The 260,098-nt window shown below is 38.6% G+C and overlaps 4 protein-coding genes across 36 annotated transcripts; 3 read left to right on the top strand and 1 right to left on the bottom strand.

Annotated features, from left to right (window-relative positions):
- The first annotated feature begins 32,367 nt into the window (after nt 1-32,367).
- PKIA (cAMP-dependent protein kinase inhibitor alpha) lies at nt 32,368-76,708 on the top strand. 2 transcript variants are annotated; one of them, XM_038127700.1, is made up of 3 exons: nt 32,368-32,633; nt 69,081-69,258; nt 74,163-76,708. In XM_038127700.1, exons 2-3 carry the CDS (start codon nt 69,108-69,110, stop codon nt 74,240-74,242), a joined length of 231 nt encoding a protein of 76 aa, XP_037983628.1. In that variant the 5' UTR covers nt 32,368-32,633; nt 69,081-69,107; the 3' UTR covers nt 74,243-76,708. The 2 variants fall into 2 exon arrangements, with proteins under 2 accessions (XP_037983628.1, XP_037983627.1); XM_038127699.1 differs by lacking the exon at nt 32,368-32,633 and adding an exon at nt 32,943-33,218 and having other exon boundaries at nt 74,163-76,706.
- A 25,983-nt stretch (nt 76,709-102,691) lies between these two features.
- On the top strand, nt 102,692-137,445 carry ZC2HC1A (zinc finger C2HC-type containing 1A). 4 transcript variants are annotated; one of them, XM_038124699.1, is made up of 10 exons: nt 105,695-107,296; nt 114,272-114,345; nt 115,052-115,168; nt 115,376-115,511; nt 118,527-118,675; nt 119,461-119,560; nt 120,262-120,370; nt 126,516-126,635; nt 131,215-131,322; nt 131,986-137,445. In XM_038124699.1, the coding sequence occupies exons 1-10, from the start codon at nt 107,209-107,211 to the stop codon at nt 132,170-132,172; spliced, it is 1,188 nt and encodes a 395-aa protein (XP_037980627.1). In that variant the 5' UTR covers nt 105,695-107,208; the 3' UTR covers nt 132,173-137,445. The 4 variants fall into 4 exon arrangements, with proteins under 4 accessions (XP_037980620.1, XP_037980627.1, XP_037980611.1 ...); XM_038124692.1 differs by lacking the exons at nt 105,695-107,296; nt 126,516-126,635 and adding an exon at nt 102,692-102,829; XM_038124683.1 differs by lacking the exon at nt 126,516-126,635 and having other exon boundaries at nt 105,696-107,296; nt 120,274-120,370.
- Nucleotides 133,317-165,701, bottom strand: IL7 (interleukin 7). The gene is made up of 5 exons (XM_038124868.1): nt 149,951-165,701; nt 146,449-146,591; nt 143,240-143,326; nt 142,323-142,475; nt 133,317-141,011 (listed from the first exon to the last, which is right to left on the bottom strand). Exons 1-5 carry the CDS (start codon nt 149,958-149,960, stop codon nt 140,865-140,867), a joined length of 540 nt encoding a protein of 179 aa, XP_037980796.1. The 5' UTR covers nt 149,961-165,701; the 3' UTR covers nt 133,317-140,864.
- Nucleotides 149,169-241,252, top strand: LOC119695711 (translation initiation factor IF-2-like). 29 transcript variants are annotated; one of them, XR_005255359.1, is made up of 5 exons: nt 149,169-149,898; nt 167,970-168,092; nt 181,672-181,765; nt 181,970-184,025; nt 184,524-187,499. XR_005255359.1 is itself a non-coding variant. In XM_038124740.1 (4 exons), the coding sequence occupies exons 1-3, from the start codon at nt 149,270-149,272 to the stop codon at nt 167,976-167,978; spliced, it is 711 nt and encodes a 236-aa protein (XP_037980668.1). In that variant the 5' UTR covers nt 149,169-149,269; the 3' UTR covers nt 167,979-168,092; nt 238,601-241,252. The 29 variants fall into 29 exon arrangements, 8 of the variants coding, with proteins under 8 accessions (XP_037980668.1, XP_037980661.1, XP_037980684.1 ...); XR_005255356.1 differs by having other exon boundaries at nt 183,941-184,025; XR_005255360.1 differs by having other exon boundaries at nt 181,720-181,765.
- The last annotated feature ends 18,846 nt before the right edge of the window (nt 241,253-260,098 follow it).

Genomic DNA, 260,098 nt, shown 5'->3' on the forward strand with positions numbered 1-260,098 from the left:
GTTGCTCACTCAGGGATTACCTACAGTTTCACCGACAATATTGCTTGCCTATACAGAGTGACTTCCATATACTGGTCTTGTAAAACAATACACCAACCAGAGCATGGACCAAAGCAGTGAATGAGAGAGTAGAACTCCATTTCAGTTGAAGCCCAACTGGAGTGTTCATTGCCTGTTACATATGTTTAATCTGCATGTAGGATTATTGTAAATTCGTAAATTAATGGAGCAGCACTATAGGAATTACTGATCAGCCATATTTATGCTTAGACAATCAAAAAATGATTTAGGTTGGAAAGGCATTCTGAGATCACTGAGCCCAACCATTAACCCAGCACTGCCAAGGCCACCACTAAACTATGTCCTAAGTGCCACATCTCTGTGCCTTTTAAACACATCCAGGGATGGTGACTCAGCTGGGCAGCCTGTTCCAATGCCTGTCCATTCTTCCATGGAAGAAATTTCTCCGAATACCTGATCTATATCTCCCCTGTCACAATTTTAGGCCATTTCCTCACCTACTACTTGCAAGAAAAGTACTGGCCCTGCTACAACCTTCTTTCAGGCAATTGTAGAGAGCGAGAAGACCTTCTCTGAGTCTCCTTCTCCCCAGGAAAAACACCTCCAGCTCCCTCAGCCTCTCCTCACATCACTTACTCTCTGGACCCTTCCTCAGCTCCATTGCCATTCTCTGGACTCGTTCCAGCACCTCAATGTCTTTTTTTAGATAACTGAACACAGGATTTGAGGTGTGGCCTCAGCAGTGCTGAGTACAGGGGGAAGATCACTGCCCTCATCCTTCTGGCCACTGTACTGCTGATCCAAACCAGGATACCATTTGACCTTCTTGGCTACCTGGACACACACTGGCTTATGTTCTGCCAGTTATTGACCGGTATCCCTCTGTCCTTTTCCATTGGGTGGTTTATTATAATCCTTAAATTCAGTGCCTGCATCTCTGCTTGAATCAGATATCTCTGTGTTCATGCACTCTGCACATACAACTGCACAAAGGAAAAGGTATGAAAAAAGGAGGTTTTGAAATGGGATGAGATAAAGCACTTTAAACATAAACCCAGCATTTCAGGACTTCATCAATCTAGCGTATTTAATTACAGGGAACATTGCAAGCAGTATCTAATTAGCTGAGCACTTGGGGCCTCAAATTTCTCATGATGTTTTCAGGAAAATATTTCACAAATATCTATCATCACCTGCATGGGCTGTAAACAGAAAGAAAAAAAAATCAAGCACAGAAATACAAGTACTTTCAAAATAATAACCCTAGTATGCAATATTTTCAAACTATTTGGGATGTGAAAATAAATCCTTATGTTATGAAACTGAAAATCTTCATGAAAACCTTAACTGCAGTCTTATGGCTGCTTCAGCACAGCACAGAGTCAATACCCAGAAAAAACTAGATGAATCAGCCCCTGATTCTTAGACTATTTTTGCAGCCCTGGCTCAGTTTTTTAGAATGAGACAGCTGCATTTACATGCAACCTTCTCTTTGTCTGGCCTACTCTCTTTCCTCCAAATCTGGAATGCTTTGAAACGTGAAATCCACGATCAGATTAATTACACAAAATCAATCAGGTACATTGGTTTTCCGGTGGTGTCATTGTGACATGACAGCAGGAATTCCCAAATTCCACAGACATGAATAATCCAACAGCCTGTATTCCTGGTGTTATTCTTGATATGGATTTCACCACTAAACTCAGACAAGTGACTGTAATATAAATAGGAAAGCTTGACTGGAAACACATCAGGCCCTTGGAGAGAAATTGAATTTTGACCCAAATTTTATGTCTGGTACCAATCTACACTGGGCTAAGTCAAATCATGACCTGACATTTGGGCAAATTCCCAGCTGGCTTTTACAGTGACAGTTCTGGTTCACCCTTAATGCATTCTCTAGCTTTGGAGATACAAGATAGGGCTTGGGGGTTCTAGTTTTCAATAATATTCTATATTCCAGGCCCAGACAAACAAAACTAAATTTAGCTCGAACTATGCAAAAATATTCTTTCTCTTCCAAGCATATTCTAACATAAAGAAACACTGGGGATAATACCTTACAAAATTAGATATTATTTAACTGAAATTCCTGACAGTCTTCTGTAAAGATGTAGCCAGCAGTATTGTCTTTGCTAATGAGATGGCTTCTTGAGAGTTTGGCATACAAAGAATTAGAAATGCCAATTGCATTTATATCCGTGCATGAATGGCAAGTAATGACAGTTAAAGAATCTTTAATAATAATCATGAAAACTTCCTCTGGAAAATACTCTTGTAACTTTAATTGATTTACAGTATTTTGTTAAAAGATGTGTAAATTCTTAGGAACAAACTGAATATGTCTTGTTATTCTGAGTTTTAAAAGACCTACAGTTTGCTCTGAAGAGGTCTTATGAATCTGTGAAAGTTTATAAGCAGAATTTTTAATACAGTTTATATATTTGCAAAGATTAAGTTGTACAGTAACTACTTTATTTACCAAGTCTTATAGTAGAGGGGCAAACATAATAATAGCAATTAAAATGGAAAACAGCAGGAACACTGAGCACAGCAGTCTGGTTACAATGGAATTCCTGCTGGTAGGACAACAGGAACAGATCAAACAAGAAGCAGTACTGAAGAGAAAAGGAGCCAGCAAAAATAATGAACTTTTAAATTATAAACAGAAATGGACAACCTTCTCTTTAAACAATGTAAAAAAGGTGAATATAAAATTCAGTTACATGAAATAGGCAGAAAGCCACTATGAATAGAAACACTGTAGACAAGTTATTATAGAATGAGGGTTGTTTGCTGCATGGTTGTCAGTGAAAATGTATTGCTCTTATATTCCTTTCAAAATTAAAATGCTGCATCTGGGGACAGCTGTTGACTGATAAGGAAGGACTGCCTGGATTTCAGTGACATTATTTCTCTGCAACAGCATGTAGAAATTAATTTAGTTAAAGGGAAGACATGAAAATAAAGCTGAAATAGAATGGATTTAAAGATGCTCCTTTTCCAAAACCCAGAGTTTATTATTATATAGTCGTTGTTGTTGTTATTATTATTATTACTATTACTATTATTATTATTTAGTTTTTATTTCCCTTCAATTTCTGGTGCTGAAATATGTTTCTTTCAGATGATTCCCTCCTGTCTGCAAATCCAAATAACTGAGATGTAATGACAGTTGTGAGCATTAGGAAGAGTATTCTATACAAGCTTTGATTGAACATTTCTCCATTCTGTATCCTATTTTTAAAGGCTTTATATTAGTTGAGTGAATATCAGCCAGTACAAGATTTGCCTGGAAATGGACCAATAGCCACACCTTTGCTGTCATTTGTGCACAATGCCTAGGGATTTGATGGAATAGAATACCTGCTTTATATAAAAATACTCATTTTAAAACAAAATGAGATCAGGCTTTTTTTTTGTTTTGTTTTGTTTTGTTTTTTGTTTTGTTTTTGCCACCGAGAATCAGAAAGAAAACCATAAACAAGCAATTCCCAAATGCTATATTGGATGGTGGTTCTCATACATTTGTTTTTAAGGGTATTTTTCCTGGAAAAAAAATTCTTTTGTCTTTATCTCACTGCAATTCCGTATCTCTTACTTGGAAATAATCTCATTTAATATTTCCTAGCATTTTATGGGAACATAGGTTCATTCCCCACATTCCCAGTGGTAATCTTAATTATATGTTGCCATGAAAAGCTGAGTTATTAAGATACAGTACTACAACTTTCCAATTTTACTTATACTATAAAAGGTGGTCCTTGCAGTACAAAAGACAATTCTTCCAGATGCATCCAATGCCTGAAAAAATATCCACAGATCAACAATTTAATATTTAACAGAGGAGACAGAACACTTTTCTCCTGCTCAGGAATGGAGCTGAAAAACATTGCTGCTGTGATCCCTAGATCTCCCGATTCTGATGAAATTTTATTGCTATGACAGTGTCCTACTCAAACACCAGTGTCTAGACTCATATGACACAGCATTAATAATTTACCCTTTTATTTATAAAGCTCATCCCCTTTTACAAGTCAAGATGGTCTAAGACAACTACTCAAGATATTCAGTGTATTTTAAATGAGGTCACAATAACTTTTGATAACACAACCACAAAGGCCTTTACAAAGCTTCCAAATGGCAAAGAAATTTAAAAAGCATTAAGTTTGCAAAAGGAAAGATTCACTGCAAAAGTACCAGATAACCTTAACTCTGCCCTTTCTGTATGTGAGCACTGTCCTTCCCAGTACATAACTACCTATTCTTCTGATTAAAACAAAAGCCCGGTGCTTTCCCACTCAGTGCCAGGGTGTACTGTGCTCAGGGAGCACAAGTTGTTCAATGCTCCATTTGACCCACATAGCTTATTTCCTGCACACAGGCAAAGCCCTTCTCCAGGCACTTCAGCACAATTCAGTGTTCTTGGCCTTGTTCCATGTCTAGCAGGTAGTGGGACAGCCTGGTCACGAGCCTGCTCAAGTCAGTGAGGATCTTTCTATACATTTGACTGCTCTTGTGTTTGACCTGAAGGAGGTGGATGTCCTAGGGAAGTGCAGAACATGGTCCTTTAGGCAGGGCTGGTGGCATGACACATAACAATCAGGCTCAGCTGAGGGTGATATCATTCCCTGGTGAAATTTATTGTTCTCATCATATAGATTTCCAGTGGAAAACAGACTCCTCCCTGCCCAACAGAAAAGACAAAGAATAAACAAAAAGCAGTTTATTGGTTATTTGCTTTAAAAAGAAAAATGTACTGATCTGAGCAAAATACATCTTTGTGAAAGAGCTCCAAGTCTATATGCACTGTCATGTGTGGCATGTAAAGGCTTTTTCTCAGAACTTTTTATTTTTATGCATCCACCTTCATACACACATACTGAGTTTGAACACAGACAACCTGGTTCAGAAAAAAAATAGTTTACATGTGCATTATGATGCAGAGAAATAGAAAAATAATTTTTGTGAAGCTACTGAAAAACAAATCCCTGAGGCACTCTCAATCCCAATCTCAGCTTTCCTGTCTACTAAAAAAACATCAGATTGCTTCCCTCTTTTGAAAATTAAGGTCTTTTTAATAAAATGTCCTTCCTATTCTCCCCTCCTACTAACTCTTTGTCTCCTTGGGGATAGAAACATACCAGCTTTTCTTGTTACAGTTCTCAGAATAAAACCCTCTCCCTGGCAGCAACCAAGCAGAAATCTTTTAAGTAAGTGACTCATAAATAAGGGCGAAAAAGAGTCTACGAAACTCTGTGAGATCCATTTGGACTGTTTAAGATAGTTCAGAGCTGCCCATCAAAAAGAACAATCCTTGGTTCTTCTCTCTCAGGTTGTATTTCTTCCTTTCTCCTGGAATTTGTATGGATACATGGTACAAGATCAATAGAAAACTAATGCAGGTGAATTTTTTTTTTTAAATTGGTTTTCTTTTATTTTGAAGTCCTGGTCTCACATGTGTTCTTGGAGATTTTTTTTAATATTAAAATTTTAATCATACAAAAGAATAATTTTTAAAGGGTAGTTGCTCCCTCACAATGTCAGTGAGGAGTAGCTGGCCCGGCATTTTTCTTAAGATTAGGGCCTTAACAATATTCATCCCCAAAAACTTCCATCATTGTTGCCAGGAATTTCTGTAAGTCAGGAAAGAAGAAAAACTTGAATAACTTTGTCAGCATTTATCTGTGCAAACACTGAAATTCACAATTAAACAAAACAAGGAAAATCTTATTAAAATTTATACTAACTGTGGTACTTTAAAAACCATTTTCAAAAGAGAAGTTAAATGTCATTTAATAATCAGTGAGGGGTTTTGGGCTTTGCCCTGTGTTTTTCCAGGGCAGACTTAAAGTCAAGTTTTTGCAAAAGTCAATCTGTTACGAAACATGAGGCAGCTAACAGAGCATCATTGTTGTTTTATTAAATATCCTGCATACTCATTGTTTCAGAAAATCTACAATTAACAAAAGATCAAAATACAGGTTGCTGAACCAGTGTAAATATTAGCTGTCTAACTAGTATATTCAAGCTTTCTTCAAACAGTGTCCTTGAGGAAAACTGAAAAACCAGATGGGTTTGCTGCTGCTTTCTTAAGCTGGCATTGCACTTCTCTTTTCAACGCTAATGTTTCACAGCCTTTCTCTAAACTAAAAAGCATCTGACTCAGAAAAAATGACTTTTTCTGCACAGAGAAAGAAGCAGCAGGATTGCTTTCCAGCACACATCTGCGCCTCTCCTGAAAACTTAGGGAACGACTAGTGACTGCAGGAATGACTGATTTTTTAACCAACTGTGCCACCATGCGGCCAGAGAATCCAAATGCACTAAAATCACACAAGCACCTTCACCATCAAATGTTTTTAAAATTAAGAGCCTTAAGAAGGCATAGATATATGTTTTAGAAATTTAAAAATTTAAGAATTCATATACTCAACCAGAGAAAACAATATTTTTCTTCCAAATTAATTATAAATTTCTTGTCAAAGCATTGGAATTTACACTGACTTTTTTTTCTCTGTCCTTTGTATTTTCCAGTATGTACAAGAGTTTCAGAAATTACAGAGTGAGGGATAAGAACAGTGGTATAGAGGATTGAATGAATTAGGTATGGCTTCATTATCATGAATTTCTTTCTAGATCTTGCAAATTAAACTAAAGTACCTTCAGCATCTATTTAATGTATCAGTGCCACGTGCGGCCCAGAAAATACCTCTAGCTATATGAGGAACCCAAGGGACTCAAACAGAAGTTCACAGTAAACATTTAATATATATCAGGATGAGCATTAGCATGAGTACAAAGCACAGCAGATTAGGGAACTGGATCAGGGAACTGGAGTGAAACTACAGGTCTCACCTTTCATATAACATGCATCAGTTCTCCCATCAGTCCATCATTCTCCCAAAAATAGAAACTGGAGTCCTCAGACTCCTTCCTCCATGAAGGGATATAGATCTGCCGTCCAGGAGCACTCCCACCATCGAAGGGCACATAGTGAGGGTGGAGTATGGACAGTGCAGGAAGGAATGAAAGGGAAATGGCAGACAGGAAAGAGGGAGAAAGATTGTTTTCACATTGCAACTGGGGCCTGTTTACCAAAAATTTTAGGAAGTGTAGAACAGAGAGCAGAACTCAGGTCTTCCCCTCCCAGCGAGAGGCTCCCATCACCATGTTATGGATCCATTTGTTCAAGTTCAACAGAAGACGTATTCTTTCACCCTCAGTTCAGTTCCCTTGTGTGCAGGGTAAACTCTTGGAGAATAAAGATTTAAGTCACTTCAACTCAAAGAAAAAAAAAAATGAAAACTTGTCAGTGGAACCTGCATCTCTGGGATGAAGGTGAAGGTAAGTAGGAAAATGAGGAAGGTACTATGCAGACTCAGAGACTGGCAGAGGGGCTTGTTGGGTTATTTCCATTCACCGTGAATCGTTGGGGGCACCAATCTGCCACATCCTTAGAGCTGATCCAGACACTGCATCTGATGTTTTCCCATGTCCTAATCCCCCAGAACTCCTGCAAGAAGTCAGGTGAAATGAGGTAGAACACAAATCCCATTCTCATTTTTAAAAGCACAAACATTAAAAAAGACAATATAAGGAGTACACACAGATCACAAGAAGGAACATGCAGTTCAAAACAAATACAAGTTTGTTCACTGTTATTGCCTATGTACAAGTACCTACTTTGGGGATAGTAATTTTTCAGGTTCCATCAACAATATGGACAAAAAGTCTCAATTCAAAACCCTGAGCCCTGAAAAGGAAGTCACTTTTGAGACACCACAGGATTTTTGAAACACCTGCATGATGATGTCAAATATAACATGAATCTCCAGGGAACCTGTAGCTGAATCAAAAGGTCTACATGGGATCTACAATTCAACAACAGAATCATGCCCTAAAATCATGCCCTAAATCGTTGGATCTATTGGTATCAAGGACTCATGTAGGCAATTACCTATAAAAATTACATTTCAGCCTTCTAGTCCAGAACTAGTTTTCATATGTAAGGTTTGAACTGAAATATAAGACCTTGCAACCTGGCAGATCATCTAGACTGATGCCTTGTGAAGGCTGACCTAGAACAGAGACTAGACAGAGTTAAAGAATAAAGTAGGTATTTATTAGGAGGCCAATGGATCCACCTTGGGCAGGACTAGAGCCCAGCCAGGGCTATACCACAGATGAACCCAAAATGGTCACAAAATGGATGACCAGCCACGGGGTCTCACTCTTTTATAAGTTCTGGTCCATTTGCATATTGGAGTTAATTGTCCAGTTATAGCTTTGGGTTATGAAGTCACATCCTTCTTGTTTTTCTCTCTTCATTCCACTGTTGTTTATGCTCTTGGGCCTGAAATTTGGATTGATTGTCCTTGGTCCTAAGCTAGGAAAGGAATTATTTTGTCAAGCTGCTCTGTGAAGAGAGCTTACCATCCCCTAATATGAAGCTCAGACCCACACACTAAAGCAGTACAGAATCTGAGAAATATAAAAGCTAAAACCTCAGGCATCAAGACCATTTAGTGAGCCAGACAGAGGTATTTATCCTTTTGAGATGTCTTCAGATGATCATCGCTGCCAGTCCATGCTGATGCCATGAATCCCCACTGTGTCTCAGAGAGCAGTGAATACCTTTGTACAGGTAACCAAATAAAGATTCTAATAAACTTGATTCAATCCAGTTGAGATAAATGTATGCCCATGGAAGCAGCAGCAGTCAATTTTCTAGAACAGAGACTGGACTCAAATGTAGTCCTCACACAGGATGTAGATAGAGCTGAAACATCTCCCTCCCTGAGTGAGGGCTCTAACTCTTATCTGTGGTTTCCAGCTTGGAAGACCTATGAATCCTTCTTAAGAAGTAAAATAAAAAATATGACTAGTAATAATGGGAATATATAGAGCAAACTGCATAGCAAACTACATAGCAAACTACTTATAAGAGATTTATGTTATAGGACTCACACCTCTAATGCAAATTTTTTATATGTCCACTAACAAAAAGAAATTGAATGCCATTTCCTTAATCTGTCATAAAGAGAGAGAGACCTTCAGCTGCTTTTCCTTCCTGACTAAGAAAGCTGGAGGAGACTTAAGCCTAATGTGTGAATCCTAGCCTAACTGCTGCCTCAGGGAGACACTTGTGTGCTGCCTCTCTGCAAATTCCTGACTGACTGGGTTAGCTGATCCCTTGCTCAGGGATTGTTATGAATCCCATCCCTTGCTCAGCAGTTGTTATGAATCCCATCACATATGTCTAATGCCTATTCTGCATCATAGAAGTGACTGTGGCATCTATGATAGAATAGTAAAAACTTTGAATGATTATTTTCAAGAGAAACCTTTTTCATTTTGGGCTGTCTTCATTTCCCAAGCTCCTACAGGACCAGCAAAAGAGAAAGATACAAAACTACATAATAACTTTTAATATTTTAATTTTTGTATTTCTTAGTAATAAAGTAACAAAGAAGAGAATTTTTAATTTTAATATCATTGTAATGTATCCATTTAATTTAATAAGCTAAAGTACACACTAATTTGAGAGATTATACTGGGAAACACATAAGGTTTTTTATAGGGAAGGGTAGCATTTTAAATTATGTTCCAAGTTGTTCATTTTATTAATTTTATTTTTCATGCAATGTTTTGTGACTAAAATCCAGCATATTCACCCACATGTACCCACCTACAAGGTGTCTGTTTGGAAGTTCTACTTTAAAGAAAAGAGACAGTATCTTCAAATTTGTCAACTTCTGCTCACACAGATGGGCACCTGCCTTGCTCATTCTCTGCTGCCTTGTGTTCTTGCAGCCCTTGCACCTGGGTTGGGGCAACTCCTGCTATCAACACAGGCTGTTGGATAAACAAATTAAGAGCTGCCCTGCTGAGAAGGACTCGGGGATGCTGGTGGATGAGTTGGACATGACCCAGCCATGGGCACTCACAGCCCAGAGAGCCAAATGTGTCCTGGGCTGCATCCAAAGCAGCGTGGGCAGCAGGACCAGGGAGGGGATTCTGCCCCTCTGCCCTGCTCTGGTGAGACCTCACGTGGAGCACTGCATCCAGCTCTGGGGTCCCCAGCACAGGAAGGACATGGACCTGTTGGATCAAGTCCAGATGAGGGACACCAAGATGATTGGAGAGACCCTTCCATGAGGAAAGGCTGAGACCAAAGCCTGAAAGCCTAGAAAAGAGAAGGCTTCAGGGTGACCTAATTGCAGCCTTCCAGTACAAAGGGAGTCCACAAGAAACATGGAGAGGGAGTTTTCACAAGGGCATGTAGTTACAGGAAGAGGGGGAATGGCTTTAAACTGAGAGTAGGTTTAGAAATTAGGAAGAAATTCTTTAGTGTGAGGGCGGTGAGGCACTGGAACAGGTTGCTCAGAGAAGTTGTGGATGCCCCATTCTCATGAGTATTCAAGGTCAGGTTGGATAGAGCTCTGAGCAACCTGATCTAGGGAAAGGTTCTTCTTTTTTACCACACAACTAAAGACAGGACTCAAAAGGGGCTTTTCATTTATAAAAAGCAATGTCTCAAAAGATCAAGTTGGATCCATTTAATTTCTAATTCTGAACCCCTCATCATAACAAGATTAGCAAACACACCACAGCACTGTGAAAATCAATACCTAGATATTCTAATGGAAGAAAAGTAAAGCTAAATCTTATCTTCAGAACTACAGAAAACCAATTATTTTTTCAGAAAAAAATAGTTGTATGGAATTCATGTGTACCCATCCAGTCCTTTGGAATTCTTTCATAGCTTTTGCCACATACTATTTTTACCCCAGTTTATTTGAATATTTCCTCATTCTTCCGATTACCTCAGAAAAGTACCATTACTTAAGATTACTTCCTCATTTTCATACATCACATTACCAGAATACCTGAATAATACACAGGTAGCCATAGTTTATTTTCCAGAAAGATGTTTTTAATAACATATTGATCTTGACAGCTTTCCTGACTTGAAGAAACTAAGATTGTCAGAATTTGGGAAAGATTAGGAAAATCTATCATATGTATTACCAGTATGGTCTTCATTTGTCAGAGAAGGGTACTTCTTCTCATGCAGAGGACAGAATTGGATGCAGCATTGGATGCTAGCTTTGTGATGTGTAGAGAGGTACTCTCCTGCTCTGGTATGTTAGAAGCTTATTAACGTTTCATAGTCTTTCTTTCCAAGGACATATCATGAAATAGGCTGTAATTAATTCAGCACGAACATTCAGAAATGAAACAATTCAAAGTCAGGAAATGCAAGTGAAAAAAAAAGGCTGAAAAGCTTTTCTGTTTTCATTTTCATGCCAGTAGAAAGATACATTAGACCCTAGATTGTTCAGTTTATTTTTGCACTTAGTTTCATGGATTGTAATTGAAATTCTCATGAGAGAAAAGCAAATGCATTTGGCCCAGTGTGTTTTTGAACAGACTATTGTAAGAAAATGATACAGATACTTAAATGCATCTCTGAGTTCTTCATAAAAAGATACGATTTTCCACATATATCAAATTTCATGCATATTGATTGTCTCTAGACAATTTAGAGAAAGCCAGTTTGATTTAGACTGCTTTATTTTGACTTTGTGTTCCTTTTAAAGATTTGACTCGGTAGAAGACAGGCTTTTTGGGAATCATTACTGCTAAGGTGATATCATCCTGATTTTTACAGCCCATGTGGTCAAGTCTACACAGCCAGCACTTTACCAATACAGTATTATATTTTTTATAATGATACGTGGACAAATGCACAAACACTCAAAAGAAATGAAGCAATAATTATCACTATGAAAAGCTGCTTTTATCATTGTGCTGAACTGCTCCAGTAGGAGCACACAAATGAATTCATCTCAGCCAAGGGTACTTCAATTATTCTAAGATGCTGAAGACATAAAAACCCCTTTATCTTTTCCCTATCGTTCAAAATGGATAGACGTATTTTTTCTGTCTTGTTCTGAAACATCACATTTATGTCCCAAAACGATCCTTAACATCACCCAGAATGGACAGCATTTAGCTCTGGCTTCAAACCAAGTAATAAATCAAATACTTTATGATTTACAAGGTGTAGAAATGAGAATTTACCAGACTTTTTTCAGCTTCCAGAAAGAATACAAAGGTTTACAGTCCAAGTCAATATACAGCTATTAGCATTAATTATTGATGTAATTAATATTAATGTTACTTATTATGAAGTGGTGTTTGAGTAATTTTTAGATGTCTATAACCATTATGAATTCCACCTTTTGTCCTTCACACCTATTTATAACTAGACCCTTAGCATTCGAGCAGACTTATCTAAGAAGCAGAAAATATTATCTTCAAAAGTTAAAATTAGCTGTAGATTAATTCTCCTGAATACAATGGTATAAGGTGATCCTAAATCAATTTCCATCTATTTGGGAAGACTGCCCTTTGAATTTTCCAGCTTCTGTCTAATTTCACATGAATCTTGCATGGACTTTCAGGGTCTAAATATCCAAGTATTGCCTTTGATTAACTAACTCAGAAGATACTGGAGGAAATTACCCACACATCAGTTACTTTATGTTTTCTGGCTATGTATAAATCTCTTCCCTCTATGATTTTAATTTACTTTAAGGCAGGCTTCTAATCAGTTAAAAAAAGCTTCCTCAGACTGACTGTGGGTAGACAGTATGCAGTCAAACCACTGTGCAGGATTTGCTAACTCAAGAGTTGTGTTCAAGATGTTACAGACAGTCACCCTTTACCTCTCCATGGGAAATTCCTTTTCATCATCTCATGCAAGATAATTTAAGGCAGCTTAGGCCTCTAGAAAAGTGCCAGGTACTCTAGATTGACAGGACATGACTGAAGGTCCAGTGGGAAAAAAACAATTGTTGGAAAAGGAGATAGAAAAAGAGCTACAGTACAAAACTGTGCCCCAAAACCATTTTTGCCCAAGAAAAATAGTGATAGAAGATTCAGTAAATGAACAGTACTTGCCTGTTTGAGTTGTAGAGTCACAAGGAAAACTTCAGTTACTGGAAAATGTTATTTTCACTTGAAACCTGACATTTGAGTAGACAGAAAATAAATGCCTATTTCATGCATTATATAGCTGGTCAAAATGTTGCTCAGAAGTTTGCACCAGAGAAAATTCTCGAATGGTATGACTAAAGCACTTTGACTATACATTCCTAATGTTACCTCAGATTTCTCTAAATAAAGAATATTTAGTAGCACACAGTCCTCATCCTAAACAAGTCCTGACAATAAAAACTTATGGCTTTACCTCCCAACCTCACTCCCACACGCATGGAAACAAAACACCTCATTCCAAAGGGCAAGAAGAAAGTCAATTAAAAGTGAAGTTGTCCATCAGGACGCACTATTTGTATCTCACCTCATGAGGACACACTGTACCACTGCCTCAAGGGCTGTTCTCCTGACTTCTCAGCACCGGCTGTAAAGCCCAGACTCCCAATGTGCCCTGCCAGAATTTTCTGTTCTCTTTGCTATTAACCGTGGATCATGGCTTAATGGTGGGTCACAGAAGGTCCAAAATGAAGGGATGAAGAAGTCATAGAGGAATACACTTTAAAAGGTTCTCTGTGGTTTTTTGTGCACTTGCTGTTCAGTGTTTCAAATTTCCCTGGACGAAGTGCTATGGTTGTAAGAATGGGGCTGAAGTACTGCTACAGTTAGAAGATTATTTTATTTTTAACAACATAAGGCCTTTACTTTCTATTTTGTAGGGAAAAAAATCTGATTTAAAAGATTATAAAATTTTAATGTTGTCCCCTTTCCCTAAATTTCCAGTGACAAACAGCATTTACATTTTTAGAAGACCAATTTCATAATGATATTAATTTATTAATCAGTCTTAGACTTTTTTTAGAGTTCTTAATAATTTTATTCATCATTAGTTTTAAAAGACCTTAATAAATTATATAAAAGGAAACTAAACAGGACAGAAAAACTCTTAAGCCCTGCCTGAGTAAGACACAGCAGCTTTTACAGAGAACCTGCCCATTCAGGACTGCATGCCCTTCGGCAATCTTTGAAACAGAAGCTTGGGCTGTCAGACCCTGGTTAACGTTTTCGTTAAATCCTCTGATCCTCACTACCAATAAAAATTTGTTTGGAGCAAATAAAGCTAAAACGTACCACAAGTGGTATTGCTCCAACTTTGCCACTTGAGGGCAGTCATTTCGTGTCCTGTAATAAAATGGTAATTTTAGCAGCAATTTCCTACGCTGGCACTCGGGCTGCTCAGAGCCGAACTCTGCCATTGATACTCAGAAACTGAAAACAAACACAAATTACCTCTTTTGAATAGCTAATTTGACCTGAAATTCATCTCAGTCAAACTTTGGCAGAGAAAGCTAATAAGCTGGGGCAAAATCTGCAACCATGGGGTAAGTGCTCAAATGAGAATGCAAAAAAGAAACAATTTAAAGGGTGCTAAGACAAATTTGATGTTTTCAGTCAACTGGGCCTCAAAGATTTGTCCTGAAGTATGTAATGCACTTAAAAGCAAAATATAAGTGCCTCATATCACACTTACACTGCAAGCAAATCCTGAAGGATTTGCCCTGAAGCAACCTCAGCATTGTTAGTAGTGAAAAAATATTGTGAAATCATGATTTACCAAAAGCCATAGTCTAGAAAAAAACATGCCTGAAAATATGTGCATAAAAAAAAGTTATCAAATAATTTACAGTTTCAACAGTAGGACATATTTTGGATTTCTCATTGATTTTGCCACTGCATTCAACCAACACTCATGCTCTGCACTCATTTAAAAGTCCCCTCCAGCCACTGTCTCATGGAGTTAATTCAAACACGATTGTCCTGAATTACTCTGCAAGGCCCACATTCTACGCTTCCAGCTTCTTTTTCAAAATGTGTTTCTGCATATTCTTAGATTCATTCATCCACAGGAAATAACCCTCCTTTTAGCCTAGATGTTCTTGCTCTCTCTGCATTACAATCCCCAAAAATCTTGCATATCTTGACAGAGAGTTGAACACATACCATTTGCTATGAACCCATGTTATGTAACTTAAATTCTGTATATTTTACATTGAGATACTAATTTAAATTAAAGGGCTTCTTTCTGTTCTCTATTTTTTTTAAATTTTCGTTAGAAAGATGCATTGTTTTGCAAGACAGCCAAAGTAATTTTTTAAGCAAACTCAGGTTTTGCAGCTATTAATGGACTGCTCTCTTTGCACAAACTTCTTCACACCATGAGTGTGAAACACTTCTATGTGTTCTGTGACAAACTACATATGTATCCAGTGAGGATAGTGCTTGGATTCCATCATTTTCTCTATACTGCAGCTACTGTAAAGGCCCTATTGACACCTCCTATTGCCCACAAGAAGGCAGCAATAGGAGGTGAATGGATGACAGAGACTGCTTCATTTCAGTGACAATAACTGCTCTGAACTTTGATTTTTACTGTATCTTAGAAAGTGTGAATTCAGTTCCACTGATGGCAAAACTACTGTTTTGAAAGAAGAGTAGCAATAAATTTTACAAAAATATTAATATTGTGCTGAAAAGACAAATGCTTTTCTTTCTACACAGAATCCAGATTCTACAAAATAAATCAGATTATAGAGAAGATGTTCAGTTTTTTAGTTCTTAAATGACCTTCAGAAAATCTCTTGAAAGAACAAAATAAAGCTTGTGACAGTGTGAGTGCCAAAAGCATCTGAAAGGCTGAACAGATCTTGATTAAAGGCAGCATCACATTTATTGACACAGCAGATAACACCTCTTCAGAAGGACTCAGAGATCTCATGAAATGCAGTCAAGTTGATATGATTCATATTGAATTTGGAACTTCCATTTAATATGAAGAAGGGATATTACTAAAATCTGCGTTGCATTTGCAATGGTAGACTATCAAGGTTATCCAGAACATTGGAAGGCAAGGAGGGAGGCAGGCAGAAAGGGAGGCAGGGAGGGAGCATGGGAGAAGAGAATTGTTTGGTTTTCATCTTGCTATCCCACATCAAAATAATTTCATGTGATCTAGGCATACAACTGAGGGCTGCGTGGTTTTAGCAGGACACCAGAAGGCAAACCAACCCAGCAATGGCTGGACATTACTGCCTTACCCAGGAAAGGCTTTACACTGCTATTTTAAAGAATTATACTTTCTGAGCTAACCCAGTTACACTGCCTCATTGCTCAGTGGCCCATAGTGGTTTTAAATACAGTTTGCAATCTTCCTTCAGGTGGAGGAGGGTGACTGTTAAACAAAGGAACAGACCTTCTGAAAGTTCTGAAAAGAGGTGGGGAAGCATTTTGAACACAGATAGTCAGCCTGACCATACAGTCTGCATTGTTTAAATACTCTGGAATTCAGCCACAGCAACGGTTCAATTAAATACTTCTGCAAGAAAAGTGGTTTTAAAGTGTTTATATAGTCCTGAGAATAATATAATTTATATTTCATTATAACTAAGCACCAGTTTAATTATTCTTAAAGACTCTAAATTCCAAAACCACATTGCCCCAAAATACATTCCTCTTCCTAATAACTTATGAATCTGATTCTCCAATACTTGCTAAAATAAATCTTTTCCATGCTCTTCTATGAACAGGAATAGTTAAAAATGGTGTTCAAAACTTTGAAGGTAATACTGTTTCCACAGCATTAAAATCATAGAAACAGAATATACTGAATTGGGAGGATCCATCAGGATCACTGACACCAACTCCTGGCCCTGCACAGAACATCCTCAAGAGTCACACCATGTGCCTGACAACACTGCCCAAACATTTCATGAACTCTGTCAGGCTTGGTGCTGTTACCACTTCCCTGGGGAGCCTGCTCCAGGGCACAACAACCCTCTGCACTCTATGGGTTCTGATATCCAACCTAAACCTCCCCTAATGTAACTTCAGGCCATTCCCTCAGGTCCTGACACTGGTCACCAGAGAAAAGAGATCAGTGCCTGCCCCTCCACTTCCTCATATGAGGAAATTGTAACTGCAGTGAGGTCTCCCCTTACCCTCCTCCAGGCTGAACAGACCAAGTGACCCCACTACTCCTCATATGGCTCCTCCTCAAGACCCTTCACCATCCTCACTGCCCTCCTTTGGACATTCTCTAATAGCTTAATGTTAATGTTTTCATATTGAGGAGCCCAAAGCTGCCCCCAGCACCTGAGGTGAGGCCACCCCAGTGCAGAGCAGAGCAGGACAATCCCCTCCCTTGCCCAGCTGGTGATGCTGTGTCTGGTGTACCCCAGGACACAGCTGGCCCTCCTGGCTGCCTGGGCACTGCTGACTCATGTTCAACTTACCATCAACCAGGACTGCCAGGTCCTTTTCCACAGCGCTGCTCTGCAGCATCTCATTCCCCAGTCTATCCACACAATCAGGGCTGCCCCATCCTAGATGCAGAATCTGGCACTTGCTCGTGTTAAAACTCATACAACTGGTGATCATCCATTTCTTTAATTTGTCATAGTCTCATTGCTGGCCCTCTCTGATCTCAAGTGTGTTGACAGTTCCTTCTAACTTGGTGTTGTCAGCAAACTCAGTCCTTTAAGTCCTGCCTCCATGTCATTTATGAAGACATCAAAGAGCTCAGGGCTGACTATGGAGCCCTGCAGAGCCTCACCAGGGACAGGTCAGTCTGACGCCACCACTTTCACTGTAACCCTTTGTGCCCAACCTGTGAGCCAGTTGCTTATCAATCCCATGATGTGTTTATCCAGCTTGACATTTTGTTCAGTAAGACACTGTAAGAGGTGGCATCAAAAGCTTTGCTGAAGTCCAAAATATGAAAACTACTGGCTTTCCTTGATCAGCTGGGTGGGTTACCCTGTCATAGAAAGAAATTCAACAAGCAGGACTTTCCCCTCATGAAGTTGTGCTGGCTGTGACCAGTGACTGTGTTGTCCTTCAGGTGTTTTTCAATACCTCCCAGAATAATCTCTTCCATGATTTACCAGGCACTGAAGTGAGACTGACAGGCCTTTAGTTTCTGGGGTCCTCCTTGCACTTCTTGAAAACCAGAACATTAGCCAGTTTTAGTATTGATAAAGGGCTGTTTTATTACCTTTCTAATTTTCATCATGACCTAATTTGCAGTTACTTTTGACGTAAATTATGGTGCTTTTTGACATCAAATAGTTAATCACAAGTTCTTAGTGTATTTGGGTTATTGGCAGCATGTATATCCTTGTGTATCTATTTAGGAGAAACACAGCTAACTGCAAGCCTTGTGATAGAAAGGTATTGCAGTTTTTAGTAAAACAGATACATTAGCATCACTAAATTGAAAGCATTCTTCCTCTCCAGGATATCCCAAGAAAACTTGTATGATTGCTTTAGGTTGTTAGCTAATGTAAGTCTACGTTATATTTGGATGTGATTTAGCAATTCTGCAGTGGAGTCATGCATGGTCTAACATCAAGAAAATGTGGGCAAATTATCCACTGCTCAAAGAAATTATTAGCTTACAGTATCTAAATAAGACCACATGCCTCTTCTAGAAAGTTGATCAAAACACTGATTTTAGAAAGGATTAAAATTTTAGATTGCACTACTAAGGCAAAGGGCACAGCTGGACAAATGCACCAACCACCCAAACGTTTATATTTTACCAGCCTTTTTCATTCCCTTATCCCCCTTTTTTACGCATTTGCTCCTCCCCAAATCTCCTAAATCCCTCCCTTTTCATCTTTGGTTCCTGCTCGGAATCCCATGACTATTGTCTCATCCCAAGATGCTCTTCCTCTGCATCCCATCATGTGTCCCATCACAAGGCACTGACCCCTCTTAGTCTGAAAGGTGGAGACCTACTCCCAATGAGTCATGATGATGGATTTTATGCCTGGATACTGGGGCTGGGGTTCTCCTGGGGCAGCCATCAGCCTTGTGAGATATTACTCTGTCTGCAAATTAATGGAGAATAAAAACAAATATTCACTTCTAGCTAATTGTCCATTCTCTACAGAGCAAAATGCACTATAAGTCATAAAATGATCCTGCCAGTGATGAAATAATACATTTCATTTTTCTTTCTCATCTTCCAAACTTTCAGGATAATGGGAGCTAGGTCATTTTGTTAGTTTTAGACACTTAGAAAAGTTATGTGTGTCCTTTTATCTCTACAGCTGAAAGCAGCATAAAATGTTTTGTTACTTTCCAATATTAAATTTATCCCTTGAGAAGAAACTGCAATTTTTAGTCTCTCTAAAGATGAAGAAGAGGGATTGGAAGAAACTTTCCATGACCAAGAACTGAGAATCATTCCCATTTATTTAACAACAAAATGCATTGATGGTTAAGCACCAAAGGAAAGTTGATAGCAAATTATTTTTTCATAAATACACCTTAAGCAACACATATTTCAACAACAACAACAACACATAAAGAAATTTATTTTAGCAATATACTCTCCAACTTCATGTAGCTCGATATGGCTTTCAAACAACCAATTTGAGTTCAGTTTTTCCAAGGCCATCACTATCAGCTGCAGACTTTGCTTCAGTTTCTTGGCATATGCATAGGCCTCTAACAGAACTGCACTTTTCAACAAAATTGCTGACAATAAAAAGATCTTAAAATGTCAATATGGGCTTAGACCATGCCGGGTGCTTTTGGGTTTATGCATAAATAGGCATTTCTTCTTGTTTCTGACATTATCTTGGGTATACTCTAATTCTTCCACTTTAACACTCCTCCTTTGAATACTAAAGGCTGCAGATTATAACATCAATCCATTAGTTTCTGCATTAAACAAATTCAGATCCTGAAAAAAACTGTCAGTTCCTGAGAGCAAGAACTGGAGTGTGGGTGAATTCCAACAACTACACCCTGTGCAAACAGCAGTTTCAGAGCAAGCCAACTACACTGCACTTGTTAAATCTCTTTGCAAAAAATATAATCAAATAGCAACCAAGGTATGGAGAGTCCAAATAAATGTTTCTTACTTCCTGTAACAGACACACAGGCATAAGGACCAGAAGAAGCATAATAGTAAAGTTAGCACGCGAGGATATGTTTCACCATGAAAGACTTAGTGTTTGTTCTTGTTAATTAATAAATAAAAACAATTGTACCATGTCATATTAGCTTTGTAACATTTATAAATTTTTATTTAATACATTTGAAAGCTAAATACTAAGGATGTCTTAGCATCACTTTTCCACATTAATGAACTTTGGCTGTGTTTTCTATAATTTTCACATGGTATATATTAGAAAATACCACATGCATATAGACAAAAAAAGACAAAACTAAATTTTATCAACATATTAAGGATTATTAAACACAGTGCAAGACATATAACTGGTGAGTATAGTTTGCAAATATATGCATTAATAATTGACTAGGAATAACTCATGATTTTGCCGTACTGATGTTATTGTTTCCGTGGTATCTTCAGAGCTGGAGGATTCTCTTTTGTGTTATGCTATATAGACATATTCTCCTGATTCTTGCAGTTTGAGCAATCCTTTGTTGTTACACTACCATGTTACAGAAATCAGCATTGGATGATCTCATATTGACTGGTGTGATTTTGGCAACACAACTTTCATGGATTCCAAATTTGGCCTTTGCTTCTTCTTTTTGTTGCAGATTCTATTTTATGAATTGGAAATTAGCTTGGGGTTTGTTTTGTGTTGTTTTGGGGTTTTTTTGGTTTTTTTTTTTTTTTTTTGTATTCTCTCATGCTCATGCTGCCAAGAATTTAACTTAGTTCAGTAAGTTTTCATGTGGGTTGACAAATTTACTTTGCTTGGCAAATTTAAAAGACTTTGATAAAAATTAGTTCTTTGTCTTTGAGACCTAGGACAAGTCATAACCTGATCTTTTATAAAACCCCCAGCATTCTTGCATTGTTAGGTCAGCTGCATTCTTTCTCTATCTTGCTTTTATACAGTCTTTAAAAAGATTTAATTTATGTATGCCATTCTAGTTTATCAACTTACTGAAAAAAAAAAAAAAGGAAGAAGGAACCAAACCCAAAGTGCATACAAAATGTTTTGCTGTGCTCATAATAAGCATTTCCAGAGGAGTCAAAACTCAGAGTATCACCGAATGGCTGGGGTAGAAAGAGAGCTCTGGAGGTGATCTGGTTACACTCCCTGCTAAAGCACAGTCACCTGAAGCGGGATTGCATCCAGGCAGATTTTAGTAACTCCAGGGAAGACCCAACAGCCTCTTTCCTCATTCTCTTTGCTGCTGCTTCTCATTGTGCTCTCTGAAGGACAAGTTGGTGTGATGAACGCCCTCCCTGCAGGGGGGAAGAGCACCATGGTTCAAGCACCACCAACCAGTGCGCTTGGACTGGAACAGCCCTGCTGGGCAGGCTGTGAGTTCTGGGCTGCATCTTCTGAGGAACCAAGGCGTCCTCAGAACTTGTCCTCAGTCCAGGCCTTGTCTCACCAGGAGCCTGAGCTGGGGCTGGACAGAACTAAAACTGCTACAGCCACACAGCTGTGCTTACACCAAGGGAGGGGGCTGCCTGAAGTCAATCACTTTACACTCTAAAAACACGAGGCCCACCCAAGCCCACTACCTTCTCCTGCAGGGCTGCTGGTGGCACAGCAGCCATCTCAACCTTCCATCAGCAGGGCCACTGCTCAAGGTTACTGCTCAAGGTCCCAGCATCTGATACTTATAACAAGGTAAGTAACACATTACATTGGCCTCAACTATATTGTAGGCTAAAGCCCTTTACATATATCCAGCTGTAGCTTAATTATTAGAAGTGTGGTGAGTAGAAATGTTTGACTACTGTCTAAATTGTTGTCTAAATGTCTAATCACCATCTAAACTATCATTTCAATGAACTTTTAAATAATTCTCTATTGATTTAACATCATGGTTTAATTAACATTAAGCTATTTATCACCATTTTTCATTCAATCATCAATTAATTACCATTTGATTATCAAATGATCATTAATAAAAACCTTTTAGTTATCCCCATAGATATGACTATTCTTGATATTTTATTTACAACAGTTAGACTTTTTTCTTTTTTTAAACAGATGGATAATGCAGCTTTTCTTACTTTACTAGATGTTCCAGTGAAAAAAAAAATCTTGAGCCATAAAATTCATACCCTGCATTACATGTGTGAGCATGTGTGTGTGTGTGAATTTATAGTGCATGTTTCTCATAGACAAAAAGGTCTGGTTTTCACAATTATTTTGCTGCTTCTCCTGAGGCTTAGATATGAAGGTTGCCAATAAAATACAGATTTTGATACATATGAAAGCTTCAGAATATTAAAGCACTGGATCTAGAGAGTTCCAAGACAGACAAGGCATCCACTGCAAAAAATATTCATGCAAAGTGTTCAGACAATACATACATTGTAAATCAAACAAGGGAGGCAAGAAACAGAGCTGCCCAGTCCATTCTAGGAGAAAAAAAACATGCCTTTGTTTTCCCATGGCATTGTTAGACACAAAGAATGCTGAATAAGTGATGAACTTAGCTTTTGTGTGATTAAGTGCACAAGCTGTATTTCTGAATTTTAACAGTCAACTGGATGATTACTTTTGTAATTAAACATTAATTCTTCCATGATGTTCTTTTCCATAATGTAGATTTGAATAGCCACATCCAGCAGCTACCTATTCTAGAACCAGTGAGAGGTCTCAAACGTTGTGCTGCTTCTAATCAACATAATTTGAAGTATCAGACATCAATGAAATGATGCTTACTAAATATGACACATGATAAATTAATTCAACATAGCCTAAAAAATACTAGTCCTCTGAATCTCTTTATTTCATGTCATTGGCATAATCGAAAGAGGCTAAGTCTCACCTATAAAATCAGTATAAGCACCCTTCTCAAAAGACTATTTCTCCAAACACTAAATAAAGAGAGAAATGGAAGAAGAGAAGTAAAGCAACACAGGATAAATAACTCTGTCAGGGAATGCTCCCTACATTAATATGCTTTATAGATTTTTCACCTATACAAGCACACAAATACTGCATAACATTAGCTTCCTCATCCAAAGTTATTCTGTGACAAAGGAAAAAGATGATAAAGCTCCCTGGTAGCTTGCAGGGAAAAAACATCTCCTGAAGGGGAAGAATGGCTACATTTAAATAGCTGAAGACATGCTGGTTCCAAGGCCTGTTTTTCATGTGCAGGATTAGGACAGAGATTCTTTCACTGTCACCCTCTTACATAAATATTTCCTTCCCTGAGGCTGTATTCAATTTAGAACTAGAATAATGAAAAGTCAATAGTAGCCTGACAGGGACGGGCACACATGGATAAATTTTGGCACTGTCATTATTTTCTATTTGGTGAAGCTTTGAGAAAACATTAGGAAAAGCTTTAAATTCCCATGCAGACATCATACCTACCCAGAATGGCAAGCTGAAGCAGCCTTATTCAGCAAATTCCAAACCTTGCTCAAATTTTAATGTGCTCCATTTCTCCATTGGTAAAGCAGAAATGAAAGACTCCTTTCCTCTTTCTTCTACCCCTCTGTGAATTAATGACTCAGACTATAGGGTACCTGAGACATACACCCCTACAGACACCATTTATACACTAATGCCTTTGTAGAGCTGCATGAGGTGAGTTCCATGCCACGCTTTTCAGGGACGTCAGTGCTGTCAGCACCAGTGAACTGCTCTCCAGGCTGCAAGGCAGAATTACTCTAGGGCTTAAGTTAGCAGGCACAAACTGTAGACTGCATAGGGCTTAGGCAAAAGGCAAGGATTTCCAGGCTCAGTCTATCCATACCCTCAGTATATCCATACCTTAATTTTTGTATACAAGGAATTTTAAGGACAGTAAAAGAGATTAAGTATTCTCTGGAAAGCCACTCCAACTAGTACTTGAGAAAAATTTAAATACTGAGAGTCAAGGCAAGGCAGAATCTAGGTGACATGGATGTCATTTTTATTTTTATCTGTATGTACAATATCCAAAACATGGAGGGGTCCAGACTTCCTTTGAGAACTTTACTGCATACCAGGGAATGAAAGTACTAGTTTTGTTTCTCTAGATTCACTAGTCACATTGTCTACTCAGAGTTTTAGACAGTATCTCACAGTTTGCCCAGCAGAGTTCCTTCTAGGGGAAGATGCAGCAATAATGACAAATCTATGAGTAAACAAGTCGATAGACTAATCTTTTAATTTTGGCTCTTTTAAGATAAAAATTACAATCAACCAGCTAGCTTAATGAATAGTCTCATAGCTGCAAAATTAACAAAAGGACATTATCTGTGCAGAACATTTACAGATAACCAGCATCAAACACTTAAGGCACTGAAATGTTGCTGTGACTGTTTTTAAAGGATTTTCTTTAAGGTCTCACTGCCTGATAATTATCTTTGACATTTCATAAGATCATCAAGCCCATACTATGTATGTATGTTACATTTTGGATGTAGTTTTCACTTAGAAAATGATTTTTACAATAATTAAATGGAAGATCATAATCCAAAGTCTCTTAGAGACATCTGAAATGTAAATAACTGCAAAAAATGAGAGTCTATATTCCCCATCTAAGGACAACTTTCAGTTGGAAAGCACTGCGATATAGAACAATATATCCACTCATATTCTAGAGAAAACTAACAAAATTAACGGTATTATTGATTTATGCAGTAGCTGTATTAGGAAACCAAAAGAAGGGAATTTTTACAGCGGAGAGGAAGGGAAAAGTAAGAAAAAAACAATCTTCTCCTCTTTCCTACCACCATTCTACCAAAATATCAGAACCAGGAGTACTTCTTCCCACTGATTTTTAACTTGTTGACTGTGGAATCTTGTTCTTCCTTCATTTGTGTGAAACAGCATCCTTGGTCTCTTCCCACTTCTTTTAGGGTGACCTTCAAAGTAGTTTGCTTAGCCCCTGTCTTTGTCTTCTCAGAGTTCTGTCCTTACTCTTCTTCTGTTGTCCTTTCAGATTTTATTTCAGCCATGGTCTGTCTTCAAAACATTTCTAAAATGTGCTTCGGGTTTCTTTTTTCTATTTTGCTATCCGACCAGAAATCTTATTTATGTTCTTATGAATTACCACAATATCCTTTTTCTTGGCTTTGCCATGTGCCCTGCCTGTACAAAGTCACAACACTGTTACAACAATTAACTTTTTATCCCATAACTTTGATTGCAGCACGCATTTCTGTGCATTCCTACACCTGTAGTTTCACATGCAAAGGCTGATGAAAATTGTTGTTGCTCATAAAACTGAAGTGAATGAAACTGTAACTTTGGGCATCAGCATCAGAGGTCAGATTAGAAATAAAAATATGTATATTTGGCCTACAAATTGAAAGTTTCAAGTCTGCTAGTCAGCTACTTATCCACTTAATTAATCTTTTATTGCCTTGAGATAGCTGGCATACACTGTCCAACAGCACTTCTCAGGTGGAGCATGCTCTCCTGCTCCACTGTCATGCAATTTGATATTACCTCTGGAAGATACTGCCTGTGCATCCAAGTCTCATTTCATATAATTTTATCTGCCTGAGTGTTCATAGCTCTACAAGTACAATGAAATTCCACACATTATAAAATGTCAATGCTCCACTGATAGCAGCATTTTATTTCCCTGTTTATCACAATACTAATATCTGAGCTTATTAAAACACCTACTACATCTCTTACAAAATGTTCCTTGTGAATCCTTTCTTTCTTGACTGGAAAACAATGTCCTGGCAGAAGAATTTTGTGACAGTTGTACCTTCCACACAGCTCTTGCTGAAATGGTCTACTTTTCCAGCATCTGTTTTCCCCCCTCATGACACAAAACAATGTCTCACTAACCCACTGTTGGGAAAGTAGTCTCCAAAAGACTATTGCTTCTTCTCTTTCATCTCTGACACAGTTTGCTCTAGGAACATAAACAGACTCAAAGAAATCCACAATCATAACAGTAGAGTGATTTGAAAGTGGAATTCCTATACAGAATCAAGCTTGTGAGTGGGCAGGCACAAGTAGAAGTTACAGAATTCTCTAACATACACTCAGAAATGAAATAACAAAATTAAACCAAAACAAATTACAAGTCCATTAGTTTTTATACAGTTATGCTTTGGAAAAGAATATTCACTAGCACTGATACAAAACCACTAGAGCACTTGATTTGGGAAATAATTATTTTTAAGAAGAAAGCCCCAGCACTCTGACTGCTTTAGCAAAACCATCAAACAGCTTTTGGCACAGCAATTATTAATGAATTTTCTTTTTTTTAGTTTGTAGGGAAGAAAAAAAAATCACAAAATATACACACCTGTACAACTGAGAGAAGATTTCTCAGGAAACAGGCAGCTGATTTAGCTGATAAAATATATTTCTAATGATGACCATCAATCAGCTTGAACTCCAAATGTCCAATTTTGTCCTGACTGCACTGAAGTCAGGAAGAGTTACACTTGTACAAGAAAAGGCAGGAGGACGGATCTAATCAAAAGTTTCAAAAGATGGCACCCAAAGAATAACCTGAGAACTATAAATACCTTGAAAACCAGGAGAACTGGATATGTTTAAATGCCACCTACTCAGCAACATTTGAAAAACTACAAGCTACCCACAAGCTTCTTTTATTTAGCAAACTAATATTAGTTACCATCCAAAATCATTGGGTTTTTTATTTAATTCTGAACTGATTTTTTTTTGCCCAAGAATATTAAACAGAAAGGGATACAGAAAGGGAAATGGGAAGCAAACCTAACACACAGAATGAAAACAGGCAGTCCTCAGTTTTAGAAATTGCTTTAGGCAAAGTTTATAGGTGCTGAGACATTACTGCAAAATGGGATGTGCTAGATCTGGGATTAGGAAAATATATATTTTCTCTGGTCAGATGGACAGGATTCTCATGTTTCATGGCTGTTTTTTTTATTGTTTTGGTAGTGAATAATAATCAAAGATATACAGAAAAACTGTGACACATTTTTGCTTACAAATTTTCTGCATCTGCAAAGGCACTGAGTTTTGGCAGCTCTCATGGTCTTCGCTTCTCTCTTCTGTGTTGTGCACTGCAAATTTTGGTAGCAATCTTGTTCTTCTTTTTCTTTTTTTTAATTAAAGATATGTGTTGCAAAAGGCTCTCTGCTGCATAGTAAATGAAGAGAAGACAATCTTTTGTACAAATCTCTTTTTAAAGACTTTTACATAACAATAAGCACCTGGACTCACTGACCCATTTTAAATGGGTTCCTCCACTAAAACAAACAGGTGTAAGAGAAGAAATCTGAAATCAGGATTAAAACTTTACAGAATTTAAAATTTTTATTAATTGCAGTCAAGTAAATAGGCTGATATAAGAAACCTGCAGATGGGAATTAGGTTGAAGATCCAGTAAGATGCAAAGACAGAGTTAGAAGAGGGCATGAATGACAAATGTCAGGATTCTCCCATTTTTGCTTTTGTACTGTTAACAAATAGTTATAGAAGCAAAAGGTAAAGCACTACATCTTACTTTAATATCATATTGTAGAATTTTTTGGGTTGGAATGGGCCTTTATAGATCACCTTTATAATCAACCCCCCCCTGTCATGGGCAGGGACAGCTTTACACCAGGTCACTAGATATCCATTCACATAAGTAAACATACTGAAGATCTATGTAGGTATCAGAGTTATCATAACAGTATTTTTTTCTTTAAAAAATAACAGATTTCACATACTACTTTGAAAAATGTGAGAAAACAGAGGCTGACAAGTCAAGAACTCAGAAAGCATTGTGGCTAATACCAGAATTGAGATTGCTTAATGTCTTAATTTCTCCCCTTATGGCATATGCATTATAGCAACATTATACTGTTAAAAGTTATTTTTCCCACTTGGACGGATGCTTTATATTACAGTTTCTAGTAATGTATTTTTAAGCATAGAAAATGCTAAAATGGGACTATTATTCCTACCAGCTTCAGAAGACATATGAGCAAGCAATGAAGCTGACAGTGGAAAATTAGAAAACCCAAGCAGGTTTCAATTTAAAGCATTAAGAAATTCAGATTGCTTTGTAATAAGACAATGCTGGAAGCCCCAAGAGAAAAGAAAGGAGAACACATCTGTTCCTACTGACGTCAAGGAGGCTAAGGGCCAGGCTCTGCCCCTGTGCACACACAGCAACCATTACTGTCAGCTGAAGTAACTTGTAACTTAGGGTGCAGCTGAGTCCTCTGCATCGAAGTCAAAAGTTCACGGTATTGTTAAGAGCCATAAATTATTATCAATGCATTTTGCTCATGCCTAACACTGTTGTACAAACTGAATCTTTGACAGTCCCTGCCTTAAAAATTTGAGTCTAAGAAAATAAGCAACTAGCATTAAGAGGAGGATACTGAGAAACACTGGCAGAGACTATCTGCATCCAGAGTTTGGTTATTCTAAACTATGCACTACCAGATCATATTACTTCAAACTTACTATTGCTGAAGATTCGAAAATAATATACTGAATGCTTTTCAATTCATATTCTTTTATTAGTTGTTAAATGATCAACCAGAATTTACTTTTAAAATTATTCCCTTACAAATGGTTGGAAATTATTGGAGAAATATCACTACTTTAAAATGTTTTCTTGATAATGGTACAGTTATAAAGAAGTCTATTTGAGTATTGCTGACATTGCAGTTGGTCTTGCAGTATTCTTCTTCATCATAGTACTTTTCAGTCACTGTTTTTGGCATATATATTACACCCCAACCAACTGAACAGAACGTGTTAACTTACCTAATTTACTCAACAGTTATAAAGCCATAATTGAAAGAAAAAATAAATAAAGAAAAGAAGAGTAAGAAAGTGAAACAGTGGTCATGGAAAAAACCAGCTTATTCTACTTGCTTTTAAAAAATATCTGCAGACACCATGCTTCCAATATCAAGATTTTTAATACTGTCTTTTCTCAGTAGAAAGCCTATAGCAATTTTTATTTTGTGCATAATTTTATTTGTGAGACCTGAAATTAATTCAAATAAACAGATGGATCAGCTGGATATTAACTTATTAAGGGGTGTAACTAAGCGTTCTTATGGGGCACTCCTACATTGTATTTCAACATGAGTAAGACTGTTTTGATATCCAGTAGGAATATTACCATACTCTATTATAGTCTACTATATTCTCCATGGGAAGCATAAAATAATGCTCAGTATCTTAAACTACACTGCTGTTGACATGAGACAATTTTTTTCAGTCGTTTTTTGAATGTTTATGTAAAATTTTTGCCCACATCTGTTAAAAAAATTGGCAAAAATTCCTAAGAACTGTTTATTCATTGTCTTACTTTCATTTAAATGCAATCTGAGGATATACAGAAAAACCCTGTTATTAAAGTGTACATTAGTACTCAGTTTAATATTAAAAGGGGGAAAAAAGCTTATGGCAAACTGACAAATAAACTGGTTCTAACAGTTATAATAACTGTTTATAACAGTTGCAATATAATCTATTGCTCTTCAGGAAACAGCACATTGGCTTGCACTGCAGAAATTCCCAAATAATCTGAATTTTGGAAGACTTGAAAATAACTTACCATAAATAATTGCCACTTAAGCAGATCCATAAGAAGTAGTCTATTTAGGCAGAAAAAAAGTGGATGGGAGATCAGAGTTCTTTTTTATACTCAGTACAACCAATTTTCTCTAGTTTCAGGAGTATAAACTTTAAAGAAGCCTGTGTGCATTGGTACACACAGCTCTTCTTATGTTCTTATACTACTGGCTGCGGTGTTGCATGCTATCACCAACTAGGCCATGTAACTGTAAACTCCTAGGTCTCTTTTCATTTCATAAATTCTGGTACTACCTGACAACCTCCAAGAATGGGGCAGCACCTCTGACTTCACGAATTTAGACTGAGCTTTACTCCTTTGACTTGAATGCACTCTTGATTTTAATCTCCCTGTGAAAATAGTAACATCCATTTGTACAGATTCATTTCTTCTCCTTCATTGTTTTTCTTTTGCTTCACCTTTTACTCCAGTCAGCAATTATCAGGAAAGCCAGTACTCAGTTTGAGTAAGAGAGCCTTGATTTTTCACCCCTCCCTCACTTAAAAAAAGAGCTCAACTTCTTCATTTCAGGATTTCTTTACATTTTTACAATGCACCTTTTGCTGTTTATTATTTATTTTAACAATCTAATTTAATTTGAATGTTGAAAAACCTCATCTTTGCTGTTTCTAACCTCTAAGACACAACTTTTTCCTCCTAACATTTCTGTAATCCTCTTTGAAGTCACTCCCTTTGCAAATAAGCAGTCTTCCTTATACACTATTCTCACTTACTAAAGACATTTCCAGACTTTCACCATATTCAGATATTCAAGAGAGCTCGCTATTTCCTTTTATTTTCCCTACAGCATACTTTCTAAAGCTGAAATGGAATCAATTTCTATTGACATTCATTCTAAACTGATTGAATCCATGATTGCTAAATCAAAGATTATATCCTCCGACTAAAACAGGCTTTTTGAATATTGTTAAATTATTAATAGCTGTATGTTTTTTCTTCTAAAATAAAATCCTATGTGTCTCACTCATTACCTTGTTTTTGCAATCAAGTATATTGAATAATACTAATTAAAACCCTTGGGCCAAGAGCATTTACTTCTCTTGACTCTGGAATTTACTGCTACCAAAGAAATAATAAAAATTAAATACTAATAATTCCTGCTTTTGCACAGATCGAGGATTTTCTAGTATGCTAATCATTTAGTGAATTGTGTTATGAGTTGCTGAATCATATAGCCCAATAGAAGAGAGGCTGCCATAGCAACGTTTTCCTAGGCCTAGTCAGTAGCAAGTCTGAACACATATTCCTAACAGGCATACACACACAGAAAGTATGTACACACAAATATATACATATATAAATAAGCACAAGGCCAACCACACAGATCAACATAGACAGAAACACTCAATCAAACACAGATGGCATGAACCGGTGGAATCCTGTCCTCCTCTCTGGCATGAGGCCCTGTAACCTGAGGTGTGACTCCTGCGGCTGGCACTTACACCCATGCACAGGCACACATATAGCACAGGGAGACCTCTCACACAGTGAGGTTTAGAAACAGTCTAGTCTAGGAGAGACTGCCTTGATCAGGTGCAGGGCATAGCCAGACAAGCCGTCTGACCGGCAGTTTGTTTACACCAGACCTGCCCTATTTACCTCCTCATCCCACTATTTTCTCACACTTGCTCATTCCCATATCACCGTGATCCCTTCCTTTCCCTGTCTTTGGTTCTTGCCGTAAACATCTCATAAATCTTAATCCCCAAATGTTCCATTATCCATTCCACAACGCGTGGTGTAACCCTAGGCAGTAACACCCACACAGAAATTTTCGGTTGACAGCTGGGTGTGTCCCCCACCTCCATGGGAACTGAGGCTTCCCTGGGAGGGGCTGGGCATGGACTCCCTTTGCCTGACCTGGCTCCCCCGCCTGCCCAAGTGCCCCTAAACTCCTCTGCGCATGTGGAGATGAGCCTCCAATCACCTAACCTAACATGCTGTCAATTGAGATTAAGTAACACTGTTGATATGCTGCCGGTGCTGCACGTTCAGGTCTGCAATGCCAACCACCAGAAGAGGTTCAAGGCAGGGAGTAAACAGGAGCAGCCCAAAATAGGGCAACTGTAGAACGGCACAGGTGAAAAGCCGTACCATAACCGCCATAAAAATAAACACAATGAATTTCCAAAAGGGAACTTAGGTTCAGAGTTTTTATATTTTATCTGAGAGACTCAGAACTTTACCTTAGTGAGATTTCTCTGCTGTTTTCCTCTACCGCTACATATAATCAATCTTCCTACCTATACCCAGGCCACTGAAGCAGCTATTCATGTTTCAGACCTTACCACAATGGAGATGGTCAACATTTCCAGCACGAGTCTACTCCAAAACCTTGCTGAGGCACCACTTGACCACTGGGTCAACTGAGCAGGCGCAGCACCTAGGAAACTCGTGTGTTTGCTTTTCCTGCGAGTTCATCCAGCACAGCTTCTCTCGACCAGACACACAACCCTGCCTTGCTTGTAAGATATGAAGAGCTCTCAGACTACAATGATTTGGCATGCACCGGTGACATGCATTGGTGACATCCAAACTAGACTGCCGGGTGTCATTTATGTACCAACATAGCTGTGCTTGTCGTGCACATGGGATGGGGCATGGGATTGTAAACTGTGATAAGCCTTCTTCACAAGCCTGTCAGTCACTCAGTATGTGCACAGCACTCTGTAAGTAACAAAAATAGACATGCTGCCTACTGCTGGGTCTCAGAAATATCAGGACGCCCTTGGTAAGGGGGAAGTTTGCCCAGGTGACCTTGAACACAGCACAGTGCCTGTCCCCTGCTCCACCCTTCCAGGCACAGATCAGGAGCCAGAGGAGCTCTCCTGCATCCCAGGGAGCGCTGCATTTTTTAGGGCCACGAGCTCAGGAGCGCTTGAGCGTCCTGAGGCCGGGAGGCGAGAGTGGGAACAGGGAGCCCACCCAGGAGCACGAGGGATTACAGCGCGTTTTCCTTCAAACGGCGAGACCTCTTTCCTTCAAAGAGCGAAGCACACAGCTCTCCCCGGCGACGCTCTCCCTTGGCTCCGGCCTTGCAGCGCGGCGGGAGCTGCCCCTCAGCGCCTGCCGCTCGGCGGCCCCTCAGTGCGGTACGGCCGGGCGGTGCCGGCGCCGGGGTCGGAGCGGGGCCCGCGCAGCCCCACGGGCCGGGCGGGAGCGCCGCGCTGCCCGCGGCCGCGGAGGGCAGTCCCGGGAGGGCACGGCGGGCGCGGGGCGGAGCGGCCCATCCCGCCGCCGTGCCTGGGGAGGGTCCCCCGGACCGCCACCGCACCCGGGCGACGGTACCGCCCCTCGCAGGCTCCCGGGCAGTCGGGCACGGGTGTTCCCGGGGGAGCCACGGCCCCTCTGGGGCGGGTGGAGTGCCGGGGCTCCGCGGGCCTCGGGCCGCCGGGCGGCGGGGCCGTCTCCCCCTCCGCGGCGGGAGCGGAGTGCGGCGGCCCGCAGAGGGGGCGGGGAGGATGACTTCATGCCGCCGGAGCGCCGTGAATTTAGGAGCAGCAGCTGCCGCCGCCGGCGGCGGGATGTAGGGGTGAAGTGACAGCGGGAGCTGCCGCCGGCTGAGGGAGGAACAGCGCCGGGCACCCGCCGAGCCCGGGGGCTCTGGGCCGCCACCAGCAGCCGCTGCGGGAGAGAAGGAGGGAGGGAGGAAGATGCGCTGAGCCGGTCGCTGAAAGGTGAGCGGGAGCTGCCGGGTGCGGGGGCGGGCGGCGAGCGCTGCGGCGCTGCCCGGCCGGAGGAGCGCGGCGCTGCCGCTGCGAGCCCCCCGCTCCGGCTCTGCCGCCTGCCCAGCCCGGGCAGCTTCTGGAGCGGTGCTGGCTCGTAGCTTCCCTCTCTTTCCCACTCCTCCCTTCTGCCGTGGCTCCCTCCAAAAGCGGCACGGCTGCGCTCTCTGAAGCTCCACAGTGGTGCGTTTTATCTTCCGTGGCCAGGATGTGCGGTGGCTCGGTGCCAGCTCCCGCTCGGGCTGCTCTCCGTGCCCGTGTCGGGGGCACCCTGTCAGTGGCGTAGCACAGGACGGGGGCGAGAGCGGGAGGGCTGCGACAGGTGCGGGACTGCGCCCCGCGCTGCCCGCGCGTTCCTCAAGTGACGGGGAAGACATCTTATGGCAGAAGGGCTTCAGGGGAACAGAAGCAAAAAAATATGTCATTTCATGCACATTCCTGGATTTGGAAGTCGCTTCACAGGAAACTAAAGAGTGCAGAAGTTGGGGAGCCGGCCCTTACACCAAAATGGATTCTGTCGTCTTCTTTCAAGACTTGCGTGGTTTTTTTCCCTTTATTCATTTTTTATCTAGCCTAAGGTTCGCAACACACAAAATAGCAGCAAAATTCAAATGCATTTGTTTGTTAATGGAAGAATTAGTGAATTGCTGTTCTATCCTGTCACCTGTAGAAGCGGAAAAAACAAGAATGTATGCATATTGTAGCTTGGCTATTAACATTGCACATTGTGGTATGTACATAGGTCTTAACATCAAAAGAATGGTATTTTGGAATTGAGAAGGTAAAAATTTTTGTATGACCTATTTCTGTGCCTGATACACTGGTGGATTTTGTTGGGTTGTTTTGGTTTGGTTTGGTTTTTTGTTGATTGGTTTGTTTTTATTTTTTTAAGTTTGTTCTGCTTTAAAAAAGAAAACTTGCCCTAAAGCTGGTATAGCAACACAGGAGGCTGGTGTGCAGAGACAGCTCATTAGAATAGACATTATCTGCATATGTAACTGTTAATGGCTCTGTGTGGTTTGGAAATAGAAGAGATTACTGTGTCTCTGGGAAGTAAAGAATTGGGAATTAATCTGTTCTTAATGAAAAAGGAAGGGGGGTACTGGAAGCTGAAGGCTATTTTATTCAATGTCTGTTTACCTGTATGTTCATCTTTGAGGATCCTGTTAGCCAAGCGTTCTCAGAAGCTCAGACAGATGTGGTTGTGGTTGAAGCCTCTGGTCATGGTGCTAGAGTGACACAAGTAATCCTTAGGGAGGTAATAGGGAGTTGCTTTATTTGTTGTCATTATTTCTGGGAAGATATTTAAATGCAGTCTGTACTGTTGCTGGGTATGCAGTAGGCAAATGACAGCTACAGAGACAGAACATGTGTATAAAAAAACAATTGCGCTTTCACAAGGCTGAAACAAAGAGCAAGTGATGAACTGCAGGGTCAGAAATCAGTCCAACAGACAAATCTTTTCTCTGAAGCACAGTCATTAACTATGATCCTGTATTGGCTTGTTGATTTAAGTAGGTTGTGGCACATGTAATGTATGTATTTCAAACTAGAAAAAAAAAAACAACTAAATTTTGTCAAACCTGTGTCTTTCATTGACCATACATTTATTTTGTTCCTGTAAAAACTTTGAAGCATCGGTTAGGACATTTCTACCAGTTTTTTCCTTTCTAGAATTAAGCATGGCTGACGGTTTCAGAGCTGCAATGTTCTTCTCTAGTTGCATTTGGTTGGAAAAAGAAACCATGTAGCTGAGTTCAGATGCTTCACATATTAGCCAATCCAATCTATATAAAGTCAGTTTCTTCACCCGAGTGAAGAAATCAAGTAATGGCCCCCTAGGCAGTTGGTGCAAGCTCAGGGTAGTGTGACTACTCACTAATGTTGACACAATGTTATCACAGCAAATTTAGCTCTTCATGCTTCCTGGCAAACCTAGTTTTTCAAGACTCTTTATTCTTGAATAATTAACTTTTTTTAAAAACAATATGGTAGCAGAGATGAAGCAGTGGTTGACCAAGAAGCCCACTGCAAACTTGAATTGCTTTTGTTTTTATCTTGTGTACTCTAAAGGCAGGTGGTGAAATGTGCACGTGTCCATAGAAGAAAAAGTATATCTAATTATCAATGTGAGTCTAGTTCAATGGTGTAAGTAGTGTAAATCCACTGCCTACAGATTTCTTTGCCAGAGCTCTTTTTGCTCCTTCTGCTACTGCAACCTTCCATACTTCTGCCAGCCGAAGGAAAGCATCTTTATTGCGGTTGATCTGGGGCAGCAGCACCACTGACTGGAAGAACAGCCTAGTTGGCCAGCTGGTTGGTGCCAGACAGACTGGGTAGCAGCTGAGATTTAGTTGTCTTTTTCCTCAGAGGTTCTGCTATTTTGGAATACTTCATCTGGGTTTGTTCTTCAGATATGTAAGAGCTTAATTATCTTTGAGGTTTCTAGGCTGCTGTCAGCCTTTGAACCTGCAGGTTCATTTACCCAATTTTATTAGTGGGGACCAGATGGGTTTGTTTGCAAAAGGCTTGTTTCCGTAGTAGAACAAACCCAGTGACCTTGAATGCACTTGAAGTTGCAGAGGTTTGATTTCACTTCTGGTCCTTTCCAAGGGCCGAGATGAAACACTTCAGTTGAATATATTTTCTATTATTATGAGAATTTTTAAAATGATGTTACCAAGCGCTGTTTGAACTAACTGAAATAACCATGTCTCAGAGCAAGCAGGCCATTTTTCACTTATGTTGTTACTAGGCTTTCAGTTGGATTATTTTTTCCAATTTAAGAATTCTATTTAAAAAGGCTTGAGCAGGGTAAAAGGGGACACATATTACACAATGAATTTAAAACTTTAGCATGTGCAAACAATCAAGAGTATTTCAACAGCAGTGATACCATTTTTGTTTTGAAGAAGAAATGCATTCACACTTTCAAAATGCATGTCCTTCATGTGCAATAGCTCGTGTTTCTGGGAGAGAAAAAAATTATTTCTGAAAATAAATTCCAGGCACAAACAGAAACTTTGTCTCCTACTATGCAGATGGATTCCATGTTGGACTAACTGTCAATAGAGGATCTTTATGTGAGTGTCCAGTAAACTGCAAAGGTAGCAATCATTAAAGAGAACTAAGTTTTATCCATTTGTAGTGTATTTGTGGTGGCAACAAGACAGGTATTGATAATCTTATTTTGAATTTGACACATTCGAGTAAGTCAGCGCTTCACAACGGATAATGAGCCCTTGAGTTTAATATGCAATATGGAGATAGAAATGCAGAGTTAATGTATGCTTCTTGCAAAAGAAAGCTGGTTGAAGCCTTTCCCTTGAAGGGGACTGCCTGTAAACAGCAGCAAAAGCATGGATCTATTTATATGTATTGCTTTCATGATGTGTCGAGAGACTAGCTTTGAGGGAACCTCAATATTGTCTACTCTTCTAAAATTACTTTATTAAGACAACATTATAAAAGAAAGTATCTGATTGTACAATAACTGTATGTTTCTAGTATATATCCCAGTCTCAAAATATAATCATATCAGAGGAGAAAGTAACACAAAATGGACTCGTATAGGACAGTTGGTGCAAATGTCCCAGCCAAATGCCAGATTGAAAAATTTATTTTATTTTTCCTTTAATTCTTATGGTAGAACCAATAAGATATGATAGTGTGTTTTGTCTTCCCTAAAATACTGAAGACAGGCTGTATTTCTGAGCTGGTCACATATCTGTGATTGTAAAGTGATTCCAGGGTATCTCTGCTCCTCTTCCCTGGTTGAACTAAGTATAAAACATGAACTATGAGGAAGAGTTGCAGTAGAAGAGTTTCCATGTCAGCTGGGATGTAGTTCTCTCTAGCAGAATTTGGTTTGTTTTCTCACGTTTATTAAAATGAATTGAAAAATTGGCTACATTGCTGTTCTTTGGCTTTACAGGACTCATGAGGAATTTAACCTGCGTTTTTGGCAACTGTCTGGTCTCTGCACAGTTCTGTATCTCTTTCTGCACTCATCTCCCAATGGTTCATCAGATGTTAGAGGCAAATAGGTCTAATGCCAACATATAGTCTTAGTTTCTCTTACCTTGACTGCTTCTTTTTGTCATGTTTTTGTTCTAGTGACTATTCCAAAAGATTCAAAGGTATATTGAAGTTATTTTGGCAGCTGTTAGCTAGCCCATGAAATGTGCTGCAGCTTTAATGAGATCATATAGATCTTAATATATCCATATAATTATATATATTATATAATATATATATTTGCTAACTGTTCACTCATTTGCCTTCTACCTCCTACAGTATTTCCACTTACACATATGGTGAGCACATAACTTTGGTGAAACGATCTCACCACCTGTTGTTTTAAAATAGCACAGATGCTTATTAATGGTCCTTCCATGATGCTGTTTATAGTACATGTGAAACCTCACTTAAAATACTGTGGATCATGTTGGTAAAGGATATTATTACTTCAGCAGCAGCCTTAAATTGATTCCTGTTCAGCATCTTGACTTAACTTGTCGGTCATTAGTAGATAGGAGAGAGGTAAACTCCACAGAAGAGTCAGAAATGTGATGCTCATCAAGTGAGTTGTCTTTGAATCCTTCACAAGGTGTTCTGTGGAAATGCCTGCTGCCTTTTGGGTAACTAGTCAACCCCAAGAGCTGCAAAAATAATGAGCACACAGATTATATACACTCATAAGTCTCGCATGCAGCTGAAGTGAATTCCTTGAGGCCAAGCTCAACAGCACTTTCACACTTCAAAGCAAGGAAAAGGAAATAATTGCAAAACTTTAACCTTGACCAAGACTGTTGCCTAATATATATGTATCTTTTTGCCATAGAAAAGTAAGTCTTAAACTCAATTAAGTTTAGGTACAAAAATGTTCCATCAATTCCTGTTTTCTTTGTTCAATCTCATGAGTCACTTGGATTCTCAGTTTGAATTTCAAAGAATTTCTAGAGTTCTGCCTAATATTTCTGATCTGCAGCTCTCTATGTTTGTCTTGAATTTTTTTTTCTTTTCACTTACACAGTCAAAGTGCAAGTTAAGAATGTATTTCTTCTTCAGGCATCTATCTGCAGGTAGACCAAGAAAAAGTCTTCTTGTTAAGGGTCAGTTTGCTGAGATGTAAATGTCAAAGTGCAGTCAGGCTAAACAGACTCAACTACTTTCAACCTTCCCAAGGTGCCCACTTGAGGCACAGAAAGTTCTTGATATCTGTATGATGCTAGTGAATTCCAATCAACACTATTATACACTGAAAAAATATATAACAAAAAAAGGAACAAAAGATGTTTCATTCAAGTTTAGCAAAAACTGCTCATAACTAGTAGTATGAGTAGCTCTGGATTTTTTGTGATTTTTTAAAATGAAATATGAAAACTTTTTTTCCTGTGGTACATGACAGATGGCATTGATTGATTGAGTTTAGTGTTGCTAATAAATTAAAGAAATAGTTGCTCATGCTAGAACTGTGACTGTCAGATGCCAGTTCCAATTTTGTAGGATGGGCAAAAACCTCTTCTTGTTCAACAAAAAAAAAAAAAACCTCTGTGGCATATTACAATGTAGCTTGTAAGAATGTAAGTCTGTTAAAATAAGATGGCTGGCAAGATTCCAGTAAAGGATGCTTAGAGAAGTAATGACTAAATTAGGTGGAGTAATCATCTTTTGATACAGTCTCCCAGTGTTTGTTGCTCAGCATTGATTAGGAGTTCCCTGGGCACAAAGCAATGTTTGCGCTATTACATTTAATTGCAGGAGACATCATGTCCTTGCTGCATGTGTTTGGTTGGTCTGATTTCTGTTCACAGGCTCCACAGTATCCTTTGGCATGATTCAGAGCATGTGGAGTGTAAGGAAAAAAGTCTCTTTGTTTTCCCTTCAAATTTGTTGCCTAGTGGTTTAATTGGGCGCCTTTTTAATTGACATGATGTGAGTAATGTTAAACAATTGCTGCCTTTTCAGTTTCTCACGAGTCAAGATTTTCTGTCACATTCTTTTTCCTCAAAAACAGAGTTGTCTTACTGTATGCACTCTTTCTGTACATATGGACTCTATTTCATATTTGATTTATTCTTTGATACTGTTTTTATACCTTCTGAAAATTTATTTCTGATGTGCAGGATTTAGAAACTTTATTTAATAGTGCAATAATTTTATTTTTATGTCCCTTTCCCATTTTTTCACTATGCATATTTTTTTCCAGTTACTCATTATGTTTCAATTGGGCTGATCTCTTGTGTCCCTATGAGATTCCTTTTCATTGTAGTTTCAATAACAACAATATGTTTGCATGACATTAAGGTACTGGTGCCATTAGCAGGAGACATAAAAGTTGATAGCTGGATATCAAAAATGCATTTTAAATGTAGGAAAGAACAAACTGTAGTGTGTAGCCTTACAGAGAAATTCAGTCATAAACCCTTCCTTTGTTTTGTGTTATTCTTGTTTTAAAATAGTTGGATGATGGTAGCTTTACTGGATTGGGCTAATGTTTTTGAGCTCAGGCATGGGAAACAGAAAATAAGTGAATAGGATTTGTTAATGCATATAAGAATTGGAGCGTGTGAAAATAATACAGACTCTAAAAGGCAGGCATAATGTGAAACACTTTATATAAAAACTCCAAAAACAAACCACACAAAACCAAAAATAGACTGCTGCATTTTAAGTAACTGTTATTTGTAAGGTCTCGTGGAGTCAAAGCGTGATAAGAGATGTGAATGGAGTCTGCATAAATATAGAAGCTGTATGACTTGAGAAAGAGACATAACTTATCAAAATGATTACAGCATGCCTTTAAAGCCTAAGGGAACTACAGCTTTTTGTCAGTGAAATAAGCCCATTTTATCATATACTTGTTTATATACAAGCTAATCATGTTTACAAACACCAAAACCTTTTCCAAGCAAAGTATTTGGCCTGAATAGGGAGTTCTCTGAAGTTATTCTGAATAGCTTTAGGCTTTATGGAACACTTTTCCCCTCTCCTTTTCCTATGTGTTTAGTTGCCTGCAGGGACTACAGGTGCTGATATATTGAATGGCAGCTATAATACTATATGATAGTAAGAATTGTATTGATGCTAGTGTCATTCACTTCAAGTGACAATAGGCAAAAATAATGCCACCATTGCTACGTGTCCTTTTAAAGTCTAATTTTTGTGTCTATACCTAATGTGGTAGTACTTGACTGGGCCTGACTGGGGCAATGGCAATATTCTCTTCAGTTTTACAAAAGCCAAATCCCTGCTACATGGTGAAAAACAGGTGCAAAGCCTTCAGTCATCCCCAACCGTGCACAAAGCATCTCCAGAACAGATAACATTTGAATGGCTATTTATAGAAGATGAACATGATAGCCCGCACCTGGAGGAACACAGATACTGTATAAGAAATTTAAGCATGTAATATCACTTCCTCGCTGATACTTTAGCATTCGTTACATGTTCATGTAACAGTAGGCTTTTAATATTAGCTAATAATGGGGAATGACTTCATTAGCATTTAAGGAAGGAATTGAAAGTGTTTTGCATGGTATAATTCATTAGCTAATTGTCACTCTAGAAGATACTTTTCAGCTGTACACTCTGCACACTTAGGGAATTGCTGTACGGACCTAAGAGCAAGAAGAAATACATTTTTGTTTTCCTCTTTTTCTCAGATACTGGAGAAATGTATTATTTATGTGACCCCTTTCATCATGGAAGATCTCAAAATCCTTTTCAGCACTTCCATTTTCATTGACAATATTTGGAAATAAGGGATGAAAGCTGTTATTTAAACATTGTTTTCCCACAGTTGTATAGCCAATAAGGCTGCAGATCAGGGAGTTACTTATGCAAGTCTCCAGAAAAAGGTACTGATTTCTGATGACTGCTGCAGCACGCTGACCCGTGCTGTTTCCTTCCAGGCAGAAAATTCTCTTTCCTTTCACTTTTGTGCCTCATAGAAGCAATTTTTGAAGACCATTCATCCGTTACAGACTGCTGCTCTGCTTGTTAAGCAGTGTTTCTAGTGTGATAACACACTGTGCAAATATATTTTGTGTAAGTTTTCTAGGTCTTCCAAGTCCACTCTGCATTTCTGTTCCTTCATCTCCCTCTAGCTTTCTTGCTTTGGCTAAGGCAGGGACTGGTACTAATTTTGCAAGTATATTTTTCTACTGAATTTTTTTTTGTGTAAAATTTTTGAGTTTAAAATTCTGCCCCTCTTGGTAGCACCATATTTCTTAACTACTGTCTTGAACATTTATTTGTTCAAGAGACTAACAGTTTGCACACCTTAAATATCTGTATATGATTTCTTAAGCCAACTACAAGGCGGGATAGAAAGAAAACTTTAGCAGTGTTCTGAGGTCAATGTCCAAATAAATGCCCATCTTCCTGTGGTGGTTTGTTGCTTTAATTTCCTACTGCTGTGGGAGAAAAAAGAAGTGCCAAAAACGTCCTAAGTTTTCTCTGCTTTCCAGACTGTGTAATCTGAACGTTGTGTATTTTTTTGAGCCTAAGGCAGCACCTGAGCACTTCATTTTGGTGTCCAAGCATGTTTCTGGCAAGTGAGCTCTTTTCTGCACCTCCTCTTGAGAGGAGCAGTTGCCTGTGTCTCCTTGCTTGGTAATGATTCATTACACTCTCAGGCTGCTCTTCAGTGTCATCTTTCATAATTCTAATCTTGTATGAATTTTGGTGGCAAGTATGGAGTTTCTGAGTTTGGGTGGGATTTTTTTTGTATGGCATGGCTATCAGTCGGATCAGAGTGGCACTCTTTGTTCTGAGATAAGCAATGTCTCTGAATTCTGCTGAGGACCAGGACAGTTTCATGACTGTTAAACCATTTTTCAAGGTTTTTTGTGCATTTTTGACTTTTGTCAGCTTGTTCTTCCGAACAAGGCAAAACTTGTTCTTGGAATTGTTGTGGGTTAGATGCCATTTCCCAGTAGGTGATTTGAATGCTGTTTAGAAAATAAATTCTCCTTTTAGAAGCCTCTTAGTTTACCTGTCTATCCTTTGATGTGGCTGCTGTTGAAGCCAGCCAGATTTTTAGCTAATTTGTCTGGCTTTTCTCTGTTCAACTTGCTGAAAACAGTGGAAGCTTTCTATGCATCCTGTGATACCTGTCTTTAAGCTAATGTTGTTTCTGTGACATGCTTCTTGAACACGTAATCATATTTGCCATTTGTTCTCTTGAAGAAATTTCAACTTCCCATCCCCTTTCTGAAGTATTCCTGCTCTGCTCATGGAGCAGTAATTTCAGTAAGATGTTCTACTTTATCTCTATTTTTGAGCATATGTGAAAGCCTTGTTCAGGAAAGCAGAACTATTTTGGAGTATCATGGTTTTTATAGTAACAGGTGTAGATACTTACAGTAGTTTCACTTTCCACATGTGGGGTTTTTTGTGAGTGATGTGAAAATCCAAGATAAGTCACAATTTAGCACCTTAAGTTTTAGATTATCCCCATATAGTGCTAATTTATAATGTAATTAACATTCTGATAACCATGGCCAAAATACTAGACTTTTATTTTGTCACTAACACTCCTCTGTTGTGAGAGATCCTTTTGTAAGTAAGGACATAGATGTGGACAGGTTGGAAAATTGTTAATAGGAGTTAAATGTCACCAGAAGAATGGAAGGGTGGATCTAGTGCATGTGCTTCTGGATAAGTCAAAAACATAAGATCTAAAAACATAATTGTGTACACATGGTAATGTTGATGTGTCAGTTGTTTGTCCAGTGGCTGACTTTTTCTCTCTTCTTCCATATGAAGTGCCATCTCTGTGGAACAGTTGTGAGCCCAGCGTGAGTGAAGGAGTATTTCCTTGTATGAAGATTAGTCAAATAGCAAAATTTGAGTAACCCTAAGTCAATGTAGCCATGATCTCCACGCTGAACTTTTCCTCTCCTTTTTTTCTTTTCTGCATGTGTGTGTATTTGGGTATCAGTTAGGTACTTTTATCTTACACTTTGGGCATAAACACGTCTCATAAGCTAAGGAACAAAGGCTTGTGTTGGGGTTTCTTACAGGTTTCTACTATTCTCTCCAACTAGCCAGCTCACTGAAAGCCAAAATCTTATATTTGGCTTGAAGGCTGTTTGTACACCCAGCTGATGTATCACTAAAGGGATAAATATTCAGAGAAGCATGAAAAGATTCAGTAGTATTAAATAGCAAAGCATAATGGTTTATTCCATGCACTAGCAGCCTTTGAAAGCTAAAACAAGCTAAAGAAAGAGGCAATAATTGTGGGAAGTTAATGTAAAATGGGAATCAGAAAAGATGATTTTTTAAATCCTTTCAGCTACTGAAAGCATTGAATCAGGGTCTTAGGTTTACAAGTGATCAAGTACAGAGCTAGAAAAGAAGCCTATTAGGATAAAGTAAATTTATTGAAGTGGCTGTTACATACCTGCTCACAATCAGCTGAGTGTAAAAAGAGTCTCTTCTGTCCTACCCTTGAGGATGGTTTTAGACACATTTGACCAGAATTGTTGGTTATTTAAGGTGGCATGAATGACATCTGAGGGTGAGCCAGTGTTGAAGTCAGTATCCATGTGGTTCTATAAATAAAGAAGGTTGCATGCAAGGCCTTGCTTGAATGCTGGCTTGTCTGTTAACTGAAAGGGCTAACTCTCACCAGTTCAATTCAAGTTTTAGTCCTTCAAGTGTTTGATTGTTCAAAACCTAAAGAAAGCAGAACACCTGCTACTTTCTTTTTGTATTTCTCCTTCCCTATTTACTGATTACTTCCAGAGCTTCATGTCAAACTTGATGAAAACATAATTCTTCCTTTTGTAGTCATTTGCTTGATTTCACTTGGGAAATCTGCACACAACTATACCTGACAATAACCAGTTACTCCTGAAGGATCCTTTATCATCCTCTGAAAATCCTTTTGTCTCTGAACACCAGAGGAATAAACAAAGATTGGAATAAGCTCTAAAGTGCCAACTGAGTGCCTCACCATGTGCCCCTGGGTAATGCACAGCATACTTACTTGGACTGTGCACATGTGCATGTCCTTTCCATGGAAACTGGAATGAGGGTGCAGAGAATGGGAATGCCTAGGTGTCATTCTGACATTTAATCATGACAAATCTACAAAGTAATTGTGAAACATGCAACTTTATTGTTTGGTCTTACCGACTGTCACGTTTTGTTGCTTTTTCTACAGGCAGACTTTTTTTTTCTTTTCAATTTCTTATAATTTTTAAAATGACAAAAGCCAGTCTGCTGGCTTACTCTTATTTGCACTGAGTAATACTTCAAACCTTTCATTTGCTGGAGCAAATCTAGGAGGATCTATCAGAAAGTGTGGTTTAGCCCTAGTTTTCTGATGAAAATGCCTGTTTTGGCCAGTAATATCTATTACCACAATTGCTTGGAAGAGAATGTACTCGATGCTTTCCCATCTATCTGAAGCTGAATTAAAAAGTACATATTTACAGTTACAAGACTTATCTCAACATTCAAACTTTCTGCCAGATAGTTTGAGGGAGCTAAAGTGTCTTTTTTGAAAAGACACTTTTTTCACCTAATAACTGAAATGATTTTGACTCCTTCCTCAAGCTTCCAGGGAGAAGACATAGGCAAGAGAGTTTTTAGATTCAAGGGAGATTTTCTACAACCCTTTTATGATGTCCACTTATTTCTATGGAACTTTTGTGATATTCTTCTCATTTTCAGATGGCATCTGTGACTAATTTTATAGTCTTTTTCTCTTACTATGTTTATATAAGTTACCAAAAAGAGTGGAATTTATTTGTCCCACACTGTTGGATAAACTTGCTTAAAAAGCCCAACAGTGTCACTCAAATTTAAATTGAACAGTTCATCATTCCTTCTTCCATGCTTATGTACTCTTCACTTAATTTTTTTTGGAATAGCAAGGAAATTACAGAAGTCAAAGCTAATCTAAGATCTTCTACAAAAAAAAAGGTGAATATAATGACTTAGTTACCAAGGTCTGTTGATCTGATAAATCCCAGGCAAAACAGTAGAAAAAGCAAAGCTGTAAGTGTAAAGTACATTAATAGACAGGATTATAATTGATGCAAATCACTTATGGTTAATGAAAAAAAGATCCTGCCAAAGAGACCCTGACATGCTGGCTTTGCATATTTTGGAGGTTATAAGAAATATTTTATTAAGCCTATGTTACTCAATGAAAACTGAAGTTGGAGTTATTTCCCCTATGCCAGGCAAACACAGTGTTAGTTTCAGCACTGTTCAGCATTCAGATGTGTTCGGTTCATACCTATGAATTACCCACTGCAGCTTTTTTTGTACCTGTCCTATATCCTATATGTGTGATAACTTCCCAAAAAGTACTTCATAGTGCTCTTTAGATCAGTACTGGCCCAGTGTAAGCAGCTCCTTCTGTGAAAAGATTTCTAAAAGCTGGAGTGAAAAGAACTTGCCTCCTCCAGTGGCTATGAATACCAGTGAAGGCAAATGCCTGTTTCTCCTTTTTTTTTCTCTGTCTCTGCAATGGTTTGCAATATTTCTGAGTGTTCTCTTACCTTTCTGTCTCTTCCCTGACTACCACCCCCTCCCTCACCTGCCCTGCCAAGAAGTAAAAGCAAGAGGGAAGTTTTTCCTACAGCAGAGAGTAGAAACAGAATTCAGAAGTGCTCAAAAGAGCTGTGAATATCTGTAGAGCTGCATGATGTCATACAGCTTCTGTTTTGTACCAGTTGGAAAGAATTGTTTTCCTACTGATAACTTACCTTGACACAAATCTTTCTTTTGAAATAAAATTCTGAAACCAAAGAAATGCATACTAAGTTTACTTGTTCAAAAGTGATGGTACTCAGAATATATAATTATAGCAAATTTCTCAACAGTATCGTAAAAATACCTCTCCCTAAGGCTCACTAAGAATGTTTGTTTGATGAATTCAAAGGCAGCACAAAACAGATTAAGAATACTCCCAGACCATCTAAAAGACCTGCATGACTAGTGCAGTTTTGTCTGTTTACATGTTATGCATCAGTGATCCTGTTCATTGCAAATTTATATATTAAATCCACAAAAATGGTTCCTTTCTTGCTGTAAACCTGTCAAACTGTTGAAACACTGGAACTGGACATCTCTGTTTTTTTCCATATGACTCATCACTTTGTTTGCCTCATTTAAATGTTTTGCACCTCATTAATTTCTTGTCATTATTTTGTGTGCCTTGGTTCTTTCTACTTTGTTTGTACTGGACAATCAGAACTTTGTTTTATTTGTTGTTTTGCACTTTAAACTTTGGTACAGGCTGTTCTCCATTACAGCTCCTTGTTCCATCTACAACAGGGTAAGATTCTTCCAGACATCAGCATATTGCCTAAAAATCAAGGGAGTGGTTCAACGTCTCACTATCTTTGCTACTCCTCTTGTAGGAGATGTAATGAAATCCTGACTGCTGTGAAAACAAAGACAGCCAGCTCTGTCTTGTGCATGTTTTCTAGCAGCATGAAGAGAACCTCTTGTGTCTGTTGCAGTCAGAGCATGCTGACTGGGTCTTTCAAATCAGTTATTGAAATTGGCATATGAAACACAAGATGAAGAAATGCAAAGAAAAAGCTCACCAATTATAATGAACAAAATCTTTCAAGGAGTCTCTGAGAAGCAGCTTAAAAAAAAAAAGAAAAAAAAAAAAAGAAACCACAAAAAAATACCAAACACCAAACAAAAAGTCCCCAAGCCATCCCAATTTAGAAAATATATATTTTGCTGTGATGTGTCCAGAACACTATATCTAGCAGATCGAGATCACTCTGTGTCCCTCCCCTTTCTTCTTGTTTTCTCTCTAAGAGCAAATATGAAGGTCATCTCTGGGCTCAATCCATATGTCTGAGTGATTGTTTCGTACTACTAGCTACTGCTTTTTCTCCTAGCTTCCTTCACAAATTCCTAGTTTGAAAATAAAGGCTTTGAAAGTTCATAATTGCAATATACTAATGAGGAAACTGTCTACAAAACTGCATAATTAAGTAATTTTTTTCCAGATGCTGTTAACAGATACAATTTCTTACTATTTTTTTATTTTACTACTTCAAAAAATCTTTTAAAAAGAAAATCTTATTTCAGTGCCTGCCCAATGTGTTCCAAAGGCTCACTTGTGGTCCAGTTTATAAAGGAGAACATTGTTCTGCCTCTTGTACTATGCTGCTGAGCTTGTATGTATAATATGTATGTAAGACTTTGTTAGATAGAATAGAAATGTATTAAAAGAAAAATGCATAGCAGCCTTTAAGCTATCATCAAGCTGAAGGCCAGAGAATGTGTGTTCTTGCAGGTTTTGGAGTTAAGTATGCAAATCCTCATCTTCTCTTGAGAAATTACATATTTTTGACTGTATTGGTAGAATCTGATGAGAATTCAGCCAGTGAAAATTCTCCAGTAAAGTTAATTAAGGCTGGTATCCTGAGAACACTTTGCATTAATTTTGTATCAGATTATACTTCTACATTCTGCAACCTTAATTAATCAAATTTTAATGGTTACTCAATCTATTGCACAGTTTGGGGCTCAAAAATATCAAGGGGTATGTTCCTAATTGAATACTGTTATGTGGGAGGGGAGGGATAGGTAGATACTGGTCCCCTTTTCTAAAGGGGAAATAGATTCTGAGCAGAAGGCAAAGATGCAAAGGGCAGCTGGTCCCTCAGGACAAGGAATGGCAGCAGAAGAGAGGCAGCAAAGTAATTAACAGGTCTTTCTCCACATGAGAGGGTGGCCTTTACTGTGCCTAATTACACAGACAGTAATTTAAAACATGCTGCCTTGTCTCACAGTTGGATCCTTCAGAGCCTGGCTCATGCAGGCAGCCTCCTGGAGTCTCAGGCCTGTAAGCAGAAACCCAGGTAGTCTTTGCATGAGACCTCAAGCTGAGAGGACAAGTTTCTTGTGTAGAGTTAGAACTCTCATTCTTTGTGGATTAATGTTGTAGTTTAATCCTTTGTAGATTAATGGCCTGTAATGTTACCATTTTGCATTGTACCAGGATTCAAAGGAGTATCAGCTTCAGAGTAAACCTGGTCTCCAGTAAGCAGAAAGCTAAAATCTGATTTTACAAACACTGTGCAGTTGTGTGATTAGACAGAAAATATTTAGTTACTTGTACTATATGTCAGGAACAAGCAAGTCTGGAGCAGGCTGTACTAATGTGAGGGAATCCTCTTGCTAAAACACAGTTGTGTGTCTAAGTTGAGGGCTGTATTTCACCTATGACATGGTGATAACTTTTTTAACTCGCTAATCATGAATTAACCAATGTTCCTGTACCCTTCACTTCTCCAGTGCTTTCAATGAGACTGGACTCTTGAGCCAAGAAAATATCTGAGAACTACATACAGTTGTTAGGAAACTGAATTCAAGACTCTAATCTTTCCTATTTTACTTAAAAACAGTAAGTATCTAGAACTGCTGGCTGGACTCTGTATTTGCATACCTTTGTATTTGTGTCACCTGAGATCTGGTAACGAGGACTCTCTGATCTTGAACTTGCTAAGAGGCACCAGTGTGCCATCACAGTCACTTGGACAGCTGCTACAAGAGGGATATATTGACATGCCTACTCAAGTTTAGTAGAGGCTACAGAAAACATGAGGCTGGAGCGCATGATGTACAGGCAGGGACTGCGGGGACTGGGTTTGTCCAGCATGAAAAGGACACTACAAGATGTAACAGCACTACCCAAGGAGGCATTGTGGAGATGTTACAGACTTTTCTTGGAGTTCTGCAACAAAAGAATAAGTGGCAATGGCCACAAGTTGCAATAAGAAATTCCAGCTACAGGGAAGGAAAATCTTTCACTTAGAAAATGGCATAGCACTGGTACAGCTTGGCATTATGCCTGGGGAAGCTCCAGCCTTCGAGATACTCAAAATTCTTCTGAGTCCCTGAGCAGCCAGACTGTTAGCCTACCTTACCTCAAGTGGTTGTTAGACTTGATGGCCTCCAGATATCCCTTCCAAAGTTTTTCTGTGATTCAAAGAGTGGTAGTTTACTAGATGTGCCCATACAGACCTATCAGTCCTGACTCAGGGTTCAAGTTTCACTCAAAAACCTTTGTGGAGGTAGGGAAAAAGTGAATGTCACTGCTTGTCTTCCACATAATAGCTTCATTCTGTGGAAGGAGAAGACTTGGAATCCTGACTGTCCTCAGTCTCAAGGAACCATGGACAGAACAATCAGTATAAAAGGTGTGTTGAAACTGGTTTATCAGTTACAAGCACAGTTGTTTTCCTTCTGGTCCTGTCTTTTTGCAGGTGAGGATGCCTGACTCTGTAGTCTCATGATTTGTGTGCTGAAGACCAGAACATCTCCACTTCTGGATCATGCTCCTCAGATTAAGTGCATTGATTTTAATGATCTCTGGAGTAAAGTACATGAGCAGTTCTGGAAGTCCTCTTAGCTTTTGTTGTTATGGTTAAAACAAGCTTTTCCATCCCACAGTGCTTATTTCACAGGAATAAGCTGATCAAGGATCATGCAAGAGACAGAGCTTCAGTTAGACCTGAGTGTGTCCAAAAGTAGTAGAGCAATGCTCAAATGCTGAGATGAAATGGATCTCAAACTCCTATGTGTAGATGAGAGTGGTGGCAAGCTGCTTTTCTCCTGAACCTGCAAAACATGACCACAGCCTTTTTTGTGAAGAGATGACTTCTTTTTACCATATGAAGTTCTTACTAAGACAATGAGATATGAACATAATAAGCAATTCCATATTTAGGTATTAATTACTTTTGTCATTGTTTAATGTACCTTACTCTGGTGCAGAAAAACACAGATATGTGACAACAGGCCCTGCAAACTAAATTTATCTTTCCATAAAATCCACCCACGTAGAAGATATTCAAGAAAAGCTCCATCACATGCTGAAATCTGTGAAATATAAAAGAACCCTGGGAAGTAAATTAATTTAAATTAATAACAGTATCTTGTTCATATTGTAGTGGGAGGGAAAGACACAAGAAACCACAGAAATCCATTAAGGAGCATGGAATTTCAAGACTGTTTGGGATTTTTCTTGTGTTTTGGTTTTTGGTTTGGTTTTTTTTTTAATTTTTAGTTGTGAATATTGTCAACATTATTCTAGGAGACCCTGTAGCTTCTTCTCCTAAAGTGCATTCACTTTAAACAACTGCCAAACACTTTCTGTCCAGATCTGTTGAGGAAAGCTAGTAAGAAATATTCATTCTGGAGAGAGAAAACACTTCTTTCCCGATTCTCAGAAAAAAAGTATATTTGGTAGTAATGTTGCTAGTGGCATAATATGAAGTAAAGCACTTTGTATAGAGCACAGGTTTTTTGTTTTTTTTTTTATTTATGCATGCTACACTATTATAGTTTCTACTTTGTTTTTTCCTATTTGTAATTCTTGCTTTTTTATAACAAAACTATAATTGGATTTTATCTTCTAAATTCTGCCCTGATCTATTTGGTGTTTACCATGATCAGCTCAATGTTTTCCAGTCTTCTTAAAAGCAAATAGAAATGCCCTTGTGACATGTTTCTGGCTCTGTACGTTTTAAGAAAAAATATATTCAGCCTTATAATGGCATAATTAGAGTAATTTTCTTAATGAAGCATGTGAGCTTACTTGACGTACTTATTCTTCTGGATGTACCTCATCACAATTTGTTTCTAAGAACCTTCTTACCTAGTATTGGGCATGGTTCTGTTTCTGGACCTCCTCTGCTCTATTACTGTTGTTTTAGAGTGCCCCAGATTAGTAGGAAGAATGCAGAAAAAAGAACATAATATGAAACTGAACACAGTAAAATTACCTGAGTCTCATATGGTTTTGCTTTAAAAGACCTGCTTGCTGCTGTTGTAACATCTAAAAGACATGATGCTGTGCTGCTTCATTAAAACTTCATGCAGTAACATTAGAGCTCAGTGGAATCTTTGATTACCTGCTTAATAATCAGACTAAACCAGTTTGCCTTTGTTGACAGTGTAATCATAATCTCTATTTAATCAAATTACAGGTGGTGGTTTGTTGTGTTTAGCTTCTCTGGGTTGTTTTTTCTTCAACTTGTCATTTAACCAGAAAGTTAACTGGTTTAAATAGTTCCAACTAAACTTCGTTGGGTAAGAAGCATTTATTTGGTCTTGTATGTGATGAGTGGAAGAGGTGTGCTTGTGTTTCATGGAAATACAGACAGCTGTTTTGATTTTTAACAATAAACACCCCCTCGCTTCTTTCTGCTTGTATTCCTAGAGCGAATTTGATGAAGGCCTTTTCTTGTTCTACTGTTTTTATTGAGGATGGCATAGCACTTAATTTATTCTTGTCTTCAAATGATATCCTCCTTTGATTGTAAGACTCAGAGAATCTGTGTATGTTTACATGTTCTCAGCAGTTCAGTTGTTTCTTTTTTAAGAAAAGGAAAAAAATATCCTTCAGTATTTCTTTTTCGTGGGGAAATTTTGATTAAGTTTGATATTACTTTCTGTTGAATCCATTAACTTTTAAAGTCCCTTAAATGGCATCCTGAAGTAGGCCAAACAAGAGGAGAACTTACGAAAAATAGCTTTAATGAACCTAACAATCATCATGTTATGTAGTGTGATAGATGTGCGGTTTCAGGCAATAACCAAATTTGACTTTACAGATAAGTTTACTTCATTTGGCATATGAATCAAATGGCTAAAAGATTTGTAGAAATTCCCAAAACTCACCTTGTCACATGTAGATCATTTCTGTCTGGTTACAAATATGTTACTCCTGTAATGACATCATGAAAAATAGCTCTGTGGAAAGGAGGGGACATATGTCAAGACGTAGCACCCAGAGTTTGTGAGTCTTCATCCAAAAGTTATCTCTGGGGGAATAGTTTTCTATTGCAGTTAGCCTTCCAGATTCTTGATTTTTTTTTCCTTTCAGTGCTTTGCGTGTTTAAATTTTTATATTTCATAATTCACAACATTTTTTTTATTTAGTTGATTTAATATTTGAGTGCTGAAGTTTGAATAACCTTTACAAGGGGTTGAGCAAGAAAAGTGGCAAAATACAAAAGAAAGAAAATATTGCTTGGTTCTGAAACTTGTATTTAAAGATATTCCTCACAAAGGGTTAACAAGTAAATTACTTAGGGGGCTAGAAGCATTTTCTGCAGAAAGATTTAAAAGACTTTGAGGCTGAGCATGGTATACTTAAGATGTGTCTTACCAGAATGTTATTTCATTCAGTCTGCTGAAAAGCTTTTCTGAACTGAAGATAACATTGCCTTTCCATTTTTATCTTGGCTCTGAATTCATTGGAGTCTGATGAAAACAAATATGGAATGTTATCTGCTGTGTAAATATCACTGCTATTTGTTTGAAAATACTGGCAGTGTTTCTACTGGATCATGAGGAGGCTGTAGGTATAAGGTATGTAGTAGCAATAAGAAATTTTGTAAAAGGGGAGGGTAGAAAAGATGATTCTTGGTGGTTGAGATAGGAAATTTCAAATGTATTGCACTAAAAGTTAAAATATGCTTACCTAAAGGATACCTGTGGAGTAAATGCTCAGTGAAGGTTTTAATCCAGGTGTAAATAGGCAGGTTAGAAAATGTGGGCATTAATTGGTTAGGAGGAGAGAAAAAAAAGGTCTTTGCCTTCTCTCTCCTGCCCCTCCCATATTTCTTCCCTTATTGTTTTTTACAGTCTGGGTGAACTTCTGACTGAGCTGAAATCTAAGTGGGGTTTTTCTTCATCAACGTTTGGTCTTGAAATTTGCATTTTATCTTCAAATTTCATGGGCAGTGTCCTACATTTCAATGTTACATTGAGTCAAATTTTTTGAAGTGATAAAAGGGCTTGCATTTGGTAGTTTATTTCACTACTTAACCCTAAATACTTTTACAAAGGTTAGTTCATACTAATTTCTGAAGCATAAGGTTCTCTGTAGTATCCCATGTTGGTCACCTGAAACTAATTATTCATGCCAACTTGTCATATGGGCAAGTATTGTCTTTTTACCTATTGTTCTTTTGGAATGTTTACTTTATGAACAAGCTAATCAATGCTTCTTGCAGTGTGTTAGCATGTTGCTTCTTCCAGTGTGAGCATTCTTGGCACTTCTGGCTCTTCTGAGAGGCATTAGTTCAGTTGAATAACATGGTGCGATCTTGAAAAAAAACTTGTAATTTAGTTTCTGCAGTGAATGCTTTCTTGGAAGTAGCTGTTAAGTTTGAAAAGCTGGTATATACTCCTCTCTTACCTTTCTTGGTACAGAAACCTTAAAATGTCAAAGTTAATCTAGTATTAATGTTATTTAAAATAACAGAAAAGATTCGTTGTCCTCTCTCATGTAAAACAGGGCTACAGTCTTGGGGAAAAACACATCTGTTCTAATGCTACAAAAGTCACAGCTACAGTGATCATGAGCACTGAGTTTTTCTTGGTCTGTGATGGTAGAAGCTGGTGAGTAGAGAATGGTGCCTTACTGTCTATCTCCCGTAGTGTTAACGTGCTTATCCACATAGCCTTTGCTTGGAAAGAGGCTGCCTCCTATCAGCTGTGAGATACCAGGGGTGAGATCCTCACATGGTTGTGATTTCTAAGTCTTAAGCGAAGGAAATGACAGAAGGGCAGTCTCAGCAGTTAGTAGAGTTTAAGGAAGATACTGGAAAGCACAGTAAGTACTTATGGTCATTTATAGCCACTGAGTATCTTCTGACAGATAGGAATTTTGTTGTTGGGTAGGTGTTGGCGGTGAAGTGCCTTTCCCTAGCCTCTGTGGGGAAAGGCCAGGGCTATGCCATGCTGGACACAGATCAAGTCTGCTCCGTGGATTTACTGCAGGATACAGCTGAACCCCTCAGCCCAGGCAGTGGTGTCTCTGGGAAAACATATTTAAGCAAGGGAATAAAAAAACCACACAGGTGGAGGAGAAATAAAGATAGTGAGACATAGCACAAGGGGAACACAAAGGTTGCAGGAAAAGGAAGAAGTGGATGTGTTGCTCCAGGCCCCTGGAGGAGACCACAGTGGAGTAGATCTAGAAGTAGATATTTGCCTGCCAGTGTGTGTGCCACACCAGAGCTCCCTGATGTTTCCCGAAAGAACTCCAGCCCACACTGGAGCCTGTGGGAACAGCCCATGTTGGAGCAAGGGAAAAGCGCTGGAGCAGGGGAAAAGCATGAGGAGGAAGAAGCAGCAGGACTATAACGGTTAAGGAATGGTGTGACTGCACATTCCATTCCCTGTCCCCTGGGCTGCTGCTGGGTGCTGGGGAAGGCAAGAGCAGTCAGAAACTACAGAAGTAAAGCTGAGCCTTGGCACAGGGTGAGTGAGCGTGGGTGAGGGCAGGTGGGCGACTGATGTGGAGAGAAGGTGTTGGTTTAACTTATCTTTGTTTCTCACTATCCGAACTGTTTTAATTGGCAGTGAATTAGTTTTCCCCAAGTCGAGTCTGTTTTGCTAGTGCTCATAATTACTACAATATCTCCCTGTTTCTGTCTCAACTCACTGATTCTTTACTCTTTCATCTTACCATCATCTCCCTTGTCCCCCTGTTGAGGTGGAATGAGAGAGCAGGGTGAACATCAGCCAAGGTCAACCCACAAGTGGTTCTTTAAAGCTAATTATTTCACAAATAAATAGACAAAGGTTTGGGATGTAAGGCAGTTCTCTTACAGCTTATGGGAAATCTACTAAGCTTACAGACTCCTATATATGTCTAGATGAAAGTAGTTATGCAGATGGAGTGAATATTTAATGAGACCCATCTCAGCAGGTATACATATATATATTTACATAAGTAGATAATCATATTCAGAGTTCTCTAACCCTGAACACACAAACTGTTGCATAGGAACATTACTGGTTTCTATCAGTTTTCTCTGGTGTTATGGTCCTTCATGTTTTTCTCAGTATAAAGGTGGATAGTTGTATGTACTTGGGATGGGATAGAGGCTTACAGATAGCTGTCAGCATCCCAAGATTTTTGCCAGGAGGAATTACAACTATAAGATAAATAAAAATCAAATAAGGCTCATCTCTGTCAGGAGACATTTCAAGTTGATTTTCTTCTTGCTCAGTCTGAGAGTCCATTTGGCTTTGTTTTCATTCACTTTTTTATTGTTCTCTGCCCATGTGTCTTTTCATTGTCTCCAAATTACTTAATTATTTTATTCTCTTTAATGCTAAAGTTTAGCTTTTACGTTAACAAGACACTTCCCTAGTGACTATGAGATGTGGGTTTCATTGCCTCAGATTTTGAGCAACATTTTTTATATTTTTACCTTCTTCCTCTGAATTTATACCTGCAGCTTGCCTTTTATGGGAAAAATGGTATCCAGGAATTCACATCTGTGGGTGCTTCTTGCTCTTGAAGGGTTTTTCCCTGTGCCAGGATTTAAGAACTGGAAGTCTCAAGAAGTATTCTGCCCACATATGCATTCTTACTGTAAGCAGACAGCTGGTACTTCCTTTCATTATCTACCAGCAGGTAGTAAAAAGGGGGAAATCTGCAATTTGCATGGCCCTGAAGCTCAAGTAAGCTATTCAAATACAGATGGATTTGTGTAGTCTGACAACATGAATTCCTCTCAGGAATTTTGTAAGGGTTTCTGTAAGTTCTCCTGTTTATACCTGTGTGTTTATGCTCATAACCAGAAAACATGGCTTACACTTTATTATATTTTATTGAATTTATGCATATGGCAAGAACTGTATGTTCAGATTCTTCTTAGGCTTTTCTAACATTTCTTAGCAGCCAGCAACTTCTGTGAAAGGGAGGGTTGCAAGGCAGAATTAAGAACTTGAGCTGCGGGAAATATGATAATATGCAGTTAGTTGGATAACTTTTCTTGGCATGAATATAAAATGTCTACTGTATGTGGTTTTTAAAAGGCCATCTTTTAAAGTGATTGAGCAATTTGTTAGGGTTGGCTGAAATCAATGAGCTGTGTGAGAGTCCAGAAAATTCTACTTTGTTTATATGCTTCCATCACTGGCTTGTAAATTGCCCAAATTGGCATTTTCTTTTTGTAGATGAAGAACTGGGACATCAGATGAATATGAGTTAAGTATTTGAGCTTTAATTTCACCTCAAATTGGAGCAAAGAGAAATATTTGAGTGTCAGGTTCAACGCTGTAACAGTGATTTTAAGTAGCTGTGGTTTTCAGAACTTATATGTTCCTCGATTGTGGCTAGATATTGTGTTTGTCAGCGTAGCTGGGTTTGCATCTAGAAATGCATCTTAAATCTGAGTGTCATGGACAGATTGTGTAATGCAGCACAATTGCTAATTAGTCTATGCAAGCCAATTTTTTTTTTTTAATTTCCGTCTAGTTCCAGCACATGGAAAGTTATCAGAAAAGTACTCTATAGTGCATAGTTTTCAATCAAAGTGTACAAAATGATCCTAGGTAACGAAGGATTGTTTAGCGAGAGAGTTTCACTTTTTTCCTCTTTGTTTAATTAAATTATTTTTAAACGTGGACATGCAAAAGAGGTTGCTAAGGTTCCTATCTTCAAGCATACTGTGGCAAATATAAGGGATTTCTTTTGGCTAGGTTAGAAATTATTTGGCCTGTCTTTGAAATGCCCATAAATACTGCAAAGTATAAAATACAAACTGCACATAATAACAGATTTCACCATTATAAAGAGTTCTTTATTAATGCTTTCTTCTCTTCCACCTGATTCTGGGTCATTTTTGAGGTTTCAAATTGGTTATTTGCCAGAAAGGAGATCCTTCCAAGTGTTGCTGCTCTTCAGGTCTTGATATCTTTACTTTAAAACAGTATCCCTACAGATTTGAGTCTGAGCTGTACTACTTACGTGGTTTTAAAGAACAGAGACTTGAAGTCTGGGAGTCCCACTCACTGAACCTTGCTGACTCATATTCTTGGATAGCTTGGCTATTATGCATGTATGTGGTTATGCATATGAATATGGAAAATTACCCCTTTACGCCACCTCCTGCATTTGGTTCTGAGAAGCCTAGCACCGTCCACTCTGTTTAAGAAAAAGTCATCTTTAAGGCTTGCAAACAGTATGAAATTGCTGCTCTCTTCCCCCTCTTCCTTTAAAAGTCTGCAGGTGGACTTGCCTCTGCAGGGACCTTAATTTAAACCTTGCTCTTATTTTCTCTGGCTCTGACAAACATGTTTCTCTTTATCACAATTCTGGACTTACACGCTGCTCTCTGTAGATGCAACTGCTGCTGAACATGCTAAGGCGAACAAGAGAGAAAAAAGAATAAGAGGTAAAAATTTCCTTTCATTAAAATACTCTGTACTGTTAGACCTCCTGGCTTTGATCCCTCAGCCTGGTGAATTTTAAGACGTTTGGCCCTCTGGAATTAATCAGTGCTGTTTTTAAGAGACTTGTATTTATATTGCTGTATGTGTTTTTACAGAGATTATTTAACCTTAGATTCCCAAATATGCCAGCTGTAAGAAAACAGAACATATTTTTCCACTCTTGAAGCAGGAGCACTAGAAGTTTGTAACAAGAAAAAGGTTTTTGAAGGCTGGAAAGATTGAAGGTTTCACAGGACAGTTTCTCAGGGGCTGCTTGAAGATACCTCAAAAAGCAGATGCAGATCCAATTTTTGGCATCCATAGTGTGATTTTAAAAATTTGGAACCTTGTCCTAAAGAACTGTGACATCAACTTATTTGATAATAAATTGCAATAAAGAATATTTGCATATGTGTTCACTCTGATGAGATTATTAACTTTATAATAGACTCTGTATAAAGAGGGTTCATTTTTCCTGAGTGGTGGGTGACATACTCTAAATAGAGAATTTTTCTTTTCCCTTCAATGAAATAGAGTAAAACAAAGAACAATTAAGATTTTTTCCCCTCTGATAAATATATGGCTGTCATACACAGGAATAACATCTGGAAAAAATACTGGGATATTTGTCATATTTACCTCTCTGTGAAAATGCAGCACGTATGTCCAGAATTTTGCAAGCAGTAATATTCTTTTTTTTTGATCTCAAGTATCTACCAATACTTCCCAATTGACCACTATCTAATATTGTGGTAATATCAGTGGTCCATTATAAAGAATCTGTAAAGTATTCCTGCTGGAAACAAGTCTAAAAAAAGCACATTTGAGACAATTATTTCAGGAAGCCCTAAGTAGGCTATGCTGTTGCATAGCAACAGAGCCAGGCAGTCCTTAGTCTCTAAAGTAGTCAGAGTACACATGGGAACAGAATGCAAAAATGATGGAAACCTTGAAAAATGTAAGGCTGAGAATAGGAGAAACCAAAGTGAAATGATATACAATATAAAATGTGAATCTATTTTGTGAGGTATAATAAATTAAACTGCTTTTAAGTTAAAAAAACTGAAATGCTGTTAGCCAAATTGTTCTCTTTTTTTTTTCTTTTGCAGCTTCTAGATAGTAATTAAAAGGCAGAATGTCTGATGGCTGAGAAAGCTAATTCAAATGTAAAGTAGGTTTTAAATGCCTGCCACAGGACAAAAAAAAAAGGGTGGGAAAGGCAATTGGTTATTAACAAATCAAAAAGCTGACCAGATAAACCAGTAATGTGAATGTCTTTGTGCACAATACATTAATCAGTATTTTATAAATTGCTATTTCCATCTTTTTTTTTCTTTTCTGTGCCAGGCATTGAAAATGTACTTTAGATGTCTCATGTTCACAGGTCTTCAGGCTAGCCCAGTGGTATTTATCTTTGCAAATACTGAAAAATGTGATGTCCTTGGGTGTATTTTTGGAAACTCCGAGCTTGCACGTGAAATGTGAGATCTTCACAGAAGCAAATTATCCTACAGCAGTTTTTTTGAGAGGTAATTGATTATATTAAAAGCAAATAGGAACCAATATTTAATATTTAGAAATACATGGTTGTGATTGATCTTGCTATCAAAAAAAGGCAAATCCTTTCCTTTCAGTACAGTGTTTGCCACTGCCTAAAAAGAAACAGTAATAAGCTCAAGCTTTTCTGTTCTGGTTGCTGCAACATACTTTCTTGATGAGTCATGACTGCATGATTTTAAAAGGTAATCACATGCAAACAGTTGAGCTATTTCACCAGAAATTGCTGAAAAGATAGGTAATGCAACAAATGCTGCTTCTGTTTAGTAGCTTACATTACCGTAAAGATTTGGGGAAGAGTGCCTTGGAAAGGGGACAGCTGTTTGTTTCAATACTAAGGAAGAGTTTAAGGACAACTTAACTATAGACTATTTGGATAGTTTTAATATTTGATAGCCATACTACACATGATACTGGAACATTGAAGAATCCTAGCAGATAGGTGTGGAAGAAACCTTATGAAAATGCTGGAGCATCCTCCTGTTATAAATGCTAAGTTATAAATGCTGTCATGATACTGTTATCTAGACATTTTCTTCTTGCTGTTCTAACTGCATGCTTTCCCTTTCAAAGGCTTTGTTACCTGCAGACAGCTGTTGTAGATGCTGTAAACATATCAGTCAAATTGACAGAATGCTGAACATCACAAAATGCAAACTTCAGCTAACTTGGGGATGGGAGCGACCCATTGCAATGGGGGAGCCAAGCCCTGCATTCAAATCAGCGGCTCTGCGTCAAGTTCTTGAGTCAAGTTATCCCACTGGGAGCTTTTTCGGTATAGCAGCTGGAAAAGTCTGCTACAGTCTTTCTTTTTGATTGTAAACTGGTTTCTCTAACTGAGTTCTTGAATTATCTAAGGCAATTGCTGCTCCTCCCCATCTCCATATGCTTTTTTCTTCATTTCTGGTCTTGTTCTGCAGACAGACTACTCTTTCTGGATCCTACCTCCCCACCTTAAATCTGATTCTTCACATCCATATTGTGTTCTTATAATGCCATCATATTCCCCTAGCCCAGCACATGCATAGATAAGTCTTGGCAGTGCTCATTAATATCTTCTTGCTAGCCATTACCTTTACTGATATTTTAAAACAATGAAGAGCAAGTCTTACCCTTAGCATTACAAAGCTGTTTTTTGCATAACAAGGTATTTTACCAGATTTGGCATAAGTTGATATAGAAGAGATGGGCTACATTTCTTGGCTTGTAACAAAAGAGCATGAATCTTCATGTTAGTTTCATGGTTTGCTGTTAGGAATTGTAACAACTGTAATGAATTACTTAGGAATGTTTAGCCATTCAAATCTATAGTTCAGCTGAATATTTGAGCCCTTATAAAGAAATGGAGGCTACCTTGTGCTATGGAGCTATTTTTTGGAAAACTCAGCTGGTTCCCATTTAAATGGAAAAGTGCACCACAATGTACTGCATACAGTCTTTATGCCACTTCTTGTTTGTTGGATTTTTTGGTTGAGTGTTCTTTTTTTGTTTTGTTGGGGTGGTGTTTTTTTGTTGGTTTTGTTTGTTTGTTTGTTTGTTTTTAATGAGAATGAAGGCTTTTTCTTTGGTTTGTTTGGGTTTTGTTTTGGTTATGGGGTTTTTGGTTGGTTTTTTTGGGGTGGGGCATGTTGGTGTTATTGTTTTGACCTCAAAAGCCATAGTACTAGTGAAGTAATATCTAATAAAATTATAACTGCAAAGTAAAAAATAAGAAATAGTGAGGAAAATAGATCTTACATGGATAAGGATTTTATGGGTGCTGAATTAGAAAATTCAATGGGCGAGAATCCTTTTAGGGCATCTAGAGTTAGGATTCATAGAATCATAGATACCAGGTTAGAAGGGGACTTCAAGGATCTTCTAGTCCAACCTCTCTTGGCAAAAGCATCTCTAGACAAGATGCCAGCACCCTGTTCAGCTGAATCTTAGAGGTGTCAAATATTAGGGAATCCACCACTGCCCTGGAGAGATTATTCCAATGGATGAGTGTTCTGATTGTGAATAATGTTCCTCTTGTGTCCAACTGGAATCTCTCCAGCAGTAACTTGTACTCATCACCCCTCATCTTTTCTATGTGACTTGTATAAAATGGAGTCTCCATTTTGTTTCTAGCCGCCCCTTAGATACTGAAAGATGGTGATAAGGTGTCCCCTAAAACTTTCTTTCCTCAAGGCTGAACAAATGCAATTCTCATGGTCTAAAGATCTCATTCTTAGCCCCTTCCACAGCATTAAACTTCTGACAAAAATTGGAAATCTCTTTCATAGAAAACCCTTTATCTGAGTGGCTTCTACATCACTGCGTATATACCATTGATTGAAAGGCTCACACCATTCTGTGGGTAATTGACAGAATTATCTTGCTATCAGAGCTTCAGTTAAAAGTTTGCTAAGCCTGTATTTTTGGTTTCTTCAGTAGAGAGTTGTCCCTAAGGAAGACAGTGGCTCACAGCAGTTTGGCCCAAAATATTTGCAGGTTACTGATCGTGACTGTTCAATGTTTTGGGCTTTTTTTCCCCTATGAAGCTGTATACAGCTTGTTGTATGTAGCAGTGACTAAAGGAGACAAAAATAGTCACTGCAGTGTTTATATCAAGTTCTCTAAGGAACAGAGTCTCACCTAATGAGAACTGTGTTGATCAATATGTTTAAATCACTGGCTATAAATGCTGGCACTACTGACAGAAATGTCTGAGAGAATAAACTCAATTACAGCACGAATCTTGAATTAAAGGCAAGGTTAGGAGCTTCATGAGCAAAGCCCACAGAAATTTCCCTCCCCTCTAATCCCCATCCCCTCTACTAAACATCCTGATCCTAAGTAGACATCAACTTCACATTTCTACAGCAATTCTTGCCTTTTCTGCACGGAGCGTTTCCAAGCTGCCAGTCAGTTAGGAATTCTCAATAGACTGGTCTTTTCCAGTAACGCAGCTGTTGAGGAAGAACCCGTTTTTGTTGTTAAAGGGGTGATTTTTGCGTTATAGTCTTCTTGGGCTTATTTCAATCTCACTGTTCTTTAAGAAGTGCTTCTGAATTGCCATGTAAAGACCCCAATAGACAGGCTTTCTCCAAAGGCTGAAACCAGTCCTTTTGAACAAACACTGTATTTGTTCAATGTAGCGTTCTGCCCGTGTTCTTGGTTCAGAGCACCACAGCATTCTAAGGTGCTGCATACCTGGCCTCATCTTCCCAGAACCTTAAAACATTGACCTCCTTTCAGCTCAGACCGATGTGTGAATGCTCAGCAGGGCTGCCAGGTGTGTGTCATGTGAGGAGCTGAAATGCTCTCACCTGGCTTGAGCCCTCTATCCATCTCTGTGATTATAAGGTGCTTGCAATGGATTTAGTTGTTCAGAGAGTATTAGAGTGTCCTGAAAAGTAGTGCTTTAACTTGCTCCTTCCCTTCGCAAGCCAAGAGGTTCATTCACAAACTGCAAGTAAAAAGTCGCACAGCAGTGGATGCCTTTTCTCACAAACATATGTTGCCTGCCATTAGTGTTCTTTAGGTTAGGCATTGAACAGTGATGGTAGATTCTAGATCACCTTCTTCTGCTCACTAACATAGTGTCCCTATGTAGATATTTAAATGTTGTGATTAGTTTCTTCCACAGGGTGTTAATTTCAAAATATCAAAACATTTATTGTTATTTTTTAATTACTCCCCAAACAATCAATGATATCTGCACTGTATCTTTCCAAAGAACTAAGGTCTCTGTAGTATTGCTTCATTGGTTATGTTTGCTTTTTTTTTAAATTTTCTGCTGCTACTTCACTGCCCAGTTTCATGGAACACTGGAAGCTAAAACTAAATTTGTGAACTCAGAAAAGTGGGGGATGAAAGACCAAATTCTTATGGTCATGGGCATGATGAAATTTGCCTGGGCAAGGACATGGTAAGAACTAACTATTTGGCTTTTAGTTCTCTAGATCTCTTCAGGAAAACTACAACTTAGATAACATAGAAGGAAAACCTATTAACTGTCTTTGTGAATGATCTCCCTGTATAGGTTGTGAGCTGGATGGTATCTAACTTCATAGTGCTTTTTTATGCAGGTTTAAACAAACTTTTTTTTTTTCTGACAAAAATCTCAGGTGGTGATTTTCTTTATTCTGTTTTGTTGTTTAACCAGTTGAATTGCCTGCTAATTTCTATTAAGATCTTAGTAGTATTAGGATGGCTATGTATAGAATGTGCACCCTAAAAATATGCTAATTGTCAAATGTAAGGGACCTGTTCTGCATTACTGTTTCAAGGAGCTGGTCATTTCAGAAACATCAGACAGAAAAAAACTACATGAGGGATTTTCAAAGTGCAGATTAAAATACTGCCCAGTTTGGTATCTTGCATTGTTATTAATATTTTCTTTAATTGGCTTTCAAGAGTTAATTCTATTTTTCTGTTCATCTGTGTCTGTGTAAAAACACTTTGTTATATAACACAATTGATACAATCTCTGTGGAACAAAAAATGCTTTTGTTGAATTATTCCTCTGATTTTGCTTTCAGCTTAGAAGACTGTGCATAAGGTAGAAATCTAGGTGCAGATTGCTGTGGAATAGGTCTGTATCCTCACTGGAAAAGAGCCCTGTAGTCCCTGTAGTCCTGTCTCTTAGGCTAGATTTGAAACCAAAATTTATTTTAAAAGCATAATTATACATCTTCTCTAAATCAGACATGCTATTAAATGACAAATTCTCTTTTTTTTTTTTTTTTGTTCCCTTGTGAAAGCTGAATATAGATAATTACATTTAAATAATGTGCTGATCGTGATACAACATTTAGCAGCCAAAGCCTGGGAGAGTTTTATTTGAAAAAGCTGCCATTAAGCATAGATGGAGAAATAGCGGGAGCATACATTGAAGGATTTTACCTCTTAGCCTTACAGGTTTGCCAAGAAAATGGCAGCTCTCTGGTGCTTGCCAGCGGCATGTGCCAAATTCATAAGACAAGCTGTATGTATGTCAAGTGCCCGCTCTTGTTCTATCTTCCTTTTGAAATAATAATGGATACCAGTTAGCACAGGTACTTCACATTCACTTGGCCTTCTTTTAGGTATCTGTCCCTTAAACAGACTTAAGTTCAACAACCCTAGGTACCTCTGGCCCGTAAGCAGTAGATTCACTGATTTTTAATTCATGCTGGTATACCACATAATTTCTGTACTTCTCCTCCCAAACCCTTGAGAGCAGTGGCATTACTGGGTTTCACTGAATGATTCTGGAACACAGTCAAATTTGGATTACATTTGTGAACTCATCAGTAACTTTTTAGGATTTTTTTTTCAGTTACAGAGAATTGACTGTTATCTTCAGAGACTTGTGGGATAACATTTGCTATATATAGCGTGGAAATGGAAAATTTAACATAAATTGGATTGTGGAGTTAAAGGAGTATTCCTGAAAGCACAGGATTCCTAAATTTCTGAAAGCACAAATGTTTTCTGTACCTGTTCTGATCCTTTCTATACCTGTTAAATTATAATGTTCTCATCATAGAATCATTAAGGTTGGAAAAGACCTTTAAGATCATCAAGTCCAACCATTCACCAAACATCACCATGTAACCATGGCCCTAAAACATGGCCCTAAGTGACACATCTACACATCTTATGAACTTTTCCAGGGATGGTGATTGTCCACTTCCCTGGCAGCCTGTTCCAATGCCTGACCACCCTTTCAGTGAAAAAAATATTCCTAATACCCAGTCTAAACTGCCCCTGGTGCAAGTTGAGACCATTTCCTCTCATCCTGGCTCTTATTAGCTGGGAGAAGAGACCAACCCCTGCCTGGCTACATCCTCCTTTCAGGCAGTCTATAGTGATAAAATCTGCCCTGAGCCTCCTTTTCTCCAGACTAAGCACTCCCTGCTCCCTCAGCCAGTCCTCACAGGACTTGTGCTCCAGACTCAGCCCCAGCTCCGTTGCCCTTCTCCTGACACTCTCCAGCACCTCAGAGTCCTTGCTGTGAGGGGCCCAGAAAATCCTGAACACAGGATTCAGGTGCAGCCCTACCAGTGCCGAGTACGGGACAATCACTGCCCTGGTCCTGCTGGCCCCAATATTTCTGATACAGGTCAGGATGCCATTGGCCTTCTTGGCCACCTGGGCACTCTCTGGATCATGTTCAACAGATATTGACCAGCATCTCCTGGTCCTTTTCCACTGAGCACCTTTCCAGCCACTTTTCCTCCATCCTTTAGCATTGGATGGAGTTGTTCTGATACAAATTAAGGACCCAGCACTTGGCCTTGTTGAACCTATCTTTGGCATCCTTCTGCATTTTCTCCTTCTGCAATCCTTGGATACTTACTCTACCCCTTATGTTCAATACAGAATATTCATTAACATTACAGGCATGTCTTGATAGACTGGCTAAAATCCAAGGTAACAACTCTACCATTCTCATCCTCCATAATTTCTTAAGTAAATAATTTTCAGCACAACATTTTGTGAGGAAGGAGTTGGGAAGGGAAAGATAAAAAAGTCTAAGATACCCACATTTCGAGATGTTTATGAAATTGAGAATCTGAGGAAATAAAAGATGCTGTATGATAATCCCCTGGGCTGTGATGCAAACTCTAACCCATTATCAGGCATAGTGATTCTACATGGGAGCAAAGGTAAAGCAAAGCACAGCTGGGGGGATTTCTGATGGGATAGTATCTTATCAGTTACCAAGGAATCCAGTCTTGCAACAGCAGGTTTCATTAATCCTTATTCTCTCAGACCTTCTTTCTTCGGTTTGCTGGTTCAGTTGGCAGAAACAGTGAGGTTTGCAGGCCTCTTGTTTCAGTTTAATTTCATGTAGCAGAATACAGGTTTTGAAACTTTTTGAAAAATTTAAATTCGTAGAACTAGCGGGACTATGACCACAATCCTTAATGCAGGACTACCTGTTAATGCAGTTATTTAGGAAATTCAAATTATATTTCACAGAGTTATTAGCAAGTTCCACTCCTTCCACAGAGACTGAAGGGGGAAAAAAAGATTCTTTTTTTTTAAGTGAATGTTAATTCCTTAATGACTGGTTTGGTGAATAAGTACAAACTGCTGGGCACTGAGCCAGTCATTGGAAGGGGAGCTCTTGGGTGATGTCAGTGGAGTTCCATATTTATGCAGTAATGTCTCAAGATAATGCCAATATAAAACAGAATGGTGTTTGTTATTTAGGAGGAGACGCAGACAGGAAAATTTGGAAGTGTCATAAATGTATGTTTGATAACATAATTTTTTGATCAGAATGTTGTTTAGTAATCTCATATTGAGCATACAGAAAATGAACATTTAAAAAGTTCTCTACAAGCACATTTTTCCATGCCTTTATAGCTTGTTTTGTAGCTGAAACTAAATAAACTTGAGATTTCCCTGTTGTTCTCCGTTTTTGTGGAATATTTCAAGAGCAGTATAATCTTACAGAAGCATATTCTGTGGAGAGCAGTTTGTACATCCAGGGAATTTCTCCTGGAGTACAACCTGGATTATTTTGCAAGTCTTAGAGCCCTGCAGCTTGTTCCACCTCAGTTGTAGTCTTCTCTAGTTATTCTGGGCCTGATGCACTCGTGTGCACCTTTCAAAGAAGAAAAGAAAATAGCTCTGTGGTGGTTTTTTCTATGCTAAAAATAAATTAATGTCTTCACAAGGGTGATAGCTACAGTGACTTTGGACTGGTCCTACACTAATATGAAATCCAAGCCTCTAATGCTATTGATTGCTTTCATGGTTTGCACTTCCTTTTCTACAAGTCAGTTGCATAAAAAAAGCATACACAAATATAAGAGATTTCTGTTTAAAATCTTTTAGTCTCTGATTTTGGTGAATGCTATTCAGTGTATGGGTCAGATAAGTCGAAAACTTGTACTGTTTTCTTATAAAAACTGTCATCATTGTTTCCCTTCACCTTTGCAAGTTACATACTGCATTACTACATGGTTGATATATTTGGCATTGCAGTGTCTGCACCTTGGGCAAAGAACAAATGGTAGACTTCTCACTTGCTTCAATATTCTTGCAGTGTTTCAGTAAGGGCAGTTCAGAGGAAGAAATGCATGTGGTCTCATTCTCATGAAAGCTTTTGTTATTAAACAGAGGCACTGCGCTGCTTTATGTGTGTCAGGCAGGCTTTCCGTCAATGCTGACCTCTTTTCCCTCCCTAGGTGGTGTTGTTAGGTTTTGTGGGTTGATTTTTTCTTTTGGTTGTTGGTTTGTTAGAGTGTTTGTTTCTCTGTTGGTTTGGTTTTTTTAAGCAGTTTCCTGTATCATAGTGGTTGATCTTAACAGTAAAATTAGCCTGTCAGCCATTCAGTGTTTGGCATGGGACACCAAAGCTTGATAGCAGTGAACTTTTTTTTAAGTCAGTCAGTCTTGCAATGATACTTGATGTAGTTATATTTAGACTAAATAAAATATTTTGTAGAACCCTTTTCTTGGCTTCTCACACACATCATATATACACCCTCATACAGCTGACTGAATTTGGGGAGGTGAGGAATGGAATGAAGATGAGGAGAGAACGGGGTTAGTAAATTTATTCAGGGGGTGAGGGTGGACGAGGATTGGCTGTTGTCTTTTTTGTATCTATTTTTTTTAATTTAAAAAATGTTTATAAAAAATGAGTTTGTTTTTTTTTTTTTTTTTTTTTGTTTATTTGAAGAGAGAAAGCTGAACCTTTTGCTGCTGTTAATGTTTGTGATGACTTGATGAACTGCTTCAGTGTCCAGCACCTGCAGTAGGAGCTGATTAAAATGATTCATCCATTCTATGCAAATGTGATGTTTTGGCTACTTTAGTAATAACAGCTAAAGCCTCTTGCTGTAGGAAGCTGTGAGTTGCTGCCTGCATGGCCATGTCCTCTGTCTGCAGTGTGCAAAACCAGAGGAATTCTGCTTAAAATGAAGGAAGCATACAACTGTGGGGGAGCTGCTTTGGTCTAGTAGTTCTGCAGTGTTTCTTTTCTTTCAAGTACTCTTCTACCAGAAAGCTTCACTGATTCCCCTATGACATGGAAGCATAAAACATGAGGAAAGCATGGTTGCCTAGCATTTTGCAGGAAACCTTAGTCACGTACACATTAAACTACAGTAAGAGCAATGTGATCAGTGAGAGAATGTGCTCCTCCCCATACTCTTTAACATTTTATAAATTAAGAAAATATAATTCTGCTAGCTTAGATCTGTAGCATATATTGCAGCAGAGAGGCAATTCCTTCTCTTACCAAGATTGAAATAGCATATTGTATTTCCTGTACCTTTGTCAGATCTTGCATTAATTCACACCATCAAATTATTCAGTAATGACACAAGAAATAATTGTTTTCTAATAAAAAGAAGTTCTGAGTTTATACCTAGCTTACAGAGCACTGCTTTCAAACCTCTGCGTTCTAGTTTAGCTATTCTGCTTGCTCTGGTAGCATGTCTCCCCTCATTTCAGGAGCATTGGTAATGCATTTGCATTAGGGAAACTACCACACCAAAATAAACTAGTTGAGCCTGAAGAGGTCTGCATACAATGCCAAAACTAATATTAACAAGAAAGAAAATATACAAAACATAACAGTGTCTTGTGTATGAGCACAGGGTTCTGCACACAAAAGCATTTTTGATTTGTACTTTCTTACTCGTTACCCTCTGCTTTTTGTAGAAAAGAACTTTGTTCCACCCCCTGCCTACCTCCTACATCTCAGCTAATATTAAAAGCAGAGACAACTCTGTAAAGAAATTATGTTGCTGAGGTCATTGCTTTTATAAAGTACTCACTATCACTTTATGAAGCATGGAAAATGAAGTTGGTTAAAATACTGTTGAGTACAGATGGCATAAAATACTCACGGTGTTTTTGCTTTCTACTCTGTTTCTTCTCTAATTTCTCCAAATTTTGAGACTGGCTAACCAGTAAAAGAAGATGCATCAATCTACCCTGTAATGGGAACTTCCAGTTCCATTCGTAATCCATTAAGTCATCTGGTTTTCTGGTGGTCTAAGTGGTGATTTTTGTTTTTCTTTTTTTCCTGCCATCCAGGTACTGCTATGTGGATATTTGTTAGCAATGACTGATGTGGAATCTACATATGCAGACTTTATTGCTTCAGGAAGAACAGGTAGAAGAAATGCATTACATGACATCCTTGTGTCCTCTCCGGGTGGGAACTCTAGTGAACTAGCCTTAAAGTTATCAGAGCTCGATATAAACAAAACAGGTGAGTATGTTTTGGGATTTTATTATATTTATTTACAACTAAAATGAGAACTAGTACACAAAGCATGGTTTATGTGCCTGCATTATTCCCTTGTTCCTTAGCAGAAGAAATATTTTTTCTTCTTATCAACATGGGTTGCCTGCAATAAGAATCACGAATTTCACAAATGGAAAGCATGGTTATTTGCTAGTACAACACATCCCTGAATAAAGAAAAGTTGTTCTGCAGTGGGTGCCTAGTGGCAGGGTTCACTAGGATAAATTTTATGAAAATTAGAGTAAAAGGAAGAAAATAAGGAAGTCTTTATTAAAACCCAAGTCTGCATAATATCCTTTAATGGATCTCTCTGATTTGAAGCCTGTAGGAGAAGCCATGAGTCTGCTGAAAGGTTGTTGTGAAATTAACATTTTTGCAGCTGCCAAAGGACAGAGCAATAGGAATGCATTAATGTTTGTTTTACCTGGATCTTTGTTTCTGAGTAAATTGTCTCTTTCTCTTTTCTGCTGATACCTATCCTTCTTTTAAGGTGATAAGCAGTAATGCATTAAAATCTTTAATATTACCAACATTTTTATATGCTTCTGCATATTCAGTTGAGAGGAGGGAAGGAGGGAGAGTGGACCTTACATTAAAAAAAAAAAGTAATATGACTGGGTATTTATTTTTTTTGTTAGATGAGTAGCAGCTAATGAATAGATCTTACAGATATTAGAAAGCCCTTTTTTTTACATATTAGGGAAGGCACGGTTTTACTTATTTTAATAATAGCAGAAGAAAATAAATGCAGCATAGAAGAAACTGTTGATAAGCAGCTGCCCTATTTGTGCACATACTTTTCTCAGAGATAAAGACAAGAGTTCTGAGAGGCAGTCTCTTCACAGGACGGTCACATGTGAGCAGCATGATGTTGAGGTGGTTGTAGTGCTGTTTTGAAGGAGATCTTCTTTTTTTGGCTTCTGGACTAATGTACATCCTAAGTCATTCCTTTTGACAGTTTGGGACCTAGGGGTTCTATATGCATGCAATTCTAGCTGGGCAGGGCCTTTAGATGATTTCTATTTTAAAAAAATGCTTTACAAGTATGTGTGTAGGTGTGTCATTTTATTTTAGTGGGGACAGGTGTAAAATGTTGGAAAAATAAAAAGTAGGTGCCATTTGAAAGGCATAATGCCAACGTTCCTTTGTGCTTTAATTTTCTTCAGTCTCAGATTTACACTTATCAAAATCATCTTTGATCTTGTCCATTTAGAAGATAAAACCAATCCCTATTTTTAAGTTAAACAGTGGAGTTCTTATAAGCCAGAAATGTGTTTTCAGGAGTCTCTTTCGTTCTTCTTGATGATCCCTTTTAAAGCCCAGGTAACTTAACCAATGCAGAAAAACACACAGAGCTGTTCATAAAATTACCTTAGACAGAAGAAACACAGAAACATCTGCATACTTCTTCAGAAGGTTCTTCAGTTTCCATTAGATAAAATGAAAGCACATTTAAATTCTGTGTTATTAGTACAACTAGGGGCCAAGTAAAAGCCTAAAAAAAACATTACTGGAAAAGGCATTGTCTACCTAGCATTCATGTGAGTATTAGTGTGTTATCACATCATGTCATTCCATATCAAGAGAGGCTAAAAAATATTTTGCATGTAAAATCCCAGTTCAGAATATATTAATGCTTGTAGGATGCATATGTGCATCACATCTGACAGGATTAAGAAGCAAACACATTTGGGGGCTATATCTTATTTCTTTCAAGGTGCATGTCAAGCAATTTATGCTAAGTACTACTTAATAATATAAATATAGACATCAAGTTTCGATTCTTTTCTTTTATTCCTATTACATCTGCATGCATTTTCTTGCAGAACTGCAAGTGTGTTTGCTTTCAACTGCATGGAGTAATGGCAGAGTAGGATAATGCAGATGTTAAAGGAAAAAAAGAGGTGGTTATAAAACATATGTAAATTAAACTACCCAAGCATATTTAGTACATTCACGTTGAAAAGCCTGCAGATACATTTCCTGTAAAAACAGAAACAGAACAGCTTTTAACAGCACTAGACTTGTTCAAAGACAATGTATTTTTCTGTTACTCAGTAGCTGATACATGGAGTGTTGGTTAATCCCCTCATCAATGAGCCAACGACAGATAATCAAGAGTTTACTGCATAATTATGTATAATAAGTATAATTACGGTATGATACTCTCCCTGCAAAACAACTGTCCCAGTTTTCTTTGTCCATAGCAAGCTAACAACCTGTTATTATCTATGGAATGGATATATTTACCAAACACCAAAATACAGGTTCCAAGGACTGTGTCAACACATTTTATCTAAATTAAGTAAAAGCAACACTATATACATCTGATAGATAGAAAACTGGAAGAGAAATCATAAGACAGAAGCAAAAGAAAGATTTTTAGCAGGGAAATAAGCAGGTAGCTCTTCTGCTCAACACTCTCAAGGTAACCAATGCAATCCAAGAAACTTGATCTTGCAGGTTGTAGCTAAATGAAGTAGTGAGGTAAAAATACAATGAACTGTGAGGACAAGTCTCTGCAGATCTAATCTCTAAAACAAACGGCTGCTTTTCTAGGTGCTATAGAACACAGAAAAGGACATTTCCTTGTAAAAGTTGTAATGCTCCAAGCATCTACAAATAATGAGGGTAGTAATAGGGTGTTAAAGACCTATATAACCAGAATGAAGAACTGACTGTAGAAATTAGTGAGTGAAAGTAATTGATTTTAGCCCATAGTAGAAATGTTTTGGGTGTTAGCAGGGGGAATAGTGATAGGCACTGTAGCATCAGTAATGTTACAGGAAGAAAATTGAGTTAAAAGCTGTACATTAGCAGGACTGGTTACTCTAGCCAGCTGACCAACGCACACACTGTACTGTGGCTTAGAGTATTGTATTATTTAGTTTTGTTTCTTTTTTTAATACTGCCTGATGGTTTCAAAATGCTGTGTAAATATTACAATCTTGCTCTTGAGAGTTTCTAGCCATCAGGTTTTAAAGGACGAACAGCCATGTGCTTAGTAATTTTGGGATTCTCAGAACTTAAAAGCAAATTTATCTCTGTAAATATATTTTAAAGCCTTTGGTAGGAGAGCTCTGCCAGTAGAAAGAAAAAGCTGGTACCAAGATAGTGCATTATAGATTAAATCGGTTTAGATAAGTGAGTTTTTTCAGCAAGTTGAGAAGAATCTTTCAAGAAGTGGTATATTAGAATCTTAGTGCTCTTTTCCTGGGTTTCTGTGCTCTGTGTTTAACACTAAGGTAGTGAAATGTTTCGGCTTTTTGTCCAAGAGTGATTTTTCTTTTAAACGCAAATACTTGCAAGAGTGTTTTTTGCTCTTCAGTTTTGGGACTTTTTCCTATTCTTTTTGTTAATAAGATTTCCACCAGGAAAGTTTGGCTTGCCCACGTAGTAGTAGTCAGAATAAACTGAGGGCAGAACAGGCAAAAAAGAAATGACCCCCCGAAATGACACTCATCGCATCTTCTGCAGCATCAGAACAAATGTAGGAGGTTTTTAGAAAGTGTTTAGACAACTGGGGCAAAAGGGATTTCTGTCCAATAGTAAATAATCACATATAGACCCATCCTGATGGAATCCTTTCTAATTTGAGAGGTGAAAGTGAAGAAGAGTTTTCTGGGAAAGTGCCTTGTAAAACAGTTGTGTATTTACTACTCAACCTGTAATGAGCAGAACAAACTTCACTGTTTAATAGATAATCGACTTTCCATGCAATTTTTCATCAGGTTGAATGTGATAATTCACAGTATCCTTTGAGGCATTTTCCTGCCTACTCAGTGCATGCACAAAACACAGCTGTCATGTCTAAGCTGTTTGCAATGTTCTTTGCAAGGCAAAGAACTTTTTTTCCCTACCAGCGAGCTCTTTCTTCTACACAGAAAAGAGAAGGCGTTTATGATGCTTATTTCTATAAACAGAAATAAATCTGCAGATGCACCATGTGATCTGAAATGTGAAAACAATAAATATCTGCATTGAGAACCCTGCCTTCATTCTGAAGATCTATAGATTAAAATTAAGAGGCACTGCTACATCTATCTAAACCTCCTTGCAGCCTAGCCATGGAATTTTCTTCCCTTATCAAGCCATTTCAGTACAAATTACTCAGAATCCTTGCAACATACAAGAGACAATGTACGTCTTAACATTATTCGTTAATAATAACATAATATTATTAACGTTGTTGTGTATCTATAGCTGATCAGTCCAGTGTTCAGGGACTTGTGTCTCACTTGCATTCATCTTCCTGTTGCCTGAACCTGTGAGGTCTTTAATTGTGATATAAAATACAATACTTTGCATATAGATAGTAAAAGCATTTGACAGTGCTTTCCTTAGCCTTCTTTAGACAAACTGTGAGTTGCGTGCTCACTGTGCCTCTGTAGGATGTGATCTGTTCCTCAGGTCATCCTGTGGTTTGCAGTGAGATGACTGGGCTGAACGCGCTGGACGTGATGCTGAAAATGGATGCACAGAACTAAAGCAGCTTTAACAAACTGTTGTTTTTATTGAAGTTGCATCTCTTTGTAGCAAACTCTGTTCAGATTGGTGCAATGAGTTGTTTTTTTTCCTCTTATGTTGTTACAGCATCATACTGAAGAAATTTTTTAAAATACTGTTTTTGTTACATTCATTAATTTTTAGCTACCTTTGGTATTTATTTAAAGTGATACTGTGATTGCAGCTAGGAATTTGCATCTCTAAGAGACACTTTCTAAAACAAAGTATAGCTATCTTAGTAGTAAAGAGTTTCATATTTCAGTTTCAATTTCTTTTTACTTTGTTTTTTAAGCTGACAGATGAACAATCAGGGTTTTCTTTATTTTAGGGTGGATTACTCATCCTTTTTTCTTGTCTTATAGAAGGAGAAGGAGATGCACAACGAAATCCAAGTGAGCAAACCGGGGAGGCCCAAGGGGAGGCAGCAAAGCAAGAAAGCTGACATCCGACTTTGACCGAGTGGAGCAGCTGCTGGATGTTTTCAGGCTACAAGAGTGCTGGAACAAATTTATTTCCATGAGCAAGCTGGTAGAAAAGAAAGTGCATGTGTCTTCACTGCTGGAACCCACTCAACACAATGCTAAAAATCTGGGTACAAGCTGTGACAGAAGACAGAATTTTCTCTACCTCTGTCATTAGCAATGGTTGAACATGTATTGATTTTTTGGGATAGTGTCATCAGATGGATCCCTTCATAATGACTACTCGATGGGAACACTTTTAGAAAGTAGAACAGGTAAATCTTGTAGCAAATGGCCTTTGAAGCGTCCGAGGATCTAATTGTGTACCGTAAGCAAAGGCTTGTGTGATCCTCAGAGTTTAAAATTCTCTGGCCAAAGTGTTTGCCCATTATAAGAACTGTAAAGAAAGCACTGTTTTTAGAACTTTGCATCTGTTTTACAGCTCTGTTATTTACAATGGTTTTTGTATTGTACAACTTAGATGCTCCACACTGCCCCTTCTCAACTGCTTATGAAGAATATTTCTGTTACTGTGAATTTTTCTACCACACGTTTTGAAAGGGCTGGTTTTTTGCATAAGCTGGTGATGTGCACATGATAGATCTAAACGTCAACCGCTAAATTGATTATGCCTAAACCTAAATGACTCAGCAACACTCTAATTTGTTACTAGATGAGCCTTCAAAACGATTTGTTAATGTGAATACTTGAGCGTGTGTTGTGTCCTTGGTACAGTTTTGCCACTCGCCTGTAGTTAGTTGCATATCAGAGACTCAAATTGAATCTTTTATGTTATTCTTCCCCATTTTTCTAATTTTGGTCCCAGTTTCTTAATCTTTCTCTGAGATATTTTTTTAAAATGTTATTCCAAGTATTTTATTGTTATGGTAGTTTTAAGAATACATTTATAACCTAATATGAGTTAAAATTCAAACTAATTCCATGGTGCTAGAGGTTTTCCTGATTCACATTGTAAAAGATAGGCCTTGTTTACACATGGGAAAATAACTGGCATAGGTTTTTGCCAATTACGTATTCTGAAATGAGTTTTAGAATGCAGTATAGTCCAATGAGTGGCTCCTGGGCTGGATCCAGCAAGGGGTTGGATTTTTTTGGATTCCTTGCCTTTGCCTCAGTTGATCAGGCTTGTTGAGTTTGCACAGCCAGTAGCCTGCTTCTGATGCACCAGAACAGTCAAGTGCTAGAATCTGCTACAGTAGCCTTGTGGCTTGGAGTTGGAAAGGGAGGTGAGAGACTTGGCATCTAGCACCCAAAGACTAGATTTTTTCCCATTTCATCTATTCCAAAATGACAGTCCAAACTGGGCCTTCATCAAAATACCAGGATAGCTTGTCCATCCAGGACATCACTTAAAATATCTACAAATTAATAACCTGTTCTGCAGTAGCTATTGCTGATTGATTTGTTTTTCCCCCTCGTCCTGCCCCAATAGACAAGGCCATTCATGAGGCTGAATGCTGCAAAATGGGGCAGCCACACCTCTGTGTGACTAAGGTGAGTGAAGAGAGTGACTGATAGTAAACCATGGCAATCACACAAATACCAATCACAAGGTCAGAAGATTTGTTTTCTTTTATTAATAGGAGGTGATGTCACTTTATATATAGTATATATATATTATATATATTTTTGTGTTGTTGGTTTCAAATGTTATGCACTTTTTAATGTTTGTAAACTTTTACTAATGAATAGTGTGATTGCTTCCTGAATATATTAACCATCAGTTAACAAAACATCTTTGTGGCCACAGCTGTTTGTTTCTACCATATGTATCATAGTACTTGTCACCTGAAAATTTTTTGTGAGATATGTGGAGGAAAAAAAACCCACTTCTGATCAGTATTATGAGATCATTTATTAGTGTTAATAAAAACAAGCCAGCCGTATGCTTGTGGCTCATGCGTGTAATATTAACTCTCACCTTCTAGTGTTTGGAAGCTGAATGCCTTGCTGTCTTACTAGCTGTCAAATGCCCTATCTTCTTGGTAAGAGAAGTAGTCCATTTGCTTTGGAAATACTGTTATCCTTAAACAATTCTTATTCATTTGTTTCACTTGGTGTTCCTTTCAAACTTAACACATTGTTACTGAACTTTTTAAAAATTATTTCTCTCCTTTTCTCTCTTGCATCAAGTCATCAAGCTGAACTGGTTGCCCTTTGTCGTGGACTAGTTACTGTCAATCTAGCACAAATGCCAGAAGGAAATAGGATTCTAGAGGTTTTTTTTTAGTGTTACTTTACTGATGATCCATGAAACATCATCAGTAAAATGTTGCAGAAAAAGGCAATAGTGAAATAAGTATTTACAGTATATTAAAGTGATGGTTTTCCTTATTTTCCTTCACTGCTTTTCTTTATTTCAGTATACTTTCCTTATTAGTTCTTTTGTGTTGTTAAATAAAATTTATTTCAGCCTTTCCTCTCTATTTTGTACCTGTTTCTTCTGCTTCTCCTCTTTTTTTTTCTTGTTTTTAAACAAATTATGGTGTCTTTTGCTGGTTTTTGAGACCCATCTCTTTGTGATGGAAAATAACGTTGTTAATTTTAGCAGAGTAACAGGCTATTTATGTTCCTCTTCCCCCAAAAGTGTATGAGTGCTTGATTTATCACTTGAACTGTGCTTGCTGTCTTAATTTTGGACATTTTTGTAGCATCTACAAGCAGGCCTCACTTAATGTAAACATGTGGTTAGTCTGTGCCAAGTCACAGCACTGTATCTTGAGCATTACTGTTACCAAAGCAATTACAGAAGAGCTACTTTAAATATATTCACACCTTTACTTCTGCCTAATTGCAACATATAACAAGGACACTGATGGCAGAAACAGATTTTACCTGGGTTATTTTTGCTTTTGTTAGTTATCTTTTTCAGTTCACCTGACATTCTGGCTTCTCTTCCAGTATCTTCTTTTTATTTTATTGTGTTCGTGACCGTTGAATGTCTGTTTAATCCATGCTTATCTTAGAAAGATCTTCCCAAAAAGTTATATAGACATAACAAAGTTAGGTCTGGAATATCAGCATGAAAGAATACTCCTTATCCTTAAAAGATTTGGCTTTGGTGGGATGGTGGTGGGTTTGTTGTTTCATTTTTGGAGGGTTTTTTTTACAGTCTCTTTAGACAGATGTTTTCAGTGCTTTGATCACTCTGAAGGACAATCTCTTACAAAGTCTGTATTCTCGTTTCCATAATGAGGTCTATGACTATATTCATTGCCCTTGCAGGATTCAGGTTCCCTGTCCACTTGAAACAAACAGAATTTTTAGGACTGTAATTGGACAAAGATACTGGTATTTCTTTCTTCAGCTTATTTCCAATAATGTTGGCCATGTGCTTCAAAAAGCATGTGTTAGAAGACAGCAGCAAGCACACACTTTGTTACTTCATCAAACTATCATTTTAGAGCCAAAAGTTCACCATAATACAATTTCTGATTGTGAAAAAGTGTCAGTGTACTTGGTCCTCATCTGTGTCAATTCTCTTGCATTTTTTTCCAGAATTTTGAAATGGGGAAAGGTTTATCCTTATAGGAGTGCAAATGGATAATTAAATACCTGGTGCCTAGGAGGAGCAACTACCAAAGGGGTTAAGATGGAAATTCTTCAGTATGAATGCCTTTCTCAGCTAAATTGGAGAATTTCAGGTGTTCTTAATGTTTTAATTTTATGTTTCAGAAACATCACTGAATTTTGTTCAGAGAAAAGACTGAGAGCTGCTGTTGAGACTGAGCACAGTGTAGTAACCTCAGCTTTGACAGAGTTTGCCTTACCTCCGCAGTGTTCCAATGTTGAATGCTGTATTTTTGCTGACTTGTTACTTTGTTTTGCTCTGCATCTCTTTCTGGCTGGTTTATTTTCCTGTGGTTCCCTGATGTAAAATAATACCCTAGAAATACATGGAGCACTGTATTACTGTATATTGACTGACTAAAATCTTGTAGTGGAAAGACTGTTTCACTTAATCTTTTTAGTCAATGCACAGAGTGGGGTCTGTTTCAAAGTTCTTTTCATGAGAGAAGCAACAGAGCCGGGAAGGAAGTGTGAATCCAAGAAGATAGGCCAGCAATATAAGGAGCATATATTTTCTTGATAGTAAGGCAGGTGGGCCCAGTGCACAAAATAGCTTCCTCCATCATATGATGAACAGTTAGGCTGTGTTTATAATAGCTAAAAAGAAGACAAATTCTTCAACTCTAGGTGATATTTTGATTTCAGAACCAACTTCAGGTTCACAACAGTACTCTAGAACAGAAGCATCCATAAATCTGGGGCATGTACCCTTGAGACCAATCCTAGTATCACCAGGTTCTAATGGAATCAAAGATGTCTCTTGTTCTCTAACATAGAACACAAAATGCTCTTAAAAAGCAGAAACACTTCACAGATAATAAAATAATAGAAATAAAGGTAGTGGCAGGAACATTCTCACTGTTCTCTACATGTTCAGGCTGAACTTATTTTTTCCTGAAAGAGAGTAGGGACAGAAATTATTAATGTGGATGAGTGTTAGCTCACTATCTAATAGTGAGCTAACAAAATATGAACAAGTTTTAAAGCAGAGAGTAAAGCTAAACAAAAATATAGTGCACTCATACAAAAAGCATCCTCATCTTCTGAAAGCAGCAGGACTTCATGTTCTATCCTTTTACATTGATTTTTACCTAATGGCTTAGGAGCTGCTGATGTTTTAGAATGCAGGACAGGACAGACTTGTCAATGCATGATGTGTGTACGTAAATGATCTCTTGGTATTTTCAGGCAACACGTGCTTCAGTACCCTGAAACAAAATGTTTATAAAAAGACCAGTGCTAGTGATGACTTGCTTATGAGTTCTTAAGGTAAGTTTTTAGCAAATAAGCCATCTGGTTTGTTGCATTAACATGTAAATTATGTCTCATTGTGTTCATCAAACATGGGTATTGCAAACAGATACACAAAACAGTTTTTAAGTATGAACCCAGAAACAGTCTTCCAAGGCAGCGAACATGCTAAAACACGTTAAAACATGCTAAAACATGCTAAAAACACCCAGCATGCTAACAAGTCAATTTCATTACTCATATATTTTTATTTGCAGGTTCTTCTTTTCAATAAAAAACAGCACATGATTGTGCAAAGAAACTCAGTAATAAAATGTGCTCATCAGCAAAACCATGTATTTTTCTTAGTAGAATCCAGTTGTTATTATTAGGGTCCTCAAATGGCAAGTATCTAGCCAATGTGTATTAGCTATGTCTTTGATGTGGGAAGCTTATCATTAAGTATCAGTGAAATTTCACTGTGTTTCCTACTAGTTCAGTCAACTCACTTGCCTGTAAAATGTCTTCTGTTACCCACGTTCTCTCCAGTTCAGTGAGCAGCTGGCTATTGATGCAGGAGCACATGTAATGAAATGTATCTGCTGCTTTAATATTTCCCTCTATCAATAGAACAGAACATAGGTGAGTCCTTGGGGTCAGGATCTACTTTAAAGTGTTCTGGGACTGCCATCACTTGTGGGAATCCAATAACTGGTCCTGGAAGAGGCTATGCTAGGCTTTCGGTGGAAAATTATAGTTACAGATTAATATAAAACACCAACACTATGCATAAATTTGGGGAGGGAGGGGGGCTTGAAGCTTGGGGTGTTACACAGGTAGCGTGAAAAACATATCTATCCTCACAGAAATGTGGCTACTAAACTTAAAAAGCTTTTAACGTTTTAAGAAGTTTTTCCATAACCCATACAACACGCCATTGTATTTGGAAATTGTTTTAAAGCTAACTATTTCTTCTCAACAAGGATTGTGTGCACTTTATCAAAATTAATTGGTTGGAAGATGCAATAAAAAGTAGAAAAACTCAATCTGACTGTACAGCCATGAAAAAAGTGTCATTCCTGCACATGGCCCTCCCTCAGACACAGCATCTGCAAGTAGTGCTTGTGCCTGTTGCAACACACTGTATTTTAGGTTGGTTGGAAAAGGATTTTCAAGACACCCTCTGGACTCCAACTGAACCATACCTTCTATCACCAGGCATATTTTATCAATTAATTTTTTTCTCCCAAACTGACATTCAGATGAAAATAGATTTACTATTCACTCTGATGTATACTTCTGAATATCTATGTGGTAATAAAAATGGCTCTACTTTAGGCTGAAGTGTAATAGAATTTCTTGTAGTTATTTGTTATTCCCTATGGATCTACATATATTTTATGCCTGTATTTGCACTGAAACTACACTATGTACTTTCCAATTAAACACCACAGACCAAATGGGAATATGCATCATAAAAATACTGTGAGATATTTAGCTTTTTGAAGTATACACTCCAGTCTTCCTGGAAATTATACACAAGTACAAATAGGGCACAACTTAAGTGTTTCAGTAAAAATCTTTGTTTTCACAGCCTCATTTTTGATCCTGCAATGCAGTCAAAATGTAGACTGTGTAACATCTGATTATAGTCATCATTTCCCTAGCAACAGACTGATATCCTCACTCAATACATTATACAGTATATTTCAGAGAACAGGGCATGCCAGAAGGGAAGAAGATGGATGACTCAACAGGTCTTTTTCATCTGTAATTCTCTCATCCGTGGAAAGAATTAAGGACTCTCTGGACACAAGCACAACATCCTCATTTGTTTGGAAGTGCAAACAGCAACAGTCTATAATAATATTAATAACAATGATTCTGCAGAAACTGCTACTATTATGGCATTATTATGGAGCTCCCCCCACAAAAATAAAAAAAGGCAAGCACCCCAGAAAGTAACCAAAAAATGGCACACAGACACCTCCTGGTGGCACTGGGGTGTATTTTTAAATAGAAGGATTCAAAATTAAACCAACCTATAGAAACAAAGCTCCAAACAGCCACGATGGATCTAGGGTGATTTTGGGGTTGAGAAAAATCTTTGAAAATCATGAGAGCAGAGTATTGTAAATATATCTTTTGCATGATTGAATTATGGCCTTGCCTTTTGTACTTAATCTCTTAACACACATTATTTTTCAGAACTTCCCCAGGCACTGCACCCATACCCGATAAATAAGACTTCCATAACTACTGGAAATAAGCCAAGGGCTTTAAAGTAGGCCTTGCAACTGGTTTCAGTAGATGAACTGAAATCAGAAAAACATTATTTGCTGGTCTTCATCCAAACTCTGATAGCTCTGAGGACAACCAAAAGAATTTCAGCCTCTGTTCACCAGTCTGGCAGCACAGACAAAATACTGTACATTCCTGGTGACATTTACTATCAGGAAATTACCAATCTTGAGTATATCAAATAGGCTATAAACTTAAATAGTCATCATAGCAAAACCATCTGAAATTTATGGAAAGTTTGTGCTTACTGGAATTCCCCCCCCACCCCCAAAAAAAAAAAAACCAACCTCAGAACAGAACACAAAATAAAGGACCCAAACAAGCAAATAAAAAACCCTCAGAAATGTCATCAAGTCAAATTCATAAGGAGGAAAATTCCAAAGTATTACAGAGTTTTTATGATAAACTTCTCTTTCCTTGTGCTATTCCCATGATCCGGGCCAAACTAGGTTTTAAAAAGACAAATAATGAAGGAATTTTGTGGCTTTCTTATAGTTACCATAAGTAACCCAAGATGTTTCAATGAGAAGGGGAAAACAGAAGAGAGCTCTGGTGAGTAAACCTGTTTTCTACCTTCTTTCCTTATGTCTGAAAGGTGACTTAGTGCTGCAGCGGGTTCAATTTTATATCAACAATTTTTTTCTCTTTTCACTATCTGAAATATGTTCCTTCTCCACCAAGTCTTGTGACCAATCATTTAGGATTATGAAACAGTTCTGCATAAGACAAAGCCACAGAGAAATTTCATTCCCTTTAAAGTAGCCTATCTATGCTTTCAAAAATACAGAGTCCACAGAACACTGTAATGCGAATTATGACAGGGATGGTAAGTTGTTTTGCAATGGTACTTCCAAACAGAATCATAGAATTATTTGAGCTAGAAGGAACCTTAAAAATCATCTACCCCCCCTGCCATGGGCATGGACACCTTCCACTAGACCAGGTTTCTCAGAGCCCCATCCCCAATACTCCCAAGGAGGGAGCATCCACAACTACTTTGGGCAACCAGTTCCAGCGCCTTGCCACCCTCATACTAATGAATTTCTTCAATATGTAGCAAAAGTGTTGTGCTTGTATCACTCTAAAACCAGAAATTGCTCTTTCACTATTGCAAACACAATTATACTGCATGCACAGCTTTCTCCCAAGGAAATGAAGGCAACTTGAATGTACTTAGCCACCTACCTGTGAATCATAGCAGTTGTAAATTCTGTTGCTTTTGTTTGGGAACACCTTCTTCCCTAAAACTTCCTGTTTTTTCAGAGCTGAAAATGATAGATCTGTGATGTAAGCTATTTACTTTATAGCTATTTACATAGCTATATATGTATTATGTGTGTTTGTGTAAGTATTCAAGGACTGGAAAATTAGACAGACATTCCATACCCTCGGGCACATGGTGTGTGCTTAGGCTGGTGCAATGTAGGACCAGGAGCTGGATTTTATGGTCCTTCAGAGTGCCTTCCAACTCAGCTTTTTCAGGGATTCTCTGACTCTTTGTCAAATAAAAACAAGTTCACATATGAAATATTACAGAAAATAATAACATTATAAAATAAATAGCTTTACTAAATAGCAATGCTTCTACCAAATTTTAGCCATAAAATATCTGACGTTAATGTAAATGTCAGCACCTTGTACTGTGCTGTCCTGAAGAGAGTGCTCTCAAAAGACGAAGTACCTTATTTATTCTGCCATGGTAGTTTAGCAAGCCCTAGCCCTAATTACTGTAGTTCAGCAAAACTTGCATGAAGATCTATCAACATAATATTTTTATTGCTTTTTGACCTGCAGGAGACCTGCTTTCATGTCAGCAACATGCAAGACCAGTCAATATCTTCCCAAGACCTCACAGCCTCTTTATAGTCCCTCCTTACTTTCTTCCATTAGATATTTAGGGGCTGCTCTCTGAAACATTATTCTGTTTCTCTAAAATACTTCAGTGACTGCTATTCATGTGTTAAGAGGTCAGAAAATATTTAGAGATTACTACTTTCATATGCTCTATTAAAACTGATTTTTTTTTCTCTTTCTCTGCTTTTCTCTGTTTTTAATTTTTTAGGACTTCTAAAACTATTCAGTAAATATTCCAGCTCCCTGAGTATTTTCACAGTAACAGTGAATGTAAAGAACTGAGCAGTTTATTTCAAGCTAGAAAAAAAGCAAGTAACTGCTTTGGATTTTATGGCACAGTACATATACAGTAATTACTAGACAGGGCTCAGCACTTTCTGCAAAAATAACACTTTTAAAAATGTGGATCTGATTTATACAGGTTATAGAGAAATCTCATAAAAACCACATTCACTAAAGATAACAAATTTGGAGAAGTATATAACTTCATATGGAGATACACTCTAACTACCAGAAGCAGATTCAGCTGATAAATTTTTCGTGTTCAAGTTTTAATCACAAGGAGAATTAATTGGGTATTTGTTGCCCTGAAGTTTCACCAAACAAATGGCCCCAGTTTGAACCCAGAAATTCCTATCCCTCATCTAACCAATTGTACTGGTTTGGGCTGAGAGAGAATCAAGGGAGAGAGAGAAGCTTCTCCAGGGGTTGATTGAGAGTCAAGAGAGAGAGAGAAGCTTCTCCAGGGGATGATTAAGGAGCACAGTCTAGTTTGGGTTCTTTGAACTGCACCCTATAAAAAGTGTTTAGTGGGACTTCCTGTTTAGTTACATGGACAATTCTGTTCAGTGGGAAAATATTTCAGCAGAAGTATTTCTTTGTACCTATGCAATGAAGAATCAGGACTCACAAACTTATCTTTTCCCCTTCACTTTCTATTAGTTTTTTCCTTTCTCATGAGATGAGATAGCAAAGGCTCATATCACAACTGGAACAGGTATTTCAAACATATGTACCAGTTTCACTATAGTCATTATGTTTTACGAACCACATTACCTGGGTGAATGGGGTTTTGCAGATTTAGACACAAGATGATTCACAGCAAGGTTGCAGTTCATAAACACAATGATCAACTGCTCAACATATGATGATCTACCAACCTGAAAAAACCCAACTTGAACTGGTATTCAAAGCAGTACTTCAAAAGACACTTATTAGACCAGCGGTGCAAGGTTCTACAGAAAGGACATCAATAACCCCAGCAACAGGCATCTGGAGTTTGTTCACTTTAGCAACTATGTGCATTGCACATAGAATACGTGACTGAGCTGACAATTAAGTGTCTCCAGTGGTAACAGCTACAAGTCTCCACTTTTCACATAGTCTCAGAATGGGTCAGGTTGGAAGGGACCACAGTGGATCATCTGGTCCAGCTTCCCTGCTCAAGCAGGGTCATCCTACAGCACCTTCAGTGCTATTTGATGTGAAATCTTGAAAACGTCTTCCTTTATGAAAAAGCTGTGAATTGAGTTGTACCAGTTCTTTTAGTTTAAAGGGACAGAACGATACTGTATTTCATACTGTCTTATTTCTTTGCACTCACCTGTAGAAGGAGGTTGAAGATATATGTCAACTTGGAAGGTATTTCCATCTATACTGTGTTCTTTTCTATTTGAACAATTTAGTGCTGCTAAGTGAATGTAGCAGAACTAGCAAACAAATTAAACCAGTGGTGATATCTGAAACTGAATATATTTAATAGAATTCAATACAATTACGTATAATCTAAAACTTTTTTACCTATATATGTTTCATCAATATTAATAAATGGATTTCCTTTTTTACTATTTCTGTACCATATACTGATATTTCTCTTTCCACTTTCTGCAGACATTGCTTGTTTAAGCCTGAGACATTTACTTTTAATGCTTTAAAAATTAGCCCATTTGGCTTGGCTAAGTCAAATATTAAAGTCAAATATAAAATATAAGAACATTTTTACATAGGCAATATGCAGTTTCAGAGAAGCATATGCACTCTGTAGGTAATAACTTCGAGGTGATTCTGCTCTTCTGCCTACAGCACAGGGAACACTTAGGAAGGGTTTCAGAACGATACTGATGAGGCTTTTTTCATAATGTGGGGGCATACTGACTAAGAAAATCAATCTGTTCCACCACTCAGCCAGGAGCAATAGGGTTTTTTTGCCCACTTAACATGTGAATGAGTTCAGAATAGTGAAAGGTGCCCCATCTTAATACTTGTTTCTTGAACCATGCTGTGCATCAATAAAATATCTGTATTTATCTTTAGACCTATATATCTTTACTTATATCTATATCTCCCTCTAATCATATGGATTAGCTTTAGCCATATAGAGATATACTAGCCAGATATATACAGATATAAGCATATAGATATATAGGGATATTATAGGTATATATTACATATCTCTGTAATCTATAAACTGAGTACAATTCCCCAAGAAGACAAATTGCTCAACTCACCAACCATAATCACATGGCAATTCAGTTATTATTTTTTCAGTTTCATCAACAGGAAAAGCAGAACATTTTTTTTCTTGAGCATTGTAATACCCAACAAGTCCAGGTAGGGTGAGATTATTTTTTTCTTTGTTCAAAGGTCTTTGTTAGTTTTTATATTCCAGTAAAGATAATACACTAAGCTTTTTGAAGACATATTACTGGACAAGGAAGCAATTTTATCTTAAAAGCTTTCAGGGTGCAGTTTGACAGCTTGGGCTTTAAAATTTGTGATTTCTATGAACCAGTCTGCCAGGCTGCATCACAAGGAAGTACAAATGTGCTGTACATGAAGTGAAGGTGCCGCACATAACCTTGAAGTTTCACACATAGGAAAGGTTAGCCCTCTCTTTCAATTTCCATCCTGTAGCCATAAGCCAATATGCTCACTTGTCCTTGCCAGAGAGCTGAAATAAACGTTGGAGGGAAGTGTTCTGCACCAGGACCACTTTTGACTAAGCTCATTTAGTGGCTCTGAATATGACAGCCACTGAGTACAAGACTCAGAACTGCTCCCGTAACCCTTTGTTCTTCCAGAAAGTCAAGTTCCTACTTTTTTGGACAGCTATACATCACTTTTACCAATGATCTTTTAAAGTCAAAACTCAAAACCTTAAGTAAGAGTCCTAAACATAGCTCAAGGTCCAGATGCCGTGTCCCTTTGTGGCTGAAGGTGAGATGTCTTCCTCTTTCCTGCTGAAAGTCACAGGATCCTTGGGGCATTTTGCTCTTTAAAGAAAGTGCCTCAAGCATACATGAAAAAAAAAGGCCAGATGATCATGATGATATACTGTGTCTCAATATAACAGTCATTCTTCCTAGCACACCACTTTACTAAGGGATGTAGCAATAGTGCCTGTTTCCACAACAGTTTGAAAAATAAATCTTTGATCCATGGCATCAAAGCTTTAGCATAATTCCCATGCTTTCTCTGAGGCTTTGAATCTCCACCATCTACCTTCTAGACAAGAAAGTATTCTGGTGCTGAGATTCTCAAGACTTCCTTTAAAAGCATTTCCCCACTGTGTAAAAAGAAATTTAAATCCTTACTTACCTTCTCCTGGGTGAATGCCATAACCACTAGATTACCTCACAATGGGTCCAAAACTACACCGATTATTTTCTTTAAGGAAAAAGACTAGGATTGATAATCTCATCTTCAAAGGGAGCTACTCAAAGGAATTTGCATACTTAATAAGAGCAGTCAAGCCAAAGAAGAGAAAGGCATCCCAAGCTCAAAAGGAGACATTTACATCCTTGACAAGCAGGTCTCAGACATCACCTTGTGCTATTCTTTACAGGCTTATGTACAGGCACATGACTTCTGCAGATCCCATTTCTATGCCCATAACCCAGGGTCAGTCTAGGCATCCTCAAAGGACAAGGAATTGCAAGTGTTGCATCCTCCCCATGAGCACAGTCCAAGATTTATTAACTGTTCTCATGGGAGAGATCACAAGCCACAACTTATCTGAAGTTTAGATATAACCAACATTTTCTGTCCAAGAATATACAAGAATAATAAAACATCCTTTAACTATAACAATTCAACTATTGGCATCCAAGAGCAGATTTTCTTCCGGCATAAATATTCTAGGTTAATTCTGGGAGAGGTTACTGACAAACAGCTGCTTTTGAAGCTGTCAGTTACTCACTGCTTCTCTATCCTAGGGTTTTTAACTTCATAACATAACCTGCCTTTTTCATGTATGATGTTGACAGTTCATAAAAAATCCCAAAACATCCTTTACCAAGAGAAATATGCAACTGGAAGGATGAAATCTGGGAACAGAAGAAAAAAAAATCTACAAAATCCTTGGAGTTAGTCCTTTTCTGACCTGGCAGTTGCTTTTATAGTATTCCAAACAAATATTTTGACAAGTTTAAAAAAAGAAAGACCTATTCTTCACTAAGAAAATACATTTAAGACTAATAGGAAAAATATAACTTATACAGCTGTGTTTAACAGAAATATTTATCTGATGTGCATATAAATAGGTATATATGTGACAGAAAAATATAGCATAAAATTATAAGTATGTCTGGAGAAATTGATGAAGTGAGATACTGAAATTAAGTGATCAGCTGAAAAAAGAAATTTACAAGTGGGCAATTTCCCTCGACTCCATCTGTCTTAAATCCATTGTTCCTGAGTAGATGTGAGACTGCTGAGGCAAATTCAGCTCCTGTCATGTAAATTTAGGGTAATGGTGTTGACGTGAATATTACATTTATTTATTGGCTTTTAGGGCAGGAATCAACTGTACCCTGTAATTTCTGCATCAAACCCATGCTGTAAAACAGATTCATATTTTATCAGGATCTAAATCTGTGCATAGATGCATTTATTCTTAGGGCATTTGCTGAAAATTGCTACCACAGGTCCACCAGTGGAGGGGAGGGGGAGGTGTCCAGTGATGTACTGGGGTTCCTTTTAATGCAAAATGTGTGCATCTTAGAAAATTATCCTTAACAGAATCCAGTGAAGATATTTCAGAGCTCACTTCTTTCTTTGAACATATGACTACAAATACTGTTACTGTTTACAGCTGTACGGCAGTATCTGAGAATAGCATATTGTTCTGAAAGTTCAGCAGAGCAAACAATATATTTGAAACACAAACAAAATCCCCATTCTTCAAACAAAATCTTGATTATTTTCATTCCCCTCATATTTATTTGACATTCAGCTTTGAGGCTTTAAGGAGTCATGAGAGGGAATTACTATTATTATTATTGTCGCTATTGTTTTATTATATAATACTGAGTTCATTTTTCTTTTATCATAGATTGATTATGCAAAACTTTCTCGTAAAATAGTCACCAAATGTAACCATAGGGCAATCCATGTAAGAGTAAAAGATAAGATCACTTAATGCATATATTTAATACATGGAACTAACTAATCTAATATAATGGTATGCATTAGCACTACGTGCCTTCAAGTTTTATCCTTAGGACAACCCCACCTGTTGTGGTGTATCATTTTTATTGCAGATTATGTAAAGTTGGTATGTTCTGTTCACCCCTGTTCACTCCTGTTACATGGTTCTGCCCTGGTTCTCCCCTCCCCATCAGTTCATGCCAATCCCCTTATCTCCACCCCAATTGTCCTTATTTGTGCTAATTCATTACTGTAACCCCTCCCCAGACCCCTATCCATCACTCAGCAGCCCCTCCCATTGTTCCAGAATCTTCTACTGTTCCCATTGAGTGATTGGATTAGGAGCCGAGGTCCCGCCCCCAGTTCAAATGCATTTGTTACCCCAACAGTCACTCCTTTGTAGCCCCCCACCCCCCTGTCTCCCGATTGGAGCTGGGTCCAGTTCCACCCCTGTTCTCCTCCTCCTTTATAATCCTGTGTAACCAGCCCCCCGGGGTCCCCGGGCGGCTGGTCCCCCTGGTGTTCGATAAAGTAAGATTTTTGCCCCTGGACAGAGACCCTCTTTTCTTCAGTTTGCCGCAGCTGCCTCTAAATATTCCAGCTAGGCGCTCTCTGGACACGGCAGTGCATCCGGACAGTGCCCCCCGGTGCTGGCTGTGTCGGAGCTAGCCGCCATCGATCCTGCTCCCCCAGATGGGAGCAGAGGGACACAGTGCAGCACCCACCATGACTGACATACCCATGAACCTGACTAATGACACCATTCTACATCATCATCACCTTTTTTCCACTGGGAAGGGTAAAGAGAAAGGTCTCATAGGCTAAATCCTTTTTACCAGAAACATGGTGCTTTTTTGGAACTTATTAATGATATTTTCTGAGATCACGTGATCAGTACAGTATCATCAGTACACTTGACTTTCTCATTGTTCAAAAGAGGGGCTTTATAGGACAGCAGATGTGATTGTCTTCTAATGGAAACCATTAGATTGGGTATGAATGGTGACCTGGTACACACAGAAGTCTTACTTCTCTGTAGGACCAAGGGCCCAAGGGCACAAACCTGAGTCCTACAATTTAGCTGTTCAGTTCTGTATTCTAGGAGGGTTCATCCCATGCTGGCTAGATCCTACAGACCAGATCTTTTCTAAGATACGATGTCTGGCAACTGTTCCACAATTTTTGTTCACTTAAAATACGCAAAAAGGAAGGTAACCTCATCAATATCATATACTTTCAAGTTACACTTCATTACAGTAAATACATGTGAGATCTATGGGAGGAATACTTGATTTGAATGCTTTAGAAGAGACAGAGGACATTTGGAAATTAAAACATTGATAAAGCAGAGAACACAGCAGAGAGACAGACTGTGCACAGCGACTCTGGAAACGTGATAAACATCACACTTCTTGTTAAAGTTTCTGGCTTACAGCAGCATTTTTAAGGGCACGAGAGTTAGATTTCTTTGCAATGACAGGTCTTATTCGCTGCTTCTGTGAGGACCCTTCCTCTGACTTTTCCAGCTTCATTCCTTGTTTTAAAGTGTGTCATTAGCAACTCTGGTTCTAGAAGGCTTTGTCTTCAGTCCTGCTGGTCACAGAAAATGTTACCTTCCTCTTCCAGCTGGGACTGGACCTTCCAACACAAGTCAGACATCCCAGACTGAAGCATCTTCCAAGAATTACGCAGACAAATCAGAATTTTGTTTTCCTGAATAACTGCAGGTGAACCTTCCGTTTTTGACACTTCACCTTGGCCCCTTTCATCTTTTAAGTCTTCCAAGCCTGAGTTATGGAGTGAGATCTTTTCTTTAAGAGTTTCAGGAAGCCATTTGTAGTCACATAGCAGATGGATGCAGCATAGCATTCGCAAGCTATGAAGTCACATAGCAGATGGATGACTATTAGGATCATGACAGTCTCTTTTTCTTCCTCTTTTTTTTACAAAAAAAAAAAAAAGCCTTTCTTGTCAAGTTTCTCAAGCATTTTGCTTGACTGTATTGCACTAAGAAAAGAACACTTACAAAGCTTGTCCTGTAGGCCAGTGCTCTGTACCAAAACAACAACAAAAGACAACTTATGCTTCTGGGGACCTGAGTGGAAAGGTAGCACAGCCAGTCAGGCAGAACTTCCTCTCTGAGCAGAGGCTCAGATGCCAAAGGAATACACAGTCACTTTGGCAGCACAAGCTTTACTGTTAACACTTTTCATGGAAGAGGCTACTGCAGAGAGAGCTCTGTTCCCCTCACAGTTTTTGACCAAGTTAACAAACATGAAAGAACTCACTAACGAAAAAGCTACAACAGATTATTGCAGTTATGACAGTTGTAATTGGTGACATTTGCTCTTTGTAATCTGTTAGTAAGATTTGGATAGAGAATGATAACCCTTACTAATGAACTAAGTCTTACTGGTTAATTAAGTAATGTGGAAGAGAAGACTATGGAGCAGTCCCTTCATGCCTTACTAAAAAGCTCTGGGATTGAATGCCTTTGCTGTGAGAAGGAAAAGAAGTACTCTTTAAGGGCCTGCCTGGATTTCAGGAGGGTTGTTAGGCAAATACCAACATAATTTTTGTAATGCCATTTGACCACATCATTGTTTCACTGTCTATTCCTACTTACAAGTTTCCTAATTGCACTGAACCTTTACAACTTCAGGAAATCACCTCAAATAATGAACAGGAGCATTTCTGCACAACTCTTCCAAGCAAAATCCTCTGTGAAATGAAGGAAAGGTTTGCATAGTGACTATAAGAATCTCAGTATAACATAAGAAACTGTAAGAATGTGAGGTCAGATCTCAGGCTGATGGCTTTGGAAGCACATACTGAACCCATGAAAAGATAAAACAAAGCTGTAGTACCTGATGATAACAAGGGGTCACATTTTTTTCTACACCAATCATGTGGGTGTAGCCTTCTTTACACAAAAAGTCAAGCACCCAGGTCAAGCCTTTTAAGAACAACTATTGTAGTTATTATTAAGGAAAAAAAAGTTCACAAGTCACATCTTGCAAAATGAAAGGCAGAGCCTGAAAAAAAAGATTTTGCAGTCTATTTTTCTACCCCACAGCAGATAGATTAATAGTCATAGACAGCATGATCAAAACATATAAAAATGATATTGACATCTATTCTCAAGCATAGAGAAGAATTTACACCTTTTTATTATTAATATTTCCGGAATTATGGAGTTGCTGTGAGAAAAACGCACAATAAGCTAGTTTTGTTATTCTGATATTCAACAACAGTGCATACCCATATCGAGTCACCTGGTTTTCACTCAGTTTTGGTTGGATAGTACTTTTCTGTCTTGATTATTTAGCATGCAGCTAACTGGACCAAGAAATTTTTTCATACTTTGAGGGATGTCCTTCCACTCACACAAAGGCTTTCTACTGGTCATTTAAAAGAACTGTAACTAAAAGTGGTAACTGGGAAAGGAAAAATTTTTGTTTCTAAAAAAAAATGTTGTCTGTCTGAAAATGAAGCTAAAATAGTTTCCTTGCCAAGACCTACAATCATATTGCACATAGAAAACCTTGTGTCTGTCAATATCACTTCACAAAGCATTACTAAAAGAAGCATAAGGACATAAATCATCTGTACCACAGCAGCATCCAAATTCAGCTTCTCTGGTGTTTTCATGGTGGTTTAATGATCCATAGCAGTAATGGGAATATTTCATAAATAAGTAATGCTTTTTGTTAAAATTGTATTTCCTCAAACTAGGAATGGCAGGAGTTTTAACGGCGCAAACAAAAGCCTTGAAAGGGTACCAGGAAAGAATTTCTCTGCAAACAAAAATTTCTCAGCAAACCAAAAAGGGGAGAATTTGCCTTAAAGGGTGTGCATATGCCATTTTGAAAGCAAGTACAGATTTCTGAATTCAAAGAGCAGACAGAAATAATGCAGAGCTCCTGTAAATTACTGTATCAAGTAGAATACTGCAAACTGATCCATATCTCCATAGATATGAAACAGTGACCTCATCCCTTCTACTAGAATTATGAAATCTGTTATATACAAAAATAGCTACACAGTAATTGTAAGCCATTGGCAAAGAAAAACCCAATTACCTCAAAGAATGTCAGTGGCAGCTTTTGCTTCTAATTCTTGTTTCTGTTTATGGCAAAAATAATAATCATTATGTTAGCAAACCAGATGTTTATGCATCAAGCATATTAACTGAACTGGCACACACACAACTGTGGGATAACATACACAAAAGATGTCTGATTAAGATAATGAATGATTAAACACATCAGCTGATGGAAATTACATTTGAGATTTCTGTGGAGGACTTTGAGGGAAGTAGAGAACTGGAAAGAGCTAAAATGACAATTCAAATAAAAGGTCCAACATCCAAAAAGTTTGAGGTCTGAACAGAAGGAAACTGAATGACCTAAGAGCCATCTACTGATTCATATAACACTACAGTTCTGAGAGAGAAAGAATAGTACAAGGGGATGTTCAGGTTCTGCCAGAACTGTACTGGACTTTTGTGTTTGAAATTAAATATAGAATCACAGGATGGTTGAGGGGGGAAGGGACCTCTGGAGGTCATTTGATCCAACCCCCTTGCTCAAGCAGGGCCACATACAGCAGGCTGTCCACACCCATGTTCAGGTGAATTTTGAATATCTAGAAGAACAGCAACTCCACAACCTCCCTGGGTAACCTGTGTCAGTGCTCAGTCACCCTCACAGTAAAAAGCTCTTTCCTGAAGTTCAGAAGGAACCTCCTGTGTGCTGGTGTGTGCCCACTGGCCCTGGTCCCATCACTGGGCACTGTTGTTAAGAGCCTGGCTCTGCACTCTTTGCCCACTCGAGGTATTTCTACACATGGATGAAATCCCTCCGAGCCTTCTCTTCTCCAGGCTGAACAGATCCAGTTCTCTCAGCCTTTCCTCATCAGAGGATGCTCCAGTCCCTTCAGCATCCAGCTGGCCCTCCACTGGAAGGCCCAGTATGTCCATATTTCTGTAGCACTGGGCTATCCAAAATGGGATGCAGTACTCCACTGCAGTGTGGTACCCACCGGTACTGAGTGCTGAGCAGTACCAGTGCTGAGCAGAGCAGCAGCATTTCCTCCCTTCTCCTGCTGGCAATGCTTTGTCAGTGCAGCCCAGGACATCATTCCCTCTCTCTGCCATAAGGGCAAAGACATCAAGACTTGAGGTAACGTATCCTGTAGGACTGGTCAGCAGGGAGGGCATGCCTATCTGCAGATATGGGCTAAAGGCTATATCCAGCAGGTATGCAAAGTGCTGACTGGTAACACATAAATGGGGCTTGCTTCACAGTGACTCAGCCACCATGCTCTTGGCAAATCTCCTCATTTGTCTGCTTGTACTGCAGGCACTTTGAAAGTCACTTAGTCACACATTTATCTGAAGTGCAAACAGCCCCAGCCCAAGGCATGGCTGAACAGCCTCCACCTATCCCAACTGCATATTGATTTGATGTAGGACGCTGGACAGGTGAGAGAACCAGGGGTACATTGAGATGCCCAAGAATCTCCTTTCACAAGGTCAAATCACATTTCCATGCATAAGTTTGGTTTCAGGAAAAGTAGGTATAAGTAGTTTCTACTGACTCTGCTGTCACAAATTTTGTTTATGGTGCATAAAATGCATACAAGGGATAATACAGACATAGTCATCCAAGCCAGATCAGAAGTGCAAATGAGGAGCTGGTGTCATTTGATTCTGCTTACAATAGAGAAATCAGTGAGGGAAATAGTAATGAGAGGGAAGAACCTGAGGTTGCAGGAGCAATTCTTGAGAGCAAAGTTCTGGAAATAAATGTTTGAATACCTAATCTGAAATACTGAAAGAAAATCAAGCCATGAAAGTAACACAAGAGACTGATTTTAAAGTATTCAGAGGAGTAATAGAATTCAGTGGGGTTTGTCCCTGAACTTCCAGTTGCACAGCATTGCTAAGCCAGGTCTTTCTGTTCTATTGCTAATGAATTAGATCCACAAAAAGCAAGAGTTTCACACTGGTGGAAATTGAATGAAGGGGTCCCTAGAATCAGAGGGAGGTAGACAGAGATGTAGGTAAGAGGACCCTATGTTGCAAAATTTTCAGGAAGTGTAAGCAGTATCCAGAGCTGTAAAAGATTTTTGCTGGCTTAGTTGAAGTTAGATGCACACATAGCATATTTGAAAATACAAAATCAGGCCTGAAGCTCAGTTCAGTTCCTTGTTTCTCCCTTCAGTTTTAATTAGACTTTTTATAGAATTTGTTCTCCAAAAGTATTTAAAGAAAAATCGAAGGAAGAAATCAATAAGGAGACTACCAACAGTGCCTGACTGCAAAACACTGTTCTTCTCTCACTACTGCCTATGTTTGATCTCTGACTGACACTTTTGCATTTTAATTGACAATACTTGGCATCATCTGATACATTTATGATCTAAATGGCCTTCCCAAATGGACACAAAAATCCACTAAACACTTAAAATATGTTTATGTCTTAAAGACCAAGAAGAGGCCCATAAGAAATACTGATGTACAGAGAAAAAAAATTAAAAAAATACTTATTGGAGGAATTTTGCCCAGCCCATTTTATCTTATTTTATATATAATCTGTTGAGAAAATAAAATTGAATTCCACTTAACAGCAACAAAATCTTCACAATCACAGAAGTGGCATCAGGAAAATAAAACAGACAAAAATCCCTTCTTAAAATGTTATAATCAATGAGGAATACATTGATTCTCAAAATCTCCTTTGTGCCCATTATTAAATGAAAACCAAAATCACATACTTAAGTTTTCATTTTGTAAATATTTACCTCTCCTCAAGCAAAAGGAAGATGATTGTGAATAAGAGGCAGAGGGGACAATTTCACCTCTTCATTCCGCTTGTGGGTTTTCGTGCTTTCATTTCCTCTTTCCATGCCTTACTCTGCCAGTGTCAGTAATGGCTTGAGATCAAAAAACTTCCATAGCTGCTGAATATTCTTTTTATAAGTAACAGCTTCTATATCCAAATAGTGCTTTTTTTACACTCAGTATCTTAGAGCAAATATCAGCTTAAGCAGGCTCTGAATTCAAAGTGTGTCTCATGCTGTTGAATAAAAACAGAAACCTTGACTCAATTTCTGAGATCAATGTATGTAAATCTTTTAAATCAATATGAAATAACACAGTAAACCAAAGAAGAATCAAGGAAAAGCGATGTCTAATCAAATACTACCCAGTGAATCAAATAATTAAAGACTTTTTGCATCTCTGAATTCTACAGTTTGATCAAATGGCATGACATATTTAAAAATGCATTGTGAAAATTATTCTGACCTAGCATATGTCCCCTCTATTTCTGATTTCTGTGATTAAAAAAAATAGACTTATGCCACAGCCCAGTTGCTGATATATTCCAATATGATTCAGTTTGATGGGCCCATTCCCCAAAGTGAAAGTATGGACTAATATTTCTGTGTTTCTTGCTCAAGCCTGTGTATGTTTGGTGAGTTTTTATAAAGACATGGAAGACTTCCTGCCAGATGGCAAATTAGAAAATAAAATGCAACATTTTTTTCTTCATATTAAAATCTACAGTAATTATTAAAGTCACTCATGAGGAACCATTCATCACCACAAGTAATGTTTTACAATCTACTATGTGCCAATGTGTCAAGATTCTTCCATCAGTACTCACATGAAGCTGGGAAGATCAGTGGAGTTGTATCATACGGTCTTTTTTTTTTTTTTTTTATCCAAGCATCTAACTACATAGCAAAGCAAACTTATACAGACAAAGCCATCTCAGAGTAGCTCAGACTGAGGGCCACCACATTTGCCACAATTGCTTCCAGTTTGCTGAAAACTTCTAGTGTATTGATCTATACTTAAAAAGAAATTGATTGCAATATGCTGTTGAGATGGGTGTTAGAGAGGCTGGAGCATCAGTTTTCATCCCACACTCTCAGGAGATGTAATCCCTGACACATCTTAATGCTTGAAAACAACATGGGGCACACAGATATCTAGCATTTAGGGAAAAAAATCACAAATCATTATGAGACAGAGGGAATTCTCACGCTGGCCATGCACAAATGTTACTGGTAAGAGATAGAGCAAGAAAGGCCAAAGAAATGTAGAGAGTGAGGCTGTGGCTCTGAAAGGGAAAATAAAAAGAGGCAATCACAGGGAGATCAGCTACAACTAGAACAGGCCTGGAGAATTCACTCACTGGGTTCTTTATTTAACTTAAGGAAAAGTACATCCAATTTAATGATACTTGGATTAGACAAAACTAAATGTTCATCTAAAACTAGATGAAACGTTAGTGTTCTTTTTCTTTGCAAAACTATTAGGTAGTAATTATTTAAGAAGGATTTCTATTGGCATATTCATATTCATAAGTGTTCTGAAAGAACTGCAAATGTGCAAATTCAGTCACATCCCACAATGTGATGAGGGATGATGTGCACTGCATAATCTGTCCAGGTTTTTGTTGAAGAATAGATGGATCACAATTTCACATTCTGGAAAAGAAGCTGAGTAAAAAATAAATAAAAAATATAAAAGGAAACTTTTCCATCTATCCCTTCAGAATATTTTATTCTGGAACAAAATCTAAGTTCAGCCAGAATTTCTAGTCTTACCATGATCTAATATGACTGGTTCCTCTGCATAGTGAAGAAATAAACTATCAAATTACAATATAAATGTAGATTCATTTATAAAGCCATTTTAATTTCTTAATTTAAAAAATTTGCCTTGAAGGGTGAAATCACCTCGCCTCATTGACAGAATCATGGTACATATGTATAAATTTCATTTTATTCACCATGCAAGGCATTTGGAGTGTTCCAGAAAAGCAGAGTATTTCACCAGCTGGGTAGTCAGTTTGGTCATAGAATACAGAGATGCCCCCAAGTTTTACATGTCTACCAAGCAAGGTCCATCTTCTAAGTGAGCATTTAGGAAAGACAAACACAGGAAGTGCTCTGTGGAACTCTCTGGCTTTGCAAAATCAACTTTGCAGCATTGTTTTGTTTCTCAATAATCTCTCACTTTTGGCTTGTGTTGTGCCTTATAAAACAGATTGTGTCCTAAACCAGCAAGCTGAAGCATGGAAGTGTGATGGAAAATAAACACAGTCCAGCAGATTTACCCAAAGTCAATTTGTTTGGCTTACATATTCTGTATTCTGAATTACCCTCTTATTTTTTAAGAACTACCCTGCTAGTAAAACTGTAAAAGATAACATCCCAACATATAAAGACTGTTATGCAGGTTGCAAAGGCCAATATATGGAAATAAGGAACCAGCAGAGATACTACATCCAGTGATAAAGTCACAGTCCCTGGTCTCCTTCTATTACTGGCTACTCAGTTTGAGAAGATCTACCTAATAGCTGGCCAGCAGGCCAACTAGAATTTAAACTCATATCTTCTTTGTCTTTTGAGCATTATTATAACTCATTTACTCTTATTTTTTCAGTTTAGACTCAGCTTTACAAATTGAACAATTCATGTTCTAAGAGAGCAAAAACTGTTTACTCCAGTACTGCTTACCAAGTTTTATTGTGGTTTCTGGTCTCGTTCCGTCTAATCTGGGACAACCACAGCAAACAAAACTATAAAACTGTACTGAAAAAAAAAAATGGGTAGCTAAAAAGATTGATAGCAAAATCACAATACTCCATTCCTGAATATAAATTGTGAGTAAAAACCACAAAAGAACAAAAGGCATTCTTGCAGGAATTCAACTGAGGAAGTATTTTAGTAGGAGAGTAATCATTCTTGTCTGTAGTCCTCAATTAACATTAACTGTAAGAAAAAGCTTATTAGGAATATTTAAATTTTAAAGTCCCCCTGTGCAAGCATATCTGAATTCCCAGAAGCTAGTTACAGTGCAAAGTGTATTAATTAAAATACCGCTCTGGGAGATCCTTCTTTATCCAGTGTTCATTATTAACATGAAAGATAGTGGAAAGGTTTTGATTTTTTATAAAGATTTTAGTCATTGTGACAGAGATTGAAATGGTGAAAAAGAGCATTTGAAATGTTAATGAAATTCTGATCATTTTACAGGACTTAGTAGCTTTTTGACACTTCCACCCCAAAGAAATTATTTGCACTACTTTGCAAAAACCAGGGGCAAGGTATTGTCAAAACTCTGGATCCCGGAGCCTTTTTCTAAAGTGGCTAAAAATTTGGAATAGCACAGTGTAGGGATTTTTCTATATTGATATATACAGGAAGCCGTACTTATTCCACAGCTCCTCTTGGCCTGTCTAAACTGCTTATAAGATTCATGGCCCATTTCCTACAGCAAACCTCCTTTATTTGGAGAGACTGTTGGACGTATGATTATTTCCAAATGTCAGAGCTTTTTTGCATTGCATTTTACCAAATATATCCTTTCCCTTTCCAGGTATCTCTCACACAAGAGTGGCTACATGACAAACAAGGCTTACACACAGGAAATGAGTGGAGTTTATTGTTACCAATCTGGCTGTGCCAGCCATAAACATCTGCCGGTCACAAACAAGCAAAAAGACAACTTTACATCTCAGCAGTACACCTGGGAACTGTGAGGACAGTCCTCCAGCCCTTCTGGAAGAGGCCTTGACAGATTCTGACAGAACGTTGTGGTACCACTGCTTCCCTAAGTTTTGAAATTCAGGACAATTTCAAATCTTAGACCACAATTCCATGTCTCTAGGCATTTGAAAATGACTGACTTATGCAACCAATGATCTAAACTAGCCTGTAACTTACCTATGCCCACAAACCATAGGGAAAATGGGTTTTTCTAATATATCACAAACTCATTGTTTATCTCTTGCAACTTTTTCCTGTGGGCAGACTCCTTTTTTTACCACCAAAAAATGGAAAACTGTTGCTTTACTGGCCAGTGGAAGGAGACCTGAGTATCTTTTTGGAAACTGTGTCAATGGTAGGTGGCCTCTCTACATACCTGCCTAATGTCTGAGCATACTTCAGATTGACTTTTACCTCTCTTCTTTGGAACTCCTTCTGGAGTTTGGGCATGGGTAAGCATGGCTGTGCTAGTGTTTGTATTTCAATTCTTTGAAACAAGTTTGAGTAAGGAAGATATAACTTTTGCACTTAGGGCTGTGTTTTCCTGAGTCTTCTGAGAGACACTCAGGACTCTGAACACTCAGGATGGAAGGTGTTCAGACTGCTTTACTTTTTAGAGGCAAAAATTTCTATCATCATTGCTGACTCCACAAAATAACTGATACTGAAGAGGAGCTAAATATATACTGGTGCCTACAGGCTTACCATAGCATGGCAAGTGTAACCTCAGATGTATTCATAGAAATATTCCCAGCAGAGGCAAAGAAGCCTCAGTGATGTGGTGAGATCACCTCTCTGGGACAGTTTAAGATTCTGATCACACATGAAATATGAACTAACATGGAATAGGCCCAATAAAGGGTACCATGGTACACAGCTATGGAAATGGAAAGCATAGCTTCTAAAGACAGTGCAGAAGACAGTGCAGTTGTTTTGGCTAACAAGCCAAACAGAATGGATGTTAATTCCCTATAAACACACCAAAGAGATAATAAAATACATAAGCCAGAAATAATTGTTAGCACAAGCATACATGATGTTAACTAGCAATTAATAAATTTAGCATATGGTTTGAAAAAAAATCTTAAATGTTATAGGCATGTTATTTCATCAAAGACTTGAGTTTGGTACAGTAGGTCTACAGAAGGAAAACATGGGCTTGGGTTTTCTTCAGAATGAAGGTAAATTTGTGAAGGCACAGTGGCTATGATCACAGAGGACTAGTGTCCTGCTCCCCCACAGACACCACAGTTAAAAGACAGCTCCTTTTCAGCATCAGGAGTCATTTAAAATGTGCTGTCCACAGTTACAGTTGCACAACTCATGTTCAGACACCAGACACAAGAGCCAAATGAACTTTTTAGTTTTGCAGCAGAATCCTCCTCTGAGGCAGGTATTGACAATTGACTTGTCTCTTACCCTGGAACAGATGATATATTGGCCAAGCAGATCCCATAGACCATATCAACAACAGAGACAAATCTCTACAGACTATGCTGGCGAAGTTGACCGTTACCTCAGATGTGAACACCACACTGTAGACATTTAAAGGTAGGTGGCCTGAAGTTATTATGCCCGTTATATATATGCCCCTGTTTTTAGCAAAAATAACCCAAAATGTCAAAGAGAAACAATAAACAAAATCAAACAAAATGCACCTCTAATAGGAAACCCTTCACTAAACTGAGAACATCTTCTCCTCTGGTTTTGAATTTGCAATCCACATATGGAAACATCATGAAAGGAATTGTACTTCTGGTACACTATCCAAATGGTTAAGTTTATCAGGAAACGCTTGCTAGCTATAGGCTTATTGAAGTTCTGTGTCAAAGATTCAAAGGATCATTTGCAAAGTTTAGAACTTCGAAACTTGGTGGCAAACTAGTTACTTCTGGCATGGCCTGTAATTTTATAAGCATAAACTCTAGAGACCAAAGGCAAATCTGAAATGTACTTTTACCTAATTAACTAGAAAAAATTGCAGCTGGAATTACCATATGTACCCAAGCTTTTGGTCTCAAATGATGATTTTAATCATATATTAGTCATGATTTACAAACTGCCTGTTTGGCATGCAGCATCTGGGTCTATTTGTTCTGTGCTAAAGGGATGCAGAGATGACAACATGACCCTAATCTCCAATTTAATGTAGTTTTTATGTATTTGTTTCTTTGTGTTGCGTTCACAGATGTGCTGTGATAAGGACAGTAACTGTGATTCTATGGACAAGTGAATCTGTATCAACCAACTTGTCCAGCATAAGAGAAATTATTCGCATGTGCCTGTAAAGACAGCAATAATTTCTGTAAGAATTATTGTACTTTAGAAAAACTTTATTAGTTCCTAATGGCATATTGCCACAAGAAAGACAAATAAAAGATCTTAAGAAGTAATTCTAAAATAATGGCTTGAAGAAAGAAATATTGAAATGCTTTCGTTGTTAAAAATGTGGAGACCTTTTGTAAAAGGATCAGAAAAATTTCCATATGTATCAAGCATTATTTATATTCATTAGGCAATGGCAATTTAGTAGCACTATTTTCCAAAAACATCCATACTCAAATGTTATCCTGTACCAGGAGATTCCATCAAGATACTAATCTTTTTCTAGCATCTCTTTCAGTTAAGAAAATAACAGGGGGGAAAAGGGTGGGGGAATGCATAGTCTGCAATTATTTTCAGGACATGAACCCGAAAATATTTTTTAATGTGTTTTTCCTGTAGTCATCTTAGTTTTCTCATTAGCAAGGGGATGCCCAACAAGGCTGTGCAGCTGCTGGGTGCTGAGGGTGGAGGGACCCTGGCAGCATCCGAGCTGCTGCCCATATCCATCCAGAGACGTTGGATGCTTCGTCGACTGCACGATCATTTCTCCTTATGTGCTTCATTTGGCCTTCATGTTCAGGGAGGGTCGTGGAGTCACCCTCTCTGGAGATACTAAAAATCCACCTGGACTCGTTCCTGTATCACCTGCTCCAGGTGATCCTGCCTTGAGAGGGGTTTGGACAGGATGATCCCCAGAGGTCCCTTCCAACCCGAACGATTCTGTGCTCCTGTATTTCATGTACAAGCGCGGCTCTTGGAAGGAGATCCCGGATCACAGCGTAACCTCAACGAATGGGCTTCAGGAACCGACAGATCGCACCTGAGTCAGAATACGCCTGGTTTTTGCAGGGGGATGCAAGAAACGGTGCCCTGCTCCCTTGGGAACCCAACCAGGGCGCAGCCTAAGGGCGGGTGACATCTCCCGTGCCCGGCGAGGCGGAGCGGGGCTGGCGACCCCCGCGCCGGTCAGCGGGTGGGCAGGGGGCGGCCGGCGGGCGGCGGGCAGCGGTCGGGCAGCGGGTGGGCAGGGGGCAGCGGGCAGCGGCCGGCGAGGCGCCGCCGGCCCGCCGAGGCGGCGCGGGCGGGGCGGGGCGGCGGCGCCGCGGGCAGAGGCCGCCCGCCCGCCGGGGCCGTGGCCGCCCGCCCGCCCGGCCAATGGGAGCGGCGCTTGTTGGCGGGCCGGGCGGTGGCGGCGTTGCCACAGCAGCGGCGGTCGGAAACCGAGCCCAGCCCGAGCCGGCGGTCGGGGTGAGCCATGGAGGGGCTGGAAGGTGAGCGGCAGCGCCGGGGCCGGGGCAGCCGGCGGGCGCCCGGGGCGAGGCGGGTCCTTTGTGCTGCGGCTGGGGCGTGCTCGGGCGGTGGCGGCGGAGAGCGGGGCCCGGGCGCCGCCTTGCCCGTTCGCGGAGCCCCCGCGGCCGGGAGTGCTGGGGGGTGGCGGGGCTGAGGCGGGCGAGCGCCGCGGGAGGCAGCGGACAAGGCGAAGGAGGCAGCGGAGCCTGCGGGGCCGGGCGGCGGCAGGACCGGGCTCCCCGCGCTTTGTCTCGGGCGCTGCTCCGCTCCCGCAGCGGCCCCGCCGGCCCCTCCCTGCGGCGGCCGCGCTCCGAGCCCGCTCCTTGGGGCCCTGCGGGCTGGGTGCGGCGCAGCGTGCGGGCATCTCTGCCAGGAGCCCTTTTTTTTTTTTTTGTTTTGCTAACAGATGGCTAAGGTGGGTGTTAAGATCCGCTTATCATGCTAGGGAAATGCTCAGTGCGGTGAAGAAAACTAGGGATGAATTTGCTGACGGGGAATTTTCAACTTTATCCTGTGCTGGTTGAATTAATGGAAACGTTCTTGCTCTCCGAAATGTTATCCATCATAGCACAGATATCAGCTTGGAATTAATGAAGTTACGGCTAGCAATCTGAGCGTTTCTGTAGGTCTATCATTACTGCATTTTGCAAGCTGCTCTAACCATACTACTTAAAAAAAAACACCTGTTCTGAAAAACTATACAACGCAGTCATTAAGTCTTCCATGCTCTACTTCTCTAGAGGTAACTGAGTGCTTAAATAGGAGTAAGCACAAACTAGCCTTTGTTCTTTATCCCTTCTAGAACAGTTGGAGAACTAAAGTAATTTTCACAGAATACCTGTGTTCTGTCTTTAGTAGGTTTTATGGTAATCAGATCCTGTTCTTGAGCCTAGTGACTTCATCAAGACTCTAAATTTGGACATAACTTGGCATTCAATCCCGAGAGCTTTCTTTGATTCACTCGGCATTCTTTGCTGACTATCAATGCCTTTGAAATTTGAAACATGGTGTCCAGTGTTTATCAAATAATGCCTTATCAGGCATTCTAGCTCTGAGGATGGTGGCATGTTACCTCTCCAGAAAGGGAGAGCTTGCCTTAATTTTAAGTAAGCTGTGCATTTGACTGCGTTTGAGACTGTACATCATCTGCAGCACATCTATCAATTGATTTGGCTGTGTGCTCATTTATCAAGACCAGCTATGCTTGCTGTGTTATGTAAGCTCTAGCACTTTAATTACAGGGGGTAGGAGAAAAGTATCTACAGATAACAGCAGAATCCTGAAAAAACTTGTGATTTTTTCATAAAATTTGTCCAGTTCCTGATGTTGTTGGAGATGGTTTGTATCTTGTTTGTATTTCAGAAGGTACTGGGAGTGGAGGGAACTGCTAAATCATGGTTGAAATCTCATGTTTTCTGAATCTTTCCTTGAAAGTACTTTCAAAGGCTAGAGCTTGTCAAAGCATTTTTTCCATCATGTGAAATTATTCTTCTGAATGCTTGAGATTAATTTCAGAATAGCACAGGAAATAAGTTGTCTAAAACTCCAGTTGTCCTTGCCTTGTGAACACTGATATCTCACACTGTTATCCTCCATACTTGAATGCAGAAATTTTTGAAACTGAAGAACAATTTTCTGTATTTTTATGGATCATTTTCTGCCATGTTTTTATTTTTTAAAAACCACCACAAAATAAAATACTTCTCTTTCTGCTTCAAAACATTTGAAGCAAGTGGGTTTGCTTTTATTTACAGTTTTTCAGTTTAGGCTGTCTCTGTTCATGCATATTAGCTTAGGCTCAGATTTAAGTTTCTGTAGAAAGGTCACCCTAGGACAGAAGAAATGTCGGCAAAGCCAATAATAATAATAATAATAAAAAATCATTGGATATTATGCTTTTGTTCAGTCATTGCTCCATTGGCAACTCAGAAGAGTGTTGCTGGTTGCCATCTTGGATTAAATTAATATTTGGATGTGCAATTGCACAGTCATACCCATCTGACATAGAAGTATGGGCAGCTTCTGAAATCTGGCTCAGCCTGCTGCCTCATTATATTAGCACTTAGTAATATCATTTCCCAGAGCTGGCTGGTGCAGTAGGTGCTTGTCAGCTGTGTGAGGGTCGTGGTTGTGGGGAAGGGCAGGACTTTATTTGTTGGCAGCAGTCTCTTGGTGTGTCTGTAATGGTGGCAGACCCCCGCAGGCTCAAGATGCTTGTCCTGGACTTTACAGCCTCAGAAGATGGTGTTTTTGCTTTGCTGAGGATCAGCATTATAGATGAGAGATCACTTTTACTTTGGTTTATATAAGCATGCTATTAATTAGAAAGAGCTCTACCCAGTTTATAATGATCTTTCCAAAAAGTGGAGAGATGAATGTGTAATGGTTGGCATGTGGAACTGCATTAATGACATTTAAAAAGCTAAATAGTATTTTCAGTGTCACAGTTGCATTTTCTCACTATGTGCAAGTTTAAATGTTCTGTGAAATGGCAAAGTAGGTTTCTGTATCACTTAGAAGTTCCTTCTAAAATTTACTTTTGTTGCTCCTTTAAGGCTGTTGCTCTATTAAGTTATTTTTTTATCAGTATTGTTATATTACTAGATTGAGTCAAATTTGTACCTTTAAAGGTTTGCAAAAGTAATGAGTGCATGCTTGTCATTAGAGGTGACAAATCTGTTATTAAGTCTAAAGTCGCTAGCTCAGCATTTGTTACTTTGCATCTTGCATGCTGTTTGGCTGTTTTTCAATTTTCATTTAATTTACAGATGGAAGTAGAGCCACAGACTGGCTCTGTCTGACAACGTAGTGATCTCTAAGGTGAGCTTAAAAATCCGTTCATGAGGAGTTCTCCATGTGGTGAATCTGAGGACTGTTTTTGATGGATTAGCATGTTCTTGTTGCTTTCACTGCTGGATGTCAAGTAAAAAGCTGTCACGCTGGCGTGTTTGTTGCTCTCTGTTTTGCTTGAGCAAGATGGAACCAAGCACTGAATTCCTGACTTCATTTAAGCCGGAGCAGTCCAATGGTGGTGTTTGATCGGCTTCTCTCCAGTCTGTTGTTTTTTCTGGGAGGATGCCGACAACAGCTGCTTGAGCCAACTAAATGCCGCTTCCCACACTTGTTCACAGCCCATCCCAGCCCAAGGAATACGGGGCAGAAGGGCAGCTGTGTCGGAGGGCAGAAGTCCAGCTCTCTGTGGTAGGTCATGGCAGTGCTTGCCCAGCCCCACGCTCAAGCAGCCAGGGAAGGCTGTGGTTGGAAGGGGCTGGCTGGCTGCTGGCTCAGGAAATAGCCTGCGGTGTCAAACCCAGAACTTTCCCTTGTTGATCTGTGTAGGAACTACACTCTGAGCAGTCTGGGTGTGTCCTCGAGGTCTCTCTGTATGGCATCTTCTGCTGAGAGCTGGGGTCTGGGCTGTGACAGCAGTTGTCTCTGGACCCTTCCCTGGCATGGGGAATGTCTGTGATGCCCTGCTCCGCCCCTAACAGTGCAAGATAGAGATCTTTGGGGTTTTATGTTAGTAATGTGACTCTTGAGAGCAAGTGCTTATTTTTGATTTGTCAGAGTTTCTGAATGCCCCATCTTATTTTTTTTCCTTAATAGTGTAGCAAATTAATATTACTTTTGTTTTAAAAACCAATAATGTGAGTGTTCTTTTCCTTTTAGAGTTGATCTTTGTCTTGCCTCACTGGATCCATGCAGCAGCTTCCTTACTTCGGTGGCCATTTTTTTAGCTCCATTTGACTTCAGACTTCCACTTTTTTTTTTTAATAGGTGTATCTTTTGTCCAACAGAAGAAAGAATTTCTTTTATTGTACACTGTTCTTAAATCAGCAACTTGGAAACTATTAAAGATTGAAATGCAAAACTGATATTAATGTACATTATTTTTAATAAGTTTTTTTAAATAAGTTATTTGTCTCTGGTAGCCATTAAAACACAAAGATAAATGTGTCTGCACTGAACTGATGCTTCATTAGGTATACTTGAACATCTGTTAAGTGATCTGAATTTGACAATTAGCACTCTATAACTGGTCAATTTATTTACTCTTTTTAAAGCCACCATGTTTTTATTTTTTTTAATTATTGGTTATTTTACTTAAGAAAAATCTCAAAAGCTAGTTTAGGCTGATACAATATGGAGAAGTGCACTACCAGAATATGTTTCACCTTTAAAGGAGAGGACGTAGTCAGGAATTTGAATGTTTCAGATTAGTTTCTTCAGTATCTTAGAAGTAATAGATTTTATGCCCTTTTTAGAAATCTTTTTTTTAGATTTCTTGCAATTTTAACTTTAATTGCAGAGGCTAGATCAATCTACTAATTGACTTCAATTGGTTGAATATAGTGGAAAGATGAACATGTTTTACCTGCACACAACATGGTGTGGCTGTCCTCAAAAGCCAGTGTTGCATCTCAGTGAAACCTGGTTTCAGGAGTATGGTAAGTGCTTGACTGGAGCAGCTGAGAAGTGGGCTTACTTTCTAAAGAAATCCTGAGGGAGGGGCAAACTAGGAATCAATATATTATAAATTAAGTTTTATCAGTTTATAAATTAAGTATTATCAGTTTTTTCTTAACACATCATTTTTTGCCAGTAAAGATTCTGATAAGCAAGCAGACTTAGGGAAGGATTGCTCTGTCCAATTACACTTGTGTTGTAGAGTGCATAAGCCCAGATTTGCCTTGGGGATCACTGTGGCAAAACCGTCTTGGTTTAAGGCTGGTGTGAGAAGGCAAGTCTGTGCCTGGCTGCCCTCACAGTCATCACAGTGCCTGTAGTCTAGTACAGGAGAGCAGTGTGTTTATGAAGCCAAAGAACTGTATAACATTTACATAGGTTTTGCAGGTCATGTGCTTTCTAGTGCTTCTAGTTGATCTTAAAGCTTGTTAATAGAAAGCCAGATGATGTATCTGGAATTCAGATCTGTCATATAGTGCTGCTTGTTCCCCTTTGGTTGAGTTGCATTTCCGTAGGCTTTGCAGGGGAGGGTTTCATAGATTTTTCTGGATGACCGTCATGACTGAGTGACTCTCTAAAATGCCTGCACATTGGCATTCAGTATGGGAACATATGGGAGCAATTGGAGGTCTGCTCTCTGTTGCAGGGCTAGGATCTGGTTGGGATCATGTGTAGGTGGTAGGACAGCTCACAGGACTGCAGTGCTGTGGTGGATGATTACAGGCTCTTCAGGAAGAACCAGCTGGACAGCATGGGGTGAAGTTGCCCTTTATGTGGGAGGGCAATGAGAATGCAACAGAACTTTGGTGTAGAACCACCTGCGGGAGTATGAATCAGGGTTAGGAGGCAGACCAGTGTGGGAACAGCTGTTGTGGCTGTCTGCTAAAAGCCACTTGATCAGGAAATACATGAGGTCTCCCTCGTAACTTGAAGGATCGATGTAGTCACAGGCCTTGGTCCTCATGAGAGACTTTAACCTCTGAAGAGACTTTAAGCTGCTGGAGGTACAAATCAGTAAGGTGCAAGTAGCTAGGAGGCTTCTGGTATGCATTGATGGCAAACTCCTGACCCAGGTGATCAAGGAGCTGGCAAGGGCGGGCAGTCCTGCAATACTTCATATGTACAGATATGTGAGATGTAAAGGTCAGGGGAAGCCTTTCCTCCAGTGACTGTAGGATGGTTGAATTCAGGATCCTGAGAGGAGGGAGCTGGGTAAATAGATCTCGGCCCCAGAGTTCAGGAATGCAGTCTGTGACCTTAGGGATTTGCATGCAGGAGTCCCATGAGAAATGGCCATCGAGAGAGCTGGTTATTTTGAAGGATGTGTAATGTGACTGGCACATTTTCACATTAAAAGTTATGCTTCATATGAGGAAGGAAGCAAAGAGGGACAGACAGTTATAGTAAAAGGGAGTACACCATGATGTGAATTGTGTGTGCTGCTGTTACAACCATTCTTGACTGCATGGAACTCATTTCTCAGTCACCAAAAAAACCTATAGAGAGTCCTTATCCAGGCTGTCACTTTGTGGCAGTGGGTCTCACCTTGATGTGTTATTTTCAAGAAATGCAAACGAAATTTGCCATCATCAGACTCATTCAGTGCAATAACAGGGTTAGTGCGTTTTCATTGTCAGACTGCAAAGCTGACACAAAAATGTGCAGAGGTACTATGAAAGTCTTTTCAGCTTGAAGGAATGGATGCTACAGTGCTAAGGAGTTATCTTTTGGAAACAGAAGTGACAGGTTTATACAAGATTGTCAATACAAGAGTACAGGAGAATTCATAAGGCTTTCCTATAAAATTGGGAGTAGATAGATAAAAGTAGATTGATTTGCTATTTGTTAGACATTTGTCAAAACTTAGCTGCTTAAAAATTTCAAAGTATATGAATGGTTGAATAGTAAGAGGCAGGGCTTACTATGATTTCCTCTTCCTTTGTCTCTCTCCTGCAAACTGCAGAATAGCACAGGTGAGAAAGGATGTGCTTGGTGGGGTAAAACATGCACAATATCATTTACCAAGCAGACTTGACTGAAGTATGGCAAGTACTGCCTGTTGTTAAGAATTACAGTCAGTGTATTCACCTTATTTGCGTTTTCATTTCAAAATTCCTTTTGGCAAAATAATGCAAATTTGCAAATCTTTGATCGTTATTGGAATACTTTTTTCCTACTTTGGTACATTCATATTTTCATTATGTTATTTAATTCTCTTCTAAACTGCTTTTTAAGAATTAATGCTCTAAATATAAAAAAAAATGTGTTAATTTAAAGGAATGTTCAAGGGTCTGTGCATCCTGGTCTGGTTGAAGTTGTTCGTTCCCACAGGAAAGGGGTTGGAACTAGATGATCTTCAAGGTCCTCTTCCAACCCAAAGCATTCCATGATTCTGTGAAGTGTTCCCTACCTGTGTCACTGCACTGGTATAATTTTAGGTGACTCTTGCTTGTAATATTTGCCATTGGTTAGGCTGTTGTTAATTAGTGTGTTGATTAAAAAAATATAACCTAGTCATTATTGATTATTGGACATATGTTAGAGACTGGGCAGTCCTCAAAGAACCAGACGCTGTGGCTTGAGGATACAGATTCTAACTAATGTGGGGAATGAACAGCATTTTTTTATGATACCATAAATATGTGGAACTCTTAAGTCACCTTGCTATTGGAGATGAGAATGGAGTTATGCTAAAAGCAATAAATACAGTTTCGTAGAAGAATTTGACAAGTGCTCTTCAAGTGATGACTTTCAACACTTGCAGATTACTTGCTGGCTTCAAATAGGCACAGAGTCCCAAGGCAGGGAATTGTACCAGGCTTTTTCTGCATGTTTGAATTCAGAGAGGCTTGATGATTGTGATTACCACAGTTGTCTGGCCTAAATAGTTTAGTACTGTCACTGCTATCCATAAATAAAAGGTTTTGAAGGGCAGTCAGATTTTACAAGCTGACAAAATACTGATACAAAGTGCAGTCTTGTTTCTGCAATTTGTATCTAAGTTCACGCACATACTTGGTTATAGAGCTCTCCAGATGAGAAAAGTGTAACAAAACTTGAGTTATTCAGTAATACTGGAGGCTTCTGCTTCCTCTAGGTGTGAAGTCTATTTACACAACTGCTTTGTCTGTAAACATGACAGCAAGAACAAGTGACTGTGACAGCTATGGCTGTGACTGTGTCAGATCAAACTTATTGTATGTATTGATGGGTCTCCACATTGTACTGAGAAAGATAAATAGAACTGGCAGCTTGCCCTTTCTGCTGTAAATCAATTGTGCTATTTGAATATGAGAGAAGAGAAAGAATGGAGTTGTTATCTTGAAAGCTAGGTTTCAAGGAAGTCTAAACTTATCTATAATACTGAAAGCACCATGATACGTCTGGAGACTGTATAGCTGTACTATCAGACTTAGTGGTCCACCCAGACTTTACAGCTCAACTCTTTAACTTCAAGATCAGAAAGTATAGGCAGCTAGACTGTAACCATACTCAGAAGGGATGTGTGCAGTAACTTGTGTGATTTGGAAAGTAGAGCTGGAGGAGAAGGAGCCCTGACAGGGGCAGTTTACAAACATGAACAATAAGATTATTTTAGTCCTGCTTATAAGCTTCCAGTCTGGTTAAGTCAGATACCCAGCATCATACTATGTTGTATGCTGTGTTTTTGTCTGAGACTTGGTCTCAGGGAGGCAGTAGAATAAGATATAAAGCTCAGTATCTTCTGAGGTTATCTCAGTATTCTGTGGTTTTCACATATCAATTTTGATCATATTTATCTTTTCTCTAGAAATGTTTTGATTAGATAAACAGTAATAATTATTTCAGTCCTTCTCCAAGTTAACTATATTCATTCATGTTTAGAATAAGCATCTAAACTGCTGCTGATTAGTGATACTAAAGTTGGTAAAAATGAAGTATAGCTGCTGTATAACTAAAATGATATTTAAAAGTCCTGCATTGTTGCCAACTTTACAGACTGAAGAAAATTGTCATGACATTATCTTACTACCAATTTCCATTCTCAGACCAATTTCTCAAGCATATCCTCCTTCTGTTTCCTGATTTGAGTGTTCTTTTTTTTTTTTTTTCCTTAACATCCTCCCTGCAGTGCATCCCAGATTAAAAACCATCTCAGTAAACTTTTTTTCAGGAAAAAAATTGCAGTAGATATCACACATTAATGTCTTTTTAAAAAATAAACAAAACAAAGCCAAAATCAACTCAATTGCAACTTTCACAGTTTTATTCCCATGTCTTACTTTTAAGTTATCAGATTTCATGTGGATAACATTTCTAACCCTTCTGTAAGGGAAGACTCGTGGACTCCTAGAAGGAAATGTTAAAGTTTTGTGGTTTTGATTTGTTTGGTTTGGGGTTTTTTTTGCTTTGAAAGTTAGGAAAATCACAGAGGAATTAAACTAAAGGGGTGAGTGTGCCCCTTCATAAAGAACACTTGGCTTCCCATTTTCAATAAAATTTCAGGAACTTTCATTTCTTTAAAAAAACTTCCTTGTGTGCTTTGGGTCAGTGATTTGTGTTACACAGGAGGTGTTTGCAGTAGAAATAGCTCTAGGCAGATATGATTACCTGCCAGCAACAGGAGAGGGTGGGAATGCTGTAAGGAAATCCAGGTCTGTAACTGCAACTGCACTTACTGGTCATTGGCATTCCTTGTGCTTTGGTATGTCATATGTAAATACTGCTTGTTCAGGTCAGCAGCTATCAAATCTGTTTCTTTTCTTGAGGAATTTAAACACCAGCTCAAATTCTAGAACACAGAGGAAAACTGTGGAACATGTAGCTTCTTTTACTAAGGCAGGTATTTGAAAGAATTCTCAGCCAAATTCTTAATCACATGCTGTATACCTTGTGTCAAGATCACTAATTCTGATTTATTTCTGCTAATTTATTGAAGACACAAACCATGTCACTTCATATTTTTGGGAAATGCCTCTTTCACTTGTTTCTGCAAAGCTGAGGATTGTATCAGAATGATGTCATAAAAAGAAGTTGAACTCTTAAGCAGAAGTGAGTTTGCAGTGATGTAGGTTATAATTATTAAGAGTGCTAGGGACTCTAAAGAATGAAGTCATGAAATAACAAACAAATCTGTCCATATCTTATATTTTTGAGTGGAGTAATTGAGAAAAGGTTACAGCCATTGCTGCTTACCCTTCAGATCAGTGGTGAGGGCAGATTCCCAGCCATCTAAGCTTTGTACCATTGTTCATGTTCTCAGGCTTGCGGATTTAAGAAAACAAAATTATGGAAAAAATTCCACATGTGATTTTTTTAAAAACGACTTTGGAAAAATACAGTTAAAAGGCAAGTTCCTAATAAATCTTTAAAACATTGAAGTATAATTCCAATGCAGAAATAGAAGAAAACCAAGATTCATCTGCATGTTTTGCTTTTTTCCTACTTCTCATACTTGTGTAAATCTAAATGCACAGATATTTAGATGGCGCAAAAAGAAACTTGATTATGGCTTCCATTTGTAAAACTTGGTTACTGTCAGTGCAGTCCTGCTGTGCTGTGGTAAGGAGAGGTGTATTCATATCTACATGGAAAAGATATATGGATTAATTAAAGGTATGAGCTAAATGTTTTAAACTGCACTTTTTATGTGATTTATGATTCTTAAAATGCATTGTGCTCTATAGTATGTTCATACAACTAATACATTGCATGCAGTTAGTTACTGGGGGTGAACTTGCTTTAAGTAATTGAAAAAATCAAAAATAGATAATAATTATTGGTAATACAGATTTCACTCAGTTTTAATCGTTGCATTTGGGCAAAAAAGGTTTTCAGTGGGAACCATGGCTGCCTGAATCTGTTTCTTTGCTGTGAAATATTTAATTAAATTATTTCTTTCTTTAGGACTGGTCATATACTTAGTTAGCAAGTGTGTAAGTTTAGCTGGAAGACAGTTTTCCACTGGGAAGCTGGGACAAAAGCCGATCAAATGATTGAACATTGCTATGTTGATAACTCTGTTAGTTTAAGATGCTGCTTCACCTAAAATACAAGTCAATTCAAAGTGGTTTTATTTTAATGTGGTGTAAATAGAGGCAGTTGTATTGTCTGCAATAGTCAGATTGAGTACAGAGAAAGCTGCTAGTATGTCTCAAACATAATCCAAATTTACTGCTTCTTTCTTGATATATACGTGATATAAAGAAATCCCTGTATTCCTCTGGTATAGTAATAGATATAGTAGATACCTTTTATTGGGAAACCCTGCAGTTTTTTGTCTCTGCCACAACTCTGTTGCATAATGCATGCTATATAAACATATTTGCTTGCATAGGCCTTGATACTTTGACTTGTTGGTCTTCTGTCTGGTTCTGTGGATCTGCTGTATGTCAAATATGCTATTTATATTTTTGTTACCAGTGCTTGAATAGCAACATCAGAAATACTTCTGTAAACCATCAGTAATAATCTGAATAAAATATGTAGTAAAATTAGCATCAAGACTGTTTTTTTTACAAGAGAAAGTGGAATGGTTTATCTTGGTAGAGCGAAATAAGTAATGGAATGTGTCTTTTCTGTATTTGATACTAAATTTGATCTTTGCCAAAGACACAGAAATACCCACTAAATAGCTTTATTCTTGGTGTGTATCTGAGCTATCATTGGGACTTAAAAGGGGTTTTTTATTTCCATATTGGAATACATCCTTTTAAGGGAGTGGAGTTATGTATTATAAATAATCAGAATTGCTGGTGACATGTTGCTGGGCCTGTCAGCTTCCAAAGGTATCTGAGGACTTCGGTATATATTTTGCCTTTCTCATCTGCATAGCCTCTGCACAAGTCAAAGGATGTATACTTTTGCAGTAACAACTGTATTATAGCTAAGTGTATATGAGATCAGCGTTTTCTGAAATAATGTTTTGTCATTAATTTAATCAAGTTTTCTTAAAGAAGTATGTTGGTTTCTTTAAGGTGAGGTTACAGTGCAAACTGGAGATCTGTTGCCATGTAAGATTTGTGGAAGAACTTTCTTTCCAGCAGCGCTGGTAAGTGGTGTGAGCCCTGTTGGCTTTTAGATTTGATAAGTTGATATGAAAGTTAAGCAGGGCTCACTACAGCTAAATAAAATAGATCCAGGTAGGGTTTTTGTGGTTTTTCCCCTCCCAAGTAATTACTGATTCCAGTTGTCTCAGGTTTGAAGCTCCTTAGAAGGGGTTTAATTTTATTTGAAGATCCCATCATTTTCTGAAATACATGCCTCTAAAAGCATCTTTTCTAGGGTTACATAGTCAATCCTTGTATTCTGCAGTTTTAAGTCTCAGCTAGAAAAGGAAGTGTTTTGTTTGCCATTTCCAAGACTGTCTTCTCCATTGTTAATAGAAATCGGTCTGTCCTTAAATGTGAATATGAATTTCAGACATCTGTGATTTGTTTTGCCACTCAAATGACCAGCAAAAGCTGCCTACCTATCATCAGTTTTTTACATGCAAGGAGCAAATATAAATGCCTTCAACTTTTCTTCATTATTACCTCTGTTTTTGTGACTCTATATACATCCATGAATTCCTGCAGTTCTATTTCAAAGGTAGTGGCTGGCATAAATGTTTGAGTGAAAACAGTCTCAGCTTATTCATTAAGAGTTGGGGTTTTTTTGCTAATTTTTTTATCAAGAAAGAGGGAAATAATGTGTTAATAAGTTCTGTTTTCAAAACTAAGTTCTGTATTCTCCTTTTATTTTGCTTCTGCTTACAGAAAAAGCATGGACCCATTTGCCAAAAAACTTCTGCCAAGAAGAGGAAGACCTTTGATTCCAGCCGACAGAGAGCAGAAGGAACTGACATTCCCACAGTGAAACCTCTTAAACCACGGGTATGTTATAATTTACTCTGAATATGAGCATTTTAGGCATATTATAAATGCATTTTAATAAGGCTTATTTCTGCTGGCAGTTTGTGTTACTTAGATCAACTAAGATTTGGAAGAAATCTTGACTGTGGTGTTATGAACTAAAATAAAGTGCGTACTTAGCTTCGATTAAAAACTTCAAATATAGAAAGCTTTCTTTTTTCCTCTTAGCCAGAGCCACCCAAAAAACCTTCTAACTGGAGACGAAAGCATGAGGAATTTATAGCAACTATACGAGCAGCCAAAGGACTTAATCTTAAAGATGGTGGAAAACTCCCTCCACCACCTCCACCATCGTATGACCCTGGTATGTAAAACAGTCAAGTTCCTTAGACATTTTTCTTTAAGTTAATGTGAAGAAGTTTGAATTGAAAAGAAATTTGTTGGAATGCAGCCTTCACAAGTTCTCAAAGATTACATACTATCCCTGGGCAGATGCTGGATTGTGACTTTGGGTCTGGCTGGCTCAAATCCAGTAGATTTCAAAGCCCATGACTTTGTTTTTGATGTGTGAAAAGATAGCTGGGGCCTGTTTGCAGCTTGCTACTGTTTTGTAAACCATAGGCTGGATAAATTGTTTCAATACCTTGTTTATGCTTACAACTGTGGCAGATGGCCTTTTTGATTAGCTGACACGCACAACATATTTATGTTGTGGGAATGCACTTTTGTGTTCTTCAAATCTTTCACATTTCTTGCTGAATTCACATTTGGTTTCATGTATGCAGTGTATGCCTTCTTGCCTCGTGTGGTGGGGGTAGTTGTGTTTCGGGTATGTGAGATGTGTGGACTTCGTATTAGCAAGGGCAGGAAAAGTCCTGGGTATCTTTGAACTGATACTGAGTAAAGTGTTCAAGCAGTTTGATGTGAATGAGAAGGAAAAACACTTCTCATTTAACTCCTGGGATATGATAATAGGCTGAAGAATGTATTTCTTCCTCTTGTCATAAGAGCTGAACCATTTTGATTAGCTGAATGGCTATTTTCAGAAGGATTGGGAAAAAACATGTGTTTGCTTCTGCCTGTCTCTGTGGTCAAGTGAGGATGTGAAGTGTTCCCTACCCTGTTTCTTTGCAGAGGATGTGTTAGTCCAGCATTAGGATTGTAATGATGCATTCATTCTAAGAGGCTATATTATTCAGCATTCTCACAATCCTGAAAAGCCATATAGCTGATTTTAAAAAGTAAAGCCATCTTAAAGCCAATAGCAAATGCTGTGGATAAGAATCACAAGGCTTGATCATGGAAAGAATTACTAATAATGTATATAGCATATCTATCGTCTATCTAGTTGTAGTTGGTTTCAGTCTCCTTGCTTCAGTACTACTGCAGTGGGTAAGACTTAGGAAGAGGAAATCAGGAATGAAGAGACCATACACGAAATAATCGGTGCATATTCTTCTTACAAATAGAGCCAGGAGCAGCTACTGATGCTCCTTTTCTACTTGTCACGTAGGAGAGTGGGAAGATTGTGAAAGTACCATGTGTATCCATCCTCTCCTACTCCTCTCCTGTCTTGGGCATGCTTGTTTCTAACAAGCAGCAAGTCTTGTTCATTTTAATGGAAAGAGTCTCATATTCATACTTTCTACTTAACTGCTCTGAGCTGGCAAGTATTACTGCTTCTTTCATCTCCTCTTCCACTTTTTCTGAGGAAGTGCAGAATAGCCTCAGATTAAGAAGGACTTAAAGTCACCCTGAGCTTGACTGCATGTGTGTACTGCCCTCTTATTTTGATTAATTTTTATTTTATAAAGCTTGAATCCCAGAGGTTCTTCTGGACAGTATGAGCAGTACTTTGAGATATCCAAGTGTCTGACTGCCACTATGTGTTTTACAAAAGGATGAAAATTCAATTCCTGATTCTTAAGAGTATACATTCATCTTCTCTGCTCTGGGCTTTGAAAGTTTTCTGTGGGAACTGAGCTCTGCACTAGCCAGAAATGGCATATTATCTAGGGGCTTTTACAGCTGTTTTATTTTTATTATTTTCTTTTTTTTTTTTAGTTTCTTTTGAATAATTTTGGTTTGACTACATATCTATTACAGTTCTGTTTCTGATTTTTTGTCTCCTAAGATGTAGTTGATGTTCAAGTGTTCTGACAGTAGCAGAACATATATAAAATAAATAAATAAAAAATTGTTGTTGTTACCCCATGAGATTCCCATGCTGTCACTTCTCTGTGTTCTTCCTTTGTCCTTAGCTCACCGCTGCTTGGGTCACAGTTTGTGGTTTGGTGGCCATTACATCATTTAACTTACTCAAAACTGTTTATAAATATTTAAAGGGACAAGTATTTAAACATGATCTACTGCATTTGGACTAGTAGCATGTAATCCAAAACTTATTTTAGATTTTTTTATATCCGACTGTAATTTTGGAGGCAGTGACTGTTGAATTTCATCTCATTTTCTTCAATACATTTCTAAAATGACCTAGAAACACACTAATTTAACCTGCTTTGCCGGTGTCAAATTTTTTTTGATGCTTGCATGGTTTTGAATGCTCTAATCTGGGGCATACAGCATTAATATCTCTGGGCACTGAAATTCACAGTTGTCTGAAACTGTAGTCCAAACATATCATTTTCCAGGGACACTGTATTTTAAGGTGTTTGTTTCCAGAATACAGATGATGTATCTTTTAATATTTTAAGCATTTCTGTAGCCCTTTCTGTTTTTTCCCCAATGAGAGTAATATTTCCTGTAATTCTGTTTGCAATGTGACTAAATTAATCTTGCAGAAGTAACACAGCCACCAGTTACTTTCTTTTGCATATCTCTAGAGATAGCTCCTTATTTTGGCTGATTTTCTTCTGATTCTTTTTATTTGCAAAATTTCAGATTTTTTTTTATAATGATCACTTCCAGTATTGCAGTTTGTATTACTCAGTTCTTTCAAATTTGTCAGAGGAAACAGATTTGTTGTCTTTTGCTGCTTGTGTGGGAAAGGTTTTAATGCATTCCCATATCTTGAACAAACTGAACTGTTTGTGATTTTTTAAAAATTTTTGATTCTTTGTTTGTTTAGCTTCTTCTCTACTTCCTTCCAGCTGATCTCTGTGCCATGTCCCTTTACCTCTTTGGCTACCTTCTCTGCAGAATAGCATCACTTGGTGTTTCTGATTTTGCTTAGGTTATTTCTAATCCTCAGCTACTCTTGTCCATCAAATGAGAATATGCTTTTACCTAGCAATCTGTATTTCATTTTCAGATTCAAAAAGCCATAATTTCCCCTGGAGGGGAGGCTGGTCTTTAAAAGACTTTAAAACACTGTCATTTTTAAAACAGATTATTAATGTTATATTTCTATGTTTTTAAGATTACATTCAGTGTCCATACTGCCAGAGGAGATTTAATGAAAATGCAGCTGACAGGCACATCAATTTCTGTAAGGAGCAAGCTGCACGTATTACTAATAAGGGGAAATTGGCAGCTGATACCAAAGGGAAGCTTCCTACTCGAACTCAGGTGAGCTATAACACTTTTCTCAACTTGTGACTTGCATTCAACGTCAAATCAAGCTTGTTAAATAGTGTGTTACTTTTAAAAAAAATTATCTATTTTATTCTGTAATTTTATGATTTGCACTCACTGAAATTAGGCACTGAGCATGGATGAGGCTTTTGCTTTCTTAAACTGCAAGGATCCATAAGTCAGATGGCAGCAGTTGCAAAACAAAAAGCAGTCATAAATGTAATTGAGAAATGTGCAAATGACAAGTAAAGATAGAAGGAAATAGAGATGCAGTTTTTGTAAAGAAAGTTGAATGTCTGTTGTACTAGTTTCTAAATTCAGTTGAAGACTTGCCTGTGGGGCACACAAAGGTACTTGACTACAGGATAATTTACAGCAGTATTGTGGCTAATTAGAGGCTTTAGATGGATTCAGGTGTATTACACAGTATTTTGAATTAGTGCAGGGACTAGTCCAGACCACATAGGTGAAAGTGAGATTTGGATTTGAAAGACAAAAATAATTCCACCTTTGAGTATTTGCTTTTAAATTAATTGATAATGATATGATACTCTTAATATTAACAAAGCCACTAAGATAGGGAATGTTTCCTGCTAGTATCATCTGTAAGCATTAGAAAACAGACTATCAGAAACCATTTGCATGTTCCCATACCAGAAACAGTTTACCTAGTAGGAAATCAACCTCTGTTCTCCCACAGTACCTGAAAGAACTACCTGTTGTGTTATATAGATAGCTTGATTTAATTGCTTAAATTTCTAGGTTGTATTTTGTTACAGTACAAACCTGCTCCAGTTAAGAAGATGCCTTCTGTAGGATCAACACCATCACCATCATCACGCTTACCACAGCCAAGTGGTGTTAGCAAAACTGTTGTAGGTATGAAATGGATGTTATGAATTGTTCCATATCCTTTCTAAATAATAATTCTCTCTTTCTAAATAATAATGCAGTAAAAATCGATTGTCTATTTGATATAGTGGTTTGTAAAATCTCATTTAAAATAAATTTGGAAGGGGCATTGATTGCCATCTATCTAAAAAGGCTCTTGAGCACTTAGGATTCTGGTTTATATATCAGGTCAAATTTTTTTTTTCTGAATTGAATATGAAGAATCATTCGGTAGTAATGCATGATTGTATCAAATACTGATCTCCCTCATGCTTAATTATGTAACTAATTTGTCTGCTGAATATGATCATAAATTGGTGAAAATACATAGTCAAGGCACGTATATTAGAATTATGCAAACAGCAGTCTAATTTGGGTTTCAGATATCATCGGATATCAAACATGTTCTGTTCATACATACTTTGACTTTTCTTCCTCTTTTTTTCCTGAGAAAAGTGATTGAGATACAGTATGTTTTCTTAGAATGAAATACTATGTCTCAATTACATATTTTCTATACATTTCTTGAAACATTTTCTTTTTGTATTATCTTGATACTGACTCATATCTCTGTATTTCTAAAACTCTTGTTTTGAATTTTGCAATTTAAATGTTTTTTAATAAATTTTATCATTTCAGCAGCAAAATCTTACATTTTCTTATTTTTATGCTCGCTTTTCAACTATAAGGTGTCTCTTCAGGTAAAGCACTGTCTTCATCTGGATCCAGTGGGAGCAAAATTCAGACGTTATCACCAGCTCATAAAAACTCGCCGGGAGCGGTGAACCCACAGGCAGGGTGAGTTTCATCTAATGTTGTCATTTGTGCTTTATTTCATGTTTATGTTGTACTAGTTCTAGAATTCTCTGTGGCTTCTTTCACTTTTTATTTTTTCCAATGAGCTTCAGAAGTACAGTATTTTGCATTTATCCTTTATCTGTAAATATAGATAATGTTTAAGGAACATTAAAGAAGGCAAAGGTTTTATCAAGTTGATTTAACAGAGGAGGTCAAGAGATAAAAATAAAATGCATTAAAAATTACAGAATAGGCAGAAGTGGTTGGTGTAATGAATGTTTTCTTGGTAAAAGTGAAAGGTCTTAAAAAAGCAGAAAACATTAGGCATAATTTCCTGCACTGCATGGAAATAGAAGAAAAAGGTTTCTGCTATAGACTACAAGGCAATTGTGACAGGATCTTCTCTCTTAGCACAAAAGGATGGAGGCTTTCTCTCTTCCCTTTCCTCAGAGGCAACAAATGAATGAGCACAAATAAGACAAAACCAGTGCACTTACAACAGCAAGGAGTGCTACATGAAGATTATTAGTGTTCAGTGTCAGTGCTGGTGTGATCTAGGCTGTGACTCATGCTTTACTGGAGGGGTAGACATTTCACAGAATCTCACAGAGAAATCAGTGGAAGGGATTGAAGAAAATTAATGCAATTCGGCAGAAGTTGGAGGAGCACCAAGGAGCACTGAGAACACAAAACATAAAAGGAAGTGATTGAAATTATAACATTGGTGATTGAAAAAGATGTATTCCTATAAGAACGTGTATCCAATTGGTGAAGACTGTATTAGGTGAAAAAAAACCAATGTTCTTAAGTTCATGAGGAAGAAAAGGACATTCTGAAAACTCATGGGGTTGGACAGCAATTACACAAAGCTAAGATTTTTAGTTTATTACTCTTGAATTTTACAGGTTATGCATGAATATGAATTACAGCTCTGTCATGCTTCCTTCCTAATATTTTGTAGCATCAGGATTTAGTTCTGTCCCTCCTTGCTCTGTCCACTCATGATAACTATTTCAGACACAGGTCACATGCAGAGTCCATGAGGTTTGACAGATGTCTTTTTTTTATTTCCTCCCTCTTCTGGTGTCTCACTAGTCTTTGGTCAGCTTCACTACCATTTGTAGGCGTCTATGCTGTGAATGTCAGAAAATCCCAGCCCCTTACTCACTGACTTTCTTTATTTCTCCGTTTTTAGAAGTTAACACCTACTGATGGGTGGCAGACAAGCAGGTCTGCAAACCACAGTAAAAAAGTCAGCTGAGATAATTTGAAGGCATGTTTCTGAGTCCAGTAGTGCAACCCAGCTGTCTGGGAAAGGTTTTTTCCTGTTGAAAGTTTCTAATTGAAGTCTCTATTTGTCAGTGAGGATGCTGCAATTTGGTCTTCACTTGTTAAGAAGGAAGTTCTATGTAATTTTACCAGTCAGTTGCTGTTGCAATAAGCATATGAAATTTGGTAGAAAATAAACCCCCTTGTGTTCCAGCTATTCCTCAGAGATCAGAGGGACTGAGTGCAGCTTGGCTTAATTTCTGATTATAACCATAGCTAGGCATTATGGTTGGTTATATCCAATAAGAACTTTTACAATTCCAGATTCACGAATAATGTAGTTTATTGAAGCAGCAGATCATTGACTCTTGTTAGATTGCTGGTGATAAATGCAGTATATCTACAAAATGTTGTATAACTGTTCCCAGCTCTACTCTTGATGCAGCCAGAGGCACAAATCTTACCAGAGAGTCATCCCTGCTTTGGGGAGGGGAGAGAGAAGCAAGGGCATTGTCTATGAAGTAAGGTCATGTTCTCATACTCTAAAAATGGAGGATTTCAAATATCAATTTTGGACTTTCTGGAGAAATGGAGATATGACTATCATCAAATATAATTGGTTACCAGTTGCTGTGGTCCTAGTTGGTGGAGAAGCATCTTTTTTCTCATCTTCACATTGCTGGGTGCATTTTTTAATGTATGTATTATTTTTGGATACCTTTGGCTGAATTGGTTGTAACAAAGGCAGCTCAGATCCCTAATAATTCAGCATAATCCTCCACCCAGGTGAGGGAGCAGTGAAGGCCACCTAGCATTACTCCTGTCAGCATGTTACAACCTCACATCATCTTCCCAAAGGAGCAGGCTGGTTGTGCATGGCTAAGGTGGAATGAGGCTGATAGCAAGGTCTGGGTGCACTCCTGTGCTTCACTGAGACACCATTGGGCTGTGAGACCTGTGCCTCACCTCGGGCAGCATTCACTTGCTGAGCGTTGCTCCAGCCTAGTGCAAGATAAAGGAGTGGCTCAGCTCACATTTTTGCTCAAACAGTCTCATAAATTCTCCACAAACTCACAGCATCCCTGTATCTTGACACAATAAGTCTGGCAATGTTCCACAGTTGCTTGCTGGACTTTTTCAGTAGTCTTCCATTTTCTCCTCTGTTGCTTGGAGAAAGAACTGTGACATGATGAAGCCAAGTAGCAGCTGGGGAGATGTTTGCCCAGGTTCTCTCTGTTATGCATTCTGCTAAGCACAAATAGATGTCTTCTGGCTGGCACAGCTCTTAGATAATGATCTTTGCTGAAAGACAGTAAATGTTAGCTTGGCTTATAACCTCAATTGCCTACACACTTTCCAGTTTTTAAGAGTATGAGTGTGATGAGTGTGTTTCTGCCTGCAGTCCTTCGTATTGCTCTAAAAAACTTGTTGTCTTCTGTTTTCCAACTTGCCGTTATGGTATTTGCTGCTCATGCTAACCAGTCTTCTGTAGGTGGCTGTTACATGTGTCTTGTTCTTAAGTGTTGTATCTGTGACCTGGCATTTCTTTTTTTATCTTCATTGTATTCACTTTTGGGGACAAATTTGTCAGAAGTTATATTGAAGCAAAGAGGTGTAGGAGCCAGTTATATCCTGGAAAAGTTAGGTTTGTCGGATGGGTCACTGGTGACAATTTTGGCCTTAATCATCTCAACTTCTGCCTTAGTATTGGGGCATAAGGGGGGAATACATGGGGTTCTGTTGAAATACCTACAGAATTACACCAAAGCAGGGATAGAGACGCTAACAGTCAATGTCCTACATGAGAGTGAAAATAGTTAATACTGCAGTGACAGATTTTAAACATTAAATCATCTTATAATTTAGGCTATAGGTAAATGCAACTAGAATTACTTTCTAAATTAGAACAACTTTTGATCATAACCCTTCAGTAGGATTAAATAAGATTGATTTCTTTTACTACATTTATGATTTAACCAGTAGAATGAAGCCTTAGTGTGAGATCTGGGATTCTGTTACACTGAAGTCAGACAGAGCTTATGCTGGAGGATAAGATGTTATGCTCTTCTGAATTGTTAGTGAAACAATTTGCTGCGCAGTGTTGTATCAGGTTATTAATAAGGGCAATCTTTTAAATGGAATGTTAAGCAATCACTTTTTCTTTTCTCCTTGACAAATATTAAAGAGCCTCCACACGTTATTTTGACCAGGTTAAATTCCAGGTTAAGCTGTAAGAAACCAGTTCCTGCAGTTTGCTCTAAGGGAAGCTGTAGCTTTGGTGTTTTTTTAGGTATTACTAAAGGGTGTAACCTTCTGTCTTTGCCCAGATTCTTGTAATCCTGGATTTTCCAGAGACGTAGTAGAAGAGAGGCTTAATAGTAGAATTGCAATTCTGTTGTGCAATATCAAGGATGAATTCTGTGTACCAAATGGTGAGAAGCCGCTGCGTTCTGTGCAGCCGTGGTCGCTGAGCGCGCAGGGACGCCCGCGCCCGGCAGGTGGCGCTGGCGCAGCGCGGGCCGGCGCGTTCCGTGCGGGGCGGGGGCCGGGAATCCTCCATGGCCTGTAAACCTCGTGAGCGGCATCGCAGCCGCAGGCGCTCTGTGTACGGGCAGAAGTGGAACCATAACTTATGACCTCAGTGATTGTAAGTTATTTTCACTGTGCAGTGTCCTTTTTTTGTTTTTTTAAATTTGAATTATCCCATTCTGCTCCCCAAGTAAAGGACTACTGAGAGAACACAGCACAGTATCATCAACATAAGCTGTGCTGGTGCCAGTCAGGCTTGCTTTGTACGTGTAGATCAGGATGTGTCAGCTGAGTTCTGCTGTGAATTTTCTTTTTCTGCCTGGACAGAGTGAGGACACAGACAGTCCTTCCTGTATGAATGAAAGTGTTGCATAAGGACATCATTTCTGGGTCATACAGAAGCAAGTGAGGAGTAGCATGTGACTGTTGTAGTCCGTAGGAAAATATTTATTCATTTGGGTGAAAATAGGTTTTTATCTTTTTGATATTGAAGAACTTAGAAAAGGAAAATTAATTCTGTATAAGTTATCTGTCATTAGGCTTATATTTTGATATATTTTGATTACACCTCATTTCTTGAGGTGTATGGCTGTCAGAAGTAATCAGATGTTCAGGAGAAAAAATTGGGTAGGTTCTTCCTAACCTAAGGGTAAGCAAACAGGTGAACCCCACACCCACATGCAAACTGTTTTGCCCATCAGAACCTGACACTGTTTGTGGCCAGACAGGGATCTTTTGCATGTGCAGATTGTCTGTACAGGTTTCATTTGTGAATAGTTATGTTTAGTTGGGGTTTTTAATAGGATTGGAAATTATAATATATTTTTAATATGGCAAATGAACCCTTAGAAATTAATTTTTAATTTTGTTTTATTTTGGCAATAAAACATACATTTTAATGTTAATGTTTCCCTCCTGGGAATCAAGTCTGCTAGTGACACATCCACTACTGTCTTACAGCTGAAATACAATATAAATAGCACACCAAATCAATAACAGTAAATTTTAAATTCCACTTACATGTTCGCCATAAAGCATTTGTAACCTTTAAAAACATTACCTTTTTAAAGCAGTTTGTTCCTTTTATGAAGACCGTAACTTACAGGGCTTTGTTCAATGAAATCAAGATATGTAAGTAGTTGTCTTCAAGGGCTTTGCATTTCAGAAGATTCATGTAATCATGGGTTTTTTCATCAGAATGTGAAAGGTTTGTCAACTCTGAGTTTTTGGTTTTGTTAAGGTGTGAAAGAGTACTGTAGTGCTTTGTTTTGACAGTATTATGACAGCTTCTAGGATATTTCTTTGGTGTTCTACTTGGTATGTGCCTGGAGTTCATAGATTACACTGATAATTTATCAAAATTCAAAAATAACTAAGAAAATCCTGTTAGGTTGGAGTGTGTGTCCTACAGTGTCAAAGACCTCAGTCTTGCTTCTCAGTTTCTTGGGAGTATGTAAAGAGTATATATTGGGTCAAACAGGAGTTAATTAGTTTGAACTAGAACATCTGTTTGGGAGGCTATTTGTAGGTTTTACTTTATGATGATAAGATGATGAAAATACAGAACTTAACTTGAAGATCTGATTTTCTAATCTAAGTTGTGATTTCTGAAAAGCTACAGTTTTCCTTATGATGATGTGAGGGAGTTTTGCTCTTTTTTTTTGTTGGTTGCCCTTTTTAAAAAAATTTTTTTTTAATTTTATTTTTGATTTATTAATTTTTGTTTGGAAATGTTATCCATCATACTAAAAAGAAAAAGTATTAAAGTATTGGTTGTGTATACAGTACTGTCTATTTTGAATGGGGTTTTTGTTGTTGAAACAAAGCTGGATTTCTTTCAGGCTCTCTTCTATTCTGCCTTTACAAATTAAAAGAAAAAGAAAAGGAAAAATTTTTCATCTTGCTAATTCTAGAGTTGCACATATATATCTATTAAACATTTCTAATGTTTAAATTTATTATGACTTGTAATTATGCGCCCCCTTTTCTAGATGTGTTGTATGACATCAGGGAAGCTGTTCTTGAAAGAAACCAAATGTGAATATATTTTGCAGAGTTTGAGAATAACTGGCATTAGTGTTTTGTTTGAAAAAACATTTTTTAAAATTCATTAGAAACCTAATCCAATGTCTATGAAATCCATTCCTCATCAAAGCAAGAAGAAACCCTTTTGTTTGCTGGATAATTAAAGTCTGATTTGTACTCTTTTTTTTTTGGTTTTTAAGTCAATGGGATTCCTTTGGTAATAAAAGTATTGAATTGTGAGTATTTTTAATTTCTTTGTTTGCATAACTTGAATGGCAGTATAGCACTGTCCTTATGAGCACCCCTTTATATATTTTAATAGTAAGATGGACGAGTTAGGCCCACCACTGCGAACTGGAAGAGATGTGCAAAGGTTTTATGACACTGATACAAAAACAGACAGTACCATCAAAAGGCCAGATAAGTTGTTGCCTGTGAAGAAGCAAGTATTACAAATCAGTGTGGTTTATCTGTTTTGCAAAAATGTTTCTCCTGAGCAGAAAAGTGTGTCCTTGACGAACATCAGCTGCTCAGTATGTCTTGCTTATAAATGCTGTGGGAGAAGAATAGATGATATCATTAGTATCAGAGTGAGGTAAACAGCTTCATAGGACAGGGAAGATTAAGGTTTCCCTCAGATTTGATTTCTTCTGTCAGTGCTTGATTACAGATCAAAAGTAATGAACTGGTGCCTTTCTAAACCCAGGGTAAAACTGATTTGCATGATACAAAGCTGAAGTAAGCATTTATGCCTGATAATTATACTGGTTTTTGACAAAGTAAAATTGTAATTTTATTCTCTTAAGGTCAAATATTTCTCTAACTCCTACATCTGTAAGGTAGCTGTGATGGTCCAAAAAATACGAGGAAGGCAGACTTTTAATGAAAGGTAAAGTCTTTGGTTAAGTCCAACTTACCTCATATAAAATTTCTGAATATTCAGAAGTCTTTATAAGATGTAAGTTTGAAAGGAAGGTTATTCCAATTATTCTAACCTTTTAGAAAGGAAATAGATACTAAATTTTAGTTAAGCCTTTGTTGTATTTTGAAAGATGCCAAATTCAAATAGGCTGTGTTTTAATATTCTAGAAGAGAAATAAATAATTAATTGTGTGGCACATGTATGGAATGTATTGCTTTACATAGTAGAAGTGTGTCTGAATCTGTTAATGCTGTAACCAAAGCTGTAGTATCTTTGAGACAGGGACTTTGGTTTTGAAGAATCAAAAGCAATTGAAGGACTGGAAGTTCTTTTTAGACAAACAGAATTTCTTCGTTTTTATTTGCTCCTTTGCATGTTTAGTTAGAGTTCTAAATCCTGTGAACCATCAAAATTAGCTCAGTTTTTCCTTTTGTAACACTTCATTAAGTTGTTGGAAATTTAACTTGCTGAGTTGCTACAATTGCTTAAAATAGGCCCTATCCATGGAGCAGTGATTTGATTTTTCTTCTCGAGAAAAATTCTTTAAAAGTTATAGGCACTTCTTCTGCTCTTCACACAATTCTGTTGTTACTCAAGTATCTACTGAGTTCAAGAATTAAATCTTCCTTACTGGCAGTAAGTTATTCAGTATATTGCATGCTAACAGCATTCAGCAAGTGTGAATAGTTCCTAAACTTTCTTAAATTCAGCATAGCCGTTTGGATGGTTGCAGTTTATGGCAAAGATTTCTGGACTTTGGCACGCATGCCATTAGTCAGCAGAAAGTTATTTATGACACTGCACAGAACTATGAGCTGTTGTGGTTAATAGTGACAGCTGTCAAGGATATCCGAAAACATTCTGTCTAAGAAGCAAGATTTATATATCAGTGTTTTATGATAGAATTCAACCAAATCATAAATGCACGCATAGAAACAAACGGGCTTCTTTTACAAATTACTTTCAGATTTTTATTTTGCGAGCAGTGGTAATTCAACTAGATGTACAACAGGAGCTGCTTTAGGAAGGGAAGTCACTTTCAATCTTATTTCTTTTAAAATAGAGAGTGGATAATAAATTTCTTTAGAGTATGTCTAGATTTTAAGAATTCCAGCTGGTGTTCGTACACAGCCTCATCTGCTGCCAGGCTCTATTCATACTTCATGTGATACAGTGTAGAGCAGGGATTTATATGGCTTTTCAAAAACAAAACAAAACCCAACCAAACAGGAAAAACAACAGAAGTGGACAAGGATATAGAGAAGGCAGAGATAGGGCAGATCAGAAAAAAAACAAGCTGTGGTGGGACAAGTTGAAATAACCAAAAATACCTGACTTTGTTGGAAGGTATCTGTCTCTAGAGATCAGATTATTACTTAAGGATACATTACTACTTAAGGGTGCAATTTCAAGTTTTTTCACCAAACATATGTGAAACATGGTGCTAATTGTGTGTCTAGATATAGGCTGAATAAAGTTGTAGACAGTGGCAGCCTACTCCTTGTTTATTTACTCATAAAAAACATCAGAAATCACAGAATGGGTAAGGTTGGAAGGGAAGTTTCTGGTCTGAAAACATATTTGAGTTTCTTCTTTGTTTTTAGAAAACTAGTTGTGGAAAAAGACTGCAGAAATATGCAGAAAGCTGTTTTCATACATCTTGGAATAAAGATGTCCTGTTAAACCTTTAATGAGTCATGTTTTATCTGTTTATGAAACTTTACTCCCTTCATACAAGGTGGACTGTGCCCTTTGAATGTGGCTTTTCAGTATTTCGATGTCCTCCCCATCCCAGCTCAGTCAGTGGCCTGAGTACTGTATTAAAACACTGATTTCTCTGAAATTTCTTTAGCATACACCTAGTTTGAAAGCACCATGTGAATTTTCAGAGTACTTAGTGAGATAAGGGTGTATGATACAGTTGAAATACAGGGAAGAATAGTGGACCGGTTTTCACATCAATTTATTTCAAATATCCAGGACTCCTAACATGATGTTCAAAACTGGTTCAAAATACACTCTGAAGAGACTTCATTTTAAGAAATTAATGCTGTTAGGTTTGAAAAAGTAGTATGTTGGTCCTGAGGTAAAAATGCAGAGAAAAGTGAGTTGGTAATTATTTTGAATTTTTGTTTTTAATTACTTTAAGCTGTCTAAACAGGAATTGAGACACAATTCTATTCTTAGCTTCATTGCCTGATCATCCCTGAACCATGATGATCCCATGTTTCTGTGTGTGCAGCTGATTTTTTCTTTATATGCTTTTCTGTCTTCCATAACAGGTAAAGTAACAGCCCAGTATGTTCTTTCTACTATTGAGCTCTAATGAGTTTTACTCAATTATAAGCAAAGGTCTCTCTTCATTGTATAATGAGATGGGGAAAACAGCACAAGATGATTTAGCATCTGTACATCATAGCAGTGTAATTTAGGTTACATTTAGAACTTTTATTCCAGAATTCTGTAACTTCTGAAAGGCTTATATAACTTCTAGAAAGTTTTAATTCTGATATAACTGATGTAGTGCTTTTCAGTCTGCACAGTATTTTTTTTTCAATTAAGTCCATCTTTAGAATCTCCTTGCAAAATAAGGGAGCAGACAGGAAAAGTAATGGAGAAGGTTAGTGTTCTGCCCAGTGATCCATCATAGTCTTTGATCATTCCACTATGCCTGTTGCAAGTAGAAGCTATTATTGTTAAACTTGAATGCTTTATTTAGATATAAGTTCAGTTTAAATAATCTTGCATTTAGTTGCTGATTTCCACCTTTGTGCTTTAATTATTTTATCACTTCTCCACTGGCTGAAGTGATAGAAGGAGCTGAAAAGCCATCTTTATTTCATGTGCATGACATGAAGGGAGAAATGTTTTATGCAGCATGTCTATAATTCAGGAGTTATTACATGTTCCTCAGTTGTGTCAGTGTTGCATTTGAAGTTACTGGAGTTGAATGCATTTCCTTATATGTGGTTTGAAAACCAAACCAAGACCAGACAGTTTATGATTCTTAAAGGAGAAGTTGGGTTTATTTGAAGGGAGCAAATGGTCTCTTGGTGACTAATTTTTTCAATGGAGTCTTGTTTTAATATTTTTTTAATGTCCTTGAGTGAGTCCCAGCTTAAATTTTATTTATGCATTGGTGTTCAAGAATGAGAACAGAAAAACTTGGTCATGCACAAGATGTCATAGTCTGAAAATTTGCCAAAGAAGAAGAAATCCCAGTGAATTGTAGTTCTTTTGAGCAGTGATGAAAACTTCTGTCCTTGATCACTAATGATAAAATGATGCCACTTCCAATTTCTTTTTCTTAGCACTCCTCAGATTTTTCAGGGTATTCTGATGTTTCTCTACTCATCAAAGCCAGCAGCAAGATGTTCTCAGTGTTTGGGATGTGCTGATCATTGTATACTGACTTCTCATATTACTCATGAGTCCTGAGGGGAGCAGTTTCCATATCTGTGTGGTCATAATATTGATCCCAACTTCATGAACGCTGCAACAGTTTAGAAAAAATTGAGGCCCTAATGCCCACCTGGATACACTTTCTTTCTTCTTCTGTTTATATTCATAAATATAATTGTGCTTTGAAGAAAAAGGATTTACATCATTATCTAAGAAGAAAAAAAGTCTTGTTCACTCACTTCATATTGGTCACAAAGTATTGAAAATATGGTATTCTTTCTACAGAACTTAAACTATTAAAACCTGCATTCATCTGCTCTCTTTTTTCCTAAAAGACCTGCCAGTCCTAAAAAGTGACTTACAATTTGTCAAGGTAGACATAAGAATGAACTGAGCAACCTATAATGCAGGATCTACCTGTTAGGAAGTGAGACACATGAACAGGAAGGGACTTGCTGTTTCATTTAACTTGTCAGTGTAAGGTTCAAGTCATAACAGTTCAAACTATGCAAAGCTCATGCCAAAGCTCCTCTGTCTGCTGGTAGGAAATGAGTTATTTTTCATACAGTTAACTAATGTGTAGATTGATGCACTTTTATATTTGTGTATATATATATACATATATATTTGAAAATAAGTATTCTTGTATGTATTTCTCTGTGTGTGTATAAAGCATCAGATATTTCTTGTATTTTAGAGGCGCAACAAAAACCCGGACATCAACCCCTCCTGGTGTGGCAAGAGCTATGAGCACGGGTGCTTTGACAAACAGAAGAAAAACTAGCAATTCAGACATTCACTCAAGGTAGCTTTTAATTTTGTGGACTTTTTCATTAATAGAACCTTCATTAAAGGGGATTACCTCCTACAAAAGAAGTTAAGGAATATATTATTCTCTGCAGTTAATAGATGATCAATATTATTTGGCTTGTATGAGGTGCTCAATGTATTTTGCATGTTTATCATCTGACAGCACACCTTTGTCATCAGCTGTCTCAGATGTGCACAGAAGAGCCTGTTGGAAATGTCAAAAACTGCTTAGGAGCTGTTGAAAAAATAACCAAATATTATTTCAGTAGAAACTGAATTAAATCTGCATGCTAAGCACACGAATTGTCTTGCCCTTTTAAAGGGTAGGATAGAAATTGTATTGCTGGTTTAGCCTTCCTTTTTTTACACCCTAAGTTTTAAGTTTTCAAACACTCCAGTTAATCTAAGTAGTCAATGAAAAAATTGATCCTGCTCCTCAAACTCTGGTGTTTTTTATTTTCTTGCAGAGAAGGTGAGTATCTGGAGATATGTATGGGAGCCTGGGTAGCGTTGTATATAAAATATATCACTGTATATAGGAAGTGAAGGAATTAAAATGGCAGTAACAATAACTCTATTCATTGCATAGATTAGACTAATTTTACATTGTTCTACTGAACTGACTTACAGAGAATGTTCTTCATCTGGGAATTTTCAGGTCTGATGGGAAAACTGGGTATGACAATGGAGACTGCCCATCCTCAGTGAATGGAGGAAGTGCAAAAAGCAGCGAAGGAATTTCACCTGTACAGTTATCCAAGTTCTGCCATGAATGTGGAACTAAGTATCCAGTGGAATGGGCAAAGTTCTGCTGTGAGTGTGGAATTCGAAGAATGGTTGTGTGAACACATCCTTTAAAGCAGAAAGAAAACAAGAAATTGGAACATCTGCTATGTACTGTTGCATGGAAAGCTTGAGTACTCCATCCAGTTAGGCTTCATGCTGCAAAAGTCAAAACATCACTTTGTAATTTTCTGAGTGCAATCTTCTGGTTACACAGTTATTTATAAACAATGATATATACTGTATATAAAAATAGCAGCTACCTAAAACTGTGCCATTCAAGGAAATACTCTTTACTCTGTGTTGAAAATATTTAGAAGTAAAGTAAAAATGCTTTAAGTAACCTAGGTAGTAGAAGAGGTTCAATGTTATTTTTCATTGTAAATCCTACTAGGCAAAGGATTTTAAAAATCTCTTATGTAGGATAATGCTTACCTATAGGGAACTAGCCATGAACAACTTGGGCTTCAAAAGTTTCTCTGTGGAGGCATTTCTTTCATCTATGACAGTAACTTAGATGCTGTGTTCTAAATGAAAACAACATGAGGAACTCCTTATAAATTCCTAGATAAAAGTGTAAAAAGTTCAGATCTTTAAACTCTTTAACAGTAATATGCTAATTGGACTTTCCAGTTGTTTCCTAGGATTTTTTAAAGAATCAAAGTGGAAAGACTACCTGAGAATTCTCTTTGCATCTAAGACGAAAGGCAAGATTTTCTTTTTGTGGCTTTCCATGTTCTGTTTTTCAGTAAAAGCATGTTAATATTTTTATGTATTTATAAGGAAAAATATGGTAATCATTTTATTATTATTCATTTTATTAAGTTCCTTTTGTTTCAAAATACTTGTCTTTCTCCTCCTGTGCTCCACCATGACTAGCATATCTAAAGGTGTTGTGCTTTGTCCTGTTTCCAAAGGTCCTGCTTGGTTTTTTTCTTTTCCCTCATTTCCTCAAGCAGAGTCGAAGTCTATGCCTATCCTACCTAAATGTTGAACTCCTTTTTTGAAAACAGCCTTCTTGATGTATCCAATACCAAAAAAAATTAGTTCTATAAAAATGAGTGCTATTAGAGCAGTAGATCTTGATGTAAGTAGTGAATCTTTTTTTATTCTTATTCCTGTGAAAATAGCACAGCTTACACATATGAATGCGTAGGGGAGTAACTGTGCTTCACTGCTATCAATACCTGACTTTTTTTTTTTTTCCTGCTATTTTGTTTATTTCTGATCTCAAAACAGCAGTTTCTTCAAGTTAGTAATAGACTTCACATTAATCCATTGGGAAGAAGGGAGAGACTCAAAGTTGTTGGGTTTTTTACTAATTACACAGTAAATTACACATTTACTAATAAAACCATTCACAAGCCAAATCACTTAACATGTACCTTAATGTTGTAATTTATTTTGTGAAGTTTTGCTTTGAAGTACTTGCACCATCTTCATTATGCGTGACAGAACAATCTGAAATAACATAACTGTGCCTTTCCCACAGTAAATACATTTTTTGTCAGAAGCTGGTACTTTCAGCTCACAAACACCATTAGTTTCAATTCATTTAATTTCTTTGCAAATTAGACAAAATGTAATATAGTGTTCCATTATAGTGTTATGGTCATTGCTTACATTCTCAAAAATTGTGATTATCAATGGGGCCAATTTGGAAGAAAGCATGATTGAAGAAAAACATCTTCAAAGCAGATACCAGTCTTAAGAATGAGTGATTTAAGAGACTTGATGTAGTTATGTTGCAGGCCACCAGCTATTCATGTTTTAAAATTAGTTCAGTGAATGTCTTATGCCTTTTATACAATTCTTTTTAAATAAATTATACCTCATTTAGTGTAGTCTTTTCACAATTGGTGTAAACTGGCTACTGAGCATGACAGGATGGATGACCGGTAGTGATACTTTGAGCTGACAAATCCTAGCCAGTTTATTTTCTAGGAGTTTAGATTCTAGGATCCATATTATGGCACATTCATGTTTGTGTTTAGAAAAACCGGAATTCTGCATTCTTTCCTTAGATAAGCCTGCTTTGGTGATCTTGCCCTGAACTTGGGCCATAGAGGTCTGCAGACTGATGTATTGTGAGCTGAGAGTCCAACAGCAAAGATAACAGTCCAGAATAGGTTTGATCAGATAGTGAATCTACTCTTGCCTGATGAATTTGCAGTTGTTTCTGCTGGAAAATGCATTTTTCCATTTATTAAAAATGCTTTCTACAAAGGAAATGTTTAGTACAGCACTAAATACCTTTCAGATTTTCTAGGATTACTGTAACTCCAGGAAAAAAACATATTGACTCTTTCTCCTTTGAATTGTAGGTGGCAGATCTCCGAATTTCAAATCAATACTCATACAATTATTGTATTTTCTGCTTGGTGAGCTGTTTTTGAGCTTCTTTGCTTTCAATGCAGCATTTAGTAAATTACTTGAGTAGCTCATCATTTGCTTCTTTTACACTTACGTGATCTATCATGCAGGTGAGATAGGGAATTAACCTGAACACATTAAAAGGTTTTTAAACTTGATCTTTTAATTTGGCCCTACAAAGAATGTCTATGAAACATACTCAGCTATTGATAGTAACCCTGGATAATGTGCATGTGTTGTAATCCACAGTAAATATAAGCAGACAATGAAATTCTTTTTGACTGTGTAGTTTGGTGCTATATGGTAAGACTTACCATATGAGGCCAAATATGTTTTGTATTTTTCAACTGGTTTTGTTACTGAATGACATAGGTTTCTGAAGTCTGTGGTGTTACAGACCCTAGTCTGTATTACTCAAGGTATCAGCACAGATCACTGTAATTCCATCTCAGTGGATGTTTGTACAAAACAGTGGATTACTTTTCCTAATATCCCCAAAGAACTGAATGTGAGAAACAAATTTGTTATATTCACAGAAAAAAAAATTCCAGGGAGTTGGACTGAATTTTCAATCTTTATTTTATTGCATGTGTTAAGACGTTCCCAAATTTAATTTATTGGTGATCTACATCCAAACCCTCTTGCTGTAGTCTTCTCCACACCCTTATGCCTTGGTTTTCATGGGAGGAAAAAACATAAACTATGCACTGTCTGTTTATAGTGAAATTTAGTGATGCAATTGTTATGATGATTCCTATACCAATGTATAACCCTATGACAGGTTTACTGTCTGCCATTTTATCTTCTCAATGTTCTTACTAAGGTTCTTCCATTCTTTAAAGAAGGGGGAGGGGTAAAAAGGTCAATGGTGAAATTCCATTTAAAGAAACAAGAAGAGGCTGGTTTTGATGTTTGACCTGAGGGAGTTTGCATTCCCATTCTACTTTTGTGATTTTCTCTTATACAAAGGACCTCTCTGTGCCAGGAAGTAGTACAAGATCATTGGAACTATGCTGATAGAAGTGCAATGGAGTTATGAAAAATGCTAGCTTCAATAGTAAAAACAGCATAGCATAAAGCTTAATCTCTGTATGATATACTTTACACAGGTTTATATTTATGCATGATGCCCACACCCTAGGTAGTTTCAGAACTGGAATCTCCAAATACACAGCAATTAAAATATGTGTTTATATGAATAATTTGTCTTACACACCGCTGCAAGGAGGTGGACACAGGGAAGTGCTTCACCCCCATTTCAGGTTGTAACTATGAAATGAACATATAGGCAGAATTTTTCAAATTTGCCAAAGAGACTCAAAGAGCCCTTGAACTCCCTGGAGGGACAGGGAAAGCTCCACCTGAGAGTTCCCTGGCTGGGAGGGCATCAGGCAGGGGGAGCTGTCCTCGGTGCTCCAGCTCTGAGCCTCTCCCGTGCTGCTGGGGCAGCGGCCACTCCAGTGCAGCCACATGTCCTGTGCCTTCACAGAGTGGGAACTCCAGATTGTATTGTCACACCTGACCCAGTCTTTATGTATCATGGAAGTGCTCTGTCATCTGCAAGGGACTAACTCCTAATTCACCATCACAGCTTGAGAGCTGGTGCCTGAAATGCAGGGAGAACATTTTCATGATGCCTGCTTACCAAGTCAGTGGAAGGAGGTATGACTGCAGTACTTTAAATAAGATATGTGCACACTGATGTGTAGACTCTACGTAAATAGTCTGCATATAAAATTAAATTATATTGTCTATGTATTACAAAGGTCACAAGAAGTGCTAGTTTCCATCACACAGACTTTATATATCTGCAAAGAACAAACCTGTTATTAGTGTTTTTAGTCTTGGCTGAAAAAATTGTGTTTAGTAAGAGCACTTTTTTCAATTTTATTTCTATCCAGTTTGACTAAGCTATGAATAGTTATATGGGTTGTATGAGAAAGTAGAATTTTCATCTTTGTTTCAGTACTCTGGTGAAAATAGTTTAATTGCCTTTCAAGTACATCTTATTCCATCTTGTGATTGTTTAGTTGCTGGTTGGTTTGGTTGGTTTTTTCAATCTTGCTAAGTAAGGTTTGAGTGACCTAATTGTGTTGTTGGAAGAAGTGTTAGGTAAAAGACTTCATTAGCTGAATTCAGTAGTTACTTGGTTGATATTTTCATTCCAGTATTCACAGTATAAGAGATTAGTCTTGCATACGAGTTCATTTTTTGGTTTGTTTTGGGTTTGGTTTTTTGGTGTTATGTCAGTCCAGAATAATACACATTTCTGGAGGATCTTATTTAGTCCCATTCTACTTCATCTTGCCAGAAAACAGCTTCTTCATATTTTCTCTTAATAAGTGTTTGTTCTTTACAAAAATAATTGATAGGGAAATTATATTTTCCCAATTTGAACGTTTGAGTCAGCAAATCAAATACTCAGTTTAATGTGGCTGAATATTGAACCCACGTTCTAAACAGAAGTGCATGGTTTACCATAGTTCTGTATTTCAGTTTGGCTTTCTGGCAGAACCGTGAATGAATTTGGGTGGGGTCTGTAAAGTGCTGAGTACAGTACAACTGTTACAAACAGTTGTAACTGTAACTCTTGGTGTTCTAACTCTTGGTGTTCCTCCTGCATATGCCACTTAATATGTTTCTCTTCATAAGTTTTATTTATTAATGTTCTGTGTTTTTAAATGGCGTGTTCATTCATGTGTTGGACGTGATTAATTTTTTCAGCATTGCATTTGTTATGTTTGCCTTCCCCCTCAGTACATGGAATATTTCTTTGTGACCATCCAGTGAGGTGGTTTATTTGCCAGGATTCCTTGGTTTGTTTGCCTCTTGTTTTGTATATTATGTTTGTTTTAAAGTGTCAGTTCTGTTTTAATTAATAAATGTAAACCACCACCTAATGCTGATTTGGCACTTGTTAACAATAAAGCAAATATGCCAGTAAAGCTTCTTGTGATGTGCATTTTTTGTAGTCAAATGTAAAATTATCTTATAAAACATAGCATACAGGTAGGTAATATAATTTCAGTCTTATTAATATTGTGATGTATGATCTCAGGTACACAAAGAATAGGGTTATTTAATTGAGTGAGATGAGATTTGGATTCCTAAGTCACTTTGAAAAACATACCAGATATTTAAATCAGTGCGATCTCCTTATATAAAGTTAACCCTCTATCTCCTCTATTTCCCCAACTATACTGAGAATTTAGTTTACGTAGAGCCCATCACTGTGACATCTGTAGTATTTCTTTTTTTTTTTTTCTTCTTAATAATAAAACTATAAGGGATAGTAAGCTTGATCTGGGTTTGTTCTCCTTCATGACATTAGAGCACTGTTATGTTGATGAAATGTTTATATTTTTCTTGAGAAGTTCATTTATGCGTGCAGAAATTGCAATAAGGGATTGGATTGCTGGGTTTTTTTGGGGTTTTTTTTGCTAAATATGGATGAATAGAGATCAATGCCTCTTTTCATTCCTTTTTTTTAGGGGAAACTTCCTTCTACTGAGCTCTTTAGTTTACTTAGAGAGATACAGACTTGAAGGGTAGACTATTCAGTGGAAAAGGAATTGACTGAATGGATACAGCTGCAAAGTTGTGGTCAGTGTGTCTGTGTCCAGGTGGAGGCTGGTATCGAGTGCTGTCCCTCAGGACTCTTGTTTTGGGACTCTTGTTTTGGTGCCCTTACAGTGTCTTTATGAATGACACAGTGAGATCGAGTGCACCCTGGGCAAGTTGAAGGACAGGATGCAATCCAAAGGAACTGTACTGCCATGACTTGTCAAATATCATGTATAGTGACTTAGACACTTCCTCTGCCAGTTCCCTCAGAACCCACAGATGTATTGCATCAGGTCCCATGGACTTGTGCACCTTCAGGTTCTTTAGATGGTCTCAAACATGAACCTCTTGCAACAACATTGTGAAAATCTTTTTAATTTAAATACCTAAGTTTTTATCCTTGACACCTTCCCATAAATTCCATGTACTTCTAAAAAATGGTTTTGACCACTCATATTACTTCTTTTCTGTGGCCAAATAAGTAAATAAATGCATAAGTGAAGGTGGCAGGTAGGTAGGCATGATGGTGATGATAACATGCACAGTTTTTATTCCTTTGCCAATTCCTGAAAAGCACTTTAGTGCCACATTTGTAAGTTCAGGAAACCTGAAGTTCTCAATTTGAAGGAACAAACCAAAGAGCACAAGTATATGCATTTAGCAGTTAGTGTTTACATGTAAGCGGTGACATCAGGAAATTTGGCAACAAGAATCAGACAGGCAGGATATTTATTAAGAGAAGTAATCAGAAGAAATCCACAATTTCATAATCACTTTATTTAAATTTCTGCTCTGGATCTACCCTTGGTCTTTGGCCCAGGGTAGTCCTGGAATTGCTTTATTTCTCTCAAGACTTAAGTTGTGGACTGCTGCTTAAGTAACTTTAACTGACTGACCTTTCAATTTTGTAGTAGCTAATACTGCATCTGTGTATTTTTGCTGTAACCCACACTGCCCTTTGCTTGCCAAGTGGTTATTAGGAAATGAGTGCTGGCTTTAACTGTTCTTGAATTTCCAAAAAATATCAAAACAACTGCTCTTCTGTCTCAGAGACCAACTGAATCTGCAGTCTCCTGAGTCCTCTTTCAGAAGAAAGGATTTCCAGCGAAGTCCTTAGAATTGTGGTTACGTTCTCTTTGTCTGCAGTATGATACTGGGAAATGTTTCCTTTCCCTGTTGCATACAAGATTTATGGGCTGGGGTTGGCTTCAGTTTTTTAAAGTCTTTTGAGTTAAAGCTGTGATCTCTTATATGAAGAGCTAAAGAGAATGTGTGAAAGTCTCAGTCACAGTTTACAAAGTTACCACTCCTGCCTCATCATCACCATAAATACATGGGGGGTTGGAGTGTATTTCAGAAAAGCATGGCAAGGTTTGCTCTTAACCTCTTCCCTCTCAGCTTCAGTACAGCAGTCTTGTTCCAGTCAAATACATAAAACCAGTGCTCTTTACAATCAACTGAGCAAACAGTTCTTTGAAGCACATCCTACTGCTTTTTCGGGTGTTTGTTCTGAACACCAAAATTTTTACAGAGTAGTTTTACAGAAAAATTCTTTTAGCACAGATAAAACAATTTATGTTCGTTTACTTCAAACCAGGAAGTGAACCAGGCTGACTTAACTAAAGCTTTCCTGAAGTATTCAGTCCGAGGCAGATGGCTGGTATGGAAATGTTTACTTAAATTGGGCAGGTTACAAAGCAGCTAAGAAATGGGTATTTAAAGATGGGAATTCCCCAGCTGAGCTTCGAATGACTGACTATCTCTGAATATAACCTAAAAAAGGAGAAATGGTAGTCAAAAAGTGAACAGCCCAATTTCATAGAAGACAAATATTTTATTACCAAAGGAGTTATATCAAAGTAAGAAACTGCAAAAGAGTAATAACTATAAAAATACTTCTATTTATTCAAAATAAAATATGAGCACTTTATTAGTTAAATGCCAATATATTATTCTCTGACAATATTCACATATTTTAAGTCATGTTTGCCTAACATCTTAAAACATGTTACATAAAATAATTGCGTATGAGAAATCACAATCTGAAGCTAAGGAATTCTAGCTCCTCCTGCAGCTCACTCTGGGTTGATCAAATAAATGAATGAGTGTAGTGCTGTTTCCAGTCAACTGAACAACTTACATTCAGGCATCTTTTTCTTCTTCCACAGGATTCAGTCTTGCCTGTGCTTCAGCCAGTAGAAGCATGCTGCATCTCTCAAAATTCAGTACCCTTCCTAAGTTTTTGAAAAAGTTAATTTTTTCCTTGTTTTTCCAAACCCAAATCAGTTAGCAGACCCATGAGACCCACACCAAAAACACTTCTGTCTCAGGAGAACAAATCCAAGATGATCTGCTGCTTTGGTAAATTGGTTTTTTTTTTGGTCCTTGGTGTGTTTTGCATAGATATAAAGAAACCAGCTTCTTTTTCATACTCTTTTTCTTCATCTACTGATTCCAAGATGTTTTTTGTAAATTCCAGTAGACATGTAAGTGGCTGCTTTCATATGACAGTATTATAAAATTACTTGAAAAATCAGAAAATTCAGAGTAGTTTCCAGAGCACAAAGGTTGGACACGGACTTCTGTAGAGTTCTTTGTTTCAAATGCTGGTCTTCTATTTCCACTTCTTGGAAGTCAGCAGCTTGGTTCAGCCATTTCTGTTTCTGTCATCTCCAGGAACAAGGTACATCATCCTTCCATCAGAATTCTGGCATAAAGTGTTCATATAAGCGAGCAAGTTTACTTGAAGAATGCATATAAAATGCAAAGATACCAAGTAATGCCACTTCAAAAGAAAAGAGCAGGATTCACCTGGAATCACCTGGAAATTATTTTTTCAAATTTATTCCAGCAGGATCGAAGGCTAGATATATTTTCTTTCAGTTCACAAACATCTTGGTTACATTTCTTTTTGGACTGTTCACCTGTCTCTGTATCTTCTAAACGAAATACCTGTGAGCAAACCTGAAACAGAACAGATTGCATTGTTATCTGAGAACTGCTTATTCCATTTCTGTAGCCACCTTTCCAAGCAAACCAATTGCCTTGCATCTGAATCCTGGAGAGACCCTGCCCATGGGACTGTGAGAATGAGGCTTTAACTCAGAGCAAATAAGGACACCTGAAACAAGTGTGTCCAACTGAGAACATGTACATCCTCCATCACAGATCAAAATTTATCCTCCATTGTCTGAAGGACTCACAAAATAAAGCAAATTAATTTGTGAGCCAAACTTTGACTATATGTGTTCAGACTAGTGGAACAAGACAGACCAGATCCAGGGGCTGTGCCCTACTGTTCAGGATCACAGCCTGAACAGAACCTATTGTGGTTCTGGTTCATATTTAATATCTGCTCATAATTTTTTTTTCTGAATTACTTTAATTGTCTTTAAATGAAAACAGGAATCCCTAAGGTTAGGCAGGAGTTGTAAGGGTGACACTGACTTCTATGACTTGACTGGAATACCTTTAAAGGCAAATGTTGGATTCACCAGAGGTGACAAAGCAAAATACAGACACCAACATTACTTTGAAGATCTCATCCCAGACTGTAAATCTCTCCACTTCAAGGAGAAAAATAAAAAGCTAAATGAAGCCTTCAATCCATCTCTTTAGGCATCATATTTTTGGTGCCTATGTGGAGACTTTTTGATGCTGGTTAGTATTTTTGTATTCAATAGGTAACACTAAGCCACACTTAAAAGAACACTCTTCCTTTGCTACAGTAGTCAGTAGATCACTAGGCTACATTTAAGTGGCACCTCAAAAAGAAGATTCTGTCAAAGACTAAAAAACCAAATATTATCATACCTAATTGTTCTTGTTGAATTTGAGAGATTGTGGTTAAAATAAAGATGAAAGAGATTACAGAAAAGAGAGACTCACCCTAATTGTTTGTTGAGAAAAACCAAATTAAACATTACTCTTAGGGTTAGTGAGAAGTTACAACTCTAACTATACTCCAGAGAAGTTTAAACTCCTTCTTTGCACAAGGCTGGTCCTTGTCTCTCACTGGAGATTTAAGTGAAATTCAGTTCACTACAGAACCAGAGCAGGTATCTTCACCATAGACTTCCAGATGATTTTCTCAGTCTTTGCTGGGCTTAATGTCTATTACACAACAAATGCTATACAGAGAAAACTTCCTTTGTCATAGAACATGTGCAAGATATTTGTATCTTTTAGAGGCAAATGTGATAGTCTGTGTTGAAGAGCTCTAGAAAATAAGGCCAGTAGTTAAACTCTTACTCACTAAATTTGAGTACAACTCACCTTTTCTTTTTTAGGTCTTTCACATTTACACTGTAGAACTTGTAGTGTCCCACATGAGACGAATGCTGCTTTCTGTCTAAAGGCTTTGCTGATTCTCTGCTTATTAAAGAATCTGAGCATGTTGCATGCCATGCTCTGTAGTGATTCTATTTCCTGTCAAGAGAGCAAGGAAAATATGTCCTGAAAAGTTTGTGCACCATTAATTATTTGCAATGTTGTTTTATCTTTAAAAAACCCCAAACCCTCCATCAATTACTACTGATTTCTCTTGCTTTCATAGTGCAAATCTTTTTCAATCAAATACATAACTAATCTGACTTACCTGCCATCTTTTTGAGATATTTAAAGCAGCAATTTTTAGTAATAATAATAGTAGCATAAGGATGTTAGGGAGAAATCATAGCTGTAATCAAATCAATTGATGCAGTTAGGAAAACAAATTATTTATGCAGCCAGTCCTTTTACCAAGTCATGACAAAATTTGTAGCAACAGCTGACCATTGTGCTTTCTGGCATTTGAGATCTGCCCAAACTACTATTTTAAAGCTTTCAGGTCTAAAGTGAAAAGCTTAGCTAATATAACTTGCTGTAGAAAAATTTTAAAAAGAGATTGGGAAATTATAATGTTTACGTCCATTGGTAAAAAGTGTCTGTTTTGTTTAAAAAATATAAAAGAATCTTGATAGTAAGGAAAAAAACCCACATTTCTTGTACATGGAATTGCTTAATATTTAAATGTTTAAAATATCAATTTACTCAAGACATCATATAATTTCAGATTCAAAAAACAAACCATCCTGAATATTGTGATTTGACTTTTACAACTAAATACTACCCTATCACACTATTTTATCCAGGACTGTACAAAGAACTCATTTGGGTTTGTATTCTCTACATTCTGAAAAGTTAAATTTTACCTCAGTATCATTGCAGAAAAACACTTTGATATTTTCATTTCTTTTATTCTTGCAGCACCTGTCACGATTCTCTGCAGACATATTTACCTGTAAAATATCATTTATGTTTAGACATGGAAGTACTGTGTCAGTGCTCAGTCACCCTCACAGTAAAAAGCTCTTTCCTGATGTTCAGAAGGAACCTCCTGTGTGCTGGTGTGTGCCCACTGGCCCTGGTCCTATCACTGGGCACTGTTGTTAAGAGCCTGGCTCTGCACTCTTTGCCCACTCGAGGTATTTCTACACATGGATGAAATCTCTCTGAGGCTTCTCTTCTCCAGGCTGAACAGCCCCAGCTCTCTCAGCCTTTCCTCATTAGAGGGGTGCTCCAGTCCCTTCAGCATCCTGCTGACCGTTTGCTGGGCTCTCTCCAGTAACTCCATATTTCTCTTATACTGGGGAGCCCAGAAATGGACACAAATCTGTTCAATTTAAATCTTCATATTCCATCAAATTGCTTTGTTCTTTGGAAATTTTGAGACATGGAGCAATGTTTAAATCTTACATTCAAATTGTAACATTGACTACAGCGTTTGTCAATGTTTGTCTCAATAAATACATGTCTCAGATCTAAACAGATGGTAGCACTCACTTTGTATATGTAATAACAGAAGATGGCCTAAGCAACATCACATGGTCTTTTGCCTGATTATAATATTTTATCAAGACTTTGTCCTCTCTTGTAGTTTTTTCTTCCACTTTCACACTTGTCATCAAGATGACAATGGAAGTCAACTCAACAGAAGCTCTGTCTTCTTCAGCCTACATCCAGACATTCCAGTTAAGCCAAAGGGCTTTAAAAAAGGCAGCTCACGACAGTATTGTTTTAGATCTCTTCACTTAGCCATCCATATGAGCACATCAGACAGTTAATTCTTAAAGTTTTTTTGCAGAAATTGCCTGTATTTCAGAATTTCACCCAAGATAAACAAAACTTTATCCAGAAAGTGTTTTCAAAACCAAGAGTTTAGGGAGTCAAATATTCACTGACAAAGGAAAAACCACAAAACAACAAAACCAAATTAAAAAACCCAAACCACCAGCATCAGGAAGCTAATGCACATCTTTTCTTGCACCACAATAGATAGTGCTGCAGTCACACAGCACCAAGATTTATAATTATATATATATATATATATTTATATATAATCATCCCAAAAACTACATATCTGTCACTTCATTTGCTAATTGCTATGAGATTTTCCCATCCTCTCTAGTTTCCTCAGATCACCTTTAGTATAATGTACAGTAACCACATCTGAAGGCAGTTTATTGGCTGTGTCTAAACCAACCTAAGGGAAATCCTGAGCTCAGAAAAGGCATTAATAAAAATTTAATTACCTTACAGAGATCTAGTATACGATTCACTATCCTGCTCTGCAGCAAACTCATAGCTGCTCCAAACATCTGGCTGAGGAGCTGAAAGCTATTGACATTGGCTCTGCAGTTGCAGGAAAGTGCCTATGAGCAGTTGCTATCACCCACACAGCACACATATTATTTGCTATTAACTTATAGTGGCAATACACTGATTATACATAGAAGACAAATTTCTCTTAAACAGTGAAAAGTAAAGACAGAAAAAATAAAGAAACTTACACAGTAGTTGCTTGTGTATGTCTTCTAGGAAGTAAAAGCTTCAGAGCTCAGTACATTCCCATTAGTTTTCACAAACATTAATTCATTAATGTTTTATTTATGTATTTATTTTGATATATAACATCAAACTCCATCCCACAATGGGACAGTGGCAAGGCATTGCCCTATCCAGGCCAGGACAGTCCCCCAGCCTCCCTGACACTGCATCTTGAGCAGGGCTGGGATGCACCTCATGGATCTCCACCACCAGAAGGCAGCAGGATGTGCCTCCCAGAAGGTGTTATTCCTTCATTTTCTCTTATAGGTGAGCTATCTTCTAACTGCTTACCAAGAGAGTTAGTTTTTGTTCTTTAGAGAATACTTGTCTTTGTCAAAAATATGACAGCAAAGTAAGGGGAACACTCATCCATTCTAATAGGGCCATTAATATTCTCCCCAACTTTGATGCCTCATTCAGGATAAAGTCTTTTATCTGCAGAGAAATACCTTTCTCTCTTCATAATCTCAACCAACATAACATGATCAAAATGTTAAAAGATCATTCCCTGACCCTAAAGATATTTTGTTTCCAGATGATAGTTGATGTGTCTTGGGTTGGAGACCACTGCCATAATGCTCTGAAGGATGGTGGTAGCTCCTAAATGTGAAGAAATGCAATGACTCCTGATCTTTTGCTTGGAAAAAGGCAGTACATTATCTGTATTTCATGCAAATAGATCTTGATTTAAGACTGCAGCAGTATGGTAAATTCTCATTTACTGACAATCTGTCAGGAAAATCACTTTTTTTTGTGGGAATGCCTCTACTAATACAACTGTTTTAAGTGTTCCCCCATGGAAGTGTTCTTGACAGATGAATTTAATTGCTAATAATTCATGAGGAAGAATTGGATGGTAAATTTTGGGCATGGACTGGTAAACTGTTAAGAAACTATTTTGCAAAGCTATAATAAATGTGGCTGATGAAGCCATAACGGAGGAGATTTACACATGAGAATGTTAAGCTCTTCTCTGCTGCCATCTAGAAAAGATAATTTTTGTTGGCTTAATAAGATATATTAATAGGTACAAAGAAACCTATTAAGATACAAATACCTATTAAGAACAAACTTTTACTGTCATATGAATTTTGTACCTCTGTGCATTTGTATTCAATGGACAATATAAAACTTCAGTCAAGAACTCTAATAAAGTGGAACAAATTACAGCTGTAATGCTTTCTTCTCTTGATAAAATCATACAAACAGAAGCAGTCATGAAATTACCTTAGAAAAAAGTACTTTCTAATCAAATATATGATGTATGGCCAAATAGTACATGCGTCTGTACATAATGCACAGGCACAAAAAACTGTATCACAGTATTTGTACATGCAAACAGGCACTACCCACAGATTTCAGAGATTTCAAAGAGACTGAATTGTTGCACCCCCTCAAATAAAACTACCATTCCAGCATAATGTGTGACTTTAAATTGGTCTTTTATCATGTTTTAAAATTAGAGCTTTTATTATTAATTGTTAACATCTAAAAATAATCAACATGTTTTGGAAGCCCAAGAGCTACTACCTACCAGCTCATTGATGTCGTGACTTAGTATATTCTCATACTTCACACGGATTTCTGTTGTTTTATTTCCCATTGCACAAGTAGATGCATTCACTGGAGACAGAACAAGGAGCAGTGGCAGAACTGGTAAGGTAGATCTAAAAAAGGCTGGAATACAAGAAGAACAGAAGAAGAACAGAATATGTTAGTTAATGCCACAGACTGTGTGCTGTATTGACAAATACATCCTGTTAAAATAGTTTAAAAGGGATCTTTGTACAACCAAATGACTTGTGCCTTGCTAGAGGGAAGGATTCACCTCCAGATTAAGACACCATTTGGATGTCTAAACTCCCTCACACCCCAAGATGATTCAGCCAGTGTGGATAAGAGCCTACAACTATTGAGCTGACCAGCAACTTGGTGAGTGCTTGGGCTGAATTCATCCTCAGGGTTCACTGCAAGCATTGAATTTTATTGGACCATAACCACACTGGACACATGTAGAGGAGCGTTTTAATCATATATGTTTAGACATTCAAGTGTCTTAACCTGCAGCTGAATCTCATTTTGACTGTCCATTTTTCCTTTGATAACTTCTAGAAATCCCCATGAACAAACATCTATAACAAAGGTGTGTTTAAACATATTTTCAGGCTGACCAAATGTACAAATCCATGCCACTAGCCATAATGTGAGCTAAAGCAGCAACACAACTTTCTCCACAAGATTTCTGCAATCTTTTTGAGCAAACTTTACTGCCCATCACTTTGTCCCTGCAGTGGACTGCTTTCCTTTGCTCTGCCCCCTGGTCTTCTGTCTTTGCGTGACATCCAGGAAAACATGAGTTCTGTGAGGATGGGCAGAGAGAAAAGACCAAAACATCAAAAGAGCCTGAGGGGACTGACAGGAGGCTGCAGGTGACTCACCTGGTCCTGCGAATGAAAGAGACCAAGTACATGATAATACGTGATTAGGAATAATTGGACTCTGGCCCAGTGCTAGTCTGGCTAGGATAATGCTTAAATTGAAGGTTTTGGAAAAAAAAAAAATAAAAAAAAAAAAAAAATAAATAAAAAAAAAAAACCAAACCAAAACAAAACAAAAAAAAACAAACAACAACAACAAAAAAAAAAAACAGCAAAGGTAGAAATTTATGATGGAGGACTAGCAAAGATCACAGCAAGTTCCTACAGGAGTATGCAGTGTTTCTGCCCATCTTCGCCACTCAGAACAACTGCATATGGAGTAGCTGTGGGATAGCAGCCAGGAAAGGAAGAGGGGATGCCCTGGCCCCAGCTACTACTTTCCTTCCTCTCTGGCAAGGATGGGCTGTTGGGTACAGCCAGTCCAGCACTCAAGAGATGGGCACCTCTGGACCTGGGCATCACAAGTAAATCATGGCCTCAGAGAGCAATTTTGAACAACTAAGAAAACAGCAATAAAACTCGACCATAATTTGCATTGACCCACCTATCTTCTGCAATGCAAGAACCACAGGCACACCACGTGCTCACTGCCATTAAAAGAAACACAGTTCCTTACAGCCCATCCCAGTCAAGTTCCACCACACACAGCAGACTGGATCCTCAAAGAAGAATGAATGCTTTTCCTGACTAGTGAACTCTTCTCTCTCTGATAGATTGCATGAGAATGTGTGGTTATGTACACCTCTGTGTACATAAACACGACTGGAAAAATTTTACCTGTACAAGCTAAATCACAGAATTCTTGAGCAACCTGCGTGACAAATTCTAATTGGAAATTTCATGGGTTGAAAGCCAGATTTTCTGACCTTTTATATACTGATCAACCAAGGACTATTAATGTCTCAAGAAATCTAGCCTGATGAGCTAAGTGAATCTTAAATGGATCCTACATGTAGTAAATTTAAGACCTCTGTAAGGTGACTCTACTATGATCTTCAAGCTCCAAGTGGACACACCTAACTTCCACAGAACTTTATTTTTGTAAATCTTTACGCTAACGATATCTCTGTTGAATGATTTATCAGCTTGAAGGCCCAATATTAAGTATTTTAAAAGACACAAAAAACATTCAAGAACCCAATTATAGGGCAATGTTTTTCCAATCTCCCATTGCACCTCTTGATTCCAGTGCAAAAGATGAACTGCAATGCTTGTTCACCAACAGGGTAATACAAACAATTTGGATACGCTGCTTCACAAACATACTTGAAGGGACGAAAATAGCAATCCTCTAAATTAAAACAATCTGATTCCATCACTTTAAACTTGGCTCGTCCAGCAACAAGTAGAGATAAGACATAAGCTATTGTAAAGATCGCCAATCTTTTTTAAATGAGGAAATTACAGAATAAAAGTAAGTCACGTGTTGCACACGCATGAAGTCCCTTGAGCCACTACAGGATGATGATCAAATTTTTTCAGACATTCTTAAATGAGTCCTCTGGAAAAAATATTAGACAAGTGTCATAAAAAAATTCTAGGAGATGTAGACTGAAAATTGAAAAGGGGTTTTCTTGAAGTTAGGTAACTTCAAAAGAATGGCACTCCATATGGCCAGCAATTCAAAAGAAAGAGAGCATTACTGGTAATAACACATCTTTCCAGTAAACTCTCAGAAACTCCTAAGTCATATCTATCTGGAAAGCCCCAAAAATTCTCCTAGAAAAGCCAGGAAGAGCTAGTATTCCAGTATTTCCACATACTTAAAGAAAACCAAAAAAAAAAAAAAAAAAAAAAAACCCAACAAAACAAACAAACAAACAAACAAAACCCACAAAGAAACCACCTCTTGGCTTTTTAACATTGAAACACCCTCCTGTGCATACACCCCGAAGCACATCCTCGGCGGCACCCAGCATGATCCTCGCAGCCGCCCCGGTGTCTCACAACCCACGCCAATCTCGGCGGGCCGCTCCCTCTGCCCCCTTCCCCTCTCTGCAGCCCGCAATTCCCGCGGGGAAGGGGTCACTGCCATTCTTTTCCCTGCCTCCCACTGGACCCGTGCGGAGAGGCGGGCGGGCGGGAGAGGCACCCCCGGCGCTGCGCCGCACCTGCTCCGCGGGCACCCGCGGGACAGCAGGTGCCCACGGGAAGCAGATGCCCACGGGAGGCAGGTGCTCAAGGGAAAGCAGGCGCTCAAGGGAAAGCAGGCGCCACGGGCGGTGGGAGCAGCGCGGACCGGCGCGGAGCAATGCCTCCCGCAGCTCCCCCGCCCCACGCTGTCCCGCTGCCTCTGCCATTCCCAAGCAGCCCTTCCCGGCAGCAGGCGTGATGGGAACCGGTCTCTTTTGCTTTCATTCTACGGGGAAAAGAGAAAAAAAAAGCAAAACTGGGAATTTCCCCAGCCGTCACCGAGGGTTTAAAAGGCACCGGGAAGCCCCGCGCGGGCAGAGCAGGCGGGACGGCGGGGCCGGCGGCTCGGAGACAGCGGAGCAGGTGAGGAGCCAGCGCGGCCGGGGCTGCGGAGCGCAGCCAGCCCGGGGCAGGTGAGGCGGGGCGCCTTCCGCGGAGCGGGGCGGCGCGGGGCGCGCTCCTTACCATGGAACATGGTCCGTGCGGAGGCTGTCGGGGAGCTGCGCCGACGGGTCCGCGGTCATGGTGGCGGCGCCGCCTGGGCCATGACGCCCGCAGCCCGCGGAGCGCCGCGCAGGGGCCGAGAGGGGCCGGGCGGCCGGGCCGGGCTCAGCAGCCCCCCGGCGCCCGCCCGCCCGGGGGCACCGCGGCGCTGTCCGAAGCGGCGGCGGGACGGCCGGGCTTTGCCTTTCCCATGGGGCTCCGCCGGCCGCGGCTACTTTCACTTTCTGCTCCGCGGCGGCGGTGCTGCCCGCGGGCCGGCGGCGGGCGCGGGCGGCTGCGCGACCCCCGGGACGGGCGGCATCCCCGCTCCGCCGCCGCGGGGTCGGGAGCGCCTCGGGCCGGGCGGAGCGGCAGTGGCGGGGCCGGGCTGTGCCGGCTGGGGTTACATAGAGCCCCGGCTACACGCCCAGTGAGTGCCGTGTGTGCGGCCGGGGAGGGAAGGATGGATCTTGGCACTACGCGTGGAAAGAGCCGCTCATCCGCGGGGAGGATATCGTTGAAAAAAAAAAAAAAAAAGAAAAAAAAATCACTGCGTGTTGTGGAGTCGCTTTTTCAGAGGAGAGCCTGAAAGCTGATGGGCTGCCCTTTCGCTCCCTCAGCTGCCCTTGGATGGGTTGTGGAAGGCGGGACTGCCAAGAGAGCTCTGTCTCCGGTCAAGGGTTACCCCAGGCTGTTGGCATGGGCTCAGAAGCGAAAGGTGGATGGTTTCTGCACAGTTTGTCCTCTACACCCTTTCCCCCCGCTTACCCCCCGCTCTCTTCCCCTGCAAAATCATTTTGTGGAATCTGAAAGGATTGAGAAAGAATGGTGGATGGCTCAGGAAGGTGTTTCAACCTGGAAGACACCCAAATTCTATAAGGCAAACATGTACAAAGATGTGGTTTTCCTGGTAAATTCAAAATGCAAAAATTTTCATGTGCAGTTTAAAAGACTTGGAATAAAACAGGGTATTAAATATCTTAGTAGTGTCTCTGTCACATCTCCTGCCCAAAAACTTTCTGAGTTTTGAGTTCTACATCGCTCTTCCTGCTCTGCATGAGCACAGAGAGCTGATTCCATAACTCCTCTTTCTTCTCACAAGAGTGATTTTCTAAGGGGAGATGGATATTGAGGTGAGAATATTAAGGAGCAAATATGTGGAATGCTCAGGATGGTTTCCTCCCATTCTCTTGAACTGAAATTGTGCTGCTTCCTTCCTGTGTGAGGAGGTCCTCAGTCCCCTTTATTGTCTGTGAATTAGACTCTGCTTTAGATTGGCTATACATTTCTCATTTCTTTTTCTTTGGAAAAGAATTTAGTCAATTCTTTTTCTTGACAGAAGTATTCTGTCAAGATTCAAGTGAGAGGAGGTTTTCCACCCCTTCAGCTTTGAGGTGCTTGATTTTACTAATGATTACCCGTGACTACAATTTGGGCAAAGAACAGAGATCAGTATCAACACAGCTCCACACAAGGAGCGCCTGTACTTGCTTGTTCCTTAAATGAGTGCCAGCTTGGATGTGATGTATTGTTCAGTTCTTGAATTTGAACAAGGATTTTGCCTCTTTCATGGCTAAATTATCTAGTTCTTATTGTGTCTTAAGTTGTCGCTTGTTTGCTTGTTTTCATTTACTGTTTTCTTTTTTCTCTTCTGTCAAATATTGTCTGACAACATCTCTGTGCATTTCAATTTGCTGGCATGTGTGACTCAGAGAATGCCACAGGACTCTTCTTTTGGGGGGAGATTAGTACCTCGTGTAATGCTAGCAAATTTGTGAATATCTGTTCTATGGTCTGGTACTTAGAGACTTGCACTTTCAGTAATCAAATACTCTGAAAAAGCTGCACTATGAAGCTCCAGTCACGCAAAACTGTGTCACCAAGATCAACTTTCCTTCTCGGCAAGTAGTTCTTGCAATTTCTTACAACAGTACATGTGTGTTCACAAAATGAGATAGTTTATGCAGATTTTCAGGGCGCAAAATATAAAGGAGAAACTTCTTTAGCTTCTTTATTTATGTGAGTTTCCTGGCTGAAACATCAGGAAGACTGATAATTGCTTCAATTTAATTTTTTTCTTTAAATAATGTAATTGATGGAAGTCAGTATAGTAGCTCAATGCATTAATGGAAACATGACTGAAGGGTGATGCTGGAGTCCTTTACAGGAGTTTTCAGGAGTTTTGCTCTTTTCTTCAGTAGAGCCAGGATTTTTATTTTTTTTCTTTTTTTAAGATGAAGTCTGGTAAATGTATGAGAAACTTTTTATTCCGTCAAAATGACAAATAGATGGTGTGATCTGTGCTTTGTCCTATATCATGTGTTTAGATCCAATCAATCCCTCTTATGTGACCTAACCCTGGACCATGGTATAAACTTGTGATAAAGATGTCATTTTATTTATTTGTATGTTAAATATTCAGACTTTGTCTGTAAATTTTATGTGTTTTAAAAAAATGTCTTTAATCACTATATGCATTTTGTTTTCAAAGTGTTTCTTTTTAGTGATTTAGCAATATTTTGGATTTTTTTTTCTGAAAAGATTACCTGCCAAAAGATCAAATTCAAGTGTTCAGAAGAATTTTGTATTTTTTTCAAAGGAAAAACAAACACCAACCAGTTGAAAACTTAAAAGAAGGAATTTAAGCTTGATTATGTCAATATCATCTTAACAAACCATTTTAATAAAAAAATCATGAAAAGAGTCCTGAACATATAAAAGTCTATCCCAGCTGAGTCTTACCTTGTTTAAATTGCAAAACACAGTTGATGCCATGCTGTAATAGAGACTTCTTCCTCTGGAGTAGAATTAAGCTGCAGCTTGTCTGGGGCTGTGGGTAAAACCTTTGGAGGTAGAATAAAACTGAAATATTTCTGTAGAATTTCCGAGACAGTAGGTGTCCCACTTCACTTTCATACCTGGAGAATTTACAGAGCTGACTGTTTTAATAGGAGATGTATTAGCTTGATTATGTGGATAATTTGACTAAGTAAGATTCCAAATAAGCAGTCTCTGGAAAGATGTAGTCCAATGCAGGGCTTTGCTGCAAATGTGTGTAGTTTTCTCTTTCACACTGTTTTTGAAAATAACTTTTTAAACCATAAAAGAGAGTAGTGCAAACTGTGTATCCAACAACTGAAAGGCACCATTAATTTTAGCTGTTTGTGTATGAAACCATGTCACGTTCAATACATTTCCTGAGGACAGTTTCTCTAAATGAGTTTAAATTTAGAGATCCTCCTGACATGGTCAAATTCATTCTTAGAAAAGCGGGCATTGCATATTAAACTCCATCGGAATACTGATATTGCTACATGAGAACTACATGATTGCAAAGCACATAATTTCTTGTTACGATTCAGTTCTCCAAAGACTAAGTACTTCTGGGATTGTTGCTGTTTTTCTCCAGATGTTGCTTGTCAGCTTGAAGAGCTCTTTTGATCATGACTTTAGATTTGACTTTAGGCTTCTTGAAAACTTACAGTACCATTGGTGAATTATTAGCATTATTGAATAACATTAGTCAAAAAGTTATAAATATTTTTATGTCATTCTGGAATAAAAACTATGTGCTCCAGTTGTCACAAACTCTGGAGTTCAGGAAAGTGTGACCACTGTTATGCTCTTATTTTTCAGAAAAAATATGTCTGATAGTTAAATTTTTTGTAACTAACTGGGAGAAGGTGGGGAGAAAAAGAGACATATTGGCCTCTACACCTTCCACTAAATAAATCTGAACCTACAAGAGAATCCTCACTTAGCTGGGATTCAGTTATCTTTATTGTGCACCCAAAACTCTCATTGATACTCAGGTCTGGAAGGTTCTAATCTTCTGCTGTATTTGGGTTAGACCAAGAGACCTAATATTACCATCGCACTAGAACACCCACTTTTTATAAATTATTGTTGGTACTTTTTGTGTACAAATGGTTTGTCCTGTCACTGAGGTGAGCACTGAAAAAAACCACATGAACTGACTGATAAACAGGTTTTAATATGGAATTAGATCTTACGTTCTTTCAAATGTAATGTATGCATCTCTTTTGCTTTGGCAAGAATTAAAGAAAAAAACATTTCTGGAAAACTATTAAGATAAGATTTGTGGGCGTGTGGGAAACTCACAGGAATGTTTTGTTATCAAGCTTCAGAATAGAAGGGGTAATTACTTTCTCTTCCTGTCTTGCTGTGCAGGATGATGCCAATAAAGATTTTATCAAGAGCAATATGCCAAATAAGAGTATTTTGAGAAACCACCACTAGGAAGGGGAGGTCTCCCAAGGGTAGCACTACCAGTATTGAGGAGATGGTGGCAATCAGGCTCCTCACTCCTGGCTGCCAGGGCACTGTCCCAGAGCCCGGTGCATGAATCAGGCTTTGCCCCAGCCTCCCCAGAGTGGTGTCTGCTGGTGCCTGGGGTGTGCCCGAAACCCAGCTGGGACTGCACCCCGGGCCACATCATCGGCTGGCGTCAGCTCCAGCGGGACAGTCCTCCTCACCAGGCAGAGGTTTTGAGCTGATTCTTCTTTGTTTCAGTGCCTCAGATGAGGATGGATGTGGGAGAAATGGATATTTCAGCCAGGAAAAATTATGAAAATCCTGTTCCTGCTTTAGAGATGCACAGAAGAAAGAAGGGATTGGGTGTTGGTTTCTGTCAATGCATATTCTTCTACTTTTCCTACTTTAACAAGTGCCTTTTTAGGGAGGAGGGGAGATCTGGTAACAGATAATCAATAATAACAGATAATCAACAATAATCATTGCAGATATTAACCCATATTGAAATTATGACAATTTCATTGTATTTCAGGGTCCTGAAATTTCCTTTGGGTTTGGTGTTGTGCTTTGAAGAGTTTCTTTTCCAAAATTATAATAAAATATTTTTATAATTTGAGTAAACCTATATGTCTTAGTGGTCTTTCTTTTTACAATGTTATATATGCAAGTGCAAAAATGCATTTATTGAACTTTTAAATTTTCTCCTCTCTTTCATTGCCCACTATTTGTTTTGAAAAAATGTGGTTAGTGAGTTGATTTCAGGCAAACTGTCCCTGAAATAGTACTCAATTTCTTCCATTTTTTGGCTTTTCCTTTTTTTTTCTTTTAATATGCTTTTAAATTAATTTTTTTTTTGAGAGAACTGGAAGTCTTCCTTCAGGGTGGTTTTAAAGGCAGCCAGAAAATCACCCTGAAAAGTCACAGCAACTTAATTGGAGCCACTGTCGTAGGGAGTAAAATTAAATATCTACAAATTTTTTAGAACCGGAGGAGTACCTGAGGAATGGGTGTCAGGTCTTAAATCTTGGAAATATGATACAGGTGCTAAAGGTTATTTTTATCCTTGCTTTGGATTAATAAATGTCTGTCTTCGATTACAGTTCTGATGAAAGGTTTAGGTCTCTTCCTAAATTAATTAAAAGACATTTTTTTCTCCATCTGAAAGAGGTATTGGAGGGGTTTGTTAGTTTTTCTTTGGTTTTTCCTGTAAAATCTTCTCTCTGATTAAATGTTTATTTTAGGAAGAAATATTCTGCGTGCTTCATACGTAACATAAAGCTGACTCCTTTTTCCACGGTGTGAAAACTTACTTAAGTATGATGAATTCTGTGAACTTCAGGGCTTTTTGATTTTGCTAATCACACTTTTCCAGCCTTGGTATGGTTTTACTTTATCAACTTTTACTTGATTTAAATCCATCCACTTAAAAAAACTTATGAGATGTACTCTTTACTATCAAGAAGCTGCATTTATTGCATAATGGTAAACTATCCTGAAGAGTAACCCTGTTCTTAAAACTAATTTAATTTTTAAAAAAATCTATACAAATGGTTTGAATACAATACAATGGTTTTAAATAGAGAACTCTTACTGTAAGTGTGGATTTTGGGGGCCTAATCCTGCAACCTGTGCCTGCTTAGCCCCAATTTAACATACCTAGCTTAGATGCTTATTTGTAAGCAAAAGATTAATTTGCAGATTTGAAACGTGAACTTTGAAATTTCCCCTTTGAAGATTTTAATCATTTCCTACATTTATTTTGCTGCTGTCTGGAGTTGCCCTGAAATAATTCCAAACACATCTCTATCTTTGAAGATTACAAATTATGTTGTAATAGTAGTGGAAACCATTACAAATGTACCTTTCTTCCTTGTGTGTGTGATCTGTGTGTGGTTAGAGTGGGAGGGGGTGGTTAAGAAAGAGAAAAACTACAATTAAAATATGATTAATAGTGCGGTTTGCCCAATAAGCATCACCTGGCAAATCAAAACAGTCAGTGCACGCTGAGACTTGAATTTCTTTTTTTAACAATGTATGCTTATGTATTACATGAAGATCTAGCCATAGTATTTCGCAAGAACAGTGTGCAGGTACTGTGGTTTTTTTGTTTTATGTGTCCATTTTAAAGGGCTGAATTTGAAACAGTGGATGGATATGTGTGTGCTTGTTCTGAGCTGTTTGGGCCTTTTATTGCCTTTGGTTGTTGTTGTTTCCCTCAGCAGAGATAACAGCACCAGCTCTAAAAAAATGACCTGAACTTATTCTAACCTACGGAAAAAAGATCAAATAATAATGTGAGCTGTGAAACAAACGGAAAGAAATGAGTGAATGCCAGTAGTAGATATTTTTTATTGTTTTAAATTGCATTCACAAATTGTTCTCAAAATATTAAACAGTGACAGTTTTCAGAATGATGAAGACTCAAGCTAAACATGACTGTTGAGACTCTCCATGCCTTGCATCCACAATTACTATTGTCTAATTAATTGGTCTTTAACAGGCTGTTGTGATTTCAGAAAGATATTCTTGAATGTCCCCCCTTGCATTAAAGATTTGGGTCTCTTTCAAGGTATTAAAAAGGCATGTCATTATGAAGAAACAACACCAATAAGGGATGCAGCTAATAAAGGTCGCTATATTAATAGTAAAGACTTCCTGACTCTGCAGTTTTTAACCCCTTCCTCTGTAGAAGTATTACAGAAATATACTACACATCTCTTAGCTCTTATCCGTGGTTTATTTGATGGAATTCTGGGCCATACAGTTTTGGAAGGAAAAATAACTGGCCTGTAATTCACAAGTTATTTCACAGACAGAGTTCCATTTTGCCACATGTTTTATTTGATGTGTTTTTATAGGGGCACTGAGAAGCTGTGGCATTTTCTCTGTGTGTCACACCCAGCATTATCCGTTATCTTTCCTGACCCAGATGATACAATTTAGTGTCTTTTTGTCTGTGTATGGCTAAGATTAGGGCAAGGCTGTGAGCGAGGCTGTGAGCAAGGCAGCTGAAGATGTGTTTAGGTAAGACTGTGTGACCGGGACATTTCAGGAGGCAAATGGGGGTTTCAGCACGGAGTTATGGGTCTCTTTGGGAATCCTAGCCCACCACTGGCGACCTGGGCCCCTAAATCAGGAGGGCTTGTGGTGGAACTGCAGTATCTTCCACAGAGGCAGAGCCTTGCAGATACTGTGACATCATACACACTGCCTTGAGTTGCTTCTGAAGAACACCCTGGCAAGAGATCCCTGTGCCACAGTGTTCACATATTTGTGTTGTGACCCCTTAAGGGACTTCTGGTACAGCAAATGCAGCCTTACTTGGGGCACTCCTGGGAAAAATACCAGTCTCAAATCCATGGGACATTCTTCTTGCACTTATCCTGCCCCAGCTTAATATTCCTGTGCCCTGCTGTTTTTTTGAATGCAAATACTTTATCTAGTGGTGGTCATAACACAGCTTGTGAACCTGGACAAGAGTCCTCCCCAGTGCCAATTGGTGAATATACTAGCACCTTTGCTTCCATGGATTTGGACTAAGGTGTTCAGGAGATGTAAGGACTGCTTCCACTAGTTGCAAATCTTGGGACACAAACTCAAATTGCTATCCCCTCCATTTCCCTTGCATGTAAACCTCTCCTCAGTGGGAATCAGAGCTCACTCTTACTGTTTGGCAGGTAGAAGAATGGGAACTTCCTTCATTTGTGTGCTTTTAGGAAAAGAGTTTCGATGTGACTCTAGGAGACAGATACAAAGAAAGTACCAAATTTTCTAGCTCTTGTAAAGGAATCAAAGAAATTTTTACTGTTATATAAACCAAGACACCTCAGCTTGTTAGCACTTGGAAATGGTAAATAGAGAATGGATCCAGAAGAAGTTGCACGCGGGGTCTCAGTATGGAGATAGCAAGGCCAGGTCAGCTGAGGCATTGGCCAACCTCCTCTAATGGAAGGTGTCCCTGCCCACAGCAGGGTGGTTGGAAAAAGATGATCTATAAGGTCCCTTTCCAACCCAAACTATTACATGAACTCTATTGGTGCCACAGCAGCCAAGGACCCTGCAGCCCTGCTCCTGCTGCCTCACCATAGCTGAGTGAAATAGCAGAAACAAACCAGTGCTATCCAGATGGGTTACAAAACTGTTTAAAAGCCAAGTCTGTCTCACAAGGAGTGTTTTAGTTGATACAGTGGAGCATATGAAACTGTGAAGACAACATTATATGAGAGTTTGGACTGGAATTCCAGAAGGACGTTCCTTTGACACTGGATTGCATAAAGAACAACATGAGGACATGATGGTGCATGGGCAGCACTGTCATCACCCCCAGTAAGACTCCATCTCCCAGGGACTGACTTCTCTTGGGCTGGGTTCTCAGTGCACTTTGGCATGTGGCTATTAGTGTGTACTCAGCTTACCAAGAGCTGCTTAGTCCATGGGAAATGCTAGGGATCACCAGCTTTTCCATTTTTCTACTTCAAAGATTACCAGTTTCTTCTTATTCTGTCCTTCCTGTTCACACTGTTTGGAGTCAATGTGTGGCACGAGGCTGTAACAAGTCAAGTCACAAGTGTCCTGTGGTCATCTAGAAGCCACCTGAGGAAGGATTCTGGAATAACTTTTAACCAGGTTAAAAGTTTACCAGAAGCTTAAGCTCCTGGAAAACTGCCTCTCCCTGATTCTGTCAAAAGATCTTTTTGGCCATTCCCTGTAAAGAAGCCTTCCATTGTCAGTAACTTCTGGCTTGGCAAATTACCAAAGAGCCTGTCGAGAAAACTTACATCCTACAGTGATCTTTCAAGCTTGTCTACATCCCAGATGGAGATGTACCCAGGCATTGACGAGAAATTGCTGTCAGAAATTGATCAGAACAAGACAGGACAGACCCATTAGGGAGGGGGAACTGGAGGACATCCTTCTGCTCCTTGCCTGGGGAGGTGTTTCCAACATAAGCCTCAGAAAGTGATCAAGACATTTTCCACAAGGCACATCTATAGAAAATTCAATGGGTTGCCAGCTTCCCTCCCTTGGATGTCTGGATTCAGTGGGACATCTGCCTCTCAGATCCTTCTGGTGACAATTAAGTCTATTCTTTGCCCTTTTCTAGAAATATTTAACAAAGATACTAGGTCCAGAAATTTTAGAAGTGCTCAGTATTGTCAAGATTGGAGTTACCACTACTAAGCCCTGGAGCACAGCTTTGGTGAGTGGGTTAGGTAGAACCAGGAGGATTATCTGAAGGCATGACAGTACCAGATCAGCTGGTAAGAAAGTTATCAAATACTCAGGGATTCCTTCCCTCCCTTTTCATTCCTGTGCCTAAGGTGTGCACCAGGGATGGATGGCTTGGTGTGCAAGCCTGAGAGGGATGAAAGGGAATTGGCCCCATGGGAATGATAAAGTGTCCCATGTTCACAGGGAGTGGGGATGTGACAACCTCCCCCTCCCAGATTTTCTGCACAATTACAATTAATGGGCATGGGGGAGTAGAAGGCTGCAGCATTTTGCTTTTTCCAAAAACACTTTGTGAGAATACTTTTTGGTTATCTTGCCTCACCACACACACGAATTGAAGATTATAAATAAGGCAGATTCATATTTATTTTAAAATAATTTTTAAAAGAATAGCAAGAAGGTAAAGTGTACGTGATTTTTCTGGTGCAACACTAAATATTAAAATGCTGGAGATCCCCTGTGGAAATGCTTAAGGGCTAGCCTGTTTTTTTCCCTTATCAGTTCTCCTCACTCCATAGGGAGCCTGCCAGAATAAAATCAGTCTGGTGATAACTCCTTCTTCAGAGATAGCCTGAAACACAGATGTGAGTCTGGTTATCATGGCAGGAGATGGGCTGATGTCTGGGTGGCATGGAGGTGGGGTTGGTTCATGATTTTCCTGTGCTGACTGCCTATGGGGTAAGGGATGAAGCTCTGCTGGGCTGGGCCATGTGTGCCTGTCAGGGACTTAGGCACTGATCAGCACTTTGGCCTCTTAAAATGTGTTGGCATCACTGCAGTCAAAGAAAACAAGGAAAGAAGTTGTTAGAGACTAAAATGACAAAGCCATGCATGAGCGTGCAGTGTCAGCCACGGCCAGCTCCCACATAGGTTTTTCCTTTTTAAATTACATCTCCACAGTTGGCTGTTCCTGTCTGAGCAGGGACACCAAATAATGGGAGGAGGAGAAGGGGAAGCAGTGGGTAGTCTGGAAATGACTTTCACCTTTCAGGCAGGCAGCTCTCTGCATGATGCTCTGGGTGTGGTTGTGCCACATGTGAAGCACAGCCACGTGCCACATGGCAATCAGACAGAGTCGGCAGCTAAACAAACCAGCGAGTCAGGTGAGAAATGTGCCTGAAGCAGGCCAGGCTGGAAAGGGGCTTGGCAGCGTGTATGAAGGTGCAGTGGCTGCTGCACAGGCTTCCGTGCCTCACAGTGATTTCTGGAGCAAGGCTGCAAGCTTAACAGTCTGAAAAAGCTTAAGGTGCAATCAGCAGTGCAGGATACTTTAGCCCCAAGAGAATGAAGTTGCTAGTATGTTGCCTTGCTTAGGAGGAGACATCTGCCTGTTGGTGCTCTCCGCAGTGCTTGTGCTTTTAAAAATCAAATTGTCCATTTCAATTTGTCATTTACAATTTGAAAACACTTTTGGAAGTGACAACTGAGATTGACATACAGGTTTTGGTTTTCAATATCTCTGTAGTAAGTGCTGAAGAATTAGGAGATTAAAAAATTTGCAAAACTGCAGTAAAAGTGAATAAGGCACGTTTCTCTAAGTCAGATGTCTTTATCTTCTATTATTATCAAGGTATCTCAAGTGTCATCCTTTACTAGTATCTTCATCAAAAAAGGTTGAACATCTGGAGGAACTAGACTAGAATAGAGTTTTTAAGCTGAAACACCCCCTGCAGCCCCCCCCCCCCCCCCGATTATTTTGTGCATTAGTTATATGTAAAATTATTGATCCAAGATCTTCTTGGCTTATGCTTTCTTCTTGTGTCACTTTACCTTTAAGCTTCACCATAAAGATGTCTGTTCCCAGCCTGATAATATTATTGATAGATTATTTCAGGAAAATTTAAATAGAAACAGGCTGACTGACTTCTGAAAGGAGAAACACTGAAGAAAAATACTTGCTAGGATGGAACTTGTTCACTCTAGCTGCCCACAGGTAGGAGAAAATTGGCATAGCTCACACAAAACATTTTTAACATTCCAGTTAAAACTTGAAGTGATCTGTCATCTGCAGCAAATATTTGTTCTGGCTTTTGCAGGTATCTGTCAGTGCTGGCTGGGTCTGCCTGTATGTGCCAATGTTAAAGGGTGGCCTTCCCTTGCTGCTTCAGGGTGCTTACAGTAGGATGGGAGAGAAGGACCTGCTTTGGAGCAGCATGGAAACAAGTGGCAAAAGCTTTATGGAAAGTGTTTCATTTTTCAACAGAGTTAGGGCCAAAATAAAAGGTGTTGCATATAGTGGAAACATTTGCATGCTGTTTCTTATGTAATTTATTATTTGTTTTGTCCTTTATCAACAAGTGATTTGATTCCCTATACTCCTTTTCAATAACCAATGAAGGCTTTGTTTGCTTTCCCCTTTCTGTATCACCTGTGAGACAGTTTTTTGAATACACATTGCCCATGAATACAGATTTGCCCATGAATGCAGACTGATTTCAGAGGTACATGTCTCTGAAGAAGATATGCAAAAATGTAGTATCAGTAGAAGGGCCAAGGCTGAAAGATGGTTTCTTTGATTTATAAACTGATAAACTGCTAAGTGTATTGCTAACTGAATCCAGTGGCATTCACCACAGTGATCATTATGCAGTTAACTGTTTCATCCAAGAGCTGCTGTCAGTGAGTACCATCATTAAAAATCAACACTCAGAACTACCACTGCTAAGTGTCCTCCTGGTTGTTTCTCTGACATGGAAAAAGAAGCATGCTGATAAAATTGTCTTTTATCTAATAGGTCATTTGCCTCTTGCTCTGAAGAAAATGACCCCATTAGGTAGCAGTAGTGCTCTACATTTCCACAAAGTAGAAGATAATTATGGGATACTAGTATACTTTCATATGGGATATGGAAGTCTAGTTAGAAACCAGAAGAAGTATTTCTGTTATATGTTTATTATCTCTGGTGGAACTTCATGTCAAACAGTTCAGAAAGCCAAAAACTTCTGAATTCTGTCATTTAGGCATTGAGCAAAACTGATGGTCATAAAGCACCTGATTTTTTTAATTAAAATGAATAATTGTACACCTCAAGATGCCTTGTTATTTCAGATGCATTTGTAGAACAAAAACTGATTGAGCTCAGAATAAATAAGATTTCTTGAATAAAAGTGCCTTTTTTGGTCTTATCTGAAATCATATTGCAGAATTCTGAGTAGGTCTTTAACAAAGGAAGTTGCCTAAATTCAGCAACTTGCAAAAAAATGTGAATATATATTCACTCTCATCTCCAAATCCACAAAGGCCCAGCAGTCATTCTGGGTCCCTGTTTTCTGCCCTCTGGTTTAGGCGACTGGAGCACAGCTCAGAGATTGGGAGAGACATGCTCTGCAATCCTTGTTTAGTGTGACAGATTGGCCCAACACATGCAGCTGAAACTTGGCAGTCCAGGTACCCTGCAAAGTTAAATTCTGCATAGACACGTTTACCTTTTTGTTAGCTACAAAAAACACATTTGAAGGATTGAACCAAATACTGTGCTCTGATAACTGGAGATGTAGCCTTGCGAATTTGGAGACTCAAATGACTGATGGTTTACACATCAGATTTGTACTTCAGTACAAAACTGCAGTGTGTGTATGAAGCTTTCCCTGTTGCTCATCTCTGGCTTAGGCCATGTCAATAAAACTGTCAATAGTAAATTAAACTGTCAATAGATGCCAGTTTAATAAGGTCGGATATGCTGTGTACTTCTAGAAGTTTTAGTAAGTGTTCCTATAGCTGTTGGTTAATTTGAGATCATAGCACTCTGACCTCCTGTTGTACATATTTACTGAAATTGTATGTGCTTCAAACATGGATCAGGTGACTTTTCATAGTAGTTTAACTTCTACTATTTCCTTCCAAATGCACCAAACTTTCCTAATGTGCCATATTTGTACAGATGTCGCTTTCTGGGTCCATACTCTTCATTTTTGGAAAGATAGAATTGTTAAAAAATAATAACCTGTGCAGAAATGGATTGGTTTCTGGAATACCTATTGTCTTCCTAATTAATCTAAAAGTTCTGGGCTACAAATCTATACAGGCTACTACTCCAAGAAATGGTGGCATAATGATTTGATACGTGAGGGTGTAAACTGCTGACAGTGAAAGATGTAAATACTTCTTTTATAAACTTCAGTAATTCACTTATTAAATAACTTACTTCCTTGTAGCACCAAGTCACACTATAATGCAGTGGTTGTTGGACATAGACCTGTAAAGCTTCTTTCATAGTTAAACCATAACCAATACTTACTGTTTGAATATTGCAAAAGCAGTGTCTTCGAAAAAGCAGAGGTTTTACTTTCTTATTTGATAGAATACTTTTATGTGTAATGTATTCCAAGTTATTGTATAGTTGATTTTTAACCAATTACCAATTACCAGTATGCAAAACACCCTGTCATAGTACTGGTAACACTTGGTATGTAGTTGCACACTTTAAAACATTATATCTCTACTTTTTTTTCCCGTAGATCTTCTTCCCTTTTAGTGGAAGGATTATATAGGAATTGAGCAACTCTCATTTCAACCTTTTTCTGTGCAAAAAATAAAAGTTTTTTGTGGTCAGGAGGAAAAAATTTCAAAGGCTTAAGAGAATGAATAGGTTCGTTAAAACCAAGGCTTCCAAACCTTAGAACTAGAATCAACTTAAGTCAGTTTTAGAAATATTTAATTGTTGTCAGTACTTTACTGAAGAGATTTTATTTAGAGCCAGCTAATACTTGGCTTATAAGCAAATATATTGTGTAAGGAGTCCTTTTCTACGCACTACACCATCACGGCAGCCTACCTCCTCTTAGCCTAGTGCTATCTTTTAAGCATTGCTGCCAAAGGATTTGGATCTTGCTATCTCAAAATGCTGGTTTCCTTGGCTGATATGAACAGCAAGCTGGCTAATATGAAGATACTACACAGTTCCGCCTAGATGGGTGAAGGAGACTCAATGCCTTGACAGGAGGAGTGGCTTTAATATAAAGTTGTGCTTTGTTGTAAATCAGATAATCACCATGAGAGAGGGGATTATGAAACCTTGCAGTTTGCAGCCAACCTGATAGGGAAAGCTAGGGAAAGCTACGTTCACTCCCTGATTTGGGGTTTTTTTTCAGTATGTGGTGCTGAACTACCACCACTCTGTGCTGGAGCAGGGTTTAGGGTTACATCTGTAATGTCCCAACACAGCTCTTCATTCCTCATGATGGCTTTTTCTAACAGAGCAGAACCAAAAATTGCTTGCCCTTTTCTAAATAGCAAAGGTCAAAAGTAAATGACACTATAGTGTGTTTATATTTTTATCCTCATATTTGTATTGCCCTGACAAATTATGATATATTACATTTATGATCATGTGTGATTTTGTATGAGTCATCATGTCTGAGATTTGCAGAGCTTAAAAGAAGCACGAAGCACAGATGTTGGAATGGCGTTTTCTGGCGACCTTTCACTGCCTTTATGTCTCTGAACATTATTCCGTGGGTTTGAAAAATGTAGCAAGAAAACATTTTTGTAGACATGGATGCTCTAAATATTTGTTCCTTGAAGGGTTTTGGAATTTCTGATGTGCAGAACACTTGTTGGTGGCCTTCAGACAGCTGGCTGATCATGTTGAGCAGGCACTGCTCCAGACACTTGGTGCTTACAGGATGGTATTTCATCCAGTTCTGCAGGGTAGACAGGGACCCTGTGTGACTGCAAATGGAAGTAGGGAGTTCTGTATATTCACTGTGATACAACCACATCATAAAAGCACTTGAGAACGTCCATTCTATTATTAAACATGGGTAATGCTCCCTGTAATGAAATTATAGCCACTCAGGCCTTCTCTCTCAATTAAAAAAAAAAAAGAAAAGCGACTAAACAAACCATTATTTTACATGGTTTTATTTGCTCCTTTGCATATCCACTCTACTCTCAGGGTTTTCAGGGGGTTTTGTGTGTTTGTTAGACTTCATCTTCTTCAGTTATATGAGATGGCATTGTGGTGGTCTAATATATGAGATATATTTTAAATAGATTTTCTCTAGCCTAATTATTGAGGATTTTATTATATAATAAAAATATTATAAAATAAAAGTTATTATAAAATAAAAATATTATATAATAAAAACTCCATTTGTCTTTATTGTCAATATTTTGGGTATATCCACCTGTGAATGATGTGGACTTTTTAAACAACTTTTCAGGCTTGAAAATTGGTGGCAGTATAACCCCAGAATTTCTGTAGGCTAGCCCTTCATTTCTGAACCCTTCATTGCAGAAAGAACAAGGAACTGGAAACAGCAAAATTTCTCCAGGAGGCCTAGTCCTGAGAGGAGGTCAAACCCTGCTGTTACAAGGAACTAGAAGTGTTTTGCACCAGTTTTGCAAAACAGGGTTCCAGGTAGGGATGCTTGCTCTGGGGGAAAATGAGTCTATGTCCTTCTGACCCTGGGCTGTAATCCTTCAAGCTCTTCTCAAACTAGGAAGGCTCTCTCTGACAAGCTTCCTTAAAATAAAGTGTTAAAAATTAAAGAATTGCACTGAGAAGAGTTGTAAATGAAAATGGATTTCAGTACTTCAGTGCAATCTCATGTACCACAGTCCTTTATAGATTTTAGCTAATTAGGTGAAAACCAAAAGCAGATGCTTTCAGTCTTGGATACACCTCAAGATCAGCATCCCTCAGTATGAATTCTTGGGAGAAGGATGACAAGCTGTCAGCACTAGGTAAAAATTATGGCTTTTTTCAAAACATACATAAGTGAAGGGTGTGACTAAGTAGTTGAGATTTCCAGGAAAGAGAGAGTCAAGAAATGAATCAGCAAACATGAAGGAAGAATATCTAAAATGTCTAAGACCAGACATCTGTTATGAGATATGAAATGTTTTCTTGTCTTCTATTTCCATCAATTCTCTCCTTTCCCAGGCTACTCCATGTTCTACTTTTGTGAATGTAGTGATTAGAATTATTAAACTATTCAAACACTTTGATTCAGAAATGAGGAGAGAAAACAAAAATATGCCATGAAATAAATTAATATGCTTATTAGTGTAAATGTAATACTGTAATATATTAATCTTTTTCACTCTTTGTTTCCATCTTCTATTTTTTTTCCCTTTCTTTAAATTGGTCATCTGATACATCCTTATGTAAGAGATTAACAGAATTTTTACTGGTTACTTGAACATATTCCTGTTCATTTTTTTTACTTTATGTGAAGTGCAAATTTTTATAAATAATCTTTGTTGGGAGACATGTCTGCAATTTATACTATTGAGAGCTATTCAATAGTAGTCCTTCTCAAATAAGAGAATTTAGAGCAGCAATTAAGAGTCAGGATGTTGCATCAGCCAACATTTTATGCCACCCCAAATTAAAATCTTTTGAAATTGTTTGAAATTAAAGCTGCTTGCGCTCTCTGAAGACTTGAAAGACAGGAAAAGTGCTGAGAAAACAGATGGGGTAGGAAAGAGGAGGAAGGGAAAGAGGAAAAGTAGGGATAGGTGAGTGGTTAAGACCAGTCAACTATCTCCAATTTCCAGATAAATTCTGGAATGACAATTCTAAATACATATAAGTACTTGAGAGGTCAAAATGAGATTGATTATAATCAGCAAGTTGTGTTGAGCCAATATTATTTCTTTCTTTGTTAGGATAACATGTCATTTGAAGAGAGAGGAAGCTATAAATTTAATGTGCCATTGCGTTATTAGGGCTTTTGATACTGTTATTTATGACAGGCTTGTACAGTAAGAGAAATATGGGCAAGATAAGGTATAACTAGCTGGGTGAGTGACCTAGAATTCGGATTTCAAACAAACTTGTCACTGAGAACACTGTCAAAGATGTAGAAAATATATTTTGGAAGGGTGTCCCCTGCTAACCCCTGTGTTGCCTGTGTAATGGGGAGTGTGCCGTGGCACTGTGAGGGGTGTAGTGCATGCTGGAGGATAAATTCTGCAAAAAGCCTCGATGAGCTAAGGTAGTTCTGGGAAGAGGAGAAGGAGAATAAGCATTTCAATAGGAAGATGTGAAAGGTCTGTGCCTGGTAGCAGTGAGCCAGTACAAAGCAAATACAGAGTTGTGAGTGTGACTGTAAAGCAGACAATGAATAAGCATTGACCTTTTCTGTGCCATCTCTTTCTGTGCTTTTCCCATTACAATAAGTGTGGACAGGGTATTTTCTTCTGTCCTTTATAACCTTTGCCTGATGGACTGCATTTTTACTTTGGACAGCCTCATTCTGTCCTTCATGCTTCAAAAAGATTTTTGCCCCTCACTCATTTCCTGTTGTATACTTTCTTCTTGAGTTCAGATAATTGAGGACTCATAAGTGATCTGGTTTTAGGTTTCATCTTTTATTCTTTTTTTTTTAGATGATTCAATTGCTTAAAATTTTTTGGAATTGTACTTCTTTTCTGCCAGTCTAATATAATCAGTTCCTTTGAAGTGGTATCTTCTGTCTTGGTATCCCTTGCTCCTCTTCCTCTTTATATATATATATATATTTTTTTTTTTTAATTTTTTTTCCAGAAATGCTAAACTAGTGCATAATGGTTCTGCTACTTGACCTACCTGTGTATGCACAGCTGACTCTCTTGGCAGCACTGCTGACCATTGGAGGTCTTCTCTCAGGGGGTGCTCTCCTGGCACAAGGTAACAGGATATTTTTCCCTCCCACGCTTGCTCTGCCACACATTCAGCCTACGTTAATTGCCCAGTCCATTCTCAGCTATGCTAACTGACCCAGGCAACCACACTTACAATTTCCTACATTTAGGGGCTTCCATTCATATTCCTGCATTTCTTTCACTGGTACAGATGTCTTAAGTGTTTTGTAGAAGGACTGTTTGTTTTCATTCCCTTGCCAGCTTGTACTTTAAGGAATTTTAAGGACTTATTTTAAGGAATAATCATGCCAGATCACTTTCTCATTTCTAGGCAGAGGATTGGCAGATAATCAGTGAAGACACTTCCTGTGAAGATAGGAAATATTAATGTTAGGTGCTGTTGAAATACAGATCTGGAGGAAGACAACTCGAGCATACTCGAGAAAAAAAAATGTTGACAAGAACTGATGCATACAGTTGACATCAAGAGAGCAGAGAGATCCTTTGGTGAACTGGAAGCGAACTGGCTGATTTTTGCCTACCAAAGAGGGAGAATAGGATTTACTCATGAGTAAATCTAGAGACTGAGCACAGTGGGAAAGAGCTAGATAAACCAATGGGTGAGTGGTGTTTGTAATTAGTTTGCAAATAACTTCAAGCTAGATCTTTGAAGATGGCTTCTAACCAAGGGGAAAAAAATCCCACATTTCTGTATTTTAGCCTTTAGTCTATGTTGTGGCGGAGATAAATAAAGATCCCGAAAAAAAGGTGTGGCAACAATATGAAAATAGTGTTGCTAGGAGGCTATTTGAAACAAAATAAAATGGCCAATAGTACTTTTCAGTCCTGAGCTATACCAAAGATTTTCGCTACACTAAAGTCTGTCTCTCATACTCACATTTTTTTTCTTTTTGTTTTTTGATACAAACACTTTTGTATCTCCTATGTAATTAAAAACAAGAACAGATTTAGCAAAGCCACAGTAATGTGTTTGCTGATTCTTTGCAGCTCAGAATTAAAAAGAGTAGTTTTCTGGGGAAAGAAAAGACCATTTATTTGATTTTAATGATTATTTAAATAATTAACTAGTAGCTTTTGGTTATGTTTAGCTTTGTCCCCAAGAACTGATAACTCATCTTAAAATCAATGGTTGCCTAGTGACAAGCAATTATTATATAGTTTTATTACTTGTAGACAAGTAAAATATTGTCTTGGCCTGTAATGATGGGCAGAAGCCTAAAGCTGTGATTTTATCAGAGTTTTGGAGGTTTCAGCAAGACAAATGCATTGTTTTTGACATTCCTGTGAGCTTCTCACAAATTTCTTGTTATCCATGGAACAATTTCCATTATATAATTTGTGTTTTTATTCAAGGGTGAAATATGGAGCCAGACTTGGGTTTTCATTTTGTTTTGGCTTTCTTTTTTTAATTCTCTCATATTTTAAAAATATTTGTGCAAGAAAAAATATATTTCTGGGCAAGTCATCTTTGCTGAGAGCTTTGGCCAGCTAAGAGCCAGCAATACTGGCAAGAATCAGTGTTTGCCACTTAATTCTTCCAGTTCATCTGAGTAAGAGGGTAAGGTCCTTGTAGATGTGAATTTGCTGACTGTGAGCTGCCTCAAAATACTGAAAGAAAATATTGCAAAGGCCAGTCACAAGAACCATAATGAAATGAAGTCTTATTGAAACCAATGAGTTCTTATTGACTGAGCATCATTTGTGCTTTCACAGATTTGACTTATTGCAAACTGGACACTTGTTTTTCTGAAAATGGAAAGTGAAAATAAAACCCATAATGAATGTAAAGAGAAAAAGTGCAACCAACATAACAGCCTCAATTTATGAGGAGCAGGAGTTTTCCAAATATGTTTGTTGTCTCTGTCAGCTTTCATTCCCACAGCAGTTTCGGAGCAAAATTATTACATTCTCTCAAGGGACACTGCTTTGCATTGTTATTATTATTTACTTTATTGCTGGCATGAGTGCTTACACAGTAAGAAGGACTAGGCTAACCAAACAGTTCAACCTGGGATAATCAAGTAGCCTGCTGTGGATTTGATTTGGATTAAATAGACATTTTCAGGACTAGAATATGTGTGGGAGGTGTAGGAGGTGTCCACCCTCTCTCCAGGAGCACCCATTTCACTTATTTTGGCTGCACTTTCCTAGGAAGCAGCTGATGTATTTGTTCTCTTTCCTGTCATGGAGGGAAAAACATTTTGTTGCACTGGAAACATTTCACCAGTTCAGTGGAGGCCTTCAGAGACTGGGAAAAATGCAAGTAACCCTCTTTTAGGGCATGCTCTTGTGTGAAGTCATACACCTCTCTTATTGACAGTCTCATGGATTTTTCTTTTTTAACTTGTAAGTTGCAATATCTATTACCACTTATGGACAAAAATAAAACACATAATATAAAACTTGCTTTAGTTTATTAATGAAGAGTAAGACTAATGAGTGGCATTTTAAGTGCTGCAAAACAACCCTCTATTATGCCTGTAATGCCATCACTTTCCTTTTTTATCTATAAGGCTGCACAACTTGCTTTTTTAGAAAGCTTTTGTACAAAAATTGACTTCTTCTGTTGTGGGCTGTTCTTTGAGTACAGTGATGAACATGGCACATGGTGGAATTCTGGCCTTAAAAAATGTTGTTGATTTTGACACACCATACCAAATAATACCTCATATAAAAATCACATAGAAAACTTCATGTAAAAGTGAAAAAGCAAGGTATTTTCTCACCAGTCAAGTGCAATGGGGGATCCTCTTGTCAGGATTTAAGTCTAAATAATTCCTTTTTCTCCCCCTGGTTCTTGTTTCACTTTGCATTTTTTTCTGCTTAATGGAGGAAATAAAGGACTTCAGATCATGAAGGACAATCAAATAAACATGAGCATTTAGTAAGATGATGTCATCTTCATATTTTATGGATCCAGGGAGAGCTGAAGCGAAACACAAAGGAAGAAAAGGAAAATGCTCATTACTTCTGTATCTGACATTAGCTATTCTTCTGTCACTTTTTATTTCACTCCAATGAAAGAGATGCTGTAAAAAACATTTTGTAACCACAAGAATGAACTATAAATATCATCTTTGGTATTGGCTCTGTTTATCCTAGAGGTAGACCTTTGTGTGATGCTGCATGCTGATGGAGAACTCTGGCAAGAGCATCTTCCATCTTCAGGAGTGGTGCATGCAGGAGCTAGAGGAAATGAGTGAGTGGAACGTGAGTGTCAAATAGGCAGAGCCGGGGAAGCGCTGAGGAAGGAAAGGAGCCTTCTGGCGCTTTGCTGAAGGCTCATGAAGAATTGGAGCATTATGTTGGTGAGTGTGGTGGTTTAGGAAGACAGGGACGATAAAGGAACCTTTTACCCTTTTTTTTTTTTTTTAGAAATCAGAGTGTGAGGTCCTTTTAATCTGTTTAATGCCAGAGTTTATCTTATTGATCTATAAACTTTAGGGCTGGGAATATGTAAACGTGTAACCGGTGCATGGCAAAGCCTTGCCTACGGCTCATGCTCCACGAGAGGGAGCCAGAACTGTCTTTAAAATGTCAGCAGTAAAACCTGGGAAAAGCCGCAGCCTAAGCTCTGCCCGAGGCGCTGCCCTTGCCTGGTGGCCAAGGCAGTGTTTTACCCACGGAGCTGCTGCTGCTCGGCCGTGCCCCCTCACATCAGGGCAGCCCGGTTCGCACGACAGCGAGCGACCCGCTCTGATCCACCCCGGCTGCCATCGCCACCTCCTCATCCTCCTCCTCCTCATCCTCCTCATCCTCCTCCTTCCTCTGCGCTCCCGCGGTGAGGAATCACCAGCAGTGCGAAGAAAGCCTGCTGCGGCCGTGCAAAGACAGAGTGCCTCACTGCTGGTAGCCCTGCTGGGATGATGGGCAAAGGAGGCTGCCCCTTACCTGCATCTGCAGTTTATTGTCCGGCTTAGCTGAGGCAATAAATGCAGGAGGCGAACTGGGGGGGGTGAAACTGGAATTAAAATATGCAACACCTGGCAGTGCAGTAGAAAGTAAGAATACTTTTTGGATCATTGAGTTGCGTGTGCAAAGATGTACTTCCTACTGACTTAAACACTAACAAAACAACAGAGCCTCTAATTGGAATCCTTCTAGGAATACATGTGCTACATGGAAAAAACCTAGACCCATAAAGTCAGATGCAGGTGATAATGGATTTCAGAACAACTTGGAGTTTTGAAATTGACTGCAATGAAAGCTAACTGATCTGAAATAAGAGGCAGCAATACTAAAAATGCTATTGCTAAAAAAAACTTCCTTTGGCAAGTAAGTGTCCCTTAAGGAGGTCAGCTGGAGCTGCTGGTTGAGCACGTGAAGCTTAAACTGAATCCCATGCTGGAAATGTGGAGCTAACTGAGCAAGGCTGTACACTGAGGGGGCTGTGAAGATGCCTTTCCAGGAAGGTTTCTGAGTCAACATGTGTCCAAAACCTGAGACAGGTCTGCAAGCAGGAAGGCCTGAATGAAACATTTTGGAATACTTTTAAATGAAAAAAAATATGAAAATGCTGTTGTTTTAAAGTCAACATTTCAAGCAAGAACTTGGTTCTAATTTTTGCAGGGAAAACAATTGTTTATTTCATCTCTGGATTTTACAAAGCAAAACCCATTATTCTTCAGGATTTGACAGTCATGTGTGTGAAAGAGAGCCAAAACCCAAAACCGAATCACAGGATGGGTCAGGTTGGAAGGGACCACAGTGGGTCATCTGGTCCAGCCTCCCTGGTCAAGCAGGGTCATCCCAGAGCACATGACACAGGATTCTGTCCAGATGGTTTTTGAAGTTCTCCAGTGAGAGAGACTCCACAACCTCTCTAGGTAAGGTGTTCCAGTGCTCAGTCGCCTGATTAGTAGACAAGTTGTTCCTCACATTCAGGTGGAATTCCCTGTGCATCAGTTTCTGCCCATTGACTGTTGTCTGGTTTCTTGCACCACTGAGAAGAGGCTGGATCCGTGCTCTTGGCACCTCTCCCTTCAGTTACTTACAGACATGGATGAGGTCCCTCACACAGCTGCCTCACCCCTGGGATCCACTGTGTATGCCCAGTCAGACTTGTTGGCCTTAGCCTGGTGTGATGGACACGACTGCCAGAGCTGAGGGGCATTAATAGCTGGTTAAAAGGGTGAATGAAAAATTTTGTCTTAAGGCAGGGGATATGTTCTGAATTGTAGAGTATGGTTTTAATTTATTTCTAGAGGGGTGTGAATGTGTGTGGATGTACAAACGCTTGCTGCATCACACTCCAGGGTGGAGTTGTTACTGTGTCTTCCTTGTGCTGTAGTGGGAGAAGGGCGAAGCACTAGGCAGTCTCTTCTTTGTTTGGCTCCTAAAAACGTCACTTGACATATGTAAAACTGACCTAATCATACCCAGAAACTGAATTTGGTGACTTTTGCCAAGACCAAAAAGCTTTTTTGTTTTTTTCAACTGCTTCTCATGATGTAAGTTACTGCTGATCTCTCCACCACTTTGCCCTTTGTTCTGCTAGAAGCAGCCAAGTACTGAAACATGATATCCGTGAGGATTATGCAAACAAAGGGAATATTTACATGTAGAGAATAATATTGACATTTGCATCTGCCTTTCAGTGTCCCCTCAAATTAACTGAGTAAGAATATATTCAGGCTTCTTTGTTAAATTTGCCCGCTGTATGAATTATGACTGATTCTTAAAAATACAAAGTGCATTACTAGTAAGCTCAGACACCAAGTAATATGTGGCTAAAATTTATAGTCAACTTATGGTTGACAGCTAATGTAAATAGCTGGAAGACTGTAGACAACCAAAATGCATTTAAAATGTCTCATGCCCAGCAATGAGAAGTGCACTCAGATTTTTCTTCAGCCAGCTTGTTTCATTGAAAACAGCCCTTAACAGTAATTTATCCTCTTTTTAATGTTAGCAATCCTATGTCAAATGATTTGCATGGGAAGAAATAGCTGTGAGAAGCATCTTAGCAAATGCCTTAATTGTTAGGTAAAAATAACATTTTGTCTGACAAGGGAAGAAATATTTGCAAAATACTGATATGGGCGGGTTGTTTTTTTTTTTTTGAAGATTGCTGTTACATAAATATTACAACATCGTTAAGCAAACAATTTCAATGAGAAATAGCTTTCTCTCATTTGTTCTCCTTTCTTTTTTTTCTAGTTCATTAATAAAAGGGCAAAAAAAACCCCTTAGGAAGTCAAGGGTTAGCAAATATGCTGGTACACTTACTGACTTTTTTTTTTTTTTTTTAAGTGACAAAGGCAAAAGAGGCTGAGCTGACCTTTATGAAAGGAGAGATCCATGGGGAAAGCTTTCTTTCTGATAGACAGGAAGCTATCCAATTCAACCATTAAAGGTAGTGAAGGAGGATGTTTAAGTCATCTTTTATCCCATAGAGTCAAAAGCAACCTCAGGCTGTTATTTCTCTAAGGCTAAAAGTGTACTTACACAGAACATGTTGTTTACAGAAACTATAAAATACTTTATTGCACTCAGTTTAATCAAATAAGCTAGCTATCTGTTAGTGTTTCAAGGTAATCTTTTAAAAATATTTATTGTTTTGCTTTCAGTATTTATTTTTCTCACTATGCACATAATCCCAAATTTCACATTCTGATTATTATACTACATAACTCTCTGTGTCTTCTCTATAGTACAAGGCTCTCTGTTAATCAGTTGCTTATGCAAAATGCATAAGTTCCCAATGCATATCTGGATATAAAAAATAGTTATAGATAATTGATATTTACTAAAGCAAAGAGTGAAAATTAGAAGTCTCTGAGAGGTATAGGTCTAATGATAGTACAGACAATAGTACTAAAGCTCATTATGTAAACACAAATGATTGTACTGTAGGATAGATGGTTAATCTTTGATATTAAGGAACCTAAGACTCAGTGTGCTACTTGTTCATTTAAAGAAGAAGAAAATATATATTTTTTAAAAATCCTGACTTTAGTGAGCAGAGGAGACATCCAGAGTAGTAGGTACCTGTTAGCAGATTGTCTCTATTTGTTTTCCTTGCAATAGACTGAATGGCTACACATGTTCTCTTTTGTTTGTTAAAACTTCTCTACTAAAGGCAGCCAAAACCGCTGATGAAAAATGTTTTTATTAAAAAAATATTGTAGCTTCGTTTAGGCAGTGTTCTCATTCAGTGGAAATTGAATGAAGCTCATGAAAAAATGCAGGGGGAAGAAGAACTATATAAAAAATGCAAACTCCCAATATAAGAGCTGAATCACTGCAAAAATGAAATTGCAATGCCACAATACCCAGCATAGTGGATAATGAGCAGAATACAGTGGAAGGAAGGTAGCCTGGCTCTCCCACACTGACTCTGTAACCTAAGTGCATTCTGCTGTGAAACTGAAGTGTAGTTTAAGGTAAGTCCAGCTAAGCAATTTAAGCACAGATAAGCATTTTGTTCAGATGTCTGTAGAACATCTCAAGTGCCACATCCAGGAAGGGAGCTCATCCTAGTTCACATGTTGTGACTTCTCCATGCAGTGCAGTTGGGGACGGGGTAGGTGGGACACCCTGTCCCTTCCCCTGCAGCGAGGTTCCACAGGCTATGGATCTCCTGACCCACCCCATGCTGCTCCTGGTCCTGCTGAGAATGTGACAGCTGAATATTGCAGAGTGCTGTGAAGTGTTGATGGCTGGACAGTGTCCCCAAGAGATGAAAACCTGCAAACAAGGTCTAAAATAAGACCTTTGTAGCCTTTGCCGTGCATTTTGGGCTCCCTCTGGGAATTTTTACTGGGACAGGACAAACTAATAATGATCATGGTTATAACAAATGAGACTTCAATACCTGCTGGTGGTGTTGATAAAACTGGGAGCTTTCCAGAATTATTGCAGTTCATCCACATGGCATAAAAGTACGTGAAAACTAAATACAGGTAATAATGCTGAACACAAGTCAACTGAAAATTTTAAATTAACAATTAGATGAACTTGAAATTTTTAAAAATCTCCATGGAATATGAAAAGAGTAAGGAAACAAAGATTATACCTAAAAGAATATAAGAAAATACAAGCTGCTTTGGAATTTATAAACAATACCTTGATATTCCTTTAATTAATTCAGGAATAGAAGAGGACTAATAGGAAAAAAATACAAAAAAAACTACAATGAAAACCGAAGCTATCTTGAATTCATTGATGTACATATAACATATTTTATTAAAAAGCATGATTTTAAATACATATTCCAATAAACATTCCCTAGAAAACTCTAAAGTACACTTTTATTGAGTAACATCTCAGGTAGGATGACATTTAGTGAAAACAATCTTAAGTTAAAACACTCTCTTTAGCAGTGCATATAAAAAAAGAGATAGCTGGTAAAGATGTATAAAATTACTTCATCTCTGTTTGGAAATATGTTTCTCTGTTTTAGATGCTTACTGTAAATGAAGAAAAATATTCTAATGAAGTGAACATACATGATGGGTAAACTGAATCCCTGATGTAAAGCTCTCCTCTGAGTTCTTGACTGTGGGGCTGATGTTTGCGGGTTGAAATTAATCTTGCAGATGCTTGAAATTTAGGAGAATTCTGATTTTCATGCAGAATTCAGTTCAGCTGTAATTACATTAAATGGCACATATTGCATATACATGCATTTCTACATGCTTTTTAAAAAATAATGTAGCATATTCTTTGTATCAAGCGAACATTTATTTAAGAATATGTAGTAATGTGAGCATGACACGCTGATTTGTGTGGCAGCATGAAATTAGTTTTATACTACAGTATTTAATGTCTGCTGAATCACAGAAAGTTGTAATAGCTCAAGGCATTTTCATCTGACAGGGATGCTTTCCTGTTCATGTTCTTAAATAGTAACACATTTTTTAATTAAATGTTGTGTGAGATTATTTTTACTCTTTTGAGAGTAGTTGAATGATGAAAGTTGAACCATGAAAGGTAGTTTCATGTTACTTTAGAGTATTTATTGCTTCTGAAGTACTTATTAAAAAAATAAAGAAATTATAGAAGTTAATTTGAATGAAAAACATTGAAAGAGAAAAGAACAGTATACATACAGCATTTGCAGTGATACTTTGTTCAGAATGTGTTGTGCTTGCCTGAGAAAGGATTTGTCTAATTACTGAAAAATAACCTTCTAAATCTGTGATTTTAACCTTTGCATAATGAAAGGTAGTAGACCATGTAAAGGCCTGGTATAGCAGTTCTCACATTCCTTTTTCACTATTACATTTTGCATTTTGGTTACAAGTGGCTCAGGAACAAAGGCTTCTTTCACTTTTCAGAGGTGCATGTCCACAGTTGCATGCTGTTGATTTGGCATAAATTTTAGCACTTCCAGAGCTTGCTAGAAAGCTACTGAATTGGAAAAAAAAAAGAAAAAGTTGGAAGTAGAAGCATGTAATTGCATCCCCAGACTAAAACCACGCTTCAGTACATTCTCCTTTCTGGAGCTTTTGTCCTGAAAGGCAAAACAACAATTACTGGCAACTAGACACTGACCAGTCCCTGTAGCACAGAGGAAGTGGATGTCTATGCACACACACAGTCTTTCACACTGGATCACAACTTCTGGCAGCAGCGAGGAAATTAAATGTAATCTCTTTCGGTTTCAATTTTGTCTTATCTGTTATGCACTGGAAAAGACTTTGGGTGACTGTCCCAATGGACTGCCCCAGTCCTTATCTCACAGGGAGATAGGAAGCAATTGCACAGGATAAGCCAGACTGTTTACTCAACAGCACAGAGAGCTTTACCTGGAATTATGCCTCATGCACGTGGAATTGACTTTTTCCCCTTGCTCACCTCCTGAAGGTGATACTTTGCTAGCTGCCCACATCAAAGCATTCCAGAGTCTTATAGCAGCCGGGAAATGATGTGGAGTCACAGTGGGACCCTTGAGGGGGAGCCAGTGGGAGAGGCATCCCTGGGGAGATGGGGGTTTCCCAGGCCTCGCTGCCTCCCGAGCTGTGCTGCCCTCTCCCTGTCATGACTGTCCCCCTTGCCAGAGAGTGGAGGGAAAGGCAAGGCAAGGATGCTACTGTGTTAGCATCCCTTGCAAAGCTGGAAAAGCCACGACTGGTGCATAAACCCAGGCACCAGGAATCAGCCCACTGGGGTAGGGAAGATCCTGTTTTCATATTTCTCCATATCTCTCCACAATAGAACATTCCATCAGCTTTCTTTGCTGTGATTTCCTTTTCCTTTTTATCTTATTTTTGTTATTTGTCCAGCTGTTCCACATTTTGAACCCATGATGTTTCTGAAGTCAAAATAACAAGTGTGAGATAAAATAGGTTTGCCTAATCTAGAATATATTCAAGGTGATGAAATGTTTGGCATTTGTTTTCAAGATGTTAATTCTAGAAATTGGCTTTTTTGTTAGGAAACCATTTTGTTTCAGTGGTTTCAGTCTCCAGAGCTAGAGAAAAACAGGTTGTTTTTCTTCCCTTCAAGGGCAGTTGAACTCAATCACATCCTCCAAAACTGCAGATAACAGAAGGTGATATTTGGCAATGGAGTACTCATGGAAAAGACATGTTCTAAAACTCTTTCAGCCCTCAGGAAAATTCATGCATCATGTGAGGACAATTTTTCAAATTTTAGGTTGTTGTTGTGAAGTATTTGACGTAGGTGACCAGAATAGCACATATGTTTTAATAACAAAATGTAACAATGTGTTGTTGAAAGTGGCCCATCCACACTCCAATGAGCTGGAAGGTGAAAAATTAAGGCTTTTTATTGTGACTGTGGAAGGCACTTCTAGGTTCTGATTGGAAGAAAAAGCAAGTATGTGTCCCCTCAGAGCCCTTTAAACCATATTAAAATTCCTGGATTTGTCTAGACTTTTGCTCTGTAAACCCCATGATTCATATATTTTCAGACGGGTCTGCTTGCAAGGAGCAAGCCTTATTTAGGGTACTCCTCTCTCCATAGAGCTAAAAACCAGTGCCTGGTCAGAAGAGTGTTGGCAGCACAAGTCACTTGCACAAAACCCAAGGTGTCTTGCCCACAGGTTGCTCACAGCCCTTTGTTTGGGGTCTGTAAAAAGGGTTCCACCAGCAGCACTGTTTAGCTGCTCAGCTACATTGTAAAGCAGTACTAGGTACTGTTCCATGCTCCAAACCAGTTGTTTTGTACAATTGGGTTTCCAGTACATTTTCAGGCTCACAAGGTTGGGGATGAGTACTTAACTGCTGCACACTGCAGAAAATGACAATGAATTTTTGCATGTTCATTTCTACAGTGTTGGTCTTTAATTCATATCAGCCAGTCTTTGCCTGAACACTCTCACCCTAATTCTAGCTCTCAGGAAGGAAAGGGCAGTTTCAGCACTGAATATACAGGGGTTATAGACCCTGGCTGGCTGTGCAGCCATTTCAGGAATGGTAACCATAGTTGTGAATGTGTTACCTTTTATACTTCCCAGCAGCAAATTCACTGATTGTTCCCAGAGACCTCCTGAGAAACAAGTTGCCGTGTGACTTGTGATTTAGCTCCAACATGCAAAAAAGCAACTTTCAACTTCTGTTTTTTCTGCTTTTGTGCTTTTTTAATCTTTACTGGAGGTGTTTCAGCTGTTGTCCTATATGGCATTCCTCTAACATTGCCTCAGGTGCTTTTTTTCCCTGAGTGGAAATAAGGAGCCATGATTTCCATCCAGCATGTACCTTACTAAAGCTGTAGCTCTCTGAGGACTGGGCAGCTTTGTCGTGGTAGTTGACCATGCAATTGTGCCTCTGATGAGCTCAGCTTCACCCATGGTAACAGGCTGCTGGTGCCCTGGCTGGGCAAGGGGGGATTTCTTTCCCCCCAGAGCTACCCCCTGGAGGGGTGTGGCTGGACCCTGGGGTCAGGTCAGACAGCCTCATGCTCCTGAAGCTGGAGTCCCACCTGTGTCTGGCCACAGGGGTTTGCTGTGCAAAGTGGACTGTCAAACTGTAATTTATTACAGTCATGCAATGGTTCCGGCTGGATGGGACCTTAAAGTTCATCTGGTTCCAAACCTCCTGCCATGGGCATGGAACCCATGGAACCCATTTCCCAGATGGAGATACGTTTGGTCTCATTGATCAATCTTTTTCTAGTAACTGCTGCCAAAGAGTCTGTGATCTGGAGAATGCACTCATTTGTCTCAATCCATTTTCAGTAAAAAAAACCCAAACAGGATGGGAAATATATCCTGGCAAGGTTTCTGGCATATCTGGTTCCATGATTCAGCATTTCATAAATAAGTAGTTATTTAAGTCTGATGTTTTACCAGCAAATGGCAAACTGTCTTTTTTTTCTGTTGACTTTCAGCTGGGGCCAAGGAATTTGCATGAATGTTACTATTTCTGGCATGCCGAGAGACTTTTCTGGTATTGTCAAGAACAAAGTGCTTTAAAGAAATGCGCAGCCAAAGACCATTGAAGAGCTGTGCACACAACGTGTGATAAATTTGTCAGCAATTAATTTATTAATGGAAGTCTCAATAAACAGAAGAAGCCTCTTAGGATATACTACCGGAAATCCCATAGGTATCTCAATTTCTTGAACACTTGGCTATGTGAACAGAATTTTCATTAAGATGCATTCATTTTTGTGCTGGTAATTCAGTCTGAAAAGCAAGCTGCTGGGTTTCTTCCTCTATTCAAACATGCCCTTGAAGTAGTTTTGGCAGCAATACCAGGAAGACAGTCACTTCACCAGTATCTGATTCTCAGTGCTGCATGGCAGAGAATGAGGGGTGTTTATGGTGCCTTAATGGCAGCATTGGAGCAGATGCTGTCACCTCTCCCAGCTAAGGGAGCAAGTAATTCCTGTGGCTCACATGGTCCCTCTGATTAAGTGCTTCTTGCTGCTTTCAGGAAGCCATTTGCTGCCCTGCAGTGTTCTCTAATTCTCACACACTTGTGTGCATCTCCATTTAATTTGTCTCTCCCCCACTCAGCCTGCTGTGCACCATAATGTGGAAGATCAGACTTAACTTCACAGTGATCTGCTGTGGCCCAGTATTTCACAGACAGAGGCCAAGACTGTTGTTTACTCTGATAATTTTACTAACAATACACCACAGAAATGTTACTTAGTTTTTCAGCTTTAGATTGATCTTGATTAGGAAAAAAAAAACCTACATGTTGTGATTAGAATAGTCCTCAACCTCTTTTAGCACAAACAGGGTTAAATATTGAAGTGAAGGGACATACATTTTCTATCGTGGAAGTATAAGTGGTAGCAGTGATGACTGTGTAACTCAGGAGGTGAAAAATGACCAACCAGTGACGAGCAAACACGGGCAGAAAACATAAAAGCAGACACATAATTCACAGGCCAGACAGCAAGAGATAAGACACTGCATACGAATAAGAATATGTGGGTGTGAGAGCAAGCAAGTGCTGAAGAAGAGGATCTGACTGCTTCACTGAAAGTGCAATTACACAGAAAGCTCTTCTGACTGCATTTCATCAGTAAATACTACCCAGTGGCATAAAACTGGTAAAAAACTCCCAAAGAGCTATGTGAAAATGGCAGGCTTGCTTCCAGGCAAAATAAATTACAATGAGTTAAAAATACCAATATATAACATCTGCCTTACAAATAACTAGCTTTGTTCCTGTTTCTTTCAGAGAATGTTTAATTTTGGCTGAGACTTAGATGTTTTGTTCTGGTTTCAGCAGACCATTTGAACAAGACTGTGCATTCTGGATATCAATCACCTAGGTATGTTGGCTGACTAAATGTGCTTTAAATCAAGTAAAAATTGTGCTTCTTCTACTTATTAATACATTTATTAATGTCTGTTTAAAAATCACTGAAAAACAGAATACTGATATTTCTTGATGTTCATTAACACCCTATGCTGTAATAAAATTTAAGCCTCTGCTTAGTCATTTGGTAAAAGATCTTTATGGGCTGTCACTACAGGTATGACCTAAAATAAGAGCAGTATCCCAGGTTCTCAGGACTTTTTTGGTTGGCTGCAAAGAAGAAAATGAGGATACTCCTTCCAAAGCTGTGTGAGAAAGAGGATGAGACCCAAAATGAAGAGAATTTGTTTCACCAAGAGGGACCTTCAAAATTTTAAATCAAATGAAACATTTTTTTAAAACTTTTCTCATTGTTTTCACCAAGCTCTTAACGCCAGGTTTTAAGGTTGATCTCTGTGATTCTGTGGCTTGGGATCAGCTTGTAATGGCTGTTGTGAACCTCAGCTCTCCTAAGATGCCTTTTCCTGCAGAATCAGCACTTAAGTTTAAAAGAACCACTGACACTCAAGCGACCTGGACGTGGGGAGAACCTCCTTTCAACTCCTGTCAAATGCTGGCTGTTCCCAGTTGTGTCAGGTTCAAGCTGACTGTATTTTCAGAAGTTACAAACTCAGGTTACACTTGATCCCCTTAGAAGAATTTTAGATTCAGACCAGCAAGGGTTCATTTTTCACCTCAGTCAGTACTTTTACCATTGGTTTTGGTATTGCATGTCTATACTGCCCTATTTGTTTCAGTACTGCCTGCTATTTCCTTGTTAATGTATTAAGTTTTTTAAAGAACAGATTTTAAATATATATATTTATTATGGATTAAGAATACTTGTTTTCCTAAAGTCACAAACAGACAAGCAAAACATTTTATTTGCATGCCCCAAGCATTCAGTGAAAGACAATTTATGAGTAAAATGCATAAACATTTTTCATTGTCCCAATTGCTGAGTTCTGGGTCACTTCACTAAGTTTGTGGAAGTAGCTGATTGCACTCTAAATTCTTAAAGTCAGACTGGATTTCCTGCTTATCTGTTTATTTTAGCTGTCTTTAATGATCCAGCACATATGGCCTGATGCAGTAATACTGGGTTACAAGCCATCTTGGGTTTTTTGCTGGAGGAAGATTCAATTACTGTGACTGTTTCACTCAGCCCTTATAAAACTTGGCTGGAGTTTCCTACTGTCTTTCAGAAGAAGCTGAACCCCTTCAGTGGAGGCTTTTCCACGCTTTTGCAAGTTGCAGGATGACCCCATATGAATATTTTGTTTCACGGGTTTCATTTGTGTATTTAAGTACCAACACAAATCAGTGCATACTCAAATGTACTTCTCTGAAGGTTTTAAAAATTTATTGCTATTATTGCTGTTGTTGTTGTTCTTGTTATTATTATTGTTCTTCCCAGCTGGTGATACATTGTCTGGATCTGGTTTAGCCAAATGACAAAAAACCACATTCTTAAGTGGCAAGCTCTCCATCCAGAAGTCTCCTGGCTCAGTTTTCCAAATTATGTGCCTGAACTATTCAATTTTTAGTAGTGTATCTAACATTAGATTTTTAAGATTATTTGTAAATCAGGCAAAAGTGACTGAATGAAATATAAATATGATTTATAAAAATAGAAGTCTCCATCACGTTCTGCTGTTCTGGCATTAAACAATAATAATCAAGCTCCTAAACTAATTTATTCTGCTCAGCTGGATTAATTTTAGTATCATACAGCCTGAAATATTTGTCAAATGTTCACTTAGTTTTTTGTAATCTGTACAATTTTCATTATGTTTTGAGAATGAGGCTTCATTAAATATCCTTAATATTTCACTTTTGCATGGTATCTTTACAAAACCTAGATTAGGTTAACGTGACCGAGTTGTAGTTGTAGTTCATATTCAGGTGGACAACAATGTGGGCAGTTAAATGGGAAGTGCATATTGTGTGGCCAAACAACTGGGGTAAGGGACATTTATGGCTTCATTTCCCCATGCTTGCATAGGCAATGTGAGAAGGTAGGTAATTTTTCAAGTAGACTTAGACTGATGTGATTAGGTGGAGATACTGCAGATGCATGTAGGAAGTGGGCTTGTGTGTGGGACTGGTTATCCAGTCACCTTTCTCTTTCTGCATATGCTACATCCAGGCTGTAGGTGAGCAGGCATGTTTTGCTGTTTGGGAAACCAGGTCAGAATAAGTGAGTGAAGTCCGTAAAAACACCAAAATATCAAGTAAGTAATGCTGTACTCTCTGTTCTCTTTTTATTCCAGAACACTTGGTTCAATCTACCCAAAATAATTAAACACTCCCTTGGAAAGCATTATCAGCCATGTAACCATAATTCCATCATGAAATTATAGTATTCAGATTAGGAAACCTAAACATTTTTTAAAATTAAGAGGAAACTAGATATGATGGAATAAACAAAAGCTGTTAAACTAATTGCAAACTGGAAGATATGTTTGACACTATGAAAATGACAAGTTAAATACAATTAATGGCTGGAATAGTAACAAACTGATTTTACTCACTATGCAAAGTTTAATTTCCTATCTTGTAAATAACAAACCTCATAAACAAGCCAGCAGCTAGATTGATATAATTAATCAGTTTTTATTAATATGCTGGTGGTGGGTGAGTTTTGAACAATGAACATAGAAAATGCATAGAATTGGAAATGAAAAGGATCCATGCTTTCAATATGAATGAAGAGTAATTTTTTTCCGTAGCAGGGTAAAGAAGTCTTGTGGAGGTCACTGGAGAGGACCTGCATCTCAGTCAGCTCTGGCAGTACTCCTCTGGCCAGTGTCATGGTCTCTGCTACTCCATCTGCAAAGCCTCTGATTCTGCTTCTTCAGCTGTGCACCATGTTACCAGGGAGCCCCAAGGTGCCTCTGCTGCCCATCAGCAGGGCTGCTGTGTCACAGTGCTCAGAGTGTCCCTCTGCTGACTCACAACTGCCCTTGCAAAAACTGTTTCACAAAGAATAAATCCTAAGCGAAAAATGTTTGAGTTTTTTTGTTGATTCGGGTTTTTTGTTTGTTTTTTTTTTTACCCAAGCCAAATAGTCCCGACTGTGGACCCTGGTCAGAGTGAAATTCCAGAAAGGAGCATTTGGAATGGTTTCCTTTACAAAGCCATTATGATAGTGGAATCATAGAACCATTAGGTTGAGGAAGAACCTCAAGATCTCCAAATCCAACCATTGACCCAGCGCTGCCAATTCCAGCACTAAACCATGCCCATAAGTGCCACGTCTACACGTCTTTTAAATACCTCCAGAGGCAATAACTTCATTGCATGGCCAATTGAGACATCACTTGAACTACTACTTCACTGTTATCTCTACTAATCACTGGTGTGCACTATAAAGAGTATGGGTTTCTGTGATTATGATTAAATTGGTTTTTACACATCAATATTCTGGTAGTCTCTGAAATTTCATATTTATTTCTAATTATATGTTTGATAAAGTGGTACGTTTCTTTTCTCCGCTTTGGACATTTGACATGTTTTAAGAGGAAATGCATCACCAAGATTCACCATGCTGGAGCCTTGAAGGACCAAATACTATTTGTGGGACGTACAATTATGGTATTACCAGAGAAGATACCATTTCTGTTTTCCACATACTACTAAAAATCTTTTCAACAAAACATATTATCATTGGACAAACAAGTGGCCTTAGCTTTTTTGACAACTCTCCTTCTAGAAAGCCATTATAATTTAAAATATTGTAGTACAACCTCTTGTTGCTTTTAACCTAAAAGCAACAGGAGGTTGCAAGAAAGAGGCTGCAAGCCCACCAAAAAAAAATCTCTATAGACTGATGCCTTTCATTATCAGGAAAAGCTGACTTTAGTGTGAATTCTTAATTAATGCGTCAAGTCATATTGGAGCATTTCACAGTGTTTCACCCATTTTATTTGGAACCCCTAACCCTGATCAGTCAATATATATGAATTTCAGTCCAAACCATCTTCACAAAAAGGCCATTTAATAATTTTATTCTATTAAATGTAATTTTAAGAAAATGACACACTCCCTATAGCACACTTCCATGTAAACAAAGCCCTAATAAAGTGGAGCGAGGGAGAACAAAGGCAGCTGGGAAGGCTCAGGATGCAGAGTGGATTTGCTTTCTGGTGCCTAAGGCCTGGCTGCTCTCTTGTGTAACTGATTCTATGAACTCCTGAGCTAAATGTAGGGCCTGACTACACTTAATGAACCTTAGAGTGCAATCAAAAAGACAAATATGATATGTCTGAAAACATGAGGATTTTTTCTTCTTTGAAGACCTTTGGGGACTCTTGCAGTCTTTGGAGTCCTCTTCTTCATCATGATGAAAGCACTATTGTATCCAGCAGTGTTTGCCACTGAAACTGTGTTCCAGCCTAATATTGAAACTACAAAAGTCTGAGTCATCACCCTGTTTTATTCTTTACATTGACCAGTGTCTCTACTATGGCATCACTGAGGGAAAAGGAAACAATATTCTAAAGACACTAACGTAGGTTAGTTTAACTTCATCTTTGGCTTCAGCCTACAGTACTTGTCAGAAAAATATATTAATATGGGACTTTACTGTTCTCAGAGTAGCCTTTGTCAGGAGTTTGAAATGTCTGGAACAGGATAATTAAAGAATCCTTAAAGGTGTACTTCAGTATTCTGATCCTTCTTGATTTTTTAGAGCTTTTCTGAAAAAAAAAAAAAAATCAGCGTACTCTTTGAAAAAGAGTTGAGAAACCAGTCATATTAGACCATATTTCTTCTCTTGTAAACTACCCCCTGGCTATAGTTGACACTATACTCTGTCAGATTTTGCAGCTTGGCTCTGAAACAGTGATCAGTGTCTATGGACCTATTTTGCAAAATTAATTTCAGCAAGGAAAAGAACAGCATATTTGGATTGAAAAAGACCTATTACATTCTTCTCTCTTCTACCTCCTATAAGCACAAGTTCATTTCTACAGTACACAGTCTGCTTGCTCCACAAACCTTTGCTTAGAAATCTAGGGCTTTACATCTCTGAGAAAACTGCAGCAGAGCAACACTTTCTCCTCACACATTTTCCTGAGTCAAAAATTCTTCCTAATCAGATGTGCACACTGATATACTGTTCTAGTCTACTATCTGCTGTTTCTGTTCTTTTCAAAGTGCAAGAGGTTTTTACAAAACTTTTCCTGTTAGTAACTTTTTTCAGCCCTTACCTGTGTGGTCCCCAAAGACAGTGAAAATACAGACTCCATTTTTATCTACTTTTTGTATTTCTTTTAAGAAACAAAGCACAACTGTGCTTTCATATTCACAAAAATGTCTGTAATATGGCACAAATATTATGACCACAACTTTTTAAGCAACTCACACATACATATTCCAGTTTCTTCTGAATGCAGAAATACTTGCTTCTGCCAAACTACACTTTCTTTGTGAAATATGACACTGATGCTTTCATCGAGTAATTTATCCAGCTTTCTCTGATCATTTTCACATGTTCATACGTATATACTTGCCTTAAATGCTGTTCTTGGTGTACATCATGTTGGCAATAAACTAAAATTTTACTGCTTATGGAGATTTAGATCAGGTGTTTTAGTGATTTGCTGTGATCTTCCCCCTATGGGCATATAGAAGCACTGCGAAAATGGGTCTACAAATGGTCTTTTAAATCAAATGGATTGATGGTTCATCAATCTGAAAATATAGATAGGTGTAGTATGCTAATATAAGAACAACGAAATTTGTGACAAATTTTGAATATGTCAGAACAGTAATTTTTGTTAGACATATCTTTATTTACAAATAAAAAACGGTCTTTAAATCTTAAGGGATTAACCACTCAGAGTTTCTGCCTTTATTGATTTCATCTATAGTCTTCTGTCATATACTTTGAAATACTGACCTGCAGCATTTGCAGAGTGACTGTGCCACTGAAGGAGCACTCACTGAGCCTGATTTCCCAGAATGGTTGTAGGCAAAAGTCTTTCTTACTTGCACAACTAGATCTCACGACTGTGTGCACAAACTGTATCCTAACGTGGCCATGGTGGCAGCACTCATGGTGCCAATCAGTGCATCACTACAGAAGCATTTGGAGAGCAAATGAATGTGCACTAAGGTCTGACACTAACACCAGATAGACTTCAGGGGAAGTTTCCTTTACAGCTTTGCAGATTGTGGATAAATATTTTAGGCTTTGGAGGAGAATGCTTTGGGGCCCCACTCCAGGTTTGGTTTCATCTGAAAGAAATTTGATGTGGGTGTTCAGAGCCTGGTCCCTTTAGTAAGTGAGGACGATCAGAAAATTCATCTCAGAGGTACACTCCTGAATTGGAGTAAGACTGAAATCAGGACATCCAGAGCTAGTCAAGCATCCAATTGTTCTCTTCAGCATACTTGTCATACCCTATTCAGGAGCATAATGAGTCACAAAAGCAAAATATTCCAATGCCTGTTTGCTTTACTTTCCCATATGTGGGGTTTGCAGGTTTTTTGTTTCTGTTAATTGGTTGGTTTTTTGGTTGGTTTTTTGTTTTTTTTTTTTAATTACATATTCTCCAGTGTCTTGTCTTATATAAAAGAAAAGGGAAATGCCCCAAGGACCTAGGTTGCTATTGTGATCAGCCAAATTTCTGGATGAGGGCTTTGAAAAATAGCTCTTCCATTGCTAAAACAATGGCTGTACTCCTCAGCAATATTGTGCAATCCATCAATTCTGCATAGGTTTATGGGTTGAAAAGAAGTCTAGAGACAAGGAGCAAACAGAAGAGGAGGACTCTAGCTAGGCAAGAAACATTATTCAGTCCCTTTAGTTCTCACAATTTGAAATGTGCAGTGTGAGATGTGTCATTTAGTCACACATGCACTGTCAGAGCACCCTCAGGGAGCATTAGTCTGGCATTGAAAGTTACCGTAGCAATTCTGCTCTGAGAGAGGAAGAAAAGGCTGAGCCAGATGGGGAACTTAAAGCCTTTGCCAAATCATCACCAACTTCAGAGGATTTTTTGTGTAGGAAAAAGGAGAGGAAAACAAGGGAGAACAGGATACCGACAGAGGTTCTTTGCGTGTTTTAGAATGGATTTTGTAGTGTAAATTAAGCTTGTATTTTCATTCATGGTTCATATGAACTAGGAGAGTACTAACTCCTACCTGGTTTCTCTTCCTTTTAGCTAAAGAAAAAGAAAGCAATTTTTATACCACAGTTCTTGAATTTGAAAAAGAAAAAACAGGCTGGTTTTCTTCAAATTTAATGAAGCGTCAACCAAAAAATCATTCAAGCTTTGTCCTAGTGAGTATATGCTTCAGTCTTATCCTAAATCATGGCAAATAAATTGTGGTGTTCAAAACTCTGCATATCATTACATGTGCTTTTTATGATAATAATAGACCTTCCCAATGACACAGCATATTTTCTATCTTAGCACTGAATATTATGTGGGAAGTTCATAAAATTATAATTTGATTTTGATAATAACAGCACAATACATTTTAAATTCCCTAGAATATTTTTAAAGCCAGACAAATATCCTTTACATAAAGAGTTGGTTTTTTTTATGATCTTCAGGACTTCTTAGAAGTATAAGAAAATCCAGCCAAAAGAGCCCTAAAAAATAGAAATCTTACTGTTGTCACAATGAATTTAGTCCCAGTCATGAGCTATCTTTTTGGGTGCTCACCTTTGCAAGGAAGGCACAGTGTGCAAGGTAATCAGTGCTGAGTTTCTCAGCTCTTCTGTAGTTGGCCCCATAGGAGAAATAGAACTTCTGAAAATGTCCTGATTTTTTTCCCTTTAAATACCAGAGGATAGGATAGAAAGTTAGTTCTATGGAGACATGTATCTGAGCCTCTGCATTCTGACTCTTTGGCAGACAATACTTCAAAGTCTACAGTGACTCAAAAATAAATCACTTTTAAAAAGGAGGAATCTTTCTTAATTGAAACAAACATTATCAAAAATTAGAAAGCCTCACTGACTTCAATAAAATGTGTTGATCAGGAATTACTATGTTAAGAAATAAAGATAATATTCTTCTTTTCCTATTGCCTGTCTCCCCTGGAGGACCCTGGGTAATTTTTGTTTTATATTTGTTTTGCTAGCATTTAGTCCAGTTATACCACCTGTACTCAGTTCTCCAAACACCATGAAGCAATGGCAGAAAAAAAAATGCAGATTATAGAAGGTTGATAGAATTTTTGCTAGAGATGTATTTACAGAGGCTTTGAGATTTCATCTGCAATCCCTCTAAGGTACTGTTTGGTACAACTTGGCCGTAGTCTCATTGTGTCTTTCTGAAGCTTTCAGCATTAAATTTTACAGCAAACAAGCAAACATTTACCCAAAGCATCTCCACTCTCTCATCTCTCCAGAATGACAGACCATGTAAGCTGGATGGTTCATATTTTGCATGAATTAAATTATGTCTAAAAACCTATTATCTGGAGCTCTGATGATCTTTGTCATTCATCATTTAGAAAGAAGTACAGAATTCAGACTTTGTTGTGTATATTCTGCTGTTCTTCTTGAGTTTATGACTTTACTTCTACTGTACCCCTACCATTTTCACTGACACGTCTAGAAATAGTCTTATATAAACTTTAGAAATTATAATCTTGATGTTTTATGTCTTGATGTTTTATGTTGCAATGCACAAACCTGCATGTTCAGTAAGATCAGAATCAGGACCTTTATTTTTCCAAAGCAAGTGAAATCTTGGTGCAAATAACACAAAGGTACAAAAATTATATTTATATATATATATACACATACATACATATATATAAACATATGTATATTTTCTCCTACTATGTATATACTGCCATTGTGTCTTTCTTTTCCCAGTCCAGTCCAGCATGCAGGCTTCTTGCTTTCAAGCTCAGCTACAGTCAGGAGTAAAGTCAGTTTCTGTGGCAACTTTTTCATACTGGTGACAAATGTTAGGAGTGAAGATGTGCACAGGAAAGAGAACTGAATTTAGAGTATGGGGCTGCCTCTATTATCAGCACACTTAGCATGGCCCAGTGTCCAGGGCTTATGGACTACCCAGTGTCATTTCATGTGTTAAATTGGTAATATTTTAGACCCTGTCCATGCCAAAAACTCCCTGTTCATATACAGAAAGGTGTAGCACAGGGTATGGGAAGGAAAAAAGGGTTCAGTTGTTTGAATGTGAATTGTGGTGTTGCTTGCACTTCATTTACTGCAGTAGGTGCAGCCCCAGTCTTTATATTCAACCCTCTGAGTGTTGTGTGCTCCTGAGGAGGAGTCAGATATGATGAGATGTTGACAGATGTGATTAGTTTTTGTGTTGATAGATTTGATTGGGAAGGAGCTGCAAAAAACCAAGATATTGAAGTTCATAAACAATAATTTATAAAATCCATTAACTGTTGCTGTTTTTACTACAGAAATAGCAGAGCTCTTCTGGAGACTGGAAAAACCTTCAATTTTGAACATGAGAGCAGAGGAGGACAAGTAGATTGATTTTTTTTCATAATTGTAGTATACTTTCTGATTATCCACTATGCTAGCTCCATCAGGTTGGAGCGTGCCTACTTTTTTCTTAAGACAAATTAATTTGCCTACATTTTTCAATAAGTTTGTGAATATGAAATAATTTTCTATGAAAAAGAAAAAAAGAAAGATAATTAATTTTGTATTATAAAAATGTGGGTTGCCTTGATCTTGTTAACATACACTATACTCATAGAAACATAGAATTTTTTGGGTTGGATGGGCCCTTTAAAGGTCAGGTAATCCAACCTCCCTGCACTGAGCAGTACAAACAAATCACTAACATACCAACACTAGCAACATGCTTTGGATCCTCCTCATTTTTGATGATTAGTGAGGGGTGTATACCTTTGCCAATAGCCAAAAGATTCATGACTCATTTTCCCTGGTTAAATTCTCTAACAGTAATAATATATATTGAACAAATGCATTCAAAGAATATTCACAGTGCACACAGGTTTCATCAAAATTTCTCTAAATATTTCCTAGCCTAGCAGAACTCTTTGATTTGTGTTCTTGATCAAGATCAAAAACATGATGTTTCCTTTAGAATTGTAAAAATCTGAATACTATTAAAATATTTTCATATGAGACCAAGCAGCAGGGTTTTCTTCTCCCAACCTCATTCTCAGAAATGGTTGGAATACTCAGACTGAAATATTAGGGGAGAGAAAAGGTGCAATTCAGGTAATAAGTGGAATAGAGAACTTGCTTTTAAAACTGCTAACAGTTAGAAAAGCTCTAAGGAATTGGAAGTAAAGTCTTTGCACATGAAACAGAGTTCTGCTCAAGTTTGTCATGGACAGCTTGGCCTATATATAGTGATGCCTGAGACATCTTTATTTTTGTCAAGTATCTCATACTGAATACTTGCTGAATTGTTGGTAAAATTCCCATCAGCAAGTTGGTTAGAAACTGTCTAGTGCTGTTTGTTCTCTTGGGTTATGTGACTAATTTTATTGTGTATTACTTATAATAAAAACAATTAAGCTCCAAGCCAAGGCTCTGTAGGTATGGCCAAGTACTCACACACTTTGCTCATAGTGACTTGCAGTCTAATATGAAACAGGTCCCAGCAAGCCATGGGAACAATAGTAGGCAGTGATCAAACTGCACGTGTCAATGAACACAACAGCACTAATATGCTTTCATGCTGCCCTGGCTCTGTCTCTCTGCCAGTAGTTGGTCTCAGTGACACAAGTTCAGGCCTAGAGCACGTAACTTGGGAGTACTAAATCACTCAAGATTGTTTTAGAGGCAAATAAATCCAGCGTGTGTGTGTGTGTGTGTGTGTGTGTGCGTGTGCGTGCTCATCAATAGATACACGGGCATACTGTGTCTCAGGTGTTTCTGAGCTCCCCTTTGGCGTGGCAGTGCTGGCAGGAGGCAGGGCAGCAGCCCCAGCTCCTCGGCTGCAAGCGCAGGAGGGCGAGGCTGCAAATGCTCTGCCATCAGCAGTTCCCAGAGTTTGGACGTAGCTCAATAACAGAGACTTGTTTATAGTTCAGACCTAAAAGCATTTGTACAGGCTGTCTGAAGTTGCTGAGGATTCTCAAATTTTCCTGCAATAGCTGTTGTCACAGTGACAGCAAGTAAAATTGTCCCATGGGTAATAGCTAGATCTTCATTCCTGAAAATATTTATAAATTACAGTATCTATGTATTCAGCTACCTTAAAATAATGTGTACAATGAGTAAACTATAAACTTTTAAATGGAGAAATTAATGACCCATATGTGTTCCTTTAGTGATGTTGCAATCTACTTGCCCTGTAATTAAGATTCAGCACAGCAAGGATTACTATTAAGAGAAATCAGCTTCCTGAGGAGTAAAGACAAAATTGTTCTTTTGGCTTGTGGCCCTGATGTTACATATAAACTTTGTCCTCGTAGAAGGCTTATACTCTTCCTGGCAATACCCATGCTGCTTGATCAAAGGTGACTTTCAAATTCAGTGAATAACATCTGCTATGCAGGCTCATGATTTGTCACATTGGGCATGGTCTTGTTCTGATAAGATCAGAATTCTCGGAAGAAATAGCAGCAGTAGAGATTTGAAACAAAATTTGTCAAATTCTCCAAATGAAGCAAGCTTGGGGTGGATCAGAATAATGAATAGAATATCTTCAAAGCTTACTTAAGTAGTATCTGCATTGAAAAGCAGGGGTCATTCCTGTATGGTCTTGTTTACTGTGATTCCCAGAAAGTTGTGATTACATGCTGTCATGGTGACTGACCTAAGTTCTTTTGGCATCAGAATTGAAGTTAGCATAGGTCTTTAGATCAGCACAATGCTAAGGGAAATGCTGCCAGAGATTCTTGACTTGATGAAAATTAAACAGCCACTTTTGCTCATTGCCACAATTGTGACCCAGAGTGCCCCAACTTACAAGTTCTGAAACTGTCTTATTTCACTTTGTGCAGATGTATTTTCTCCCCCAGGTCTATAAGAAAATCTAAGTAGTGGGTTATTTGTTTGTTTTTATTGCCTGTGGACCAGCAAGTTTGGGGAAAACCATCATTGAAACAGAGTAGAGTATGTTTTAGGGACAGCTACAGATACAGAGTAGTTTTATGGGGGCAGGCATACTAAACACAAGAGGTTGCCAAATACTAGATCAGGCAATAACATGATTTTTCACAGAATCCCAGAATGAGTAAGGTTGGATGGGACCTGGGTCGTGAGATCCAACCTTCCTGTTCAAGCAGGGTCTTTGTAGGGCAAGTTGTACAGGATTGTGTCCACGCTGCTCCTGGATATCTCCAGGGAGGGAGACTCCACAACCTCTCTGGGAAATCTGTTCCTATGTGGTCACTGCACAGTAAAGAAGTTCTTCCTCGTGTTCAGGTAGAACTTCCTGAGCATCAGTTTCTGCCCATTGCCTCTTGTCCTATTGCTTGGCACCACTGAGAAGAGCCTGGCTCCCTCCTCCTGACAGCCTCCCTTCAGATACTGATAGACATTGATGAGTTTACCTCTCAGTTTTTTCTTCTCAAGGCTAAACAGGCTTAACTCTCTGAAACTATTCTCTCATAAGAGAGATGGTCCAGTTCCCCCAGTAACCCTCTGCTGCTCCAGGAGCTCCATGTCTCTCCTGTTCTGGGGAGCCCAGAACTGCACACAGGGCTGAGCAGAGGGGCAGGACTGCCTCCTTCGACCTGCTGGCAATGCTCTTCCTAATGCACCCCGGGATACCACTGGCCTTCTTGGCCACAAGGGCACTGCTGGCTCATGGACAGCTTGTTGTCCGCCAAAACCCCCAGGCCTTTTTTGGCAGAGCTGTTTCCCAGCAGGTGTGCCTCCATCCTGTGTTGGTGCATGGGATTATTCCTGCCCTGGGAAAGAACCCTACATTTGCCTTCGTTGAACTTTGTTAGGTTCTTCTCTGACCATCTCTTCAGCTTGTTGTCCAGGTCTTGCTGCATGGCTGCACAGCACTCAGCTATTTGTCTCTCCTCCCAGCTTTGTATCATCAGCAAACTTATTGAAGAGGCACTCCATACCACAGTTCAAGTCACTGGGGAACAAGCTAAACTATTTTGCCTACTTGCTGTGTAATGCCTGAATCATTTACCACATTCCCTATCTTCAAGCCCAAAACATCATAAATTATCATTACATGTAAATTATCATATCTATACGTCACCATTTTTATATATCTAATTCATATATATTTACATATTACTTTGGGTTTGTGAAGCATGGACGATCTTACAAAGTATCAATTGTTATTGTGGCAGATGGCCCTGGGTCTGCCAGTCATGTTGAGACACTGTACTTCCTGTGGTGAAAAACTAGGAATGCTAACTGAGGCACAGAAGCAGATGAGAGGGCAATGAAATTTATAAGAGCACCTGATTTTAATGATCCATGAAGAAATTACTCTCTGCCTTGGCTCCGGTTTAAAGATGCAATATGTAACTATGGAAGTAAACAAGATAATTGGATGTTTTTTTCTAAATAAAAGCTATACTAGTTTGTATAGTACTCTTACAAGGAGCAAAATGTGATTTTCCATCCAATTTCTTTGATTTTTTTTTGTTTTGTTTTGTTTTGGGTTTTTTCTTTATACAAAAAGCCCCCTTTGATTATTTGATGAACAAATAATACACCCATTTTTATGCTGCCCTGGTTTAACAGAAGCACTTATATCTTGACAGTTAGTCAATCTGGAACATGCTGTTGGCTGTGATCTCACAGGCACATGCTGAATTAAGTTATCACTGTCCTGCCACTTTGCAAGGAATGTGGTTTGTGTGCTTTGGCAGTGTCCACTTTGTTTCTCTGTCTGATTTGCTGGGAAATAGTCTCACATTTTAAAAAAAATTATGAGGTGAGAGCATTTCTTCCCTCTCATAATATTTTTTTCTCTTTATCTCCCTTTGCTATGTTAGTTCACTGGACAGAACAAGCAGATATCTGTCTTGTCCATAGAATTTCTGTAACTCATGCTGCAAGGATACCCTTCATCAGCATTTGCATCCAGCGGAAGCAACATAGCAGTGCTTGACTTAACTGCAAAAAGAAATAGAGGTTTGAGTGTCATGAGCAGTTCACACAACCACCTCAGTATCTACCAGTGCTATTAGAAGAAAATAATACTCAGAGTTAAGTGTCTCATTGCCTTAAAGAGGTTTACACTTGGGTGAAAGACCCTCAGGAAGAGGTAGATAGAGGCTGGTTGTATCAGGAGACAAAATTTGTGCTTTGTCAAGCTAGGCATGTGTTCCTTTCCTTTTCTCATGACCTTTTCTAGCTGTTGCTTTGCTAGTCATCATAGTTCCCAATTATGACTCAAACATCTTGTTGAAATACATCAAAGAATATTTTATCCCAGCCCTGAGCACATATCTCATTTATGTGGTGCGTTTTAAACTATTCCACAAGCTCTTCCTATGGAGGGCTTTGTTTCTCTGTCAGAGAAATTGTTTATTTCCCTAGTTCTCAGGACAGTAAAAAGCCCTCCTAAAAATGGACTTATCTGTTTCCAGCCCCAGTTCTGGCTGGCTTGGATATATCAGTTTTCTACTTAAACAGGGACTATGACATTTTCAGAAGGAATTCATTCTCAGCTAAATAAGGCTTGAAAATGGGACAGACTTGCATTTCTCCTCTTGTTCTCACAGTGTGTGGTGGAAAAAGGCTTTTGCAGTCTATGCAGGTGTCTTGCATAGTTTGGCTGTCCAGTGTTGCTTATGACATATCTGTTAGCCAAAAAAAGGTCAAAACAAGTATAATTTGGTTTTGCAATTATCTATGAAAAGCTTTACAAATATTTAATAAACAAATTCATATGAGAAGTATTATGAACTATGAAAAGATATTCAGTGGAAGGAATTAGTACTACTGGATCTAGATAAGAAAGTCTGGAATATTTCTATGCAAATGCATGCTATTGTCACTTGGTAAAAATTACCAAGAAAGAGTGATGAAAGCACAGTCAAAACACAGACAGATTTGGGCTTTATTTCAAGTGCAAGTTTCTACTTTCCTGTGAATTTTTTCTTCTTATTAAAGTAAAGCAAACAAAAATTCCAATAAACAACTAATGGAATTTCTTTTTCCCCATGTTTTTCTAGTGAATTTTTGGTGTGATTTAAAATGTGTCTTTGTTAAGACACATTTTGGTCTCTGCATTGGTCTGACTTCCATCACAAATACTGGGTACCAATTATCTCAATAATTCCTCTTTCTCCATTTAAAAAGAAGTGTCCTGTGGATAATAGCCTAGATTAACAACAGAGAAATGACACATATCTGTAGTGAAAAATACCATTATATTACAATGAAAAACTGAAAATAAATTGCCAATATTATTTGGCCTGAAGCATAGAAGAATTTAGAAGCATTTGCCTGAGGTACTGCAAGTGGTGGAAGTCTTAGAGAAATTATTTTTTTACACTTAGTCATATTTTAGTGAAACTCAGCAATATAATAAGTTAAAGATCACTAAATTGAAGATCAATAAAAATAATTTTATAAACCATACATGGCTGTGGTTGTGGTTGGGGATTTGTGTGCATGGGGAGAGAGGGAGAGAGAGACCTAAGTCCTGCCACATTTTCTACAACATAAATAAATAAATAAACAGGTTGTGAGTGGATTAAGAACCAAATATCTCTTGGCTGTGTTCTATGATCTGATGTGTTTTCTCCTTTTCACTGGCATTTAGTTTCTAAAAATCTTAGTGTATCAAATTACATGGTGTTACAGCAGCCCTTCTTGCCTCGAAGTACAGAAATGCAGGATAACTATGGATCTCCTCAGAAAACCCTAATGACTGATGTTAGTTTGTAATTTAAGACATGTGAATTCACCATACCACAGATGAAGGGGGAACAAGAGGCTTCACTTTAATGCTTATTACTAATGTATCTCATGACAGCTATAAATCATGTAACTACTAATTTGGCATCTAGACATAAAGAAGGGAAAAGTTTTCACAGCCAAATATATTTCTTTTTTTTTCCTAAGCAGAAGATGAAAAGAAACATTTGGACTCTTAAGAAAAGCTATTCTTATTTGAGCTATTCATTATTTAAGAATTTGGGTTCAGATCTTCAAAGAAATCTATCATTTCGGGTTTTGTTGCAATATCTCTGTCTCTTAGAATGGTTTTAGTAATTTTTTTAACAACTGAAGTGTTCCCTGCTTGTGAAAACCACTTAAATATTGCTACAAAGGTACTTTGATCTGGAAAAGATGATGTTTCAATCACTGCTGGGGGGCAGCTGCCCTAAAATTTCTATTTTTTTTCTTTACACAAAAAGCATAGAACACTTTAACCATTTTATCTGTCTTAAATAAAAGGCTTGCAATAGCTTTAGGTGTTTAATATGGATAAGAGAAGCATGCTTTCAAGTAATGGAAAAATAATAGGAAAAGCCAAAATGAATGTGCAGACTTCTATAATAAATCTCTTTTTACCCAGTATGATTTGGAAGTTCATTTCAGAGGGAGAGCTGAAGCTGATTTCATTTCCCAGCATCACAAGAGTGTGCTTAAATTGTTGGACACTGCCATGTAAAAGGGAATTTTAAACTTGTTCTGCCCAAGGGTGAGAATTCAGGGCAGGCAGTAAGCTCTGAGGCAGCATGAGCACCTCTCTCAGTCTGGCACTGCTGACAAAAGAAAGGCATCAGTAAGAGCATCAGTAATGCTCAGATTATGACAATATCTTAGGACTTTTCATAGAATCAGAGAATTGTTTAGGCTGAAAAGGATCTTTAAAATCATTGGGTCCAACTGTTAACTCAGCACTGTTATCTTCACCACTAAGCCATACTACAGCCGCACTTTTTTCAAACTCTTTCAGGAATGGTGACTCAACCACTTCCAATAACCCTTCCTTTATGACTCTTTTAATGAGGATTTTTTTCCTAATACCAAATCTAAACCTTCCTGGCACAACTTGAAGCCATTTTCTCTCGTCCAGTCATTTGTTACTTGGGAGAAGACATTAACCATAACCTCACTATAACATCCTTTCAGGCGGTCATAGAGAATGATAAGGTCTCCTCTGATCTTCCTTACCTCCCGGAAAAACAACCCCTGCTCTCTCAGACCTGTGCTCCAGACCCTTCCCCAGCTCCATTGCCCTTCTCTGGACATGCTCCAGCACCTCAGTGTCTTGTAGTGAGGGGCCCAGAACTGAACAATGGATTTGAGGTACAACCTCACCAGTGATCAAGCAGGCCTGCCTTTCCCAAACCCAGGCTCTCTGGGCCTGATCCCCTGGCTGTCCTGCACGTGCTATGGAATGGCACTCAGGATGATCTGCTCCGCAGCCCTGGCCCCAAGGGCAACTGACAGGCCTGCAGATCCTCAGACTCTTCTTCCAGCCCTTCTTTAGATGGGCATTACATTTGCAAATTCCTTGTAAGCTGGGACCTCCCCAGTTAACCAGAACTGCTGGTAAAATGATTGAAAGTGCTTCAGTGAACACTTCCACCAGGTACATCAGTACCCTTGGGTGGATCCCATCCATCCCCATAGACTTGCAATTGCCTAAGTGGTGTAGCAGGTACCTGACCATTTCCTCTTGGATTATGGGAGCTTCATTCTGCTCCCCATCGCCGTATTCCAGTTCAGGAGGCTGGGACCACAGAGAATGACTGGTCTTGCTATTAAGAGATTGAGGCAAAGAAGGCATTGAGTACCTCAGCCTTTTCCGCATCTTTCATCACTACCTCTCCATTTCCAATAACAGATGGAGATTCTCCTTAGCCCGCCTTTTCTTGCTGATTTATTTATAGCACAATTTTTTTTTATAGCACCATTTTTACAGCAGTACCCGAATTAAACTCTAGTTGGGTTTTGGCCCTTCTAGTTTTCTCCCCGCCTAACCTCACAACCTCCTTGTAGTCTTCCCACATTGTCTGCTCCTTCTTCCAAATGTCATACAACTTTCCCTGTTCAGCCAGACCACTCTTCTTCCTCACTGGCTCATTTTTTAGCACATGGGAACAGCCTGCTTCTGGACTGTTAGGATTTCCTTCTTGAAGAAGATCCAGACTTCCTGGACTCCTTTGCCCTTCAGGAGTGCCTCACAAGCAGCTCTGGTAAACAGCCACCTAAACAGGCCAAAGTCTGCCCTCTGGAAGTCCAAGGTGGCAATTTTGTTGACTAAAAAAGAAAACTCTATGACTTGGTGACCACTGGCCATCACATCATCCACCAGTCCTTCTCTTTTCACAAGAAATGGGTCCAGCAGGTGCCTCCCTTGGTAGGTTTCCTCACTGTCTGCATCAGGAAATTACCTTTCACACACTCCAGGAACCTCCTAGAGTGTTTCTTCTCTGCTAAATTGTACTCCCAGCAGACATCTGGTAAGCCAAATTCCTCCAAAGAACAAGGGCTAATGATTCTAAGACTTCTCCCAGCAGAAAATAGAAATATTAATTTCTAATAGAAATAGAATATCTCCTCTGCCTCTTTGTCCTGTTTGGGTGGTCTATAACAGCCTCTCACCATGACATCTGTCTTGTTAGTCTTTCCCCTGGTTTTTATGCATAAAAATTCAACACTGTTGTTGTCCTCACTAAGCTCTAGGCAACTGAAACACTCCCTAAAATACAGGGCTACTCCACTGCCTCTCCTCCCTTGCCTGTCCTTGCACTCCTGGTGTGTCAGTCATCTCACCATGTCCCTGTGAAGGCAACTATGTAATGGATTTCCAGCTGCACAAAAAAAAGCTCTTTCCTAGGAGTAGAGTACATTCTAGAATTAGACCTAATTCTCTACGTAGGTCTGCTATGTTGCTGTTTTTCTCCTTCTGTTGTTTTTCCTGGTCTCACTCTGGGCATTTGGCGTTCATTGGCTATGAATGTGCTGAGGACCTAAATGCCGTATGGGGTCAATAAACTGGCACACCAATTCAGTGATTCAGCTAAAAATCTTGTGTTGAAATCTAAGGCCAAAAAGTCATGCTAACCTACTCAGTAATTTCAAACATGTCTCAGAGAAACTGCTATTCAGGGAACATTTGCAGATACAGATGGCTTGCAGTCAGGAATAGTTTTCCTATGAATTTCGTTATCCGAAGGGATTCATTTCATCTTGTCCTGTGCCAGCTGGGTGCAGCGAAGAACAGTTAGTTACTCACTGCTCTTTGTCCTTCTAACCACCAAGTGTGGGACTCTCTTGCTTTTATTAGCAATGATGGAGAGTAAACAGTTCCTTTGGACCTCATCTCCATGCCCATATTTTTTATACTGGATAATGGATTTGGCTTTTTCCTGTTTGTTCACTAATTTGTTTGCTAAATTGTTAGCTCTTTGCACTAGCTCTCACTCTGCCAGTTTTGTAGTGCCTGTAGCCAAGCAGTTATGACCCCGTATTATCCAAAACAGCTCTGAGCTTGCACTGGCCATCAATCCCACTACTCTAGCAGTTTGCAAAATTGGGCAATTCCGGAAAAGCTTACAGGAGGAAATGGCTGTTCATCATCAGCAACACAACAAGGGCAGAGGAGATGGATAATGCCAATCTTCTCCCTCAACAGCATATACGTGAATGCATTGAGTAGCAAGAGCCCACATTTTCTCCTTAGTTATCTCCAATTATCAGCTAAAGTGTCCATCAGGGAGTATGACAGACACATTTGGCTTCAAGAACAGGTTGATGATTGCTTAAATCACAGCCTAAATGTACTTGCCTGAGAGTTATAGCTTACTTCCTGCCATTGTCTCTGTCCAGTAATGAGTTGTCGTGCTTCACAAGTACGCCTACCGGCCTGATCTGGTGCAGGATATCCTCCTAATCAATCTGTCCAGTGCAGTCCCGGTGCACTTTGCTATCTTCAGTTGTTATTCTGTGCCCTGCGAACAGGTTGGAAACACAGCTTTAAAGGGGAAGATGTGCAAAAATGCATTAGCTGTATTTCTGATGTTTAATGGTGGATAAAGTAGCATATTTCTAAATTTATTATGAAAGCTTTTTTTTTTTTTTTTAAGTTATACTTGGTGCAGTGATGGGTGCTGAGCTGGGTGCTGTTGATGATGATGACATTTCATGCAACACCCACTGGGATTTACAGTGGAAGAAAGAAAAACAGTCCAAGTCTCCCCATCTCAGTTCTAACTCAGATATTTTCATAGAGAAAAAAAGGACTTGAGCGGTCTTGTCAAGAACAAGCAATGGGCCTGTAATGTATGAAATGAATTTTTGCCCCCTTTTCCTTCCTGAATACCATGTCATAAAAATTGAAATTGAGAGAACCTTGTCAAAAATAAACTATTCTTGAATATTTTTCTGAACTTGGGCTTGAACAGTCTTTTTTTTTTTTTTTTTTTTGTATAGCAAAGGTGCCAGTTTTCCTTTTATTTCACACCTTTAAATATTGTAAAGATATTTTTGTGGGAGTTCTGGTTTTGCTGCAAAATGTTGTGCAGTGCAGAATTCTTCATTGCATTTGTAGTGTCCTTCTGTTTTGGACTACCTGTAAAGTCCCCTGACAACTAAGGATCAGAAGGAAATTATGAGTTTCAGCTGTTAACAGCTGTCATTTTTTGTGTATGTGAATGTTAATAACATTCTACCCCAGCAGGTGGATGAATCTGTCCTCTCAAATTTGTCAAAGGTTTTCCTTCACCTTAGCACAGAAGCAGAACATTTTTTCACCCCTTTTCACAAGGGTGCTTTTTCATGTGGATCAACTATGTGTAATTCTCACTGAGACAGCTGGGATATTTTGATCCCTAAGTAACTTTTTATATCTTCAGTTTTGCCAATATGATTTTCTTTGCTTATTCATAGTCTTTGAAAGGGCTGGTTCTCATTACTGGTGGATAAGTGCGCATTCCAGCTCGATATGAAATAATTGGGTGGAGAGAACAGCTGTTGATACTTCCATAATAATTTAGAAAGCCAGTGGGTTGTAGCTACAAAACAAATGAGCCAGATTGTGCACCTTAACCATGTTGAGTTTGAATTTGCAGTTAAGCAGTTTTGTTTCCTTGCACAAAGAACATTACCACATGAATAGTCCAATGGAAGTCACATAGATCAAAGGAAGTACTTCTAGAACACAGTGCTGTCGATAGGAAGCTGGCAGAACCTCATTCTTTTCTCTGAAATTTCCCCCTGCCTCTGCTGAGCTAGTTTTTCTCCCTTCAGGAAAGCTACTCTGAATTATTGGAGCTGTGCTCCAGTTCAGCTGATAACAGTAGGCATTTTTTGTAAGTGATGTGTTATATGCCAGAGTTTACCATTCTTGGTCTGTAGGCAGCTATGTTGGTCCACAGTTTAGAACTACACACTCTCTCCTTCTCCTCCCCCCCTGCCAGTACGAAATACCACAGAGAATTCCTGGTGCCCTAAGGCCATGATCAGCAGGCATGTGTGTCTTTTGTGTCCAGGTTCAATTTTTTTCCCCTGTTAAAGGTGGCTGCATTTCTCCTGACCCCTAAGAAACATAACTTCTGCTTTGAAGAGGTGATCACTGGTCTTCCCCAAACAGCTACATTTACTGATCCATGGAAACAGAAGATAAGAGCAGAGAGGATGCATTATGGAATCCTATTTTTTTGTTCCTGTATAGGAAGAAACATCTTGGGGGATTTTAATGAGTTCTTGGGCTGAGCAGCCCACAGTGCAACATTCCTTGGTGTTCATGACAAGTGGCCTTCATTGCCACACAGAATTTTATGCCATTGGTAAACCTGCCTGCAGCTTGTTTGATTGCCATTATATTTTGCTTTCTTACCTTTCTATGCATTCCTATATATCTAAACAGTGTGACAGAAAGAAATGAAATAAAGCAAATGAAGTAAATAGTTTTGACAGAAACACAAGGTTTGCATTGCTAATCTAAATTGATTGTTTTCTTTGAAATTATATTTTGGTAAGACTCTTGTTTTTATAGAAACAGATTTACTGGAACAAGGATTCATGGCATTTAAGAACATTTCCTAAACTGGAATCTAGTGGAGCAGCAGAACTTTTCAGAATGGTGTGTATTTACAGGGCCAATTGCCTGAGAACAAGAGCCCTCTCTTGATGAAATGTCATGACCTTTCCACTTCAATTTTTCATTATTAGCTTTCTAGTACACTGAAACTGGCCTTTAGGAGCAAGAGGTGACAGTGCCTTGTAGTTCTAAAACATTTAGTCTTGCCTGTGAAAGCTCATATGGTCAAAAGGATACTTTGATTACAAATATTAGGAAAAAAGTCCTTAATTCTTAATTGTTGCTCTGTAATTACAAACCATTGTCTATAAAGAAGTAGAAAAGATCAAGATTAAAACTTACAGAAATTTTACTTTACTGCCTTCAACTCTTGGTCAGTGTTTATCTAGAGCTATCTCTGTCAAAAATTCCTTTTTTGTCAGATCTTGCCATCTAGTCTGAGATGATTTATGATACTATTCAACTTGACACCTGAATGGTTGTTGCAATGATAATATGCTAACTTTATTCCATTACTTTCATTGCTATTGATTCTGTTAGTTTTTCTTCTGTGTTGGTATAAAAATGGTCTATTTCAATATGTGAAAACCATGTACCCATAGGAATTAATTCAATGCATTTTTCTTTTGATGAAAGCTTTGTAACATTTTCAGAAGCAATATCCTTTAATAAAATCAAAGCTTCCAAACTAGTTGAACAGGGAAATACAATTCTGACTTGTTTAATCTTTTATGAGCTAGTGTATGGCCACTTTTTAAATGCAAGTTTCTGCAGTTTTTATCATGTTTGATTTATAAGTTTATTACTTCACATTAGGCTACAGTGAATTACCATCAGCATATTTTACTTGTCTAGACTATAGCCTCTTAAATATAATTTATGTCCTGATATTGAAGGTAGGGATTTATAGAACCCTGATGGACTACCCCTTAATGCATCTTCCTTTTGTCTTTGTTGAATCTTTCCCTCTATGCATATCTGTAGCTCTCTTCTTCAATATTGTTTGTCACCTTGGTAGACCCACCATTTGCCAGGGCAGAGTTCTACAAAGGCAAATACGGGATCCTGCCCCTGGGGAAGTATAATCATTACAGGCCGGGGGCTGACCTGCTGGAAAACAGTTCTGAGAAAAAGACCTGGGGGTCCTGGTGGACAACAAGCTGTCCATGAGCCAGCAGTGTGTCCTTGTGGCCAAGAAAGTCAGTGGTATCCTGGCGTGTGTTAGGAAGAGCATTTCCAGCAGGCTGAGGGAGGTGATCCTCCTCCTCTGCTCAGCCCTGGTGAGGCCTCACCAGGAATGCTGTGTCCAGTTCTGGGCTCCCCAGTTCGAGAAAGATGAGGAACTACTGGAGAGGGTCCAGTGGAGGGCTACAAAGATTATTAGAAACACATCTAATGAGAAAAGACTGAGTGAGCTGGGACTGTTTAGCCTGTAAAAGACAGAGGCCAATGAATACATCATTTATTGATACATACACATATCTTAAGGGTGGATATGAAAAGGATGGTGCCAGACTCTTTTCAGTGCACACGGGCATACACTGAAACACAGGAAGTGCCTTCTGAATATGAGAAAAAACTTCTTTACTGTAAGTGTGACAGAGCACTCGATGGAACAGGCTGCACAGAGAGGTTGTAGAGTCTCCTTCTCTGAAGAATTGAAAACGTGCCTGGACATGATCCTGTGAAACCTGCTCCCATGCTTGAGCAGTGACATTGAACTAGATGATCCCCAGAGGTCCCTTCCAACCCCGACACTTTTGCTATTCTGTGATTCTGCAAATCTGTTCAGAAGCTGAAATTGATCAAACACTGGCAGATTGTTGATTGTCACTAAAATAGCTCTGAAAGTTGTTTAACCACAGTAGCTGTTGCAACAGGGGATTAACTTTTCACCCCAATGCACTATGTATTGACAGCAACGGTGGTATGGAGATATCTCTGTATGGAGATATCTATCTCTGTATGGAGATATTTTTTTTCTTAGAAGAGATGGAGATATATTTTCCCTTAGAAGTCAGTCTTCTTATGGAGATATATTTTCCCTTAGAAGTCAGGGTGTTGGAAATTAATACAAATTAAAACACTTGCTAATATATACTATCAAGAGCAAAGTAAACAAAAGATGAACAGAGAGGCAAACTCTTCCAGCAGCAGGAGGAAATGAGGATATTATCTAGTCAGGCGCTCATGATGACATTGTCTGTTACATGGTGTGGGAATGACCGGGAGTAATTCTCTGCTCAGGAGCGCTGGCATGGAGCTGTGACTTCCACAGGACGACAGAAGGAACTTTGCTCTGTAAGGATGTTAGGGAATCTTGTGCATGGCATTAAGTGCTTACAGGAAGAAATGGTATTAGTAAATGTTAAAACACGTCAGGACTTGCAGGATGATTATAAAAGATGTGAAAACAAAATGGTAACAAATAAATTACCTGCTTTGCAAAATGTTGTGTCTTATTAGTGGGAACAAAGTATCTTCTTATATTCCCCTCCTCTCTCCCACGGAAAATGTGTCACTGCTAATTTTGCATGGCTACAAGCACACAGACTTTTCAAATAGAAATGGTACCTGGAGCACATAGAGGAGAACACACAGAGAGATTAGCCCTACTAGAGGAAGACAGTAGTATATACAAATTACAGTCAATAAATGTAAAAAAGATTGAGTGTATTGCAATGTGGTTTACTTTGCATTCCATAATCAAAGCCAATAATTCCTATTTCCACTCTATTTATAATAGATATTTCTTCTTCCGTAGATTTCCGTGGCAATGGAAGTGAATTAATCTCAAACTCTATTTCTTTTACGTTCCCCAAATCTACATTTTAAGCATAAGGGTATTTTATATCATTTGACATAGGTCTTATCACAGTTATATGATGGAGAGGTTATAAAGATCATTAAAACCAGTGGGATAGCCTCAATGAAAATGCAATGATAAAGTCTGTGCCTTTTTGTATGCCTTCCTTGGGAGCACTAATATATTGAGTGATAATCTACAGCTGCATCTCACGTGTTGTTTACAATATAAATGGCACCGAAATTCAGGCAATTAGTACAAACGCTTCACAGAGCCAGAGATGCAAACAGCAAGTTGAAGCAGCACTAAATCCATCAGTGCTACTAGACATTTTTTGCTGCCTTTCTGAGTGAAGTTGATTCTCAGCAGGCTGTGAGTTGATTTTCAACAGGCTGTGAAAACATTCCAATAAAATATTTTTTAAAATTGTAAATCCTTCAGTAGTACAGCACTGAAAGGTGCCATGTGAATCTTTGCATTCAATTCACCCACAGTCACACGTACCTTAAAAACAGAAGGCATATGAGAAGCCACCAAACACTCTTCTGGGTATCTCCTAGGAAATATCTCATCTCCAGCGTACAAGGCTTCAAAATGGTGTATTGTGACTCAACTCTGCATTATAGATACAAATAACTTCCTCTTAGTCCTTGTAGAACTCAGGGCTCTGCTCTATAAGACTGTTGTATAAGTTTTTCTTATGTCAGATGGAAACTGTAGGGAAAATAGTACTTTCATTGGTTATTTTTATTTTAAAGTTGCAATAATAATGGTAAGCATTGTAGAAAGTAATGGGATGCTTATTATGGAGCTGTGGGAAGCTGTGTCCTTTAGTTTTTCTGTTCTAGAGCAGCATCATGTGTCAAAAAATACTGAGCCAAAAATATGTAAGGCCAAGAATTTTGCAGCCTGGCACCTAGCCTTGTCCTAATGTAATATTGACCCAGGAAATAGATAAGCTTTAGGAAGAGCAACTGAATATCATTCAGGACAGGACAGAACACTCTGATAGCCCAGAGCTTAGCATTTTTCTCTGACGGGTAGGAGATTTTAGCTTAGTTTGCTGCTATTTTAGCAAAAGTAGGAGAAAAGTTGCACATCTACTTATGAATGAACATTTGGGTTGCTGAACTGCTGGTGTAAAGACTGACATGCTTCTTTCTTTGGAGCGGTAGTCAAAAAGGAGGAAGTGATTATCTCAATGAGGAGGTCCATGCCTTCAAATCCTCAGCATGGGAAGATGACTCCTTCCTGTACAGAGATGTGCATGTAAAACCTGCAGAAAAGCAAGGGTCCCCAGATCCCCATCTCCTACAATGAGCGTCTATGTACTGGGTGCTGATCTTTGTGAATGCTGTGCTAAGACTCCAGATCGATGTTAACATTTTCCAAGTGTTAATTCCAGTTTAAAAAAAAAAACATCTCTGCTTACTGCCAGCTAGTCATTCTTTTTGCTTTACTCATTCATCTTGCATCCCTCTTCAGCCATATTTATGTCAGTCTCTGTATGAAAGAGTCAATGGTTAAATGAATGGGAAGTTCTTAGATGCGTTTTGCCTCTAACAAAACTACCATGAGCAGGAGCCATAGGCACCTTGTTCTTTCTCTGTAACAGAGTGAATGAATGTGAGAAGATGGGGCTGGCACTGTGGGGGTGAGCCTGATTCTTGCATGAGGAACAAGAACCATCAGTAACCATAATCATACTGGGAAAGGGAATTTTTGCCTCTCTACTCACTTTCGCAGCAGTGAAATTTTTTAGTGACTATGTAAAGAAACCTGGAATATCTTCTGTCGTACAAAACCAAAAATATTCACTATGAAGCACTTGTGTCTGCATGCAGTTTCATGCAAACTAAAATCTCTACTGCATCCCATTGTCCTTATATGCTGTGAATCATGTACATAGGACTTTCATGTGACTGTGTCTGAGTGCATGTTACCAGGTAAGGTTTTATTCTATATCATTACATTAATTTACACAGGAGAAAGGAATGCTGTTATTCAAGCTACATAAGAAAATTTACTTTCTAATTTGTATAGAACTATAAATAAGCAAAATAAAATTACATCTCTTCTGTGGTATCTTTTTGATGCAGGATCCATGTATTTTTAATGAATGTGACTAAAGAAAAAAGCAAGCATGGTGTTGCACATCTTATGAGTAATGATTTAAACTGTTATAATTTCTAACTTATTTTGGAGCTTGACATCTAAACACTGGATTTAGCGATCCAAATTCTGTCATCCAGTGTTTTAAATTCTTAATATCTGGACTAAAGAAAGAAATTTGTTTTATCTTGCTTTTAAGTTTATTTCCTTTACAGATTATTTGCTTTATAGACTAAATTTTGTAAAGTTTCAGTTATTTCATCATTTTTAGATCTCAGTTCCTAGCTGCTGATATAAATAAGATAATTAAAGCAGAGCCTGACTGTAAGGAAAGAGATCTAGGGTGATACCCCCATATGATAAATGAACTTTGGTTTCAGCTTTTAGTTCTCAGTAAATAAAAGGTCCCACATTATGTCTGTTGCTCTGAAAGCCAGTCTGCAGATTTCATATACATGTCAAATTATGCTGCATGGATGAACTCTGGGGATTAGAGACACAGAAGAGCTTTTTTACAGTTTCTGTTTTGTAATCCCTAATGTAAACCATTTGATCTCTTCTCCTGTGGTTTATGCTCATCTTTAAAACTATCAGTATATGTATTTGCATATCCTTTCCTAGGAAAAATTACCTGCAACAGGTAAGCAAAGCATTTATCTTTTGTGGGTGGAATAATGCTTTCACATGCATTATATGGGCATTAGTAACTTTAAAAATATTCTGTACTAGCAAAGACTTCAATTGAGCCTTGCAGAACTGGATTATGTTCTATGGAAGCTTTGTGTTTACACTTTCAGTCAGCATAATTAATTTCCTTCTTTAGTGACATCGTTATCCCTTATTTATGCTGTGTTTTACATCTGTTTTGGAAAAAAAAGGAGGAGAAGTGAAACAGACTACAGCTGTTTTTCAATGTTTTTAGCAGTGTGGGGCCTCGGTTACGTCAGAGTAATGTTTCATTGTGGGAATAAATGCTAAACTACTTGAACAGTGTGGTGAAAATCAAAGTTTACAATTACAAAAGCCTTCAGACTTTTTTCTTGATTTCTAAAATGGACACAGAAGAAAATATTACAAAAATAACCTTCCACGCCACTGCTGTTATGTCAGGTCTTGATGGCTTATTTTGTACAGGTATCAAAGACCAGAATGCCTTGCCATAAACCTGCTTAGTGAAATTCATGGCAGACTTCTGGCATGGGATCCAGGTTGAATACATTTGTGAAAAGCAGGAACATGTGATTCAGCAGCTTCACAGTGTCTGGGCAGCAGAGTGTTGTGAAGAATCTGACGATCTGTGGGCAAAAAAAAAGATAACCCCGTGTCCAGAAATTTTGCCTTCTGTAAGTTGTAGGATGAGCTGTGTCCTCACAGTATCCACTTCCATTCTCTCAAGAGGGGGAGGGAGATCTTCTAACAAGCAGTCAGTGCCAGCCCACTGTCCAGCTGCGTAGGCTTGGAGCAGACTTTGTGTAACCAGATTTCCATGTGTTCAGTGACCACTGCCCAACATTTTTTGGTTGTTGGTTTTTGTTTGGTTGGTTTTTTTTATGGGACATTCAAAAATCTCCAAAGACAAATACTGCTGTCATTCAGGAAGTGTGGAAAGAAAAATTTGAAACAGGCTATAAAATTCTGGCTTGACTATGAGAAAATAAGCATATAAAGGGAATGCATTCTTGAAGGTATATTTACTTTTAAAGAGTTTTTCTTAGGTAAACCATAAACTTAAAATAAAGCAAAGAAAGATTAGAATAGCAGCCGAGGATAATTCAGTTAAAACTGTATAAAAAACCTAATTCTTGACAGTCCTGTTATTTGACATTATTTTCTTCCCTGGAGTTTTCTCTTCCAAGAAAACCCTCAAAAAATCAGAAAAAACAGTAGGATGAGGTAACAGCAGCCAGTTATGTCCTGAGTGGAAGTCTTTGCTTCATTATCAGCTTGATGTTGAGAAAATTATTCTTCATTTATGATTGTACTATTGGCTTTCTGTTGTTTGCAATCACTCATTATTCCTCGTGATAGAGACAGACAAGTAGCTGATGTTTTTGCCTTTGGTATTGTGCTATTACTAATGTTCATCACAACATTTTCTGATATCCAATGGATTTTTTTAAATGAAATTGCAAAAGCTGAGTATTATCCCTCCATCTAGCTTGTGTGGAGTAAGGCTACTTGCTCTGAAGGATAGACTCTACCTAGTGTTTAACCACACAAATTTGGATGGAGAAAGGCCTCACTCTGAGACCAGGATGAAATACAGATTGTACAGAATTGTCAAATATGTTTCCTAATTTTTATTCATAAGCTTCTACAAAAGCATGCCCAGAAATTTAAAGGTTTCATGAAAGAGCTTGACCTTTGCCCCTTGCCATGAAACTTCTGCTGGCAGTGGAATAAGTGCAACAGAAACAAATATCAGATTCTTCATCCAAAACTCTGCACATATGACAGGGAAATTTGAGTTCTTTTGAGAGGAAGAATAACTATATCTTTTGTTATTTGTAAAAATTAGTAGAATTTTAGTCTGATAGAGAGAAATTAGATCTCATTTTTTAAAATATGCATGTTGGGAATGGTTATCTGAAGAAAATGCCTACTTATGACAAAGACTTCTATTTCTAAGGGAAAAAAAATCTGACTCTGAAAGGATCCAGAAAATAGGGCATATGTACCCAGATAAGCTTTATTTCAAACAAAACTGAGAACAATTGACCAAAGCAAACTGTTAATATGAAGGTCCTAGAATTGCTTTGAGGATGTTCTAAGATGTTGCCAGTAGAGACTCAGTACATGCACTATTATTAGAGTCACCTTTACAACAAAAAGAAATACACAAACCAAGAGTATATTGGTGTGAACAAGTCAGTGCAGGACTAGGATGTCCTAGGAGGTCATACTTGTTTACAGAGAAAACAGTGCATATGCCAACATCCAATCCCAGTTGAGAATGAGCAATAAAAGCAGTATTACTAAAAGTTACATTTGTTTAGCAAAGAACAAAATGTGTCTCTCAAAATACTTAGGACCCGCTTTCCCAAAGCTTTACTTTCTCAGGAACTGCATCATTTAGGTCCTTTGGAAATAAGCCTCTGAGTTAGCCATCTAAAATAAAAAAAGAGAACTGCATGAAATGTCTGGAGAAACATCCAGCCAGATGTTTTTATGTTTGTGATAATTTCCCATTCTCACTCCCTTGAGACATAGCACATTCTGAAACCAAAACCTCTATGAGAAAAGAATTCTTCTCTATGGAATTGAAACAGATAAAGTCTATTGGGTATACTCATAAAGAGTATGAAAAAGGAATTCAGAGGAAATCTTAAGGAAATAATCTGTCACTACACCAGTTGTTTGTTGTTGCTTTTGTATGCCAATTTTTAGTTAATTTAAAAATGCATGATTAGGACATAATCTTTAGGAATGAAAATACCAATATTCATTTGCTGTTTCTACCAACAAAAGTTCCAGCACTTGTCTAGCTGGTACAGTTAAAATCTGGAGAACCCAAGATATTTTTAAGCTGTCTTCAGTGTTAATATGAATAAAAATGGGGCATGATTATCATAAATATTTCTTGCTATGATACAAAGCATAGAAGGAATAGATAAACTGTGGTTAGTGATGGCAACTTTATTATTTATAGCAAATTCATTTGTTGGTTTACCTAGTCTGTCCATATCCAGGAAAAAATATCTGAAGAAATGCTGCTTGGTTTCTGCTTCTAAAGCTTGAAGGAAACAAACAAGGTGCAATCTTGTCTTCTAGTTTTATTAGTAGTTGAACACATTGGAAATATAACTCTAGTTGACAGAACGTATTTAGGTGTTCCAAAAAGACAATATAGTCAAATTAACTAGTTGAAATAACATGTGAAAAGAGTCAGGTGAATAAATACAGACTGTGTTTAAACAAAGATAAATATTCCATTCATGAGGCTGTCGTAGAGAAAAGAAAAAAAAAATAGAAGAGAGACAATGTTAATTTAAATAGCTGTGAGTCCTGATCTGCAAAGGCTTTCTGACTCTGAAGTCAAGGCAAGTGCTTGTTACTTGTGATTTGCTCCAGGACAACTTCCTTACTGTGTGGGAAGCATCCATCCTCCACTGATGGATTTTAAAGAATTGAAGGACACTAATAAATATTCTTCAGGAGAACAAGCACCATTGCTGGTCATAGCTGAACAAAATTTGGTGAGGACTCTGGCTGTGTATAAAAAGAGCTTCTACTTCCCATTGCACTTGATGTAAGTGGAACCAGAAGCTTCCTTTGTCGAAGATGCTGATGGCTTGAATGAGTGAGTGTTTCACTGGATAAAAAACTGGCCTGATGGCCCAGGCCAGGGAGTCAGTGGAGTTCCATCCAGCTGGCAGCCAGTCACCAGCAGTGTTCTCCAGGGCTCAATACTGGGATCAGTTCTGTTTAATGTGTTTATCAGTGATTTGGATGAGGGGATTGAGAGCACCCTCAGTCAGCCGGCAGATGAAGCCAAGTCTGCCTGGAGGGCAGGAAGGTTCTGCAGAGGGATCTGGACAGGCTGGATCGATGGGCTGAGGACAATGGTATGAGGTTCAACAAGACTAAGTGTTGGGTTCTGCACAAGGATTACAATAACTCCATGCAGTACTACAGGCTTGGGAAAAGTGTCTGGGAAGCTGCCCAGTGGAAAAGAGCCTTGGGGAGCTGACTGAACATGATCCAGCTATGCCTTGGTGGCCAAGAAGGCCAATGGCATCCTGGCCTGTATCTGCAATAGTGTGGTCTTCATGATCTCAGAGGTCTTTTCCAACCTAATTGATTCTGTGATTCTGTGGCCAGCAGGAAGTAATGTTGCACCAGGAGAGGTTTAGATTGGATATTCACGGACAGAGTTGTCGAGCATTGTAAAAGGCTGCCCAGGGAAGTGGCTGGGTCTCCATCTCTGGAGCTGTTTAAAATATGCACATATGTGGCACTTAGGGACATGGTTTAATGGTGGACTTGGCAATGTTAGGTTAAAAGTTGTACTCGGTACAACTGGTATTAGAGGCCTTTTCCAACCCAAATGCATCTGGGATTCTGTATGATGGTTGTTGCTGCCATCCAACACCTCTGCATGAGGCAGACAGGTCATGACCTCAAGAGCTGTGAACTTTTGTAGTTGCTTTGGAAACAGCAGCAAAAGTGACTATTCCCCTTAGATGTTTATTTACATTAATGCAGGTATAATTTACATGTGTGTTTAAACAAATATACCTATGGGCAATAGTAAATGTGTAACAGGAAGACACCAAAAAGTAATGTCCTCATTGCAAAATATTAAAGTAACACATCACCCAGCTCCTTCATGAACCCTAGAATTACTTGCTAGACTGCTCTGGTTACATTTAGCACCTCCTAAGTGATAATGAATACAGCAGTTCAAAAATAAAATGAAAATAATGTGTCTTTAATTTCTTAAGAGCTGTACTATTATTGCAAAATTTTACTAGAAAGAGAAATAAATTCCTAAACAGCTCAAAAACTGAAGTGCAATTAAGAGATATGATACCCTTCCATAGGTCAGAATAAATGTCATTGTCCACCCTTTGGAAGGGTGGAAATGCATTATTACATAACTTCTGCCCTGTAGGGATAGCACAAGAGAGAAAAATTCAAATATAGCTCCAAAAGTCAGGGAGGAAAATTTAAAACACTCTAACCTTCTGGTGTTAATTGTGGAATTGTTCATAATATAATTTTCTGGGCATGCCACTTAAAGCTGTTTCTCAACTGACTCATTGGAAAAAGCTTATTCATTCATCAGAGAATAAGTCAGCATGAAAATACTTCTATTGAGCAGACTTCAGCTGAAGCTGTGGCATGCCCTGAGGGAGCTTTCAGTGGTTTCCTTCCCCAGGGCAGAGGCTGTAATGTTGGTGGTGCTGACACCTCTGTAAAGTGCTGTGCATGGATGATCTCCTCATGGTCATGAAGAGGAAAACATTTGAATTTCCAGTTGAGGGGAAATGTGAATTGTTTGACTTCAGTTATATAGATCCAAAGGGCTCCTGTTTCTTCTTCCATGTGCAAATGAGCATAAGAAGGAGAGTTGGTGGGTGGGGCACATTATACTTGTCCTGGAAAGGAAAGAAATAGAAGCCAGTACATGGTTTCTGCAGACTAAGTGAAAACCTGTGAACTTTGCTATGAATTTATGAATCAAAATGTACATTTCTTGGGCCATTATTTTACTAAAGTTGTAAAATCATGTACTTCCCCTTTCCAAGATTACATGCAAAATATGGCTGATTCAAAATCTAGATTACTATTTCTTTTTGTGAAGGAATAGAGATAAAAATTAGGCAAATTAACTAGATATTCCCCTTGAGTATAAACTGATATATTTATTATCAGCTGGAGATATTTTAGGGAGCAAAGAGGATTTCAAAATGAAGTTTTCATTTGTATGTACATATTGTTATTTGTGTAACTAAAAGCCTAATTACGTTGCTAGTGATTCATTTGCTGGAATACAGACAGGATGTGTTGTACTCCTACTGAACATGCATGGTTTTGAAGTCTTCTGCTGGATTGTATAACTTCAAAATTTTATAGGACTTGTGACAATATTAGAAAAATTGCCTTGAAATGCTGTTTTCCACTCCCTCATCTCTCTCACTCAAATCAGTCACAGATTTTCAGTTTTTTATGTCTAGAAAGTAAATGTTGTGAAGTTTTCCCATATTTACTGTCTGATGCTATTTCAGACTGGAATCCCTTAAAAGAATTCTGCCTTTGCTAAATCAAAGTTTTTATAATTGACTCAATGGCTGAGGCAAGGGATTTGCTCTATGCTCAGCATCTTCCACATAACCAAGGTAATAAACCCAGAAAAAATAATGAAATATTATATTTGCACATTTTGTTAGAAAGCTATATGGTCCAGAATCCTTAATTACTCTAATTTTTGTCATTTAGGAAACCATTCTTCCTTGTATTCTATCACACTTAACTGAGGAATATGAAACCCTTGCCAGGCATTCTTACAACAAAGAATTTAATACAGTATAAATCAAATAGCATTTAAAGTGCACTGTGGATTTGAGAAAAACATTTAGAATTTAACATACTGCATCAGCTTTTAAGACTTGGGTAACTTTATTTTAGCATTTATTTATATTAAGATTCTGAACTATTTCATCTCTCATTGGTGCTGAAAATGGAAGCCCAGTGCTAACAGACCATTAAAATACTGTGACAGAGATGCTGGAAACTTAAATGATGTATATGGACAGGGAGTAGTATGATATTTTTCATAATTTACTATTGTAAATCACATTGGTCCAAATTCTTAAAACAAAATATACAAATATTTGACAGTGCCCAAAAGCTACCTGAGTTAAAAGAAAGCTATTCTTAGGGTAGGCTGCAATGCAGTTATATTTTTCTGCTTCAAAATCTTGAACTGCTCTCTTAGTAACCTTTTTGTTGCTGTGCCACTAGACTGTAAAAAAGAAGGATAGTTTTATATAGAAAGGTTCTTGCTCAACTTCTGAGACAATAAAAAAGGAGGTCATAAGTGATACTTCTATTAATGTTTCCTTGTTTATGTCATGAATCAGTTTTTTTTCTAAAATTCCATATAAACTCACTGATTAAAAACATCAAACCCACGCAATTTAGCTTGCATTCAAGTGATTGTAGTAAAATCCAGCCTTCTATTTCCCTAGGATTGTTCAGCTCTAACCTGAGCAAAACACTTAAATACTTCTTTCTTACAAGGTCTATTTATTTCAGACAACTCTAAAGTATATATTTGCTCAGTTCTTTTGATCTTCATTGCACAGATGGAAACAAACCCACAAATTTGCATGTAGGAACATGTGCAAGCTGTTTTGCTGGAGAAGGTTTTGTGTGCCTTGGAGTCTTCAAGAGCCCTTTGTCCTGTTCTCAGGAAAACAGCTGTAACACCTGGCACAGCATGGTAACTGTACTCAAATTCACCAGTCTGGTTTTTTACTTCAGCAGGAGAGCAAGAGAAAATACTGAATACTGATTGCTAAAGCAATGATATCTACCATTTCCAGATAAAGGAGACAATGTGGGTATATAAGAGATAGTTTCTTAACTGTTACGATAGCAAAAATGCCTTCTCTGTGGTGAAAGTTTCAACACTCTGATCAAAAAATCAAATACATCAGAAATTAAAATGCCAGCTTGTTTGTTAATTTTACAAGGAAATGGCTCTCTTTTTCTTTAATAAAAATTGACACATGCCTGTAGTTCTTTTGCCTATAAATAAAAATTTTACAAGCTACAATATGAGTTTTGATGAGAATCATGGTTAGATTTAGACAGTTCAATATAACTTTCTAGCCTGCCTACCCAGGACAAGACAGATATTCTCAAACTGTATCTGGATGACTGCCACATCCAGAGGAAATATACTGTTATCTGTGATCTTGAGACATCACCCCATGAATTTTTAGTTATTTTATCAGAAGCTGTTCCCTCATCCTTGGATATAATATTAATAAAATCTTTAATAAGGCTGATGGAACAATCAGAGACTGCTGTTTCTGAAGATGACAATATTCCTCTGTAATGCCTCCATGACCTCCCTCCCTTGCTATGCTCCCCTGGTACAAAAGTAATGCTCACACTGTAGTCAAGTGCCACACTCAGCTTGTGAAAAGTAAGAAGAAACCTCTTCCTAGCAGCAAATAAAAAATTTTCCAAGTGATGTGGAACTAGAGAGAAAGATGATTTTGTTTAAAAAAAAGTTATATTTCTGACACTTTTTACACTGTGTGCCTGCCCTACTCTATAAAGTAGCATTCACGTTTGCCAAAATCACCAACTTATATAAAGGAGGCAATGGAGCAGAAAAACAAGGTAACCCAAAACCCTGTGGAAATAATCCCTTCCTTGGCCCAAACTGATAATGCTGGAGTCATCTGGTTTTTCTCTGTGGCTTGATGAGATCTCTGTAACATGATAGAAAACGGGGCATAGCATCACAGTCACAAATTTGGAATAACAGGATTTAAACTGAGAGGCTGTGGGGAAATTTGACTCCTCAAAACAAAACTGCAGCAGAGATGTACTTCTCATTACAGTGAGCCATGTGGCAGAAGGGGGAGACCTACTTGATAGGGGGAAATGTAAATGAGTCCCTACTAGGGGAGGTAAAATAATCCCCTTCCAACACTCATCACCTTCCCAGGTGCCCTTACAGAATAGGTACAAGGCCCTGGGTCCAGAGGGTAAGGAGGATGACACTAGAGAAAAAAAAAATCTGGAGGTCTCTCATTTGCACTTATTCTGTCAGATGGATCACAGTCTGGGGTATTAGGAAGAAAAGAAGGACAGTTATAGTAGGTGATTCGCTTCTGAGGGGAGCTGAGGACCCTGTATGTCAACTGGACCCTTCTCTCAGGGAAGTCTGCTGCCTCTCTGGGTATGGGGTATTACTAGGACACTCCCTGAACTATTTCAGCCTTCTGATTATTACCCAGGATGCTGATTCGGGAATACCTTGAAACAAAGGGGTGCAGGAAGGATGGGCACACCTAAAGAAAGAAATCCTGAAGGTGCAGGAGCAGGCTGTCCCTATGGGGCAAAAGATGAGCCAGCGGTGAGTTCAAACATAAGGAAAACCAACTTCTCCCTCACCTTTGCTGTAGACAGCTGGAGCTGCCACAGATCTGGCTCTTTCTCATTACACTGAAGTCCAGAGTGGGAGGGGGAAAAGCAGAAGAGGATTTTTAAAAATGTTTTTTGGGTTAGGATATCACATAATCAAGGCCGGGAATACAGATGGGAATTTCCAGTCTGGGAGCAGTGAAAAGCCCTATGGATCCTGTACAGGCCTGATTGGTCACCTTCCTGGTTTTGATACTGTGCTACAAGGTTTTTGGGTGCTCTTCTACACAGCAATAACAACAATAAAACCAGAACCCAAAATTCATAAACTACAAAATCTCCTGTATAAGAACAAGGACAAAGTCACCTTAGATGACACTCTAGGTGTTGACAGTCAAGCAGCAAACCAGACAACAAATATATTATATTAGAGTGATTTTTCTGTTCTAAAGTGCCCCTCACTCATGGTACCTCAAATGGCTCAGGGAGAAAGATTCAGAGATAAAATAATTAACTAAGTAAGTAAATAATTTTGTTCCAGAGACTTCTGGAGAACAAGATTTTCCCTTGAAAAAAAAAGAGTGAGCCTGGGAGTGGTACAAATTCTTGCTACCCAGATGCTTTCAGCAAACAGAAATTAATCCTCCCTTGCAGCACTCAGAAGGACACTGGGCTTTTCCCTGGCCAGGCCACTCTTGCAGCTTTCAGTTTCTGGAGATCTTTGGAGTAGATTCAAGTTTCTGAAATTCTCTGGAATACACTTTCATGATAGGAAATGGTCGATGCAAGCACAGTCTTAAAAACTATCTGTCTGTGGGAAACACTCTTGCTACTGTGCAAATAAAATCGATGCACTAAGATATAAGATAAAATTTAGTGTTATTTTGTGAGGGGTATGGCTCCTCCTACATTTGTTTGCCTGGAATGAATGACATATCTGACCTTTCTGCTTTCAACTGCAAAACAAAATCCATTTACTGTGTTCCCATTTGCATTTGATTTGCAATTTCTGATTAAATTTTGGGAGGCCCTGTTCTGGAGAAATCAGGACCTGGGTCACTGAGCCACAACACTGAAGTGTCATCAACCATGGTGAGGATTATCAAAATCAAAATATCTTCTTTCTGCCCATTTTCCACAACTACAGCCCCTCAAGAATAAGAAGGGTGATGAAAAGGACTTGGAAATGTTTGTGGATGAGAGACTGGCAGCTGCTCACAGCCCAGACAGCCCAAATTTGTCCTGGTGCATGCAAAGCAGTGCAGCCAGCAGGGTGAGGGAGGGAATTCTGTCCTTCTGCTCCGCTCTGGTGAGACTCCACCTGCAGTGCTATGCCCAGCTCTGGTGTTCTCAACATAAGAATGACATGGACCTGTTGGAGCGAGTCCAGAGGAGGGGCACCAAGATGATGAGAGGGAAGGAGCATCTCTCCTATGAGGAAAGGATTGTTCAGCCTGAAGAAGAGAAGGTCTCGGGGTGACCTAACTGAGATCTTTCAGTACCTGAAGGGAGCCTACAAGAAAGATGGAGAGAGACTTTTGACAAGGGCCTGTAGTGACAGGATAAGAGTGAAAAGCCTTAAAATGAGAGTAGGTTTAGATTAAATACTAGGAAGAATCTCTTTTCCATGAGGGTGGTGAGGCACCAGAACATGTTGCCCAGAGAAATTATGGGTGCCCCAACACTGGGACAGTTCAAGGTCAAGCTGGATGGGACTTTGAGCAACCTGGTGTAGTGGAAGGTGTCCCTGCCCATGGCTGGGGGCTGGAACTAAGTGAGCTTTAATGACTTTCCCAACCAAAGTCATTCTATGATTCTATGATTCAATTCTATGATTGTATGACAAAGTAACCCACAGAAATTACTTCAACTAAAGTTATAGGCAGAGATTGAAAGGCAGATTAAATGTTATGTGCAAAATATCTGGGTTTTTTTTTCTGTTTTGTTCAACGAAAGAATGTGAATGGGCCCCAAAATTGAGGAAAAAGCAATTAGTTTCTATTTAAAGCTGCTATATATTGCAGAAGAGGGATGAAAAGGTTTCATATAAAAAAGAATGTGACCTGCCTAATAATACTCTATTATTACAAGAAGACACATGTCCTTTGAAGTCACTGATGTTGCAACCATTTTCCCTGTGACTGTGCCTCCAGAAATTCACTTTCACAGCTAAATCCAATGTTTGGTAAATCTGTCCAGACTGTAAACATATTGTGTTGACAAATTTGCATCAAAGCAGCTCAGTCATGAGCTGTGTGTAAAACCAGATAGTCTAAAGCCAAGCATTTTCCAGAGTTTTAGTGTCTGGACGACTTTTGCAGCTTTCAACAGCTGGTCTTTGTTATTTTAAAATTTTGAAGTGTACCATAGCACGTGGGGTAAAGCATTATAATCACATTTTTCTCAGAGTTTTCTCATGAGTAGCCTTCAACTGCTTCTGTAAATGAGCAGTGTTTCTCAAGTCTTGGTCCTCTAGACAATCCCATTCTATACATGTGTTTAGTGATGCATTCATGTCTTGGAAGAGAAGTGTGTTATAACCACAATTGTGCACCACCAGGGAAGTGTACAGCCTGGCTAAACCAGCAGCATATTTCTTCTGCTTGCAGCTGCACAACCCAGTGAAGTTTAAGTTTCTGCCTTGAAGCCCGGCTCCTCACAGTGTTTGCTAGAGACAATTAGGACAAAAGAAGGTCAAGGGAAAGCAATCCATCTGCAGGCATGTGGGCATGTCTGACCTCTTTCAGAAAGACTTCAAGGCACCTGTGTGGTCTCGCTGTGTGTTAAAAATTACCAATGGAGCAGCCTAGTAAAATTCAGGTACACCAAATACTTCCCATAGCGGGTAATATTAACTAGAATTTCAAACTTCCAAAGATTTATAAATATGCATCAGGTCCCTAAACATAAAGTTATAAGAAACCAAAATACACTAGCTTCTTTTTAAGACAGCTGTTAAGCAGAAGGCCCTATTCAGAGGATGTAAACATCAGGAGAACCTGCAAGGTTGAAGTTGTCACGGGACCTCACAGAAATGCAGATACTGTCTAGGGAGGAGAAGGGATCCTGAACTGCCCCACGAAGCCTGGCCAGGGGCTCCCTGAGGGCTGAATTAAGGATGGGGAGCAGCACAGCACCACAGGGATTGTCACTGCAGCCTCAACTGCACCCCATGTTTTTTTATTGCCTGTTACTCTATTGCTAAGTCCACATGCTAAGAACTGTCTAAGCCTCTGCTGGGTCACCAGGACATGAATCTCATCTTTGCTGGATATTAAAAGGCCTGTCTGTTGTCATGCATCTGTGTTTTGTGAGACACAGTGGAGCTGCGGACACTCCCAGTGGAGACTTGTCTCAGGAGACTGGCATCATGGTGAGCACAGGGAAGTCAAATACCATCTTCAGATGTTTCCCAGGTTGCCAAAGATGTGTTTTCATCACACAGTGAACACACAGTACTTTATTCCTCTGCTGAAATATTCCCAGATATATCATCGTGCCTAATGTTCCCTTTTTGACCTCAAGGTCTTCTAATTATGTCTGACTTCTGTGGAAGTTAAAGATTGTAATAGTTGCATTTACAAAGATTCTAACCAGATCTTGGAGAACAAAACTGACATCTGTTTGCATTGCTTGCATGTCAATTGTTGGGAAAACAGGGTTGTGTTGTAGCAAACCTCATCTCTAGTAATGTAGAAAAAAGAAAATTCTTGCATCAATCAGCTACTCCAACTGCCCTGAAGAAAGGTAGCTGGAACCTTGCATTTCCTAAAAACCAAAATGAAATAATGTGCTGTGAAGCCAGAGTTTGTAAGCAGCCTTGTAAGACATCTGAGACAGAGGTCTCAGTCCATCCTCTTCCCCAGTCCTGGCAACATCTTTGTATGGAGGGCATTGCCACAGGAGGCAGACCTGTAGCCTGTAGCTGAAGCTTCATCTTCAGGATTTACAGACCAATAGCTCATGAGCATGCAGAGACTCCTTTTAATAATAAGAAACACCTAAGGAGTTGAGAAAAACAGAAAATATTTAATCAATGAAACCAGCTGCTCCAAGGAGTACCTTCAGGCCTTCTGACTGAGAAATCTTTATTCACTGCCAATCTTTTAAGTGAATCATTGGTACCTTTCAGCTGGGAAGGGCTGGACATCATTCAGTGAACTCTGACAATAGCCCTGATGTTTTCATGTCTATCTCTTTCTAAGAGCAGCCTGCCCGTCCATGATGTGTGGTGCTACAGAACTTTTCACAGTATTACAAAGCAAACACTTGCCACTGGTCAGGTGAGGAATCCACACAGCTGTACAGGGTTAGGGAACTTCTTGAAGACTTCCTATTCGGGTCCCAGTTTCTCCTTTCACCCCTCCCCCGTGAGACTCTTGTTTATCCTCACATTTTGAGCAGCTATGCCCTGCTCCAGCACTTCAGAGCGGAGAGCAAGCAGAACTACCACTGGCTGCAGTGGAGAGGGAAGGATATGTAGCACATTTCCAGCCTTTCTGCGTCTGCACCGCTGGGAGAGAGCCAAGAAAGCAGCAAAGACTAGGAGATCACAGTTGGTAATGTTGTTATCAGCGGGTGTTGGGGACAATTTACTACTGATACTTTTGGTACAAGATACTGTGGGAGTAGAAATATGTTGTGCATCTCTACTTAGTCTTGAACAAGTGATGGATGCCAGGAATGAAGGAAGAAATAAGTGACTGTGGACAGTGTTGTTAATGCTTTGTCTGAACTGGGAGCCATTTTCCTTTAGAGTAACACTGCACGCACGTGCCTCTTGAAAATAGTATGAGAGAATATCCTAAACAATGCTATTCACATAATATTTTTTAATTAAGTGAATAAATACACTTAATTTTTTATTAAGTGAACACAGTGGATTTATAATTTACGGATCTGATTTTGATCTCACCCATGTCCCCCAGAACCCAGATCACTGTACAAAAAAGTTTGAAATCCTATCCTCTGAGCATAAGTTTCTCTAGGGGCCCTAGTCCTATGGAAACAATCCAGTTATTTTGTTGTATTTGACAGTTTACAGCCATCATAAACAACATAAAATTACCTTACTTTGAAACATTGGGATGCCTTGTCCTCCATTGCCTCAGGTCAAACTGAAGATAGGACAGAGTTCAGCACAGCTGAAGAAAACACTCATGTGAACATGATCACAGCTTAAAAGCAATCACAATTAAGGACCATTTTTTTGTTGGGGATTCCTTAAAACTGCATCTTTCAGCAAAAAAAGAAGTCACTCCAGTCCAAACCTTTTGCTCAAAGCAGGGTCAATTCAAGAAAGTTGCTGTGATATTTTTCCTTATCTATGGTAAATAACTTCGTTTAGATCATCTCTTATATATCTATATATTTATATCTATCTATCTATCTATCTATATATATATATATATATATATATATACACACACACACACATATATATAAAGGTACTTGAGGGGGGGAAAATCTAGCCAGAATAGATTCACATAAGAGTGAAGTAGAAAGCCAGTCAATATCCAGCTTTCCTACATTTTTTTTCCTTCAAGCAAAAGTAAACAGAATGTGGCATTTTGCCTTGTACAATGCTGTTACAGTTACAGAAAGACCTCTTTTCTTTGGACTGAAGACTTAAATATCCAATAAAAACATTGTTCACTGGTCAGCATGGTGCTGCTTGTGTTGAATAAAAAGTGATACTAGCCATGCACAGTGTGCATACTGCATGTTAAAGGGCTGACTCCAGTCAGATATGCACAGAACCAAAGATTGTGGATTTCCATAATCACTCTGGGCAATATAGCATTCTACAGCCCCCCCTTTAAACTGTGACTTCATAAAATCTCTGTGACCTGAGGCAGCCCAGATACTGAAGAACATGCCAAAAGGGGGGACTAGAATAAGGTAATGAAGTCTTTAGTTTGATTTTAAGTTCTGTGGTGTAACCTAGAACCAGAAGTTTCAAAATATCAAGGTGCTAGATTTAAATAAATCTGCTGCAAGCTGCCATACTAATATTCCATTTCAACATATCCTGAAAACACTGGAATTCTGCCACCAACTCCACTAGGAACAGAAAGTGTCACTATTAGAGCCTCTTTGTCTCTCTAATGACACTATGAATGTTGGGAGGGGGGTCATTTCTGTAAAATCCGTTGAAAATTTCATTACATGAGAGAGAGGGATTGTTTGGATATCTTTGAGGAATTTAATTTGTCCAAACTGTAATGCAGGGGGAATCCAAAATGTCAATGTGAAATGCTTTAAATCTGTCCTTGAAATCCCAGTCTCTGAGGTCATGCTTGCAATTCTCTTTATTAGGACAACTCTGCATTATAAAATAGTATTCATTCATTGCTAATGGCATAACTCTTGAGATTCTTGAACTTCCTTCATTTATGCCAGAGATGTTCCAAAAATACTGAGTTAATACAAAATAAAAGATGTCCCAATATTATTCCTCTTCACATTATCTAATGTATTATTTACTCTAATACCATTATTCTAACATAGCACACTTTATAATACAAAGTTTTAAAAACAGTTGAATTTTTTTAAATTTTGTCAACAACATTTGTCTGTTGTGGGAACCCAGGACATCCCTCTGGGTGCCCTGGATGGCCTGAGCCGCTGGCAGGGGGCTCTGAGACCCTGGCATGCAGCCAAAGACACACGTGGGGTTTCGATCTTAGCCTGTGGAGCAAATTACCAACTCTGTATGAAGAATTACAAGCCACACACACAAGTTTAGGTATTGTAGTAGAAGTAGTCACGAAGTGAAAGGAAGGATTTCTGAGTGCTGTACAGGGGGGTTTTAAGCCTTGTACACAGGGGTCCAAGTTTTGTACATGGGGGTAAGGAGTTCTAAGATGGAGGGACTTGGGTGTGCCCTGTCCTCTTTCTTTCTCCTTCCTAGCCTCCATGTCTTTGGTGATGTTGGCACTCACAGATTGGTTTAGAGTAGAAAGTCACCATTCAATATAGATAGTAGGCATTGGGGAAAAAGTATAAACATGTAACACGTAATGTATGATATAAAAGATGGCACCAGCCCCCTGGGAGGGCAGCGTGCCTTTGTCTGACCCGTTGAACGGGCCACAGCAGTTCAGGGAAAAGAATCTTTTAGATAACCAACAATAAACTACCTTGAGCCCAGACAACAGAAGACTACTGAGTCTTTCTTTGAAGGCACGGGTTGGAAGAGGGACTTTTCCATCTTTCAGGGTCACCCCAATCCAGGGGTGAGACCCGACAGTCTGTGGAAATAGATGGAAAGAAGTTGTAATTGTGAAGTTTTTCCTTTCTTCTATCATATAGATTTTGCCATCTGTATCACTGGTTTTGTAACATTTTTCATAGCATACCTCCTTCAGGAAGGCAAGAAGCATGCTTCTGATGTAATCATAATATGGCAACAGAGAGCAGGGACACATCAATGTAGAACCCTGTAAATGTAAAATAAATATATTTCCAACTCTCAGGACACAGGAATGGAACCAAAAGGAAAATAAATCTTTAGAAGTTAGAAGTTTCCTTCCAACAAGCATTTTAGAGTGATGGGTTTGGCAGTACCTAAGTTTCCAAAGAAAAGGACAGCCCAAGTTTCTCTCACTTGGTGCCAAATCTGCCTTTGGCCCACAGAAGTGAGAACCTGATGTAGTTGAGCTCCACTAGGACTGTAGGTCTAAAGGATCACCTCTGGGAGGAAGTTGTATCCGTGCTGTCAAGCAAAAGATGATCATACCAAAGGGCAATCAATCAGGCATAAAACACACAGGGAAAAATTATGAAGGTGAGATGGCAGATGAAGAAACCTTTGGGATCCAGGCCACTGGGAAAAAGCCTAGAGGAAAAAGCTATACATAGTTAAGAGAGGGAAAGAACGCTGTTCTTGTGAGTGAGATCAGTGAACAAATTGTGTACCATCTGCAATGCAGAGATACAAATAACTCACAGAAAAATATCCTGGTCTAAGGATTAAGCTTCTGAACAGATTCTGGAAGCAGAGTTTTATCACTTGTTAACAGGAATTTGTAAGGCTGAAATAGTCATCTTCTGTTTAATACAAAGGGGAATAACAGCTAGGGAAGGTGGCAGTGCTGGTGCTGTCTGTGGTCTGACCAGCTACAGGAACACTGCTGGATGGTGTTGAACAGACAGCCACATCTGACCTCCTCAGCAGGAGGAAAGCCATGGCTATGCAGATCCCTGCAGCATTTAGTTAGCAGTGGCAAAATGAAAAGCTTCAGGCTGGATCTCTGAGACATTACAGAAAAGTCACTGTGTACTACAGTTCAGGACTAAATAAAAAGTCACACAATCAAGGGAAGAAAATGTTCTGTTGAAGCAAATGTTAAAACACAGAAGTACATTTCACCTAGCAGCTTGTCACATTTCACGGAAGTAACTGAGCAGGCAAGTAAGTTCACAGCACAAGCTGAAAGGATGCCTACCTTGATATCTGACTTGATGGCAATAGTAGAGGCTGGATAAGGTTGCAGATCCTTGCAGAGAGACTGTAGGCACACTTATTCCTCACCTTTTCATCCTAGAGAGAAAAAGAAAAGCAAACATTCAGGAAACTGAGTGACAGATGAAAGAAAGTGGAAGTTAAAGCCTTGAGGTAGCAGATCAACCTCTCAACAAGCACTGAACAGCTGCATGTATGCTTTACACAGAGCCAACTCTAGAGTGAGGAAGAAAATTAGGGGAAATGGCCCGTATTTTTTTAAGTGGAAGTTTGCTGGACTGCAAATAGCATTTGAGGATAATGCATAACAGATGGTAACTTAATGGGAAGGGAAACAGAAAGCAATTTACAGTATATAAACTCTTCTTCTGTGAAATAGCAGGGCAAAAGAAAGTGCTGAAGGGATTAGGAGTAACTAGCAAATGGTACAGAAAGTGAAGGAGCTGTGGCCTGCTTGAGATAAATGAGAACCAGCATCTGCTTGGCTATGTTCTGGTCAAAAGAGAAAGAGACAGAGATATCCGCTGAAAATAACAAGAAAAGGGACAAAAGGGACAGAGAACATTAGTACAAGTGCAAAGTTAATGTACAGAAGACCAGCAAACTTTAACTGAAGGAGTGTTTGTAGGAGTGCTCCACAGTCTTGTATCTAAACTCCAGCAAAGGGAAGATTAGAAATCAGAAGAACTATGTAGGTCACACCTAGGAGTTAAGGAAAAGGAATGAAATCTTCTGTTGTTATCAAATAGCCAATGTAGAGGAGGTAATAAGAGAAGGATAGTACTATACTTTCTTCTGTAGCCCCCCTTCATCTGCCCCTTGATACTACAGTCTTTTAAATGCTGGGCATAAGCAGAACATGAATACCACATTACTATGGTGCTTGGAGCATTAGGCCATACTTTAATCACCACAGGATCATCAGATCAGGACCTCCATTAACCTTACTTGTAGATCCTGTGTCTTGAGGGAAAGGGAGAAAGACCTCAAATCATGGTCTCTAATTTCCCAGTAGGGTGCTGTTAGCACACAGAGATTAGTTGGGCTCAGGCAGGGACTCTTGCTATTGGGACTTCTCTGTCTGTATGAGCACTTGAATTCATATTTACCTGGACCAGGGAGAGCAACCATTTGTTAAGGCATTAAGTTAGGAGTGAGCATTAGCAAGTAAATATTTGAATATTAAAACCCCCAGCAATACTTAATTAAATACCCCAGAAATGGGGTAGCCTAGCTGAAGAATTGAGCTTTAATAAGTGAAAGTATAAGTAGGAGTTCTGAGATGAAGTGAGCAGCACTGTAATGCTAATGTTGAAAACTGCAAAGGAAGCCTAAGTACTTCTAAGATAGAGCGACAGTGTCCAACCATGACCATCTCTGTCCCCAAAATCCATAACTGAGCAACATCTAGGCTCTATATGCAACACACGAGGAGAATGTGTTGGGACACAAAGCTGGGAGGAGTGGCCTGTACTCCAGAGTGCTGTGCTGTCCTTCAGAAGGACCTCAACAGATTGGAGAGATGGGCAGAGATGAACCATCTGAAATTCATCAAAGGCAAATGCATGGTCCTGCATCTGGGGAGGAAAAACCCCAAGAACCAATATAGTATGGGAGCTGACCTGCTGTGAAAACTCCATAGAGAACGACCTGGGGGTCCTGGTGGACAACAAGCTGTCCATAAGCCTGCAGAGTGTGTCCTTGTGGCCAAGAAGGCCAGTGGTATCCTGGGATGCATTAGGAAAAGCATTGCCAGCAGGTCACAGTTGATCCTGCCCCTCTACTCAGCCCTAGTGAGGCATATCTGGAAGTGCTGTGTCCAGTTCTGAGCTCCTCAGAGCAAGAGAGACATGGAGCTTCTGGGGCAGGTCTAGCAGAGGGTTACAAAGATGAATAAAGGACTGGAGCATCTTTCGTGTGAGGTCAAGTGAGCTGTGCCTGCTCAGTCTTGAGACGAGATGACTGAGAAGGGACCTCATCCATGTCTGTCAGTATCTGGAGGGATGGAGCCAAGAGGATGGAGCCAGGCTCTGCGCAGTGGTGCCAAGCAAAAGGACGAGAGGCAACAAGCAGAAACTGATACACAGGAAATTCCACCTGAATATGGGGAAGATCTTCTTTACTATGCAGGTGACTGAGCGCTGGAGAATGCCCATAAAGGTTGTGGAGTCTCCCTCACTGGAGCTGTCCAAGAACTGTCTGGACACAATCCTGTGTTGTGTGCTCTAGGATGACACTGCTTGTGCAGGGAGGTTGGACCTACATGGTCCCTTCTGACCTGACCCATTCTGTGATTCTGTGAATTATGTAGCATCTACAGAACCCAGTCTGTGGAGACAATAGACAGTGTAGCTGATAGACTTTACCAAGGGAAGGACAGTTTTTAAGTATTGCATCTTGGTGTCTATCTGCTGAGATAGCAGCAACTTGAATCCAGAGCTTACATCTCTGATTCTTCCCTGAAATACTGGGGTTTTTTCAGGCCACAGAGGAAGGAGAACAAGAAACTCACTTTTTAATTCAGATTCTAGAGATTAAGATTTTCAATTTTGATGTGGTAACCTGCCTCACCTTCCTTTCTGCAAGACAGCATTTCAAAAGTCTGGAGAAGTATGGATACTATGAAAAAGGAAATGGATAAAACACAAAATTCTCGTGGAAAAAATGGCCATTTTATTTAATATTTAAAAATGGAAATAAATATCTTAGAGGCTATTTATTGGCAAAATAAAACATAACAATTAAAACAACTTTAAAAGCAGCATGGATCATGAAGTTGTAGTCAAGCTGAAAGCCCAAAAAATGGAAAAAAAGCATTTCATAAAATTAATCTTTATGTCTGTAATTAAGAATATCTTTCTGCATCTGTTGTATTCTATTCAGCAGATATTTAGCTGAATGTAGAAGGAAACTAGTAAGCCCCAGCATGTGTTGATGTGTAACTCATATATTTTAATGAGTCTGTATTCACATCACTGCATCTACAAAACTTCTGCCAATAGCAAGTAATATTGTGTTAATGAGGTAGTGCAAACACATTAAAGGCCATATAGACCTGTAACAACAAAGCCTTGAGAATGACACTATTGAGATTAATAGTGTCCTATGGATTCTCTTAAAATCTAGATCTAGCTTGTCCCTATTAAAGCACTAAATACTATTACTACAGCAGTTTCAGCTACAGTGACAGTCTAAAAATAACAAAAAGTGGGTTTTATTGAAAGATGTAATTGTCAATACTGACTTATAACTATTCACATGGGTACCGAAAACTTTTTACTAAATTTTTTCCTCTTTTGACTCTGCAATTGGCAGCCAAATAGATTAAGATGATCCCACTTTGTTGCAGAGTCACGGAGTCACAGAATATGCTGAGTTGGAAGGGATCCTCAAGGGTCATCAAGCCCAGCTCTTGGCCATGCACAGAACATCCCCAAGAGTCACACCATGTACTTGACAGCACAGTCCTAACACTTACTGAATTCTGTCAAGCTTGGTGCTGTGACCACTTCCCCGGGGAGCCTGTTCCAGTACCCAACATCTTCTGGGTGAAGAATCTTCTTCTAATATCCAGTCTAAACCTCCCCTGACACAACTTCAGGCCATTCCCTCGGGTCCTGTCACTGGTCACCCGAGAGAAGAGATCAGTGCCTGCCCCTCCTCATCATGAGCATCTTCAGTAGAATTGTTGTGAGCCATGGATGCACAGTGGCCGTTAATGTCCTAATCCAGCCTGCTGAAACCTTGCAAATACTGGAGATGAGCTGCAACAATGTATGAAAATAAAGTACAGTTTGTAACTGAGAATAAGCTAAAAAAAGTATTTAAGCAGTTTGCTTCTATATGTCAGCAGTAAAAGTAGCTCAGCTGCTAAAACGCAATGCTTCCATAGAGAGGTTAGACTTCATGGTGAGAAATGCATCTCAATTTACTAACAAAATTCAAAACTTGTTATTAAATGCCATCATATGCATGATGTAATTTGCTAACCTGAAGCAAGCATCCCATGCTCTAGCATGGTAATTTAGCTATGGGACTGTGGACCCATTGCAGGAAAAGTCTTGTAGCTTTATATAGATATAAATAGATTTCTAATAGAGAAAAAGGTTCTACAAACTTATGATCAAAGTTTACAGAGTCTCCAAGATATGTTAGGAAATTTATGTAGCAAAACTGGATGAAAAGGATAAACAAGATAAAGGCTTACAGATGGTTTTATATGGTGATATTTTAAGTTAAGTGAAAGTTGACTTCTAATAGCAAATGAAAACTTACACCTCATTTGAAAATAAACATGTGCCTACTGTTCATCTCTCTACGAGATGTAGGAGAACAGAAGTACTGGTGGAGGCTGTATTTACCACGGGCCAGCTGGAGACTGGACAGCCTGGCATAAGCAAGCTGAGGAAGGGCCACTTCTCTGGGAGGGGGGCCTCCATTTACCTTTGCTTATTGTGTCATCCAGAACTGAGGACTCAGAGACTAACGTCAAACCCCATTACCTATTTCTCTATGAGGTAATTATTCCCATTTTTCTTCAATCACTATGGTATGTTTTGCTGTATTTTCTTTTACTCAATGCCAGATAATGTTTTAGGCTTTTGGACCTAAAATTCTTGTGTAGAAAGGAGGAATCATGGTTGCCTTGCGTGGTCTTCTTGGACAAATAGTTAGTTGGCCTACTTTACCTTGCTGAATAGCAGAGTACTTCAGAAAGAAATGACTGTGACACAAAAATTCAATAATGAAGTATTTATATTAATCTTCTTTTATGTTTTGCAGAGGCAAATAAATCAATATCCTATAGACTTGCGTAACAATCAGCAAATTAAACTGGCAGATAGTGAATGCAGAAAGATTTCCCATTCATGCCATAAGTGGTTTATGACAGTAATATATTATTGATGCTCTGTCTACCCATAAGATTCAGATACTCTGAAAAGCAGCTGAGCCCAAATGTCCCATAAGTAATTTTCCTACTGTACACAGTGTCCTTGTCAGGCTTTCTGAAATACTGGCTGACCAGCAAAATGGTAGAATATAAGTATGTGTAGAGTGTAAATCAATCACATTCCTCTCCAATTTCATAAATGAGGTAAAATTTAAAATTTCTTAGCTATGCCACTTTCTCCAGCCTGAGTGTACCTTCTTCTGAGGTTTTCCAGAATTTGTCCTAGCGCTTAGATGTCTCCATATGCTGCAAAAACCTCCACACATCCAGTATTCTATCTGCTTCTTTCCTTCCCTTCCACCGAGCCTCATCGTAGCCATTTCTAATTTGTTGCCTTGGGCTGATGGCAATTACCACTTAAGAAATGATGTCCTGGTGTACATATTTCAGAGCAGAGCAGACTGCTGGAGCACTGGTGTGAGACTGCTGCTCTGAATTCCCTAATGTTCAAGCACACCCACTGTCCTGCGTGCTACACGCAGACTTGCTGAGCGAGGAGGGCACCGTGGTGTGGTATTGTAAATGCAGGTCCACCGACGAAGGAAGGACTGATAAGGAGGACTCCGTCATATCAGAAGGCTAATTTATTACTTAGTTGTACTATATTATATTAAAGAATACTATACTATACTATACTAAAAAATACAGAAAAGATACTTACTGAATGCTAAAAAGATAATAATGAAAACTTGTGACTCCAAAGTCCCGATACAGCTTGGCCCCAGTTGGCCAATGAATGAAAACTCACACTGGAGTCCAATCAAGCAATCACCTTGGGTAAAACAATCTCCAAACACATTCCACATGAGCACAACACAGGAGAAGCAAATGAGATAAGAATTGTTTTTCTTTTCTCTGAGGCCTCTCACTGCCTTTTAGCTTCCCAGGAGAAAAACCCTGGGTGAAGAAATTATGTTCAGGGAATGTGAATGCCACAGTGTGGAGGAGAGGGATGGGAGCACTGGCAGCAGGTGGGAAGAGGGGTCTGTCTCTGCCCCTGTTCCTCTGCCTGTCCCACTGGGCACAGCTGCTGCCCCAGCCTTGCTGATTCAGCTGCACTGCAGCAGCAGCCTTCTGCTGGGTGAAGAGCAGGCACTCTGCGCGCTGTCTTAGATGGCCACACAGAAATCAGCAGTAACACATCTGGAATACTTCAGGAAATTACTTCCCATCTCAGCATCCAACGCATCACAGGTGAAATTTTTTGTGGAGGATATCTGAGGTCTCAGATACAAGCTATATTGTTTGGCCTGCCCAGTTCCTACATTAAAAGGCTTTCACTACCTTAAATTGTAACTTTAAGACACACGAGTCACACAAGAGTTGTATTGTATTTTTACTATGCAAAGTCTTCAATTTGAAGTTATGTAACCAGAAATAAACAGGTTATACAAGTTATAAATTGTAGATTACATGCATTTCAGTAGGCTTGTGCAGGATGGTTATGTTGAATTATACCAAAAAATTTCTGATAGTGTAATTCTTCATCAACGAGAAAGAACTACTTTGAATACAATCTGATTCAATGCAAAAATTCAGTAAGAAGCTGGGCAGTGTTATCAGAGCCAAGGCTCACTGCCACATGAAAGGAAATTAAAGAGTTATTACACAAATACAAAAACTATAAAGCTGTAAATATTTTATTGCCTGTAGCATTGAACATAAAACTATATAGTTCACTGTGTAAGAAGTAAGAAGTAAATTCTCTATAAGTAAGAATTTAAGGCATTCTGTGGATGAATTTTCATAAGTATTTTAGGTTCAACTGGTTAATTTTTTAGCAAATTGGCTTATAACACACGGCAGTATTTGATGGCAAAAACTGTATTCCTCTCGGCAGAAAATTAATTCAAGAAAAGTACCAGAGGTACCTAATTGACTCTGGATGCTAATTTAATCCCTTTAAAATAAAGCCCCTAAAACATATTTTAAGTGAATATATGCAGAAAACACAATTTTCACATTACAGAACCACTCCTACAGTCATGGACTAATAAATAATGAAGTCATAGCAAAAGCAGGAGACGTTTGTTTTGGTAACTTAAAAGAAAATGTTGTCCTTCACTATCTGAAAGTAGTGAAGTGTCCTTCACTATCACTTGTTGTAGTGTCCACACTCACGTCCCAGTTCTCTCTTTCCAGATTGACAAGTTTCAGTTTTTCACAGAAGAGCTGTGTGCTGGTGAAGCCTGGCAGCAGGCCATGGAGGGAACACCTGGGGCACCAGGACATGCAGCATGCAGATTGCTCTCTGCTGCTGGGGCTGCTTGTGTTCTCAGGCAGCCATTTTCCATGACCTTGGGAATTTGCTTTTCAAGGGGCATGGAAGGTCTGCCATGGAGAAATGGGATGAATCTGGTACAGAAGCAATGTAGTGATTCTTGCTAACCCTATGTTAGTTTCCATAAGGAATTTCTCTCCTTGAGCTTTAAGGGGAGAAATGGGATGAGTGTGCCTATATGAGAGGCTCCTAGGCTCTCACAAGAGATCTGAGCAAAAAAGGATCCCATCTTAAGTGCATATAAATTAATGTGTGCTTCCTGGGAAACAGATAGGGAGGGGGATAAATTATTCTATTATACAGAACGGGACAATTAGTATTATGAAGATGTGGTAGGTAGCTCACAACTGGACCACTGCAATAGATAAACAGAAGCTCTTTTAGGAAGACAGGCTGTGAAGATGAGACCTGGGGGATTGCTACAGATTGCACAAGTAATAAGCGAAGAAGGAGGAAAAACCTTTAATAACTTGAAGGATCCTCTCAGCTGAAAGCTCTGGTTATCATAGGGGACTCTAATCACTCCAACACCTGCTAGGAGAGCAACAAAGCAGGGAAAAAAATTATGATTATTTTGTGTAGCTGCGAGACAGACTGACAGAGAAGGATGTTCTGCAGATCCTGTTATTCATAAACAACGAAAAACTCATTCTCCAACTAATGGCAGTCATTGGGAGCTCTGACTGCAGTGACCATAAGCTGAATTTAAGAACCGAAATAAAGAAATAAAGAAGACAAGCAGCAAAGATGCCAGGTTTCAGGGGGACAACCTTGGCTGCTTCAGGACTTTGGTAGGCAAGATCCTTTAAGAGGCTGTCTGAAAGGGCAAAGGAGGCAAGAGATAGATTGCCAAGGAGAATCTCCTCAAGGTATAACAGTCTGATTAAACAGACTGTTATGTCTGACAGGCACTTTTTGCAGGAAGCCATCGCGGCGCAACAGATTACTCTTGAGCCTGATAGCAGAAAGAAAGCTTATGGAAATTGAATAGACAAACAAGGATGAATATGAAAATAATTATCTGGGGAGGAACAAAGAACACAGAAGAGGCTCAGGTGCTGGTGTCTCCTTTGCCCTAATCCTTATTGGCACAGTATGCTCTTCCTGGAGAAAGAAGTACTATCCACTTCAGGGAGCAATCAAATTGGTGACCACTTTTTTCAGCTGGATACACACAAGTCCATGGGATTAAATGCTGAGGCATCTCAGAGATGACACAGCAAAGCTGTGGTCTGTTGGGCTTAGAAAAGGTGTGATGACTTGGTAGGTTTCCAGTAACTGGGAAAAAAAGCAAACAACATTCTCATCTTTGGAAAATGCAAGGAAAATCTGGGAAAGTTCAAGCAGGTCAGCCTCACCTCTATCCCTAGAAAGACTATGGATGATGTTTGTGTGTCCTGAGAACACAAAAATAAAAGCGAAAAAGGTGAACCAGAGGGCAGATGATGACTGAACACTTTGATTGAGTTCTGTCATAGCTGATTCACTGCAAGAGAAAACAGGAATAGGTTTTGTGCTACCTCATAATGGCTGGGGTTTAAGTACAAACACTCCTGCTAATAGTCAATGTGAGGTATGAAGGCCTAATTGGATAATTTATAAGATGTGTGGAAGACATGTCTGGACTGCTGGACTCCGAGAGCTGTGTCTGATGGCAGTTAGTTACAAGTGCCTGTCTTCATGTGTCAGTATCTTCAGGAAAAATCCTGTTGAATATCTTCATCATCTCCCCTGTACATTCCCCAGATTTATCAATGTCACAGAACTGGGATGGATGAGAAAATTGTTGTTGTTGTTATATTTTAAAAGAAAAGCTGTGATTCACAGGGAGCTTGACAGGAGCATCCTGAACTTCAGCAAAGATGAACACAAAGTCCTGCACTGTTAATAAACAGCCTCAGATGCCTAGGGACTGCTGCAAGTCCTGATGGGCAGCAATTGAATATGTTCCAGTGTACCCCTTTGGCATCAATGGCTACTTGCACATTTGCATAGCAAAAGCATAACTGAGAGTTTGAGGGATGTGTTTATTTCTCTCTGCTCAGTACTGTAGAGATTCCACCTGAAATGCCATGTCTAGGTCTGAGCTACCCCAGACAGACAAGACAACATGGTCAACACTTCCCTGGAAGGAGTCCAGGGGAAGACCAGGAGAATGGGTAGAAGTTGGAGAGAACAAAATGCAAGGAGACACTGAGGGAACAGAGATTGTTCTGTCGAGAGCAGAGAAGTCTTCCTCTTGCTCTATTCCACTGTCAAAACAGGACAGAATGGAAGATGAACTTATTTTCAGATATATGCAGGGAATCAAGAAGAGGCAATGGGTGTACATTGTAAACATAAGATATTTCTGTAGGCTTATTACGCGATGTGAAAGCCCCAGGGGAAATTGGCCAGAGAGGTTTGTTAACATCTACCCTTGCAAATTTCAAAATGTGACTCAGTGAGGCCCTGTGTAGCCTGAACCAACTCTGAAGTTTCCCTTGCATTGAGTGGGGAGTTGGAGTACATGAGCTCCAGAGATCCCTTACAACAAACATTTCTAATGATTCTGTGCTTCTTCTGAATCAGTCTAATCCTGTTTTCTAGGTGATTATCGTAACATTTTGAAAGTCTGGGGTATTTTGACTGTGGAGGGTATGAAAGTTGTTCTTACCTTTTTTATTAAATAGATATTGGATTATAATTGTGTGAAGTAGAAACATTTTTGTATATGTAGAACTTAATGTAGTCCATACAATTGCTTCATCTCCACATCTTTAAAAAATAGGCAATATGTTATGCATCCCCAGCAAACCATGTGATCGTTTATGTCACCATGTGACATAAAGTCTCCCTAATTGTCTGGGTTTGAAAATACAGGTGTCTGCTAAGGAAGGCAGGAGCCTTCCTTGAAATGAGAAATGCAAACCCCCTCCCTCCAAATTATTATAATTTTGAAATTAAAAGGCTCTCAAGCAAAGATATGGGAATAGGAATAAGTTCTTTGCTAGGAAAACTAAAAATACAAATGCAATAGTACAAACAAAAAAAAATCCCTGACAGAGTCAGAATACAGCCTGACAGCCTGTTGTTCAGTGTGTTGGTAGCAGTCAGATTAAATGGTGGCTGCAGCCCTCCTGGAGTGGCAGGTGTGATTCTGTTGAGGCAGTGATCTGCAGTTCTCCTCCGAAGGTCCAGTGGTAGTATAGATGGGCCTGGTCTTCTCTGGGAATCCAGTGGAGAAGAAAGCTGTTCCTCTGGAAATCCAGTGGGAAAAGGCTGCTGTGGTGTTCCAAATTTCAGATTATATCCAGGTAGGAATGCTTGGCTCCTCCCTCTGGGTGATGATGTAATTTTATCTCATGCAGTGAGACCAATGGCCCACTGACTGAAGATATTTCCTAGAGGGAGGATTGGTTGTGAAAGAGATAAAGTAAACTGCCCAATTGAAAGAAGATGACTGCCCCACCTCTAACAGATAGGAAATAGAATACACATGTATCTTACAACCCAGAACACTAATGAACCTGATCCATACTGTAAATAATTGGAGTTTCTAAGCATTTTTTTTCTCAAATCTGATTTTTTTTAACTTCATGAAAAACTTAGAAATTATTTTCCTGTATAGATAGAAAAATAAATGTTACTGCCTCTCTCTGATATTCTAAAATCAAAAATCTTCCTCTTTATGTAAGGGAATGGCATACTAAATCAGTACTGTCCTGAAGCTGGCTATGTTCTTTTTTACCCAGAGCTTTTCTGTTCACTGGCTACTCTGTATCCAAAAAGCTGTAACACCTGAAATTTAGCTTCCAACTTTTACCTTGAGAAATGTTTGCCTTGGTTTTAAATTTGTGCAATCTCTACTTCTATTTGATTTGTATGAAGACATTTCTGGGGTTGTAGAGGTATTTTTTTTGTAAATCTTTAAAATAGTCTATTTCAGATGTCTGGAAAACATCCTTGATTTTTAAATTCAGGCAGCCTATTTTGTACTTGAGAAATCATTCTTTGCTACAAGCAAAAGTTAGAAGAGTTGCAGCTTCTTTGACATTACTGAAAGCTTGTATGATTTTAAATGAATGGCCATTTTTTCTACAGTCACAGAAAGTGGCATTGTGAAACAGTCACATGTTATTTCCTGCCAGTGTTTCATTTTATTAATGTTTGGCAAAAGACATTATATTTGTGTAGTGTGGGTTTAAAGCATGCTTTAATAACTGTAGTGTTATTACCTTTTACCCTCTGTGGTGAACATTTATGAAAAAAACCCATCTCAGCAGAAGCTTCTGAGAGCTGATGAGTAAATAGAGGTAGTTCCAGGAGAGCACTGGGAACAGGGCTTAAGGTTAACCACCATCCTCTTGGATGCAATGACGCTGCTACCTTTGTATATTGCCATGTATGCCTCCTATATGCACAGCAATTTTTCACAGATTCTAAAAGATTTTATGGACTATAAATCCACTAATGAAATATTTAGACTTCAAGTGTAATTCCACAGTCAGTTTGGGGGCAGACATGCAATTGATGGGGTGAAAAGAATAACTAATGGGGTTCTGTGTCTTGTTTTTATATGCTGAGATAGGATATTTGCCAGGAGTTCCTCAGCCGTGTGACAAGCTGACAATAATTTTCAATATCCTGCTAACAGCTCTTTTCCATCTGATGCCAACAGATGCCCTGTGTAACTTTCTACAACTGAAGATTCATCTTGGGAAAAGTTCTTGCTAAAAAAACCCCAAGCATGTAAAGATTGTCAGGAAAGAAGGTGGGGGAAGCTGAGAAAAGTTGAGTACCAGAGGCCAAAGCTGAGTAGCAGCTGTTGCATGGAGGAAGCTCAGTAGTGGATCCCTGTACCAGGAGTCGATGTCGAGATTGCTCGGATTTCAACAGTGACAATGGAGATAAAGTGTGCTGGCAGCATGACTGGAAGCACAGAGGAATAGAGGAACTTCCTCACAGAAAGGGTGTCAAACGGTGTCAAACACTGGAATGGGCTGCCCAGAGAGGTGGTGGAGTCACCGTCCCTGGAGGTGTTTAACAAAAGATTGGATGTGGCGCTCAGTGCCATGCTCTAGTTGACAAGGTGATGTTTGGCCATAGGTTGGGCTCGATGATCTCGGAGGTCTTTTTCAACCTGATTGATTTTGTGATTCTGTGATTCTGTGAAAGGCTTTACATTGCTCACTGCGCAAGGAAAACTCAGAAAAAGCTTACAGCCCTACATGGTAATACATGTTTTTTCAAAACAGTTAGACACCTCTTCTTATCTAGAGGTAGAACCATTTCTTCTCTTTGTGGCACTGAAAATTTACAGTGATTTACTCATTATCTCTGTGAGTAAGATGTTTCTTATGCCTAGAGAGTGTTTTCCTTTCAATTAAATCTGAATTCTGTTGTCAGAAAAATTACCTTTAATAGTTATTAAGTACTAAACTCAGTGGAATTAAGACCTTGCAGATATTCCAGCTGATATTTTATCCATTTTATATTTCATGCAAAGAGAAGAAACCTGCATAGTTTAAGAAATCATTTCTCTTGTTTGATCAACAGCCTATGTATGAAACTTTCCAACAGGCAGAAAATTCTTGAAGTATAATTCTTCAACACAGTTAATCTCCCAAATTAAACTGCACCTATGCGCAGATGTATCATCCTCTGGAGCACTATTTATCACAATAAAACTTAAATATAAGCTTGGCTTACAACAGGCCCATAAATTGAACTGTCTGTTAGATACTTTATGTCCCATTGGTTATGAACCTGTTCACAGTCTTGCCTGTAATTACTAAAATGTATTGCTTGCAATTTTTGCTGAATTTTTGTATTAAAATATTAAGTGCTTGATGCACATATAACTTGGAGAAGAATTTAAATGCATCTTATATTGAGAGAATCCTTAATAAATTGTTTCTATTTATTTCAAACAAAATCAGAATGTCATCTGCTCCCTAACATCTGATAAAAATACCTGTGGATCACTATTATGAAAGACTGGAATTTCCACCAATCATTTTGGCCAATCTTGTATATTTTGAGTTCTATCTCATGTCTCCATTAGACATTTTCTCTGAAAATAACATGAGGGTAACCGGCTTTTAAAAACCTTGGGCTGAAATAAAATGTTCTGGCTGATATATTTGTATTGTCATATTAGCTTGAGTTTGAGCTCATCTTGAAACTGAGCTCTCTAAATAATCCTCCTTCAGATTTTAACCATGCAGACACTCAACTGGAATTCCATATGGGGAGAGGAAAATGCACCATGGATGCTGGCTGCAACCTTACTCCTGTCCTTATAGGAGTGGGCAGCTAGCAGCTCAGGGCACCATAATGGGGACCCACACTCGCATGTCAAAAAGAATCCATATTAAAATAAACCTATTGAGACCTGTTGCTGTTGGGTAACAGATCCCATGCCCCTCATTGTAAGGATCCTTTCCCCAGTCCTTGCTAGATTGCCTGTCATTATGTGAAATATCCTAATGACAAATATCAGCCCACAAGTGTCCAGGAACACTGCATTGATATGAACATTTATTGTGATCTTACTACTTTACAAATGAAAATATTACAGAACTAAAATTTGTGAGGAAGGTGACACTTTCCATTATGAAAATAATATTAATACCCATACACTGTAACTTTTATTTATATTGAACCATGTGGACCATGGCATTTTGGCTTTCCAAAGAAGCTTTGGAGAATACAGCCTAATGTGTAAAGCAAGATGTATAGCCCCAAGCTCCTTTGTTTCTTGAATGAACCCCACAACATTTCTATCCAGCCATCGAAATATCTATAAGTCAGAAATCCATTATGAGTCTGTCTGTGAGTCTCTGAAATTCAATGACATCTGAAAATTTGATTGCGGTGCAATCTAGTGGATAAAACCCAGAGCCAGGATTTTCTGACTCCTCAATTCTTATCTGATTTTGCGGCAAACATATTGCCTATCATTAGGAAAGCTATTTAAATGCCATGCCCTGGTTTGTCATGCTGCACTAATGGGAGCAATAAATACCATGGAACCCTGCTAATTAGAGCACCACATACTACTGCTGCTGGTCAGACTGGAGAAAAATTGCTGTACTATAGCTAGAAGCAAATACATATTCAACTATGCTACAGATATTTCCAACCAACATTAGCTTTTCCATGTAAGATGAAAGAAAATAGGCCATTGTTTTAAAGTTCTTGTAATAAATATATTTCTTAGGATAATCAGTGCAGATAACACAGAAGCTAATGTTGAAAGAAGTCAATTATGTGTGTAAGTAAATAACCAGAACAGTAAGGTTTCTCTGTGCCTGTATTGCTGGGTGTTTTGAAATTTAGCATGTGAATACATTTTGCAAAAGCAAATTGCATAACATTTTTCATCTAGCATTGATTTTTATGCAAATTCCACAATTAGTAGTAGGTCCAGTGAACATGAACATTTCTAATTACTTCCATGTTGTCATGTGATTTAATATGAAATCTTCTGCTTAGTAGTGAAGCATTTTTCAAATTATAGCACAGACTGTGTAGTTGTTTTGGCTGTTTTAATATGGTTTACAAACAGGAGTTCCTGGAAACAAGAATTATAAAGGTGTCATATGCTGGATATTTGCAACCTAATTGCAACTGTCAGGAAAGACTCTGGTTAGGAGATATATCCCTCACTCTCTTCCTCAGCATTACATTTTCAGTCTTTTTTCTCTAGCAAGGTAAATGTCTTGCAGATCTAAGACTACTGCTGCTGCTCTTCACAGTAATGAGCTCACCTTTACCCTTTCGTATTTCACCCTCACATCAGGTGTTCTACCTTTTTTACTTAGTTTATTTGTAAGGCAGGGACCATCTCTTACCTTTTGCATTCTCCAAGTCCAATGAAGGCTGATATATTTTATGTTCATAAGTCACATGCACCACTCAAACACCATTTATGTGTTGCTTTTTACCATTTACATGTCATAAATTTCCATATTGGTTAAGTATGACATCAATCAGAGCATACTAATGTAGATTAAATCACAGCTAAGGAGAGGATTGTTACATCCTAATGTTACAATTTCCTGTATGAACACAAAACCTCTCATGATTTTTGTGTGCAAGAGGGGACAAAAAATTTTCTGTTTTGCAGCCAAGACCCCCAGTGTGTATAAGCACATAGTGACAGCAAGAGACAAAGACAGACTGCCCTGTCCCATTGCTCCTGCTGGGGGGTTGCAGAGTGATACTGGGTGGTATGTGTGGGATGCAGAGCACAGGAAAAGTTGTCAGGAGCTGCACCATCCCTCAGCTTTCTCAAGGGTGTTGTCAGGAGACCTCCAAATGATGAGGTTTATCCCCACAGATCTTTTTCAGAGTGGGAGGTAGACCTTATGTCACTTATGATTAATAGATTTTAAAAAATAAGACAAAAATTACTTTTCTCTCCAAAGCAATGATCAGGATCATTTCTGCAGTGTCAGAGTGCTATCATCATGTAGAATCTCTTTTCCAGCCATCCCAAAGTGAGTGTATTCTCACTGCAATTCCCTGTGGTCACACAATGAAAACAATACAGAAATTGAGAACAGGCCGTCAGCACATTAAGAGAAGTATGGTATCTCAGTATCTCAGCAGTCCAACTGTCCATTTAAGCCTCTTTGTGTCTCCCTAAGCAGCACTGCACAATTCTCAGCTGCACTGGTGCCTGTACATGGATATGGGATCACTGTCTCCTGCTCCATCACTCTGGCACCTCCCGTCACACCACCACCATGGAGAGAAGGTGTTGGGCTCAGTGTATCTTTTACAAAGAGCTCAGCTAGAAAGAAGATTGCATGTTGAGGCTGGTTTAAAGCTGATGCCAAGATGTCTTTGTCAAATATATTCCGTGGTTTCTGCTGGGGGCTCCATCCTCACCACAGCCTGATGTCCAACGTCTCCTCTTAAGCCACTCCCACCCCACTGCAGAACACAGACATGCCACAAGGTAAGGCACTCTGAAATCAGCATTCCTGTGAAATTCTTGGTCCAAATTTGTGAGTTAAACCATCTATAGTCTTGTTAATTTTATGACATTTGAGCGTCTGCATGCAAAACAATCTAATTTTAAATAAATCAAATTAATTATTCAAGATAGCGTAGTATTATTATGCTAATACTTTAACGTGCATATTTTATGCTTTTATGCTGGTATAATTTCTCATATGCATCACTTTAGATAAATTCTTTTGATTAATTGTAATATGGCAAATAGTCACTGTAAGAATAAGGTAATGCAACCAATGAAAAATAGATTAAATTACTAAGTAGGGTTATGTGGGCTATATTTTGAGGCAATTTAACTTTCATACATTAATTTATTATCTATGTAAAATATAAACATTCCTTCATTTGCACTTAGTTTTTAAATCAGAGATTTGAATACAGAGGACTGAAACGATCTGTCAGTAAGACATATAAATACATAAAAAAAATAATTTTCAGAGGCTTTATACTGTACCAACTTTCAGGTGGAGAAATTTTCAAAAGTCTTACCTCTGGCCAAGTTAGATTGTGATTGCAATAAAACCTGAGTCAAATTCACAATAATACTACACAGCAATTGCATGCAATAGGTCCTAAATGTGCTCTACAAGATACCAGCATGTATTTCATCCTTTTATAGTCAATAAGGAGATTTTTGTGTCCTTCAGGCTGTAGAATGTATTGCTAACAGAACAATATATACAGACATTTGGCCACTCACTGTTTCCACTGATACAGTAAGACAAATAGGTATGAATCAAAAAAAATGCTGCCAGGGAAGGATATCCACTGTCTGCTTGGGGAAGTCGAGGAATGATTTCTGGCACAGGTTTCACCCAAAGCACCAGCAATCCCAAGCACAGCTTGGGAAATAAAACCAGTCAATCCCAATAGGGAATTTGGCTATGGCCTTGCTTTTTTAGATGACTCTACAGTACATGCATAGCCCTTCCCTTGACAATTGTCCTCCACTCAAGCAATGGCATGATTGCATACTAACGTGGATGGAGCCGTATGGTTCATGTTGAAACATGGGGGGAAATGATCTTGTAAACAGAAATTTCAGGAAAAAATCCTATTCTGTCATCTGTGATTTTACTTTAACTACCTATTTTATCTAGAACCTTAATTTCTGGAAATAAGTGATTTAATTACTACCTTCCTATTAAGAAGCATCTTCTTGACATGCTTGAAGAGCACAGTTCTGCTTTAGTTTTATTTTCTCTTCCATTTTAATTTTTAATCTTAATTTTTATTATACGAGAAGGGAGGGGCTGCAGAGAGAAGCCTCATACTGCAGCTTGAAGTAATTGTAACATCACTTGTTTTGGGAGTCAGTGCCATGCTAGATGAGTAATATCACTTCACATTGCAAACATTGCACTTTAACCCATGGAAGAGGTTTTCTGTCATGGAGATAAATTTCTGCTTTAGCTTCATATTTTACCAAGTGTCTCCAGCCTAAAGACACTGTAAATGCTCAGAAAAGCTTGTATTGGATGACAGACAGAGAGAAAGGGGCTGAATTGAAAACCAAAGACCTGTCTAGCCTTTGAAAGATCTTCCATCGCTTTAAAAGCCAGATCCTGATTGGTCATTTCTTCTGGGCTCTTAAAAAGAAATCTCACTTGAATTCAGTTTTTTACCTTTAGGGAAGGATGATTTTGCAGCAAAAACTGCTAGAGAGCTTTTATGTTCTGACTGATAAACAACAGCATACACCGATGGCCAGTGTATGAGCTTTTGAGCTTTTACACCCACTGCCAAGAAATGATTTTCAGAACTCTCTCCTGAAGTATAGTAAAAGCTCAAAGGCAAAAAGTGAGCGATCAGTAAGAGCAAGATATTTCTTATGGAGGCATATGAATAAGCTTTAAAGCGATATATTTCAAAAGTTGATGCTTCATGATATGAGAAGTGTGTGAAAAATAAGATTATTGTTTTAATAATATGTTTTATTGGCTCTTCCTAAAATTATAATAGCAATAAAGATGGATGTTGCAAAGAATCAATTTTAGCCCTGTGTTTTATGCTGAACCTTCCTGACATCGGAGCTTCTGCAACATTGGATACTGACATTATTACTTGTTCAGCGCTATCAAACTGGAAATTTCACCTTATTAAAATGCAGTTGCTATGGAAACACCATAGTTCTGTGATTTTTGCTTGCAGGCGGTATAGAAAAAATTTTAGTATCAATATACAAGTCCATGCATGTCATTTTAAAATACCTTCTTGGTTCTCTGATGCTTTTATATACCAGTAGGAAAAGTAAGATGTAGCACTTTATCTTAATGTGCTGGAGGAGTGAAAGACACTTTTCAACAACAATCTTGGGTATATGCCATAGAGACATAATACCTACACAGATACACCTTCTAAAATTGCTTTGTTGGTTTTTTTTTGTGTTTTTTTTATTAAAGCTAATACTTTTAAAGGCCCAGTTCCTGTCACTGTTTTATTCATACTTACTTAATTCATATGAATATTTTCATTTTAATTGCTTTGTCCTTGGGGTTTAAAGGCCTCATTTCTTTCTTGAAAACCCTGAAAAACCTTTCAAATATATACCATGCTATCATCCTTTATGACGAGGAAATACAGAACCTGATAAGATTAGTGTCTAGGATGTACAAAGAAGGACTGAGTAGAGCAGGAAGAAAACTTCATGCAACAGTGCAGACTGACCTTTATCCACTTCATCATGTTAGCATCACCTTTTAAATTGGCATTTTTTGACAGTTTTATTTTCTTTTTCTACCTTCTGTCATTTAGGTCAGGAATATATATTCAGCTTATCAAATTCTGGACAGCTAAGGATTTATTCACAGTTCTGGCACAGATTTTCTGGATGTATAGTATAGCAATAGGATATGAATTGGGTCAGAGCAAAGGTTTGGTGTGAAGAAAGGTTTTATTCAGGACCTGGTCCAAAGTGAATGCCTAACAGCAAAGGTCTTTTCTGATGTTTTCTTGGAGCCTCTGGCAATGAAGTTCAGGGTCCTCCAGGATAGATTTTCCATTCCACAATTTTTTCTAATGCATGGTTTGGGTTTGGTCAGGTAAGTTTTATGACAACCAAAAACCCCTACTGCGCTGCTCAAATTTTGCCTGGGGACTGTGTGAAAAACCTCACTGGTTTTGAATTTGCCATCTGATTATCTCACTTGTTACTCTCTAGTTCCTGAATGACAGGAGTCAGTAAGAAATCATGAAATAGGTGTGTAACCCAGCTTCTCCACACATTCATGACATCATAAATCATTATTGCACCATTCACAGGCTATTGGTTGCAGGCCAGCCACTGCAAGTCCACTGTCCTGTGTCTCACCTTGAAACAGAAATAATAAGAGCTCTCATTTTCAGAGAATACTCACGACTGCATACTAAAGAAACCACTGTATTAAAGTCAGAATAATAGCTAAGATTATGGCAATGGATTGGTACTGAATGTGACTGAGTGAAAGGAGAAGCATCTCAAACCCTACTGCACCTGTACTGGGAGTGACAGGCCAGGGTGGGCTCTTCTGTATTGGCCACTTATGTTTCTGCGGCTTTGGCAAGGTAGCATCAAGTTGGAAAGACAAGGGGGCTTTTCTCAGTGATTCAATTGCTGTGCTTTGGAGCAGTATGGATCCCCGTATTTGGGTTGCTGAGGCACTAACCATTCTGAAAGGGGAAGCTCTGTCAAAAAACCAAGCCTGTACTTGGGACTGGTGTGGCTGCACCTCAAATCCTGTGCTCAGTTTTGGGCCCCTCTCTACAGGAGGGGCATTTAGATGCTGAAGCCTGTCCAGAGCAGGACAGCAAAACTGCTGGAGGGTCTGCATACAAGTCTTACAAGGAGCTACTAAAGGAGCTGGGGTTGTTCAGCCTGGAGAATAGGAGGCTCAGGGAGGACTCAAGTATCACTCTCTACAACTGCCTGAAAGAGGCTTAGCCAGGTGGGAATTACTTCTCCCAAAGAACAAGTGACAGGATGAGAGGAAATGGCCTCATGTTGTGCAAGGTGAGGTTTCAATCAGATATTAGGAAAGATTTCTCCACTGAAAGGATGGTCAGGAATAGACTGCCTAGAAAAGTAGTGAAATCTCCTGAAAAAATGTGTGGATGATGACACTTAGGGACACAGTTTACTGGTGAACATGGCAGCACTACGTTAACAGTTAGACTCCATCGCAAAAGACTTTTTCAACCTAAATGATTTTTTGATTCTGTGACAGTATGTTTGTCCTGTAAACACATCCTGAAGCATTTATATTCAAAATAGAAGGCACTGTGTAAGGTTGAGGTTTATAAAAATGCACTGAGCACCCTATTGGCAATTTTTGTGTTGAGTAAGTGTAGTTTGGAGGTTATCACTTCCTCCAGACATCACTGCCTCCTCCTTCTCTTATTAACTGAGGTTTCCCCCCTCTATTCAGTTGAAACCAGATGGTGACTGATTGTATTTCAGTCCCCCATAAGCACAACTCTGCCTGCATGACAGTGAGGGCTGAGTGGATGATTGATGCCTAGAATTGCCAGAGTCCACTAGGGGAGACATTTCAATGCAGCAACTTGAACATGCAAATATTTAAATCTGAAGAGAGGATGCACACACATGTGTCTGGGTAAGCTAAGGCTAGGACGAAAAAGATTTAGTTGAGCAGATTTCTGATCCATGCAAAGAAACTTAAAGTGCACAATTAAATTAAAATCTTTGTAGTAAAATTAAATTAATTGCCTTTGTAAGACTTCATTTCTTGCTTAAGCTCTCCTTCAGCTCTGCATAATTATATAAGTAAATATGAGTAAATTCACAATTTTCAAATGCCTTGAAAACACTGCTTTTAAGGGATGCTACTACTGGTAATTGTATCCTGATATGGCACTACTAGAAATACTTTTTCCTCCTTGGAAAGAGAAATTATCAAGGGACTTGTTCTCATTTAACTCCTGCATAGAACTCAAGGAATTTCAATAAACTATGTCAGTTCTTGGAATGCCTAAGTTTTCTTTCTTATTTAATCTTGAGGGAAAAAAAAGGCAGTTTACAGTACATTATCTGAGCACTCAGGAAGTAAAGCCTCTGGGTGCACAGAACTATTATGTGTCCCAGGTCATTATTATGAAGGAATGTATTTTTCATTTCCAAGAGGTCTGAGTCTGTTAACTATTCAGTATAGTTGTAGGTTAAATGTTAATGTTTGGTAAAAGTGGCATCTGTCCAGACATTTGGTAAGAACAGTGGTCAAACCTGAAAACTCAGAAAAATCAGTCTGTTGCTTCTGCACAGGAGTTTTGGCAAAGCAATGTGGGAAAAGGAAGGTGATTACTTTCTCCACACTTCCCAAGGGCACTGAGTCTTTCCAACCCATTTCTGTATTGTAGTACACCCCTGAAGTATGTATTTGCTCATTCTAATTTTTTAGGAGAGCACAAGACTCCATTTGATGATTTCAGACTATTAGAGGTCTGAAGGGTCCAGCCCTCTGTTAAAGCCAATCCCATGTCACAGTGGTGGGTGGCAGTTTGTGTTGATCTGTGTGTTTGAAACCTTCCTGTAATATCCACACATTTATTCATGGGTTGTTTACACCCAATCGCTTTTGTGCCAGCATCTTGCACAGCCAGCTGTGATCTATTTTGAGTATTAGTTTTTGACATGCACAGATTACTCAATGGCAACTGCGTAATCTAAGAGCACAAGGACCATTGAGTTGCACTCCCATGTCAATAATTTGCAAATTCCTATTCAGACTTCTTCGCATTCTTACAGGGTAAACAAGGATCAAATATGGAGAAAAATAACCTAAAATTCTACTTGAATGAGTTGCGCTTCAAGCTGCTCTCTGGAGAGTGAAGGGAAAGGAGAAAAGAGAGTCCATTATTTGAACAGCAGGCAAGTACATATTGTGATAGAAATTATGATAGTTTTGGGGAGATATTAAAACAGTATCTTTGTGCTGCTACATGATAGGGCTCTAATTGCTAAATTAAATGACACAAATTAAAAATACATAGTCATTATCATAACTCCAGAAAAATTCTTTGAGACTTCAGAAACAAAAATACTTCAGAGATAAAAACACCAGCAAGAAACTGGGAAAAAAAGTGTGATGTACAATGGAAACTGAGTCATTTAAATACTCAAAATAAAGGGTAAGTTTTAATATTTTATTGCAAAAAAGATTTTGCCGGTAGGTAATGGTAACTCTGTACTATGGTGCAGTAATGACCCAAATTCAGAAACATTCCTACTCTTGCTACATTATTTCAGTTTGCTGAAGGTGTTCCAAATTCTGCCATTGGTTGCAATAATGTAATTTTTACAAGGTATGTTATACCAGATATGAGCAGTATAATATTTGGAAATGTGTTTTCATATGCTTAATTTATTATGCACCAAGGACTTTGTGTCATGAGGAATTCCATTCTGGTTGAGTAGGCTGCTGTAATAGCAATTTGACATCCTTTTGCTGTCACTCATAACAGCAACTCAGATAATGTTTCTATCTTAGAGCTGCTGTCTTTGATAAAGAGAATGAAAAAGATTACTTCTTTTTCTGAAGCACCTCGGGGTATTTGGCCAGGTATACATCAAGTCAACTGCATATGGCTGATGTACTGAACCTTAAATTTACTGAAGTTTGTTAAAAGTTGATTTCTGATAAATACTTAAACTTCCAATATTTGTGACCCTTTCAGTACTGTTTTAAAAGTTCCCCTTAAATACAGTAGTTAACAAGAATCTTTAAATTTCTAGAATCATTAAAGAAGCCTTATTTTCAGAGCATGAATATCAGGGGTAACTTCTGAGTGCTGAAGAAAAAAATTCTAATGAAAACTGAAGCCAACATCCTATAACAATACAAAATGAACTGCCTGTAGTAAGTGCTTTGATAATATTCTTGGCTTGCTGTTGCACTCAAAATTCAGTTGTCCCACTTGTACAAGCTGATAATTTCAGCTTCCTTGCTGTACCATAGTAAGTATAGTTTCTAACCTGCTTATTTGAGCTCTGAATGGGGTAACTGTAGCAACATTACAAAGAAATGGCACTTTCTATGATCAGACAGCCATTATTTTGGGTACTCAAAGAATAACACAGAAAGAAAATAATGGTGAAATAACAGCTACTTTCATACTCCCTGCCTTGACCTAACTTGCTGCAAAACTGGAAATAGAAATTGCATCATCCCTAAGTCTTGGCCATTTTGGATATTGTAAAGCAGGAAGCACAGTTTACTCTAAAAGCAAACAGTGATGACCACATTTACAATGTTAAAGAGAAATTCATCAGCTGTCCTACCCAGGTGTGTTTTGTTAAAAACTTCACAAGTATCAATTTTCCCATAGTAGCCATAGTCCCCTTACTCCAGTCTCACAATCACTTCTAACAGTTGTTCTGTGACTTTATCTTTAGAAAACCAATGCCTTTGAAATGGGTTTTTGAATCTGTAGTAAGAAAAATTACAGCAGCTAGGAAGGTTATAGAATGTGATAGAGAAAGCATAATAATCAAGTTGAAATAATGCTAAAAAATCACATTCTCAAATTTAAAAGTTTGGATATCTTAGAATGACTTTTGAATTTCACAGCAAATGTCTGCCCATTGTTATTTCTGCCTGTATGTTACATGCTCTTGTTACAAGGGAACACTAGAAAAATCTACATTCAATTTCCCAAAAAATCTAGGACAATATATCTGGAGCTCAGAGCAAGGTTTGTCTTCCTCTAAGAGCCTGGCTGGTCAGCTAAATTCTTTCTTGTGCTCCACGGAGTTGATGAGGGGCTTAGGATGCACCTGTGACACTGTACAGCTCTCCAGGACATCCATATGGCAGATGTGGCAAAAGATTTGGGCATGCTCATGTCCCGCAGGGTAGATGACTGTGGGCCAAGTGTGATATCTGACATCTCTCTCAGAGGTCTTAACAGAGGCATCTAATGTCCTTTGATGTGAACAAGCTCCAGGGTGCCTGAGACATTCATATTGGAGGGGCAGGTATGGTACTTAAGAGAGACCTGTGTCCTTCTACATCTACAGAAGCACCTAAAATGCCACTGCCTGCTCAGGTTGGTCACAGACCATACTGGAATACTTTTTTGTTGCAATCTAAAGGCAGATGTGTAATTTATGATAAATAATTAACATGGATAGTTTAGGCATATTTTTCTCACAGAAAATGTATGAGCAGATTTGGATTTATTTGAATCTATCCATTAGTTAAAATTATTAGCACTTTTTATTGTTACAGTTTTTATACTCTATAGATCAACTGTACTTAATTCTCTAAACATTATTAATATTTGATGTTCCAGTTCTGCTGTTTGTTGGGGAAAGATGGCACAAGGCAGGAATGGATATATCTTAAGTTAAAGTGGAGTCTTGTGTTCACATGTCCCTGGCACTTCTCACTGCTTTTCCTGGTAATAGTGTCATATTTAGGTGACATAGGGTTTATCAATTCTGTAATTGGGATAGTGAAAAATTACTTTAAATGGTTGTTTATTTGGTTTAAGGGTAAAGTATTTGCTTTACTCTTGCAAGTCCCACAGTCAGTTGCAGTTTACCCGCTGCTGCAGGCAGGGGAAGATTTAGCTCAGCAATGAAGATGTCAGCCACTTCTCCAAATCACTGTCTCTCTCCATCTGGAAGGCTGCCTTGAGATGACCACCCTGTGGCACCCTCTGCAATCTGGAGGTGCCTTATGCCACGGTAAAAGCCCCAGGAAATCTTCTACATTTCAAGAAAACCTTTGAGTCACACATAGAAAGGGAGCTGAAAATGAGCAACAATGTTTAATGTTCCAAGATGCAGAAGGATTGATAGTCCTCAAGTCACAATTTCAGTAGGAGGAAATTAATCCACTTGCTAAACACAGCCAACAAACTAAAACAGATCTGCCCTCAAGCCTCTTTGTTTTACTTAGTGGCTTATTATAAAAAGTAAAACTCAAAAAATTAGCAAAAATCTCCAATATGAACACTGTCCTCTTACATTTGTGAGGTTAACTGGGCATTTTAGGGAACTTTTGAAGCTTTTGTTCTTTGCTGACATCTCTCTAGGTCACGTGAAGCAAGTTAAGAATGTGTCTAATTAAATGATGTCTTCTGTCCAAAAAATCACTGAGACCTGTGAGCTGTTTAGTGGCAAAGTTCTGGCACCGTTATGGATAAAGATACTTTTGAGCTGCAGAAGGAATGATACTTTCTTCTGGAACTGATTTCTTAATGATATTACCAAGTCAATATTATTACCAAGTCTTGCTTAGTAGGAAAGAATTTGGTTGGGCCTTGGCTAGGAACACTGTAATTTAGTCCATGACTACCACTGCCGAGGCTCAATTAAGTGCTTATGAAGCTCAGTACAAAAAAGGAGAGATTGCAAGACTCACCATGGGTTTGATGAGGAGAATAACCCAGCATGATGTATGGCACATTGGATTTTCTTCCCTAATTAGTGCGGTAAGGTGGCAAATATATTGAATTGCAGTGTTCACCAGCTTAATCAGACGTCAAGATTAATTGCTATGCAATCAATGTGCCAGTGAGCAGAGGTGCCAGATATCAAGGGCTGATTCTCAAGGGGGGATTCAATGCTTGGGTCTTCTTCCCATTTTTACTAACTGCTGCTAACTCACAAGGTCATGGGACACATAACTGAGCAGTTTAAAGGACAGAACAATAACTGTGATGAAAGAAGACTACCTGAGTAATGCAAGCTGTCAGGTAGTGTCTTAAAAGGATAACATATCTGCCTTTGAAGAGTGCTGCTTGAAATGTCAGTAACTAGATGTCTGCTTCCTTCCTGGTGTATTGCCAGAGAATGAGTCTTCCACAAACAGCAAAATGCAACTTATTACAAAAACAAGATTGTAATGCTCAGAAAGACAAAAAAAATCATTAAACACTCACCGAACAGGGAAATATATTTAAAGTTATTGTAGAAAAGTGCTGCTCATGAAGAACAGCTTAACTGTTTTCACTGCCAAACAAGAAAATTTAGCAGGCAGAGTGCTGAAATGCATGACAGTTTATAAGGAGAGAAACCAAAATTGTCATAATGGGAATAGACAAATCTCAAAAAATTTTACACGAAAGCACAAATAACAATCTATGACAGAGAACAGAGCTGCTCAGGGACAGAACTTTTCAGATGCAGATGAGAACAGGAGTAACTAAAATGTTATTTTGAACTCAAATAAGTATTCTAAACTAAACAATTTAGTATTGTTTTGGTTTTGGTTTTTTGTTTTTGTTTTTGTTTTTTTTTTTCTTTATCCAGTGTCTAATGATGGGAAATTTTACTAACTGGAATTATTGGAATTAAAAAAATTGCTTAGAGGAATCATTATAAAATGTAACAATGACCAATGAAATTACATGTTTAGACAACTCCAAAGAATCCTAGAAAAAAATAGGTTGGGCAGACTACTGGGATTTGGAAGGCTGGGCAGAGTTTTGTCTTGCTTTGCCAGAGCTTGGGATTAAGCAACAGATATGGAAAAACATTTCTTTCATAAAACAAAGAAGTGGAAGAACAGTTTTCATGTTATCAGGTCTTGTTTACATAGGCTGGACAGATGAAATTGCAAGCCCTTTCCTTTTGAGGAAGTAAGCCTTGAGAAAAATAGTGCGTGGCAGCTTCTGCTGTTTTAACTCCCTCTTTATATTACTGGCTACAGACTTGCAAAAAAAGGTCTTCTTAGTAGGACAAATAATGGAGGCTTGCTATTGATTGCATTGAGGATGACTTTAATTTCAAAAGCTTGTCATATTACACCTTTTTCATTCATTTTTAAGATATCATTTACTACCCCCACACCATAAGAAAATAGAGATACACTTTTTAGTGCACTTCATTTTCTCCTATTGCCCTGTAACAAACCAGGCCTTTCCATGCCCTTGTGAACCTGAAAATTTTATATATCCTGGGGATTCATTGTTAGACAGTGTTAGCAGGAAAACAGAGGCAAAAGGGGTTATAATAGACCTTCTATTCCTTTCTCTCACCAACCCACTCAATCAGTTTAGAAATGCTAGAAGGAGTTCATTTCAATTTCTGTTCAACATGCCCATTTTCACTACAGCCTTGGACCAGAGACTATTATAACAATCCTTTTCTCTCTATTTATAACACCAGCCTTTCAGACATCCTCCCTGGCCTCTGAAGTGACAGGTCTGGTGGCATAATGCAATGGAGTGGATTCAAATCTAGCTGGGAGTTTTGGTCTGAAAATACTTTCCAAACAAAATCAGCATTATTCTGACAGGTCGAGCCTAGTAATAAAATACAGCTTCATCTTCTCAGTAGTAGTGGCAAGCTGGGAGCACAAATGGGAAAAATTGTACTCTTAAGAGTCAAAACCATTTTCCAATTACAATTTTTATCACCTGTTAGAATCGTGCTAACACTAATGTGGCAGGAAAGATTCAAGATCTTATTAGATACAATGAACTTTATCTGTACAGTTCAGAAAAGAATGTGCAAGTTTTGTCTTAAAAACACAAAGTTGTGCTAAATTGCCTTAATTTTTATTTTATTTTATTTTATTTTTAGCCAAATCTAAATAGAGAAAAAATCTACAGTCTACAGCTGGGCCAGAAAATTCTCTGTTGAACATCACATGCCTTTCATCTACCAAAGGAAAAAAAAATTATTTGACTTAGGGATTTTAGGGATTTCATGATATTTCATGCTAATTAAATAAAATTTATGTGTTTAATTTTGAAAATACCAAAAACATTAAATTTAATGTTCTTTGATAATAAAATTATTTTCTCATTCTACAATGAGTGCTTGGTCTAAAAAGTTTATGGCAATTTTCCTCTAAAAAAGATAAAAAAGTATTTCACATCTCTTAAACTAGAATGAATTTAAATATTGCACACAGAACCAAAATAAATTCAACATTTTGTTTCAAAAGACAAAACCATTCAGCTTTGATTTAAAGAAAATTCATTTTCCTGGTGACAGTAGGCAAATAGGTACTGAATTCATTTTATTTCCTGTCAACAGGCATGCATTTGAGAATGACTAAAATATGCAATTTCTTGGCTTATATTTAAAATTGTTAGGGATTTTCTCCTTTGTTTTTCTATTATTCTACTAGGAGAGAGAGCATATCTAAAGATGCAGTCCTCTGCATGAGATTTTGAAACACAGGAACCATCCAGCTGGGATTCTGTCCTGTTTGATTACAACAGAGGTTACAGGAGCACTTTCTGTTTGAGTATGTAAATAGTTAATGAAAAGCCAGTAGATGGCACTCCAGAATGTGCAGCATTGATCATTCCTAAGAATTAGGAGCCTTGCTGTGCTCTGCAAATGGCTACCTCAGCCTTCTCTGCGCAGGAGACCTTTAACACCCGTATCCAAAGGAAGCTAAGGAAACACTGCACTTTGTATCTAAGTGCTTGGCCTGTTCTTCTCCATGAACTTTGCAAGTCTGGATTTTGTATGTCTAATAAAAATAATTGCAGTTAGCTTCTAAATGCAGTAAAAATAAATGAGAAATCTGTAGGGAATACTATTCGTTCCTTTTTGGCTATATACAAGACTGGATTTCAGTTGGCTAATGCAAATTACTGCATGTTCTTCAAACTGAGTTTGATCAATTTGTTCTGATTCTGTTTGATATTTTTCCCAAGTCAAGATTTATTCTTTTAAAACAGGCCTTGCAACATTCCCCTTTAACCCAATATCAATTACTTATGCAAACAGAAGAAAAACGATCTAGTGAAGAGGCCTTCTTGCTTTTCTTGGAAATATCTTCAACACCACACTGGAGTCTGGGAAGATCTGGCCTCAGCTGGAAATGTGGGAATGTAGAGACCGCCCTCCCAAATGACCACTGTCATGGAATGATGCCTTGTGGAGGCTGACCTAGAATAGAGGCTAGATGGAGTAAAATAATAAAATGGGTATTTATTAAAAAGCCTCAATGGATCCACCTTGGGCAGTACAAGAGCCCAGCCAAAGCTACACCCAAGATGAACCCAAAATGGACAAAACCAAATGATCACAAAAATGGACAATAGGTTACGGCGTCTCCCACTTTTATAAGTTCTGCTCCATTTGCATATTGGAATTAATTGTCCAGTTATAGCTTTAGCTTATGAAGTCACATCCTTCTTGTTTTTCTCTCTTCATTCCACTGTTGTTTATGCTCTTGGGCCTGAAATTTGGATTGATTGTCCTTGGTCCCCAGCTAGAGAATAAATTCTTTTGTCTACCTATTCTGTGAAGAGAGCTTACCATCCCCTAATATGAAGCTCAGAACTACACCCTAAAGCAGTACAGAATCTGAAAAATATAAAAGCTAAATCCTAAGGCATAGTAACAGGGGAAAAATTATGTAGGGTCAGTGATCTGTGATCTGAATGGCTTTCAGATATGGCTCTGCTGCTCATAACTGGCAGAAAAAGCTGTCTGATATGGGGATATTTATAAAGATGGGCATATGTGAGTCTAGATGGGGGCCACAAATATGAGCAGAGGTGCTGGAGCACCTCTCCTGTGAAAACAGGCTGAGAGTTGTGGTTGTTCAGCCTGGAGAAGAGAAGGCTCTGGGGAGACCTCATAACACCTTCCAGTACCTTAAGGTGCCTACAAAAAAGATGGAGAAGGACTTTTTCTACAAGGGCTTGTAAGGACAAGGGGGAATGGCCTTAAGCTGAAGCAGTGTAGGCCTAAATTAGATATTAGGAAGAAATTATTTGCTGTGCAGCTGGCAAGATGCTGGAACAGGCTGCTCAGGGAAGCTGTAAATGCTCCATCCCTAGAGCCATTTCTGGCCAGGTTGAACAGGGCCCTGAGAAAACTGGCCCCTGTCCATGACAGGAGGATTGAAATTAGAAGATCTTTAAGATCCTTTCCAACCCAAACTATTCTATGATTATATTCAGTTCCTTGAATGTTTATTTCAAACTTATTTTTCAGTTCTCAGGATTTCTCTGTAGGAAAGAGCTTTTGTTAGTGGACTCTTGTGAAACTAGTGAGCAAATCTAGCACAGACTTGGACAAAAGCTGAATGATTTTGGCCAGCCTAGCTGTTTGTCTGAAACATTTCTCTTACCCTTGTGTGAGGCATAGTGAAGTTGTATTCTGCCAGTTAGGATGATTGAAATTAGGAGAAGACAGTCAACAAATGTGGCTAAGTTAAAACTATCAGGAGGAACAAAATCCAGCTGGGAGAAGCAAAGGGAGAATCAGTTCTAAATTTTTATTTTTGCAACTAACATAAACTGCCCACCCAAATGTGAGGGGTATTGACTGCTGTGGTAAAGGGAAGAAGAATGCAGGAAGCAGGATGGAGAAGAGAAAAGAAGCAATACAGAGAGAAGGAAGCAAATCCCCAGAGAGTTCTGTTCCCCACAGGGAAATGGGAGTGTAATCACTGCTAGTGGCCAAGGCAGCCTGCTTTCCATCCCCACCAGCCACGTCTCCCTGTCACAATTCAGCCACCCGTGGTGCTCTCCTGCTTGTGCTGGCCCTGGAAAAGCAGCAGGATGCACACTGGCTGACAGAAACCAAAACTGAGGCACGACCATGGGGTGTAGCATCCTTGTCACTCAGGTTTGCAAGCCTGACAGCCTGCATGACCTCTGTAGCCACATGGTCATGGTTGGGCTTATGGGGAGATTTTGTAAGAGAGGAAGAAAAGTGAATTTTTGCTGTAGGATACAAAGACACTGAGCAATACTTGTGCCATTCTGATGTACCTGAGGAATGAGAAACCTCATCTGACGCTAGTGTAACATGAGGCCTAAGTTAAAGAGAGTAGTGTTGAAACATGGTCTTTTTCATTTTATGCCTTCATAAGAGTAAGCCTTCTTTAGCTTCTAAATTTGTTAAATCCTTTTCCTAAGCATGACATGCTAGGTCCCTCCATCTTCTAAGCTAAACAGGCTTCAAGGATCTACCCAGTTCTTATGACAGATGTTGCCTTGATCTTCAGCTCTTACTATTTTGATAGGTTAGTGTATTTCCTACCTGGTTCTTGCTCATGCTCCTCTGCATCTTTTTCCTAAGCAGCTTCAAGCTTGCTTCCCTTGTCTCACTGATGTCAGCCTTTCCCCATTTTCATCATATTCCCTCACTCTCTACCCTGTCCCAACTCCTCCTCTGTTGGCAATCAACCTCCTAATTGTGTTTTTGAAAATAGAAGCCAGCAGGCAAGGAGTAAGAAAAGGCAGGTTATGAAGGATTACAACTGAATAGGCCCATAGGGTGCTAAATAACTCCTCTCAGTAGCACAGAGTTTGAAAATCTGATAAATGGAGCCTTGCAGATGTTTCTAATCCAGCAGTTTCGCCTGGTAGGGAACATGTACTGAGGGGTGATTTGGCAATTCTGACGTCAAAGAAAGAAGAATGAATGAAAACCAAGTATTAATGGTTTAGCAAATGGAAGCTTAAGCAGCTGATATACTGCTTTGTACCATAAAGAGTGTAGCATGAAGCTTCTTAGCAATAAAACAGAAACAGAAAGGACTTGTTCTATTTACATAAGGAAAAAAAATATATCCTAGAACAGTTTCAGCTGAAAGGAATCCCTAGAGTTCCTCTGTTTGGCCCTCCAAAATCACCACCATTATTAAGAATATTTTCTTCTGTCTAGTCAGAGCTGCTCTTGCTACAGGAGCCTCTTGGGAAGTTTTTGCCAACAGTGAGAGCAAGCTTTGGTAAACATCAGTTTCTTTACAGCATGCCTTGCTGAATGGAGCAGAGGTGGTATCTTAAAGGCCTCTCAGCATATTGATAAAAGCAGTTTTATGCACTCATATGAACTAACAGAAAGATGTGAGATCATGTCAGAGATTTTTATAGAACAAGTCAGCAAGTTCATGCTGACTTCTGTACATCTTTTTTTCTGTCTTTCTTAGGGTGCATTAAAAATACTGACTGAGGAAGATTTCTTCAAGCCTATCTGATACCAGAGTGATGTACTAACATTAGGAGCCTCCATACCGGCAGGAGCTTATCACCCTGGTCCTTTCCTGTCCCAGCTTTGCTAGTTCCTCACAAAGCTAAGCAGGCTAACATAAAACACAGGTTGAAGACATGAACTACTTGCCAACTGGATTAATATTTAGAGAGAGCACAGTTTTTTGAAAGGTCAAGCACTGTAGCTATAGCCATATCCCATACATTATCTTAATATAAAAAAAAAAAAAAGGTGAGAACTCAAAATAAAACACTGAAATATAATACAAAACAGTATTGGGGCACAATTTAATACTAAAAACTGTGGGAAAGTGTCAAATCTAAAAAGAGCTGTGAAAGAAAGTGAAAGAAGTACAAACTTCAATTTTGTACAAAGTAAAAAATTCAATATTGTGCTTAATTTAAACAGATCTAAACCCCTTGCATAAAATAGCCAGATTTTGTTTCTATAATGATGTAAAATTTTACAAATTATTTATCTAATTAGTTAAAGAAAACAGTTTTTATTGTACCATTCATCACCTGGGTTTGCATTTTTTCCAGTGGGACACAAAGTAGATCACACATGGGCTATAAAGAGTGCACCATTATCCAAATATAAAAGGACTCCAAAGAGTTACAACTGGTTTGAAACAAGTAGAAAATCTGATAGAATGAGTGCACTCAAAAGGGCTGAAAAAGACCATGAAGATTTTTCTTACAATTTTTTTTTCAAATAAAGTTTTCTCTTTTCAAGAAAAGGATGCAGATGATGACAGCGAGGCTGTAGATCTTATTGTCTTAGGCCAATATAACACACAGCACCCAGCACCCTACTCCTAATGGAACACTTTTTACAAAAGTGCAAATCATTCAGAAACCTAAATTTAATTAGAAATAAAATATTTCCCCATAGCTTATATTTTTCTTATCCTGAAAATAACCACATTATAAGGAAGAGTTTTCCAAAAGCAAAAATATGTAAAATGTATTATATTAAGGTCAATCAAAAGGCAAACCTAGTAAAAGTGAGCACACATTTCATCACCTCCTGCCTCTTGTCACTTGAAAATCCATTGACACACTTCAGCAAACTAGCAGGTTTCTTAGTATGAACATTTTTCCTCAGCTGAGAGGCAGTGATTCCATTTTATAATTCTTTCAGAAAAAAATACAAAAAAAAACCCCAAAAAACCCCCCAAACAATCAAAGCAAAACAACTAAAATTGGAGGGAATAAGAAACCCAAACAATTT

Source organism: Motacilla alba, chromosome 2, assembly GCF_015832195.1.
Source record: "Motacilla alba alba isolate MOTALB_02 chromosome 2, Motacilla_alba_V1.0_pri, whole genome shotgun sequence".
NCBI lineage: Eukaryota > Metazoa > Chordata > Aves > Passeriformes > Motacillidae > Motacilla > Motacilla alba.

Excerpts from the sequence above, each read along its gene's own strand:
- IL7 (XM_038124868.1), bottom strand. Across the intron at positions 143,327-146,448 it reads GTCACGACATCAATGAGCTG|GTAAATATGTCTGCAGAGAA; the intron begins GTAGGTAGTAGC and ends GATATTTTACAG. Across the intron at positions 141,012-142,322 it reads AAAGACCTAAAAAAGAAAAG|GTTTGCTCACAGGTATTTCG; the intron begins GTGAGTTGTACT and ends GTTCTGTTTCAG.
- ZC2HC1A (XM_038124699.1), top strand. The coding sequence starts at position 107,209 with ATGAACATGTTTTACCTGCACACAACATGGTGTGGCTGTCCTCAAAAG. Across the intron at positions 107,297-114,271 it reads AACCTGGTTTCAGGAGTATG|GTGAGGTTACAGTGCAAACT; the intron begins GTAAGTGCTTGA and ends GGTTTCTTTAAG. Across the intron at positions 115,169-115,375 it reads TGAAACCTCTTAAACCACGG|CCAGAGCCACCCAAAAAACC; the intron begins GTATGTTATAAT and ends TTTTCCTCTTAG.
- LOC119695711 (XM_038124710.1), top strand. The coding sequence starts at position 149,270 with ATGATCCTCGCAGCCGCCCCGGTGTCTCACAACCCACGCCAATCTCGG. Across the intron at positions 149,849-165,713 it reads GCTCGGAGACAGCGGAGCAG|AAAGAACAAGGAACTGGAAA; the intron begins GTGAGGAGCCAG and ends CCTTCATTGCAG.
- PKIA (XM_038127700.1), top strand. The coding sequence starts at position 69,108 with ATGACTGATGTGGAATCTACATATGCAGACTTTATTGCTTCAGGAAGA. Across the intron at positions 69,259-74,162 it reads GCTCGATATAAACAAAACAG|AAGGAGAAGGAGATGCACAA; the intron begins GTGAGTATGTTT and ends CTTGTCTTATAG.